At 41.3% G+C, this 288,358-nt stretch overlaps 2 protein-coding genes, 1 long non-coding RNA gene, 1 other non-coding gene and 1 pseudogene across 14 annotated transcripts in view; 1 reads left to right on the forward strand and 4 right to left on the reverse strand.

Annotated features, from left to right (window-relative positions):
- Window positions 1-210: 210 nt before the first annotated feature.
- KIF1B (kinesin family member 1B) lies at window positions 211-151,644 on the reverse strand. Of its 9 annotated transcripts, none has more exons than XM_070768871.1 (49): window positions 151,339-151,644; window positions 137,278-137,458; window positions 113,646-113,722; window positions 112,622-112,801; window positions 110,412-110,477; window positions 109,080-109,258; window positions 108,394-108,505; window positions 105,181-105,258; window positions 104,390-104,455; window positions 103,643-103,660; window positions 99,550-99,625; window positions 95,132-95,210; window positions 94,218-94,360; window positions 93,138-93,179; window positions 90,150-90,283; window positions 80,930-81,009; window positions 79,632-79,707; window positions 76,501-76,580; window positions 75,890-75,996; window positions 73,469-73,552; window positions 73,071-73,251; window positions 72,876-72,948; window positions 52,695-52,788; window positions 51,603-51,751; window positions 49,544-49,722; window positions 48,604-48,741; window positions 47,191-47,439; window positions 38,802-38,920; window positions 37,748-37,833; window positions 36,009-36,138; window positions 35,674-35,836; window positions 32,756-32,846; window positions 30,713-30,831; window positions 30,017-30,072; window positions 27,588-27,696; window positions 26,062-26,128; window positions 25,318-25,402; window positions 23,141-23,246; window positions 16,448-16,562; window positions 15,538-15,671; window positions 14,740-14,801; window positions 10,667-10,812; window positions 10,239-10,478; window positions 9,085-9,156; window positions 7,669-7,790; window positions 5,896-6,045; window positions 5,416-5,608; window positions 5,091-5,209; window positions 211-4,561 (listed from the first exon to the last, which is right to left on the reverse strand). In XM_070768871.1, exons 2-49 carry the CDS (start codon window positions 137,381-137,383, stop codon window positions 4,519-4,521), a joined length of 5,373 nt encoding a protein of 1,790 aa, XP_070624972.1. In that variant the 5' UTR covers window positions 137,384-137,458; window positions 151,339-151,644; the 3' UTR covers window positions 211-4,518. The 9 variants fall into 9 exon arrangements, with proteins under 9 accessions (XP_070624972.1, XP_070624971.1, XP_019831579.2 ...); XM_070768870.1 differs by having other exon boundaries at window positions 90,150-90,361; XM_019976020.2 differs by lacking the exon at window positions 103,643-103,660 and having other exon boundaries at window positions 90,150-90,361.
- Window positions 144,326-144,866, forward strand: LOC109570253 (small ribosomal subunit protein uS11-like; annotated as a pseudogene).
- A 36,396-nt stretch (window positions 151,645-188,040) lies between the features above and the next one.
- UBE4B (ubiquitination factor E4B) overlaps window positions 188,041-288,358 on the reverse strand; it is a 122,387-nt gene continuing 22,069 nt past the window's right edge. The window contains exons 2-29 of one of the 3 annotated variants that reach the window (XM_019976352.2): window positions 272,325-272,511; window positions 257,619-257,754; window positions 250,756-250,843; window positions 249,316-249,460; window positions 247,023-247,251; window positions 246,142-246,558; window positions 245,287-245,436; window positions 237,633-237,774; window positions 236,106-236,206; window positions 235,033-235,147; window positions 231,670-231,753; window positions 228,775-228,831; window positions 227,985-228,101; window positions 227,788-227,886; window positions 227,277-227,390; window positions 225,473-225,671; window positions 223,888-224,026; window positions 217,671-217,770; window positions 215,874-216,001; window positions 214,432-214,530; window positions 213,485-213,720; window positions 206,623-206,749; window positions 204,410-204,554; window positions 200,088-200,222; window positions 196,969-197,160; window positions 190,459-190,633; window positions 189,752-189,898; window positions 188,041-189,428 (exon numbers count right to left, since the gene is read on the reverse strand). In XM_019976352.2, the coding sequence (XP_019831911.2) occupies window positions 189,367-189,428; window positions 189,752-189,898; window positions 190,459-190,633; window positions 196,969-197,160; window positions 200,088-200,222; window positions 204,410-204,554; window positions 206,623-206,749; window positions 213,485-213,720; window positions 214,432-214,530; window positions 215,874-216,001; window positions 217,671-217,770; window positions 223,888-224,026; window positions 225,473-225,671; window positions 227,277-227,390; window positions 227,788-227,886; window positions 227,985-228,101; window positions 228,775-228,831; window positions 231,670-231,753; window positions 235,033-235,147; window positions 236,106-236,206; window positions 237,633-237,774; window positions 245,287-245,436; window positions 246,142-246,558; window positions 247,023-247,251; window positions 249,316-249,460; window positions 250,756-250,843; window positions 257,619-257,754; window positions 272,325-272,511 (4,065 nt within the window). In that variant the 3' untranslated portion in view covers window positions 188,041-189,366. The remainder of the gene's footprint in view (window positions 189,429-189,751; window positions 189,899-190,458; window positions 190,634-196,968; window positions 197,161-200,087; window positions 200,223-204,409; window positions 204,555-206,622; window positions 206,750-213,484; window positions 213,721-214,431; window positions 214,531-215,873; window positions 216,002-217,670; window positions 217,771-223,887; window positions 224,027-225,472; window positions 225,672-227,276; window positions 227,391-227,787; window positions 227,887-227,984; window positions 228,102-228,774; window positions 228,832-231,669; window positions 231,754-235,032; window positions 235,148-236,105; window positions 236,207-237,632; window positions 237,775-245,286; window positions 245,437-246,141; window positions 246,559-247,022; window positions 247,252-249,315; window positions 249,461-250,755; window positions 250,844-257,618; window positions 257,755-272,324; window positions 272,512-288,358) is intronic. The other 2 variants (XM_070768232.1, XM_070768233.1) reach the window with 2 other exon arrangements.
- LOC139176390 (uncharacterized) lies at window positions 208,373-213,478 on the reverse strand. The gene is made up of 2 exons (XR_011560812.1): window positions 211,984-213,478; window positions 208,373-210,093 (listed from the first exon to the last, which is right to left on the reverse strand). It is a non-coding gene; the product is annotated as an uncharacterized lncRNA (long non-coding RNA).
- Window positions 271,785-271,857, reverse strand: TRNAE-CUC (transfer RNA glutamic acid (anticodon CUC)). Its single transcript has one exon. It is a non-coding gene; the product is annotated as a tRNA-Glu (tRNA).

Below are 288,358 nucleotides of genomic sequence, written 5' to 3' on the forward strand. Positions count from 1 at the left end.
TAGCCACTCCCATACTTGGGAGGAGAGTACTTTCAAAAAAACAGCATCACACTAGTTACATAATAACTGTTGTTTGGAATTCTCAGAAAGGAACCTGTAGGTCATGGCATTGTGACGTTTTTCCCAGAAGAGCAGTATCTTTTCCAGTCAAGAAAAATCTCTATGTAAATACCTTTCAAAGGGTGCAAGAATAAAAGCACATCAAGAGCCTTCTGATGCACTGGTTGTACCTTTATTAATATGACCTCGTTCACTAATAGTTCCGTGATGCAAGGTTACCATACACAGTTAATGTCTGCATTGCACACCTAAGGCTATACAGCAAAAGAACCAGAATTAGTACAAATACAAGAACTATATTTACATTCTGTATACTCAAGCTCCGAACGTCAGATCATATTTACATAATAAAACATGAAAATGAAAATCCGAAATTAATAATGTACATTGTTGCTAATGTGCTCAACTCCTTCCCTGGGGAGAGATCAGTTTGCAAAGTCTTGGTTCAAAAAGGCCACTTATGCTTCACGGGTCTTATGGTTGTGCACGAGGAGGGTGACGAGACCCGAAGTCTCGCGGGACAAATGCTTCAGAACCACCAGTTGGGGACGACTCATAGAAGGCTGCTGGGTTCCTCAGATGAACTGATGTCAGGATGTGCAAATGAAAAGGATGAACTCGAAGACGTGAAAACAACACGCGACAGCCAGGGTTTGGCAAGAGACCAACATCAGCTAGGACTTCCTACCTGAGCACAGGCCATTTGGCTGTGACTCTGTAATATGAAATTTGTATCAACTCTGATTCCTTCCTTTAAGCGATCAGAGGCTTTCCTAAAATTTGATGGGGCTCAAATTCAAGTTTCATAAATGGCCTTTTGAACAACAGCAGCAGGGAGTCTCTCAGCCGATCAAGCCGTTTATTTACTAAGGAAACACAAGTCAATCTGTTCCCGCTACACGGTCACGGTCTGGCCACACCTTGGTGAAGCGTCACAGGCCACAAGGGACAGCTGCAGTGCACAGGAGTTAAGAGTCCTATTGAAAATACATTCAGCAAACCTTCTGAGAGCAGCAGCAGGATTAGTCTCTTCTTTTTAAAGAGCAGGTTAACAATCACATTTTAAAAAGGGAACCAAAAGGGAAAAACGAAGGACCCACGTCAAACAAGAAACGGACAAGCCCTGATAGAGAAGCCGAGTAGAACCGGGATGAGGGGTGCCAAGTACCAACAGGTGCTACGAGCGCATCAGCTTGCTTTTCCAGTTCAATGTGCAATTTAATTACAGCTGTGTAAATATACAAATGCCTTATAAAATTAAATATCCCTGTAAATTAGACAACAAGCAGCAGGCAACAAAGTCTTTGCTTTGATATATGTGCCAGGAGAAGTCGTTTTTACTTTAGGTACCAAAAGATCTTGCAGTGATTTAACTGATTCCTTCATCTTAAAAGAGCTGAAAAACCCCATTGAAAGTAGCAGTTGTATAAGTTCTATACAGCTGAAGGGGAACAAAGAAGTGGTTTCTTGGGAGAAATCATTTCCCTCAACTTTCCTCACATTATAAAAATGGACTGGAATTCAAGTTCCCACCCAGCTGCCAGAGGCAGCCCCTCTCTGCGCTGGTGGCCGTGCGCAGGCTGGCTGACCCCGCAGAGCCCAGCCCAGGAGCTGACCGACCCCTAGGCTGGCGCAGAGACAAGGAGGGTGCGGACGCTGGTCTGGTGGAAGCCATGGGTCCGTCTTTTGCTCCGACAGGAGTAAGGAGGACACGGGGAGGAAGGAGACGGTTACTTTTAAATAGCACTCATTTCTCCTTAATTTGTATGAGTGTTCTTCCTTGCTTTGTTGTTGTTATTCTGCTTGCTTAAAAGAGTGCATTAGGGGGAAAAGAAAACCCAAAAACTACCTTAAAAGGTAGCTTCCTTAAAGATTTGAGTTCTTTCACTTTTCCTCTTCCACAAAAGCCTCCTAATTCCTGCCATAAATTCCCTCTCAGAGCTTGAAAGTGGGGATGGGCCTACCTGGAAAGGGAACATCAACCCCTGCTCCAGCTTTAACCTGAAAACAGGCCCCTAGAGAAGAGGGGCCCCTGCGGGGGCTGTACAGGCGAGCCATGGCCGCGGCCCCCACCGCCTCACCAGGCCTTCTGACCTCAGCCTGTCATAGTATCTGACATCCAAAGCAAAGACTTTCCTGGTCAGTTTTGTTTAAGTGAGAAGCAAAAACAAGTCATGTCAGTCTGTCACTTGATTTCTCTCTCCCTCCACTTCCCCACCTCCTTCAGTCACAGACATGGGTCCTCCTATCAGACTTTAACAGCAGCAGCATCCATGACCTAACTCTAAACGTTAACCTTTGAATCTCATCTTTGTTCCCTGAAATTACTTAATTTCAGCCCAGGAAGCTGTCTCTAAGCACAAACAGACCCTGGGTTTGAGTAGACACTGGAAGGGCATATTGTGCCCATTAGATAAGAAGCCTCTAACCACGTTAAAGTCTCAAGTACCACTTAGGAAACAAGTAACATTATGGTTAGTGACCTATGTTTCATTTAAGGAGAGGAAGAAAGTTTAAAAATCTACTACAGTTTTTCTTAATAATTTTTCAGGTAAGGCCATAGCCTTTGATTACTCTTCTTTCTCTTGTTCAGCTCTCCAGTGACTTCCTTTTCCTCCTCTTTGCAAAGCAATTATGAACGAAGCCAGAAGATGAGCCCCGGCAGGAAGGCAAGGCCACAGTCTGGGTGCTGTCGCACCTGCCCAGCACCCGTTCTGAGGAGTGCGTGGGCCCTTCCCCCTTGCTGCCTGAGAGTCAGTGCCCTCGAGACTGGGGACCTTCGGTCTCCACAAAGTGGGAGCGAGCAGACACTTTCCTGATCACCTGGGGGATGGTGAAAGAAAGGTGTGAGCAAGCGTGGGAAAGGATGGTAGAGGACATCCCCAAGTCAACTGGAAAGGAACCGAAGTACCCGGAGTCTCCTCTCCTGTTCATTCCTGGGACACTCACTGCAGCTGGAAGAGGAGGTGCATCTTCTGCCAAGGCCTCTGGCAGCAGGTGAGCCTGTTGTCACAGCAGGAGGCTGTGGGCAGTGGGCTCCTCTACCCTCTGGCAGGATTTCCACAGAGGAGACAACCAACCACGTCTGGGACCAGGGTTCAGGTGGAACTGCTTCTCTGCCCGCAGGTGTCCTTCTGCTTTCAGTGGTACGAGGCAGTCTGTTATAATCCTGGGGTCCAAAAAGCAAAGCCTGCCACGTTCGCGTATTTATTTGTTCACGGAGGAAGACAAGTATCACTGACGGGATTTCCAACTGGACGAGGATCACTGAAAATGGCCACTGGATTTAGAAGGAGGCTTCTGAGTGTATCTTCTTGTTGTTCAGTCGCTTAGTCATGTCTGACTCTTTGTGACCCCGTGGACTACAGTACGCCAGGCTCCTCTGTTCAAGTGTATTCTTAGAGCTACGTTTCTTTGATCAAAGGGAGCTACAACCATCACAAGGTCACTACCCGGCCTTACCATAATCATGATGATGACAAAGACCATCAGGTTCATCACCAGGAAGGCAGACACTCCCTCCTGGTGGGATATTTGTGCATGACATCATGGCAGGAATTCCAAACTGAGCCACCATCATTACTAACGCCCAGAACAGAACTGGGACTCAGAAGAGGCTCCCTACCAGTGAGACAAACCGCTCAAGGAGCCCTCCTGTGAGGGAACACCGGCATCCTCTGGACCACCACCGCCAAGGCCCCCGGGCCTGTGAGACCCACTGGCAACAGCCCTGGCTCTTCCCTTCTAACACAGTCAACAGCGGCCGCTGTCCAAAACCTGCTGAGAAGTCCCTCTCTTCTCCTCTCTTCCACTATGTTAAAATTACATAGCTATGTTCTAAATAAGCCCCAATTTCAGAGAATACACTTTCCCACCTCTAAGCTCACTACAACCATTTGTTTCCCTGAATGGAAAATGCAGGGATTAGTCATGGCAAGAAGCAACAGAAAGGGGAAGGGTAAGATTTTTCCCCTCGGGTTCTAAAAAGACTAGATGTCTCCTCCTTTAGTCTCTAAGCCACCCAAGAAAAGTTAAAATTATATCCCAAACAGAGAAAAGAAAGTAGTATTATGGTATCTTGAAAAACAGACAGAGATATCCAAAGACAGCAGCACAGGTGTCAGTGGTCATAATGGGGACCCATCATACAAAAGGAAGCCAAAGGACACCAAAAAATAATCTGGATCTCCTTGGGGTTTTTGTGTGTGTGTTTTTGTTTTTTTCCCCCACTTTTGTTAGACCACATGCTTCTAACAAGATTCTCAGCACAGGAAAAAGAAAAGAGTACAGAGCAATGGGGATGGGGACCAGGAGCACTCGAAAAAGTGCTGGACGAGAGGGACGAGTAGTTAAGCCACAGGATCACACACAAGAGTAACCATCAAGGATCACAAAGAGAAATGAGGGGAAACACTTTCTTTATCTCTCAGGAGGCGTGTGAGGGTGCTCGGCAGTCGCCTAGTACTTCGCTTGGCTCGGGCATCTGCGGGAGAGTTTTGACCTGCAGACGACAAAGGGATGAGAGGATGAGATAGACACAGGGTTGGAAGCTGGGATTCAGAGGGCCCTGCCCTGTAGGTCTGCTTCTCTGTGCCCCCTCCTTCATGTCCTTCCTCCTCCCATCCTGCACTGCAGGCCCAGTTGTTAGGCCGCTGGACAAACAGGCCAGCCAACGGTCCTCCTCACTCTGGGGATCCTGGGACAGAGGCCCCTCTCAGGGTCTGAGGTTGGATCACACAGCTGAACACTGGGGATCCTTAAGGTTCTCCCAGTCTTTCCTTTACTCAGTCCCACAGCCTCTAGCTGCAGCCCCCTTAAGAAGAACAAGTTGAAGCAAGAGATCAACTGGGTTCAAATGTAACCAGAGTCCCTGAGCCCCTCAGGACACCTGATGACCTACGCCCACACTTACACTCCTGTCCTTCTTCCAACTTAAACGTGTTCTCAACAAGACTTCCTTTCCCGTTTATGTTGACGTCCCTGGAACCAACTGCCAAGGAGAGAAAGGAAACACAAGAAGAGCTTCTTACCGTATTGTGCCAGCAAGGAGCGGGTTAAAGGCGTACAACCAGTCGTTCACGTCTTTGTCGTTGAGAGCCTGCAAAAGGACCCCACGGTGCTTGGTGCACACAGCAAAGGTGTTCGGTGTCTGAAAGAGATGCAGGAGAACAAGAAGGTTCCTATGGATACTGAACAATGGTGGCCACCTGCCACATTCAGAGAGCACACGGCCCTTCACACAGACGGTTCAGAGACACCAAACACAAAACAGAGATTCTGCACCAAATGACAGGGTTCAGAACTCAAAAGGGCAGGCCATGAACGGCAATGAACAGTGGAGAGGGCAGGACTGACCTTCACCATGGCCTGCTGGTCCTCGCTATACTCCACCTGGGCTGTGGACAGGTTAATGATGCCCCGCTCCACAGGGTCTTTGTCGCTGTTATAGATGAAGACGTAAGGGCGACGGACCACGACGAAATGTTTAGCCCAGTTGCTGGACAGGGGCTCCTTGAAATGCAGATATCCTTTCTTGGAGACCACTGAGCTGAAAGGACAGGTCAGCAGAGGTTAGTTCCTCAGAAAAATAAAGTGATCATAAGCTGAAGTCCATCAAAACAGACTGAGGCCATGTCCCTAGGTTGAAGGAAACAGGCAATGATCTATTCGGCAGGCCGTGCCAGGTGAGGGGGACAGAGATACACCTGGAGCAGAACCCAGTCCCCTTCCCATATCCCAGGTTCATCTACATGAGACTTGAGCAGAACAGTTGGAAGTGAATTCCCACTAATCTGTCTTCTAATACCCAGGATCTCTGTTCCATACAGTACTCACCCTGGTCTAATTTCTTCAATATCTGGAACAAGATTGAGAAATTCATTTTTCCCTGCTCGGGCCAAATAGGGTGTTTCCACAGGTGGGACAATCTGAAACTGTTCAAATTCTGGGCAGGGACTAGAGGCCCGGGAATTGGCTTCTGGGGTCCTTGAAAAGAGACAGAGGTTAGGAAGAAAGGGAGTACCAAGAGCTTCCTTGAGGTCAATGCACAAAACAATGCTTCTCCCCAAACACCAGGGACCCTGCCAACATCAGGTCCTCAGAGCCTGGCTAAGAAGACAGAGCTGGCATCCAAAAGGTAATTAATCCCACGTCCACTGGGTGTCATCCTTCGGCAGTTATTAACACAAAGGAAATTCTTACTGATGACGAGCGAGTCTCTCAGTCTCCCCTCTTGTCCGGAAGGCCTCTGAACAAAAGGCTGAGGAGTATGAACACCACTCCCTGGTGTGCTCCTGTCTAGTCCCCAGGCCACACCTAGGGCAGGGGTTCTCAAGGTGAGGTCCCCCATCAGCAGTATCAACTTCATTTGAAAAAGAGTGTTAGAGATTCCGATTCTCCGGCTCCAGCTCAGACACGTGGAATCAGAAACCCTGGACTGGGCTCAGGCACCTGGGCTCTCACAAGCCTCCCAGGTGGTGCTGATGTCTCTAAAGTCTGAGAACCACTGCCTGAAGGACCAGTGCAGCACGAAACAAATGAGAAGAACTGGGTTCCCATGTGACTGTCTGGAGCAAAGCTGCTGTGAGAGACAATTCCTGCGCTCTGCGTTGTTGTCTTTGTAGAGCAGCTTAGTCTAATCAACTGTATCTCACTAACTCCAAAAAGCCCATTTTTCTCACACTTCACTGCTCCTCGAACTGGGGTGCATCTTATAATTGACGGCATGTCACACTGCAGTGACAGTGCTCTGGCTTTCTTGCACACTATGTGTTAAGTCACTTCAGTCATGTCTGACTCTTTGCGACCCTATGGACCACTGCCTTCCAGGCTCCTCTGTCCAAGGGATTCTCCAGGGAAGAATACTAGAGTGGGTTGCCAAGCCCTCCTGCAAGGGGTCTTCCCAACCCAGGGATTGAACCCATGTCTCTTATGTCTCCTGCATTGGCAGGTGGGTTCTTTAGCACTAGCGCCAACAGGGAAGTTTTTTTAGTGGCACATAAAAACAATGTCTTACAGTTGATGGCAGTGAAATTCAACTAAACCACCCTGTTGTGTTGTTTACTGCAGCCCACTGTATCAGTACTGATACAGGAAGACAGACAGTTGGATGCTAACCAGGTGGGTTCAGACAGGTGAGCATAACAAATGGAGACAGAGCGAAGGAGACTGATGGCAACTGCACAGCAGTGATTATAACGATTAAGTCATGAGACCTAGACTGGGTCTCTACTACTGTTACCTATATATTTGGCTGTGTCATTAAATTATTTTTTCCAAAGTCATTTCAAAATATTTTTCCCTAGATGGGGCTTCCTGTGTCTGATGTGAATGGGGAGACAACCGGGGTTGTGAACTGAAGAGCAAATCAAGCAAAGGGGGATGAAGAAGAGGAGTCAGTGATATGGTGCAGAGATTTAGGAAGGTGTGACATTCAGAGATGGCAGGAGCACCTTCCAAGCCACTGTGACATCCAGAAAAGGCTCCCACATATCTCCCAGAGCTGCCTGGGAGATGGTGCTGCCCTCGGCTGGGAACCACTGAGCAAGCAGAAGGTCAGCATTTCCCTCAGTTCTCACGTTAGCTTCTCGGCGAGGTCTGGGTACTTACTTCTGATCCAGGGAGTTGCTCCTAGCATCCACCAGAGAGGGGCAGGTAGAGGATGGCGTGAGGGTGGAACTGCTCAGACTGGACACAGAGGGGTCCCGGCCGACGGGGGAGAGGTCAGCCAGCTGGAAGAGAGCAGAGCTCGGCAAGTGAGGCCCAGGGCAACACGACGGCCTCCGCAGTGAGGCGCTTTGGCAGCCAGGGGCCTCACTCTCACAAATCTCCTATGTTTAGGGTCTTTCAAGAAAACAATTTCTACAAATATTTTATGGCCTAAGTGTCACAATAGGAATAAAGAAATTTACAAAAGAGGCAAGGCTTGCTTTTTATATTTATAAAATATGTCTATATTTTATACTGCTACAGCCTCCTTCATTAACTAAATGACCCTGTCTATGGCATCCACTCCAGTACTCTTGCCTGGAAAAATCCCATGGGCGGAGGAGCCTGGTGGGCTGCAGTCCATGGGGTCACTAAGAATCAGACACGACTGAGCGATTTCACTTTCACTTTTCACTTTCATGCACTGGAGAAGGAAATGGCAAAGCAACCCACTCCAGTGTTCTTGCCTGGAGAACCCCAAGGACGGACGGAGGAGCCTGGTGGGCTGCTGTTTATGGGGTCGCACAGAATTGGACATTGATGTGACTGATGTGACTTAGCAGTAGCAGTATGCATGCCGAGCACTGAGAACAACAGGTACTATTCTAAGAACATGGCAGAGGCCCTGCCCTCCTGAAACTTACATTCTAAGTAGAGAAGGCAGAGAATCAACCAATCAACAAACACTTTAAGAAGTGTCAGGCAGGGATCGATGCTACAGCAAAACAGAAAGCAGGGTAGCAGGTTAAAAAGTTTCAGAGAGCTGCTGGCTTCACAGAGGATGGTTAAGGGAATTCACTTCAAGAAGGCAATATCTGAGCAGAAAGATGAAAGAGCTAAGGAAGCCAATCATGGGACTATCTGGAAGATTATTCCAGACAAATGAACAGGCTGTGTACACAGACCCAAGGCGGAAAGCTCGGCGTGTCTAGGGAAGACCAGGAAAGGGGATGATGATGGAAGGAGAGTGAAGCAGAAGTTCTCCCAAGTGTTCACCTTACTCTCTATGGAGGGCAACAAAATTTCATGCCACTAAGAAACTCAGAACTTGCTGTGCCCTGCCATATAATTACGTATCACCCTCAACAGAATATTCTTCTCCAAGGGATCCAGGGAAAAAGCCAGATGTTTCCCATCTGATAATTGGTCTAAGAGACAGAAGGATATGTTCATCTTTAGAAGTCAGTGTTCCGACTGAAAAATTAAATAAATAAATGCAGGAGGAGGTATGTCAGACATCTTCAGACATAACACCAGGCCCATCTCAAGCCACCTAAAAGCAGCAGAACCTGAGGACAGGAAACACGAGCTGCTCACCTTGCAGTCACTGATGCTGCCGTGCACCTGGCTGAATTCTCGGTTGAAAGTGTGGGTGAGAAGTTGCAGGCACTAGGGAAGAGAATGAGAAGAGTAAGTTTTGATGGTTAAACAAAGCCCTGAATTAAAGGCGGGAAGGAAAATAACATGCCTAAGACCCACAGTGGAGCTTAGGTGCTGCTCAAAGAACCTGGGAAATTAGCTAGGTATATAGCAAGGGAAGCCTTGGACCTGCCTAATAAAGATGATAATATGAGTGGATAAAAAGCCATTCTCAAAACTGCAAAAGTGAATTACAGCAAACACCACAGTTTAAAGCATTTAAGAATCCAATAGCATCTCTAATTCTCAACTTGCGTTGGTACTAAAAGGTAGGGAGATTTCTAGATGACATACGTTCCTAAATCAACTAGATGACCATTCAATTACTGAAACAATCACAGACTCCCTCTTATTTCTTATTTGGTCATCCCAAACAAGCCCTCTGCCCACTCCCGTGGTATCTAGGCACAAACAATGTGGATTCTACCTTCCAAACATCTCTCTCATGATTCCTCTTCATCCCACATACTCCCACCATAGTTAAAAAACTTGATCATTTCTCATCTGGATTATGGAAATAAAGAATTCTTTCTGCCTCTAGTCTCCTCACCACAAATTTAGCCTCTTTATTACTGCCAGAGAAATCTTTCTAAAACACAAATACCCATTTGAAGCATTTCCAGGTCACTCCCAGAATATTCTGAATGTTTTAGTCCAGCACCAGGCTCTTCGTGATCTGGCCCCTGGTCTGTTTCCCCCGCTCCATCTCCTGTCCATCTCCTGCACCGATTCCCTCACACTGGTCACGCAGGACATTGCTGGCTCTCGCCTGTGTATCCTTCCAAGGTCAGCTCATGAGTGCCCTCCTGGGCAGGCCTCTCCTCTGCCTCCCACAGCATTTCAGATCACACCTCTATTAAAAGCTGGTCACCCACTCGCCTGTAAACTTATTAAGGGTAGAAATTAAGTCTTCTTTACTCCTATATTCACAGTGTCGGCACAGGCCTTGAATCAGCGGCCCTCAAAGAAAGATGAAAATGCAAAAGAGAAAACAGAAAGACCAGCTCACAGAGCCTCAGGGGGAAGTGCTCAGCAGAGACAGGGAGTCCCACCTTTGTAGCCAGCTCTTTCTCTCGATCCACCAGGCTTTCAATGTCTGCTGAGTCGTAGCCACTACTCTCGCTGGGTGTGATGGCACTTTCAAAGGTGGTGGTTGAGATCTGAGAGGAGATGCTGGTGGAGGTGCTGAGGGTCCCGCTGCTGAGGCTGGGGGACAACGAGTCACTCAGGGATTTGGGGATGCTGTCACCCAGTCTGTCACGGAGCAGCAGAAAGTGTCGGGTTTTCTCCACCTAAGAAGAACAACAGTACAACCTCAGCAAATGCAAGCTCATCAAGGTCTTAATAAGCAAAGTATTATATCATGCCTCCACTGTGAAGGAGAACTGCCAAGCCCTGGTCATAGGCAGCAGCTGAGCACAAGATGATAATTGGGGCATCTTGCCCAAGAGTTTGCCTGCGCCTGCCTCCCCTCCAGTACCTCGTGCAGGAGCTCCAGCTTCTCCAACTCCCACTGGTGCTCTAGGATGAGGCTGTCTCCCCGGGGCCGCCAGCCAGCCAAGTTCTCCTCCCCCCGCACATACGCCACTGAGGTATCCAAGATTTTCCTTCTTCTCCGCTGCATGCCTGAGATAAGAGGAAACCACTTTTTTTTTCCCCACAGAAAAACTCAAGTCTAATTTTAGCTCAAAAGGAATGAATACTTCATACATATGGCACACTAGGACAGTTGTGTCTCAAGATACATGGGGTATTAATAAAAAAAATGTTATCCTTTTTGCTCCAAAGCAACTGTCTGAACTTCTTTTAAAACTGGGTTTTATATTCTTAGATAATTATGAAGCTGGTAATGCAACTTGAGAAAATGCTAGATATTATGTTAAGTGGAAACACAGAGATTAAATAGTCTGCACACTATTGGTTCAAATATATAAAAATACACTCAGAGCAAAGAAGTGGGAAAGGACTATATGCACCTCCCTCATGTTTCATGGCTCAGTCAAGATGGTACATGACCAACTGGTTCTGCCTCCATTATTTCCCATTAATTTTTTAAAATGTTGTACTGGTTTCAGAAGTTCGTTACATTGTACAGGAGACAGGGATCAAGACTATCCCCAAGAAAAAGAAATGCAAAAAAAGCAAAACAGCTGTCTGAGGAGGCCTTACAAATAGCTGTGAAAAGAAGAAAAGTGAAAAGCAAAGCAGAAAAGGAAAGATATTCCCATTTGAATGCAGAGTTCCAAAGAATAGCAAGGAGAGATAAGAAAGCCTTCCTCAGAGATCAATGCAAAGAAATAGAGGAAAACAATACAATGGGAAAGACTAGAGATCTCTTCCAGAGAAGGCAATGGCACCCCACTCCAGTACTCTTGCCTGGAAAATCTCATGGACTGAGGAGCCTGGTAGGCTACAGTGCATGGGGTCGCAAAGATTCGGACAGGACTGAGTGACTTCACTTTCACTTTTCACTTTCATGCATTGGAGAAGAAAATGGCAACCCACTCCAGTGTTCTTGCCTGGAGAATCCCAGGGATGGGGGAGCCTGGTGGGCTTCCGTCTATGGGGTCGCACAGAGTCGGACACGACTGAAGCGACTTAGCAGCAGCAGCAGAGATCTCTTCAAGAAAATTAGAGATACCAAGGGAACATTTCATGCAAAGATGGGCTCAATAAAAGACAGAAATGGTAGGGACCTAACAGAAGCAGAAGATATTAAGAAGAGGTGGCAATAATACCCAGAAGAACTGTACAAATAAGATCTTCACGACCCAGTTAATCACTATGGTGTGATCACTCACCTAGAGCCAGATATCCTGGAATGTGAAGTCAAGCGGGCCCTAGGAAGCATCACTACGAACAAAGCTAGTGGAGGTAATGGAATCCCAGCTGAGCTATTTCAAATCCTGAAAGATGATGCTGTGAAAGTGCTGCACTCAATATGCCAGCAAATTTAGAAAACTCAGCAGTGGCCACAGGACTGGAAAAGGTCAGTTTTCATTCCAATCCCAAAGAAAGGCAATGCCAAAGAATGTTCAAACTATTGCACAATTGCACTCATCTCACACACTAGTAAAGTAATACTCAAAATTCTCCAAGCCAGGCTTCAGCAATACATGAACCATGAACTTCCAGATGTTCAAGCTGGTTTTTGAAAGGCAGAGGAACCAGAGATGAAATTGCCAACATCTGCTGGATCATCGAAAAAGCAAGAGAGTTTCAGAAAAACATCTATTTCTGCTTCATTGAATATGCCAAAGCCTTTGACTGTGTGGATCACAATAAACTGGAAAATTCTGAAAGAGATGGGAATACCACACCATCTGACCTGCCTCTTGAGAAATCTGTATGCAGGTCAGGAAGCAACAGTTAGAACTGGACATGGAACAACAGACTGGTTCCAAATAGGAAAAGAAGTACATCAAGGTTGTATACTGTCACCCTGCTTATTCAACTTACATGCAGAGTACATCATGAGAAACGGTGGGCTGGAGGAAGCACAAGCTGGAATCAAGATTGCCGGGAGAAATATCAGTAACCTCAGATATGCAGATGACACCACCCTTATGGCAGAAAGTGAAGAGGAACTAAAAAGCCTCTTGATGAAAGTGAAAGAGGAGAGTGAAAAAGCTGGCTGAAAGCTCAACATTTTTCAGAAAACTAAGATGATGGCATCTGGTCCCATCACTTCATGGGAAATAGATGGGGAAACAGTGTCAGACTTTCTTTTTCTGGGCTCCAAAATCACTGTGGATGGTGACTGCAGCCATGAAATTAAAAGACACTTGCTCCTTGGAAGGAAAGTTATGACCAGCCTAGACAGCATATTAAAAAGCAGAGACATTATATTACTTTGCCAACAGAGGTCCGTCTAGTCAAGGCTATGGTTTTTCTAGTAGTCATGTATGGATGTGAGAGCTGGACTATAAAGAAAGCTGAGCACCAAAGAATTGACGCTTTTGAACTGTGGTGTTGGAGAAGACTCTTGAGAGTCCCTTGGACTGCAAGGAGATCCAACCAGTCCATCCTAAAGGAGATCAGTCCTGGGTGTTCATTGGAGGGACTGATGTTGAAGCTGAAACTCCAATACTTTGGCCACTTCATGTGGAGAGCTGACCCATTTGAAAAGGCCCTGATGCTGGGAGAGATTGAGGGCAGGAGGAGAAGGGGACGACAGAGGATGAGATGGTTGGATGGCATCACTGACTCGATGGACGTGAGTCTGAGTGAACTCCGGGAGTTGGTGATGGACAGGGAGGCCTGGTGTGCTGCAGTTCATGGGGTCGCAAAGAGTTGGACACGACTAAGTGACTGAACTGAACTGTACTGGTTTCAAATTTAAAAGACATGAAAGTGAAGTGAAAGTGAAAGGCTCTCGGTCTTGTCCAACTCTTTGCGACCCTGTGGACCGTATAGTCCATGGGATTCTCCAGGCAAGAATACCGGAGTGGGTAGCCTTCTCCTTCTCCAGGGGATCTTCTTGACCCAGGGATCAAACCCAGGTCTCCCACATTGCAGGTGGATTCTTTACCAGCTGAGCCACAAGAGAAGCCCAAGAATACTGGAGTGGGTAGCCTATCCGTTCTCCAGTGGATCTTCCCTACCCAGGAATCAAACTGGGGTCTCCCGTATTGCAGTCGGATTTTTTACCAACTGAGCTCTCAGGGAAGCCCTTAAAAGACATGAACTTACGTTAATTTAAAAATTTCTGAAGGAATTCTCTAGACACTGTAATTAGCTGCTATGGGACTTAGATTCATACTCAGAATCTTCCTTTTATCTCCACTCTTACATGTGGGCCTCAGTCTCTTTTCCACATATTTTCTCCAAAATGATTCAAACTTACACTAAATGTTTTGAAAAACCCATAATTTTGTCCATGTTCCAGTTTCACAAACATGGAAATGCAGAGGGCTGTTTAAGGCCACCAAAATGGAGGAATAACAGCATTGCACAGATACATAAAAAGGGACACAGAACAAGCTCAGCTTAATATTAATAACGTGTCTTTCCATAGCATAGGAGGTTCAAATTCTAGTTTGACGGTACCTGTAAAGTCACACTGTCAAGTTATCGTTGGGGCTAAGGTAGGAAGGGAAATGGCTCTGAAGTTTTCCAAACCAAATTCACTGAAATACATTTGATTTTTTTTGCGAGGGAGTGGGGAGGGGGGTTATGACTCAGGCTTGTAGGATCTTAGTTCCTTGACCAGGGACTGAACCTGGGGCCATGACAGTGAATGCACTGAGTCCTAACCACTGGATCGCCAGGGAATTCTCATAATATGCTTGAATTTGTTATACTGATAATATTCCACAGCCTAATAACAATCTGTTCTATACAGTTTTTATAACTGTATAGCACGTCATAAAGCAAACAGTGTTGTAACTCCGAAAACGGTAACTCCTACCACCACCACCAAAGTGGCTTGTAAAATATAACTGGTGTCTCAAGAATGTATATCCATCCTGCATGGGTGGGATAAACTTTTGATATAGTGTACTGCAGTCAAATGCAAAGGTAACTCTCCCTTCCCTGATCCACAGAGCTTACCTGGACTTCCTGTGTCTGCCATTTTGCATAAACTGAGTTCATAAATTCCAGTGACTCGATTGCTATGTAAATTAAAACAAATAAACAATTGCTTAATTTCAAACAGCACAAAAACAGCAAGAATCTCAATTCTCTCTGCTTAAAGCATTGTCTCCTGTGCTGGAATTGCAACCCACCCTCAGATGTCTGTAAAATTACAGACATCGCTCATCAGTCACAGTTCTCCTATTCTGAACTTAGGACACAACTGAATAATAAACTGGAAAATGTATAATTCAAATGTGAAAATTGAATTTTGCCTTTTCTTACAAGAAAGAAGAGATGAAGGGGTAAAGGTCTGAGTAGAATGAAAATGATAAACACCAGCTTCTAGGGGGTGTGGTTAGGAAGGGGACTGAATCTTCTACTGCATTAGTAACCATTTTTAAGCTCAGTGGTGATGCACAGGTAGTCACTGTATTATTCTCGATGTACATTTATGTATCTAAAACACAAATAAATCTTAAGGATAAGAACGTCCCAACAGTAAGCTGTTAGAAATAATAATAATGACATTTAAAAGAACACTCAGTCCCTGCAAAACTGTTGGAGAAGTGTTCACAATGGAACATGCCTCCCTTCCTTTACTACTCATCCATCTGTTAATATTTTACTAAATGCCAACATTTACCTCACTGCACTCCAGGTGTCAGCTACCAAATGGTTGATAGGCTGAGAACCCTGAAAACAGCAGTTAGGAGACTGCTCATTCTGTACGGGGCCCACCAACCCGAGGCGACACTTGTCTCCAAAACTTACGAGTCTGGTGACTTCGAATAGCCGCTGCCAAAGAGGCTGCGCAGCGAGCGTGGCGGCGAGATCTTGGCGTCCCGGGAGTAGAAGACCATGCACACGTCCTTGGTGATGACGGCCGGCTGGATGCAGTGATCCAGCTGAAAGCAGACAGAACACCTGTGACCATAGTCTGGGCACTATGGCATTGGAAAGCTGGTCCCAGACATAGTGGGTGGAGGACTTCAGCTCTACCAGCAATTTATTTCAACAGCAAATCAGAAAACAATACATGTAAGGTCAGGCAGTATTCCTTGTGGGTGCATTTACTTTTCTCAAAATTTTTCAAAGTTTTTTTCTGTAGGCAATGGCTGATACTTATTATTTGTCATATGCCCAGCACTGTTTGCCTTAAATCCCTTTTTGTGACCTCTCAACAACCTTCTTAGGTAAATGCTATTAATACTATCATTACCCCTATTCAAGAGATAAGGAAATTGAAGCACAAAGGAGAAATCACTCTCCCAAGGACAGGAGGGCAATTAAGTGACAGCACAGGGAACCTAAACTCAGACAGGCTAGTTCTAGCATCTGCGATGTTAGCCACTACTAGCCTCCATCCACAACTTCCAAAACAAGAGGCCGTTTTCTTAAAATCACGCTTTCTCTGATGGATAGGGACTAGGCTACTAAAACTGAGAATGAAATAGAAGTTATATGACTTTTTGGTTAACTAGAGGCTGGGAACAGAACCTGATATAACCAGAGTAGTTAGCAAAGTATAATAATAATAAGTAACTTAAGGATGAGCTGGGAGGATGAGCTGGGAGAAAGGAAGACACAGTCAGTCACATGGTTCCTCCCCATTTCCTTGTTGTAACCTGCCCACTGTGCATGGCTGGCAGGTCACACCAACTCAAGTTGTGGGTCCTCTCACCTCCAGGTAGGCCGACAGGGTCATGTAGATCTTTTCTCCGTAGGGTGTCACTCGGTTCAGAAGGAGGGAGTTATGGAGGGAACTATCCCAGACGGCCTCGAAACGATAGAAGGTCCTGCAGTCGAAAAGGCAAGAGGGGTCACCTAAAGCTGCAGGCACCTAAGTGCAGGTACTACCACAGTTGGAAACGCTGTAGAGCCCTGAAGTCATCTTAGCCCAGGTAGTGCCACAATCAGAAATGCACAATCAGAAATGCACAATCAGAACCCACAGTGACCCACAGTTCCAACTTCCTGAACTCTGACAACAGAGTGGAACCTTCATCTCCTGGGAGAAAAATGTCAGCCTCCAGCCTCTTGCCCCCACCCGTTGTCAAGGAACACTTAGCTATGTTCTTTTTTTTGACAAGCCTGTTTTCTCCCTGCCTATAAACATCAACAGAGTGAGATCAATCAAAAGAATTAAGATGAAAAGCAGAAATGAGTATGGACAGAAACTAAAATAAGAAAGACTAAGTGAGCTCCTCCGTGAGTCAGTGACCAGGGCAGGAAATAGAGGTTCAATCATTTGAAGCAGCCTTCTTCATGTCTCAATTCCATCCTGCTGAACCTCAGAAACAGCACACACACATCTAGGAGGACTGATGGGAGAGACAGCATAGAGAACCTTGTTTTAAATAAAATATGAGGTTATTCTTAGCTGACATTTCAGTAAAAGAAAGTAATTTTTAGTACCAGAGCTAGCCAACTACTATTTATCAGTTTTCCAAAAATCCACGTAAGAATCTAACATTCAAATAACAACTAGAAGTTTGATTATTTAATAAACACCCATAAACTGATTTTGTAAACTGTCCTAATACCTTTCTTTTTTCCTCCCAGTAAAAACACCATAGCCCCTACTTGACATTAACCTTCCGGTTCAGCAGGTCTCACCTGAAACACCATCCTGAGTTCAACAGCAGAGTCAGAGATCAACTCCCAACTCAACCCCCGAGAGAACTGCCAGGGAAAACACCTTGTCCACCCCTGCAGAGTGGGCTGTCCAGCACCACACTCTCTGGACGTGTAACACACCTCACCTGATACAACTGGAGTTTTGCGCACTTTATTCCCTGCCCAGTACATTCCACCTCGCCCCTTACCAAATGGTAATCTCACTGCAGCTGTCTTTTCTAGATGTTGGCAAATAGTTGGCATATCTTCTCTCTAAACACACCTCTGTGATTCTTTCTCCAGAAATAATCAGAGAAAACAATACTTCTAAATGAACTCCGTAACCACACCTCATCCTGAGTGCTAGTGTTTGAAGCCTGATGATTTCATCTTTTTTTTTTTTTATGATTTCATCTTGTAGCTGCTTCTAGAAGTACAGTTGTAAGTCATCTTGCAGTATAGTTGACCTTTGTGCAACAGGGGATAGGGGGCTGACTCTCCATGCTCTTAAAAATCTGTGTATAGGATCTCCCTGGTGGTCCGGTAGTTGAGAATCTGCCTGTCAACACAGGAGACATGGGTTCCAGCCCTGGTTTGGGAAGATCCCACATGCTGCAGGGCACCACAACTACTGAGTCCGAGTGCCTACAGTCCGTGCTCCACAAGAGAAGCCACTGCAGTGAGCAGCGCGAACTGCAACAAAGACTAGCCCCTGTTCGCCCAAACTAGACAAAGTCTGCGTAGCAAAGACGACCCAGAACAGCCAAAAAAGAGAAAAAATCTACGTATAACTTATAGTAAGCCCTCGATATCCAAGGTTCTGCCTCCGCAGGTTCAGCCAACCACGGATCACGGAGTGCTGTGGTACCTACTACTGAAAAAAATCAACACATAAGTGGACCCACACAGTTCAAGCCCGTGTTGTTCAAAGGTCATCAGCTGTACATGATACTCTTACAAAGATCTAGCTCTTAAGGTAGAGCATAAGGGTCAAGAAAATTCTCTACACAGATACCAAAGGAACAGAGAGACAGCAAGACAAAGATGGACGAAGCAACCAAGGGACCCAAACAGCAACCACGGAGGACAACACAAGCCCCTCCCCTGCCCCTGGGCTCACCAGAGAGCCCTTTATGACCCACAGAGCCCTGTTTTGATTGAATCTAAATTTTAGCTTGGTTTAAGACAAATTTTGACGTTGGGTGGTGGAATCCATTACTTCAGCAGAAGTCACCTGAGGGCTCTGTCCTTGAGACGGCTCTTTTATTGTGTCCCAGAGTCTGCCGAGGGACCTGGAATGGGGCCTACCTGTGGCCCTGCAGTCTGGGCCCGCCTGTGCTGAGGTCAAGTAAAGCCCCTTTGTAGGGTGACGGTGTGTGTTACCCTGGAGACACCAGACAGTGATTCCTAGCCCTGCTGCCTGGACCTGTGACTCATTAAAAATTGAACCAGAACTTGCGCTTCCTGGGGCCAGGATTTACAGTTCATGATTCCCTCTCAAATGAGGCAAGTGTTCTGAATGTGTGTGAGAAAGCCTCTTCACATTCCTGTTGTCTGGTTTTCATTTAACCTAAAGAAGAAATTTCTCTGATAGAAACTTGGCTAACATAGAAAAATTCTTACATCACTAAAATCTCCCTGTATTGGGATGGGGAGAAAAAGGTGGTTTTTATTTTATTTTTTTGGTTTGATTTGTTTGGTGCTTGGGAGTTACGGCTGCACATTTTTTTCCAAAACACTCACCAAGGGTGGCAGTTCTTGAGAAGAGGTCATACAAACTACAACCAGGACACATGAGTAATGCCAATGGACTCAAGCGAGCAAGAGAACTGGCGGTTAGAAACAGGGCTGAGTCCTAAAGCACGCTGTCCTGTATGGCTTTAAGGTGGTCAGGAAATAACCCCAGGTTGATCTCTCAAGATATTCTAGACAAAAGCAGCGTGTGTTTATGTGCTGTGTGGGTGTTTGTGTACATGCATCTTAAAAACCATTTAGGCTATACTGTTATGTGTCACTTCCTTCAGTTTTCTTTCTTCAACCAGATGGAAAGAGAGATGGGAGGCAATTTCCTTCACTACCAAACTAGGAATTTTTTTCTATTCCAAAAGCAGAAAATAAACGAGACAAGTAGTCCTGACAGGACAAAGAGAAATGTTTAAAAATAAAAAATATTTCTCACGGACTCAGCTACCGAAATAACTAAACTGGTCTCTGATACTACACAGGACAAAACAAAGAAAAAGGTTAACAATCACAAAAGCCTGAGATTCCATATGAAATGAAGGCAGTAACATTCTACTTTGCAATGTGGAAGGGAAAACTTGACACGGCATAAAAATAAAATGAGCAGGTTTACTAAATGGAATGAGAAAATAATTATGAACTCTACAGATTACTCAAGAACCTACAAGCGAAACTATACATGCATTAGAAAAGCCTAGGGCGCAACGGTGCAGAGTGAGGTCTCACTCTATTCCTAGGTAGGTGCAGGTTTACATAGGGGAAAACTACTAAATTACAACAGCAGTCAAAGCAACAGAAGACATAAAGCATTCTGATAAAACAGAATCTTTATGTGCAAAAAAGCAAACAGAAAATACCTAGGAATATCTTTATCAAGAAAGAGCCTGCAAAAACATAGAAAAAACTTTCGTTAGTACAGCAAAAGTCAAAAAAATTAAAAAAGGAAAAAAGAGAGGGGAAGAGAGAAAGGAGAAGAGAAAAAAAAACATATAAAACACAAATTTGCTGACAAGCAAAGTGAATTCAAGTGGACAAATAACAGCGAATTTCATGGGACACAGTTTGATAAATGGCTTACAATGAGAAGAGTCATTGTGTTAAGGAAATGCTGGACGTAGAAGGGAGACAGTTTTGATTAACATCCCTTTAGGAGGTGACTTACTATTGGAAATGGTAGGAAGTTGCTGTGGAGTTATGAGAAAACCAAACCAATTAGGTAAGAGAAATGTAGGACCGGGAAGAAAAGGAGCAATGGCTCTTATCAGCTGCACTCTGCTATCAATGTATCACAAGTACCTTCTAATCACGTATACTTAATACACCCAACTGGAGCTCTGTAAGTTCAACTTTAAACACTAAACCTTTAGGGAGAAAGAACAAAAGCTCTCTTAACCAAACTCCATTTAGCTACTTACCACATGAACTTATGCTCTTCACAACCCTTGAATGTAAAGACTGACATCCATTTCTCATTGAGCGTTATTCTAAAATAAAGAGGTAGCTCATAGGCCCAGTGGAGAAGGAAATGGCAACCCACTCCAGTATTCTTGCCTAGAGAAATCCCAAGGACAGAGGAGCCTGGAAGACTACAGTCCATGGGGTCACCAAGAGTTGGACATGACTGAAGCGACTTAGTATGCATGCATAGGCCCAGACAATTTGCTCCAAAGAGCTGAGTTTTGTGCTTTTCAAGTATCAGTAGTATTTGGTCCCAAACCTGTCTATGCAGTTGTTTGTTATTACAATGATCTAATTTAATTAAATATTAGATAAACCACTGAAACATGAGAGCAATAAGAATTTTTGTTCAGTGTGAAACAAAACTAAGTGTGAAAACTAAACTAAATGTCTTTAAAAGACTTGATAACGGTGAGTTGTTTAAAACAACAGCTGTTCAATTAAGTTTGGGTGAGATGAATGTAAAAGAAAGAGGGAAATAAAATTTTAGTGATACATGATAAAAAGCTTAAAGGATTTTGCACTGTGATTTTCTTCATAAGTTTCCAGTTCCACCAAACTGAAAATTATAGATGATAAATTATGGGTGTGGCTTTGTCAGAAAGACAGTCAGAAGTCTAATAAATGAGCCTACAATTAAAGAAAAGGCCTTGGCCCTAGAGCAAGAGCTTGACAAATTTATGTACATTTAAATACTTTAAAACAAGTGTTTATAGTCTGTATCTTTTTATTATTCTTGACTTTAGCAACTTTTTTGATTAATTAACTCTAAGCTTCTATTGGGAAAGATAAAGTTGGTTCTTTTTTTTTTTTTTTTTTAATACAAAGCAAGAGATTTTATTGGGAAGGGGCACCAGGGTGGGCAGCAACAGGGTAAGGAAACCCAGGAGGACTGCTCTGCCACATGGCTCGCAGTCTCGGGTTTTAGGGTGATGGGGTTAGTTTCCAGGTTGTCCCTGGCCAGTCATTCTGACTCTAGGTCCCTGATGGTGGTGGTGATGCCAAGCAGGGCCCTGTGGGGCTCTTGGAATGAAGGCCTTTTCGTCCCCCATTCCTTGTAGGCTAGATTCCAGCCTCCACGACTTTTTCTGAGTTCCAAAGGGCAGAACAGTTGCTGAACAAAGGAGAAGCCAAGGTAAGTTGCTTTAAACAAAGTCAAATTTATCTTCTACACATCTAACCCACTGCCAGGCATGAGTCAAAGGACTGGTTAAGGTTACTCTAATGGAGGCAAGTTCAGCACAACCAGCACATCAACGAAACACCATGTTTCACCATCTTTCACCGAGTACCACAGGGAGGGTTAAGATATGTTCCTCACAGTTGCAAGGAGAACATGATGAATGCCAGCTGAACACTTTCTGTAAACGTCTGGCAGCAGAGAGAACAGTGTGTGGGATTAATGCTAACTTCACAGAAATGGTGTTGTTCAAGATTCTGCCCAGGGAAGAGGCCAAGGGAGATGAGAGCAGCCTGCTTTATTTCTGCCACCCCACCCCCTGCCCCATATGTACACCCCTCTCAGTCACCTTCCCTTTCTGCCCACAGTCCCTGCCAGTTTCTCCAACAGGCAAAAAAGCAAACACACATCTGCTTCCTTTTCCTCATTCCCATGAAAATCAGAAACACAAGGGAGCAACGGAAAGAAATTAACCCTGGCCCAAACTTTTAACTCTGCTTCTGGTTTTTGTCTTATTTTTCCTCTCCCGCTTGCCAACAGACAGAAGCAACTTTTCAGGAGCAGACAGACCACAGAGAAATCCCGTAATTTGAAGGTTGTGTTCCGAACCACATTAGAACACATAGCCACTCCTGTTCCCCAGACCTCACTTCAAAAAGACACAGAGCCTCTGTGCACAATGAGGGGACTCCTTCCCCAGGGAGGGAAATGCACCCCAGCAGATTTATTTATAGTTCAATACAGAAAAGCAGAATAGCTATGTACTTTATACACTCTGTCATTATTTGATTAAAAATGGAATTCTGAAGGTAACTAGCTTAAAATTAAAATTCATTATCTATAGCAGCCAATCTTGGTCAGAAGAGTTTATTATAATTTATTGCCTTTAATGCATAAGTGAAATAGCAAAACTCCTTGAGCCAATACTGGCAGCAGCAAAGATGAACACAAGAGAGTTCACTACACCTTGGAGAGCAGGTTTCCATGAAACCCAAGGCCAAGAGAGAGAGGTCTTTCTCCAGCAATCACTTCATAGGAAGACATTTAGTCTTAGCCATAGTTAATCTACATGTAAAATCTTGGGTGGCATGCTGAGTTTTCTTCTGCTTTTTCTCTATTGTTGTGCTACAGCTACAGCTTTTTCTCTAACATTGTGCTACAACGTTCAAACTCCCCAAAGGGAAGAATATTTTTGTTCTCTGGGAGTAACATATGAGTATCTCCAATGGTTTATGTTATTTATTTCTGAAGAACAGGATAGGCAGAGAAGGAATAGGGAGTCTAAGTGAGAAGGTGGGGAGTCATTAATGAATGAAGAATCTAATGGTGAAGTAATCAACTCCCAGGGCTGACTCATCACTCGCCCCGGTGGCCCACCTGCTACAGTTGTGGGACGACTTCAGGTACTTGGCAGAGATGATATTGAGGGAGAGGATGGCGTCCACTGCAGCTTCATCCACCTCAGCCTTATTCCTGATTCGGCCTGAGAGAGACAAGAAAGAAACCAGGACATGGGGACATTGGAACACATGTATACCTGTGGTGGATTCATTTTGATATTTGGCAAAACTAATACAATTATGTAAAGTTTAAAAATAAAATAAAATTAAAAAAAAAAAAACAAAACAAAACAGTAATCCATTAAGCCAAAATGAGACTGTCAGACCTCTGTGTAATTTCAGGTGCCGGAAGAGTCATTTGGTTAACTGTAGTTTCAAAGTCTAATGTGGGAATTCTCAGTCTTCCATTCTTCTCCATATTCTTTTTTTTTATTTTTTTATTTTTTTCTTCTCCATATTCTGTCTCCCCTTTACATCCCACATTCAGTCAACTGTGAACATTTATTCATTGTTCAAAGAGCTTCTCATATTCATTTCGACTTTTATTTCCAACATCACTGCCCTGCTCATCAGGGGAAGCTCATCCCCTTTTGATCAGAGACAAGCAACAGTCATTTAACTGGTCTCCCAGCTGCTCTCATGTCTCTCCTTGTCAATCCACCCCACACTCACCTTCTATAATGTTCTTAAGCCACTGTCTTCATTATACCACTTTCTTGTTTAACATCTCACAATTCTGTTTTCAAATACTAAGACTAGGGTATGCAGCAGTGCACAGAGTTTCAGAACAGTCTCTGGAGCAGGACTGCCGGGGTTCGAATCTCAGCTCCGACACTAACTCTCTGTGAGGCCTGGGCACACGCTCAACCTCTTTGAGCCTCACTTTCCTCACCTGCCAAGTGGGAAAAACAATTCTGCCCTTTAAAGAATTTTATGATCATATTATATGTTATGTTATATTATATGAACTAACATTTTTAGAGCATTTAGGAAAGCACCTGCCACACTTCATGCTTGTTTAAAAAAAATAATAAGCCATAGGGTTACAGAAAAGCCTTAATAACTGCTGCCTCTGCTCACCACCCATTCTGGCCAGAAAGCATCTTTCTTTTTTTGTGTGTAAAAATTAATTTTGAAAAGCTTGAAAATCACTGTCCTGGATAGGACAGAGTATATAACCATCCTTCCAGAGGTCCCTAATTTGGTCTGTAGGTACCCAAGAGGTTTATGCATAAAATTCAGAAAGGCTAAACTGTAACAACTTTATTTTCAGGAGCCTCTAACTGAAACTGGTTTTTCCTTCCATAAGGAGGGGAGGGCACAAACCACAGTAGACTGAGCAGTACTTATACCTTTGTCCCAGGCAGAAATCACAGATGTTTCCGTTATCACACTAATGTCAACTATATGACACTCATTACCACTTTGAAATGATACAAATTAGACCCTCTGCTTATTTAACACATCAATAGAGAGCTTATGTTACAAATTTGTTTAGTTTTTAACAACTGCAGTTCAATATTATTAATTCCCTTAGTAATCCCAAGTACTTTATTTTCTACATTTAAAAATGTAATTCTGAGGCTTCACCTCTGCCAAATGGGTCCATGGTAAAAACAGGGTCAGGCTCCTGCCTTAGCCTCTCATTCTACAGCTGATGCTGTTGGTTCAATCTTTTCCTCTCATGGGACCTCAGTTCTGTCTCTCCTCTCTGGCCATAGGTTTCTAGCCATTTGCTCATTAGACATTCCTGACTAACTCCAAATGCTTGCAAAAAAAACAAACAAAACCCTCCAATTTCTCTCTAATCTACTCAGAGCATCTCCTACCAGCTAACCCAGTCCTCTTGGATCTTTTTTGTTGTCCACTCTCCTAGCACAGGTCTGTTTCAGTTGTCCTCATTTGGTATTCACTCCTCAAACAGCTCTGGACACATACACACGCTGTTCCTCACTAGATCACAAGCGCACAAGGAGCAGAGGCTTCTCTGGGGCCTTCGGCACAGAACCACTCCCATAGTCCTTGAGAAAAATACTGGCAGTTGCATAACCTATGAAGGGAGCTGGGAAACAAGGGTACTTTTGACTCAAAGTCTCTCTTCTGATGGTCATGTTCTCCAGTGCAGTCTTCCACATACTCCCTGTGCTCCAAACAGGGACCAATCACATCTCTAAAAAAGCCTGGCTCCGTCCTCATCTGAAGAAATGTACTCACCTACCACCAGCTCACGAACATCCTTCCAGTGGAGCTCACTCCCCTTCTCATGGATGATGGTCACTGTGATCCTCCGCTGGATGCCCTAGGTAATGGAGCAGGGTTGCAATTTAGCTGGGGCCATCTCTTATTTCCTCTTGTTTGCCCTTTGTTGGATCGTCTGGTGTGGTGGTGGCAAGAAGGGGAGGTATGGAGAGAGATGGGAAGTGCTGTCCACACTGTTATTCTGAATCAAGGGACACAGGTGAGGGACTGAGGAAGAGCCAGGTGCTGATACAGCTTCAAGAACCACTGCCCAGACTGTAAGTCCCAGAGTGAGCCCATCTGATTCACAAGCACTTCTGAGCACTGATTAAAACTACTTTCCATTTGCCAAAGAGGGACCTCCATTTCACGACTGGATTTTCAGTCCACTGAAACCTTACTTCTCTATCTCCATTAAAATCTTCTGGCTGTGAAAGCAGAGTTTCTTAACATCACAGAGTGAAAATGGCATAAACCACAGGGGAGCAGCATACATTCTAACTGAATTAAACAAATTCTTTCAAAATAGCTCTTTTAATATGTGTATTTATACACAAAAGCCAAGGTTTGAGAAACTTTAAGGAAAGGATAGGGCAAAGTCTCCCAACCTCCAAATTCCCTTCAAATGAAGATAAAAAGGCAGAGAAACAGAGGCCTGTTTCTTATTCTAACTCTTTTTATTGTTCCCTTCTAGGCCCTTTTTGGCTCCTTCGTTAGTACCTGGTGAAGCAAAAACGTCCCCTGGCAGGGCAAGCCTGCTGTATGGTCCACCACGGCTGGGATATACCTGTAAAAAAAGAAATAGGGAAGAAAGAGGTTAGATGGATGCTTGTGCTAATAACTAACTGCAGCTTCACCTGCAAGGTCCTCCCTGGTCGTGCTGCCCCTCGGTGGTTTCTGTTTTCCTAAACTCCAATCCCATGTCCTTCTCATCATCTGGAGTGGACATATAATCACACAGTCATTTGCATTTGGCTCCATCCCAGCTCCCTGTCTAACAGATACTCTATAAATAATGTATTACTGTCATGGCAAGTGTCAGGAGATGAGGAAGAGATAACTTCAGATTTTTAAGAATCAGAAAGCAATTAACTCAGTGGAAACCATTTACTGTAACTTCTTCTCCATCATAATGCAAGTTATAATCACATTATGGATCTGTCTACAGAAAGTCAAATTCCTTAAAGTAATGTCACTTCTGCTGAATACTACAGGATCGATAGAGCCAAACCTCACACACAGCAGGAACTCAATAAATGTTTCCTGGAGGTAACTGTGATGGTGGTACCCGGCATGATAAGCAGAGGATCGTTAAGATAACATTTATCCCCTATCCTTTAACTGATATAGCCTCTTCCCTCTGTTTCAGGAGAGGGATCTCTTTTGTGTTTTTCAAAAGCATTTCCGAGACAAGTATAAACAGTGATTACATTTGCCACTGAGTCTAACACAACAACTCAGAGTAAGCCAATGCTGATTATTTTGACTGGAGCCAAAAGTCCTTAACTGGGGGTGATTCTGCCCCCATGGGATATCTGACAATGTCTATTGCCACAACTGGAGGGAAGGGCTACTGGCACTTTATGGGTAGAGGCCAGGGACGCAGTTAAATACCTGTAACATTTAGGACAGCCCCCAACCACAGGGAATCATCTGCCCCCAAACAGTGCAGAGGTTGAGAAACCCTGGTCTATGGAAATATTCTGTCCCCTAAGCCCCTGAGATGTGGATATAAGTCTCTGGCCCCATGGTGCACAATATGCTTCTGACTCTCTTTGCTTGTTTGCTGATAAAACCCAATATGTAGGTTGTCTTCCCTCGTAACAAAGTGCCAATCTCCATGCTCCTGCTAACAAGAAGTTAAATCACTCAGTAAGTATTGTTTACTGTTACAAAACGTGGAAATAAAAGAAGATGTCCTATGGAAGCTGACAGTCCTGAGTTCAAACCCCACCTTACTGCTTCCTTGGTCATATTATTTAATTTCTCTGAGCCTAGATTTTCTCATTTGAATAAGAATATGGTATGTTCTATGAGGAAATAAATGAGAAAATAGTTTTTAAAAAAGTAAATTACAATACTAGGTAGTTCTCTGACAAACATCTGATTCAAAGAGTAAACACCCCTAAAATTCAGTTCAAAACTAGAATGTGACGTTTTGTGAACCTGAAGACAAAGAGACTCAAAATTACATTTTTTAATTTTGCAAAATTGTCATATTTAAAAATATAGGAAGTTGGACTTACTCTCCCGTAGGCTCCAGTTCACTGATCTCAAACCAAACCAGAAGATCATACTTGCTCATGCTCTGGCCAAGGCTGGTTTTGCTCATGGTATTTAACTTGGTGGCTGGAACTTTTAAAAGTTTTTGGAAAATGTTAACATGTGGTCCAAGTCTACTCTGCAAAGGTACAAGCTTCTCCAATGTCAGTCTTCAAGGACACACTTGGGAAAGGCAGCAAGAATCAGGGGACAGATTTCAGTGCAGGAGACCCAGAGACACTTAATCAACTCTATGTGCACCTCTAACTTCAGGGAACAGGAAAACAGAGGGTCAGCATCTTTCTCCCTCTCTCCTTCTCAACAAAATATCCAATGATGAGAACACAGGCTTTGTGCAGCATAAATGTGCTCACAAAACCATTAAAAAACCTTCCTGAGGCTCTCACATTTGCAGCATGCAGAGCACATAACAATGTGGGAGAGACAATGTGGGGAGGGTCTCGCTGTGTGTGGTGCGTGTGGGGAGCTGCTGCTGCTGCTGCTAAGTCGCTTCAGTCATGTCTGACTCTGTGCAACACCATAGATGGCAGCCCACCAAGCTCCCCCGTCTCTGGGATTCTCCAGGCAAGAACACTGGAGTGGGCTGCCATTTCCTTCTCCAATGCATGAAAGTGAAAAGTGAAAGTGAAGTCGCTCAGTTGTGGCCGACTCTTAGCGACCCCATGGACTGGAGCCGGGCTCCTCCGTCCATGGGATATTCCAGGCAAGAGTACTGGAGTGGGGTGCCATTACCTTCTCCGGTGTGGGGAGCACCTGTCCCCTAACCCAGTGGTTCCTGAACCTCCTGCATATGAGCATCACCTGGGGATCTCAAAGATGGACCAGGCCATCCCACAGGCCAATTAAAGAACAATCTCCAGGGATGGGGCTCAGTCCTCTGAGAGGTTTGAAGCCCCCCAGGTGATTCCAGTGTATGGACAAGTCTGGGAACCACGGGTCTAACTTGTAGATACAGGATTCTGTAAATGATCTGTTACCCATTTTCTTCAAATGTAAATTCCATGTCCTTATCTGTACTGATGAAATACATTAACCAAAACCCTAGTACTTCCAAGAATGTCAGATTCTACAAGGTGGGCATTTTGAAACACTACATAGAAATCCTGAAATCTTGGCGATTCAAAGAGGGTTCTCTGCTCTGAATCTGGGAGCAGCGGTGTGAGAGTCTGGGGACCTGGGATCTAATTATCACTCGACCACTAACTACCTTTGAAATTCTGGTTGAGGCAGTTAACCCCTGGGAGTCTGTCTCCTCATCTCTAAGATAAAGATCATAATATTAGCTATCTGAAAAGATATTGCGAGAAACCACTGATGCAATGAATCTAAAGGGGCTTTATGACTCTTGCAGCACTATGCATGGCCTGTTGGCATTATTCACCCTAGCTGAATTCCAGGTGAGTTGGTGATGATGCTACTCAAGACGGTAACCGGGGGTTATCGGTGTGCGTCTAAGGGTCAGAAAGCAAAACCAGAAGCATTTTTTTTTAAAGCCATCTACTATTAAAAAATCCTTCAAATTAATAATACCACTGCAAAGAATCCAAACCAACAAACCTAAGGAGCCCCCGCCCCCACCCCATGATGTGAAAAGGGCATAAACAAAGAAGGTACTTCCTAAAAATCTCTCTGAAAGAAATGTGACATGACCTTGACCATGTGGTGAACTCTACACTCAGGTCAAGTAGCAAACAGAAACATCCGTGGTTCCTGCACAGAGAGCCAGGCTTTGGGACTGGCCCCTGAGGATGGTTCTACATCTAAGGCAGAGCTAATTTAGTTACTAACCATCTCGTTTAGGTACCCTCTCAGGCTGGCAGCTGGGAACTGGCAGAAAGAGAAAAGGCGGTGATGGGTCAGCCCCATCCTGGAAGGTGGCAATGGCGGAGGAGGCAAGCACGTTGGCATGCTCAGAAAATGTGTCCAACACATGCACATTCACATAGTCAGATACGAGAAATCGGATCAGTTCAATCTTTCTCTCATGGTCTGAAGGCAGGATGGAGGTAAGGCGCACAGAGGTGGAGAATGAGCAGAGGGTGGGGGGGAATGTGGCAAGTGGGCAATGAGGAAAAAGGATGAAAATAAACAAAGAAAAGTCAAAACAAGATACATGAACATGCAGAACAAATCTAACATGCAAAAAAAATGCCTGCCACTGAAGTTAAAGGGGTTACACACAGAGCAGAGAGGCTGAGGAGCAGGGAGTTTATCAAAATCTTCAACAAGACCAGAGTGCCAGAGTGGATAGAGCCCTAGAGTTTCTCACCAACAATTCTAGGTCCTGCTAGATACTGGAACACACAGGATGCACAGATGTTGAGCAGGAATTTGAATATGACTTTTTACCTGAAAAGTCATGCAGCATATAAAGAACCCAGCTGGCACTCACCTGGCTTGGATAGCGGCATGGGCGGAGGGAAGAATCGTCGAGACGGCTGGGGTGGACTGCAAAGGAAGATGAAAGTTCTTCAAGACTAAAAGGACCCCCGTGCTAATACTAATGGCATGTATAAATCCCATTTAGAAGCAGATCACATGTACTTTCAACACTAGCACATTATCAGATATCAGATATATTCCCACACAGTAAAACTGAGGCTAAGACATTTTAAGAGAAGTCCCCTTTAAGTCTTACCTAACGAATAAGAAAATTTTTCTGTTAACACTGACACTCTGCCATCATCCCAGAGTCCCCATCATGGTCTCCTCCCTCATTCTGGTGTCTCAACTCAGACACACGTTTCACAGTGACTCTATGCTCCATGCAGTTCTAGGTGGTTAGGAATAATTTACACAATTTCCACGTTATGTCTTGATTACCTCAACTTTATCCTATTCAAAGTCTCTTCCTACAAGAAGATGGTACTCAAGGCCCCCTGGGCAAAACTCAATTTGCTCCTCCTACAATTAGTGACTGGGTGGCTTAGAAGAAAGATGGTAACATTTCTAAAAAGGAAACATAGGACAATATATAAAACTGTCACTTACCTATCTTAATCCCTCAAAAGATTTCTTTCTTTCCAGCAAGTAACAATAACAACAACAATATCAACAACAAAAAAATCTGTGCTCATTTGGTCCAAACCTGTGAAGTTCCTGTCCTTGCAGGTGAAGTGGGTGCTGCTGATAATGCCCAAAGACTTCAAACACAATCGGCTTGGTTTTGATATAGTCCACGAATGATTCGGTAACCTCCACTGCAATCTAGTAAGAAGTAGAGCCAAGCTCGATTAGGGTAAGAGTTTTTACAGGAAAATGCACATGTCTGCAGCAAACAGCACTCAGGCATGTCTGCAGCAAACAGCACTCAGGCACTTTTGAGTACTCAGTATGTGCTGGGTACTTTACTCTGCAGGCCTCTCATATCAGAAGAGATGGGCTCTTCTCTGGTTTTCCTTCTACAGCAACTTGACCAAGCTCCAGGCGTTCCACCACCTACCCTAACTGACCTCCAGCCCCTCTGCGTCCTTCAGTCAGTATGAGGACTGCATCGGCTGCTCCCTTCACCTGTTCTCTCCTCCACTTTGAGGGTGGGCCCAGACAGCAGCCCTGCCCAGGAGGCCTTCCCACTTCTCTGTCCCTGTTTTCCCTGTACTTCAAGGCCCAGACCAAACAGCAACAACGATATGAAAACTGGGACTGCTAACTATGTGCCAGGTACAAGGCCAAGAGTGACCCACCTTTTCTTATTTATACTACAGCCTTCAGGAAGCTCCCCAACCTTCTTTGTCCATCCAACCATCCACCCTCAACAAAGAATGTAACATAGAATTCTCTTTCCATTAGTAGAAATAATTCTCCCTTCTCCCACTCCCAATGCATTTCAAGAATAGCTTTCGAATATGTCCATAAGTTGTACTACTATTTTTATAAACTGCACATAAAATAAACACGCATTTTATTTCTCCTATCATAATTCTAAACTCTTCGGAGGCATAATCCCCTGTGATTCATCTAAGTGTCCCCCTCACCCCCACACAGTGGCATCAGGCATGGTCCTTGTACACAGGAGACAATCAATATTGATCATATACAGTCATGCTAATGTTTATACAATTAAACATAAAAAAGAAAACTATGTTTTGTGCTTGTTCATTCCATTTTTGGAGTTGTCCTTTCTTATTTTAATTTTTTTGGCCAAGTTGCACAGCACGAGGGATCTTAGTTCCTGGACCAGGGATCACTTCCCCTGCAGTGGAAGTGGAGTCTTAACCACTAGACCACAAGGGAGTCCCCCTTTTGTATTTTAGAGAGTGGACTATGGTTAGCAAGAGAATGAGACTGTTTCCTGTATAGCTGTGAAGACCCTGGATGCTAGAGCCACGTTTCCCTGGGTTCAATCCCACTTCTGCCTCCTCCTAGCTTGGTAACCTTGGTGAGTGACTTCAACTGCTGTGCTTCAGTTATCTCAACTATAACATGGGGATTATGACAGTATGTGGCATAAAAGAAAGGGTTAAATCAATTAAGACAGAAAAAGCACCTCTAACAATGACTGATACAACATAAGCTCTCAGTGAATGTTAGCTCTTGTGATGAGAATGAAAACTTTTGAATGGGGTTAAGTAAATCTTTCTAGAAGAGATGGAAGGTCTGTTCTCTTATTCCACTTACGGGGGAGTTGTAAGGGGCATTAAAGGATTAATCATCGAATCAACTGAAAGGAAAAAAGATTCTGAAGCTTAGTTTAGCTACAAAAGAATTTCACAGTTTCTACATTATTTGCAACCGAACAGTGTTATGTTTCTTACCGTTTAAAGAACATATTAACTTTAACAAAACTCATATTAAACATGCTTATTTTTCTAGGACGGAAACACTAAAACAACTCACAATTCAATGACAAAGAATTTACTGGCAGACCAACCCCCAGTGCTATGCACAGGCCCACTGTCATTCAGAGAAGATGCTGGCTGCTCTGTCCACTGAGGATGAGCTCAGGGCCCTGGCTGCTCCCTCCATTGTCTGTTCTCGCCACAGAGCTCCCCCTGCATAGCAGCTCGGATAATCATCCTTCTTCGGCTGAGAAAGCCAAAGGGAGCCCGTACATGATGCCTGCCTCGCACCAGCTGCTTCGGGGTACCACCAACCTGTAATACACCTGGCAAAAAATGTCCACGTGACTTACATTCTGCACATGGTAAAAGCCCAGAGGACTTCCTCTGCCGTTGTTCTTGAGGGGTTCAGTGGAGAATGCTTCATCATGCCGATGTAAAAAGCTTAAGAGAGCAAAAAAGACAAAAACCCACATTAATCTCGCATTAAATGGTTTCATCAGAATTCTCTTGGATCCCATGGAAAGAAGCATCTTAAGCAGAGTTTTTAACTGAGACAAGTTATTTACATTGCCCTGTAGAGAACATGTTCCATATCACACAGATAACATTTTAGATTTTATTTCAAAACTGACTGAAAAATCAACTAACCCTACCACTTAGCTGGGGCTTCCCTGATGGCTCAGCGGTAAAGAATCTGCCTGAAGTGCAGGCAATGCAGGAGACATGGGTTTGATCCCTGAATAGGGAAGATCCCCTGGGTAGGGAAGAAGCGAATGGCTACCCATTTCAGTATTCTTGCCTGGAAGATTCCATGGACAGAGGAGCCTGGAAACCTACAGTCCACGGGGTCTCAAAGAGTCGGACATGACTGAAGCAACTGAGCACACACCACTTAGCTACGAAAACATATGAAGACTGAATTCAGTGAACTCTCATTCCAATGCAGAAGGTTTTTACTGAAAATAAAAACTGAAATCATTTTGTATAGAAAAGATTTGGCAGATTGAAGCTTCTATAAGGTAGCACTAAAGCCTGTGGATGGCATATCTGCTGGGAACCTCTCTAAGACCAGCGAGGAGTAGATTCAAATGTCACCTCTTCCAGGGAGATTTCCCTGACTCACTCAAACAGTTCTACATTCCCATAGCAACAGGGGCCTATTTCTTCAATAGCAATGATACCATTGTTTGTAATAATGTATTTATTTGCCTGTTTCCCCAAAAGAGAGTGTGTGTCTCCCACAGGGCTTGAAATATAGAAAATACTCCTGAAATGTTTGCTGAGTCACTGCGCTATGTTTACTTATTCTCATAAATAATGAGATTTTATTGTTCTGTCTCCCTAATATTAGTCTGAAATAAAAAGTAGTGGAGAATTACAGAATACACAATTCAAAGATGTACTGCTAGACAGAAATATCCACTAGAAGGATACCCCACACTCCTACAGGAAAAGAGGGATAAACAGTGGGCAGAGAGACCAGGTCTTCCATGAACTCCTGGTCTTCCATATTACAGGTGACCCCTGAACATCACTGGTGTTCTGGGTCTGGACTGCGTGGGTCCACTTATATGCGGATTTTTTAAATAGTAAATTTTACGGTTTTGCACGATCCACAGTTGGTTGAATCTTTAGATGTGGAACTGCGGATACAGAGGAACCCTGGATATACACTTGGGTTTCAGACTTTGTGGAGGAGGGTCAATGCCCGTAACTCCTGAGTTGTTCAAGGGTCAACCATAATTCTCTCAGCCTGAAGACCATGGTGGACTTTTGCCAAGTAACCAAATCACGTACCACCGTGACACTGCATCTTTCCACACTACGCGTACTCTTGCCTATTTTCTTTCTTCTCATTTCTCCTTACCTTTCTCCCTCTCTTCTACTTTTTACTCCTTTCTTTTTCTTCCAATTTCTTCCTTTCCAGACCACACAGTGCACCTGCCAGAGGCCGCATGAGCATCAGCTGGCCTCTGCCCTACACTCCTCCAAGGCTCTCCTCGGAGCAGATACCAATATGTGGGGGTTCCACATAGGTGATACCTGAGGCCACTGACTGTGCTCTACAGCTGTGTCTTCCCAATGCAGGGCAGATGAGAGTTTATAAAAACCCCAGAAAAATCTGAGTCTTCTTTCAACATGAGTCAACATGCCCTTTCCTCCAATGCTTACACCAGGTGGAGATGCTACTCTCTTTTCAGGAGACTTTGGGACAGAAGTTAATAGACCATTCTTGCCATTTCAGATGTCAGCTGACCAAGCAGGTCTTTTCCGTAAAATACATTAGCTACTAATGGAGACTGTTAGTGAAAACACATTAAATGAGCAAATCTATACTGGATGGATAATATTTCATCAATTGTTACGTTTTAGCAAATTACATTAGCAGCTTAACTACGTAATAACCACATTTAATTGAGAACTTGGCTGACAACTACATAGAAAGTGAAGCTACATGAGGCCTCTGGAAAGGATAAGGCACACACCGAGGGGAAAGGAAGGGCAGAAACCTAAAGCAGCCTTTTGGTGGCACCAACAGCAAACTGTGGGCTTTAGGAATGGGGCAGTTCAAACTTCCTTCTTTTATACTGTGGCCCTTTCCAAGTACTCAAAAGATATATTCATGTTGGGAGTATTAAAACTTAAGATTCTCCAAAAAAATGTTTTTGGAAGTCTTGAGACAAAAGTAATTAGAGCACAGAGCTCCAGAGGGTTACAGGATAGAAAATGCTTATTAAACAGATGAGAAATGAAACCTGTCACATCTTCTCTACTTACTTACTAGCTTTCTTTCAATGGATATAGAATTTTGCTGTTCTTTAAACGACTTACATTTTGTTTCTCCCAAGCATTAAACAGGCATAATTGGCAGTTGGATAATTCATTGATTTCAGACTTGTTTATTAACAAGACATTCTGGCATGAAGAACATTAAAAAGGTTGATGAGTAAGCTTAACTGGATCTGACCCTGTACTCCTGGCAGAGGGGGACAGTCCATAACTGAACCTCTAGCAGGATGTGTGGCCGCACTCCTTCCCACTATGAACTCTGTTTCGTTCCATTGCCTGTTTCCACTTCTTACTCCCAACCAGAGTAAAGAAAGCATTTTATTTCAGGGTCTGGGAGTCATTTCTCTCTTGAGAGTGTACAATCTGGCAAGTCTAAGAGCACTCTATAGTGCACAAAAGTCACCATCCAGGTTAACAGCTAGGGAGGAGGAGCAAAGTGGGGCTTACTTGAACTGACAGAAGATGTCTGCATACTTACTTGAACTGACAGAAGATGTCTGCATACTCTGGGAGGATTCCACTGGCCTGCAGCACTGTGACCCGGAAAGTGAATGCACTGCCCAGCTTTAGGTGGTTGCCGATCTCTTCAGAAAATCCCTCCATCATCATCTTACCATCCAGCAAAGTGCTTGACTTCAGATCTAAAGCAGGTCAAATGAACACAGGTATGGTTCAAATAATGACAAAGCACCTTTCAGAGAGGAGAGTGTATTCTTCCATCACTAGTTGATAAAAGTAGTGATCATCCTTAACAATGGTCAGTGTTTTCCCCTCTTGGAAAGCACCTCCAGTCACAGCACTCTGATTACACACCCAGATCATTCATTCGGTTGACTTCTTCTGGAGGAGTGATGACCTCAGAACTCTGACCCTGTCCTTCCACAATCCTCAGCTCCTCCAAGGACAGACCAGAACGGGTCAATGCAACCGAAGAAACGTCACTCTGAAAACAAGGCAGCATAAGTAGATGATAAGTAGTATGACAACATATTTTTCCCACATTTCTTTTACGTCTGTTTATGTGCCCCACAAATAATTGTGACTGAAAAGTTACGTGGATTAAGGACTGCCTGATGCTTGAGAAACCTATATGCAGGTCAGGAAGCAACAGTTAGAACTGGACATGGAACAACAGACTGGTTCCAAATAGGAAAAGGAGTACGTCAAGGCTGTGTATTGTCACCCTGCTTATTTAACTTATATGCAAAGTACATCATGAGAAACAGTGGGCTGGAAGAAACACAAGCTGGAATCAAGATTGCTGGGAGAAATATCAATAACCTCAGATATGCAGATGACACCACCCTTATGGCAGAAAGTGAAGAGGAACTAAAAAGCCTCTTGACGAAAGTGAAAGAGGGGAGTGAAAAAGTTGGCTTAAAGCTCAACATTCAGAAAACGAAGATCATGGCATCTGGTCCCATCACTTCATGGGAAATAGATGGGGAAACAGTGTCAGACTTTATTTTTTTGGGCTCCAAAATCATTGCAGATGGTGACTGCAGCCATGAAATTAAAAGACGTTTCCTCCTTGGAAGGAAAGTTATGACCAACCTAGACAGCATATTCAAAAGCAGAGACATTACTTTGCCAACAGAGGTCCGTCTAGTCAAGGCTATGGTTTTTCCTGTGGTCATGTATGCATGTGAGATTTGGACTGTGAAGAAAGCTGAGTGCCGAAGAATTGATGCTTTTGAACTGTGGTGCTGGAGAAGACTTGCGAGTCCCTTGGACTGCAAGGAGATCCAACCAGTCCATCCTAAAGGAGATCAGTCCTGGGTGTACACTGGAAGCACTGTTGCTGAAGCTGAAACTCCAATACTTTGGCCACTTCATGTGAAGAGTTGACTCATCGGAAAAGACCCCAGTGCTGGGAGGGATTGGGGGTAGGAAGAGAAGGGGATGACAGAGGATGAGATGGCTGGATGGCATCACCGACTCGATGCACATGAGTTTGGGTGAACTCCGGGAGTTGGTGATGAACAGGGAGGCCTGGCAATGGCAACCCACTCCAGTACTCTTGCCTGGAAAATCCCATGGATGGAGGAGCCTGGTAGGCTGCAGTCCATGAGGTCGCTAAGAGTCAGACACAAATGAGCGACTTCACTTTCACTTTTCACTTTCATACACTGGAGAAGGAAATGGCAACCCACTCCAGTGTCTTGCCTGGAGAATCCCAGCGACGGGGGGAGCCTGGTGGGCTGCCGTCTATGGGGTTGCACAGAGTCGGACATGACTGAAGCGACTTAGCAGCAGCAGCTGGGAGGCCTGGCGTGCTGTGATTCATGGGGTCGCAGAGTCGGACACGACTGAGCGACTAAACTGAACTGAACTGAGAAAAGGTGATACCACATAGTGTAAATGCTGGGCTTTCACCCTCGCCTTGGGAACTGTCAGACATGTCCTATGTTCTATTAAACAATCCTGTGGCTACCTACACCCTTTAATTCTAGGGAGAACTTCCCTCCAGTGCTGAACATCCATCCTCCTAACAAATCTGTCTACTTCTTTCTTCTTCCACAGGGCTTTTCTCTTCCTGGAAGATTTCTCACCTGATTAAAGTACTCGTTATCAAAAGATATTTTAGCTGTTCCTGACTGTCGAATTCCAGAGCCATAATCAGGAGCTTCTTCATCCGCTAAGCAGGAAAAGAAAAAAGCAAGGATGAGATGACATATGGGGCCGAGGGAAAATGACTCATTGGATTACAAAATAAACAGGAAAAGCAGTGGAAACTTAAGGTCCCAAAAATTTAATATAAGAGGAGATACTAAAGAACAAGTCTTTTGCATGAGAAAGAATGAGACCAAAGCAGTAAGATCAAATAGGGTTTCCATCTCCACTCAGGGAAACATACCCCTCTCCTTGCTCAAATGAAACTAGTTAATAAAGAATCAGTTTGATTCTTGATACTGCTCAAATATCATAATTAGAAATACTGTTCCCTTTCCTTGGTGAGACTATATTCAATAATACTCAACAAATATTTGAAAATACTAGACTGAATTTGTGGAGACCACCATAAAGTCAACATTGGTGACTGTCACACATTTCCATGGGGAAAAGCTGAAAGGTCATTAAATACAGCACAGCATTTGGAAATTAAAACAGAAAAGCTAACAGGGAATAGCCATGTTCTTTCCTCAGAAGGTAGGCTGGATCTTGGAAAAGTGTAAAGTATCAAAATCTTGATCCACGCATTACAAAACTGCAGCCAAAGCACAAAATGTCTAGCTGTATCCTGAGAGAAAAGTAGGCAAGAAAATGTCTGAAAATCTTGTTACTTCTGAAGCAGTTAAAATCCATTATTTAAAATGCAAATTACTTTTATAAAGTTAATCCAAGAGTTGTTCCTCATGGTAAAGGAAATCCCTTCACCCCATTATTCAAAAATAGCAGTAGGATCTACTACAAACCAAACAGGATCTACCTGTGAAATCTGGGAAGAAGAGTTAGAAAGGAAGCAGTAAAGGCTCTCTTTGAGATAGTCAGATGCACCACGGTTTGTTTTGAAGTGTGTAACTGAAACACGGCCCATACGGAACCGGCCTGCTTTGTCTCAAGGCAAAGAACCCACAGCTTTCATTTCAGAAGAGGGGCACCTACCTGCAATGGCCTGCACAGCCACACGCAGAAATCCACGCACCTCTCCCTTCTCACTGACGATGGCCACCCTGTGAATCAGGGGCACGGGGTACAGCAGGTTGCTCAGGTAAACAAAGGCCCTAGAGACAGACACCAGGAGACAAGCATCTGAGCATCCCACAGACAGAGAGCCTGGCTTTCAGATTTACCGAGAATATCTTCATGAAACTGTGAGCTGGCTTCTGGGCCCTGTCTTAAGGTTGCCGCTCTGTTTTGTACTCTTAGACTGTCTCCGGGTGCTTTTTCGGCACAAATAACATATAAACAAATGCAAATGCTTGTGAAAGATCAACTTACACTAAATCACTCCCTATAAAAATTACAACAGGTAGAGGAGTTAACAGTTGGAAGTAGACTTCTAAGATATGAATACTGCTAAGGGTGGGGAAAAGGGAACTCATTAAGGAGTTCAACCTTTTCATGTAACTATATAAAGAGGTTTTGTTTTGTTTTTCCTGATAGATAAAATAGAAATCAGGAGACCCCCCCCCAAAAAAAAACGCCAGAGAAATGTGACTGAAATACAATTAATAACTCTAAAATAGATTTCAAGTCACAACACTGTGGGTCTTTATTTTTACCCTAAGAAATGACTGTATTTAGGCAAGGTGACTGACACATATGGGCAGAAAGGCTATGAAGCCAGAAATATCTGTTAGTGAGCTTGCAGGAGACTCAGGATGGACATCAACAAAAATGCTAAGGAAGGAGACACCGATCCACAAAGGGTGTCTTTTGCTTCCAGAGCCCAAAACCTTACTCAGAAATCAGATACACAAAATAAGACCTAACATTTTCTACTTCAGATGAACTAGCAAAGTTGTATCACATTGGTTCTTTTTTTATTTTCTTTCATAATTTTGTAGCTTTTGATTTTTTCTTTAAGCAATACAAACTGCTGATCACAAAGTTTGGGTATTTATTCCAGTTAGTGGATGGGAAACAACCTAGTTCCTACTGTTGCTCCTATCTTCTCACTTGGTATATGCTGATCCTTGGACACGAGACAAGACAAAAGGTAAACATTTACGTCAAGAAATCAAATGTAGCCCAATGTGACACATACAGGCATACCTCGTTTTATTGTGCTCCATTGTTTTGCACTTTGCAGATACTGCATTTTTTATAAGTAGGTTTGTGGCAACCATGTCTCCAGCAAGGCATCATTTTCCCAACAACATCTGCTTATTCCATGACTCTCTGTCACATTTTGGTAATTCTCATGATATTTCAGAGTTTTTCATTATCATTGTATTCTTTATGGTGATCTGTGACCTTTAATGTTATTGCTGTAATTGTTTTGAGATGCCACAAACCACACCTACACAAGACAGTGAACTTACTCGGTAAATGTGTGTTCCGACTACTCCACCAACAGGCATTCCCCTGTCTCTCTTCCTATACTTGAGCCCCGCCCCCACCCCATTCCTTGAGACACAACAATATTGAAATCAGGACAAGTAATTAGCCTACAATGGCCTCTAAGTGTTTAAGTGAAAGGAAGAGTCTCATGTCTCTTACCTGAAATAAAAAGCTAGAAACATTAAGCTTAGTGAGGAAGGCAAGCTGAAAGCTGAGACAGCCTTAAAGCTAGGCTTTGTGTGTCAGTCAGCGAAGCGGTGAATGCAAAGGAAAAGTTCTTGAAGGAAATTAAAAGTGCTACTCCAGTGAACACACAAATGATATACGAAAGTGAAAAGGCCTTATTGATGATATAAAGTTTGTGTGGTCTGGATACAAGATCAAACCAGCCACAACATTGCCGTAAGCCAAAGCCTAATTCAGAGCAAGGTCCTCTCCCTTTAATTCTATGAAGGCCAAGAAAGATGAGGAAGCTGTAGAAGGAAAGTATGGAACTAACAGAGATTGGATTATGATGCTTAAGGAAAGACATTGTCTCCATAACATAAAAGTGCAAAAGGAAGCAGAAGTACTGATGTAGGAGTTACAGCAAATTATCCAGAAGATCCAGCTGAGATAATTAATGAAGGTAGCTAACACTAAATAACTAAAGAGCTTTTTGATGAGGGTGAAAGAGGAGAGTGAAAAAAAGCTGGATTAAAACTCAACATTCAAAAAAACTAAGATCATGGCATCTGGTCCCATCACTTCATAGCAAACAGATGAGGAAAAAGTGGAAGCAGTGACAGATTTTATTTTCTTGGGCTCCAAAATCACTGTGGATGGTGACTGCAGCCTTGAAATTAAAAGACATCTGCTCCTGGGAGGGAAAGATATGACAAACCTAGACAGCATATTAAAAAGGATTACATGACTTTGCTGACAAAAGTCTATACAGTCAAAATTATGGTTTTTCCAGTAGTCATGTACAGTTGGATCATAAAGAAGGCTGAGCATCAAAAAATGGATGCTTTCAAACTGTGGTGGTGGAGAAGGCTCTTGAGAGTTCCTTGGACTGTAAGGAAATTGAACCAGTCAATCTTAAAGGAAATCAACCCTGAATACTCATTGGAAGGACAGGTGCTGAAGTTGAAGCTCCAATACTTTGGCCACCTGATGCGAAGAGCTGACTCACTGGAAAAGACCCTGATGCTAGCAAAGACTGAAGACAAAAGGAGAAGAGGGGTGGCAGAGGATGAGATGGTTAGATAGCATCACTGACTCAGTGGACATAAATTTGAGCAAATTGCAGGAGACAGTGAAGGACAGGGGAGTTTGGCATGCTGTAGTCCAGGGGGTTGCAAAGAGCTGGACATGACTTAGCAACTGAACAACAACAACAAAAACACTAAATAACAGATTTTCAATGCAGATGAAACAGCCTTCTATTGGAAGAAGATGACATCTAAGACTTTCAGAGCTAGAAGGAAGTCAATGCCTAGCTTCAAAGGACAGGCTGACTCTCATTAGGGGTTAATGCAACTGGTGACTTGAAGCTGAAGCCAATCCCCACTTACCATTCTGAAGACCCTAGGGCCCTTAAGAATTACACTAAATGTAGTCTGTCTGTGTTCTATAAATGAAACAACGAAGTCTAGATGATCAGCACATCTTTTCACAACATGCTTTATGGAATATTTTAAGTCCACTGTTGACACCTATTGCTCAGGGGCAGGAGCTAGAGTCCTTTCAAAATATTACCACTCACTGACAATGCACCTGGTCACCCACGAGCCCTGATGGAGATTAAGGTTTTCATGCCTGTTAACACAACACACACTCTGCAGCCCATGGGTCAAAAAGTCATTTTGACGAAATTTCAAGTCTTATTATTTAAGAAGTACATTTTGTAAGGTTACAGCTGCCATAGACAGTGGTTTCTTTGATGGATCTGAAAAGGATACGTCATTGTAGATGCCATTAGGAACATCTGTGATTAATGGGAAGAAGTCAAAGTATCAATATTAACACGAGTTTAGATGAAGTTTTCAACCCCCATGGATGACTTTGAGGGATTCAAGACTTCGATGGAGTAAGTTAAGTGCAGATGTGGTAGAAACAGCAAGAGAACAGGGATTAGAAGAGGAGTCTAAAGATGTGAATAAACTGCTGTCTTATAAAACTTTATGGGATGAAGGGTTGCTTCTTATGGAGGAGCAAAGAAAGTGGCTTCCTGAGATGGAAACTATTTCCAGTGAAGCCACTGGGAAGATTTTTGAAATGGTTAACAAAGGATTTAAAATACTACATAAATACTTGATAAAGCAGGGGCAGGGTTCGAATGGACTGATTCCAATTTGGAAAGTTCCACAGTAACAACACAGTGGGTAGGTAAAATGCTATCAAACAGCAGCCTCTACCAGCAGAGTCTATTTCACTGAAGGTTCAGATGACGGCTAGCATTTTTTTTTTTTTTTTTAGCAATAAAGTATTTTTAAATTAAGGTCATCATTGTTTAGTCAGTAAATTGTGTTTGACTCTTTTGCAACCCCATGGACTGTAGCCTGCCAGCTTTATCTGTCTATAGGATTTCCCAGGCAAGAACACTGGAGTGGGTTACCATTTCCTTTTCCAAGGAATCTTGGATCAGGGATTGAACCTGCATCTCCTGTATTGGCTGGTGGGTTCTACACTGCTAAGCCACCTGGGAAGCCCAAATTAAGATATGTATGTTGTTTTTTTAGACACAATGCTTTGCACACTTAATAGACCAAATGTAATGTAAACATAACTTTTACATGCACTAGGAAATCAAAAAAGGCATGCAACTGGCTACTGCAATATTTGCTTTTACTGTGGTAGTCGGAAACCAAGCAGCAATATCTCCGAGGTATGCTTGTATGCATGTCTGCACCTTTTCCTGCTCTGAATCTACTTTAAAACAAAGCAAAGGAAGATGGAGTAGATTCTTGGGATTTCAACTCAAAGAAATGAAAACAATTCTGAAAACAGACAAAATACACCACAGGAAAACAAATGTTAATAAAAGTAAAAGAGCATAAATGAAATATGAATGAAAGTATAACCAAAAAAAACCCACAATTGCAAGTGAACATGGAATCAGATCAAACGACATCTGCTTCCCTTTCAGTCTGCTCCAAAGGGGGGAGGGCAATGCTAAAAAAGAGGGCTAAAAGCTGTATGGTACAAAAATCTTAAAATGAAAAGTCTGAAAAGGATTACAAACAAGACTCTCAAACATCAACTACTATGACACAGTTTAAAGACTAAGAATTTGGCTTAAGGTACTAAATGAATCATTTCACTTCCAAAGTCAGCACACATACAGACCACCTTCATCTTCTGCCAGCATTCCAGCCACTGCCCCCTTCCAATCCCTTGACTATTAAAGAGCCATGGCGCATGCTCCATCCCTGTCTGCTGTCCTCTCTGAGCTCTACTACCCATTCCAAACCTTTGATTTCACATCTTGAGGTCTTATTTCAAATACCACTCTCTTAGGACAGGTCTCCCCAATGTTTTATGATCTCAGGAACACACAACTCCATCACTGCTATGATTTCCATTTACTTATGCAATCATCTGTCCATCTCACCCACCACAAGGAAAACCCGTGAGGGCAGGAACTATGTCTGGTTTTACTTGCCATTGTCTGCAGAGGGCCTGGCTAGATTTACTGAATAAATGCACTCAAAAAATAGCTGTTGAATGACTGAATATCTATGGACATAAGTGAATGGGAAAATGATTTGCTCTCTAAGTAGAAGTGGAAGATTTTTCCAGAAAAACAGGTTAAACCAGAGGTAAGAAGCAAAACCATTTAACTTTATATTGGGTTGATTTTTCAAAGTCATACTCATAATAGATATTAACTATATATGACATGTTTAGATTCTTAACCATATTTAATTTATACAGCTGTTTTCATATTTAAAAGTAGCTATTCAAAAACAAGAACCCTTTTTTAAAAATTATTTTTTTAACTTTTTGGTTGTGCCACATGGCATGCGGGATCCTAAGTCCCCGACCAGGGAACAAACCTGGGTCCCTGCAGTGGAAGCTCAGTCCTAACTGCTAGACTGCCAGGGAAGTCCCAAGAAATAAGTACTATCTGAGCACACAGTAAAGATGAGAATCCCCTTTCTGTCTATGGCAATGGCTACTTCAAAAGTTTAAGAATAGAAAGTATCCTTGCAGATTTCCCTTTTCAGAGAGAGAACTCTAGAATTTGAAGGCAGTGGTATGGGCATCAGCCCTGTGTCTACACAACCCCACAGTCTCTAGACAGCTCTTTGTCCTATGAGAACACAGGCTCTCCAACCCAAAAGCAATGCTCTGGACTTTATAAAAGCTCTCTTACAAAGCTTTTAAAACTGGAATTTTTACAGTTATTATTCATTCTTGAGAATCCTTGTATCCTGATCTAGCAGACTGAAAGAGAAGAGGGATGAGAGAGGGGAAGATGTAAAGGATATATTAGCATAAAGTTCTGTGAGGGTACATAAAAAGGGAAACAAATTCTGTCAACACAAAGATAATGAAGATCCTAGTTACAGAAAGAATGTCAGTTCAGGTACTTAGGTCACAGAATAACACAGGAGACCTTTAACCAGAAGACTAGCTTAAATACTTCACATTTCATCCCAAGTGATGATGGATGATTCATAACATCCCAGCATGCCATAAGAGAACAGCTAAAGGGACAAGCTCTTTTAATTTTCATATAAAAATTCACCAGAGGCAGCCAAGGCCATGAATCAAAACCTACAAATGGAATTTTTTAAAAAACTAGAAATTTTATGTGAATTGTATTTGCAATTATATGTCAATAGGGGAAATCTAATCCCATGAATCACACAAACAGCAAAGAAGTTACTCCTCTTACACAGAGAATGACTGGTACGTAACTGGGTGACACTGTGTTGCTATGAATTGTCTGTAGGTAAGAAATGCCATCAAGGGTGAAAATAAAGAGCTACCCTTCACTCTGCTGACCACTACGATTTCACCTCCTCCCTACTGTTTTCCTTGCAAAGTCAAGTGAGTTTCAGAACCAGGGAACCCAAAGAAATGGAAAAGTCAATTCCTAAGCCATAGTTCCACAAGTAATTTACTTGAAAATTGAAGTAGAGGTGACTGCCTTATATTTACAATTCAATCTGATATGATTAAAAGGAGAGAAAATACATACATCTTAAGGCAGAGAATTTCCCCATTAAGTGGGATTCTGACTTAAGTTTTCCATACAACTGGCTCAAAATACAAATGCTTCCGAGTAGAACTCTTAACCAGAATATTCACTCTTCTAGAATGCATGAAAGAATAAGAAAGAATAAAAAGATCTATTTCTTTTTTTTCTTACCTAACTCTATTTTACACTTGAGAACCCAACAGGCCTCAGTTTAAGTTGTCAGCCCTGTTAGGTCAGTGTTCTTCCCAACATGCCACATAGTGTGAAGCCACCTATTCCTCATTTACGATGATGCAGAAAAAAAGTGAGCAGCGTGAGAAGGTGAGAAGCTGCACAACCGGCACCAGGACTGAGCAGTTTACCCATAAAAACTTGGTTCCAACTTCGGACCCTCGTAGAAAAGAGGCTAGGAATAGCCGTAAAACCAGGAACGCATTATGGCCCCTTGATTTGTGCATAGAACTGCCTTCCTCAGTTTTAATATAAATCATCTCCTCTGAAATCCTGAACATCTGTTCCCGGCATACACCAGACAATATTCATGGCTGTATAATCCCTTTACATTTATTCATGGAAAACCTAAATAAATGCCCCTTTACCATTATAAAACCCTGAGGCTGTCTAATATTCCAATCCAATATTCCAACCTATGGTCATAACCGAGGTCTTCATTTCTATCAAAAAAGCACTTCTTTTCTCCCCTTCCATAAAGCTGATCATCTTCTACATTTAATTCTCACCAGGTAACCAACCAACACCATACTATGAGCTAAGCTTTAGAACCTTACATACCTAGTGGGTCAGGAGACTTGCTGCACTTTAGGTTTATTTTTAGATAACTTGTGCTAACCCATTAACACTGAAGTAATTTCCCTTTATTTTTAAAGGGTTCAACAAAACATGGTTTTAAATTACCACTGAAATTAAATGTAATACCTCGAAACATAATACTTTTTTTAATCCAGTGAGTGCTGCACTGTTGAATTTGTAATTAAAATTACTTCAGCATGAAGATTGGAAGGATGTAGACAAAGACCCCAGTATGAGGAACATGTGCATGAGAGCTCTGCATCACTGACAGATGGGGCCAGAGACAATGCCTCAGTTTGGCAGCTAAACTCAACACAAAGCAGTGTCATGGAGCACTGAACAAATATCCATTGTTGACAGTCTCAACAGATAATTTTATGAGATTCATCATTACAATGCCTACAGGTAATATCTTAGCAGAAGCCAAAGATCCACGAAACTGCAAAAGAAAGGTATCCATCTGAGTTAGACAGAGGGAATTTCACGTTCCTGATTCTTTTCTGGGCTATAGACTATGCAAGAAATAAACCTAATGTTACTCCTGACTCTACGTTTGTCCCTGTGATTCCTGCTGATGCCAAGAATCCCTTTCTCCTAACATTGGACTTGCTCTGTTCTCCCTCTCATATTGCCCCCTTAGGCTTCCTCACTTACATTCCTACAAGAGGAACTATCAGACCACAATAACACTCTCCAACTCCAGAACAGTGTGACTCTTGGCCTTAATTACTTTCTCCTCTGGGGTCTCCTCCTTCAGAACAAAATTACTAGGCTTGTAAGACAAGGGATCCTCCATGTAAAGTCTTCACACACTGCCACATATGTTGTACTGAGGAGGCCAAGAAGCTCCCAGACGCTGCCTGAGGGCTCTCTCACCCGCATCATGAATTGAACTAGATTAAAGCAAAATTGTCCAAAATTGCATAAGGAGCCTCTTTAGAGCAAGAGCTGGTCCCTTTTCGCCTTTCTCACTTTAACCTCACCAACCTTCCCACTAAAATGAACCATGGGGACCGGTCGTAAAACGGGTCGTGCCCATCACTGAAGAGATCTGAGCCCTCCTCCGTCCCTGCGTCAGAGCCGGTGTCATCCACGAACGCCTCCTCATCAAAGTCCTCCATCTCCTCTTGCTGCTCGTCAGCCAGCTCAGTGATGTCGGAATCGGCCGTGGAAAAAGTGGGGGAGGGTGTGCGGTCAGCAAGGCGCTCATTCACACAGCCGTGGAAAATGGGGGAGCTAGACACCAGGGGACACGCCGATGGACACAGCCAAGGAGAGAGGAACAGTCGGTTAAACAGGAAGCTACAGGTGCCAACAGGACAGAACCCACTGAGGAACCAAAACAAAATAAGCAAGTGGAAAAGCAAAAGGACAAAATAAGCATAAATCATCTGGTTCAGGTGAAAGGGAACAAGGACTGATCCTTAGAATAAGAAAAGCAAAGGGAATACATGAGTAGAATATGCCAGGTAAATAACATGCTGTAAAACATTTATGTTCTCCCGTTCACACAAAAGATTAGCAGCCAGGCCTCAAAGGAGCCACTCAATATCAAGTGAAATAATATAGTTTAAATCTTTATTCCAATCTCCATGTCATTGTGGAGCAGAAAACAAAATGGATGAATGATATATGGCAAAGTAGGTATATACCTTGCTTGGGTAAAATGTGTCTGGCCAATTCATCTCTTTAAATGAAAACACACTCTACAATTAGAGTAGAGTGAAAAAGACCAATGTCATTTCTACAAAATACTACGACTTCAGCTTCACCTTTGAACCCAGGTCCTTTAAAACTGTCAGAAAGTTTTCTCAATCAGAAAATAATTCAAATTCTGAAATCATTAAGGTGAAAACTTAACATTTCTCTGCTTTTAAAATTCCAAATCTCTAAGAACTTGACTCAATATGGCCTCACATTCAATGCTGACTAAAGTATACATAAAAGAGGTGCAAGTGGGCTACTCAGGTGTGCAACTATTCACTCTTGGTAAAGACTAAACTGAGATGCACTGTTTTAAAAATTAAAGTGAGGATGTAGCAGGTCATGGAGAAATTGTAGTCTGATAAACTGCATGTCATACTGTGATTCTGAACCATGCCAGATACAGACACAGGTTTTCTTTTTCTTTTAAATCTATCTTGGTCAAGAGTAAGACATTTTGTGAATGAGTTGAGAGGCAGGGAAAACTGTCAGCTACTTTGTTTCAAAGTCTGAGATTTAAATCTGCCAGCTGGATAAAAGGGAAGGAAAATATACCAAATGGTACAGTGGCTATGTGTAAGCGAATAAGATTATAAATGGGGGCTTTTTTGTACTTTTTTCTTTAACTTTATGTAATACCTTTGAGGCTTTAAACAATTAAAACCATTACCTGAAAAGAATAAAATCATCACATACCTTCCCACAAGTTTGAACCAATGGAACCGATCATAAAATGGATCGCTGCCAGTCATGGTGGTCTCACTTTCATCTTGGGCGCTGGAGGCCATCTCCCCTGCTCTGTCATACATCTCTCTCATCAAGTCCAGCCTCTGCCTGGACAGTAAACGTAAAGTGCATTGGGTTAGTACCACAAGGCCACATCAAAGTTTCACACTGGAAGGATCTTCCATGCAAGGTTTTAAAAAGCTGCTCCCACCATTTAATGATATTAAAAAAGAATGAAGGCAAAAAGCACAGAAACTCTAACACTCAGTATCCAAGGTGTCAGAATATAGAGAGAAGCCATCAAGAAAGTCAAGAATGGCCACCTAATCTCTACTGAGTCCCAGGATAAATGTAGTTCAATGGCATATGGTATCTCAAACATACTGAAACAGCACAAAATACCTCATTATACTAAAGGCAAAGGAAGCTATGCTATAACTTTCCTGTTTATTCATCATCATCATGAGATCCAGGACAGAAAAGATGAATAATTACTAGATCCAAGACAGAAACAGATATTATAAAATTAAGAGTTATAAAATATAAGAGGGTCTATGGAGGGTTAATTAATTTTGATTCCACCCCCCTCCCTGCCAAATTTGCTTGCCATCTTTGCACAAGGTACCATGTAATCTTCCCTTTGTCATTTCAAATTTGGTACACACGCTGCCAAAGGAGCATTATGGAGGGTAAATGTAAATCACCTCTACAAATGACAAAGGTATTCACAGAGCACGATTTGTTCACTTAGAAGAAAACGAATGGACAGTGCTATTACCAACACCAGCAACAGCATTTAGATGCACAGAAAGGAAGCAGTGGCAACATCACAGAGAAAAGAGCCCACGTGAGCAATTCATTATTATTTTCTAAATAAAAGCAACTGGCTTTTCATGTAATGTTTTCATACTTAAGTTTCTCCAAAGACCAATAATGTGTTGCTCCATTTTTCAGATCCTGAACTTCTACAGCTACCACTGTACGAGGGAAAGGTCTGTCTTCCTGAGTTTTTTCAATCTCAGTGGGAAGCAGTTCAGGAGGCAGAGGGGAGTACAACGTGTCCGTGAGCAGAACAAACTGAAACTGCACCTAAAGGGACAGAAGAAACCAGGGACAAACAGGCTTTTTGTTTTTCCAAGTGAGGTTCAGAAACAAGGCAACATAATCAGGCCCAATGGGAAAGACGTCAAACAGCAGCATGTGGTCAACAGCTTCTGATTGAGAAACGTGGCTACTTGTATATTAATCATTTAGCTATTTACAGTCTTTGTTTTCCTGGCCTGGCACAGTGTCTTTGCACAACCTAAAATCTCAATAAATATATCCTGGTTGACTGAACAAAGACTTCCATAGAGAACAGAAGGTGGACCCAGGAATGCATCCCCAAATGAGAGCAGGTGGACACGTGCTAAGGTTTTCTGTTAAATTCAGAGGATTATAACTGTTACTCTTAAAAGTGTTTACTACAGAAAAGTGCTTTGCATTCATCATGTCATTTATTTCTTGGCAACTCCCTATTTTTTTTTTTTAACCAACCATTAATGAAATGCTAGGTATAGCTGTGAGAAAAAAAGACCTAGCCTCTGCCATCACTTAATCTATTTGAAGAGGAAAATAGTTAATATATAATCACAAAATGAGATGGAGTTACAAAAGAATAAGAGATCTTATTCCTATTTCACGAAACTAAAAATACAGCCCTAGAAAAACAGAATGATTTTTTCCCAAAGTCAGGCAGTGTGAGATCTTACCTACTTCTCAATACTGCCCCCTCATCCTATTCCCCGTAATCTTAGCAGTCAGGAGACTGTCAAACAGAGGGACATGCAGAACAATGAATCTATACTGTGGTGTGATGTTTCTGGCATCACAATTACCATGTGTAGACACTACTTTGACACTGTATGTGTATTCATTATCTTACCCCTCAGGAAATCACAAAAACCCTGGGTAGCAGGTCCAGTTGCTAAACTCCCTCTGTAGGTGAGGGACTAGAGGCCCAGGTTACTAGAGTCAAACAACTGGGAGAGTTGGGGTAGGAACCTGGCTGTCTGGTTGCAGAATGCATGTGCTTGTCCATTACACAAAACTGCCTCTCAGAGCCTAGTAGAGGAGAAGGCACAGAGGACTTAAAGGTACCATCTTAATGGTAGAGAACTAAAGGAAAACTGAGATTTTCAGAACCCAAGAGAAATATTTTTCTACTGATATGTTTTGTTTTTTTTTCTGTTTCTTTAACTCTCATCAGGAATATAGTCTCCTCATATATAAAACAGGCTAGAAAACATGTTATTTTAAAAATTTCATTTAACAAATACTTAAAGACATCACTTTGCCAACAAAGCTCTCTATAGTCAAAGCTATGGTTTTCCCAGCAGTCATGTTTGGATGTGAGAGTTGGACCATAAAGAAGGCTGAATGCTGAAGAATTGATACTTTCGAATTGTGGTACTGGAGAAGACTCTTTAGAGTCCCTTGGACTGCAAGAAGATCACCAGTCAATCCTAAAGGAAATCAGTCCTGAATATTCATTGAAAGGACTGATGCTGAAGCAGAAGCTCCAATAGTTTGGCCACCTGATGTGAAGGGCAGACTTATTGGAAAAGACTCTGATACTGGGAAAAACTGAAGGCAGGGGGAGGTGAGGGTGGCAGAGGATGAGATGGTTAGATAGTATCACCAACTCAATGGGCATCTGAACAAATTCTGGGAGATAGTGAAGGACAGGAAAGCTTGGTGTGCTACAGTCTATGGGGTCGCAAAGACTCAGACATGACTTAGCAACTAAACAATAACCAGTACCTACTTCATTCCAGGCACATATGTTAAATGAAGGCATACACAAACCTGTTTCACAGCAAAAAGCTGCTGAGTTCACCCAAGGGAAAGGTGGTCTCAAAATGAGGACCATGAAGCCCATCAGGCTCAGCTCTGCCTCAGGATGGTCCCTGTTCCCACAACCTCCATACCTTCTTCTTTAGTTCCACACTGATGGCATTGGCCTCCTTTAGGTAAACGGCATTGCCCCAGAGTAAGTCCCTTAATGAGGTGAATTGGTGAGACTTCCACTTCCGGAAGGCCCACTGGGCCAGCTCAAATTCATGTTGTGTCCACGGAACTGAAAAAGCAAACCAGGTGTATTTAATGGTGGACTCATAACTATGTAGAAATTACATCCCTCCTATACCTCAGCTTTTTAAAAAAATCAAGTTACTTTCCAGTTTTTCTTTCTTTTTTTTTAGATACAGCTCAGTGTGGCTTATAATAAAGAAAAACCCTTAGTCTGTTGTACAACTTGAAACAGATCTATTTTCCTTTCTAGTAGAGGAAAAAAAAAGGTCAGTTTTCACATAGATATTTAAAAATAAAGAATTCAGTGTACAAATTAAGAGTTTCTTTAAAGTTATTATGAAGCCTTGAGATTACTGAAGAGGTTGGGTGAAAAAATAAAATATGATGAATGTTCACACCGCATTTTAATTTCAACTAAGAAATTCTAGAAAACTTAAGACAGGTAGGTATGACAAAACAATGTGATGAGCAATCTGCCAGAAAGAGATTTAATGCACGCTTCTACATTCCAAAGTCCTCACGGGGTAATCCTGACATAAACCAGCAAATAAAACAGAGCATCCTGGTTTTGTTTTTTTTTTTTTGGCCACACCACTCAGCATGTGGGATCTTAGTTTCCTAAACAGGGATCAAACTCTCGCCCCCTACACTGGAAATGTGGAATCTTAACCATTGGACCACCAGGGGAATCTGTAAAACAGAGCATCTTAACAAAGATTAAGCTCTATATTTGCTTGTCACATCTATATAAATTTCATATGTATGGTAATATGAGACAGTTTATGTAAACTGACTAAGAGATTTCTATGGAGACTATGCTCAGAAACCTTGGGTTCTAAGAGACACTATTAGTCCCACCCCCACTTCATAGAGTACAGCCTGGACTCTTAGCCTCAAGCATCTTTTAAATCATCTTTAAACTGGCTCAGGAATTTGACAACACAGATTCAAAACATCTACAGAGGAAAGTTTCAGTCTCTAGATTTCACCTTCTTCCTCCTCCTCTTCCTCTTCAGTTGTTTCTGCAGCCAGGGATCGCGTCTCCACCTGCTTCTGCAAGGCCTGCAATTTACTCTCATAGTCCTGAACGAAAACAAAGAAGATAACATGTAGGAGAGAGAGGAAATAGGAGGGAAGGAAAAGAGAAATGAAAGGAAGACTGGGAGAGGGAGAGACAGCAAAAGACAAAGAAACGAGAAGACAGCGGCAGGAAGCAACAATAAAAAGACAGACATACAGAGAAATGCTTCTGAACAAAGCCATAAAGCACCCAAAATAGTCTGCACTGGGTAAATGCTTTAAAAGATCTTGTATTCTAGGGAATTTAACTGCAGTCTCTCTTTCTACTCCTTAGACTCAAGAGTTCTTTATTTGGGATTACAGTAGAAGAAAGGGGGAATTTTTCAAGGAAAAAAAAATGCATGTGTCCTTTAAAGGTTAAAATGTATTTAAATAGTATCTTGACACATCCAAGAATTCCAAAGAAAAACAATACTGGAAAAGATTAAGTTCACTAAGGAAATGGCACGCCACTCCAGTACTCTTGCCTGGAAAATCCCATGGACGGAGGAGCCTGGTGGGCTGCAGTCCATGGGGTCGCTAGAGTCAGACACGACTGAGCAACTTCATTTTCACTTTTCATTTTCATGCACTGGAGAAGGAAAGGGCAACCCACTCCAGTGTTCTTGCCTGGAGAATCCCAGGGACGGGGAAGCCTGGTGGGCTGCCGTCCATGGGGTCGCACAGAGTCGGACACGACTGAAGTGACTTAGCAGCAGCAGCAATATTGCTAAGAGTTCCACTTATCTGTTTGGATGGGAGAAAAAATTCAGATCATAGACTCTGCAACTCTCTATGGATGAAATATTACTATCTTTGCAGATGTAGGATAAATTTAGTTTTCAGGGAACCTCAGTGTTAAAAGAACACAGTGTTATTAGGATTGAAATAATCTACATGCTGCATTTATTTATTCAATAAAGAAATTTTATATCAAAATATACTGTTATAAAATGTACTATTATATTACAAATCATATTCATCCTTCCTTTCTCCCTTGTTTCCATGCACTCTCAATAAGTGTGATATCGCTACTATTAGTGAAAAATAAAATGGTTCTTGGGGGACTAAAAAAAACTTTTTAATGTATAAAACACAAATATACACACAGTATGTAAACTGATACCATGTATATCTGAGGTATTAAAATGGCATAGTGGAGAGAGAACAGGGAAAAAAGTGTCTAAAACAGTTCCTTGGTGTGTTCATGAAAAAAAAAACTTGTGTTTTTTGACAACAAAACAAGTTAAGGAAAAGACCTTCACACAGTAAAATACCAAATCACAGCATTAAGCACAGCCTTTAAAAAATAAACTATTAGGCTTCCTGCTTCTCCAGGAGTGGCATGATTACAGGCTGTAAAGAGATAGAAGGTTTAGGTATGACCATGTACTGTTTTCAAACAAAGCTCTCCAAGTCACAAATCAAATATCCCATGCATACAGAGGATCACTGAAAGCCCAGTTAGCGAACTCCATCACAAAAGGGGCTCCCGATGGCGATGCTAAGAAGGACGCAAATATTCTCCAGGCTCTAGTCATTTATTGTTTAGTCTCACAAAGGAAACTTTCTCTCTTTCATGGAGCTGGCAGTGACCAAGAGTCAGCAAGATAGCTTTTGAAAGACATCTAAACATGCTTTTTAGGATAACATGTACTGTGGGGAAAAGAGAAAAAGAAAAACATAAAGTACCAGGTATAAAGACATGGGTTTTGCTCCTGGAATCTGCTCTTACTAGTCTTATAATTCTGGGAAAGTTAATCCTTTTAACACCTCATTTTGGCCTTTTTTTAAAATAAAGATTTTATTATTCTACCTGCCTAACTTTAAGGCAGGACTGCAGGAAGGACGAAATGACAAACCATTTTAAAATGTATGTGAAAGTCCTCTTAAATGGCAACATACTATCAAAATGACAAGCAGTGTTTTTAGAAAGTTTCTTGTCTACATATATCCAGCCCCCCATCTTGGTTTCTAAATACCATTCTCCACTAACAGAAACCAGGGCTCCTTAGGAAAATGATTGATTTCAGATTTGGAGCAAGGAAAATACAAGGCAACCCCAGAATATCTTGTGCCAGGAAGCACAGAGTACTCAAAGACCAAGAGGACCATTTCAAAAGGATGAAGACTCCCACTGGTCAATAAATAATAACAACAGGAAAAGAATATATAGCACGTTGAGTATAAAAAGAATCCATGAGACCACAGTGATACTGAAAGATAGAGAGAAAAAAGGGAAAGCTCTTCCTTACCAAAAACAAAACAAAAGGCCAGTTAACAAATGAAGATGGAATGACAGAAAATCACTACTACATTGCAACCCCAGATGTAGTAACTGAATCATCCAAGGATCATTAATACAAGCTATCACAACTGACAGATGGAAAACAGAATATTCACACAATCGCAAGAGCCTACTAATGAGAAAGCACTAGAAAAAAACACATTAACTAAATTTATTAAACATTACTGAAAATAGGACAAATTGACATTTTACATCTACTGATGTGAAGCAGATGGAAGTACACAATATAACATTAATAGCGTTCTTAACAATGTTTAACCTAAATCAAATATCGAAGAAATAATCAAATTAGAAAGGGACCTTGACTCTTCAAAAATACCTATGTAATGAAAGATAAAAGAACCAAATGCAATAAATAAACCTTGATTGGACCTTGTATTAAAAAAACATACATACTTCTAACATTTATATTTTTTAGACAATTATGGAAATTTGAAAATTACCTGTATGTTACATGATTTTGAATCAGTATTAAATATTTGGATGGGATAATGGTATTAAGAGAATATCCTTGGTTTTAGGATATTTACGTGTATTTAGGGGTAAACTCGGAGAAGGCAATGGCACCCCACTCCAGTACTCTTGCCTGGAAAATCCCATGGACTGGAGCCTACCAGGCTCCTCCGTCCACGGGGTCGCTAGGAGTCGGGCACGACTGGGTGACTTCACTTTCACTTTTCACTTTCATGCACTGGAAAAGGAAATGGCAACCCACTCCAGTATTCTTGCCCGGAGAATTCCAGGGACAGAGGAGCCTGGTGGGCTGCCATCTATGGGGTCGCACAGAGTCGGACACGACTGAAGCGACTTAGCAGCAGCAGCAGGGGTAAACTAACATGGTATCTGTAACTTACTCCAAACAATTCAGAAATAGTATATACATATGGGTATACAAAGGTTCACTGTACTCTTTTTTTTTTTCAAAATAAAAGGTTGGGTTTTTTTTTTAAAAACCTATGTATGAGATAGGGTTCTCTCAGCAAAAAGAGAAAGACTGTTGATTTACCTAAAGAGCATCAGATGGAAAAAAATGTTAATATTTTAGCTTGAGAATTTTTTTGTTTTTCATTTTTGCCCCTATTTTTTAATTATAGCAATATACACATGACATAAAATTTGCCATTTTAACCATTTTAACACATGAAATACGCTAATAATGTTGTACAACCATCACCACTGTCCATGCTCCAGAATTCTTCATCTTGTAAAACTGAAACTTTTTGTCCATGAAATACTAACTCCCACCCCTGCAGTCCTCAACCACCATTCTACCTTTTGTCTCTATGATTTTGGCTACTCTAGGGTATCTCGTGTAAGTGGAATCATGTATGCTTGTGACTTTTTGTGACTGGTTTATTTTTAAGGATTTCCTCAAGAATAGGATTACACCATGAGTAAAATAGATAGCCAGTGGGAAGTTGCTGTATAGCACAGGGAGCTCAGCCTGGTGCTCTGTGATGACCTAGATGGGTGGGACGGGAGAGGCAGAGGGAGGTTCAAGAGGGAGGGGATATGTATATACATACAACCGAGTCTCAGTTGTACAGCAGAAACTAACACAACATGGGAAAGCAATTATACTTCAATTTTTAAAAAAGGGAAAAAAATGAGTTTACAAGCTGGTCAAACTACCAAATGAAGACAAAGTCCTTAGATTCTGACAGTTAAAAGAGTGACTTTTCCTAAAAGCTGTAGTTGTGCTTTAGTGGCAGTAAAGCTGACATAAAGAGATGTTCAATAATGCTATAGACCTAAAACTTTAACTACACTTTGACCAGGAAAAATTTCTATAAGCAGTTGGTAGTCCAAATGTCAATTTGAAGTGAAAGTGAAAGTCACTAAGTCATGTCTGACTCTTTGCAACCCCAAGAACTATTCAGTCCATAGAATTCTCCAGGCCAGAATACTGGAGTGGGTAGCCTTTCCCTTCTCCAGGGGATCTTTCCAACACAGGGATTGAACCCAGGGCTCCCGCATTGCAGGTGGATTCTTTACCAGCTGAGCTATCAAGGAAGCCCCCAAATGTCAATACCAATTCTTGAATTGGCCTCCTCTTCCCCAAACCAGGCTGCATATGAGCTTCCAACAAGGATATTTTGATTGTTACCAGAAAAATACTACTAAGCCCTGGATTTTTCTGCAATAAATGGATAAAGAGATTCAGATACTACTGTTCTGTCCATTTCATGGAGTAAATTAGAATCATTACAGAAAACATGCTAAAAAATAATATATTTACCAATAGTCTTTTCTGTTTATAAAAAGTTCCAACTAACTGAATATATGCTCCATATTTATAAAGGCACTGCACCGACTGTTTCCTCTTCTAGAATGTTCTCTCCCACCCGACTATCCTTATTTTAAAGCTTACTTTGTGCTAGGAATTATTCTAAATGTTTAACATGGATTGTTCCAAGCATCCCAATAATGCTATGAAAATGTTTCTGTTGTTATTCTCATGTTAAAAAAGGAGAAAAACCTTAAAGAAATTAAGTAACTCTCCAAAGATCAAAATTAGCAAGTGGTAGAAAAAGGACCTGAACCCAAGCAATTGGACTCAGAGCATGCTATTTTTTTCAAAGAAAAACCACTATCCGTCCATTCATTTGACAAATGAATACCATCTTCACTCCTATTATGTGCCAGATGCTAAGGATAGTGAGTGGTCAATAAGACAAAAGTTCCACTGGTGACGGAGATACGCTAAACAGTAAACAGACACAGTACATGCTATGATTTCAGGAGAGAGAAGTCCTAGGAAGAAAGGGAATTATCAGAGGCCAATAGAGAGCAGAGATGAGTGGAGGAAAGCTAAGATTAGGTGCTCAGGGAAGGTCTCTCTGCAGAGATAACATTTAATCAGAGATCTAAGCAAGCACTCTGAGATCCTTGGTGGAGGTTTCTTATTCCAGTCAAATTTAGCTAACAGCAAGCACAAAGGCCCTAATGTGGAGTTTGGTGTATTTAAGGAAAAGCAAGAAAACCGGTGCGGGTGGACTGGAGGAATGAGAAGAGCTGGAGAAGCAGCTGACAACTGTCAGATAGGTACTGGGTTATGGACAGGTTTATAGGCCATAGAAAGGACTGTGGATTTTATCCTAAGGGAGTCACTGGTAGCCTAGAGCCAGGAAATCTAGCATATGTAGTAAAAATACCAATGTCCATGGAGAATTGCCTGTGGACTTGGAATAAGGCCAGGAGCCGTGAAGCTGTCCCTGCAGTTTCAAGGGAGATGGCAGTGGCCTGGTCCAGGGTCTCAGCAGGTGTTAAAAAGCAAATGGAGCTGGCATATGTTTCAGAGGCAGGAGAAGTGTGCCCTGCAGATGAAGATGTGACCATGGGGTGTGAGAGAGAAAGGGAAACTGAGGATCACTCTTGGATTCTGGTCTGAGCTAGCTGCTCTGGTTTAGATAGTTCAGATGTGAGATGCCAGTTAACTCTCTGGATGTCAGGTCACAGTTGTGTGTCCGTGACCAGAGATTGGGGGAAGGCCCAGGCTGGAGAGAGTACCTCTGAGAGTCAGCAGAGAGGGAGGCAGAGCAGGGGTCTGCAGACAGACTGCCTGCCTGAGACCGGACCTGGATTCCACTGAGCAGCTGTGCGAGGATGGGAAAGTATGTAAAATGGGATTAACAACACCTACACCTCACAGAGGAGGGGTGCTAGGAGGATTCAGTGAGTTAATACATGTAAAATGTATTACATGTATTTGGTCCAAGTACTGTTGACCCTTGAACAATACAGGATGGGGCACTGAAAACCTGCACATAATTTTACAGTCGGCTCTCGGTTTCCAAGGTTCCACACCTGCAGATTCAACCAAATGTGGATCTGTGGTATGCATTCACTAAAAAAAAATCCACATCTAAGTAGACCCATGCAGGTCAAACATGTGTCTTTCAAAGGTTCACTGTAAATACTCAACAGGAGGTGCTGTCTTCATTATCACCTGTGTGAACACAGAAGCGGAGGCCACAGAAATGTGTGAGGTCACCTGGAGGAAAGAGCAGATATAGGAAAAAAAAATGGCCTATGTCTGCGGCCACAGAGACCATGAAGGAGCAGCGAGAGAAAAATAAGAAGCCAAGAGAACAAAAGGTTTTGAGAAGTAAAGAGCAGGCAAGCCATGTAAGATGCTAGACAGATTTAGTAAAATGAGGACTGAGAAAACACCTGGATTTTCCACCAAGGAGACTCCTGGTGACCCTGACCAGACTGGCTGCAGTGGTGATGTGGGAATGAGTCTGACTGGACTGAGTTCAAGAATGGAGACAGGAGACAAGAAAAAGAAGGTAGCCAGTGGGCAAAAGTACAGAAAACGCTCTCAGGAGTATTTCTAGAAAAAGGAACAAACACAGTGGCAGATCACAGGGAACACAAACTTTTTTTGAAACTGGTGTTTCCACGCTGACAGGAATAATGTAGAAGGAGAAAATCAGATGCTGTGAAAGAGAAGGGGTAGGTGTACAGTAAGTCCCTCAGAAAACGGAATGAAGGGAACGAGGGCTGGGCTAAGACAGGAGCACAGACAGTTCTTCCACCAAGAGGAGGGAAGGCCAGGTATGAGTATGAATGCATGGATGCAGACCTGGATGTGGGAAGAAAAGAAAAACTTCCTGATTCCTTCTCGTTCTCAAAATGGAAGTCAGCAGCTGAGAGCAAAAAAAGGCCATCTTTCATCTCCTGAGACGCCTGGTTGTAAACCTTCAGAGCATCCTGTGATCTTCCCTCAAGGCATTTGTCACAAAAGTACTATATGACCACTGGTGTGACTGTCTAATGGCTATCTCCTCCATGACTCTGTGAACTTCATGAGGCCAGGAACCTCTCATTCACCACGGAATCACCAGCAACTGGCACTTGTCTGTCTTCTAGAGTAGATACACAGTTGTGTGCTGATCTAGTCAACAGTTCTCAGAAGCGTCCGGAGGTTGGCAAATCTGCAGGCTGAATCCAGACCACCGCTTGTCTTTATAAATACAGCAGCTTTAGCAAAACACACCCACACCCATCCCTTTGCTTATCATCTACAGCTGCAATTCTGCTACAACAGTGGAGCTGAGCAGTTTTGATAAAGACCATGAGGCTCATAGGAGGCTTCCCTGGTGGCTCAGACTGTAAAGAATCTGCCAGCAATGCGGGAGACCTGGGTTCGACCCCTGGGTCAGGAAGTTTCCCTGGAGAAGGGAATGGCTACCCACTCCAGTATGTTTGTTTGGAGAATCCCAGGGGCAGAGGAGCCTGGCGGGCTACAGTCCATGGGACCACAAAGAGTTGGACACGACTGAGTGATTAACACTTACTTACATATGAGGCCCACAAAACCTAAAATATTTACTACCTGACCCTTTATAGAAAAGGTTTACCAGTCTCTGTTCTAGACTGTGGTTCTCAAAGACAGATGCTGATCCAGCAGCAGTAGGAACAGCAGCATCACTTGAGATCTTATCAGAAACACAATTATCAGACCCCACTGCAGACCTCCTGAATCAGAAACTCTGGGGGTGGGCCCAGCATTCTGTGTTCTCACAAGCCCCTCGGAAGCTTCTCATGCACACGACAGTTTTGAGAACCACTCTCTTCTGGGTGACACACACAGATGGATGGTAAAGAAAGCACGACAGATAAGGTACTTATTCTAGGTGAATTTACATTCTCATGCAAGGACCAAATAGGCACACAGAGCTAATATTAAACAGTGGGCTGCCCTGGGATCGGCTGCAGCAGGAAAAGGGGCACGTGAGCATTGATGTGGAAGTGGAGTTAGGCACAAGGAGAAAGGACTCTAGTCTTGAGCAAGTGCCAAAGCCCAGAGGTGGGAACAAGCTTGGCAAGCTCAAAGAACAAAGTGCTTGCACAGTGAGGGAATGTTAAGACATGAAGTCAGAGAGGCAGGCAAGAAGCCAAAACACGGACAGCCTTGGAGGCTACAAAGCACCATGGGAAGCCACTGGAGGCCACTGGCACTGACTTTTGTTTTCAAAGGATGATGCAGGTTGCCGTGTGGACAATGGTGTACAGAGGTCAGGAACAGGAGAGAAGAGACTCGTTAGGAGGCTACTGCGGTACTACTGGTGAGACACGATGGCGTCACAATGAGGGCATCTCTGAGGAGATGGCATTGAAGGTAAAAATGAATGTCATAATTTTGGGTTTTCCAGTTAGGCTGCTTTTGACATTAGAGGCTTGGCTCTTTTTGCTAATACTGCATTCCTCTTTTCACGGTGGATTATAACTAGCAAGCAATAGCTAGAAGGGAAACATCCATGTTCCAGTTCTTGTCAACACCTTAATTTACTCACCACTGGCAGTACCATGCAGACACAGCCTCAGATCTATGCCTCTGGGGGTCCCGCAACACCTGTTCTTAGACCTGTGCAGCCCCTGTCTTTTCCTACCTCTCAGGCCTGCTTTGGTCTCATTTACTTCATTTTCCAACCATGGTTCAAGCAAGAGCCATTCACCACCTCATGGGATACATACATAGGCTTATCCCCACCACAAAATGATTCATTAATTCTATCTCCAAATAATCCATCAGTCACGCCCTCTCTCCCTGCCTGCTTGGAAAGTATCATTTCTCATTTAGTTCCTCCATCAAGTTCCCAACTGAAGCACTGGGCTCTGAATCTGCCTTCTTCCAACTCATCCTCCCACCCAAACTTCAGCCATTTCTAAAAGGTTAATATGACAATGCAATCTCCCTGTAGAATATATGTTAGCTTCCATCACACTCAAGACAAAAATCCCAAGCCATGGGATGGGATGCCATTAACCCAGCATGCCAGTCTGGCCCTTGCCCCCTCTCCCCAGGTCCACTCATCTCTTATCACCCTCCAACACACAGCTGTGTTCCAACCAACCCCAAGTCACCTGCAGGTCCCTGGACCTGACACGCTTCCTCCGTCCCTCTGCCATTCTTCACTTGGATACACTGACACGTGTGCTTTGGGATTCTGCTCTTGGTTCAGGGCTTCCTCTTTCAGAAACCTTTTCCCAATCTGCCCACGCTCACTCTGTGTATATCACTACACATATTATACTACACTGGAATCGTCTGTACTGTTCTAGAAGTGGTCAGATATTGGCCACTTTTCCACCAGTTTCACCGACAGTAGAGATACAAAGTACCTGAAGGGAAAGAGAAAAAGCCTGAAGCAAACCAATCCAAGTTTAATGTTTCCCCCAAGCTCCAGATTTCATATTAAAAACTCATGGCAGGGGAACAAAAAACCCACGTAGATATTGTATTCTACTCTCTTATGTATGATTATGTTCTTTATCAACATAAAAAATAATGCATGTCCAAATGTTCAATAAGACTGATGGTCTGTTCCAGAAAAATCTTCCATTTTGTCCTGTTCACCTCTAACATATCACCAATACTCTGGGTGGAGAAAAGCAATGGTTAAAGGGAAAAAAGAAAAGTTAAACAGAGCTACTCAAAGCTTTTCAGAAATTTCATGTCTACCTATATATATGAAGGGAAGTTTACCATTTCATTTAAAGAAAACTTTAAATCAAAATTACATAGTAAAAACATAGAAAATACAGCTCAAGGTAAACTCAGAGAAGTCATACAGGGATATCTGATATCCTCATTCATTGTCAAAAGTAGAAAAGCTTTTATTTAAGTAAAAGGTAGCATAAAATAAGGGTTAAAGATCTCATTTAAGATAGAATTTTGATAACTCAAAAAGGGTAAGAAAAGCAAAAGCTCTAAACAAATGAAGTTCATGTAGAAATGTTGTTAAAAGATATGGTTTGTAATCATCTTCAGATGAAAAAGCAATAAATAAAAGTCAAGCCCAGGTTTAATCAGCATCATGCTGTTTCCCGCTCCCCTCCTCCCACATCAGAGACAAACCACACTCTTAAAAGGTAACTTCAGTTTTTATTGAATGAGGACTTTATTTTTTAACATTACAAACTAACTCTCCCTTTCTGAAAAGGTAGATCTTACACTCAAAGACCAATCTTCAAGCATTTTTTTAAAAAGAAACTGGGGGAGAAATCCATAGTTCATTAACAAGAAGATTCACAACTTCTTTTTACAGTAACGATGGGAGGAAACCAATACACTTCACAACCTACAGTGGTTCAAACTAAATATCTAGAGCAGATTTTTAAATCTCATAAAGATGACATAAAGTAGACAATTATGAAAACTGTTCATAATACAGAATCTGGCTCTGACAGCATAGAACAAGTACTTGCTTTGCATTGCACCTAAGAAAGCATCTTCATTAAGGTATTCCAGGACAGCAGCTTCCCCTGCTCCCAGTCTTTTGTGTATATCATTAAGGCAAGTCTACAAAGGACCAGGAAGGCACAGGGGCATAGCAGCTGACCAGAGGAAACCTACGTAACTTCCTATAGTCTGACAGCCTTTAATGCAGACATTGGTGTGGCAAACTGTGTTTGTCCTGTTTTTTTTTTTTTTCCTCCCAGCATCAATCTGCACCTGAAGCACAAGAGGTCACTTCAAGTCACTTCAACGGAATAAACAATTCCCATTCAATGCATTTCCAGTGAAAAGAGAAGCACCAGAAAGAATCAGAAGTAAAAATAAAGGTTTAGACTTGTTAGATAAACAAACTAACTCTGCAAAGAATACCACAGTGTGTGGTTTGATTTGTGAAATTGTACCAATTGATTAGGACTCAACGTCTATTATGTCAGATCATTATGTAATTTCAACAGCGCAAACTTTTCTTAAAAAACTGCACCATGATAACAGCTAGGGATATTTCAGTAATATAATAATGACTTAGTGGTGACCATTTACCTTTGATCTTGTAGGATTTAAGCTTGGGGACAGATACTGTCAAATTCAAAAACAAAACAAAACAAGGCAATATAACCAATCACAAAAGCATGGTACTGGTTACTTCTTTAGTGAGAGTCAATAAAGTAATTTCATATTTTCTAAAATAAGTATCTGCTCTGAAATACATGAAGGGAGATAGGTAGCAATCAATCAAACCTTGGTTTCTTTCTTTCTGGTCATCTGAAATTAAGGGCTAGTTTAGATATCTAAACATTTCAGTAACCTGAGGGTGCCTCACAAATATAAATCTAATCCTTTGGAATATCAAGTGTGGGTATAGTGCCTACCACAACCCACATTTGTGAATGAAAACACTGTATTTCTTTTCATTCTACAGCCTCGTGATCAGCAGTAGAAACTCACACCCATTGTTCAGTGCCAAAGGGAGATACCTGTCCATAAGAAGATTAAAAAGGCTACCATAAAAATGAAAATACATAGGTCTATCCTATGTTATCTCAAGTTGGAAAATTGAGAGCCCACTTCTGATACAGAGTTGAAAGCTGAGTTATTATTATTATTAGTTTTAGAAAATGAACTTTTTGCAAGAAAGAAATAGAAAACTATGCCTAAGAAGGACAAATGCGGAGTACACAAGATGCACTGAAGTGACTGATTTGAAGTAGCCTACAAAGTACATTCAAACCACCTGGTACAGGACACTGTCATCTCAACTAAGTCAGTTCATTACAAACATCACTCCTGTCTAATCTGCCATAAAACTTCAGCTGAAGACTAGGACTGCTCTAGCTATGAAAGCAAAAATAGCCCCCGAAGTTAATTGGAAGCAACTTTTTGTGCATTATGAAAGCATTTTCTTAGAAGCAAAGAAAAAAAAAATACTATGATTAAAAACAATGTTCTAATAAAGCATAGTGCCCACACGCAAAGGAAGAACATCCTATATAACCACAATCTGTGAGGCTTCCTTGAACATTAACTGCTATCCTGGATGTCATTTTTCACACCATCTGGAAGACAAGCGTCTGACAGGTGACTTAGTGTGACTTGGGGATCTTCAACAACGTGGTGTCAGGCAATCTCACAGACATCTCTGGCTCTTCACACCGCCTCTTAAAAAAGTTTCTGACAAGTTCAAGAAATGAAGGATGTAGAAAACTATTCTTTTCTTCCCATCAAAATCCATCTTTTTTAGTGGATTCTCCAGTGAGGCAAACTGAGACCACAACACGGTAAAATGAGGTATTGATACAGTAACTGTTCATCAGGACGTCTCTTTCCTTGCTTGAGAATCTGTGAGCGTTACTGCTGCTGACCAAAGAATAGTTTATTATACATCATCTCCTTTATTCTCAATCAGACCAAAGTTAACTTATTTCAGTATTTCATCACCTACTGAAAACAAGCAGCACACAGCCAAAGGCTGCAGCCTTCTCCCCATGTATCACCTCTTCCCTCTCTCCACCAAATAACCTCCTTAATAAACTTATATGTACTACTCAAAGCATCGTGTGTATTTTGTTGGTATTTCTGTTGGCGTGACATTGGTGAATAGTTCGGTGTCTTTCTGTATGTATTTGTGTGAGAAATGATGTTAAACTTCAAAATGCAAACCACAAACAGAAATCCAAGCAGGTGCCAACTTAAAGATTTCAGTATTATGACAGAATTTATACAAACACTGATGTATTCAAAAGGGAAAAAAACCTACTGAATCAGTTCTATGCAAAATACAGCTGAGTAAGAAGATGTGGAAGTTCCCCAGAAGACGTACAGTTGTGTACTATAAAATACGTACAAAGACATTTAGTTCTTGCTTATGAAACTTCCAATGATATTTAAAGAAAGAAACAGACATGGATAGGAAATCCAAAGCTGTGTCCACAGCTGCATGTTCTTATTTTTAAACTAATGTCTAACATTCATGGGGAAATAATAGACATTCAATTCAACATCTCAAATTCCTATTTAGAATGTTTGCATAAACCAAGAGGCAGGTTATTTCTGGATATCAGATAAATTTATAGGTTTTACAAAAACATAACAAACTTACACCAAACAAGACCAGTCTGGGTAAGTAAGTATATTATCTAGGCACCAAGAAAGGAGGACAGTCTCAGAAAAATAAGGGAGGTCTCAGTGTTTTGTCCAAAATTCCAGAAACTGCCCACTTACGGTATACAAACAACAGGGAGGTGTTGAAACATTTACCAGTGTCTTATCTTTTAACAATAAAATCAGTTCATATTTTAGGAACACAACATTACAATCACAATGTAAATACTAAGAACTCAAGGCCAAGGCTAGAACCAACTGAAATCATAAGCTACCATCGCCTGTTTCCTCCACCAAGAATTCAAGCTTGTCCAGTAATTTAGACTGTGGTTTCCCGACCAGTTTTGAGATTGGGTGCCGAGAACTGTCGCCTCATTCTCGGAGGTGTCACAAACTGGCTACAGTGGTTGGGTCTGTCAGTCTGCTTCTGACAAGAAGTGGCTGCACTGCCCTCCAGCTGAGCTCCAGTGTTATAACTACAGTAAGCTTGACGGTGCTGGTGCATGTGGCGTTTCGCCTGAAAAGTCTGCAGGTCAGCGGTGGGGTGGCCACTGTGGGAGGCGAGCACTTCTGGGGAAGCAGATGCCTGGCAGCGCGTACTTTTCGGTTGGCCGTTATTGAGAGAATTGCTTCTCCAGCGTAACTGAGGTGGCTGTTGTTGATTATTAATGTGCTGCTTGCTAACCTGAATGTGATCTTGACTTCGAGTGCCCTGAGGGCCCCATGGTAACTGGGGATCCTTAGAAGCTGCTCTAGTACCCTTTTCTTGGTTCTCCGGCTTATTTCCTTTCCTTCCATCTTCCTCTTTGGGAATCCTAAGCTCTATTACCTCATCTTCTGTGATGATGATGTGTGTCCCAGGACTCCATGAGTTTCTGTGTTTAGGGTTGCTCTTAAACGGAAACCGCGGCTTCCGGTTCTCCGGAGGGATGAATCGATGAGGTACATTCTGCCGACGAAGCTGCTTTGTTATTTCCTGCTGCTGCAGGTTCTTGAACCGAATTTGCTCTTGCCTCATCCAACGCAGACGTCCACGTCTAAAAGCTGGGTCTCCGTTCATCAGCTGGGAGACACGTTCTTCTTTACCAAGGTCTCCGCTGTCGCCTTTACTTACATCATTCTCAGGCTTACTACTGGCACCAGCACCACTGGGTTCCTTTGATTTTTGGTTTCCTTGGGTTTTCTGTTCTGGAGACCCAATCAGCGGCAAGACTTTCTCCATTTTGAGCATTTTATTTCTTAAGACTTTTATCTCCTCATCTTTCATGTTATTTTGCTTTTTGACTTCTTGCAAAATATCTTCCAGCTTGTCTATATGAACCTTGAGGTCATCCACATCAGTCCCACCTTTACTACTGGCCATTACGTCCTCAATCTTCTCATCCCCTACACCAACGGTGTCCCAGACATCCCTGGCCACTGCCCTCCAGGAGTCCCGCTCATTAGGATCTTTCTTCCCATACATGGCACAAAGTTCTTTCATCTTAACAATGGCCAAGGCTTCAATCTCCTGCCGACTATGCCGAAAATCATTGAGAGCAACCTCGTAGCATATCTCTTTCACAGCCTGAATCTTGAGATCTGAGATGGTGACCCACTTGGAGTCTTTACTCAGGCGTCTTCTCTGGGGGATCTGATACATTTTTATTGGTTCCCGTTTCTTCCCACTGCTTGGGAGGCCGCATTTTTTAACAATGGTTTGCAGCTTGCTGGGAGGCAGCTTTTCTCTCAGAGAAGTAATCAGTTTCCAGCTCTCTTCGCAGGATCTCTTGTCAGAATCATCCCCGCTATCAGAATCCGCGTCCTTTGGAAAAACAAAATCAAAAATGGCCCCAAAATAACCAAAATTAAAATGTAAAAAAGGAAACTCAAATTGAAGAAAAAGCAAGCAAAAAAAGCCCTAATAAATTTAAAAATGAAACTAAAAAAGTTAAAAAAAAAAACAAACCCAAAACAAACAAAAAACCCTAGATAATGTGCAAGTCTATTAAGACATATGCTTATGTAGATTATCATCAATATGAAGATTTGCTTTTTTTTTTTTTTCTAGTAACATTAATCCAAATTTCCACTTTGTGGCTTAAGTGATGGAATCTGCAATCAAATTTCTTAGGAGGGCTGAAACAGTGAGAAAGTCTCTCACTGTAAGGTCACATGAAGTTATTAACAAAATGGTGTGAAATAACATCTCCGCTATCTCAAGAGAATGAACTAAAACCTTCACCCCACACATGCTAACACCCATGCAGCCACTTCCCCACATTTGCCTTGGTTATTGCTGTTGCTTCTTCCAGAAACTGTTTCCCCCATGAGTGAGCACAGATGCCATACAAGATGTGACGAGCAGGCGGATTAACAAAGGTTAGTAATGCTGGAGAATGCCACGTTTTGTTTAGCTTTACTAAAAAGAGCAGCCCTAGAAAAAAGTTAGAAGATGAGAAAGTAGAAAAAGAAGCAGTCAAACAGGGATGTTAAAAATGCTAAGAATCCCTATTAGCAGACCATGAGAGATTCTTATCAACCAAATTGTTTTTCTGCTAGAAGGTAAGAGGGTTCTGAAACTAGTCTTTCCATGAGCACACATCAGATTTGCTACTTTCCTGTGTCATGACAAATTGATCTATTTCATTTGTTACAATTAAATTTTGTTATCCATACAATAAGGACACATAAAAAAGGATCTTTATAGTGAGTCTGTTATTTTGTTTTCCACACACTTAAACCAATAAATACCTCATCTCCAAAATTTTAGGAAACAAATCTCCAGAACATAAACTAAGCTAGGAAAACATACTTTCATTTAAACATTATTTAAAATTGCCAAAGTAATATTTTAATAAATACAACCTAGAGATCTGTTGTTTCATCTATGAAAACCTATGGTGTTTCTAGTTTTTTGAGGAATATTACTTTAAGTTGACAACTCTATCAACATGTAAAACACAAAAGATCATATTCTGCTTATGTATTCTGATTGTGGACGCTATTTAAAACATTATCTCCAACTCTCTGTCTTTCCAGCTGTTTTTGCACCATTACCTCTTTTTCAAACAACTTTACTTAGGCTTAAAATAGCAGTCTGACTTTACAACTAAGCAATTTCAACGGCTATTTGGATAATAACTGATTATTCTTAACAAACACAAGCAAATCTTGCTAACATGGGTCTAAATGAAAGCTGGGTTGGATTTAGAACTCCCTATGACAGACAAGATTAAGGAAGGCTCTCTATTCAAGAGATAAAAGTTACTGGAAAAAGAACTACTCACTAAAAGGGTAGTTCAAGGTAGTCTAGTAAATGAAAATGTTCTTATTTAATAGTCTCTTTGACTTGGCTATGGTTACCATAATCATCTCTAGGAAAGGTTTAGGAAAAAAAAAAAGAATTGAAACTGATAAATAGTATCTTGTTTTCTAGACCAAAGACTTCTTTTTCTGTATGTACAGTTACTTTCTAGGGAATGAAAAAATAACCCCTAACAATAATAGCAATAATTTGGCCCCTGAATTTGGAGACGTTACTACTGATTTGTATTATTGACATTTGCCTATAAATGGATACTAAACCATTTATAATACCTACTTATTTGAAAATTTATCAGCAAAAAACAGATAAAGCTAAATTTATACACTCTACACTATTTTTTCCTTTTCCTTTTTAGTTTAAAAATCTTAATAAAATCTAATCTTAAGTGATAAAGGATGACATTAATAAACATTAGAGAAAAAAAGTATGTCTGACATCTAAAAAGGTTTTCTTGTATATATGCAAAAACTGAGTTATATAGAACAGAAATTTGCTCTGATTCTTTCTACATAATTAACTATCAGTTTTTTCCTCTGGGCTTCTTTTATTTTCCTTTAAAAGTTGCCTAATGATGAAATGAATACCTAATTAAGGAAATAACAATTCTAATTATTGCTTTAATATATTTAAGTGATAAAAGTTATGCCTTTAAACTCTAAAATAAAACATAATTAAATGAGTTTACATAAATTCAAAAGAACTAAGTTAAATCAAGTGGCCATAATTTTCTTTCTTTTTATAATACTGGTCATATTGCCTCTGTAGAATATGTTCTCTTTAAAGCTCAAACATATCACCCCTATCACTTACTACTGGCCACAATACTGAAAACTCTTGCAAAACTTATGTGCCGAGATTCAAATCCTATCTTATGTCAAAAAAAAAAAGATTTTAAGATATTTAGATTCATTTATTACAGGGCTGGAAAAACTACTCAGATCTGTCCAACTCACATGTCACTAAATGATCCTGCTGTTTTGATTAAATATCAAATGGAAGGTAGGCCTCCTGAAGAGACTCTGCCTGAAGACTATGAAAATAGAGAGATGATTCCCAAAACATGTGTCAAAAAGCAAGCAGAGAAAGGACCAGGCATACAATCAAGCACTAACTAAGAAAGAATGTTCAGCAACGTAACAATGGGACACAGTGGGGGGAATTATTGTAATAAAAAACTCATGAGCCTGAATTCAATTTTTTGTAATGCTGTTATTATGCAAAAATAATCACATACAATAAATAATAAACATTTACTGAATATAAAGTCCTTTGTATCGTCTCGGTGTTTATCCATAGGGTGCATTCAAAACATATCTGTTGGTTGACTAATATAGGGTCATAAAAATACATTTTTAATTCAGTACTGTTAATGGCTAAATATTCCTCAGGCTGAAGTATTAGAAATCAACTCCTTTTGAGGATAAGAAATTTAAGTGGAACAGACAGTTGGACTTATAAGACGAAAGAACCTCCTTGCTTTAAGGAGCTGCTCTTAAAATCCTAGACTGCTTTCAGATACAGAGCAATCGACAATCAGAACCTGATTACTTGCAAACTAAGTATGTCCTCCGGAAACTAAATGTGCCCTGGAGCCATCTGGTTTGATATGAAATTCGCTCAGTCATGTCTGATTCTTTTCAACCCCATGGACTGTAGACCACCAGGCTCCTCTGACAATGGAATTCTCCAGGCAAGAATACTGGAGTGGGTAGCCATTCCCTTCCCAGGGACTGAACTCAGGTCTTCTGCGTTGCAGATTCTTTACTATCTGAATTTACTTTCTGTTTATTAACAGTCACTGTCTTTATTTCAGAGCACAGGATGATCACCAGCCATCACTATTCGTTTACACCTGGTTAGTGACTCAAATGGCCCTAGCAGCATTGGCATCACCTGGGAGCTTCTTAGAAATGCAAAATCTCAGGTCCTACCCAAACCTACAGGATCAGCATCAGCATTTGACAAGACTCCTAAGATGTTGAGAAGCACTGCTCTATTGGACAGAACACCAAAGAAAGCCAGAAGACTCATGTTTAAGCCTCAGACCCATCAGTTAAGAATGGGCAAGGTAGCATTTTTTTAGACTTTGCTTCCTCAACTATAAACCCGAGGAAATGTCTGTCACTTAATTTACATATATGGCAACTAAAGAGGGTTATTTTGGAAATCAGAAAAATGATGGATGTTAAAACTCTCTGTAAATTATAAAGCTGTATACAAATACAAGACATTACTGTTAAAGGCTCCTTCATGTGTCACAAAGTTTTCAAGCCCTTAATCACACTGTAGTTGAATCTTTGTGTTTTCATTACAAACTAATGCCAACGAGGCCTCCTAAAGAGACTCTAATACACTGCTATTATCTTGCCCCAAACACTTGATTTATTCTTGCAATCCATTCTTTTTTGGGCTTTACTATAATTTCCAAGATAACAAACTGAGTTAACATACTGCCAAGAGTGAGAATCAAGCTGCTCTGGAAAAGACTGCTTTTGCACAAGGCCTTGGCTTTTCTGATTCATTTAGCAACAGCCTCTCTTTTTCAAAGCACAGTACAGCTGTAAGGCTATGGTTTACATGCTGTATTTACACTTGGTATTCTATATGCTGTATTTTATGCTAAGGGAAGAAACCAGTATCCCAGCTTTCTCACTAATGCCTCCTTAACCAGTTCCCCCTTTCTCCCTAATACCTCTAAGAAGTCCATCAATCTTAAAAAATTAAAAATTCCTAAACTGCATCCACAGTATCCAAAGGTTGCTATGCCTTTTTCTCAATAACATGTACCAAATGAATGCCTAGAAGGTTCCTATAACCAAGGCTTTGTAATCCAAAACTGGATGGCTTGAAACATGAAAATCTAACTAATGGATAAACTTATTTATTCATGCAATTCAATTTCTAAAAAAACTAGAAAATCAATTAACATCATAAAATGCTATCGCCATTAGCATCACAAGCTGCAACCTGAAACTGATTTCTCAGCTACTCACACAAATGCTTTCTCAACCCAGAGAAACCAGACTTCCCTCTCCTCTTGGAGTTGGTTGGGCAGCCCCTACTTCCACTGTCACCACACATGCCACGGAGACCCTTACTGAGAATTCAGACTCCATGCAGGGAACAGAAAAGGATTAACACATGCAACTGTGCAGCAACACTTTTAGACACAGTTTAACTTACAAAAAAAAAAGTCCACCCAGCATAAGAACAATCCCCAAGTCAGCCCAAGAGCAAAGAATTAGTACTATCAGGTGATCAGAAACAAAACCAAGGCAAACACCCATCAAATTCAATATTCAGAGTAATTATTATTGACAGAGTCACCCCTGGTGCATATTTAAAAACCACTATCAAGAGGCCAAGGCTACAAGAAAAGCTCTCAGTATTTCCTCAAAAAGCACTTGGTTTTGATAGAAGATGTGACTTTAAGACATAGAGGCACAGAAGTAGTACCTTTAAGGACAGTATTTCAGGCTAAGGCTACCAGGAGATGGAAGGTCCTTCTCCATGAAGGATACGAGACAAGAGCGCATGGTGTCAGTGAGAGCGGGAGAAGCAACGGGCGAGTGCTCATATCTGGGACGGGGAAGGTGGGACATGAGAGCAAGCTGCCCTTTCCTAACGGAGGATGTAGGATGGGCTCCTACCAGTCTCTGCTGCTCCAAAAGAAGATCTGCTTCTTCCTTCTCCTTTTTGTATAGGATCTCCATTTCCTGTAGCCTACAAGGAAAAGAAGAGCAAGAAAGAAAAGAAACTGTAAAATCATGGAGCTGTTTCAGGAATCCTACTAAATGCTGAAAAGAAGTGCTAGTCATGTGGGCCACATTGCATCTGTACAGTACCTTTTTTCCATCTCCTGTTTCATATCAATTCCTTGTTTTTCCAGAAGCTCTCTCTGGGCAAACGTCCAGTCCACAGGCTCAGAGGGGGTCTCAGCAGAAGGAGTCTTTTCCCGCTCAGCCCGTGCTTGCTCCGGGTGGTTAAAACGGAACACGTGGTTTTTACCCATGATGATACGGTTTCCTAGCACAAAATATAAATAGGGTTAAGAAATCACTTTTTAAATGTACAGTATCTTGGTTAATAGCCTCACCTTCCCTAAAGCAAAAAGCAGTTTCTGGAGTTTTACAAGAACATAAATCCTAATGCTATCACTTCGACCTGAGACAAAGATTTAAAAATAAAAAGTTTCTTGTGCAAGCCATGTGTTCTGAAGACTTCAAGCCTCTCCCAGTCTCACCTGAGCGCAGCTGAACAGGCTGGGTCACCCTCTTGCCATTTACGTAGGTTTCTGAACGTTCACAGGGCTCCAGAGTCACAATAACTAAGAGGAACGCAAACTAATGTTATCATCACAGACCATGGGAAGAAAACAATGGGAAGCAGCTGACGACTCAAGGTGACTAGCATAGATTTCTGCAACCAATCAAGTGGCTCAGTGTCTATATAACAGTTCACTTTAAGGCACCAGGACCAGGGCTGCGGCTCAGATAGAAACATACTTAAATTCACTTAAGAATTTGATAAACTTCAGAAGAAGACAGGAAATGTTAGTTTCAGTGATATCTGGACAGTTCAGTATATAAGAATGAAAACCATCAGAAATCTTAAGTATGAGATATAGGTAATAATCAGAAAATTATGATCAAGCTAATATTTTTTCTTTTTTTAAAAAAATATTTTATTTATTTGGCTGTGGTAGGGTCCTAGCTGCAGCATGTGAGATCTAGTTCTCTGATCAGGGGTGGAACCTGAGCTCCCACACTAGGAGCGTGGAGTCCCAGTCAGTGGACCATCAGTTGTTGCTGTTGTTGTTCAGCTGCTAAGTCCTGTCCAACTCTTTGTGACCCCATGAACTGCAGCATGCCAGGCTTCTCTGTCCAACACTATGTCCCTGAGTTTCCACAAACTCATATCCATTGAGTCAGTGATTCCATCCAACCATCTCATTCTCTGTTGCCCCCTTCTCTTCTCGCCCTCAATTTTTCCTAGCATCAGGGAAGAAATTTTCTCCCTATACCACCAGGGAAGTCTCCAAAGGTAATATTTTGATTCCTGTTGTTGTTGTTCAGTCATTAAGTCATATCTGACTCTTGCAAACCCACGGACTGCAGCCTGACAGGCTCCATAGGATTTCCTACGCAAGAATACTGCAGTGGGTTGCCATTTCCTTCTCCAAGGAATCTTTCTGACTCAGGGATCAAACTCATGTCTCCTGCATTGACAGGTAGGTTCTTTACTGCTGAGCCACCTGAGAAGCCCAGTATTTTAATTAGCAAGGAATAAATTATGTAGCAAATAGGAAAAGGAGTTATGTCAAGGCTGTATATTGTCACCCTGCTTATTTCACTTATATGCAGAGTACATCATGAGAAACGCTGGGCTGGAAGAAGCACAAGCTGGAATCAAGATTGCCGGGAGAAGTATCAATAACCTCAGATATGCAGATGACACCACTCTTACGGCAGAAAGTGAAGAGGAACTAAAAAGCCTCTTGTTGAAAGTGAAAGAGGAGAGTGAAAAAATTGGCTTAAAGCTCAACATTCAGAAAACTAAGATCATGGCATCCAGTCCCACCACTTCATGGCAAATAGATGGGGAAACAGTGAAAACAGTGGCTGACTTTATTTTTGGGGGCTCCAAAAATCACTGCAGATGGTGACTGCAGCCATGAAATTAAAAGATGCTTACTCCTTGAAAGGAAAGTTATGACCAACCTAGATAGCATATTCAAAAGAAGAGACACTACTTTGTCAACAAAGGTCCGTCTAGTCAAGGCTATGGTTTTTCCAGTGGTCATGTATGGATGTGAGAGTTGGACTGTGAAGGAAGCTGAGCGCTGAAGAATTGATGCTTTTGAACTGTGGTGTTGGAGAAGACTCTTGAGAGTCCCTTGGACTGCAAGGAGATCCAACCAGTCCATCCTAAAGGAGATCAGTCCTGGGTGTTCATTGGAAAGACTGATGCTGACACTGAAACTCCAATACTTTGGCCACTTCATGCAAAGAGTTGTCTCATTGGAAAAGACCCTGATGCTGGGAGGGACTGGGGGAAGGAGGAGAAGGGGACGACAGAGGATGAGATGGCTGGATGGCATCACGGACTCGACGGACATGAGCTTGAGTAAACTCTGGGAGTTGGTGATGGACAGGGAGGCTGGCGTGCTGCGATTCATGGGGTTGCAAAGAGTCGGACACGACTGAGCAGCTGAACTGAACTGAAATTATATAGCACAAAAACACTATTAGCTTGTTGTTTCATTAATAATCTGGGCAAAAATCAAGATTGACTTTTTCTTCCCTTTTAGGTATAAATAAACTGCACTGGATTAAGACTAGAGGCCCTTCAAATCTCCCACTACCCAGGATATCTGTTCCCTTCTTACTTGTCTATTAAATAATTAAGATTCAAGACCAAGCCTAATTGCCTATGTCTTACTCAATTCTTAGCGGTAACAAAAGTGCTGCTTTTGTCCAGGCTTTTTTCATGTAAAGTAGCTATGTTCATGCCTGCATTCATAAACAGCCCAGGTCCCCTCATTTTCAAATATTAGATTGTATATAAAAGTATCACTGAAAGAGACAGGGGATACCAAATCTTGGGGATTTCTCATAATATAGAATGAAAAGGTTGTTGGAAAAGCTGAGCCGAGAACTCTCACCATCCCCGCTGTTGTTCCTCTCGCTCCGGAAGATACAATGCTCTTCTTTAATGTGAGCCCCACTCAGCACGATGTCCTGGCGCCGCTCAGCATCTGCTTGGCCAACCCTGAACACAAGGGAAAGTGTTTCCCAGGGAAATTCAGACACAGAAAGCACCACAAACAATGAGCCTCTTTCTCCCAAAGAATATTCTTTGGTACGTACAAAAAAGGTACTGCTTTTTTTTTTTTAATCAGAGGCTGTGAACTGCAAACTCTATTTTCATATATGATCAACCTCCCTGCATGAGAAAAAGATATGAAGAGGCACATACACCAAATAACTCAGAGACATCATAAAAAGATACCAGTAAACTAATACTTAAAAAATTCATATAAGATGTTAGGAGGATAAATTTTACATACAGTCTTCTAAAACTACACATGCTAATTGATTCAGCTGGTTAAAACACTGATTTGAAAAGAGTACAGAGGACAGTTTATAACTATTTCAGATGAGAAAAACAGCAAATTAATAAAAGAAATTTTTTACCAAACAACTTCCCTTTAGCTATGCAATCATCCTAAGAGAAAAGAAAGCACTGAGTGAGCAAAAGAACAAACAAATGTACCTTGTAATTCCATCTTTGATGTAATAAAGCAGGCACTCGGACATTAGAGGGTCCTCATTGAGGTTAACAAGATGTGGTGTCTGAAAAAGGTTAGAGATGATCAGAGTGGAACAAGCACCACTGAGAGGGCTGCAAGAGTGACAGGGGCGCAGAGGAGGCTGGATGGCTCCTTAGATTACCAGAGTGCCTAGAAGCAGGGCTTCTTTCATTCTTAGTTGCAATTCCATGATAAACAGAAAATAACTCTCTTCAGGCCTTCCCAAACCACACTAATGCATTCTATTTAAAAACATGAGCTCTGGGATAAAGAACAATATCCCATTCTTAATAAGGTCAAAGCATGGAGAGCACAATAGAAAAATCAGAACAGGCTGATTCTCTGGGGGGGAAAAAAACATAATTTTTTTCAACACTTGAAGAGCGTTCAAAATTCTTAAAGAGCAGCAGAATTTGCCACTCCTAATATTCCACTGACATACTAATTATTTTGAGTTGTTACACAATAGCACAGGCAGGGAGAGGCTTCCTCTGAATCCCCTTTCCTGCCTAAACACAAATTGTCCAAAAGGAACTTAGAAATCCCCTCCTGGAGTCTTAACAACCAGGAGAGAAAAGTAGAAGTTGACACCACACCCAACAAACTTTGTCATATCTACCATCTGCTCTTCAAAGGGCCCCTTCATCTTTTCCTAAAAGCCAATTACCCTCCCCTGACAGGCCTGCCTCCCTGTCTCTTTCCCTATTAAAATTGCATTTAAGCCAGAATTCTAAATCATCTTAGGGAGTTACTCATTTTTCCATGGGGTTCTCCCATGTATACACGAGGTACACATGTTTAAATAAATTTTCCCCCACCTCTGGTTAATCTGTCTTTTATTCTCATTCAAGAATTCAGAAGGGTAGAGGAAAAATTATTTTTCATCCCCTACAACTGCCAATAAGTATGTAATTTTTCATTTATATCATAAAAATGTTCCCACATCCCCTGTCATTTCCCTCTATAATTTTTATCAGTTCTTCCATGGTCCCAGTTATTGTCTTTAGTTTGTCAGTCTTTATCTTAAAGAAGAAATTAAAATTACTGATATTCAGTAACACATCTTATAAAATCCTCTTCATCTAACTCATGTTTCTAAAATCTTTTAAAAAACCAACCTTCTTTATCTTAAACAAGAATTAAAAATTACTGACATTCAATAACACATCTTATAAAATCCTCTTCATCTAACTCTTAATGTTTTTAAAATCTTTTAAAAACCAACCTTTTTTGGTGAAAATACCCCACTGGGATCCAAAAATAAGTCACATGGTCTTGGGGTCAAAATCTACTCAAGATACAGTGCCAGCAAATGCAGAAAAATGAAAGGAGAGTCAGATGAGTAGGTTAAGAAAAGGGAGTGCAAAAGATCATTTAAAAGAAATTTAGGAAAACCTTTACATCTTTCCAACTAACATGTCTCTGTAGCTGGTTTGAGAAAGTTAAAACCCTCTTGGGCAGCATTCTTTAAAACCTAGCATAGCACTGGCCTAAGGAAACCAGAACCTCAAGAACAGGTTTTCATTTTTTTTCTTGCCTGAAGAGTACTTTCTCCTAGTTCTTTTGAGATATGAATGACAGTCTGCATATATTTAGGTTGTACAATTTGATTGTAAAAGGTGTCAATTTGATACATATATGGGTAAGGATTACCAATCGAGTTAATACATCAGGAACAGGTTCTAAAACTGAATTTGGATGTGGTTAGGGGTATCCCTTTCTTTCCTGAAGAAGTCTAGAAAATTAAAGCAAGTAAGAAAAAGCCCTGGAAACAGATATCTCAGTTTGAAATTCTGTGCTGTTTATAACACAGTACTTATTCAAGTTATTTAAGTTGTTACAAAAATTTTCCTCACTGTTCTTAACACTAAAAGATGTTAAAAAATAACTTCAGATATATGCAAAGGCACAATCTAAATTTTATTAAGCCTATAACTGCTAAACACTCTAAAATCACAAATAATGTATCTGAATAAAATAGTGTCTTACTGAAGGAAAAATTATTAAATTATGAAAATCACTGACCTTTGGCAATATAAACATATAAAATACTGTTACTATTGTTCCAGGTGTATAGCACATATCTAAAATGTCTTTAAATCAATCTTCTTCGATGAAAATAATACAGCAGAAATTATTAAAAAGAAAAAAAAAAGAAAAACCTAACCAAATATATCCTAACAAAAACCACAGGAGTATCTCATATCAAATAAAACAAAAGTACCAACTGAAAACTCTATACCCTGTTCTATGCTAACCTAGAGAGACCACCATCAGACCCTCGCATGAAGAAGTATACAGTAGCCAATCTGAAGTCATTTGAAATGAAAGACCATTTGTTATTAGTATAATTTTATGCTTTGTACATCAGTATATGTTCTATTATTAATAGATAAATAAGCACACAAAATAACCATTTCATAATAGCTTCCCAGTGTCTATTAATAACTAAGAAGCAACTTAGTAAAAAAAAAAAAACTTGTTTTTCTAATTAGCTAAAAGGTATCTACTACTTAACAACTATGACTACCTAAGTAAGTAGGAGGGTAACTACTGAAGTTTAAAAAAAAAAATGAGAAAGGAGCAGAGGAAGCTAGAAGGATAGCACAGAAACTGCTTTACTCAGGACAATGGCTATCACACAAAGTGTAGAAGCAAACTGAAGTGGTATTTTTCTACACAAACCTGAACAGCTGAAATTGCTTCCAAAGAGTTATAATTCAGGGTTGCTGGTACCTGTGGGGAAATCTACATAGAAAGAGTAGCTAAACTGAGGCAAGATGTGCTAGGTTAGGCTAGGAATTTACGAGAAAGCAACCATTAAGATGAGTAAATACACTGAATAATGACCAAAAGTTACAGATTTACTGCCTTGGATTTTATTTCTATAAACAGTAAACATTTCTGAAAGCATTTTAGAAACAGGTTGGCCTTGCAGTGTAAGATGAAATAAAAAATATCAGAAATTAAGCCATGTCTCAAGGTTTAAAAGAAAAGGAAGAAGAACCAGCCCTGAAAGACATGAAGTGCCTCGAGGACCGAGACAAACAAAAAGTGTCTCAGTCTGGTTCACTTTCACAACACTGTTTCCTACCTTTTTAGGAGAGAAAACCCCAAGGGTTCCTCCGTCTTCCCGAATGGCAACTCCCATCTCAGCCAACAAGGCTTCTCTAGAAAGAGCAACAAGCACATCAGAATCACAGTACCAAAATGATAAGTATATCAATCTAACATGAATTGGAAGGTAAAGCAAGCAAAGCAAAAACAATTATCTATGTTTAAAGTCAGTAACACAAATGTGAAAGAATCTACTTATCCCTTCATCAAATAGAAATTATCTTTAAGAGAAAATAGTACATTCAAAATAAATTATGTTCCTATCTTATGTAAAGCTGTATCTACCCAAATAGGAACTTTGTCACATCTGACTCTGGAAGCAGAAAATGATTCATAAATGTCTATTAATATTTTAAAAAGGAAGAAAGGAATACACCCTGAAGGCAATACATGCCATTCAAGGAACAATTTCTTAAAAATCAACAAAAGCAGAAAGTAGCTCTGATACGGGGAGTACCATCTATAAATGTGGTTTTCTCAAATGTCATGTTCCCATGCCTACCATTACATTGATTTAACAATTTTAGCTTAAAATCTCTACAATAAAGAAGAAAATTCTGTTTCATACATTCACTTTATCAACACATTAGTGCTCACTTCTACCTCATCTTCCAGGAAGCAAGAAGAAACTAATATTAACTAAAATGTATATATTTTTAACAACTACTTTACTCTTATTATATTTTGGCCATGCCACACAGCATGTGGGTTATTATTTCCCTGACCAGGGACTGAATCCATGCTCTCTGCATTGGAAGCCCAGAGTCTTAACCTCTGGACCACCAGGGAAGTCCCTAAAATATCTATCTATTCCAACAGCAAAAAGTATTATTTGAGGTCATGTTCATTCTTAGGGTAGAAAATCAGGTTAAGATAAAATACAGATTTTGGCAACTGAAACTACTTAACCTCTTACCAAAGAGGTTTTAGGAAACATCACTCTGAAAGACAATAATCAGAACAGGTTTTTTCCTCTGGGCCTTTATCAAAGGCAATCTTTTTGCAAATTAAGAACTCATTCCTCAATATCTTCCGTTTTTATATGGCTCCCTAGCAACATGTAGTAGGTAACTAAGAACAAGACTGCCTAGAGAACAAATATCTGAATTTCACTTGAGTGTGAATCTGGCCAGAAGTCTCACACAGGTTTTGTTTGTTGGTTCTGTATTTAGGGAGGAAAGGTTGTTTTTAACTTCTATTTTATCTTTTCTTACTATAAACGTAATCCAAATTCCCCAGATATTTTAGAAACATTCCAGAGTTTAACTTCCTGACCTCTCCATCCTGATGGCCTCTGTTTTACGCAGCTTCTCTTCCCAGGTTTCATTCAACTCAGCAATGATCTTCTCTGATTCCTAAGGAGGAAGTCCATAGTTACAGTGTCAAAGAGTCTTGTAAGCTAACTTTCTGTGCCTAGGAAGGACGGCAAGAAGCAGATGATGCCCTCAGAGGATCTGAGGCAGAATCTAATATGATGAGGGTTTTTTTTTTTTTCCTTTCTTAATATGTAAAGAAAGAAATCAGCCCCTGATATATTAACTCCCTTTAAGTTCTAATAAAAATACCTTTACAGTGCAAGAAAGAGAAAGAGAAGATGTATGTGCATGTGTATGTGTATGTGTGTATGTGTGTGTGTGTGTGTAGAAGAAAAGGTAATACTACATCTTCAAATGCAAAAGCACTTTCTAACAGCTATATCTACAAAAGAATAAAGAGCTCTAAGGTATTCATTCGGAGAAGGCAATGGCAACCCACTCCAGTACTCTTGCCTGGAAAATTCCATGGATGAAGAAGCCTGGTAGGCTGCAGTCCATGGGGTCGCTAAGAGTCGGGAACGACTGAGCGACTTCACTTTCACTTTTCACTTTCATGCATTGGAGAAGGAAATGGCAACCCACTCTAGTATTCTTGCCTGGAGAATCCCAGGGACAGAGGAGGCTAGTGGGCTGCCATCTATGGGGTCGCACACAGTAGGACACAACTGAAGCAACTTAGCAGCAGCAACAGCAGCAAGGTATTCATTGCTTTTTGTTTCACTATAATTTCACCACAATACTGAAGGGGTTTAGAATATGCTTCACTAAAATATGATATCTTGACACATTGAGTATTTTAAGCCCAGTGATTTAAGAAATGGTACAAGCAGGAAGGAATCTCTGACCTCCTGAAGCTAGTCGTAAGACCCTCATGAGATGTAACCTTCCTACCCCTGGAGGAATGCAGCATCCTTATTTCTAGAAGATGAAGGAATACTAAGAAGAATCTGAACAGACAAATCTTAATAAGTCTCCCAGGTTGCTACAGACATTGTTTTATTGTGCTTCGCTTTACTGCACTTCACATGTGAGGCGTTTTTTACCAATTGAAAGTCTGCGGCAACCCTGCATGTAGCAATTCTATTGGTGCCATTTTTCCAACAGCATCTGCTCACTTCATGTCTATCACATTTTGATAATTCTTGCAATATTCCAAACATTTTCACTGTTACTACATTTGTTATGTGACAGGCGATCAGTAATCTTTGATGTCACTACTCCAATTTGCTGAAGGTTCAGATGACAACATTTGTTAGCAATAAAGTATTTTTCAATTAAGGTATGCACATAGTTTTTTTAGACATAAAGCTACAGCACACTTAGCAGACTACAGTATAGTGTGAAGTTAACTTTTATATGCACTGGGAAACCAAAAACTTCATGGGACTCACTTTATTGTGCTATTTGTTTTACTGCTGAGCTCTGGAAGTAAACCAGCAATCTCTCTGCAGTGCCAATACTCTTAGCTCACCTCCTCCTTGTTCTATCACACTTTTCCATCACTTTTCACACTTCACCAAGTGTCTATGTTTAGTCACTCAGTCATGTCCAACCCTTTGCAAACCCATGGACCATACAGCCTGCCAGGCTCCTCTGTCCATGCAATTCTCCAGGCAAGAATACTGGACTGGGTTGCCATTCCCTTCTCCAGGGGGATCTTCCCGACGCAGGGAACAAACCCAGGTCTCTTTCATTGCAGGCAGATTCTTTACTGTCTGAGTGACCAGGGAAGCCCTAGAATAAAAATGCTCACGTTTAACACTTCTTTGGGTCTTCCTTATGGAGTCTTCCATGTCACACAGTTGGTGCTGTTTAGTCACCAAGTCATGTCTGACTCTTTTGTGACCTCATGGACAGTATCTCACCAGGGTCCTCTGTCCGTGGGATTTCCCAGGCAAGAATACTGGAGTAGGTTGCCATTTCCTTCTCCAGGGGATGTTCCCAACCCAGGGATCAAACCTGCATCTCCTGCATTTGGCAGGAGGATTCTTTACCATTGAGCTACGTCATGTAAACAAATACTAAATAAATTCGTAGGCTTTTCACTTGTTAATCTGCCTTTTGTTACAGAAGCCCCAGCCAAGGACCTAGAAGGGTAAAAAGAAAGATATTTTTCCTCCCCTTCAACACAATACCCCCTTGAACACAGCCCAATTCCCAACATAGAAAGGCTTCATATTAATCTCATCTGAAGGCATGTAGCCACTAGTGAGACAATCTTCCATCTCCAGCTGAGTGTTTATTATGTGCCAGAAACATAAGGACTAAAACATGTTTCCTGTTTTCAAGGAGCTTACTGTATACTAGGGAGAGAAAGAAGTAATCATCATTCATTCATTCAGTAATCATATATAACCTCATTACATGCCAAGCCCTGTTCTAGGTAACTAAAGATGTAGCAGGGAACAAAATTTCTACCTCTCATGAGACTTATATTCCAGAAGAGAGACTGAGAAAATCAATCCATTTTAATCAGTAAGTCGAGTTTACAGAATCCCAGACTGTGATAAGAGCTTTGTAGAAAAATAAAGCAAAGAAAAGAGAGAATGTAGGGGGAGAAAGCAATCTGCAGTGGGGCTGTCAGAACTGGGCTCATTGACAAGGTTCTACACGAGCAGACAAAAGGAAGAGAACGGGTGTGTGAGGGAATAGGTGGGAAATGTCTAGCATTTTCCAGGAACAACAGCAAAGCTAGAGCAGCAAGTTGCAGGACTGTTATGGGAATGGTAGGAGAACAGCAGGCAGTGTGCTCAGTGTTGGAACTGAAGTGCTCACAGGTCTGCCGGAAGGTGGATGAGTCAAGGCTGAGTGATACTCATACTGTGAATGAAGGACAAGCAGGAACTGTTCAGGCCAAAAAAAAAAAAAATGGAGGAAGAAGGGATACCAAAAAGGGAGATGAACACATGCAAAAAGCAGGAGAAAATGATAGTCATGGATACAAAATTAGAAACTCAGATGATGATGATAACGATGACAAGATAACAATAATGGTAGTGATTCAGGATGAGAAGTCTTCATAGTTCAAAAAATATTTCAAATTCATTTAACAGGCTATTTTATGAAGCCTCTGTGATCCCCCAACATAACTATTAATAATTGTTGCTCAATCACTCCGTTATGTCTGACTCTTTGCAACCCCATGCACTGCAGCATGCCAGGCTTCCCTGTCCTTCACCATCTCTCGGAGCTTGCTCAAACTCACGTCCATTGAGTCGGTGATGCCTTCCAACCATCTTATCCTCTGTCATCCCCTTCTCCTCCTGCCTTCAATCTTTCCCAGCATCAGGGTCTTTTCCAGGGGGTCGGCTCTTCATATCAGGTGGTTAAAGTGCTGGAGCTTCAACTTCAGTATCAGCCCTTTAAATAAATATTCAGGGTTGATTTCCTTTAGCATTGACTGGTTTGATCTCCTTGCAGTCCAAGGGACTCTTCTCCAACAACACAGTTTAAAAACATCAATTCTTCAGCACTCAGCCTTCTTTATGGCCCAACTCTCACATCCATACATGATTACTGGAAAAACCATAGCTTTGACTATAAGAACCTTGGTCGGCAAAGTAATGTTTCTGCTTTTTAATATGCTGTTTAGGTTCATCATAGCTTTTCTTCCAAGAAGCATGCGTCTTTTAATTTCATGGCAGCGGTCATCATCTGCACTGATTTTGGAACCCAAGAAAATAAACTCTCTCACTGTTTCCACTGTTTTCCCATCTATTTGTCATGAAGTGATGGAACTGGATGCCATGATCTTAAGGTTGTCTGAATGTTGAGTTTTAAGCCAGCTTTTTCACCCTCCTCTTTCACCTTCATAAAGCAGATGAAGTTCCTTCTTAGCTTCTGCCATAAAGGTGGTGTCATCTGCATAATTGAGGTTATTGATATTTCTCCCAGCGATCTTGATTCCAGCTTGTGCTTCCTCCAGCCCAGCATTTCACATGATGTACTGACTCTAAATAAAAGTTAAATAAGCAGGGCGACAATATACAGCCTTGACGTACTCCTTCCCCAATTTTGAACCAGTCCGTTGTTCCATGACTGGTTCTAACTGTTGTTTCTTGACCTGCATACAGGTTTCTCAGGAGGCAAGTAACATGGTCTGGTATTCCCATCTCTTTGAGAATTTTCCCCAGTTTGCTGTGATCCACACAGTCAAAGGCTTTAGCATAGTCAATGAAGCAGTAGATGTTTTTCTGGAAATCTCTTGCCTTTTCTATGATCCAACAGATGTTGGCAATTTGATCTCTGGTTCCTCTGCCTTTTCTAAATCCAGCTTGAACATCTGGAAGTTCTCAGCTCACATACTGTTGAAGCCTAGCTTGAAGGATTTTGAGCATTACCTGCTAGATGTGAAATGAGCACAATTGTACGGTAGTTTGAACATTGCCCATTCTGGCAAATGTAATGTAGTTAATGTAGATGACTATTAATATAGTTAATGTAGAACTGTAGAAGAGTAGAACAGTTACTGTAGAGAAGTATTAATACCTACATAGAAAGAAACTATGAAGATTTAATACAATAACGCCCTAAGGCACCTGGCACTTGGTTTTCTGGAATGAGGAAGAGAGCATGGTAAAAGCCCAGAGTAAAGACTCATGGAAGCAACTGCTATAGCAAAGGAGTCCAGGAGCCAGCAGAGGAGGGCATGAAGAGGAGGAGGGTGATGATAATGGCGGAGGAGGAGGAGCAACAACGAACAAAAAACAAAACTTAAAACACTCAGAAAAGGCCTGAGCATCAGGGAGGTAGACAGAGAGGGGGCCATGTAGGAGGTACTCAGACATGAGTCTGTTACAAACTGCAAAAAGCTACAGCCAGCCTACAGTGGAAGGCAGGAAGGCAGAGACAAAAATCACCTGAACTGGCTCTCATTAATCCTCTGAACACACTCACAGACTGAAAGACTAGAATAGCTACCTGACAGCATCTCTACAGTCCTCCAACAGGAATGAACAATCTGCAGTGCAAAGGCCACTCCACAGCCAAGGGAGGAACCACAAGCCGCCATAGAGGGCCAGCAGCCAAGAAAGGCACACAATTCCAAAACAGGACGGGCAGGAAAGGAAGGGTACCGAGCACCAAGTGGTCAACAGCCTCTCTAACTCACCATCAAAGTTATTCAACAGCTCAAATAGGGGAGCATTAATGCTTCTGCAAATGACTGTCAAAGGGCAAGTACAATACAAGCAGGCCTCATAACCTGTAAGAATCTCAGGCTTATTAAAGAGAGTTGGCTAGAAACCTTCATGTTAAGTGGCAACTTCAAAAACAAAGGCCCAGGATAACATGATGCCCAAACCACAGCACTTGCACTAGGGATTATTTTATATACTGTGGTCCACAAGCCACACTGATGTCAGTTATAAAATACAAACTGATCCATGAGATGCTTGAAATACATATTTTTCCTGATTGGTTATTTTTAGAGAAGTAGTATGTCAGAGCTGAGGTTTATCTGGCTCTGTTAAAGCTACTCTTCTGATATTCTGGGGCAACTGTAAACTCACCCGAAGATAGCAATACTGTCTAGGAATCCTCTTACCATCTTGCTGCCAACTCTGATGTGACTTCTCTAATTTTACTCACTACCTGCAGGGTAAGTCAGAATATGACCTCCTTGTAGAAAAGAGATTTAAGGAGTAAGCTGAGGAAGGTACTACCTTCATTCTTTCATTACAGCTTCAAGCTGCAACTTTTATGTTGTCTAGAAAGTTATTTTTTTTTAACTCTGAGGAAACAATGTTGAGTGTCATTTAGCAAAACTTCAGCCCTGGAAAAAGCCACTTATTCCAGAGACATTCTAGAAACACAGAGAAACTAAGTGACTATCTTCAGGCTACATTTCTCCCAGAGGCAGGTCTATGGCTGCGTTTCCTGTGTGTTCTTCTTCCAACTAAGGCAGAATCCACAGGCTTTAGATAAGATATTCTATGAGATAGCTCACCATAAATTAAGAAAGAGTGAGGAATATTCTTTCTTCCAGGCTAAATGACAAACTTAGTATAAATGAAATAGAGATGCCAACAGGATGGTAGCTTCCAGTCTGAGTCACCAATTCACTCTGCAGGCAGGCCTGGCACATCCAGCGCTGCCTATAACTTATTCTAGAAGCTGAATTTAAGATTAAACTGAATTGGAATTCATGCTTTAGAAATGAGGAGTCCAGGAGACACTCTTCAAAGGTCTTCTTTCCTACAGGTACTGTACATTAAAAAATCCTGGAAAAACAGAGTGACATCAGGATCATTTTTTAGGCTTGCAGGCATGCTGGGCTCAGGCATCTTTTACCTTTGATCTCATATCATGTCTGTCTGGCTATCTGTACAGCACTGGCTATTAAGTCAGTTCATAATGCTGAACACAAATAAATCTTCATCATGATCAGTTAAGATGGCAGACACGTCCACAGAACAAGTCAGAATAATTTCCCCAGAAAAAAAAATTATAGTTTAGATTAAGATATTTAAATAGTTAAATGCTTACTACACAGAACATTCCTTGAAGCCATCAGATAAGTTTTACTGTACTGAATGCAGCCTGCTTCCTGAGTGAGCAGCTCCAAGTGTGGGGCCCTCAGGCTGTGGAGCACAGCATTTACCCTTGCGTGCTTCTGTAATGGATATCTGTGGATATTTATAGTCTAAAAGCCTAAGCAATGGCACTCACAGTGCTGACACTGATGCCAGACTAATAAATACCAGAGGCACCACCTAGTAGCCACTGCTACATATTTAAAACCTTCTTCTTAAGTCAGAATTCAAATCAAGGATACAACATTTCAACTCCCTTTGAGGTGCAGCTAAAAACAGAAAGCAGTTACATGTTACTCTCTTTGCCAGAGATGTGCAGAGGGCCCAGGGTATTTATGATGGATAACCTGGGTCTCTTCCACATGGAAACAGGATATTCAATGAATGAAGCAATAGTAACGCCCTGTGTAAAAGTATTCTACCAACTGACCCTTTTTTTAAAAAGTCAAAAGTAAAGAGAAACAAAGGGACATAAAATGTTAGGAAAATGAATGACCCTCCTGTATTACTGTTTTCCATTACAGTATTTTTCTCCTACAGTGTCATGTCTTAGGAATGCCATTCCTTCATATTCAGAACAATGAAACAGTCTCCAAAATGAGAAATCTGCAAGCATTTCTATCATACAACCACTGCCTTGCCCTGTGAACACAGGATGTCATCTGCCTGCAGCATTAAAATGAAGGTCTGCTGACACAGAATTCTCACCATTCACAAACTAGGAGCAGAACTAAGGTGCTTACACTACTACCATGCTGCATTAAAAAATAAGACTGAATGCAAAACCATAAAGAAATTATTTTCTAAAGCTAGTGAAAAAAGGAAATGTCATTTAGATTGGCTTAAAGGAAAATTAAAACACAGAAACTTATTTCTGCTAAAAGTAATAAAACAGTTTTGGGTGGGAAGTAGGGAGGCTGGGGAGAGGGTTCCTTGAATAAAGGCAGTGTTATTCCCTGGAAACTATCTGGAAGATACTGGGCGACCTAACACTTAAAGCATCTGGTCCACATCTTGACTCCTAACATTCAACATTATTTTCAGTTGGTTCCATTTAGCAGTTGGGAAGAAAATTTTTTGTACATCAAGTAGTGTTTAAGGAAGTTAAAGAAAGATTCAAATAGTAAGACTCCAAATTTCCAAAGAAAAATGACATTTTACAATAAATGACAGATTCCATGTTTCCCTTCCACAGAATCCCTGCATGTTGCCACTGGCCTGAAGAGAACCCTACACAGCAACTTTTGTCACTGATGCCCATCGTGATAAAATACAGAAACAAAAAACAATTCTTGCATAGGCCTTCACTAACATCTTCAGTAAAATTCCAAAGTCAATTTTACCATCGCAGAAATTATCCTTTTCTTCACAATATTTAATGAAAAGATTTCTCACTCCCTGTCCCTTTTTGTCAGGTGTTTCAGAATTTCCCCCCTTTCCACTAACAAATCCTGAAGGAAGCAGCCAGATCATTACTTTTGTTTCTGAAGCACCTTATGTTAGAAGTGACTGAAATGCCAAAGAAAAGGTAGGCTGATTGAGAGGCAGAAGTCAATTCTTCAACATCTTTTGCAGCTTCATCTGCAAACCAAAACGAAAGCATCAACAATTATCAAGCTAAATTCCCTATTAGCAAAAAAGCTCAGCAAACTTTTTCTATTGTTAACCTGTCAAAGTGTGTCACTGTTTTCCACAGTCCTTGAATGAGCAGCCGTGGTGAAGAATGCTGAGTGCACGTGACGAGGACTGCTCGCTGGGCACAGGGCTGCAACCCCCCAGCTCCTTACAGTTTCTTTGCCCTCCCTGCTTTTCCCACCCTGGACTCTTGAATACAAAGGCCACAAGGGACACATCAAACTCTCATCCTGGAAGTGACAAGCACGAAAAGAAAAGGCACTTGTGTTGCTGTCTCGATGATGTGATGGATGCCACCACAGGTGACAACTGTCTGCTCTTGTAGTCACAGAGGGGGAATAACATTCATATTCACAGAGACAGACAAGAAAGCCACTGGGTGGCATGGCGGGTGACCTGCACACACGGGACTCCAGTACACAGCACCAGCACTAAGATCCGTGACCTGCGTGCACCTGCACAGGAGGGGCAGCCCTTCCACTGCAGTGATCACAGGGCTTTCTATGAACTTCCAGAAGATATAATTTCATGTGTCTCTGAATAAAGCTGGTATAGCTACTCAAATGTGCAAACCTTCTTTTGATTACATATTTTACTAACAGAAGCAGATTCTGCACTTTGCAGAATTTCATCTTCCAAAGAAACCAAATGTTTAATTAATTAGTTTCCAATGAAATTTCTAACTGAACGATTTCACCATGACTTATAAACTATGGACATATCTACTTATGGACATGACAGATGGACACACCTACTTATCAGTTACCTTGCCTGGCCAACCTCTGACCTGCCCATGCAACTCTCCCTCCCATCCCTGCCTACCCATGTCAGACTCAAGCATTCTGGTGAAGAGAAATTAATCACTTTACAAAGCAGTAATTTCAGGACACCTCTGAGAGTCAGAAAGTTCTTTCATGTCCTGAACCAACATCTCAATGGTTTCTCATCCTTACTCTGCCTTGTAGAATGACACAGAATACCTTCCATTGAGTCTGAGTAGGTACTACCTACCTTCAGACGTTCGATGGCTTCCTCTCCTCCAGGTGTAGACATGATTCTCTCCTGAATACTGGTCACAGATGTTAAGCCCACCTGACTATTGAGTGAGCAGGAAGATGGAGATGAAGTAAGGGACCCCATGGATGCTGTGGAAAAATTGCCAGGACGTTGATTCTCAGAGGCTAGCAAGTACCTATGCTTATTGTTCTGAAAATCTTTCAGATCTAGGAGACAGAAAGAAGGGAAGGCAGAAAAAGTAGAAAAGAGGAAAGGAGCAGAAGAAGGAAAAAGACAGGAAGGAACACCAGTGTAAGAAAGGAGAGCATTAAAGCGGCAAGACAAAGACAAGTTATGATACAAAGACAAGTTGTAATTGTTCCAGATGGCAGTTCTCAAACATGACTGTCTTGTTTTTAATACTGGCATTGGAGAGGTTAAGAACTACTCCTAAATTTAGAAACTAGAAAGTCCAGTATGGGTTAACACTGCATTTGGTAGAGGGGCACAGAGCCTCCAAGGACACTGCTGAAGCCCTGTCCCCACAAAACCAGGCTACCTGCCTTCCATCCTATCCACAGCTCCAAATCTGTAATGTCTTAGGTTAACACAACTGTTAAATGCCAGTAGTTCCAACAGCAAAGGAAAAAAAATGATCATTTATCTGTCAATATGAATACACATCAGCCTGGCCCAGTATCTTAAGGGACTCAGGAAAAACTCCCAAGAATATGTTACATTAAAACAAAAATCTGAGCACTTAGTAGTGTTCTTTGTATGCTAACAAGGAGTTTTTGTTTTTTTTTTGTTTTTTTTTACAAGGAGTTTTTAAATATACCTTTTAAAAAAAGAAGAGGTAAGTGCAGAAACTACAGGAGTCTTGTATAAGTCCTGGCTAAGAACTCAGAGCTAATTATCTCAACAGGGATGAACAATGAGTGAACAATGAGCAAATTATTAAATCCGGTGTAGCTCATGTTCATCTACTGGAGCAAGCAAAAATTAAGGCTGATTATCTACTAATTTAAGTAAGGCTCTCACTTTGCCTAACAGAATGACCATGAGTTACTGAGAAGCCGAGTTCCTAGTATGATATGCAAGTTTTAGGGAGATACTTTCATTTACTTAAGTCTTTAACAGAATTCTAAGTTTTGCTTTTAAACTTAGTTTTGGTAAAAAGAGCCACAAACAACAAACTCATTAAATTGCCATTTGTACTTTTCTTCCTTAGTCATCTTTCTCCAGTAGGCACCAGAGGAAATCCATAGGTACTGATATATTCTTATTTTTAAATTAGCTCATGTTTATATGTAAGACAATCTATACTGCTCAAAATTCATATCAAAACTAAGTAAATTTTCTTTAAAGGATATGAGTCAATACAAAGAGTCAGAAAAAATATTATTAGTTTTCTCTGAGTCTATCCCATGTGAACTTAATCAAGGCCAGTTCCTGAATCCCCTTAAAACCAGTGGTTGCTTCAAGACAGTTTGAGAACCACCATCTGCAAAAATAGAACATAGGAAAACAAGCAAATTTTAAAAGGGAGGTGGGGGTAAGAACTGTTGCAAAAAATTAGCTACCAGGTGGTAGCAGCAAGGTGGGGAAGAACAGGATGGAAGGTCCAGCCGACACATGCAAGCCCTATAAGGCATTAAGTGCAGTGATTGAAACGGAAACTCAGTCGTCAGGGCTGTTCTCCTGCATGGACACAGAATTAAAACTCAGTCATGCATAGCTTTTTGGGAGATGCCACAACTGCTCAGAAAAAGTGAGGCAACAAGCTGGCAGCAGCAGCACCTGCAGCACAAAAGCAAGAACAAAGGGTGTCTCTCCCACACCAGAACCAGCTGGCTTCGGAAATCTCAGACAGAGCAGTTCCGATCCAAGAGTCGCTGTGGGTTAGGACATTACAGGGCCTTAGAGGCCGAAACTCAAGACAGCAGCCAGGGCTGCACTGGGCTTCTCCTGTATCTGCCAAGCCCTATCACATGATCTCCCATAGAAACAAACAAACCAACAAAAATCTAAAACTGAATCACCCCCAAATCAAGATTCTTCATTTATTTGAGTTATTCATTTATGAGTTAGCTTAAAAGAGTGATAGATATGGAGAGAGTAATGAGGTGTGATCCCTTTATAAAAAGTCCTCATTTCAAGCACACATTTTTGACACCCAAGTTTTAAAAAATTTAATTTGTAATTCATGAATGAGTAAAAAAGTTTACCTAATCATCAAGTAAGCTGAGGTCCAAGATCTGGAGGAAATATGTTTGGCATAAGCACAGGTGAGAGCTAATCCAACACCACAGAGCTACTCTAGCCCAGAGATTTGGCCAACTAGAAGTGACTTCTTTCAATTATATATACACCAAGGCTCAGAGTTAGAGAGCTATTTTAAAAGGATTTTTCTAACAAGTAATCAGACCGTGAGGGATCATGAGGCCAAAAAAGGTGCCATAATGATTAAAAATGAGGGCTCTTAGTTATACTATCCAGTCTGACCACATAGAAACCACGGGATCTCATTTAGTGCAAACTAGCCACTCCGGGCAGCAGTGTCCTCTTTGGAAAAGCGGGCAAAAAAGGAACTTTGTGCGAGTCACTGACAGGTTTAGAAGAGATAATATATTCAGGTTACCTGGAATAGGTCCTGGCACATTATAAACACTCAATACATGTGAGCTGCTGTCATCACTACCATCACCATCTATGAGTTTGGATTCAATTTAATCACACAAAACTAAAGTGGAAAAACTAAAGAGTAAAGCAATAAGAGGTTTTTAAGCCTCTTGACCTAATTCAAGCCACAGACTGAAATTCAGCAAGTCTGTTCTGCTAATGGAAAAGGACAAAAATAGGAATAATTTCTGAATCTACTATGCTCTGTCTGGGATTTCCCTGTTAGGATCGCTGACATGCAAAGCTCATCTTAAGGCTGATCCAGCAGAGGCAGAGTAACAAGTCAGAGTACTGGAAACCACCAATACATGAGATACACACATTTGCCTCCACTTCCCGAGTAATCATCGATCAATGGATCAACTGAAGGTAAGCAAGAGGGAAAATACAAAAAGGGTCAAAGTTCAGGTTCAGTAGTGACATAGAGGGGGAACAGAGCAGTATTTGGTATTTGGGAAGCTGAAAATAATTAACACTTAGAATAACATACTATCATTTTACAAAGAGTATGTATTCATTTAAATTCAGGTGTTAATCAGTAAGAAGAACTAAACTAGAAGAGGCCTTGAAAATCTTATTAGAATGCCAAATAATAATATTAATCTGAAACTCAAAAAATAAAAATATGCTTTATTAAGTAAACTCATATACTATTATACTGAATATTCTAGTTAACTCCCTCAGAACTTCTGATTAGACATTTTGTAGGCAGATCACTGAGGTTAGAGAGTCATTTTAAGACAACATTGTAAGACTCTCTGGAAGTCTAATTCTTGAACTTGACAAGATTTGGTTATTTGCCCCTTCATAAGTTTATAAGGAGTGAGTTGGGGGGCATTTAACCACTCAAAGGTAAATCTTATCTGAAAGGAGACTGGAATGGTGGGTTTCTTACAAATATATTCAGTATTACTACTACATTAATCCAAAGAAACCCAAAACAGAAAAACAAAAAATTGAAGTAACAATTTTATGAAGTGATTAATTTCACAGTGAGAATAAACAATCCAAATAAACTTCACTGCTGATCTAAAATAGAAATCCAATAACAAATATAAGTAATGATACATAACATTTTAAAAAGTAATTTCATGAGTTCAAAACCTGATACATGGGTACATAAAAGAAATTCTGAGATCATTTTCAATGAGCTTTTGGGGTGGGCATGCTGTACAGCTTCTGGGATCTCGGTTCCCCTGACCAAGGATTGAACCTGGGCCATGGCAGTAAAAGCCAAAAATCCTAACCACTATACCACCAGGGAACTACCCTCAATGGACTCCTTAAAAGGTTAAGAAAAACCCAAAAAACTCTTTATCATCAAGTTTCATCAAGTTCCTTAACTCTAAGTTTAAGAGCCCTAGAAAGAATAGATTTTGTGCTGGTCCTTAATTCACTTACTATCAATAATATCTCCCAGCCCCTGAGCACGAAGAAGGTCCTTCAGCCGTGTCACCTCCTCCTTTAATTCACGAACTAGTTTGGCATTGGGGTCCTCATTGATAACAGCATTACATTTAATTTGTTTTGCACGATCTGCGTATCTAGATCCAAAAAGAAGACACATTTTTGCCATTCCTTAAATGCTCTACTTCTCATAAGTAACATACCATTATTTCTAAAAACAGCTTGAGTGTTTACATATTTTTATGAGCCTTAGTAAAAATACATATGTAGAAAGCATTATTTTTAGTACCTTATAAAGATGTGGGAAAAGGCTTCAGTGAATCTAAGTGATTTCCTCAAGATCACAAAGGAAATAAATATCAGGGACTAATATCAAAATATATATCGAAACTAATTTATTAGACTATATAGTGTTTCTTCCATTATATCAAAAATGTTTTTGATGAGAGAAGAGTTGAAAGTTTCAGATTAATGTAATCGAACCTAATCATATACAAAACTATCCTATTAGTGAACATTCTGTCCATAATTTTTAAAGTATTACATGTACTCACAACTTTATTATTTGTTATGATGTGAGTAAGCACTTCTATAATGACAAACATGAGAAGGGGACACTTCTTTTTATAGAAAATATTAATAAGTTTTTACTATTATCTAAAAGTTACCCAAAAATCTCACCAAAGCAAATTTAATATCTTTCCTATGAAAAAGTTCCTACTTTTCTCAATGAAACTGAAAAGTATAAATAGGTTTGTGTTTTTGTATGTGTGTTCCCTGTTATAAAAGGGATGGGTCATTGTTTACTCAAGCAACTACCCACACAGCATAAGACAACCCATGGCCTAACAAGATGACTTATGGGGAACACTGTGTTTTCATTAGCTATTGAGATCAAACAGGAGTACCTCAGAGTGCTCAAAGTTTCATCATAGTTGATATCAGCTGGGCTCAGAGCAGCAACCATTGCAGTCCGAGAATTGCCACCTAAAAAGATGAATCATGATTATCTCAAATCATACTTGTTTTATTAAAAAACTTCATTGAATGTGTCAAATCAGACAGCAAAACCTCAGATTCTAAGGTTTAATCAGTAAATTTTTTAAATGTCCCCAGGCCAGGCATCGTTACATGTAAATCTTGGTGTCTGGATGTACTGTGTCCAGTTTCCCTAGATACTCCACTAAAGCCACTCTTAATGATATGAAAGTCACTGGTGACATGAATAGCCATTCTCAGTCACTTCCTTCCATCAGCAACATGTAACACAGTTAATCACTCCCTCCTTATCAAGAAAGAGGGAAAGCGGCTAAAAGAACAGTGAATGACAGGTAAAAGATCCAAAAACATCAGCAAAGAGGAGTTACATTTGATTACGTGCCTCTCTCTCAAAGGAGCATGGGGTTTTCAAAAAGGAACAACAGTTTGAAGCAGGTGTGTGGTCAGATAAACAATTACTCCACAGTTCATGTCCTAAAGTAAATAAGACATGGGAGCAAGCCCTGATTTAAAGGTGGGCAATAATATCACAGGAAAGATATTAAAGATGCTCACTAAAAGTAGCACCCTGGTTACTCTATTAGCTAAAATGGCAGAGCAGGAAGACCCTGAGCTCACCTCTTTCCACAGGCACACAAAATAACAACTATTCCAAAGCAACTTTTGGTAAGAAAAATCAAACAACTAGCAGAAAAGTCCTTAAAACTAAAGAAGGAATCACAAGGAGACAGGTAGGTGGGGCAGAGATATGGAATAGTTAAGACCCACAGCCCTGCGTGGTTGAGCTACAAATGAGGATAATTGCAACTGCAGAGGTTCTCCGCAAAGAGCAAGGGGTCTGAGCTCCACATGGACTCCTGCACCAAAAAGATAAGCCCCCAGAAAGTTTGATTTGAAGCCCAGCAGGGCTTACTTTTGGGAAAGCCAGAGGGCTGTGGGAAGAGAGACACCACTCTTAAGGAGTACACACACAATCTCACGTGCCCCAGGACCCAGGACAGAGGCAGTAACCTGAAAGGAGACTGGGTCAGAACCCTGGGCTGATCCTGGAGGACAAGAGGCAGGAGTACTCTCTGGAGGCAGCCAATTTGGGGAGCTTGTTCTACCACAAGGACACTGGCACAGAAAGTTCCACTTTGGAATTCTCCCTCTAGCTGATAAGTGCTGGGACTTGCCTTACCCACCAGCAGGTCTGCTGTCTTAAGACCCCAGAACCCACAGCCACCCAGTCCTGTCTACCTGAGTGCCCAGGACCTGCGCCCTATCCCACACCAGCACGCTGGCACTAGCCCCAGCCCCAAGGACCCATAGGGCCCTACAGTCAGAGACCCTGGGCCCCAGCTGTGCCCACCAACAGGCTGGCAATAGCCCCAGGATGTCCTGGGCTCCAGTCCCATCTGCCAGCAGGCTAATACCACATCCAAGATACCTAGACCCTGCAGCTACTCTAGCATCTAGCCCTACTCACCGGCATGCCAACACCACCTTTGGGACACCAGATTCTGCAAGCATCCTGTCAGGAACTGGCCCTGCCTGCCAGCAGACTGACAACACATCCAGGCCCCCAGCCTTGGAACCACCCGCTCCAGAACTCAGCCCCATCCACCAATGTATGGCAGCCTCCACACAACACAGGGCCTGGAAACCAACCAGAACAGGGGTCAGCCACACCTCCCAGAATTCCCACAGCAGCCAGCCTGCCACAACAGAAGGACCCATGCAGCCCAAACATGGGACACCCCTAGAGCATACAGCTCTGGTGACCAGAGGGAAGTGCACTGCTGGGATACACAGGACGTCTCCTGCAAAAGGCCACTTCTCCAAGGTCAGGACACCTAACCAAGCTACCAGATACACACAAATAAAAACAATAAATTAGGCAAAATGAGGCAACAGAGAAATATGTTCAAAACGAAGGAACAAGATAAAACCCTGGAAGAACTAAGTGGAAAAGGCAATCTACCAAATAGAGAGTTCATGGTAATGATTGTAAAGATGTTCAAAGAACTCAGGAGAAGACTAAATGAACAGAGTAAGAAGTTAGAAGTTTTTAACAAGAGTTACAAAATACAAAGAAGAACCAAAAAAAAAAAATTAAGAATAACTGAAATGAAAAATACACTAGAAGGAATCAACAGTAGATTAGATGATACAGAGGAATGGATTAGGAAGCTGGAAGATGGAATCGTGGAGATAACTAAGGCTGAACAGAAAAAGGAATAAGAAGAAATGAGGACGGTTTAAGAGACCCCTGGTACAACATCCAGTGTATGAACACAAGGCTGCCCAAGGAGAAGAGGAAGAGAACACATTTGAAGATATAATAGATGAAAACTTCCCTAACCTGGGAAAGAAAAAAGACATCCAGGAAGCACAGAGAGGATCAACAAACAGGATCAACCCAAAGAGGATCACTCTAGACATTGTAATTAAAATGGCAAAAATTAAAGATAAGGAGAGAATATTAAAAGCAGCAAGGGAAAAGAAACAAACTACTGTAAGGCTATCAGCTGACTTTCCAGAAGAAACTCTCTAGAAGACAGTGGCACAACATATTTAAAATGATGAAAGGGAAAAACCTATAACTAATAATCTCTAGCTGGCAAGGCTTTCATTCAGATTTGATGGAGATGTCAAAATTGTTACATTTAAGCAAGAGCTAAAGAATTCAGCATCACCAAACCAGTTTTACAAGAAATGTTAAAGGGACTTCTCTAAGTAAAAAAGAAAAGGCCACAACTAAAAACATGAGAGCTACAAAAGGAAAAATCTCATTGGTAAAGGCAAATATACAGTAAAGGTAGTAAATGAGTCATGTATAAAGCAAGTAGGAAGGTTAACAGACAAAAGTAGTAAAATCATCTCTATCCTCAATAAAGAGTTACTGTTACTACTGCTGCTAAGTCGCTTCGGTCGTGTCTGACTCTGGGTGACCCCATAGACGGCAGCCCACCAGGCTCCCCCGTCCCTGGGATTCTCAAAGCAAGAACACTGGAGTGGGTTGCCATTTCCTTCTCCAATGCATGAAAGTGAAAAGTGAAAGTGAAGTCGCTCAGTCCTGTCCGACTCCCAGCGACCCTATGGACTGCAGCCCACTAGGCTCCTCCTTCCATGGGATTTTTCCAGGCAAGAGTACTAGAGTGGGGTGCCATTGCCTTCTCCACAATAAAGAGTTAAGGGATACACAAAACAAAAGATGTAAAATACGATGTTAAAACATTAAACATGAGTTGGAGGAGCAGTAAAAAGGCTGGGTTGTTAAAATGCATGAACTTAGATCAATAATTCAAAATAATCCACATATAAAGACAGCTATGTACAGTTGGGACATACAGTGAATAACTACATAACATCTTTGTATGGTAACATATCATTAAGTAAACTTATTGGTGATTTGTTTGAAATGCACAGAAATACCAAATCGCCTTTTGTGTAACAGGAACTAACAGAGTGCTGTAGGTCAACTATACTTCAAAAACAAACAAACAAACAGAAAAAGAGAACAGACTTGTGGTTCCAGTGGCAGTGGTTAGGGCAGAGGGGAAATTAGATGAATGTAGTCCAAAGGTACAAACTTCCAGTTATAAGATAAATACTAGGAATATAATCTACAACACGATTAATATAATTAACACTACAGTATGTTATATATGAAGCTGAAGCTCCAATACTTTGGCCACCTGATGCAAAGAGCCAACTCATTAAAAAAGACCCCGATGCTGGGAAAGACTGAAGGCAGGAGAAGAAGGGGATGACAGAGAATGAGATGTTTGGATGGCATCACCAAATCAATGGATATGAGTTTGAGCAAGCTCCAGGAGATAATGAAGGACAGGGAAGCCTGGTGTTCTGCAGTTCACGGAGTTGCAAAGAGTCAGACATGACTAAGCGACTGAAAGACGACCATGTTACATATGAAAGTTGTTGAGGGAGTAAATCTTGAGTTCTCATCACAAGAAAAATTATTTTTCTATTTCTTTAATTTGTTTAATCTATACAGGATAATGGATGTTCACTAAACTTACTGTGATAACCATTCCATGATGTATATAAGCCAAATCATTATGCTGCACACCTTCAATTTAAACAGTTCTGTATGGTCAATTATATCTCAAAAAAACTGGTATAAATAAACAAATACAATTAAGGTAAGCAAATTCAACCAACTTAAATCAAGAGTAAAAATGAAAAAAGAGAAAGATCACTCAAGTTAGTAACAGAGATTATTCTTCTCAAAAAGCAGACACACAGGAAAATGAACCACAAAGATAATTGGTAAACAGCTTCAAAAAGATGATTTCACACCTTTAAAAAGATGATTACATACCTAGATTTTCTCGAAGGAGCCAAGTAAGTACAGAATCTCTGTAGGGAATAAAATCAGTTTTCTTCTTCTTCTTACTCTATTAAACAGAAAGAAATGGCCTTAGCCTTTCTTAGCATTGTTAGAGAGGAATAATTCAGATGGAAGGCAAACCAGTCTAAAACTTCCAAGTAAATTAAATTACAGTGGGGTGCCATCACTGTTGAAATTTAACACTCACAGCTTCAGTTCTTCACAAAACCAAAAGCTCATTTAATAAATAATTATTTCTTATTATATTTCATTCTGAAAAATTTACAGTATTCACAGCAGTTTGGAGAATACCCTAATGAACTACCATATATCCATCACGCAGCTCTGACCATTATCAATATTTCACCAATCACGTTTCAATTTCACTCAAAGTCTTTCCTACATTTTTTTCTTTCTGAACCATTCTGGAGGAAACTACAGACCCTATGCCCTTTTATCCCTAAACATTTCAGCAGATAAGGACATTCTCTTACACAGCCACAGTTCAATGACCAAAGTCAGGAAATTTAACACCAATATAACACTACTATCTAATATCCTGTCATTTATAGCTTGTGTAGGGCTCTAAAGCAAATCCACATTTCACCTAAAAATACTTCAGGTATGTATCTCTAACAGAGAAAGACTTTATAAAAAAGAAAAAAGTAACTATAAGACCACTCTCACACTTAACAAAATTAACAATGATTTTTTTAATATCATCTAATAGCAAACCTCAAATAATAATTTTTACTTTTACAGAGGGGCAAATATGAATCTTGTGCATTCCAGGTTGGATGTGTAGGAGCAACTCATTTAATTAATAAATTTATCTAGTCAACCACCAAATCATCAAGGTGGTTACTGCATATCTCGTAACTCTTACATTGTAAAACATATTAGGTTTCTTTAAAAGGAAATTATGTCAAAAATATATCAGACCATTAGAATTAGGAGTCAAAGTGAAAAGGTCTAAGAAAGCGATGCAATTTGCTGATCAGGAGATTTAGACAGACTGCAAGATAAACTTTCTATATTTATCAAAAGTTTCCTTATACTGCTCTCTCCATGGCCCATCTCATTATCACAGGATAAAGCAAAAGACACCAATGCAAAACCAGTGCTGAGATGAAGGAAATTACACCCTCTGAAAGTAAAACACAATGCAAATGCTTTGGCTACTACAATATCTGCTGGCTGACTACTGTGTGGTGATAATTAAAGAAGTTACTAAGGGGAAAGCCAGGTTTCACTGATAGGCATCTCCCCAGTAACAAGCAGTTTAATAATCTATTCCCAGCATAATCTGAGGTCATATTAAACTAAGGATGACCTCAGTTCAGTTCAGTCACTAAGTCGTGTCTGACTGTTTGTGACCCCATAGACTGCAGCACGCCAGGCTTCCCTGTCCATCACCAACTCCCGGAACTTGCTCAAACTCGTGTCCATTGAGTCAGTGATGCCATCCAACCATCTCATTCTCTGTCATTCCCTTCTCCTCCTGCCTTCAATCTTTCCCAGCATCAGGGTCTTTTCCAATGAGTCCATTCTTCACATCAGGTGCCCAAAGTACTAGAGCTTCAGCATCAGTCCCTCCAATGAACATTCAGGACTGATTTCCTTTAGGATTGTCTAGTTTGATATCCTTGCAGCCCAAGGGACTCTCAAGAGTCTTCTCCAACACCACAGTTCAAAAGCTTCAATTCTTTGGCACTCAGCTTTCTTTATAGTCCAACTCTCACATTCATACATGACTAGTGGGAAAAACATAGCTTTGACTAGATGGACCTTTGTCAGCAAAGCAACCTCTCTGCTTTTTAATATGCTTTCTAGGTTTGTCATAGCTTTTCTTCCAAGGAGCAAACATCTTTTAATTTCATGGCTGCAGTCACCATCTGCAGTGATTTTCGAGCCCAAGAAAATAAAGTCTGTCACTGTTTCCATTGTTTCCCCATTTATTTGCCATGAAGTGACGGGACCAGATGCCATGATCTTCATTTTTTGAATGTTTAGTTTTAAGCCAGCTTTTTCACTCTCCTCTTTCACTTTCATCAAGAGGCTCTTCAGTTCCTCTTCACTTTCTGCCACAAGGGTGGTACATCTGCATATCTGAGGTTATTGAGCATGATTTATTTCTTGCTAAATCCTGGGTATTCAGAAAGAGTACTAAGTAGCTGACTTCTGATTTGTTGAGAAGGAAAGGAAGTAGGCAAGTTGGTACTTGAATTCCATCTCATCAAACATGTCCCCTACATTTTGAGATGGCTGAATAGCATCACCGACTCAACGGACATGAACCTGAGCAAACTCCCAGAGATAGTGAAGGACAGGCAGAAGCCTGGCATGCTGCAGTCCATGGGGTCGCAAAGAGTCAGGCTAAGTCATCTTAGTGACTGAACAACATCTCATCCTGCTCCACCCACAGACACATTCACCTATGAGGACATCATTTCCCACAGCAGGTTGTATTCCTAAGTTACACAGACCTTTAAGGAGAATTAATCCTCTCAGTCATTCATAGCTGAGTGGGACTTTCATTCCACATGAAATCCTTGGGGCCTGAAACCTCAGTTTATCCTCTCCGTTCCCCACTGCATCTAAACACTTCACTTTGCCTATCTTTAGTATTGAAAATGCCACAAGATTTAAAGTATGCCAATTATAATGACTGCCAACAGAACTGTAAAAATAAGTAAGCAGTGTCAGATTCTAAAATGTTCCATATTCATTTCTGTCAATTAGGCTAAACTAAGAAGGAGTAGCTAAACGAAGAAGTATAAATAGAACTTCAATCTTTTCCATTTAAAAATATCCCAGAACTTTAGCCATTTCTTCTCTGCTTGCTCTCATACAAATGAATGTCCTTCCTGTTCTCACATCCACAATTTTTTTTAAAAACTAAGTGTTTTAGCCGCTACATAACAAGCTTTACTTAGATCACTAACCTCACTAAAAAATACTATTTAAGTATGGATGGAAATAATCCTGTTTCCTTTCCCAGTGAAAATAACAATACATCTTAATTCACCAAAAATCATGCCTGTTACATAAAAATTAACATTTATTTCTGATCTGTTACAGTTTATGACACAGACACAGAGTACTAAACTGGGTTTTATAAAACATATTATAAAAGATCATTTGCAAAATTTTGTGACATAGATCAGTGAGGGAAATCATGGAAAAAATACTTTGTAAACTTTTCCTCTGGTTGATACAGATGTAAACAGATGAGCAAATGGACAGGACAAGTTAGAATAATCACTAAATTTTAAGTTTTCATTGTTCTAGGACCTAGATTAGATATTAGAAGAATATCTACACATGCATTATATCAAATAGCAGAGAGATGTTTTAGTCTCAGGCAGCTCTGTCCAATGAACAGAACAAAACAAAAAGCAAAAACCCAGAAAACCAGCACTTTTAAAAATATTTTTATAAAACTAGAGAATATGCAAATCTATATTTTTAAAAGTATTTCAAAGCAGACACTGCCTCTCTCCCCCATGATACGCTTGTGATTCAGATCAAACTATTAAGTGCCCTAGTATTTATGCAAAAGAGTATTAATAAATTTTAGAATATCTGTGTAAAAATATAAGGAAAAGGAAAATCTACTGTATCTGGATTAATAAGAATACAAACAATGTTTTCTGGAAACATTTAATGGTTAAAAACAGTTAGAAATTTAATTTTATCTTAGAGCTTTCAATTTATGTATAACCAAAGAATAAGAAAAAAATTTAATAATTTAAATAATCCATGACTTTTCATGGTAGAAAACCTATATGGCAGTAACCTATATGCCTCCTAAGAGCAATAAAATAAATTTTTTATGGGCACCATTCTAAAACATAGCTGGCTTCTTGAAATGATAGCTACATTTTTCTTAAACCTTTGTATTGGTGTGCTATCTCATGATTCACAGTCACCCTAAATAGCAATTCTAAATTCCAGAGCTAGAAAACAAATATAATGCTTCTTCAAGTTTCCATTCCTACTTATGCCTCCAAGCGTCCTGCTGAGGATTTAAAATCAACAACTGATTATACAGCTAGATCATTTCTACCAAGCCCCACCATACCTTGCTGGTGCAGTTATCCTACGGGGAAAAGCATTTAAAAGAGAATGAGAACACACAATAAGCCTCCAAACAGAAAATATTTTAAGTCATTAAAAAAATTTTTTTAAGTCATAAATTGAATATCACTTCTCAGAGACAAGCAAGAAAACATTTAATCCTTTTTAGAGATTCAAATGAGGTACTAAACTAGAGCATAAAATAACCAGCACTTCCTTAGCTTCTAACCTAAATAACGAAGCCCCTTATACAAAAATTGTTTCAACTATTTTTGTATAAGGGGCTTTGTTTTAATTCTAAGAAATAAGAAAAAATAAAACTACTTTAAAATATAGTTTATTGGCCCACAAATCAACAACATTTGCCAAGGCAAATGCTCAAAATACTCCAAAATGTACAGTATCCTGTTTAGAAAAGACTACATAGAAAATAATATGCAATAAATATACTTGCTCTTACAAGAGCTACAAAATAAGGCTCAAACAGTCAAACCTTAAGTCTTTGCAAAGACCTAGTTTAATTCTAGCCTTTACAGATCTACATTTACTTTCATTTGCCTTAATCGCTTTTATTTTCAGTACAAAGTCAAAGTGTGCCATACCTACTATCTTATCTGAAAAGCTCTAAAAAGAGAAAGACATGATATAAAAGGAAAAAAGAGAATACCCTTTAAGAGCAATCATAAAATATTAGTCAAATACATTTGCTGAGTAGACAAACTTTCCCTTATAATGAAGAGTTAACACTTACCACCTCTGCCAAGGCTGAAATGACTTTACCCAGAGTTGTAAGAGACTTATTAATATTTGCTCCTTCCTGAAATCAATATCAAACATAAAAGAATTATGATAAAGAATTCTACTACTGCCACATCATACATGATAACATAAAATACAACTAGCCATATGCTAGCATTATTTTTTTATTTATGACCACAAGTTCTAAAAACCTTCTTTAACCCTCAATTTTTTTTCCTTTCACCTTGTTGACAGGCCAAGACCACATGCCTAACTCACAGTCCTAATTATCATCACGATGTCTGTGCTCGAAAAACTCACAGATGCACCTTCTTTCCACAACTCACTGACGTGCAATTTCTCCTCTTGTTAAGCAAATCTCTAGAAAAGACCATGCTTGTTCTCACATCTGGATTTGTGTACCATTTTCTAATTATTGTCCCTTAGTTCTGTCTAACCAAATTCTAACCATTCCTCAAAATACAATTCAATTTTCATCCTGACTATGAAGTCCTCCTTAACTATTATCATGTAACATATCTTGCACTGAAGTTATAAGTCAGAAGTCAGAAAATTTCTTCTGTCAATGGTTTTGTGGGCCACGCGGCCTCTGCTGCAACTTCTCAACCTATCACTGTAGCACAAAGGCAGCCACAGACAATACATGAACAGACGCAGCTGTGTCCCAAGAAAATTTTATCTATGAAAACAGGCAGTGGGCTGATTTGTCCTGTTGGCCATAGCTTGCTAACCTGTGTCATAGAGCATTTATTGACTAGGCTATTTACTTGGTAAAATAAATACCTTTAATCGAGTCCCTTTGGCACCAGTTGAATCAGCTCGTTCACTTCCTGCTAGATCCACCAAGCTAATTTTACTGACCTGGTAAAGAACATTGAGGCAATTAAAAAATAAGCAAGGGAGAAGCAGAAAACATTTAGAGGCAAGAAATTAAAAGATTAAGGCATAGAGAACACTAAAAAGATTAATTAGGCCTCATATGTGGCACAGGAAGACAAATATACAGCAGTCAATTTAAGCAGCATGCAAAACAAGTTCACAGCAATTATCTTGGTTTAAAAGAATTTCAGAATAAACATATCTTAAAATGCTATTTCATAAAAATACATAAAACTCATTAACCCATTAAGTGACATATTAAAAATGAAGCTTTAGCAACTGAAATTCTCACACTGTTGATGGGAATGCAAAATGATATGATCACTTTGAAAGCAGTTTGGCAGAGTCTTAAGAATCTGAACAAAAACTGACCGTAAGACTCAACCATTCTACGAGTTATTTACCATGAAAAACAAAAAACAAGCACACACACAAAGACTTTCATGTACACAAGTGTTTATGGCATCTTCATTTGTAATGATAAAAAACTGGAAACAATTTAATGCCCATTAACAGATGAATTAATGAGCAAACTGTGAGATATCTACACAATGGAATACTAATCAGTCATGGAAATGAGTGAACTATTGATACATACAACAACACGGATGAATCGCAAAACCATTATGCTAAGTTGAAAGAAGCCAGGCTGAAAATAATACATACCATATAATTCTGTTTATATAAAACTCTGGAAAATGTAAACTAATCTATAGTGACAAAAAGCCAATCAGAGATGGCCTGAGGATGAGGGTGGAAGAGATTACAAAGGAGCATGAGGCAACTCTTTAGGATAACAGAAATCCTCATTATCTGAACTGTGGTACCAGTTTTGCAGGTGTACAGTAGCCCCCTTCTTATATTTCATTTCCCTTCCCATGGTTTCAGTTATCCATGGTCAACTACGTGAAAGTCGCTTAGTCGTGTCCGACTCTTTGCTACCCCATAGATTATATACTCCATGGAATTCTCCAGATCAGAACACTGGAGTGGGTAGGGTAGCCTTTCCCTTCTTCAGGGGATCTTCCCAACCCAGGGATTGAACCCAGGTCCTCCTTATTGCAGGCAGATTCTTTACCAGATGAGCCACAAGGGAAGCCCAAGAATACTCGAGTAGGTAGCCTATCGCTTCTCTAGTAGATCTTTGGTAAGTATTAAATGGAAAATTCCCAAAACAAACAATTCATAGGTTTTCAGTTGTGTGTAATTTTAAGTAGCATGAAGAAATCTCACTCCATCCCCGTCCATGCCCAGGATGCAATCACCCCTTTATCCAGCATGTCCCACTAATCAGTACCTTAGTAGCCATCTCAGTTACCAGATTAGCTCTTGGGGTATTACAGTTCTGGTGTTCAAGTGACCCTTATTTTAATAATGGTCCCAAAACACAAAAGCAGTAATACTTATAATCCAGGTATGTCAAAAAGAAGCCTGTGACATATAAATACAGAGCTTCTCTTAAGTGTACACTGAGGTTGCTACTATCTACGGTAGCAATGAATCTTCTATTCATGAAATTGTGAAGAGGGAAAAAGAAATTCCTGTTAGTTTTCACTGCTGAACTTCAGGTTGCAAAAGTTATGCCCACAGTGTGTGATAACTGCTTCGTTAAGAGGGAAAAGGCACTAAGCTTGTACAAAAAGATATTTTGAGAGTCAGAGAGACAAACATTTACATATCAATATCACAGTATATTGTTATAATTGTCCTATTTTTATTATTGCTGTTGTTAATCTCTTAATGTCCCTAATTTATAAATTAAACTTTATCACAGGTATACATATATGAGAAAAAAACAATATATATAAGGGTTTTGATACTATCTGCAGTTGCTGGCATCCACTGAGGGTCATGGAAAGTATCCCCTGCAGATGGGGGGAGGAGGAGTTTACTATATACATATTTGATCCAGTTTTATACTCCAAATATGTGTGGTTTATTATACTTCAATAATACCTCAATAAAGTTGTTTTTTAAAAAATGCTTTGGGAAAGTATCCAAAATGGATTATCAAGGAAGTTATGGTTATGGGGTTAATATCATTATTGTTGTAGAGATGACATCATGGAAGAAAAGAAAAAATGCTTTCACACAGGATGTTCCTTGGTGCCATTCAGACAATACTACTAAATTACGTTAATACAGAACCTCTGGCTAAGCAGTGTTAAGCTATTTGATTACTTATATGAAGAGTATATTTAAAAAAAATAATCTTCAGCTAAAAACAAACAAGTCATCAAGTAAAAGGTGATTTTAGTTTTTAATGATATTGGCATCACAAAGTTCTCAGGCAAGATCTTTCACAAGAGCCAGTATAATAATTAACTTCAGATTTAAAAATCCAGCTGCATGCTACTTAGGAAAGTAGGCAGAATAGAAGTCAACATAAGTTTATTAGTAATGCCAATAAAATTAACATTTATTAAATGGCTATGCTGTGTCAGGCATTAGATACATGCACTTAACCTATATTAATATTTACTCCTCCTTACCAATCCTATGAAGTTAAGAGAAACTGAGGCGCAAAGAGTTTAAGTGACTTGCCCAACATAACACTGCTAAAAAATGGAAGAGCCAAGATCTAAAGCAAGCAATTTAATTCCAATCTACTATATTCAGCCAACCACTGTAGAAAATGAGAAATTAACAAGCACAGGCATTTGAAGAACACCAAAAATGCTGTGTAGTTATTTTTATCCCCCAAAATTAAACACATCTTGTTTGCTTAAACAGTTTAATTCCACAGTAATATTATCAGAGCTCAAAAAAGTAAAATACATATACTAAAGATGTTAGTAAGGTAATTGAGAGGTTCCAATCAACAAACAAAGGAAGGATTTTCTTCCCTTCAGAATTGCTTAACCCTCTTGCATGGAGTAGTTTTTGAGACTCAAGTGTCTTGGTTTGTTTCTTATTTTCTACCTTGCAATTTCACTTAAAAACCCACACTCAGAACTGGTATAGAGTGGAATATAAATGACAAGCATAAAGTATAAGATACCCTCCATTAAGTAAAAGGGCACTTTCTTCCCTTCCACAAAATCCAAAGGTAGCAAGAGAGGCTTACGGAAATCTCCATTCCACACAACTCAAGCCCAGACACTGATGTTCTCCTACCTTCTCAGTGGAAAGGTTGGTCTCAGTATCATGTTTCTTCTGGGTGAAGACAATGGTAAACACAGCGTGGGAACGGCTACTTGTTTCATTCATGTTGGTAGCTGCCACTGTCCTAAAAAATATAAAGGTGATCACATGATAATAGAATACTTAGATGAATGTTAAAATGACAGCAGCCTCCAAATTATAAGCGTAACAATCACAAGCAACAGCTTTAAACTTCTTCATATTATAAGACTGCCATTTCCACAAAACTGCTCTGAATACTTTGTGATCCTATCAAGCTACCTCCAACTTCAAAGGCACCCCATCAGAATCATTTTTCATACTCCAGCTCTATCTTTAGAAAGCACCGAGGCATCTGATTTTTATTGTTAATTAAGTGCTCAATTATTCCAGAATCAATTACTACCATAGGCATGTGATGACCAACATTTTACCATGACTTGATCAAAACCTAACAGCAGAACTGAACCAAAGTTCTGATTTGGATCAGTAGCGTGCTGTCTGGATAAGAACACCAAATATGCTGAGACCACTGTTTTTCCAGCACAGCCAAAGGATCAGAGCACTCCACGGTAAAAGCAACTTCCACAGCTATAAATGAGGTTTCAAACCCTTAACCAGGAACTAAGGGACTCAAAATGTACCAAAAACCTCGATCATGAGTCTGTTTCCTCCCATACCTGGCTTTGTTCCCAGCGTCCATGAGGTCAGCAATGTCTGTGTAGGAAGTGACTGCCAACTTTGACAGGTCCTCCACATAAGGGCCAAGAAGGGGATGTTCACGCACACGCAGATGACCCTTGTTTTTGGGATTCAGCAAGTCTCGTACTCTTTCACAGTAAATTTCCATGTAGCTCACCTAAGAATATGTTATTAAAGTGATTTAGAGGACTTGGAAAAAGAAATCCTATACATTAAAAAGTTTAAATCTTTTTATTTTTGCATCTTTTATTAAAAGCTCTACAATTTGAGATCAACAGCCTTTACAGTGTGAAATGCCATAGTTCCAGTCCCTTTCATTCTCTTACCAGTAGCACAGATATAACTGAGTACTGGTGGTAAAGGATCTTCCCAACTCAGGGATTGAACCTATGTCTCTTGCATCTCCTGCATTGGCAGGCGGATTCTTTACTACTAGTATCACTTGCAAAGCCCTTTTAGTAATCAATTATTAGGGCTTCCCGGGTGGCTCAGTGGTAAAGAATCCGCCTGCCGATGCAGGAGATGCAGGTTTGATCCCTGGGTTGGGAAGATCCCCTGGAGAAGGAAATGGCAACCCACTCCAATATTCTTGCCTGGGAGATCCCAGGAACAGAGGAGACTGGTAGGCTACATATAGTCCATGGGGTCACAAAAGAGTCAGACACAACTTAGTGACTAAACAACAACAAATCAGTTATTCACGGGGCTTTTTTTCTAATGTATGATGTTGTCAATAACTGAGGATTAAAATTACTCCAAAAGCTTGAAAATAAGATTTCTAGTAGTATTAAAACTTAGTCAAAAAGATACCCTGGAAAGAAAATTTCCAGCCAAAAGAAATCTAAGTGACAAAGCACTGAGGTAGAAATGTTCCTGGTGTGTTCCAGAAATGGCTGAAGCAGAGTGAACAAGGGAGAGATAACAGGAGAGGGGGTAGGGGTCCCACCAATGTAAAGAAAAACAAAATATCAACCAGGGATCCATCCTATGCTCCAAAAAGGCCTGTGAACTCTGCATAATATGAAAGAAAATGGCATCCTCTTCTACTACCTATAAGTTTGAAAATTTCAATCATATTGTCATGCTCCCTACCCTTTGAGTTTAAACTATACCATAAGCCACAGACTTTTGAACAAAGATTTATTTGCAACATTCTTCATATTAACCATAACTTTAGAAATAGCCTCAAAGTACAGAAGTGGGGAAATAGTTAAGTGATCTATAGCTCTGTCATAATTTGGAACTATTTAAAAGTAGCATTTGAGGGAATGGAGCACCAAGGACTGTTTTTAACCCACAGCTGTACGCACCTCTACAGAGTAAGACATTTCTTCGTTACAGTTGTCATTGATTTTCTCAAAAAGCTCTTCACATAACTATAGGAGCAGAACGAAAGGCATAAGTCAGAACTTACCCATGAGTGCTAAAGGAATTAGCAAGATTTTTTTTTCTCTTTTTCAAAATGTTAATGGCATCAACATCAAGGGTAAATGCTTTGAATGAAATAAAAGGAAAGTTTGGAATACATTCCTCTCAGCTAATCTCTATTTTCCCTCAACAATATCACCTCAACGTTCCCTTAGAAAGAAAGCCACATTTAGGTGAAGAGAATTGTCTCTTCTATTGTTATGTCATTGATTTCACTTCATGGGAATGCAACTCTTCATATCATACTAGAATTAACTGTGACTCTACCATGAGTATTATAACTGTAGAAGTAAAACTATTATTAAACTAATTTCCACACTTATTTATCATGATATATAAATTTTATTATATATTATCAGTTACTATATATATTGTAAATTTATACATACACACATACAGGTATAGGGAAAACACACACTATTTGAAGGAAGTAAATGAAGGTATTTTCAAGAAGAGTTTTGACTCTATAATTTCTCCCCTTTACCTCTGCCTTAAGATTCCAACCCCTCTTATGAGAGGCCAATCCATTAACACAGTGACATTTCTGGTGGAATACATTAATTTTTCTAGATCAGGAAAATTATAAAATTTTAATCTCCCTATCCTTTAATTTACTTAAAATATGTGATGCTTTAAATAAGAATAATTAATAAAAATCCACTGAATTTTCATTTGCTATATGCTTCATATTAAAGCAGTCACATACCTTTGAAAAATGAGCTATATGTTCATGATTCTCTAGAAGTTCAAATAGAACTTAAAATGTATTACAAGTGTCAGTTTCTAGAACTGAACAATCTTTTTAAAAATTCATGCTTTGGCATTAAAATATTCCAAAATTTTATCAGGAAAAGAGATGCATATGTAACCATGCAAGAATTACATTAACAAACAAAAGAGAAGGAGAAACTAAGTGTGGTAATGGGATAAAATAAATGACTCATGTTACTTGCTATAATCTACGAACGATTATTTTACTGCTGAAAAAGTTATTACATAGAAGTAAAAGCAAAGACTCCAGAACTACCCTGCCTCCTCGTGGATCCTAGATCTGCCATGTACAGGTGACATGCTCTCTCCGTGCCTCAGTTCCCTCATCTGTAAATGAGGGAAACAAGGGCACCAACCTCTCAAGGGTCACATGAAGAGGATCAGATGAGCTAAGAATCGTAAAGAATTTAGACCTGTGCCTGGCACGTGATGAGTGCTCATAATGTTTTCTTTAACTAGTATTATAATTATTACCATTACTATACATAAAGAACAATTTCCAAACATATGTCTTAATTCAGACATATACTTTTTACAGAAAAAAGTATGCTAGTATTTTCAATTTTTTCTGAAAATGTCCTAATCTTTTTTAATAATTTCAATTATATAGCTGAATTTAAAAGTATAAATCCAATAAATCCTTTCCAAAAAGTAGCTATTTCTCCTTATGTATTTTATTTTTGGAATACAGCAATGGCCACGCTAGGCCTACAGTAAAAGGACATATTAAAATTAATTCAAAATATCACTAATAAAAGCAAACCATATTCCTGTTATTAGCAAAAGAAGTTCCTTCTAAATATACCTATGTAACAACTTTTCTCAGTTCCCAAACAAAATACAAAATCAAGACTAACTGCTCTTTAAAAAAATATCAGACTGTTCAAAGTTTAAGTGATAGAATTAATTTAATAACATAAAAGAGAAGGCAATCAAAAAACAAAAAGAGTCATATTCCTAAGAAGTGATCTGGGTGCTCATAATGTTAAGAAACATGAACTGGGGAAAAATATCAGACCAACAACACTCACTAAGCGTTCCTAGGATTCGGAAAAGAACGTGGCACCTACCATCACGTTTAAAAGCTGATAACATTGTTCAAAAGATAAAGTAACATGATGTTGGATATAAAGACAGACTGAATACATATCAGTCTTTTCCATCAGGCTGTGAGCTCCTCTGAAGGAAAGGGACCGGTGATTTACCTTTATGCCCTGCATACGATAGTCCCTGAGTAAATTTTTGCTAAATAAAAACTGTTAAAGTAATTAAGGATTAAGAGTAATAATGAACAGAAGTTTTTTGTTGCTGTGTTTTTCACCTGTGGAATGATGCCAGCCTGGCTTTCTTCTTGTTTACCCATCATTGTATAAGACTTTCCAGCACCAGTCTGCCCATAGGCAAAAATACAGACATTATATCCCTCAAAGGCATGTAAGAGCATTTCCTTTCCAATATCATTGTATACACGGTTTTGAGATGCAAAACAGGGATCTTCGGGCTGTAAAAGGAAAAATAAATGGCATTCATTCATACTTTTTCCTATGCTTATTAATTACTTCTATAATAAACAAGTGTTTCAAATCAGAATAGTGCCCACTATATATAGTTTATTTTTCTCATTAAACACACACACACACAGGTACTAGAGACATTCAGGCCACCCATACATAAAAATATTTACATGAAATTATCTGACATCATTACATTTCATTTTCCATAACCCTGAAAGTATCACTCTTCCATTCATAGGGAGCTCCAAGAAAATTTTCTTAAGTGGGAAATGCGACTAGAAAATCAAAGATCAAGTCCACATATAAAAATACTTCTTTGGGGACTTCCCTGGCAGTCTAGTAGTTAAGACTGCGTTCGTTTGCAATGCAGCAGAACATGGGTTTGATCCCTGGTTGGGGAAGAGCCCACGTGCCAAATGCAACAAACTGCAACAAATGCATCCCACATGCAACAACTAATTCTTTGAACTCCCTCCATGTAGTGCCTTTATTTCTCAATAAACACAGCTTTTGGAGAATGTTTTCCAGTCCCTTTAACATACTCTTCCCTTGGCAATTAGGCTTTGCAGTAGTTTAAAACATCTCCTACTCTAATGCAAAACAGGAAAAAAAAAAAAGTGTGTAATAGAGACACAGAAGCAAACTTTAGGAACAATCACTAGAAGCCAGCAAGATTTGGGGTCCTGTAATTAGTAAGGGCACACTGCAAAAGGTCCTACTCTTCATTTGCCTAGATGTTGGTAATCTCTGCTTCCCCTGTAGACCCGCAGGCTCCTTCAAACCATTTAAAACCCACAACGTTCTACTACACTGCACCAGGGCTACACTCACCGAGGTGTGAGACCAGTAGGAGTAGTCAAAGCTGAAAGACTTTGGAGCTTCCTTTGGGTTCTTTGGGTTAATAATACCTGCAGGAGGAAAACGTTTTGATTTTATAAGTCACTCAATTAAATGTTAGTTCAACATGATATTATGCAATAAGCTCAAAATATTCAAATCAGTAAACTCATACAAATGAATCTCAATAGGGCAACTGAAAAATAAAATCAATCAAATTTTTAATAGATAGGGTCTATATATAGAACTCAAAAAAAAAAAAAATCAGACCAACATTTACAAGATGTCACCAGGATTTACAAGAGAGCTTGGTATATAGTAGGTATTCAGTAAATATTCTGTGACTGAATCTAGGTAAGTTAGAAGAAAAGAAATCTGGAAATGGGCCATGGGACCATTTCAAGGTACTTCTTTAAGGCTTGAAATATATCAACACATTAAAAATAAAATATAGAAAAATTACTGAATTAATCCAACCACTTCTTGAAACAAACTCTTTTTAAAGATCTTATCTATTTAAGAAAAGCATTTAGTAAGGAAGCATTCATTGGAAGGATAGTTTTATTTCTGAAATCACTGTTTACATCAAAAGTGATTTCTTGGGTAATTAGTCCAGTTACATACTTCAGGGACTAGACTGAATACTGAGGCTTGGCCTCCCTTCTTCCTTCACATACACAAAGCTTTACTACCTCATATTTCACATGGAATAGAATCTTTGTAACATGTGGCCATGAAGTCGCCTCAAAGACCAGGCATCTCAACCAATCCACTTCTCTAAGGCAGGGCCACATCCCAAGCTATCAGTGAGATCAGGATTAAAAAATAAATCTGTTCCCCAGGCAGCTGCTGCTTGGGACACAAATAGCAACAGTTGCTACGGTGCTTAGTTCTCTCTCACTGGATTCCACAGGGTATGGCCACACTTATGTTCCAACCTCAAATGCTGACAGAGGATTAATAAGGCTCACAGCACATAATCATGTGACAAGGAGACATGGTTCTAGAAAGAACATCTCCCCCACACACAAATGGTAATCTAAGCAAAGAAGTATGTTTCTAAACAAAAGCCCTACCTGCAAGACTTAAATAGCAGCCAGCGTTCATGGAGCACTTAATCTGGCTATAAGTACTTTCTATGCACAGACCTATTTAATCCTCCCAATTACTTAATAAGGCAGATGCTTTATTATCTCCATTTATAAAGAAACCATCACAAAGAGGTTAAGGAAAACCCAAGGCTACAGGGCTAGCTAGTGGCAATTCAGGATGTGAATCTGGGAAGTCCAGCTCCTGAGCCCAGACACCCACCACTCAAATACTCCGCACATGCAGCGATCACCAAGGAAAACACAGTAAGCCCCTTCTACACATGTGATTATGCATGTGCATGTACATTTATGACCACCTCAGACCCAAACCGTATAGGCATTGTTCAGAACTCTCCTCATCCATATGAAACAAGGAACTATGAGAATTACAGTTCCTAAAAGATGAAAGACCACACAGAAACTCTACCAAGAAAACGGAAATTAGCATCAGACTTGGTGAACCAGATTCCAGGTTTCAGTGGCTCAGCAAAAAGGAAAATCACAAGATACAGGAAATGACCTATGAAGTAGTCGTCACTACTCAAAACCATGGTGAACACCTGCTGTCATAAAACTTTAAGCCATATCTTATCCACTCTTAGGCTACTCACCGGCAGCACCAAGCTGCCAAGGACAACTTAAGAAAGGGCAAATGTGCCAATCCTGCCCCTTTGCTCTCCTTTCTCTAGTAAAGCAAAGAAAAACTACTCCAGCGAGTAATTTCCTTGAATCACACAAAATCCTTTCCTCTTCCTTAACAGACCCTTCTCCCTGATCTTTGGAACTTCTGAAACTAATAAATATTCCTAACTTCCAGCTTCAAAATCAAGCTGTTTTTTATTTTTATCTATTTTTTTGCTTTCCAGCTATTATGTATTCCACTCAGCACACAGATGCATGAATTTATTTAACAAACTTTGGCGGGGGTGGGGGCACATTTGCTGTGTATTGTGTTTGGTATACAAAGAAAGATAAGAAAGATACACCTTTTCTTTTTCAAATTTCTACTGAATGTTTATATTTTATTGAAGTAATACTGGCTTACAACATTAGATTAAGTTCATGTGTACAACATTTTATTTCTACTTCTGAATACATCAAACTACCTCTTAAATAACTGCCTTATTATTAACAAAAGTATCTTTACTTGAACATAAATAAATAAAAACAGAATTTTAAAGAGCCATTTATGTTAACAGTTATGTCAAACAAGATGAAATTTACCCACAATATTTTAAAATTTTTAATTGCTAAATGAAATAAGACACCTTGGAAAAATGCAAAATTTAATGTTCTTGTTACCTGTTGTGGGGGGAATGTAGGCACACTCAGAAGGCATAGGTTATTTCCATATATTAGAATGGGAAGCAGTTATATTTACATATATATTATATATATATTATCTTGAATATATTAAATATTTACTAGCAAAAAATTTTAAGACTCTATAACTCTGTAAAGAGAAAAAACTGTGATAAAGATAAAATATTAATGACAGCACTTGAGCTCACGGACAATGAATTCACATTTTGAAAGGACGTGCCAGAGGATTTTTCTTTCTGAAGAGCTAAACTCTAACTCACTTCAAGTCGACTAAGAAACAGGATGTCTCCAAGCATTAATAAAAGAGGGGAGAGAGGAGAGTGTACATGTGTAAAGGATATAGGACTTGTAATCAGAGGACCAACATCAGTAAGAACAAGAAATATTTTTAGATTTTCTTACGACCTTGGGTGTTGTTACACTTTCGTATCCTCTCTAAAACTGAGGTAATACCTAGTTCACAGGATTAAATGAGGAAAGCACTACACAAATGCTAATTTTCAAAATTAGGTATTTTATCTTGTTTTAAATTCCCTCAATGGGTATGATAACCCATATTCTATGAGAAAAGTTTACTGGTAAAATAAGCTAATGCATAATACAAGAATTCAACTTCTTGGCAAGAGTCAATGAATCAATACTATATTGGAGTCCTTGAGACGTGACATCGAATCTCTGGTGCTCCTTCCCCATTAAAAATCCCTTCAGTACATGGACCATGTCTTATGGATCCTCTGTGCTGCCCTACATCAAGCAGGCACTCAGATGAACGTCCTCCACGGGTCACATATAATTTTAATTTCATTGTATCCTGTACCATTTTCATGAAAAACAACAAAAAAGAAAAACCAAAACAGTATATACCTATGCAGTATACATGTAAAATACATGTATACAGTATTTTAAAATACAGTAGTTAAAAAAAAAATTAATAAATTTTATCAACTTTCACCAAATAGACAGAGAACTCTATCACTGAAAAGACTGGGCAATATTTAAAACAGTGATTCTTGTATCAAAGTCAAATGAGCCAAAACACAGTGTGCAGGGCTTTTAATTTGTCTCTCATTCTTGGGCTCCAAAAACACTGCAAATGATGACTGCAGCCATGAAATTAAAGGACATTTGCTCCTTGGAAGAAAGCTATGACAAACCTGGGCAGCATATTAAAAAGCAGAGACATTACTTTGCCGACAAAGGTCCATCTAGTCAAAGCTATGGTTTTTCTAGTAGTCATGTATGGATGTGAGAGTTGGACCATAAAGAAAGCTGAGCACCAAAGAATTGATGCTTTGGAACTGTGGTGTTGGAGAAGACTCTTGAGAGTCCCTTGGACTGCAAGGAGATCTGACTGGTCAATCTTAAAGGAAATCGGTCCTGAATATTCACTGGAAGGACTGACACTGAAACTCCAATACTTTGGCCACCTGATGTGAAGAGCTGACTCATTGGAAAAGACCCTGATGCTGGAAAAGACTGAAGGCAGGAGAAGGGGACAACAAAAGATGAGATGGTTGTATGGCATAACCGACTCAATGGACATGAGTTTGAACAAACTCTGGGAGTTGGTGATGGACAGGGAAGTCTGGTGTGCTGCAGTCCTTGGGGTTGGAAAGAGTCTGACACGACTGAGCAACTGAACTGAACTAAAAGCATTCACATGTGAGTGGAACTATAGCAATTAATGAATACGTTCAACATTTAAACCATATCTTCATCAATGCAAAAGGTACTACAAATATAGTATGCCTCCCAGGGTCAAGTGTCATCAGTGTACAGGCTTTCTCTAGGATAAATCAATTCTTCTTCTTCAAGGAAAGGATTCCTGGTATATTTTGAGGATGGGAGTTAAACGTAATTCTATTTTATGAAGTGCTGCACTATACTTCATGGTGCTTTCTTTCATATAAAATTATTTCACACAGCTTTTCAAGACTCCTTCTACACCCGAGGCCTCCTCTTCTATCAAGATTTCTCTAGACACACTGTGTACTCCAGATCTGGACCCACCTCCACTAGCAATTTCCTGTAGACTATCATGGAATCACTTATGACTTTTTTCTCTCACTCTCCACATCTCATCTATGTTGTCAGTTCTATTTTGAAAATGTACTGAGAATCCCACAACTTGTCACCACCACCTTTATCACCATCCTGGTGCAAGCCACCTTCTCTCCCACCTGGATGCAACACCTCCTAACTGGGCTCCCCACTATCCTTTGGGCCTCTGAAAAGGCTCATCTCCACGCTGCAGGTAATGATCCTTCTCAGACGCAATCCAGACCAGCTCTAAGATGAGCCTCCAGGGAACCCTCCAATCGTACATTGAACAAAACTCCACTCCCTCCGCAACCCCTCTCCAAAGAGGCACCCTTCACTCCAGTCCCACTGGCCTTCTTACTAGACACACATTCGCATCTCAGGGTCTCCATACTTACTACTCTGCAGGAATGCTTTCTCCCTGGTATCTGACCAGCACACGCCCCCAATTTCACACAGGTCTCCAACTGAACATCATTTTATCACAAGGCCCTTTTCTGATTATCCAATTTAAATCAGCATTCACTTCACTCTCCATCCTCTTACCCTGCCTGATTTTTCTTCATTGCTCTCATAAGTACCTGACTTATTATATGAGTCACTGAGGTGAAAGTAAGTTCCATGAGACTAGAATTTCTGTTTCATTCACTGCTCTACTCTCTAGTACCAGGAACGTGCCTTACACATGGTAGATACTCAACATATACCAAAGAGCCAATGAATTCGTTAGTTTTATCTTTCCTTATAGATTGTCACTTCTTTGTGGCTGGAAACCATGACTCCTCTTTCTATATCACTCACAGTGCTGACTTGGTAAGTAGGTGATGCTTATGTGTGAACTGGAAGGTAGCTCTCTCAACACCACTTACTTCCTGAGTCTTCTCCCTGAGTAGCCAACGTGTTCAGCTTCTGGCAAGAATCATTAATCTCTGGGAAGGAGGTATCTAAATTTCAACCCAGATAACAGAATACAGTTTCTAGGAAACAGCAGTAGTAGGTAAACCAGGAACAAGAGGAAAAATGACCAGGTTTTAAATAGTATAGGCATAAGAAGAATTACTGATGGAGGACAGCAGGAAGGGCAAGGATAACGGACAGTCATATGTTGGAGGCACAAGGGTGGAATGGGTATTGAAAAACCCTCTTCTTCCTCAGGTCTTCAGAACTGTTTCTTCAGTGGTTTTGTGATTAAAAAAAAAAAAAAAAAACCTGCTGCCAAGCAGGAGACACAGGTTTGATCCCTGAGTCAGGAGGATTCCCTGCAGAAGGAAATGACGATTCCAGTATTCTTGCCTGGAAATGCCATGAACAGAGAAGTGTGGCAGGCTACAGTCCATGGGGTTGCAAAAGAGACAGACACCACTTAGCGACTAAACAACAACACAACAGCTTACAGTTTGTATTTCACAGGAAATTCAGAATCTCATGGCAGACAGAGGTATCTTACCATTGAAATCTATTGCTGCAGGATTTTCTCCTATGGTCTAGACATGATAAGCTTGCTTTGCGTGAGACTTCTTATGTAGGTATGAAGCACATTCTTGATCTCACACACAAGGCACACACCCTAGAGGCACTGCCCTATCATAAACACTAGAAGATGTAAATAAATGCCAAGTACTCAGCATTCAAGTAGTTCCACCTTCCCAAGTAGTTCCCCTGAAACATACATTCAATTAGAAGGGTGAGGCGCTCAGCATCTGGCTCAATGCCCAGCACAGAGCAGAGACTCAACAGGAAGTGGCTGAATCCCTGTTGAGTATCACAGCTACAACCAGAATGGTGCATCATTCAAAGCCCTTCATTCAACCAAAGTACTGTCCCAACAGCATCCATCCAGAAAAGTCCATGCTCCTGATCTTTCTGCCTGTCTTCCAGTGGTCCCTGCCCTGCGTACGCATACTCAATGAGCTCCCAAGTCTGAAACAAAGCTAGTTTCTACACCAACATTGCTCTTTCTCAAAGGAAGGGTTATTGCAGAAGATTCCAAGATCCTAATTGAACAAAGGAAAAATTAAGCAGCCCTTTCTTCATTGGGCACATGTACTGAGCACATTTATGAAGTACAAACTATGTCCCAGGCACTGGGCTAGGGATGTGATGGCAAGCAAAAGAGTTCTTTCTGCCCTTCCAGAGCTCAGAATCAATGGAGGAGACAGACATACAATCCCACAAAATAAATACATGCTTTCAAATTCTGGCAAGATCCATGCTACCCAAGCACTGGGTCCTGTAAGAACATATAAACAGGAATTTACAAAAGGAAATATACAAAAAACAGACACTTTGTAGTCAGTAGACTCTAACTTGGTGAAAGAGAAAGCCAGGCTGAAGGATAAGTAGAAGACAGTGCTGATAATATTAGCTAACACTTCCTAGGAGGCAATAGGGGTAAAGAATCTGCCTGCCAATGCAGGAGACACAGAGATGAGAGTTTGATCCCTGGGTCAGGAAGACCTCCTGGAGTAGGAAATGGCAATCTAATATTCTTGTCTGGAAAACTCCATGGGCAGAGGAGTCTGGTGGGCTACAATCCATAGGACCACAAAGAGTTGAACACGACTGAGCACGAACACTTCATATGTCCTGAGCACCGTGCTAACACATCACATGGACGCACTCATTTAATCCGCACAATAACCTTATGCAATCATCATCTCCACTTCACGTTCAGAGTGCCCTGAGCTCCCCAAGGCCAGAGCCTGAACTGGAATTTAGATCCTCTGGCTCCAAGGCTCTGAACCACTGGGCAAGGTGCATCCCAGGCCAGGGAACTCCACTAAGAAGGCCTGGGGCAAAAATAAGCATGTGAATCACAGGTACTGGTTTGACAGGTGAAGTTCACGTGCAGTGAGCAGCAAAGAGTAGAAAAGCACTAAAATCTCAGGATCATGGGCAGACTCCAAGGAGCGGGTGAATCCCTGCCCAATGAGAAGCCACTGGAGTGACTTGGTTACAGTGATGGATGGGCTACAGCATGGAGAAAAGACTAGAAGAAAGCATGAATGGAAGTGTGGAGACCAATTACATAGAACACAACCACCACTGTAGAACGTTTGGGAACTTCTGCTTGCCATTTACATAAAAACTCCCATGAGAACTGCATCAGGCATCAGAAACCCCTAAGTTCCAGTGTGTGGCACTTGTGGGGGCCAGGAGAAAGAAAGGTCTATATCAAAACCATTGCGTTTCTTGATCCAAAATGGAATTTTGTTTTACAATTTGACCCAATATTCAATAATCAAAACCTATAATGATCTAGGAAATATTTCTAGAAGATATTATTATTAAATATTTTAACAGTGAAGAAAATAGAATACTATAGAAGATTTGATCTAACCTCACTGTGAGTATCCAATATCATTCTAGGGTTCATCTATAACTTGGCACATAATAAACAGTAAGCACCAATTTTCTTATCTGTAAACCAGGTACAATAATGGAGCCTAACTTTATAGAATTGTTGGATACCAATCAACGTCAAGAGTTTTAGCTCAGGACCTAGCATAAAGTAAATATTCACAATATTCTTTCATTTAACAAATATTTGGGTGCCTACCATGCCCCACGCAAGAAGGTATCCAGTGAAAAATCAGTTCCTGCCTTGAAGGAGCTTACATTCTAACCAGGAAATCAGACAGTTAACTAAGAGAGATAGTATAACCTGGTGAAGAAAATTAAAGAAGAGTTAGGAGATACAAAGTGGCAGTGGAGGTGGGAGGAGTGATGAGAACAGGCAGACTGCCATGTCTGAGAAGATGATGTTTGAGCAGGGATCTGCAGGACATTTAGGGTACTGCAGGGCCACCAGTATAAACAATAATGACCTGTGATGTCAGAGAGCTAGCCAGATTGTGTGGTCAAGGTGAGAATCTTTAGTTATATTCTAAAAGTGACAAGAAACCAAAAAAGGATTTAAAGCACAGGGATGAAACAATGAGGTTTCAGTTCAGTTCAGTCACTCAGTCATGTCCCACTCTTTGCAACCCCACAGAATGAAGCATGCCAGGCTTCCCTGTCCATCACCAACTCCAGGAGCTTGCTCAAACTCATGTCCATCGAGTACGTGATGCCATCCAACCATCTCATCCTCTGTCACCCCCTTCTCTTCCTGTCTTCAATCTTTCCCAGCATCAGGGTCTTTTCCAATGAGTCCATTCTTCACATCAGGTGGCCAAAGTATTGGAACTTCAGCTTTAGCATCGGTTCTTCCAATGAATATTCAGAGCTGATTTCCTTGAGGACTGACTGGTTGGATCTCCCTGCAGTCCAAGGGACTCTCAAGAATTTTCTCTAACACCATAGTTCAAAAGCATCAATTCTTTGGCACTCAGCTTTCTTTATGGTCCAACTCTCACATCCATACACGACTACTGGAAAAACCATAGCTCTAACTAGACAGACTTTTGTTAGCAAAGTAAAGCCTCTGCTTTTTAATACACTGCCTAGGTTTGTCATAGTTTTTCTTCCAAAGAGCTAATATCTTTATGGCTGCAGTCACCATCTACAGAGATTCTGGAGCCCAAGTAAGTAAAGTCTGTCACCGTTTCCATTGTTTTCTCATCTATTTGCCATGAAGTGATGGAACTGGATGCCATGATCTTAGTTTTTTGAATGTTGAGTTTTAAGCCATGTCTAAAATAGGACTCTGGCTGCTGCATAGGAACAAAAGCAGAAGGAGAAAGACAGGAAGCTACTGGAGTGTTCTTGGACAAGAGTGCAAATGATAAAAAGTAACCAGATTCAGGAGAGATGGTGAAAGCAGAGAAAACAGAATTGATTTACTGATGAATTACACATGGTCTGTAAGAAAAAGAGAGAAGACTAGAGAGTGACTCCAATATTTCTGGTCTGGAATCGGTTCTGTTGAAGACATGCTGAGTTTGAGATAACGTCTTAGACCTTTAAGTACAGTTAAGTTAGCAGTTGGGTAGACAAGTCTAGAGTTCTAAAAAGGGGTTCAGGCTGGAGAAATGAGTTTGAGAGTTACCGTCACCTCAGAGACATTTAAAACCTTGAGCCTAGATGAAATCACCTAGGGAGTCTGTCTTCTCTGAAGACAGAAAAGATATCAAAGAGAAGAGACGAAGTCCTGGTGTACTTTCAACACAGGAAATAAGGTAAGAGAAGAGAATGGCCTGTGAGGAAGGCAGGCAATCAGGAGAGGACAGGATCCTGAGAGACAAAAGACAAAGGAAGTCAGGCTTATATGTTAGTGACTGTCATTAGTGTTTATCATCATAACCATCTTTGGACTCCCCAGAGGAAGAGTCTTTTTTGTTCAGGTGATCTACTCACGTCCCCATAACTCACTCTGCTCATCCTCACCTCTGGGCCTTGGCTCCCATCACCATCCACATCTTATCTGGCTTTAAGGCTGTTTCCTTAAGTCTCCCTTCATAAATCAGAAAGGCAGCCTTAGAACTGAAGGTCTGATTTGATTGTATCTTCCCCAAGTCCACAGGGTAGATAACTTCACATTTATTTATCCTCCCCTGCAGCTTTCACACCTTGCCCCTTTTGTCTTCAAACTTTTTTTTCTTCCTGCTGATATCCCTTACCTTAGGAGAACTAGAGAAGAGAGAAGAGGATAGCATCTTTGATGTAAAGGCCTGAAGACCCTTATCCAAGATAAATGGAAATGCCTTTAAAATGATTTCCATAAAATGTTCTATAGGTTTTAGTTTATTGATGAACCATAAGACCATCTTCTCTTTCTTGGAGTCCCTTCAAGTCAAAATTAGCTTTTAAACGACTGCTAAGTCCCCCAAATTAACCCCCTTTTTTCCCTTGCCTTCTTTCCAACTTTGTTACTTCAGCATCAAGATGCAGAAATAATGTTTTAATTACTAAGTCCTAGAAAACAAGGCAGTCAAAACAAGAGTTGTACTCAAAAAGCCCTTTTATTCTCCAGAATAAATTTATTTATCTAATATCTCAAAGTCTCTATGTAGCAATTACACTGTTGTTGGCAAACTATTAAAGATTTTTGCCTGCAACTACAATTAACATATCATTGTGGCAACAGAGTAACTTTAAATTAACTTTTCTAAAACAGCATGTTTTGAGTTTGTTAAAAATCCTAGTGATATCTTCAGCACCAACTTCCATTTCCAAAAGCTTTCTATATCCAAATTTAAGAAATATGGCATTTTTCTTAAATTTATATCCAAAACCATAAAACTAAACCCCATAAGCAGCTTCTTCCCAACTTAGAATAGTGTATTTTCAAAATATATTAAAATGGTATAAAGTATATTACCATAAAGTAGATTTGAGCAAAGATCGACAATCATAAAATTTCCTAATCATTTAAAATAACAAAATTAGATTCTAAATCTTATAAAATAGGATAAATTGTACTGTATATGTTTACAACATAGCTGACCCTTGAACAACACAGGTTTGAAATGCATGGGTCCACTTACATGTGGACTGTTTTCAATAGTAAATACACAGTACTACACAATCTAGGGTTGGTTAAATCCATGGATGCAAACCACGGATACAAAGGGTCAACAGATTATAGGCAGATTTTAAACTGCTGAGGGTCGCCACCCTAACCCCCTTGATATTCAAGGGTCAACTATACACTCAATCTCAGAGTATTAAAAAGTAAGTCAGAAAGAGAAACACAAATACCATATGATAGCACTTATATGTGGAATCTAAAATATAACACAAATGAACGTAGTTACAAAACAGAAACAGACTCAGAGACATGGAAAACAAACTTAGGTTTACCAAAGGGGAAAAGGGCGTAGAAGAGGGATAAATTAGGAGTTCAGAATTAGCAGATACAAACCACTATATATAAAAGTAGATGAACAACAAGGTCCTACAGAGCACTGGGAACTCTATTTAATGTCCTGTAATAAATCATAATGGAAAAGAATACCAAAAAGAAAATAGATATAAGAAGATATATATATATCAGAATGACTTTGCTGTACACCAGAAACTAACATTGTAAATCAACTATGCTGCTGTTAAGTTGCTCAGTTGTGTTGGACTCTGTGACCCCATGGACTGCAGCACTCCAGGATTCCCTGTCCTTCACTATCTCCCAGAGTTTGCTCAAATTCATATCCATTGAGTCAGTGATGCTATCCAACCATCTCATTCTCTGTCGCCCCATTCTCCTGCCATCAGTCTTTCCCAGCATCAGGGTCTTTTCCAATGAGTTGGCGCTTCCCATCAGGTGACCAAAGTATTGGAGCTTCAGCTTCAGCATCAGTCCTTCCAATGAATATTCAGAGCTGATTTCCTTTAGGACTGACTGGTTGGATTTCCTTGCAATCCAAGGGACTCTCAGGAGTCTTCTCTAGTACCATAGTTCAAAAGCATCAATTCTTCGGCACTCAGCCTTCTTTATGGTCCAACTCTCACATTCATACATGACTACTGGAAAAACCATAGCTTTGACTAGATGGACCTTTGTCAGCAAAGTGATGTCTCTGCTTTTTAATACACTGTCTAGGTTTGTCATAGCTTTTCTTCAAAAGAACAAAAACTTTTTAATTTCATGGCGGCAGTCTCCATCTGCAGTGCATCTGCAGTGATTCGGGACCCCAAGAAAATAAAGTCTGTCACTGCTTCTATTGTTTTCCCATCTATTTGCCATTAAGTGATGGGACCAGATGCCATGATCTTAGTTTTTTGAATGTTGAGTTTCAAGCCAGCTCTTCACTCTCCTCTTTCACTTTCATCAAGAGGTTCTTTAGTTGCTCTTCACTTTCTGCCATTAGGGTGGTGTCATCTGCACTTGAGATTATTGATATTTCTCTTGGCAATCTTGATTTCAGCTTGTGCTTCATCCAGCCCAGCATTTCTCATGATGTACTCTGCATATAGCTTAAATAAGCAGGGTGACAACCTACAGCCCTGACATACTTCTTTCCCAATTTGGAACCAGTCTGTTGTTCCTTGTCCAGTTCTAACTGTTGCTTCTTGACCTGCATACATGTTTCTCAGGAGGCAGGTAAGGTGATCTGGTATTCCCATCTCTTTTAAGAATTTTCCACAGTTTGCTGTGATCAACACAAAGGCTTTAGTGTAGTCAATGAAGTAGAAGTAGATGTTTTCCTGGAATTCCCTTGCTTTTTCTATGATTCAGCAGATGTTGGCAAATCAACTATACTTCAATTAAAAGGAAAAAAATGAGGGTTCTGGAGTAAGACAGCACCAGTTCATTTTCTATTTCTCTCAGTCCTAAATGTGAGACCTTAGGCAAGTTAACCAGAATTCATGCCCTCATCTGTAATATGGGGAAAATAAGAATATCTGCCATAGGACTGTTCTGATAATTAAATGAGTTAGTCTGTAAGGGCCTAATAGTGGCTGGCACAGCTTAAGTGTTTAACTGGTAATCGTGGTGGTTTTTCCCCCACTAAAAGGCAATTTAAAAAGTAAAAGCTGCTTTTGTTTCCCCCTTCACCAATTTTACCTTCTCTATTTTATTCACAGCTACAAAAGGAACTCTGGAATCAGACCTGAACAATGTCACAGGGAAACAGTAACTGTAGTTAAATCATTTCGTCATTTGTACAGCTTCTGCTAATTCTAGCCCTACAGTTTTCTGTTCTGCCAAAACAAAAGAGGCTTCCCAGACATTCTCTATCTTTCCTGGCCCTGCCCCTCAATTATTCAGATCTCTCTCCTAAAGCCTCATAAAGGTCAGCACACTGCTTTGATCACTTAACTCTCAGACTAAACACACTCTGGGTCCCTAGTTACCTCCCAGCCCATGCTTGCTGAATAACAAAAATCTCAATTCCCACAGATCTCTCAAGGACCTAATTTCTTATTTCTTTTTCTTACCACCTATTGTACAAAGCATTCATCTCTACACAGTACAGCCAAGAACAGTTCTTACCCCAATAGAAATGTTTTTTCATAAAATAAGCACATTGTTGATATATGACCAAAAATTAAATCTCCAAAAATCAACTTGGCCCACGAGATGACAGGCAGCAGCAGCCCCTTCCCTTCTCAGTCTCTCTAACTGCTCCGGATTTCCTAGCTCTCACTGCAGTGCTTCACACTTCACTGGGAAGCTACCAAAAGCAATAAGCACTTCGATGTTGGCACAGACTTTCAAAAATGAACTAAAAAAAAAAAAAAAAAATGAACTCCAAAATATTTCTTGAGAATCACAAAGAAGGCATTGAAAAAAAAAAAAAACCAACAAAACTGGGCATGGTTGTTTTCCCCTTTGAAAAAAGCAACATATGCATATAAAAAGGCCACCTGAAGTATAGTCTGGATTTAATCAAGACAACCTCTTTTGACTAGATGCAAAACAGCAGGTTTCCTAAAAGATTTTTTTCAGTCTTCCCTCTTTGCTGTTTCACAATCTAGATGTGAAAACAACTTATTTAGATAATTAAAGAACTCTGAATTATACATTATAATAAAAAGCAATTCCAGATATACAATAGCAATGGCCTCCTCCTTTAATGACAGGCTCAACTGTTTCTGCCTTTAAATGTATATTCCCATCAAATACAACAATTTAGGTACCAAAAGCAACCAGAAAAAACAATCTGACGGGGCTTCCCTGGCGGCTCTGTGGTAAAGAATCGCCTGCTAATTCAGGAGATATGGGTTAGATCTCTGGTCTGGGAATATTCATGCTGCAGAGCAACTAAGCCCATGCGCCTCAAATATTGAGCCTGTATCCTAGAGCCTGGGAGCCACAACCACTGAGCCTATGTGCTGCAGTAACTGAAGTTCGAGCGCCCTAGAGCCTGTGCTCTGCAACAAGAGAAGCCCGAGCACTGCAACTAGAGAGTAGCCCCCAATGCCAAAACTAGAGAAAAGCCCAAGCAGCACTGAAGACTCAACATAGCGTAAAAAATAAATAAACAAAAAATTTTTATTTGCTATATCATGTTTAAAAGCGTTTTGTTTTTGTTCAGTCGCTCAGTTGTGTCCGACTCTTTGCGATCCATGCACTGCAGCATGCCAGGCTTCCCTGTCCTTCACCAACTCCCAGAGTTTGCTCAAACTCATGTTCATTGAGTCGATGATACTATCCAGCCATCTCATCCTCTGTCATCCCCTTCTCCTCCTGCCTTCAATCTTTCCCAGCATCAGGGTCTTTTTCAATGAGTCAGCTCTTCATATCAGGTGGCCAAAGTGCTGGAGCTTCAGCTTCAACATCAGTCCTTCCAAGGAATATTCAGGGTTGATTTCCTGTAGGACTGACTGGTTTGATCTCCATGCTGTCCAAGAGACTCTCAAGAGTCTTCTCCAGCACTACAGTTGAAAAGCATCAATTCTTCAGCACTCAGCCTTCTTTCTGGTCCAACTTACACATTAGTACATGACTACTGGAAAAACCACAGCTTTGACTATATGGACCTTTGTCAGCAAAGTGATGTCTCTGTTTTTTAATACAATGTCTAGGCTTGTCATAGCTTTTCTTCCAAGGAGCAAGTACCTTTTTTCCCCATAATATATATACTTTATTGAAGAATAGTTGAATTACAATAAGCATCTTTTAATTTCGTGGATGCAGTCACTATCCACAGTGATTTTTGGAGCCAAAGAAAATAAAATCTACCACTGTTTCCACTTTTTCTCCATCTATTTGGCATGAAGTGATAGCACTGGATGCCACGATCTTATTTTTTTAAATGCTGAGTTTCCAGCCAGCTTTTTCACTCTTCTCTTTCACCTTCATTAAGAGGCTCTTCAGTTCCTCTTCGATTTCTGCCATTAGGGTGGTATCATCTGCATATCTGAGGTTGTCGATATTTCTCCCATCAATCTTGATTCCAGCCTGGGATTCATCCAGCCCAGCATTTCGCACAATATACTCTGCCTAGAAATTAAATAAGCAGGGTGACAATATACAGCCTTGATGAATTCCTTTCCCAATTTTGAATCAGTTCCTTGTTCCATGTCCAGTTCTAATTGCTGCTTCTTGACATGCACACAGGTTTCTTGGGAGGCAGGTAAGGAGGCCTGGTATTCCCATCTCTTTAAGAATATTCCACAGTTTGTTGTGATCCACACAGTCAAAAGCTTTGATGTAGTCAATGAAGCAAAAGTAGATGTTTTTCTGGAATTTCCTTGCTTTTTCTATGATCCAACAGATGTTAGCAATTTGATCTCTGGTTCTTCTGCCTTTTCTAAATCCAGCTTGTACATATGGAATTTCTCAGTTCACATACTGTTGAAGCCTAGCTTGAAGGATTTTGAGCATTACCTTGCTAGCATGTGAAATGAGCACAATTGTACAGCAATTTTAACATTACCCTTCTTTGGGACTGGAATGAAAACTGACCTTTTTCAGTCCTGTGGCCACTGTTGAGTCTTCCAAATTTGCTGACATAGTGAGTGTAGCATTTTAACGGTATCATCTTTTAGAATTTGAAAAAGCTCAGCTGGAATTCCATCTCTTCCACTAGCTTTGTTCGTAGTAATGCTTCCTAAGGCCCACTGGACTTCACACTCCAAGATGTCTGGCTCTAGGTGAGTGACCACACCATGGTGGTTATCCAGGTCATTAAGACCTTTTTAATACAGTTCTGTGTATTCTTGCCACCTCTTCTTAATATCTTCGGCTTCTATTAGGTCCTTATTGTTTCTGCCCTTTATAGTGCCCATCTCTGCATGAAATGTTCCCTTGGTATGTCCAATCTTCTTGAAGAGATCTCTAGTCTTTCCCATTCTATTGTTTTCCTCTATTTCTTTGCACTGTTCACTTAAGAGGGCTTCCTTGTCTCTCCTTGCTATTCTCTGGAACTCTGCATTCAATTGGCTATATCTTTCCTTTTCTCCTTTGCTTCTTGCTTCCCTTCTTTCCTGAGCAATGTGTAAGGCCACCTCAGACAACCATTTTGCCTTCTTGCATTTCTTTTTCTTTGGGATGGTTTTGGTCACCACTTCCTGTACAATGTTATGAACGTTCGTCCATAGTTCTTCAGGCACTCTATCAGATTTAATCCCTTGAATTAAATAGTTGTCACTTCTATTGTATAATCATAAGAGATTTGATTTAGGTCATACCTGAATGGTCCAGTGTTTTTCCCTACTTCCTACAATTTAAGCCTAAATTTTGCAATAAGGAGTTCCTGATCTGAGCCACAATCAGCTCCTGGTCTTGTTCTTGCTGACTACATAGAGCTTCCCTGGTGGCTGAGACAGTAAAGAATCTGTCTGCAATGTAGGAGACCCAGGTTTAATCCCTGGGTGGGGAAGAACCCCTAGAGAAGGGAATGGCAACACACTCCAGTATTTTTGCCTGGGAAAGCCCATAAACTGAGGAACCTAGCAGGCGACAGTCCATAGGGTTGCAAAGAGTCAGACACAACTTAGAGAATAAACAACAACAAAACATAAAAAGAACAAATCTGAATCAGTTCTACTGAGATGGATAAACCTAGAGCCTGTCATACGCAGTGAAAAGAAAAAAGAAAGTGAAAGTCGCTCAGTCATGTCTGACTCTTTGCCACCTGATACTGGAGTGGGTAGCCTTTCCCTTCTCCAAGGGATCTTTCCAACCCAGGAAGCGGACCCAGGTCTCCCGCATTGCAGGTGGATTCTTTACCAGATGAGCCCCAGGGAAAGCCCCATACAGAGTGAAGTAAGTCAGAAAGAGAAAAACAAGTCTTTTATATTAATGCATATATATGGAATCTAGAAATAGGGCACTGATGAACCTATGTGCAGGGCAGGAATAGAGACACAGACATAAAGACAGACGTATGGACACAGGCGGGATGGAGAGGGTGGGACAAACTGAGAGAGTAGGACTGGAACATATATATTTGTTGTTGTTGTTCAGTCACTAAGTTATGTCCGACTCTTTTCAACCCCATGAACTGCAGCATGCCAGGCTTCTCTGTCCATCACTCTCTCCCTGAGTTTGCTCAAAAGCATGTCATTGAGTCAGTGTTGCTATCCAACCATCCCATCGTCTGTCATCCCCTTCTCCTCCTGCCCTCAATTTTTCCCAGCATCAGGTAAAATAGCTAGCTAGTGGAAAGTTTCTGTATAACACAGTGAGCTCAACTCGGTGCTCTGTGACAACTCAGAAGGGCGGTGTGGAGGGGGGAGGTAGAAGGGAGGTTCAAGGAGGAAGAGACATGCATATCTATGGCTGATTCATGCTGATGTATGGCAGAAACCAACACAACATTGTAAAGCAATTATTCTCCAATTAAAAAGAAAAAAAATGTGCTAAGTTACAGAAAAATTAATCTCATCTAGTAGAGGGTGCAATCTAATGCCCTTCCTTAAGACCATAAACTTTATCCAGTATAAGAAAAACCTAAGAAACAGGAATACATTTCAAAATGTCAGTTTAGTAAGTTGCCGTATGAGAAATCATTGAGTACCAAATAGAACTGTGAGAACGCAACAGACAGTGCAGCACCTGGACCTTCCCTTTATCAACCCGTTCCAAAAGTCATTCTAAAGGGCAAAACTGGTTTCCATCAACCCCAACTGAGTAAATATAATACCATTTCAGGGGCACCTTTATTTCTCCATCCCAAACACACACAATGAAAGGTCACTGCTATAGCTCAAGTCTTTCTCTTTTTTTTTTGCAGGTACAAAGTCTATTATTAGAGACACACTACAACAACTAGTGGGAGAGCACACAGAGAAGTGGTTTGTTCAGTTAAGAAGCAAGGCAGAGATGCACACCCAGAGAGAAAGGGTGTGGCTGTCCCCCGTGGTGAGGAGGAGCCTAGCGCCAAGTCTGGACCACAGAAAAAGTGTTTCATGTTAGAATTTTTTAAAAAGTTTAGTGCCACTGGTACCCAAGCTGATCTCATTCCTTGGCCAGGAATCAAACCCGGGCCCCCTGTGCTGGCAGCACGGAGTCTTAACTGCTGGACTACCAGGCAAGTCCCATTTATTTTCGTGCAGTTATATTAATTTATGCCAGAAAAAGCATACAGATTTGTAAGAATTCCTTTCAAAAGTCTTCCTTTCCAAGCTCCCTTTTGTCCCAGTCCTTCCCCCATTCCAGATTTTCATTAATGGACATGAAGTCATTCTCTGTACCAGTTGTGATGTGCAGCATGTGGTTTAGAAATGCACATGTGTGAATAAAAAAGCCTTTTAAAATGTACAATGTAAGTAATCAGCAGGGAAAAAAAAAAACCCAAGACTTCTTTTATCCCACCTTAATACCTGGGCCTAGGGAAAAAATAAATAAAAGACCCCAGGCTCAGGAAGATTAATAAAAATATGAAGGGGAATTACCAAAGGGCTGGAGACAGACTATTATGGTTAAAAACAAAGCCAAAGATCAGAGGGGAATTTATGCAGTTTCAAAGTCTCCAGATTTACAAATATAACCTAACCATAAATGTGAGCAGTAAGAGCATTAATTTTCTCCCATTTTCCTTTTTTAAAGTAATTAGACAATAAAAAATGCTTCCGAAGTGGGAGAAATTTAGAATATAACGGGGTATTATTAAACAAAGCTATTTGTATGCACTCTAGTCTTCAAAATGTCAAGGCAGTAACCTTTATCTGTGCCATGGAAAACACTCCCTCTGAGACCAGAAAGTGCTTGAATAAAACTGCCACTACTCAGTTTTCAACTCTGGCACATTCCCTGAAGTACTCTTCACCCTCTTCTACTTTTTCATAAGAGACCTTATGGCAGGAACATTCCACTGCATTCCATCAACAATCAGCTTTAATCCCCGTGAGCAACAGTCCAGGCCAGCTTGCCAGCATAGCAGTCTTTTAATGCAGCTAACACATGTGGCTATAGCAAATTCATTTCATTTTTTGCAACAATTCGAGGTTCCAAATCCATGCTCTCTCCCAATCTTAAGCCCAATTTTTTAAAAAAACAAGCCATTAATACTTTCTAAATATAACAAATTGGCTCACGTGAAATCTCTCACTCAGAAATTATTTGGATTACGTGTTAGTCAAATTACTAAGAAAATGCCATATAAAATTGCAGGGGAAAAAAAAAAAGAAAACAGCAGAAAACTGAAAAACGCCAAAAATTCTAGAGGAAAATGTCTCTGATACAATTAGTGAATTAGCTTTTGAAGAACAAACACCTTTCAGAGGAACCAAAATTACCCCAAACTTATGACAAAGCATTCAGCTAGAAAACTAACACTACTTTTTCTAAGGCTAATGAGAGGTTTTTGTTTCAGGAGACTAATGTTGTTTTAAAAGTCACAAATTTCTCCTGGAGAATGTTTAAATGCAAAGAGGCAATGTGTTACAGGAGATTCCCAGGTGGCACAGTGGTGAAGAATCCACTGGCTAATGCAGGAGACTCAGGAGACACAGGTTAGATTCCTGGGTGGGGAAGATCCTCTGGAGTAGGAATGGCAACCCACTCCAGTATTTCTTGCCAGGAAAATTCCATTGACAGAGGAGCCTGGCAGGGCTCCATGGGGTCGCAAAGAGTTGGACATGACTGAGTGACTGAGCACACATGCATGCTTAATGTGTTAAAGAGGAAGAGAAAGATCAAGGCAGATCAGAGCCACTTGGACTGCTGTCTAGAAAGGATGTGGACAAAATATGATGGAAAAACCATTGGTAGTTCAGCATGGTGTTTAAGCTGGTCTAAAGGCTGGTTTTCATAGGAGTAGTAGAATATGCCCAGGTCTACTTTTTTTTTTCCAAGTCTATTCTAACCACATTAATTACTTTTAATAAAAACTAAGCATTTATTCTTCCATATTTCATCAAAAGACAAATATTTTCAATAATTCTGGAGATATCTTTGTGGGAAACAAACAAGAACGAGTAAACAAAACTCCAAAATTTATGGCCCTATCCTTAGAAAATGTTCAACCAGGAATCTTATTTCCTTCTTCAGTTTGCAATCTACCAGTGAAAACACCTGAAATCTTTCATCCAGAGTGAATATCAGTATTTGGGTAATTTTACCTTTTTCCCCCAAACTAACATTATTGTCTATACCATCAAAATAATAAAGTAAAAAAGGCAGCCATATATCTTAGATACAATGAAGACTAATACCTTTCTTATTAGCCATTAGTAAACTGGGATTTCTTTGGAAGGAATGATGCTAAAGCTGAAACTCCAGTACTTTGGCCACCTCATGCGAAGAGCTGACTCATTAGAAAAGACTCTGATGCTGGGAGGGATTGGGGGCAGGAGGAGAAGGGGACGACAGAGGATGAGATGACTGGATGGCATCACTGACTCAATGGACATGAGTCTGAGTGAACTCTGGGAGTTGCTGATGGACAGGGAGGCCTGGTGTGCTGCAATTCATGGGGTCACAAAGAGTCGGACACGACTGAGCAACTGAACTGAACTGAAACTAGGTTTTTAACCTAGATGATCAAAAAAAAAAAAAAAGGCAAAGAAAATCAAGTGGACCCAAATCCATTTCACATAACTATCCAGAACTACAGAAAATTTTAATTTGCTACATACTCCTGAACAGTCAATAGATTAGCTTTTTTATATCTGTTTAGTACTTAGCATATCATTACACATATAGTAGATACTTGTTAGTAAATAAAACCTATTAACTTTTTTGGATATCCTTTCATGCCAAAATCTCAAAAAAAAAAAGAAAAAAAAAACCACACCAAAAAACCAATTTTGACAAGATATAAATATGAAGTTTATTCGTGTGTTTACAATGCAGTCAAGACTGAAAGAAAAGTTATTATTACACCTGCTACTAATTAAACTATCTCTCAAAGGAAATCCCCCCTTGAAGTTACTTCTGGGAAGAGGAACTGGTTGCCTATGTGATGGGGTAAAAGGAATGATTGTACTGTATACTCTTCATACTTTTTGCAATTCATACCCTGTGAATGTCCTACCTATTCACAAAAATAAATCAAAATTGGAGGGAAATTAGGTAATGCTCGGAGAAGGCAATGGCACCCAACTCTAGTACTCTTGCCTGGAAAATCCCATAGATGGAGGAGCCTGGAAGGCTGCAGTCCATGGGGTCGCTGAGGGTCGGACACAACTGAGCGACTTCCCTTTCACTTTTCACTTTCATGCATTGGAGAAGGAAATGGCAACCCACTTCAGTGTTCTTGCCTGGAGAATCCCAGGGACGGGGGAGCCTGGTGGGCTGCCGTCTATGGGGTCGCACAGAGTCGGACACAACTGAAGTGACTTAGCAGTAGCAGTAGGTAATGCTATTTGACCTTGACAAAACTAGAAACATATAATCCATTTAAGATGTGGGCATTCTAAAATGATTACTCATCAAGGAAAAACATTAGTGTTATTACTTGTGCTAGTAAGCATTTTCCTTTATTTTTATCATAAGACTTTTGCATTCATGGATATGGTCTTGAAAAACATTAGTGTTATTACTCGTGCTAGTAAGCATTTTCCTTTATTATTATCATATGACTTTTGCATTCATGGATATGGTCTTTTAATACTCACTCTCTACTTAAAAGTTTTAATAAGATTTCCAACTCTACAAAGAAAGTACCAACATCCCAACCATGAATGAAACTCCATCTCCATGATACTGGGGATTTCTCCTGGATAGTCAGTATACAAAACGGATCAGAGAAAAGTAGACCTTTCTGGAATCAATTCTGGCTCCTGATCCAGGATTTCCTAATGTCCACCCTTTAAAAGAACTTGTGATATACCAGGACATTTAGAGGCAACACCAACAGTCAAAAATGCCTCCATACTAAGTTATAAATAAACGCATTTTTCAGAAAGAAACAAGAGGCTCAATAACCAGAATTTAATGTGCTCATTTCAGCAGCACCTGTACTAAAACCAGAATGATATAGAGAAGGCTAGCAAGGCCCTGTCCAAGGATTTAGTTATATACTGTGTAAAACTTAATTCTTAAAATGAAATAGAAATAAGAACATAGCCTCGATGAGTGACATTTAAGAATATAACATTAGTTAGAGAATAATACCAAATTCTGCATCTTTCTTTTACAATTATTCATAGGATATATAATTCACAGAATCACTGGCACAACTGACAAGGAAATGTAAAACACAAACAATGGTACAGCAGTTTGGACTCCAACGTTTGACCCTTTTTCAAAAAAATAGAATGTTGCAAGTCCTATTTAGCAAGTTCAGAAAAATGTGTTAGCAAAAGAAAGTTCCAAGTTGTATACGGGGAATATGTATGTGTGTGTGTGTGCATATATATGGCAAACACACAGTAATAGAGAGTGATGGCTGGGAGCTGGGGGAGAAAAGGAGACATTGATCAAAGGGTACAAAGTTCTGGAGACCTAAAGTGCATCATGGTGACTATGGTTAATGATGTTTATGTAAAATTTGCTGAAGGAGTAGATCTCAAGTGTTCTTACCTTAAAATAAAAGGTGACTATCTATGAAAAGTGATGGATATGCTAATTAGATAGTGTTGATCATTTAAAAATGTATAAACATGTCAAAGCACCCATTGTACACCTCAAACATAACATATAGATTTATTTCCCACTGGGAGAATCCTCTACACAGAACACTGGCCCACAAACAGATAAGCATATTTCCTCAAATATTTAGCATTAACTTGGGTCTGAAAGAACAACAATTCTACTTTATCCCAAAGTTACAGGCTTTAAAATGGTAGAACTTACCATTATTTAAGTAATAGTTTGCCTACAGACCCACATCAAGTAACTAATGCAAGTACCAAAAACTCCAGCTTCCGTCATTTTTCACCTAAGGAATAGTTCAGAGAAACAAACCAGGAAGCAAGGACTGATCATTTTTAGTAATAATTTACAAGTTTATTATCTGCTTTAGCTATATCTGTCGTTCAACTCAAAGAATCATCATAAGGAAGCAGTGTAAGTGTTAAGACCATCTTGGTAAGCTCAAGTACTATTGAAAATCAAGGAAGTTAAAGCAATCTTGCACCCTCAATAAGGTATATTTCACAGCATCATTTACTAAAAATCACTGCTTACACCTTCACTATCATTAAGATTTCAACTTAATAACACTAGCTAAATTCACTCAGTTTTCTAGGGAATTCTCAATTGTAAAGAAGATAAACAGCCAATATTTAAATATGCTACAGCAAAAATCACAGGGGAAAACATTCAGTGGAACATTCAGAACAGCAAAGTTCCAAGTGTTACTAGCCACATGTTCATTTATTTTGATGACAGCAAGAAGGAAAGGGGGAAGGACAGGAAGATGAGACAGGACTGACAGAACACAGCATGCACTCACTGGTTGAGTTGCCCTGCATCTGAATGATGCACTTGGACTCTTTGCTGGTCTCTCGAGAATTGAAGGGCCGAACACGGACAGCCACCTTCACTGAGGCTCCCGACATTCTGACGGTCTTGTTATATATACGAAGTCCAGAAATAAAGAATCAAATCTTCTCAGGAAGTTATGTTCAAGTTTCCTTTAAAAAAGAAAAAAAGTTCATATAAGATAGGCAGAATTAAAGAAAACAAGGCTAATTTGAGCAGAAGAGCTATTAAATCTTAGTACTATTTGTTTCCATTTCTAAAAATCTCATCCCTTTTCTTCCCTATAAATCTTGTATGTGTGCATGAATAAATCAGTCACCAGTCTTGTCTGACTCTTTGTGATCTCACGGACTGTAGCCTACCAGGCTCATCTGTCCATGGAATTTTCCAGGTGAGAATACTGGAATGGATTGCCATTTCCTCCTCCAGGGGATCTTCCCAACCCAGGGACTGAACTCGCATTCTCTTACACAGGCAGGCAGATTCTTTAGCACTGTGCCATCTGGGAAGCCCCACAAACCTTATATTCTCAACAGTAAATTATCAGATAGAAAGTTAAAGACTGTAATTTGTTTTCCTGTTCCATTATCTATTTACCATACCTAAAAAGTCCCTAGACTTAATGATAAAAAATATTAACTGCAAAATAACAAACATCTTATTTACTCTCTGTTTTTCTGGATCAATTTCCAATAATATATGGAAAAAAATGTTTATCTGCTAAAGAGGGTTCCTACACAAGAAACTACCCATCTGCAAAACAACTTATTACTTGCTTTTAAAGAAATGCACTGAATTTTTATATTTTAATTTCAGTTTGAAACATCTAGTTACACGGTGTATATTTAAACAGCAAAGGACAGAGATAAGCTCCAGCTAGCTTCTTTGCCTGTAGGTATCCAGGAATTCCTTTAACTTTGATGACCCCTTTCTTAAGTATCTCATTTGGCCCTCACAACGATCCCGTACAATAATCACAGACAGTTCCAAAAGACCCAAGCTCTATCCTCTGACCCATGGCAGAATCAATTCACTACATTTCACTACTGAATGAAGCCACAGGGAAAACTGAACATTTTCTAGAGGAATAGTTTTTCTCCCCACAGAACAAAACGAACACCATTCAGTGAAAAGAACCCACATAAGTAATTTCCACAAGAAACAACAGATCTCAATCTGTACTCTGTTATATAAACATCTTCAAGAAGAACTGAACAAAAGAAAAAACTATAAAAGAAAAATACTTACGGGTCCAATTACCAGAGACCAAATTTTTGGTCCTGACCAGTTTCTTCCACATAATTAAGTAATGGTTAAGAATGCTCACCTCCAGCTGTACAACTAATGCTTTCCATAGGAAAAGGCAAAAAAATACTCTATCTTATTTCTTGTTTTTTGGGAACATGTCTGTTGTCTGTCTCTCACACCACCACCAGAATGCTCTGAAGATCTTGTCTGCTAGCTCTTTCATCAGATACCTTAAAATGGTGTCTGATGAAAGAGTTTACCACATGTTTGTTGAAGGAATGAGCTAATGAATTATATTTCCCAATTGTAAGAATTATCCTTTATCTGATTTACTTTTTTATGTTTTAAATGATTATAATATTTATTGATATTAATATTTTTATATTTGCTGTGATGTTTTTTCCAGTCTGTTTCACATTTTATTTTACAATAAACAGACGGTTCTTTTTTTAGTACATCATTTATTTGAATTAAATTTATTAAATGAAAGCTTAAAATTATTAACTCTTCCAATCTATATAACATGACCTATAGTCAGTAGCTGAGTACTCTGTCAAGACAGTGAATGAAGCATTCACAAAAAGCAAGACACAGAACACACTTTAACTCCTCAGAGTCCACTTTAATATACAGCCAGCATCTCAACACTCAATGTGTCCCATTATCTTCTCCTTAAAACTAGCAATCTCTGCCAATCTTCCCATTTCTATCTGGCCCCATACTATAAAGCTAGGAGTCATCTTTGCTTCCTTCTCTTTGAATCCTTTCATTAGTGGTAACATTATTCATGAAATACTACATGAAAACTTTTAAAACATTAATTTCCATTTTTCTATCCCTTCCCTCCTCTCATTTCCTCTGCCCTAACCTTAATCCATGTCCTTACTACCTCATGCCTAGCATACATGCAATAGAGAAACTAATCTTTGAGCTTTTAATTTTAATCCATGTCTTTAAATGAGGGTAAGGGGTTTGCACAAAACAATCACAGGATCTTTAGAAAAGTAAATGAGCCTAGACTTCAGATTTTGAGATAGGGCCCAGGTATGGCTAGTTTTGTTTTGTTTTGTTTTTTTCATTTTCTAAAAATTATGTTGTAAACCTCCAGCTGAGAACCCAACTTTATGCAACTGCCAACCCTACTGCAGTGACTTTCAATTTCACTTCCAAATCCAATAAACTTTTCTTACTCCCCAGTGCTTACAAAACCAGTCAAGGTACTCTGCGGCTGGTCAAGCGCCTTTACTATCCCACACACATTCTTTCACGTGTTCTAACAATTTCTCCCCCAAGAACCTTCATTTTCTCCTCTAGCTGATGGCCCAGCTCTAGTCTTACCTCTTTCAAATGAGGACCCAAACATTCCAGGAATCACTGGTATTTCCTACAGCACTTAAAACCAACCCCAAATGCACTGTGAGAACACTGCTATCATTTTACATGACTATATTCCAGCTTGTATGCTCTTTAATAGCTTCCCAAAGTGAACATCCTATTCCTTCAAAATCTCTTTGAAACTTAGGTTCCTTGAAAAAATGGCAATTTCCAAGTCTGGGCAAGAAATTTCAGGATGATTCTGGAACATTTAGTATGACCATAAGCATGAAATCAAAGACGAATGGGGTCACGGTGAAAAGACACAGCTGCCAACTGAAAGGGGCCCCCACTGGACAAAGATGGAATAACTGGAGCATAAAAACACATGCATACATACAGGCACACTGCATATGGACTGCAAAACATTAAATATATAAATTCAGAGGTTCATAACGATACTTCCAAAAATCTCATTACTCTGAAAACTGCAAATAAAACCAGGAATGGAGCATGCATCCAGTCCCTGTATCCTGTATGTTCCAGGATAGTCAAATAGTCAATGAGAGCAAGTTCTTTTCTATGGAAAAAGTCCAGCTAATAAATGCAGAAGAAATGACAGAAATAGAAAGTCACCATTTCCCACCCCTACTAACAAAAAGGTTCTCTGCATCATCACTATCTACTAAAAAAAAAAAGCCTTAAATGAAAGGCTGATTGATGTGGGAAGATTATATTGTATGAATTAGGGTAACATAATCTGAACCAAAGGATCATCAACCTTAACAATACTAACAGTGGGATACTGACGTGGCCCATGCCGCCTGATACACTCCAACAGGAGACACACAGAACCTCCTAGCACATATTCTTAGCCCACCCCCTTAAAAAAAAACACTGACAGAATCAAGACTCATTTACAGGACACACACGGAGCAAAGAAACAATTTAAACAATACCCAGAAGATACAATCACAGCCTAACCCAGAGTAGAGAAAACTCTACAGCTCAAGACACCCAGTAACTTTAATTAAATAGCATGATGGGCGGGGGGTAATAGAAGAGACAAATATTGACAATTAATGAATATTGTGGATATTTAAATTAAAAAAAAAAAAAAAAAAAAAAACTTTCTTCTTTTGTTTTCTACCCAGGGCCTACCGAAGTGCTGCTGCTGCTGCTAAATGACTTATAAACAATAAAGGCTGAAATCTCCTTGCTGACTTTTGATATAAAGTACCAGGAACCAAAATACTAACATCTTTAATACAGAATGTCCCCATACATACACTTTTCATCAGTTGTTTGACCCTTCTACCCAGCTATCCTCCCAGCATTTCATTCAACTTGACACACCCAAACCTCAAGTATCTTTCCACCTCCCCCAGCTCTTTTCTATTTCTTTTAGTGTCCTCACCATTCTCCTGTTCCCACAGGCTAAAGAGCTTGCTTCCCCTATCCATCTAATCAACGCCAAGTTACATGGCTTTCACCTATAAAATCTCTCTCATCACCATCGTACCACCGCTCTTACGCCTTCAATACATCTCACCCAAGACTATTAACTGTCCTAAGCCCTTTTTCTCCTCCTTCCTCTTGTCCCCACCACACTACACTCTACTGCCATTTTCATCTACTCCATCCACACTATGCAAAGCTGTCAGTGTTATACTCCTGAAGCACAAGTTTCTTCACTTAAAAATCCTCAAAGTTTCTCCACTGCCTATCAAGGAACGACTGAACTCCCCACACTGGCATTCAATGTGTTCTGTAACATAAACCACCTATTTTTACAAGCCCACAAAACACTGCCTTCCATCCACATTCCTTAACCACCACCCACGAGAGGGTTTTCTGAGAGCATCTCGTTTTTCTGCGCCTGTGCCTTTGCTCCAAAGCTCCTTTTACCCAGTGTACTCTTCCACCTCCCCTGTTCTTCTCAAAACCCAATTTTCTTCCAGGACCTTCTCATATGCTACCTATTTTTAAAGCCGTCATAGATTCTTCAATTCTTGCAAACCAAAGGCAAATGTTTCTCCACTTAATACTTCTCAACTCATTAACCTTATCTAGAGCAGAATAAGCTGTTTTGTAGCAATAAAGAAAAACAGCTTAAAGTTCCTTGAGGACAAGACAGAAATTTAGTCATGTTTCTAATCCCATATATCACATGGTCTTGAATAGAGGAGTCAAAACATTTTGGTTGAGTGGGTGTGCCACAGTCTATGGGGTCGAAAAGAGTTGGACACGACTTAGTGACTGAATAACTGTGTATCAACAAACTGATGTTGGAATGGTATCAATAAAAAAGCAAGCTGTTTCAAAATAAAGATGGACTGATGAAAAAGAAAAAGGATAAAATTAATTTCATACTCCTCCCTAATTAAAATAGCTTAACAGTCATTCTTCTTTGGAAGCGATATGTACGTTTTAAAATTACTTTCCCCAAACAACCTGAACCTAAACACATTTTTTCTTTTCTGATTTAACTGTCCTGTTGTAAAATTGCAACTGTCTTCACAAGCAAGTTAAATTTTTATACAGTAAAATAAGAAACTACAGTTAAGCGGGCTATAGCCAAGTGTTACTTTGTTACTTTCCTACAAACAAAGAGTATCTCTTTTATAATGGATGTCCATCAAAGAATTAGTTTCAAAACCTCCTGATCCTTTAAAAAAGTTACCAATTATGTAAATCTGAAATCAAGTTTAAATTTCAGTGAGAAATAACAATTACAGAATATTTTTAAGAAGTTATAGGAAAACAATAAAAATTAAAATACATTTTCCAAGTTTTAAAGAGCCAAAGGCAGGTAGGAAAGGCAACCATACATACTCTAAATCTCTTAATAGCCTCAGTTCTAGACTGTTCCTCTGACCAGTTTTCTTTCCTTATGACATATGATTAGAAGCATTATAAAGTGGAATGGAGCAAAAATTCCAGAAGCGTTCACTAACAATAGAGGGATAATAAAACATTTAGATCTAATTCATTTGAATTTTTCTAAATTTTTGCCCCATTGCTTAAATCTTGTGCAATTCTCTCGTGCCCTCAGAAGCACTCTGGATTATTGGGAGCCTAAGACAAATTCTCAAACTGACTTTTCAGCAAAATGAACAAACAAGAATGAAATAATCTTAGTTTTTTGGTTGGCTGGGTTTTGTAATACCCACCCCCCCTTTTTTTTTTTTTACAGAAAACAGCCAGGATTATATTCCTTAAACAGAGGTCAATTCATGTCATTCCCTCTTCTTAAAAGCCTTCAGTTGGTTCCCATGGCCTCAGAAAACAACCTAAAAATTGATAGGCCTCCACAATCCAACCTCTTTCTCCAGTCTCAGTTTTCACTGTACAACTTGAAACCTTCTTCACCAAGATCCTTATCACACCGAACATGTAATGCTTAGAAGCTCAATCTCCCTTCCAACCTATTACAAGTCCATATCTTTTGAGGACAAGGTCAAGGCCACCATGAGGCAGGAAGCATTAAGTCATATCTTCCTTAACATCCCCCTTTCTAAGCTAAAAGTCATACCTTCTATCTCATTGTTCCCTAAAAATGTTGTGTTGATTCCTCATTTTTCTACTTATTTCTTTCTTCCCTGTGTTGCAGTCAGCAGTTAACTCGCGTACATTGCTACTTTGTTCAGTATGTTTTTCACAACTAAAAATAGATTTAACCAAGAAATGCAATTTTTTAAATTCAACATTTATACAATCTGCTATATTCCCACAAATTTAGAATATCAACAAGCAATCTATTTAAAAGATAATCTTTTCTATTGAATACATTTTAAAGAATAAATTAGGGAATTCCCTGGCAGTCCAGTGATTAGGGCACTTTCACTACCGAGAAACCCAGGTTCAATCCCTGGTCAGGGAACTGAGTGACACAGCCCAAAAAAAAAAAAAAATGAATGATAAAAAAGAATAAGTGGATACCCCCAAAATAAGTATCTGCAGCTAATGAGCCTATTTTGGAAAGGTATGAAAATTTCCTTGTTATTATGGAAGTTGTGCGTTCTTGGTTGAATACTTTCCATGAGGACCAAGCAGGCTTTAGTATCCAATACTCCATGTCACTGAACAAGGCTGTACTGATAAAATGGCCCCCAAAATCTAAGAATTCATTTTTGTGTGTATATGTATTTTGTGTATGCATGTATATCTATTCTTGGTCTTTGACTCTACGGATAAAAATCAGCCATGAGCCAGGCTGCAAAAGCTCAAAATGGATCATATGTTAGGAAAGCTTCTTTCTGCATTCTAACCCAATGACAAGAATCAGACTGCACAGGAAGTTTCCTGACAGATCAGATTTTCAGTTTCAAATGAGATTAAACTAGCTCATTTAGGCTACCCAACTGTTTTAACCATTTATGAAAATAAATCAAAACAATTTTTAGATTAGACACGTGTCTTCTTGTCACTGCAATTAAGAAATCAAGAACCTGTTTCCGGTGGCAGAGTCTGGAGAAGACGCACAGAAATGGCACCTAGCAAGGGGAAGGAAAAGAAGGAAGAACAGGTCATCAGCCTCGGCTGAAGGAGAAAATATATTTGGTGTGTGCCACATCTTTGCATCCTTCAACAACACTTTTGTGCACGTCACCGATCTTTCTGGCAAGGAAACCATCTGCCATATAACTGGTGGGATGAAGGTGAAGGCTGACTGAGATGAGTCCTCTCCATATGCTGCCATGTTGGCTGCCCAGGATGTAGCCCAGAGGTGCAAGGATACGGGCATCACTGCCCTCCACATCAAACTCCGGGCCACAGGAGGAAATAGGACCAAGACTCCTGGACCAGGGGCCCAGTCAGCGCTCAAAGCCCTCGCCTGCTCAGGGATGAAGATTGGGCGGATTGAGGATGTCACCCCCATCCCTTCCGACAGCACCCGCAGGAAGGGGGGTTGCCGTGGTCGCCGTCTGTGAACAGGACTCCTCAAATTATTGCTTTCTGTTAATACATTGCTTTGATGTAAAAAAAAAAAAAAAAGAAAGAAAAGAAGAAGAAGAAATCAAGAACCTTCCTTTTTACTGGTGACATGATTTGATTCTCATAATCCAAGAGGTCCATCCAGAAACAACAGCTCCTATGGCCTATGGCTTAAAATAAACTATTCTAAATTAAAGTTTTTCATTATTTTCTTATTTTTCACTGTTCGGATGGCTAACACTAAACTCTATCTAGTAAGTTAATTCAATCTAATAACTAAAACCACATCCTATAATTTTTATTTTACAGATCCACTGGGAACTCTGTCACCCAAAACCCAATATTCCACTTAAGTTCTATTGTCAAAGTGGATGACAACAGCTACGCCTGGTAACTGTCCAGGTTAAAATGAACTCAGCTTGGCTATGATGTAGAAATGGAAGTTTCAGTCAGAGGTTAATTCAAATTTGGTATGAGTCAAGGTTCTCTCTGAAATCTGCCTGTGACCACACCTTCGCAGCTACCTGCCTGGTAAGTAGCTCCTTAGCTGGGCAAGAATGCAGGTCAGACTTCTCCATGTGGCAACAATGTGTCAGTCTTGCCACATGATAAACCACTACCCAAAGTTTAATAGGTATGTTTTCAATGAGATGACAACACAAAATACAAGTATTCCAGGTTCTCACCAGAGTTATTAAATAATGAGTGTTCTGCTGGGATACTCAGACTTATCTTTACATAAAGTTATATACCAGAACCACATTAGTCACAGAAAAGACTTAAGTTATATTTTTATGTTGTATACTCAGTGTGGAAAGCAGGTGGATTACTTTTTTAAAATAGGTCTTTGAAGAACACTTCTTCCTTTTACTTAAAAGATCTGTTGAAAACACTTAGTATGTATATCTTTGCATCAGGATGTCTGTAACGCTTTCCTCTTAAAATTTCTTTAGAATTCATTACCAGGAAAAAAGATGCTCTTGACAAACCATTACCTTTCTTTTACCAGAATGAAAATTGTATAATTTCCTTTTCCCTTTTTGTCTGACTTTCAAAAGTTTCAAGACTAAGTTACAATAACATATCATACACTTTATATATATGGCAACCCACTCCAGTATTCTTGCCTGGAGAATTCCACAGACAGAGAAGCCTGGCGGGCTACAGTCCACGGGGCTGCAAAGAGTCGGACACGACTGAGCGTGCGTGCACATACAGACAAACTGCTGTAATCTGTGTATTTACTTTTTCCTCCTGTCATATAGATTTTTGTTTCTTCTCCATATTTAACAGCCTCATCATATCTACAGTATTGTGGTAAGCTGCTCAAAACCTTTCTCAAAGCAGTAAGTGATATAAATTACAACTAAATAAAACTTTCCTGTAATGCCTAATCTGTTATTTGACACTGAAAATGTTATGTAGTCAAAATTCTAGTTCTTAAAAACAAATAAAGTAAGTCTTTAAAAATTACACAAAAATTTGTGTTGAATAAATGATAGGCATGTGAGTGGCCAGAAAAGTACAAGGCCTGGAAGACTGAAACCAGCCCCACAGAACAGAAGCAGACAAAGGAGGGAGTGAAGTGAGCAGTACTTCCAGCACTGCACAGGCGTGAAACGTGCCCCCTGCTATCATAACAAAGGGCTGGAAATCAGAGCACCAGCAGTGTTGAAGTGGGGGATCAGGGAAGCCAGTCTGCGGTGGGCTGGGGAGTAATGAGGAGGCAAGAACTGGAAATGCAAGTATCCTCACTGCTTCCAGAACCTATGAGGGCAGAGAGATGACCAGAAGGGAACAGGAATGGAGAATGCTTCCCCTCCCCATCCCATTTCATTAATACAAAAGTCTTCTATGTTTCTATCCTTGATTCAACAGCTATTCATGGGGTGCCTACAACATGACAGGCAGTTGCAGGAGTCTGGGATAAATCAGTGAACAAAACAGACAAACATCTTTGCCATGGAGAAGTTTTCATTCTAGTAGGGCAGTGAAAGTCTGTCAGTCATGTCTGACTCCTTGCAGCCCCATGGACTATACAGTTGATGGAATTCTCCAGGCCAGAATACCACAGTGGGTAGCCATTCCCTTCTCCAGGGGATCTTCCCAAACCTGGAGATCGAACCCAGGTCTCCCGCATTGCAGGTGGATTCTTTACCAGTTGAGCCTCAAGGGAAGCCCTAGTAGGGCAGAGGGGACATTAAAATAGGTTATACAGAATATGAGGTGATATAAGTGCTATGAGGGAGGAAAATTACAGCAAAGTCGGGGGGATCAGGAGTGTGGTGGGAAGGGGTGCCAAGCAGATGCATGAATGAGGTCAGGAGAGGTTTGCTGAGGTAGTGAGGTTTAAGCTTAAGCAAAGACCTGAAGCAGGTGAAGGAATTAGCCAAGCAGATTTCAGGGGAAGTGTTTCAAGTAGCACAAAAAGTCAGAGCAAAGGCCCTAACGTAGGACTGTGTCTGCTGTTTTCAAGGGGAAAACTGAGGGGAAACAGCAAAGACGGAAAGGGAAGTAGCCAATACAGCAAGTCCCAAACGAAAAGAAGGCAATGATACCCAAAACACAAGCCCAGGGGTGAGCAGAAGTCGAGAGAGTAACCTTTCCCTTGAGACTGCCTCACTGTGCGGCAGTAAGCAGGCCTAACTAAAATGGTCAAGATTTTAGAAAAGCCACTGTGGAGAGCGGGAGAGGGGACTGAGCAGAAATGCTCTGACGGACACCAGAGACAGCTTCAGGGGAGACCCAAGACCAGACACCCGCCGAGGCACTGATGCGCAGCACTGTGTGAGGGGTCTCCACGACACCGTTAAAAAGGGAGGCTACGGATGACGGGAATGACTCAAGACTGGCATGTGAAGAAATAAAGGCTGCAAGTACTAGTAAGAAAATGGCCGAAGCAACGCACCTGGAAATGACAGTGGAGAAAAAGCAGACGAAGAAGTACAATCTGAAAGGGGCTAATAGGACCAGACACCTGAGGTAGGAGAACACATAGCAAGAGACTAACGTGAGAGCTCTAAGTTACCAGAGTTTAAGACCTGAAGGTGATGACGTGTTAGAAGATACGGCCACAATAAGAGTTATGGAACAGAATGAACCTTACCTTTGAGCTGAAGTTAAGGAATTCTACAGTTAAGAGTAGTTACAAAGGAAGTTCAGCCTAGTGGACACTAACCACTTCTAGTGACCTTGGGGGAATCATTTAGCCTCTGTCTCAGTTTCACCTATAAAATGGGGATAACAGTATGTATTTTATATGGCTGTTACAAAGATTGAGTGTGTACATGTAACGTGGTTAGAAAAGAGCCTGGCACACAGAAAGAGCTCAGTAGAGTAAGCTATCCTATCACTATTGTTGTGATGTGGTTGTTTATACAGTTATGGACATCTGCCAGAATGGTGTCCGAAATTCGGACGGAAGGAAGAACTAAGACACACACCAATGTCTTCAAACAGAGCAATGGTAGAGGACAGTGTAATTGAATGATACACTTTGGCATAAACAATTGATATTAAATGTAAAAAATATTCTAAAATCAGTCATTTACAATCTTGTGAGTTATAACAAATATACAAACCACTGCAAAACAAAAACACCGACCGAGTATTAGATAATACATATTACACTGCAACACAGAAAGGGAAGAGGCTCTGGCTGAAAATCACAGAAACCGCCATGGCAAGGGTAGTGGTACACTAAACCATATGTACTAAAACAGAAAGGTGCTGGAGTTAACCTGATCTCACCACATCCACAGACACGGTAAAGCATAAGTTCCTGGAGTAAAGAACTACATCTCTACACACACTCAACTGGGAATGAATGTTGTCAAAGTGAGCATAAACAAATTACTGGGCCAGTCATCAAAAAACCCAAGTCAAAAGTCCAGAGCATCCTTTGCAGGTTTTTCCTGTCACAGCTGCATCTGCTTCATTTACCTTCTACTAGATGAAAAAGTTCTAAATGTGTATTTATCCACATGCTTTCATGAACTCCAGAAATTCACCAGTATCTGCTTGAGCAAGACCACCTTTTAAAGAGAACAACATGAAGTAGATATGCTATACCTTTCACTTTAGAGCCTTATGAAATTATATCACATGGGTTTAAAACCAAAGGGCTATCTTACCCCTGAGAAAGACCTGGTGTGCTCAGAGCCCTGGGAAGCGCTTAGAAACAAAGCAGGGGCCCTTTGTTGTCCTTCACTCTGTACCCAGGACAAGACCATAGCAGGAAGTGAGCTTGAAAGCTCCGGCCTTGGAGAGCCTCTGTTGGCACTTCTCTTGGCAGTTTATTCCCAGCACAAATTCAAAGTGGGAAAAAGAAAAGAGAGAAAAAAGGAAAACTGCATTCGTCTCTGGTCTTGAAAAGGAAAGTCTGCTCAGAAGTTGTACCTGATTGGATAAACTTTGGAAAAACAATCATCAGAGTGGAGCTGCACAAAATCTTGCCTCCCAGACTCCCATTCTGGTCTGACTTTACCACGTGCTGAGACTACATTTAACCACCATTCTTCAGATCTTGCTTACTAATAAAATAAATATAAAAACTTACATCTCAGAAATATTTCTTAATTGGGGCATGGAATTTAAAAACAAGACATTCTGTATTTCTCTCATTATTAATAAGATGCAAAAAACACTAGTTTCTGTTGAAGTCATTTTTTAAAAATTTCAACCAAGTTTCAAAAGAAAAGCTTAATGATAAAAATAAAAAATAAAGTGTTAAGACTATTCTTAGAAAACCTTATCTGAAAATGTTTAAGTAGTTCCACTTAAGTCACAGGAATTTATTCATTAAGAAAGGGAGTCTGAATGAAAGCAACAGGACAAAAAAGGTGGGCATGCCATTCTCCAGGGCCTGTCCACACCTAGTATGTGGGGAAAGACAGATTTATGGGCTCACACTAAATTCAGTTGTTGCTCCTATCCAGATCTTTTTCTTACAACGCTAACATGTGTGCACTCTTCATATTCCATCCTTAAGTGGTACCTTACCCATTTCACTTGCTTCATAATCCAAAAGCCATACCAAGTTAATTAGAAAGCATCACCTCACTTCTTAGAGAACACAAGCTAAGATTTTACTATGACTAAGCTAAGCTGACAAAATGCCAGCCTTTAAATAAAATATCCACCATGATATCACCTCTTAAGAGCTATTTGAATCCAGCCACTACACTTTCAGGGGGCTGGGAAAGACCCATTTAAGACACAAAGCAACATGTTCAGTATCTCCACAACAGCTGCCTAGAACAGTAAAGAGATATGTCAGCAAGGGATCTGTTGACAATCTAATTTCAGCCACCTCGAGATTCCACAAACCTGACAACCTGCGTCCTCAAAAATACTACTGCAACCCTCTCCCATCATTAGACTATTCCAGTTGACTTCACCTCTGCATATTGAGCTACTTTGAAAATATATCCATCCGGCGACGCAATATACTATTGATAATTCCAGGCCTCCACCCTGGTAAATTGGCCTTAGCAATCCTCAGATCTGCCTTTGTACGAGTAAGGCATCACCATCCCTCTGTGTCCATAGCCCTGATCATAGACGATGAACACAGAAATGCATCATTTCACCTCAAAGAGAATGCAATCTTGAAGGCACTTTGCCTTGGAAGCTCAATTAGCGATTCTCCAAGGAGGGAAAAAAAAGTGATTTCGGAGTTCCATTCTGGTTTTAGGGCCCGGAATGTTTTGTGTTGCATGAACAATAACTAGCTCGCTGGAGTAGCCTCCCAACCCCCACAACTTGGCTTCGGTGTGGCCAGTCACCCTGAAAGCTGCCAGGGCTGCCACTCGGTGCCTTCCAGCAACGGGACTTGGCTCCTAAAGGATTTGTCAGATCATCCTCCCAATATGGCTGCCAGAGTAATCCCAGGCTGCCGACCGCCGAGACCACACCAGCCCCCGCCACCGATGGCCAGCATCCAGCGAGCCCCCTCCCTTCCCACCGCGCTTCTCTCCAGTCCTTGCGACAGCGGCTCCCCCCGGCTCCCCCCTCCCACGCGATGCCAGCGCCTGCCTTCATCTGGCAAAAGGGCACAACCACATTCCTAGACGAAGCCTCGATGCCAACCCTAACGGAGGAGAGAGGATGGGGGTAAATGAGAAGGGTGGCTTCAGCACAGAGCACAGAGAGCCGTAATGTGCGCAAAGAGCCCGGGTAACCGACGGGCAGCGGCGGCTCGGCTGACCGCCGGAGACAGCCGGAACCTGGCGGCTCAGGGGAGGCGGAGAGCTGGTGCGGGCCACTGCTGGGGACCCGGCAGGCCGCTGGACCCAAGCCGGGCGCTCGCTGCTGGCCCGGGGACGGTCCCCCACCCCCGAGACCGAGACTCCCCCACCCCGCCCCGCCCCACTCGGTGCCCCGCTGGGGCAGCGCCCTCAGTATTCGCGGCTCCGGCCCGGCCCGGAGCTTCCCCGGCTCGGACCCCGCCAGCCCCCGGCCTGGCCGCCCCTCCCCCCGGGCGGTCCCATTCTCAGGCTGGAGCCGCAGCGCCAACCGCCGCCCGCCTTACCTCAGCCGCGCTGCGGACAGACTGACAGGCGGGCGGGAGGGCAGGGTCAGCAAGGGCCGCGACGCGCGGGGGCGCGGGGAACCCGGCACCGACGTTCCTTAGCGCGAGCAGCGGCCGCCGAGAGCCGCAGGGCGCCGCTCGGCAGCCCCATCACACAGCTGGCGAGCCCGGCATCAAGGGCCACGGAGGGCGGGAGTCCAGGAGACCCGGGCGCGGCGACCGGCGAAGAGCGGCTCAGCCTCGCGCTGGCACCTCCCAGGACCGCCGCCGTCAGACTGCTCAGCGTCCGTCCTCTCCAAGCTCCGCCTGCTGCCGCCGGCCTAGGACACCGCCCGAAGCCCGGCTGCCGTGCGTCACCTCGGTCCGCCTTGGCGCCCGCGACTGACACAGGCAGCGACCAATCAGGGTGCAGAGCTCCGAGCGACCGGCCAATCGCAGGGGGAACCGGTGAAGGGAGGCGGTGAGAGAGGCGGAGACGGCTGGGCGCCCCCTGGTGGCTCAGAAGCCGGAGCTGGTGTGTGGGGGTGCGGGGTAGGAAAAGGCGGCGCCCAGAGTCCCCTCCCGGGTGACCCCCGAAGGGCGTTAGTCGGCAGCAGCCAGCCGCGCTGGGCTAACTCGGTGATCCGCCTTGTAAGGGGACAAAGCAAGGCTAAGTGGGGCGGGGCGGGACTGTGGGGACCCGACGCCTGCGGAGGGGCAGAGACGAATGTGGGAGGCAGCCGAGTGTGGAGTCATTGTCTGTTTGGGAAACATCTCACCACGTTGAAGCCGCCGAACACTGCGCAGTCGGAGCTGAAACACGCAAAAGGATGAGTGTACTATCCCGCAGAAAGCTTGCCGGCCTATTCTTAGCGAGCCCGAGCACAACACCTCCCACACGCCACCTTGGGAAAAAAGGCGGAATGAGTAATGGAAAAGCATGACTTAGTGGGCATTCAACTTGTCTCCTTGGGAGACCGAGTAAGGGCCGTGAGTAAAGGAACAAAATGCTTTGTATTGCCCCGGAGTTAACCAACCGAGGTCCCCCTTGGGAGATTCCCTTGAAGGAGGGTTATTGGAATTCAGAAACTGAGAGCACACACGCGCTCTGCTAGCGATTTTTAAAAATCAGGTTTTGATTCAGGTCAAAAGAAAAGTACACAACTGTTCACGTGAGGTACAATTAAGTACTTAACAAAATATTAATTCTACAGTAATATGGGTAATTATGCCAGGCATCACTATTTTACAAGGTTATGATATGCTTTTTGATTTACTAGCAGAAATTTAAAGTAAAATCTGATTCCTCCCCCCCCCCCCCGAATTCAATACAGAATTGGATGTTAAAAAGCCTCTGTATAAGCAGAGACACTAAAGCATCAAAATTAAATTTCTACACTAAGGGTTTCAGAAGATTTGCACCACTGCTAAACTCCTCATACTCGCCATCCAGCCAACAGCTATTGAACCTTTCATATAGAATGTAAACTCCACCTGTCCACAGAATGATTTGACATAGCTTACATTGACCCATACAAGCAATAAAACTAGAGCATTAAACTAGGAGTAAAGTTAATAATTTTTTTAAGTAATAAAGTCTGTATAGGGGAAAGGGCTGTCTGAAAAAGGGGAATGCATAGAAAGAAAAATAATATTTAAAAATAGAGTCAAAAAAATAAAATAAAATAAAAAAATAAAAATAGAGTCAAGGGAATGTGCCACCACTGAGCACAAAACCCACCTGGTAGCTTCCTGAAGGCCATGACAAAAACAGAATTACAATGAGTTAATAAACAGAAGTTCACGGATTCTTTAGTAGACACCAATCTTTTCCTTAAAAAAAAGAAAATCTCTTAAGTCAAAGATCTCTCTTGGTAAATGACACATTGCGCTTGAAAACGTGTGGGTTATTTTCAAATATCTTTTGATACTTATTTCTAACATAATTCCACAGTGATAAGAGAATAGAAACTGTATGATTTCAACAGCTTTTTAGCCCATGAAATTTTTTCACCTTATATTACGTCCCTGGATATATTCCAGTGTCTCCTGGTTTATAGTCTTTGGGAAGTTGAGTAGAATATGTATCCTGCTGTTGTGTGAAACTTATATAAATCTTAATTTTGTTGAATTGGTTCATAGTGCTTTCCAGACCTAGTATAGCCTTCTTTTCTATTTATTCTATTAATTTTTGAGAGTTTGATATTGAAACACCAACTAAAACTCTTAATTTATCTACTTAAAAAATAATCATAATATATATAGTGGAACTATATGTAACTTTGTTCTGTATTTTCCAAGTTTCCTATAAATGTGTTATACTTTTATAATTTAAAAAAAAGCTCTTTGCATAAGTACTCAGGTAAGCACCATGGAGAGTTATAAAAACCTGGATGGTAGTATTGTTTGAGCTCTCAATGGAGTTCAAATTAAAAAGAATCTGAAACAGTGAAGGGAATGTAGTAGTAATCAGCCCTAGACAAATTAAGCAATAGCACACAAAGAAGGGTCAATAGAGGTAGATAAGACTGTTCTAGGTTTTAAGACCAAAATAGCCTCCTCTACCTAAGCTTTTTGCCCCTCTGACAAATGAAAATCACTCTACAGAGACCTTCAGTTTCTCAGGTTACAGATTTTATACAGAGTCACCCCTCAAAAGTCAGATAGTACTAGAAAATTAAATTTAGCCATGGCCCAATAGTTATCCCTAGAATACAAGGAAAGAACACCAAAAGATTTATAAATGTTACGCACCGAGCCATGCTACCACAACTAATAAGGTGTCTAGATACAAGGTCAATATAAAAAAATCCAAAGTACTCCTTTTCATTAGGAAAGGCTAACTAGAAAATGTGATTTTAAATGCTTCTGTTAAAAATAGCAACAAAACTATTAACTATTTAAGGGTAAGTTGACAAAAGATAAGCAAGACCCATATGGAAAAAAGTTATACAACTATATTTTTGAAACACATTCGATGAGATCAGGTACATTCAGGGTAGTATGAAATTAGATGATGAAACATACTAAAGAAGATCTAAGTAGATGGAGGTGTTCTTATTTGGGGGCAAGAAGAAAATATTAGCATGTCAATTCTTTCCAAGTTAATCTATAAACTTAATGTCATTTCACTGAATATTTCAACAGGATTTTTTATGGAATTTAACAAAGTGATAGTAAAATTCAAATAGTAAATCTAGTCTATGTCCATTTTAAAAAATTAATATTCTAGAACATATCCAAGAGTATCCATGACAATTTTGAAGAATGAGGTGTGGGGATTTGCCCATAAGTTAACAAGATTTTCTGTAACATCATACTAATTAGAATTCTATTGCATTGGCACAAGAATATACAAATATAGAAATGGAACAGAATAGAGTCCAGAAACAGATCACACACATATGGGAATATACCATATGACAGCACTGGCATTAAAAATCAGTGGAGAAATGATAAATTATAAATGATAATAAATGATGTGGAGTAATTGCTTAGTATGTGGTAAACCACTGGTAGAAGAAGGCAATGGCACCCCACTCCAGTACTCTTGCCTGGAAAATCCCATGGACAGAAGAGCCTGGTAGGCTGCAGTCCATGGGGTCGAGAAGAGTCGGACACTACTGAGTGACTTCACTTTCACTTTTCACTTTCATGCACTGGAGAAGGAAATGGCAACCCACTCCAGTGTTCTTGCCTGGAGAATCCCAGGGATGGGGGAACCTGGTGGGCTGCCGTCTATGGGGTCACAGAGTCAGATATGACTGAAGCGACTTAGCAGCATCAGCAAACCACTGGTGGTCTAGTAGTTAAGAATCCATCTGCCACTGCATGGGACACAGGTTTGATCCCTGGTCCGGAAAGATTCCACATGCTTCAGAGCAACTAAACTTGAGCGCTACAACTACTAAACCTGTGCTCTAGAACCCATGAGCTGAAACATGCTCCTTACATCACACCATACAAAAAATAAATTTCACATGGACTGAAAGCCTAAATCAGAAAAACAAAGGTTTAAATGTTTTAGTAAGAAATATAAAATATTGTTATCACCTTGAAATAAAAAGAAAAAAGTACTAATCACAAAAGCTGTGAATTTAACTATAATTAAAAAAAACACTTCTATATAAACAAAAAATACCATAAAACAACAAACCTTAGATTGGAGAAATATATTTGTAACACATTTCACCAACGAAGCATTCAGAGTATACAGAGAAATCAAATCAATTTACAATAATACAAATCAATGTGAAAATATAAATGTAGCAGGGAAAAAATGTGCAAATAGTGTGACAAAAAAATTTTTTTTAAGGAACAAAACAGAAAATTCACAGAGGAAGGTATTAAAAGACATGTAACTTGCTGGAAATAAGATACCACATCCATCCAATTACCAGAAATGAAAAGTGTAATGATACCAAGTAATGTCAGGGAGTAAAATGGTACAACTTTGTTAACAACCAGACAATTGGAAAATGAGCATAGCCTTCTAACCGAGCAATTCCTCTTTTAGTGTATCTCCTAGAGAAACTCTTGCGTAGGTAGCTAAAGAAACAGGTACAAGAATGGTGTTTGAGGGACTTTCCTGGTGGTTCAGTGATTAAGAATCCACCTGCCAGTGCAGGGGACACAGGTTTGATCCGTGGTCCAGGAAGATTCCACATGCTTCAGGGCAACTAAACTCAAGTGCCACAACTACTAAGCCTGTGCTCTAGAACCCACGAGAAGCCAGAGCACTACAACTAGAGAAAGCCCGGGCATAGCAACGAAGACCCAGTGCAGCCAAAAATAAATAAATACATTTTTGCAATATCGTTTGCACTAAGGAAAAGTGGAAATGTCTAACAGCAGGAGAATGGATGAATAAATTGGGATGTAGTGATAATTATATCACTATATACGATGTACAGAATATACACAAGGATACTATGCGGAAGTAAAAACAAAAGATCCAGAGTTACACTTAACAACACACCTACAGCAGTCAGGACCCTGTCAGGAAACAGAAACCATGATAGTTATTACAAACACAGGAGATTTAATAGAAGAAATGGTTATCCAGATGCTCCCAGGCTCAAAGAGAGAGAAAAAAAAAAAAAAGGATAATATAAATCAGATACTAGAAACTGCAGGAAGGTACTACACCCATAGCATTGGGAGGGAAAAAAATGAGGAGGGGTGTTACCAAAGCTAGGAGACTTAACAAGGGGCCAAGACTGGAGCTGGGGGAGAAGGGAGGCTGCTGCAGCAAGAAAAAGCACCAGAAGAAAGGGCAGAAATAAAAGAAAAACTATGAATTCTCTACTCACCTCAATACCTCTTATTGGCAGAACCCAAAGGGAAACCAACTAGCAAAGGAGCTTGAGAAATACAGATTATAGAAGGGTAGGTACAGGGATGAGAAACAGTAGGTAAATAGCACAATGGCTAATCTTAAAAACATAAAGTTGAGCAAAAAAAAAGTGTGCCATATAATGTCATTTATACGTACAGTTTGAAAACATCCAGAAAAACCCTATAGGACTATATTCATGGATAGTCGAAAATACATGTGAGAATGATAATTACCAAATTCAGAATATAGGTTATCCCAAGAGAGAGAAAAGAAGCAGGAAGCAGGACACAGGAAGCATCAGCTCTATCTGTAATATTTTACTTCTTAGGAAAAAAATGATCTCAGATGGGGATGTTGATAGAGTTAAATGGTGTCTATATGAGTGGGTACCATTAAGGTTAGTCTCTATTTTTTACTGCCTGTTGCAAAATATTTCATATGGATAGCAAGGGGGAAGGGGCAGGGTGGGATGAATTGGAAAATCGAGATGTTGTTGTTGTTTAGTCACTAAATCATGTGACATTTTGCGACCCCATGGACTGTAGCCCGCCAGCCTCCTCTGTCCCTGTGATTTCTTGGGCAAGAATACTGAAGTGGGTTGCTGTTTCCTTCTCCAGGGGATCTTCCCAACCCAGGGATCGAACCCATGTCTCTACATTGGCAGGTGGCTTCTTTACCGCTGAGCCACCAGGGTAGCCCTGTATGTATACTACTATGTTTAGTGAGAACCTATTGTATGGTATAGGGAATTCTACTCGGTGCTCCGTGGTGACCAAAACAGGAAGGAAATCCATAAAAGAGGGGATAGATGTATGTACATGTATGACTGATTCAGTTTGCTGTACAGTAGAAATTGACACAGCAGTGTAAAGAAACTATACTCCAATTAAAAAAAAAAAAAGGCAGTATTTGTTTTAAGGCATCCCAGCTGTGGTCCCACCGGTAATTCTCTGCAGGCTGGGTCAGCAGCTGGATCAGAGGGACTGACTGGTGGCAGCTGGACCAAGCATGAAGGGCTGAGTGGGTGGGAGACCATAAGCCATAATCCTCTTTCTGACCTGGTTTTAAGATGCACTGATCCCACAGCCTGCAATGTAAAAGGTCACCTCATCTTAGCTAAACAGTTGGCCTTCCTGACTGAGTCTGTATTCACTCAAAACTTACACATGGCACCACTTGCACTGCCAAAAATCTAGGAAGAGCCCATTTTCATTTCTGGGAGGATTCAGACTGCAGTTCTCAGCAGAATTATCCAAGTCCACAAAGAGAATTATTTTCTGGTTATTTTAACCAATATCAGGTAACATATGTACTTAAGTCTTAGATCGTGTTGCACATTGAAAAATAGAAACTGCTTATATTTTTGGACTTAGGAGATTGCTGTGTTGAAGCAGAAAAGACCTTTGTTTTTATATAAACTCCTTTTAACTGTTCATCAGTCAACAACATCTACCTGATATAAGTATGTGTAACTATGAACGGAGATTCGTGACATTGTACAGGAGACAGGGATCAAGACCATCCTCATGGAAAAGAAATGCAAAAAAGCAAAATGGCTGGCTGAGGAGGCCTTACAAATAGCTGTGAAAAGAAGAGAAATGAAAAGCAAAGGAGCAAAGGAAAGATACAAGCATCTGAATGCAGAGTTCCAAAGAATAGCAAGGAGAGATAAAAAAGCCTTCCTCAGCGATCAATGCAAAGAAATAGAGGAAAACAACAGAATGGAAAAGACTAGAGATCTCTTCAAGAAAATTAGAGATACCAAGGGAACATTTCATGCAAAGATGGGCTCAATAAAGGACAGAAATGGTATGGACCTAACAGAAGCAGAAGATATTAAGAAGACGTGGCAAGAATACACAGAAGAACTGTACAAAAAAGATCTTCATGACCCAGATAATCATGATAGTGTGATCACTCACCTAGAGCCAGACATTCTGGAATGTGAAGTCAAGTGGGCCTTAGAAAGCATCACTACGAACAAAGCTAGTGGAGGTGATGGAATTCCAGTTGAGCTATTTCAAATCCTGAAAGATGATGCTGCGAAAGTCCTGCACTCAATATGCCAGCAAATTTGGAAAACTCAGCAGTGGCCACAGGACTGGAAAAGGTCAGTTTTCATTCCAATCCCAAAGAAAGGCAATGCCAAAGAATGCTCAAACTACTGCACAATTGCACTCATCTCACACACTAGTAAAGTAAGGCTCAAAATTCTCCAAGCCAGGCTTCAGCAATACGTGAACCATGAACTTCCAGACGTTCAAGCTGGTTTTCGAAAAGGCAGAGGAGCCAGAGATCAAATTGCCAGCATCTGCTGGATCATCAAAAAAGCAAGAGAGTTCCAAAAAACACATCTATTGCTGCTTTATTGACTATGCCAAAGCCTTTGACTGTGTGGATCACAATAAACTGTGGAAAATTCTTAAAGAGATGGGAATACCAGGCCACCTGACCTGCCTCTTGAGAAACCTATATGCAGGTCAGGAAGCAACAGTTAGAACTGGACATGGAACAACAGACTGGTTCTAGGTAGGAAAGAGAGTACGTCAAGGCTGTATGTTGTCACCCTGCTTATTTAACTTATATGCAGAGTACATCATGAGAAACACTGCGCTGGAAGAAGCACAAGCTGGAATCAAGATTGCTCGGAGAAATATCAATAACCTCAGCTATGCAGATGACACCACCCTTATGGCAGAAAGTGAAGAGGAACTAAAGAGCCTCTTGATGAAAGTGAAAGAGGAGAGTGAAAAAGTTGGCTTAAAGCTCCACATTCAGAAAACGAAGATCATGGCATCTGGTCCCATCACTTCATGGCAAATAAATGGGGAAACAGTGGAAACAGTGTCAGACTTTATTTTTTGGGCTCCAAAGTCAGTGCAGATGGTGATTACAGCCATGAAATTGAAAGATGCTTCCTCCTTGGAAGGAAAGTTATGACCAACCTAGATAGCATATTCAAAAGCAGAGACATTACTTTGCCAACAAAGGTCCATCTAGTCAAGGCTATAGTTTTTCCAGTGGTCATGTATGGATGTGAGAGTTGGACTGTGAAGAAAGCTGAGCGCCAAAGAATTGATGCTTTTGAACTGTGGTGTTGGAGAAGACTCTTGAGAGTCCCTTGGACTGCAAGGAGATCCAGCCAGTCCGTCCTAAAGGAGATCAGTCCTGGGTGTTCATTGGAAGGACTGATGCTGAAGCTGAAACTCCAATACTTTGGCCACCTCATGCGAACAGTTGACTTGTTGGAAAAGACCCTGATGCTGGGAGGGATTGGGGGCAGGAGGAGAAGGGGACAACAGAGGATGAGATGGCTGGATGGCATCACCAACTCGATGGACATGAGTTTGGGTAAACTCCGGGAGTTGGTGATGGACAGGGAGGCCTGGTGTGCTGCGATTCATGGGGTCGCAAAAAGTCGGACACTACTGAGTGACTGAACTGAACTGACTGATACTCTTTTTGCAATCCCATGGACTGTAGCTTACCAGGCTCCTCTGTACATGGAATTTTCCAGGCAAGAGTACTGGAGTGGCTTGCCATTTCCTTCTCCAGGGGATCTTCCCAACCCAGGATTACCACATTAATGTTCCTTCCACAGGTTCAGCTATGAAACCTTGTTACGACTTTTACTTCCTCTAGATCGTCAAGTTCGACCATTTTCTCAGTGCTTCCCCAGGGCCATGGGCCGACCCCAGCGGGGCTGATTTAGTGAGGGCCTCACTAAATCATCCAATTGATAGTAGCAACAGGCATATTAAACACTGTATTAAATAACAAAAATACAGAGCTCAAGATAAATCAATAAGTGCTCTGCTTTTTTTCATAGATAGAATGAAGTTGGGTTCAACTTATTAATATTCACATACAGTGACACCACTTATGCTGAAGTTATTTGGAATCAGAGAAACAGAACAGGAAGATATTTTAGAACTGGTTAGTTCACCACATCAGGAAACCAATGAGCACAGCAAGACTTCTAGTTTGCTGAGGACTTAAGTTTTTGTTGTTATTGTTGATAGCTTCAACTACCCAGAATCCAGAAGGAAGGAAAAGAAAACCAACAAATATAGATGTTATAAAACTAAAAATATCTTACCCACTAGAAAATTCCTCAGGCCTGCATTCAGTGTCTCTTTACATATGTTGTACCACTAATTCTAACAAGCTCGACTGCCTGACTTTTTACTTAGCTAATGAAATTGGTGGGAACAGATTGGAAATGGGATATTGCAATGCTAGAAGTGAAGCTTATTATGACAAGGCTTAAAATTTTGAAAAGCATATGTAAGATCTCAAAAAAACCTGGCAGTCTGATAACATTTGGATCCAAATGATTTTTATCTATCTCCAAAAACCAAACTAATACAAAAACTGAATTCTGCTATTGTCTAGAGCTGTCAAAATCATACTGCAGCATATAAACACCATTCTAGAAAAGTAATTTCAAAAACATGATGAGTAGGGCCCCAAGAGTGACACATTTTCTAAAGATGTTAAAGTCAATAGCAAAATTATTTGGTGTGATTTCCCCCGCTTTTTCTCCAATGATCCGTTCATTTAAATATGAATATCAGTTTAACAAGTAACATATACAACACATTGCAGGTTAGCACTATTGCTGAGATCACCCCGGCCCTGAGGGTCACACAGTAAATACCAAACAATCCATGAGGAAGTAACAAATCACAAATCAAGCACAAATAATTTTGTCAAAACTAAAAAAATGGGAAATTTTATTTAAAAAATTTTTTTAATTGGAGTATAATTGCTTTACAATGTTGTGTTAGTTTCTAATGCACAACAGTGTGTATCAGCTATATGAACACATATGTCCCTCTCTCTTTAGTCTCTCTCCCACCTCCTCCATCTCAGGGAAATTTTAATTTAGTTTGTTCTCTTTGTTCCCAGTGATTAGTGCAAGATTTTGTTTTAATCAGCTGTTGGCTCTTCACAAAAACAGTCAGCTGTAATCAGTGCGTCTGGCTTTTTCCTGGTCCTGACTGGGGATCCATCATTTCAGCCAAATAAGAATCCTCTGCATAGATTCCCCATCTTCTGAATTGCAGTTTACGTATCATTTTTCTGTAACAAGCAGTTTTACTAATTAGGCACAACCTTGTATCAATTAACTTTGGTCTTAAAGCCATGATTAAAGAAACCAAATTGTTGTTTCTGGAAATTGCTGTGCCAGGGACAGATGGCCCCAGAACACATGGGAAGAAGATGGAGCCTGAAACTGGCTCCCTACAGCTCCAGAGAGAGACGGGCTGCTAGGAAGGATGCTAGGACACAGGATTGGGGACGATCCAGGCATAACAGAGCTGGGAGCGCAATGCAGGGGAATGGGGCTCAGCAGAGTCATGATACATCAGACGATCCCTCCTCTCCATCATTCCCAATCCGCAGGCCAAGGAGACTTTCCTGAAGGCAGAGCTTGCCTTATAGCTCCAGCTCTTAGACAGTACCTCCTGGGAACTGCACCTCGTTAGGGGCTTCTCTGGTGGCTCAGATGGTAAACAATCTTCCGGCAATGAGGGAGACCTGGGTTCAATCCCTGAGTCGGGAAGATCTCCCGGAGAAGGGAATGGCTACCCACTCCAGTATTCTTGCCTGGAGAATCACCTGGACAGAGGAGCCTGGCTGGCTACAGTCCAGGGAGTCACAGAGTCAGACACAACTGAGCGACTAACACTTTTACTTCACCCTTGTTTAGCATACAGCCTCTTGAGATGAACAAATAATTCATACAGAAAGAAAGCATCTACAGGAAAGAGGAGCAGTGATGGGCAGAGAGCACCTGGCCTTTACAATAGAAATGTTTGTATTCTGTCACTTGCCGCATGTCCTTGAGCACATAACCCTTGATTTCCTCATTTTTTTTTTAATTTTATTTTTAACTTTACAATATGGTATTGGTTTTGCCATATATCAACATGAATCCGCCACAGGTATACACGTGTTCCCCATCCTGAACCCTCCTCCCTCCTCCCTCCCCATACCATCCCTCTGGGTCATCCCAGTGCACCAGCCCCAAGCATCCAGTATCGTGCATCGAACCTGGACTGGCGACTCGTTTCATATATGATATTATACATGTTTCAATGCCATTCTCCCAAATCATCCCACCCTCTCCCTCTCCCACAGAGTCCAAAAAGAAAAACACCAATACAGGATACTAACACATATATATGGAATTTAGAAAGATGGTAACAATAACCCTGTATACGAGACAGCAAAAGAGACACTGATGTATAGAACAGTCTTTTGGACTCTGTGGGAGAGGTTTCCTCATCTTTAAAATGGGAGTAAAAGACTTCCCTGGTGGCGCAGTGGATAGGAATCTACCTGCCAATGCAGGGGGACACAGGTTTGATCCCTGGTCTGGGAAGATTCCACATGCTGAGAAACAACTAAGCCCATGCTCTACAATTACTAAGCCTATGTGCCAAAACTACTTGAAGCCCACGCACCTAGAGTCTGCTCCGAAATAAGAGAAGCCACTGCAATAAGAAGCCCACTCACTGCAAGGAAGAGTAGCTCCCACTTGCCACAACTAGAGAAAGCCCGAGTGCAGCAATTAAGACCCAGGCAACCAAAAAATAAAGAAAAATAAAATGGAAGTAAAGATAATACCCAGTTTACTTTTTACATTGTGTGAATCATGTTGGAATGTGAATGTAGGGAATTTCCTGGCAGTCCAGTCATTAGGACTTTCACTGCTGAGGGCCAAGTTTCAATCGCTAGTCAGGGGACTAAGATTCCTCAGGCTGAGTGGAGCGGCCAAAAACAAGCCTGAGTGTAAGGCACTGTGTCCCATGTGCTGTCATAGTAATAATAACAAAGCCATAGTCCCATCAAGTCAAAAACAAGCTCAATGAATTTTTCTTGTTTCTCCCTATAAGTGATCTTGCTCCCCCTTTCCTTTGTTTTCCTATCTCCTGATTATAGAGTCACAGTATCGAAAATGTTATAAAGAAATAAACACATGTATACCTGTGGCGGATTCATTTTGATATTTGGCAAAACTAATACAATTATGTAAAGTTTAAAAATAAAATAAAAGAAAAGAAAAGAAAAGCAAAATAAATCAGTTTAAAAAAAAAAGAAGAAGAAATACATCTGTTTCATCCTAGCTGTGGTATCCTGAGCAAGTCAATATCTCTAGACTTTATTTTTTGATGATTAAGGCGATTAGAGTAGGTGAGTTCTAAAGAACATTCAGGTTCTAATGTCTTGGATTTCTGTACTTACTGGGTTTTTTTTTCCTTCCTCTCCAGACACAAAGAACTTCAACAGATGATGATGATGGTGATGATAACAGCTGATTTTTTTTTTTTTTTTTTTTGCCAGCACTGCATGGCATGGGGGTCTTAGCAGATTCTTAACCACTGGACCACCAGGGAGGGTATTTTTACGGTTGATATTTCTTGTGCCTTTACTATAAACCAAGAACTATATTAAGCACTCCACATTAATTATTTCGTTTGATCTTCACAACAGTCTATAAAATAGGTACTTTTACTGTTGCAAATTCCCATTTGAGGAAACTCAGAGAGGTTGTGGAGGCTGCAATGTTGTGTCCCAACTATTTGTTCATCGTCTAGTCACTAAGTCTTGTCCAACTCTTTGCGACCCCATAGACTGCAGCACACCAGGCTTCCCTGTCCTTCACTATCTCCTGGAGTTTGCATCCCAAGTATGCCTCATCCCAATCCCTGGAAACTGTACTACCTTATATGGAAACAGGGTCCTTGTAGGTGTAAATTTAGGATTTTGAGATGAGAAGATGATAAAAAATGGGCCCTAGATGCAATCTTGTGTATCCTTATAAGAGAGAGACAGACAGAAATTTGACAACACATACAAAAGCAGGGGGACTTCCCTGGTGGTCCAGTGATTAAGAATCCACTGCACGGGGCACAGGTTCAATCCCTGGTTGGGGAACTAGTGTCCCACCTGCTTTGGGGGCATGACAAAAAAAATACATACACACACACACATATACAAAAATGGGGAAGGCTGTGCGACCATGGAGGCAGAGACTGGAATGATGAAACCACAACCAAGAGAGCAGCCTTCTGAAACCAGAAGAGGCAAGAGCCTCCAAAAGGAGCATGGCCTGGCCGAGGCTTTGATTTTTCAGCCAACGATACTGATTTGGGACTTCTGGCCTCCAGAAACATGAGATCATAAAATTTTATTATTCTAAGTTACCCAGTTCATGGTAATTTGTTATAGCGGCCACAGAAAACTCATATAGAGATTAAGTAATTTATTCATGGTCACAGTTAATAAGTGGTGGTAGAGTTAGGATTCAGATCCATGAACATCTGGCTCCAAACGCTATGCTCAGGCTTCCCAGGTGGCTCAGAGGTAAAGAATCTGCCTGCCAATGCAGGAGACATGGGTTCAATTTCTGGTCCGGGAGGATTTCACATGCCGAGAAACAGCTAAGCGCGTGTGCCACAATTATTAAGCCAGTGCCCTAGAGCCTGTGCTCTGAGACAGTAGAAGCCACTGCAATGAGAAGCCGGTACATTGCAATGAAGAGTAGCCCCTGCTCGTGGCAATTAGAGAAAGCAGCAACAAAGACCCAGCCATAAATAAATAAATCTTTAACAAACAACAAAAATGATCTCATGCTCTTCAGCACAGCATGGTACAGTACACTCCTTATAATACATAAAACAAACAGACATTGATGAAATATTAAGTATCAAAAAAGAATGAAGAAGGAAAATTGGAATTCCATCAAAAGTAGTGTGGCCTTCTGGTTGATTCAACCAAATCCATTCTCTCTGCTGCAAACATCTCAGCTTTAGAAGCTTGACTTTAAAAGTTCATTCTCCCCCACGCTTTACATCGAAATTAGGTCATTCCTGCATCACAGCCAAGAATGTGTGCACTTTAACGAGAAGATACAATTTGTAAAAAGAGAAGAGATGATATATTTAGTTTATAGCTAAAGAGGTTACTTGGCAGCAATTTCAGCCTCTTAGTCCACGCTTGCAATCAGAGAAACAGAGGCCTCTTATCTTTTTTAAAGGTTTGTTTCCTTTTTCTTCCTTCAACGGGGATGCTGTCTTCAATTTTCTCAAAAGGGAAATGGGTAAGGACTTAGTAGGGCTTCCCTTGTGGCTCAGCTGGTAAAGAATCTGCTTGCAATGCAGGAGACCTGGGTTCGATCCCAGGGTTGGGAAGATCCCCTGGAGAAGGGAAAGGCTACCCATTCCAGTATTCTGGCCTAGAGAAATCCATGGGCTATATAGACCATGGGGTCACAAAGAGTTGAACATGATTGAGCAACTTTCACTTCACTCACAAGGACTAATAACTAGATTTTCATTTCTTTCACTTGCTACCTTCCTGACTGTCAGAATTCTCAGGCAGATCAGCTAATGGGAAAATTGTTTAGTCACCAAGTCCAACTCTGTGTGACCCCATGGACTGTAGCCTGCCAGACTCCTCATCCATACGATTCTCCAGGCAAGAATACTGGAGTGGGTTGCCATTTCCTTCTCCAGGGGACCTTCCCAATCCAGGGATCAAACCTGAGTCTCCTGCACTGGGAGGTGGATTCTTTACCACTGAGCCACCTGGGAAACCCCAATTTGAATTTAACCCTAATCTACATTGAGCCCACATTTTTCTCTGTAGGAACAAGAACATCTCTCTTTTTTATAATTTTTTTAAATTAAAAAAAATTTTTTGGCCATACTGCACAGCATGTGGGTTCTCAGTTCCCTGACTAAACCCATGGGATCAAACCTGTGCCCCCTGCTTTGGAAGTGTGGAGTCTTAACCATTAGTGTATGCATGCATGCCAAGTCACTTCGGTCATGTACAACTCTTTGTGACTCTATGGACCATAGCCCACCAGGCTCCTCTGTCCATGGGATTCTCCAGGCAAGAATATTGGAGTGGGTTTCCATGCCCTCCTCCAGGGAATCTGCCCAACTCAGGGATGGAACCCGAGTCTCTTATGTCTCCTACATTGGCAGGCAGGTCCTTAACCACTAGATCAGGAAGTCTACTAGCCAGGGAAGTCCGAGACCCTCATCTCTTAATACTCATTACACTTTTAGTTGATACTCTGAGCCTCTTATAGTCATCAGTGTGTGTTGCCAAATTCACCAGTCTTATTCCTCTTATCTCCCTTCTCCTCTTTTTTGGCCATTTAAAAGTATATGCTCAAGGTTTTGAAATAAATGGTCAAAATCGCAATATGGTCTATGAGTGCATGCATTGGGCATGCACGCTCAGTTGATCAGTCATGTCCGACTCTTTGTAACCCCATGGACTATAGCCCACCAGGCACCTTTGTCAGTGAGATTTTCCAGGCCAGAATACTGGAGTGGATTGTGATTTCCTACCCCAGAGGATTTTCCCAACCCAGGGATTGAACCCATGTCTCCTGCACTGGAAGGTGGATTCTTTACCACTGAGCCACCTGGGAAGCCCCATGGTCTGCAATACTCTAAATTAAATCTTTTTCTTGACCCAGATTTATGGGCGCAACACAGGCAGCATGGAGAGAACTGAGCATGAGCTCCTCTTGGCTGCTATAGTATTTGTCAATCATCCAAAAGAAACCAACTGGAAGAGAAAAATGGTTTCACATTGCTGAGACAGACTAGGTAGGTTGTGGTTTGAAAGGATGATAAAGTACAGCCTACAAGACAAGGTGTCTCTGAGGAAGAAGCTAAGCATTTAGATCTTTGATATTTATATGAAACAACTGACTCTGTACTTATGGCTCAGAATTAACCCTATTTATTCATAATGTGCTATTCTTTTTGAGAGATCAAGGTTTTTTTTTTAAGTCATTATATCAGCAATTTTCTCCCATCCATGTTATGTTGACAGGTAACATGCTTGTTTTACAAGGACATGGAAAGCTACAGAAAAAATCCCCCCAATCTATCAACCCAGCAGTGAAGTGAGCAGACAGGTCTGGGGACCAGACAAGTTCTGACAACAGCCCACTGTATCTGTCCGTCTCTGTTACTCCTTCACACACACACATGCACACACATACACACACCTCACACCAAAAGAGCTTCAAGGTATCACAGGATTGGAGATGCCACATTTTTGTTTTTTTTAATTTGGCTGTGGCATGTCTTAGTTGCTGCACCCTGAATCTTTCTTGCGGCATGCGGGACCTAGTTCCCTGACCCAGATTGAACCCAGGCTCCCTGCACTGGGAGCATGGAGTCTTAACCACTGGACCACCAGCGAAGTCCCTTGTTTTTGTTTTTTAATCACAATCCAGTTTGCCTGTCCACTTTCTACCTTTCAATTAGCGGCAATTTATCCAAAAATAAATTGTGCTTAGCTTTCAACAAAAGAGCATAAACGATTTAAAACACCATAAAAAGTGATACACGATACAAAAGAATGGAAGATTTAAAGGAGGCTGTGTCCTGCTGGTGCTGTCGGCAGCACTGACATTTCTTTATTTATCCTAGGATCCCATGGGGTTTCAAAATGACTGAAGCAAAACTCTTGCCCATATTTCTTTATTTTTTGAGGCAAAATATTCCAAGAATACATAGATGAGCTTCAGTGTTGTTAGTTAGCAGCTGTGTGGTTGCAGGCAAGTAATGTAACTCCTCTGAATCTCAGTTTCCTCATCTGTAGAATGAGAGGGAGGGCTTCCCCGATGGCTTAGCGGGTAAGGAATCTACATGCAATGCAGAAGACGCAAGAGACACTGATTCGATCCCTGGGTTGGGAAGATCCCCTGGAGGAGGAAATGGCAACCCAATCCAGTATTTTTGCCTGAGACATCCCATGCAGAGAGTAGTCTGTTGGACTACAGTCCATGGGATCACAAAGAGTTGGACACAACTGAATGACTAAGCACACAGAAAGTGAAAGTCGCTCAGTCATGTCCAACTCTTTGTGACCCCATGGACTACATACAGCCCATGGAATTCTCTAGGCCAGAATAAATGAGAGGATAATTCAGTCAGCCCGCTGTATCCACAGCTGTGGAAGCCAGGGAGAAGGGGTGCCAGCTGCACTGCAGCATTTTATATAAGCCACTTGAGCATCCATGGATTTTGGTATTCCGGGGGTTCTGGAACTAATCCCCTGCAGATAGCATGCGATGACGGTACTGTCTATTAATACCAGAAGGGTTCTTGGATGAATTAGATGGTGTAATGTATACCACTGAACCCAGCCATGGAGAGGCCAGGGTAGAGAGTGAGGTGGAGACTGAGAAACTATACAAAAACAGAAGTCTGTGAGGAGACACAAGGCAGTTAGGCTGTGAGACAGAAGCCTGACCCCACTATTTCCTCCTCCTCCCCAGTTCCCTAAGGACCCGGTGATACTAACCACAGTAAAAGGCTCTTGGAAAAGAACAGTGCTGGGGAAGAGGCACAGAAAGGTTTCTTTCTTTGTGTTCTTGGCCATGCCATACAGGATCTTAGTTTCCCCACCAGGGACTGAATCTGGCACCCTTGGTGAAAGCGCTGAGTCCTAATCACTGGAACAGCAAGGAATTCCCAGGAGAAGTTTTCTTGAAGGGCAGTGTGACTTGCTGGGATGACAAATGGAGACTCACGAGACCTATAATATAATGTCACCAATTCTTCCCGCTTAGATCACCCCTCCAACATATACATGTGTGCACACACATATACTCACCAGGAGGGCGCACGTTAGACCCTGAGCTTTAGCTCCTGCTCACTACACACTGCCATTACCATGCAGGTAACTAAGAGAACCCAGAGGAAGGTGAGCTCATAAGAAAATAATCCACATCTAAGGAGCAAAGCAGCTAAAACATAAATCAGAAACCATAAACTGAACCACTCATATCAGAGGAAGCAGAATTAATGGACTAAAACACAACAAAAATTTTCAATAGGCATAATAAGTATCTTCAAAGAGATGGGCTATTTGGTAGTAATTAATGAAGTAAGTGCTTCCCAGGTGGCTCAGTGCTAAAATGTCTGTCTGTCAATGCAGGAGATGCAAGAGACGCAGGTTCAATCCCTGGACAAGGAAATGGGAACTCAGTCCAGTATTTTTGCCCAGAGAATTCCATGGACAGAGAGCTTGGCAGGCTACAGTCCAAAGAGGTTGCAAAGAGCTGGACATGACCGAGTGACTGAGCACACACGCAATGAAATAAGCAGTTTTTAAAAACTAATTCGAGATAGAGGGTCCAACAGGAAAATGCATACAAAGAAGGAATTAGTGAGCAGGAAGACCAGACTGAGAGATTCCACTAGAAGACACCAAGAAGAGACTAAGAGAGGAAACGTTAGAAAAATATGTGTATACATTTACAGAGAAAGAGAGCATTGGCATCATGGATGATAATGCTGAATCACTGTTTCATACAACATAGTGACTTTGAAAATTGGCATCCCAAATCCAGAGAAAAAGTCAGGAGGGTGTTACCAAAACTAGAAAAAGGTATTACAAGAAAAGAAAAACTACAATCCAATATAAATATTAGATATAAAGGAATGTAAAAACTCTTAACAAAATTTTAGCAAATTGAGTCAAACAACAAATAAAAAGAAAAATACATGATGTTCTTAGTGAGATTGTTCCCAGAACAGCAAGTTTCAACATCAAAAAATTAATCAGTGTAATTCATATTAACAACCTAAAATATAAAACGACATTAACATCTCAGTGGATGCAGAAAATGCATTTGACAAAAATCCAGGATCCAAAATCTAACGTCAAATGGGCCCTGAAACTTACTCAAGACTGTTCACAGCTAAGTTATTTGTGATACTTCCAAACTGGAACTACAAGTGTCTATCAAGAAGAAAATGGGATCGATGTGGTGTGGTCGACAAAAAAAAAAAAATAAAGAAGAAAATGGATAAAAAATGTTTTGGTATATTTATACAGTGAAATATATATAGCAATGAAAATGAATGAATTATGGGTAATGCAGTAATACCGACTACACTTATTCTTATGATGAAATATCAAGAAAAGTCAGACATAAATATATTAAATTTATGAATACATTAATATAAAATTATATAATCTATATTATATAAACTAATATAAAATTAATTAAATTAATTTAAATGTAATTAAATAATTAATATACAAGACAGATAAAATTAAATTCTAGTGTGTACAGATGCATACCTCGGTGATGAAACCAGAAAGAAAAGTAAGGAAGTGATTGTCTTAGAAACTGAGATAATGTTTACCTTTGGATGGAGGTTAGGAATGTTGAGTTTTTTTAGAGTATTTATCTTTAAAAAAACTTTTTTTTATTTGGCTGCACTAAGTTTTAGCTTTGGCACACAGAATCTTCTATCTTCATGGCAACATGTGGAATCTTTTTTTTTTTTCCAGTTGTGGCATGTGGGATCTACTTCCCTGACCAGAAACTGAACGAAAGGCCCAGTGCATTGGGAACACGGAGGCTTAGCCACTGGACCACCAGGGAAGTCCAAAGAGTGTTGTTATGAGGAACCAGCACTAAATAGGTTTTTGGAACGCTAGGAATGTTCTGTTTCTTTGCCTCGGTGTAGTTACACAGTATAAACTTTATAATAATTAAGTTGTACATCTATGTTTTATGCATTTTTCTGAATAGGTTTAATATTTCATAATAAAAAGGCAGGGAGAAAAACAAGGAAAAAGAAAGACATACTAGGCAAATCTATAAACCAAAACAACACCGTAGAAACAATTTTAATGTAAGATTTTTCCCTGGTGGCTCAGATGGTAAAGAGTCTGCCCACAATGCAGGAGACTCGGGTTCAGTCCCTGGGTTGGGAAGATCCTCTGGAAAAGGCAACCCATTCCAATATTCTTGCCCAGAAAATCCCATGGACAGAGGAGACAGGTGGGCTACAGTCCATGGGGCTGCAAAGAGTTGGCCACAACTGAGCAACTAACACCCACACAAGATATAAATTAATATGAAAATTTTCCTAAGAGAAGTAGATAGACACAGAGGAGAAAACAGTCAGGGCAGGCAAGTTCTCAGGGATGACTTAGGCCGGTCACATCCTACCCCATCTCCACAACTCACCCCTGAAGAGAGTGGGAACAGGGGAGGAGAAAGGCCTATTCCTTCCCACAGTCACTGCATCCAGCTCAACTTTCTTCTCAAAAATGTCCACGGGGCTTCCCTGGTGGTGCAGTGGCTAAAAGCCTGCCTGCCAGTGCAGGAGGTATGGGTTCAGTCCCTGGTCTGGGAAGATTCCACATGCCACAGGGCATCTAAGCCCGTGCTCCACGACTATTGAAGCCTGTATGCCTAGAGTCTGTGCTCTGCAACAAGAGAAGTCAAAGCAAGGAGAAGCTCAAGCATCACAACGGAGAGGCCCCCATTCACTGAAACTACAGAGAGAGAAACAATGAAGACCCAGTGCAGCCAAAAATAAATAAATAACAACCAAAAATGCCACCTCTGACTTCTTCAACAACAAAAAAAAGGGTCCACAACACACACACAGACACTTCCTAAGAGACAAAAAGATGGCGAAAAGAAAGATAATCAAGATAACATAAAACTGATTTTATCTTCCTTACACCATAACTTCAAAAGATATAAAACAATTACTAATAAAATCACAGAGAGAAATAAAGTCTTTACCCAACAATGGGAATAGAGATTTTATCAAATGTTTCAGGAATACACAGAGTCCCCAGAAACCAGACAAAAGAGTTAGCCAAGATAGAGACAATTTAAATAACATAATTAACAAATTAGATGTAATAAATACATATGGGCTTTCCTGGTGGTGAGTGGTAAAGAGTCTGCCTGCCAATGCAGGAGCCACAGGAGTTGTGGGTTCAATTACTGGATCTGGAAGATCCCCTGGAGAAGGAAATGTCAACCCACTCCAGTATTCTTGCCTGGGAAATCCCAAGGACAGTGGAGCCTGGTGGGCTATAGTTCATGGGGTGGCAAAGAGTCAGACATGACTGAGCAACTGAGCACACACACAATAAGTACACACAGAATTTCACACCTGAAATTTTTCTTTCTCAGAGAAAACACACTGAGATACACAGAACAGTTACAAAATTTAATCATATACAAGGCCTCAGAGAAGCCTTGATAGATTTCCAAGAATCAACATCATCCTGACAATTGTTCTCAGAGCACAATGCGATAAAATGAGAAATTTTAAATTGATCTAAATGTCACTATAGATGCATCTCTAGAAGTTTTAAAAATACTACTAAGTAACACTTGAAAGTAAAATCATAAAGGGATCATAAAAGACAGAAATGAATAACAATATAAACACTACAGGTCCAAGTTGGTTGAAAACAGTTAAGATAGTATTGTAGAGCTTCCCTGATGGCTCAGTGGTAAAGAATCTGCCTGTCAATGTAGGAGACACAGGTTGGATCCATGGTCCAGGAGGATCCCACTTGCTGTGGGACAACTAAGCCTATGGGCCACAGCTTTTCAGTCTGTGCTCTAGAGCCTTCGAGCCGCAACTACTGAGGCCTGAGCACCTTGGAGCCCAGGCTCGGCAACAAGAGAAGCCACAGCAATGAGAAGCACACACATTGCAACTAGAGAAAAGCCACAGCAGCAACGAAGACCCAGAACAGCCACTAAATAAACTTATTTTTAAAGGAAACAGCACTGCAGAAAAATTTATAACTTTGAAATACATTTACCAGAAAATAAAATAGAAAATATATGTGTTCAACTCAAGAGGCTAGAAAATGAACAAGTGTAAACCCGAAGTACAGAGAGGGAATAAAAAGGTTAAGAACAAAAGCATGATAAACAAAGTTAACCAAAGCTTGTTATCAGGATTGAGGTCCCTCTCAGGGTCTCCAGGAAGAACGGTAATTGGAATAAAACAGGAAGGGTCTCTGGGGTCCTGGTGATGTTTTCTCTTGGTCAGGTGCTGACTGCATGGTTGGGTCCCTGAAGGGGCATGGAGCTGCTGATGTAGAAGTGTACTTTTCTGTATGTACATTGTGCTTTGATAAGAAATATAAAAGCTGGTTCTTTGAAAAATAAATAATAAACCAGAGAAACGTCTGGTAAGAATAATAAAGAAAAAGCAAAGAGACATAAATAAATACTATCCATAATGGAAAAGGGAAGTTAACTACAGACACAAATATAATAAAAAGGAATATTATGTTGAACTCTTCATTTACAACAACCACTAAAGAAAGTCACAGGTTCCTTGCTGCTGCTGCTGCTGCTGCTAAGTTGCTTCAGTCGTGTCTGACTCTGTGCGACCCCATAGACGGCAGCCCACCAGGCTCCCCCGTCCCTGGGATTCTCCAGGCAAGAACACTGGAGTGAGTTGCCATTTCTTTCTCCAGTGCAGGAAAGTGAAAAGTGAAAGTGAAGTCACTCAGTCGTGTCCGGCCCTTCAAAACCCCATGGACTAATACCCCTACCTGTATCCCACAGTGAAAAAGTGCCACAGTTAGTTATTTTAGGAAGGTTCCATCAATTTTTCAAAATATATATGATCCCTAGCATCTAAGTTTGTTCCAGAAAACCAAACCAAAAAAACACGGAAAGATCAAATGTCATCTCAGGAGTCTTGTCTATCCATCCTAAATAAAACTGGAACCCACCCACCTCCCTCTTCGTTATTTTATTTTTCTCTTTAGCATCTACCTCCATTGCACTGTATGTTGTTGTTTAGTTGCTAAGTCGTGTCCGACTCTTTTGTGACCTTATAGGCGGTAGACTGCCAGTCTCCTGGGTCCACGGGATTTCCCAGGCAAGAATACTGGAGTGGGTTGCCATTTCCTTCTTCAGGGGATCTTCCCAACCCAGGGATTGAAGCTGTGTCTCCTACATTGGCAGGTTGATTCTTTGCTGCTGAGCCACTAGGGAATATACTATATATTTTACTTATTTATCGGAGAAGGCAATGGCACCCCACTCCAGTACTCTTGCCTGGAAAATCCCATGGATGAGGAGCCTGGAAGGCTGCAGTCCATGGGGTCACTGAGGGTCGGACACGACTGAGCGACTTCACTTTCACTTTTATTTTCATGCATTGGAGAAGGAAATGGCAACCCACTCCAGTGTTCTTGCCTGGAGAATCCCAGGGACAGCAGAGCCTGGTGGGCTGCCGTCTATGGGGTCGCACAGAGTCGGACACGACTGAAGTGACTTAGCATTAGCAGTTACTTATTTATTGTGTTTCTTTTCTGTTTTCTCTCCCTAGAACATAAATTCAGTGATGACAAGATTTTTATTTTCCTGCATCTGGAACAGTATTTGTCATATAATGGTTCTCAGTGAATAGCTTTGAAATATTTACTCAATGAATAAAATATCTTCAACTAATTTTGTGATGCCAATAAACTGTTTAATTCCAAAACTGGATGAGAATGAAAGTAGAAAAGAAAAAAAAAAATTAGAAAAGGAAACGGAGAAGGCAACGGCACCCCGCTCCAGTACTCTTGCCTGGAAAATCCCATGGACGAAGGAGCCTGGTGGGCTACAGTCCATGGGGTCGCTAAGAGTCGGACACAACTGAGTGACTTCACTTTCACTTTTTACTTTCATGTACTGGAGAAGGAAATGGCAACCCATTCCAGTGCTCTTGCCTGAAGAATCCCAGGGACGGGGGAGCCTGGTGGGCTGCCATCTATGGGATCGCACAGGATTGGACATGACTGAAGCGACTTAGCAGCAGCAGAAAAGGAAAACATAGGGTCATTTCATTTTTGCTAATTAGAGCAAAAATTCTAAATAAAATATTAGGTAACTGAAAGTAATTAAGTGGGAATGCAAGAATGGTTTAAGATAAAAATATTTAACACTGTAATTCTCAGCAATAGTAGTCTCCATGTAAAATCACAGGAATTGAAAAAAAAACCCTTGATAATTCTCAGTATCTATTTAACAGAGAAATGTTCTTTTTTTCATTTTTGGCCAAGTAATTCATGGGATCTTGGTTCCTGGACCAGGAATTGAACCCTGCCCCCTGCATTGGAAGCCTAGAGTCTTAACCACTGGACCTCCAGGGAAGTCCAGAAATTTTCTTAAAATAAAAAATAGAAGGAAACTGCACAACTTGATACAGATGATCTCCCAAAACCCTCCCTTTAAAAAAATCACACGCCTTGGTCTTCCCTGGTGGCTCAGTGGTAAAGAACCTGCCTACCAATGTTGGGGACAGGGGTTCAATCCCTGGTCTAGAAAGATCCCACATCCCACAGAGCAACTAAGCCCATGTGCCACAAACACTGAGCCTGTGCTCTAGAGCCCAGGGGCCGCAACTAGAGAGTAGCTCCTGCTAGCTGCAACTAGAGCAAAGCCCATCAGCAAGAAAGACCAGAGCAGCCAAAAATAAAATAAATACATAAAATTATTATTTTTTTAATCACACACACAAAATTTTTTATATGCTCTCCCATTTAACTCTGGAACAAAGATACCTAGTCTGGGGACTTTCCTGGTAGTCCAGTGGTTAAGAATCCGCCTTCCTATGTAGGAGATGTGGGTTTGATTCCTGGTCAGGGAATTAGATTCCCACATGCCAGAGGGCAACTAAGTCCATTTACCACAACTACTGAGCCCATGCACTCTGGAGCCCGTGAGCCAAAACTATAGACCCTGTGTGCCGCAACTAAGACCTAATGCAGCCAAAAGGTGCCTAGTCTGACTTTTTCTGTTCAACAGGGTGCTGAAAGCCATTGCCAATGTAATAAGAAAAGTGAGCTGTATAAAAATTGGAAAGGAAGAGTAAAACTATCTTTATTTGCAGATGATACATTTATCTACATAAGAAACCCATCACAATCCCACAATTAATAGAAATAAGATTGCTGGACAAAAGATATACTTCAGAAACTCATATCTCCACACCAATAATATCCAACTAGAAAGTATAGTAGAAAAGATATCTTTTCCATTATAAAACTATATGAACACTAAAGTAATTAGGGGGAACTCCCTGGTGGTCCACTGGTTAGGAGTCTGAACTTCCAATGCCAGGGAACACAGGTTCAATCTCTGGTCAGGGAACTAAGATCCTGAAGCTGCACAGCATGGTCAAAAAAATGAAATAAAATGAAAAATTTGGCTAAAGTAATTAGGAAATAAACTAACATGCACAAAACTATAACAGAGAAAAATTTAAATTTTTACAGTACAATATTAACAACAAAATAAAATACATTTACTAAGCTCATAGATAAGACAATCAAACATTTTTAAAGTATAAGAATGATTCCCCAAGTAATTTCTCTAGTCTGGACCTCTGCCATGATCTCTAGGCTCAATTATCTATTTGACATAGCCACTTGGACGACTAAGTGAAAGTGAAAGTGAAGTCGCTCAGTCGTGTCCGACTCTTTACGACCCCATGGACACCAGGCTCCTCCATCCACGGGATTTTCTGGGCAAGAGTACTGGAGTGGGTTGCCTTTTTCTTCTCCAGGGAACTTCCCAACCCAGGGATCAAACCCAGGTCTCCCGCATTGTAGACAGACGCTTTACCGTCTGAGCCACCAGGGAAGTCTGAAGTCACCCTCAATTTAAAGTGACCAAAATGAAGCAACTGAATATCTCCATCCACACATTCCTCTTCTTTCAGTCTTTCCCCGAGTAGCTCAGCTGGTAAAGAGTCTGCCTGCAAAATACAGGAGACCCTGGTTCAACTCCTGGGTTGGGAAATTCCCCTGGAGAAGGGATAGACTACCCACTTCAATATTCTTGGTCTTCCCTGGTGGTTCAGATGGTAAAGAACCCACCTGCAATGCATGAGACCTGAGACCTGGGTTCAGTCCTTGGATTGAGAAGATCCCCTGGAGGAGGGCATGACAACTCACTCCAGTATTCTTGCCTGGAGAATCCCCATGGACAGTGGAGCCTGGTGGGTTACAGTCCAGGGGGTCGGTCACAAAAAGTCAGACACAACTGAGCGACTAAGCACAGCTTGTAAGTCAATGGAAACTCCATCTTTCAAGTTGTTCAAGCCAAACATTTAGTGAAAGTGAAAGTCACTCAGTCAGTCTGACTCTTTGTGACCCCATGAACTATTCAGTCCATAGAATTCTCCAGGCCAGAATACTGGAGTGGGTAGCCTTACCCTTCTCCAACAGATCTTCCCAACCCAGGGATCGAACCCAGGTCTCCCACATTGCAGGTGGATTCTTTACCAGCTGAGCCACAAGGGAAGCCCAACAATACTGGAGTGGGTAGCCTATCCCTTCTCCAGCAGATCTTTCTGACCCAGGAATCAAATCTGGGTCTCCTGCATTGCAGGCAGGTTCTTTACCAACTGAGCTATCAGGGAAACCCATTTAGGGCCAAATTTAATTCCCTTTTTTTCTCTCATTCTCACATCCAAGCAGTTGGCAAATCCTTTGACTCTACCTTCAAAATATTTCCAGAATCTCCACCTTCACCCCTCTGTTGCCACTGCCCTGTAAGCTCCCCTCACTCTTTCCTGAACTGCTGCAGGAGTCTTCCACTTGGTACCTTCATTTCCGTGTTTTTAACACAGAAGCCCATCCCCACTTCAACCTGTTTTCCATAGTAGCCGAAGTGGATAACAGGAAATGGGTGTTGGGTGGTGTCAGTCTTGTGCTCACACCTTCCGATAGCCATCGCTGTCACTCAAGGTAAATGTGTAGTCTTTGCAGCAGTCTATCATGGGAGCCACCACCTCTCCAGTCCTCTCAGTTCCTCTAACCTCATCTACTACTTATAGTCTTGTTCACTTCTCTCTAGCACACTGGCCTCCTTTCTGTTCCTTAAACATACCAAAAGAACTGTCGTAGTAGCTTCCACATTTGTTTGTTTCCACTGACTGGGCCATTCTTCACACAGATCTTTGCAGGTCTCTTTCCATTACTTTCAAAGTTTGTTTATTTATTTATTTTTTTGCCATAAGGCTTGTGGAATCCTAGTTCCCCAACCAGGGATCAAACTCGGGCCCCCCTGCAGTGGAAGCAAGGAGTCCTAACCACTGTGTGTGCGTGGTGGGGGGCGTTGCATACTCCCTCATTGCACTCAGTCATGTCTGAGTCTTTGGGACCCCTATGGACTGTAGCCCACCAGGTTCCTCTGTCCATTGGATTCTCCAGGCAAGTATACTGGAGTGGGTTGCCGTTTCCTCCTCCTTGGGGATCTTCTTGACCCAGGGATCAAACCTGAGTCTCTTGTGTCTCCTGTATTGGCAAGGACCACTGTGCCACCTTGGGAGCCCTAACCATTGGACTGCCAGGGAATTACGATTTTCAAGATTTTTAAATGATACTTTAAAGAGAGACCTTCCCTGACCACCTCGCAAAAGGATGTTTCATATACTGCTGGTCAGAATGTCAATGGTACATCCCTATATATAGTAAAATTGAAATTTTATGTACTCTTTGATTATTCAATTCCATTGCTAGGAATATATCAATGTATGTTTGCACACATACAAAATGATGTATTTACAAGATTGTTTATGGCTCCATTGCTTGAGGTCACCCAGATTGCAATCAGTCCAAGTGCTATCAGTAGATGACTTGGTAATAATAGACTATTTGTGCTGCTGGAAGAAAAAAAAAGGATTCCAAAGTATATTTAGGGAACTTCCCTGGTGGTCCAGTGGCTAAGACTCTGAGCTCTCAGTGCAGGGGGCCCGGGTTCGATCCCTGGTCAGGGAGCTAGATCCCACATGCTACAACTAAGACCTGGAGCAGCCAAATAAATAAATAAAATTAAAAAAAAACAACAACAAAGTATATTTAATGTGAAAAAAAGTAAGAAGCAGACAGTGTAGAACTACCATTTCTGTTGAAAAAGAAAATTGGTAACAGGGGTGGGAGGGATATTGGGAGGCTGGAAGACTGGGGTGGGAAGGAGGAGGCAATCCTTTCTCTCGATATTCTTCAGTATTTCTTGTATTTTGAAATTTTTGTTCATATTTCTTTCTTTCTTCTTTATTTTTGGCTGCTCCATATGGCTTGCAGGATCTTAGTCCCCCAACCAGGGATTGAACCAAGGCTCTGGACAAGGGAACGGCTACCCACTCCAGTATTCTTGTCTGGGTAATTCCGTGAACAGAGGAGCCTGGCGGGCTACAGTCAATGGGGTTGTGAAGACTTGGACACAAATGAGCAACTAACATTTTCACTTTACTGGTTGGGGAACTAAGTGAAAGCAGAGTCCTAACCACTGGACTAACAAAGAAGTCCCCATGCGCTATTCTTAAAATGTGACATTGGAATTTCTCCCATTGAGAGATGAGGTCTGTGTTTGCTCCCCATGAACACAGGCAGGCCCATGAAGGCAGCAGAAGTGACAGTGTGTGACTTCTGAGACTGCTAGGTCATAAAAGACCAACTTTTTATCTGGTCTTCTTGGGGTGTTAGCTCTTAGAACCTGGAATGTGAAGATAAAAGTGCCAGAGAGGCCACATGTAGGTATTCCAGCCAACAGTCCCAGCTGGGTCCCAGACAACAGCCAGATGTGAACAAGAAGACTTTGCAATGACCCCAGGCTCAGCCACTATAAATGCAATGGCCTAAGACATGTCACCCTGCTTATTTAACTTCTATGCAGAGTACATCATGAGAAACACTGCGCTGGAAGAAGCACAAGTTGGAATCAAGATGGCTGGGAGAAATATCAATAACCTCAGATATGCAGATGACACCACCCTTATGGCAGAAAGTGAAGAGGAACTAAAAAGCCTCTTGATGAAAGTGAAAGAGGAAAGTGAAAAAGTTGGCTTAGAGCTTAACATTCAGAAAACGAAGATCATGGCATCTGGTCCCATCACTTCATGGGAAATAGATGGGGAAACAGTGTCAGACTTTATTTTTGGGGGGCTCCAAAGTCACTGCAGATGGTGATTACAGGCATGAAATTGAAAGACGCTTACTCCTTGGATGAAAAGTTATGACCAATCTAGATAGTATATTGAAAAGCAGAGACATTACTTTTCCAACAAAGGTCCATCTAGTCAAGGCTATGGTTTTTCCAGTGGTCATGTATGGATGTGAGAGTTGGACTGTGAAGAAAGCTGAGCGCCAAAGAATTGATGCTTTTGAACTGTGGTGTTGGAGAAGACTCTTGAGAGTCCCTTGGACTGCAAGGAGATCCAACCAGTCCATCCTAAAGGAGATCCACCCTGGGTGTTCTTTGGAAGGAATGATGCTAAAGCTGAAACTCCAGTACTTTAGCCACCTCATGTGAAGAGTTGACTCATTGGAAAAGACTCTGATGCTGGGAGGGATTGGGGGCAGAAGGAGAAGGGGACGACAGAGGATGAGATGGCTGGATGGCATCACTGACTCGATGGCCGTGAGTCTCAGTGAACTCCAGGGGTTGGTGATGGACAGGGAGACCTGGCGTGCTGCAATTCATGGGGTCGCAAAGAGTCGGACACGACTGAGTGACTGAACTGAACTGAACTGGAGTCTCTGAGTGAGAACTGCTTTGTTGAGTCAGCACAGCCAGAACCATGATAGATGATCATTAAGTCACAGCCACTCTCTTCTCTTCTCTGTCATCCAATGTGCAGTTGAATTTGCTCCTCGCCATGTCCCCTCACATGACTTCTCACATGATCAAGCAATTCTTGGCCAAGAAACAAAACCAGAATAGTCCCATTCTTGAAGAGAAGGCAATGGAGAAGAACCAAGCTGGGTCTGTAAGGAGCCTCACATCTGAAGTAGTACAAGCATATGTCGTGTCAAGGTCACTTCCATCTGACCACATCACTTTGAGAACAGCAGTACTGTCTCAATGACTGGATGTGTTTTATTGGAAAAATAATTTTTCTCTTGGTGTCAGTGTTTCTGCACTAGTGATCTGGCTTAGTAATAAATGTGTGAGAGTTTTATTGGGGAAAAAAATAACTACTTTAAACCATTAAGTCTGTTTAACACCAAGATTTAGGTCCTCAAAGTAGGTGAGATTGTACAGTGGAAGTGACAAATAGATTCAGGGATTAGATCTGATAGAACTATGGATGGAGGTTCATAACAATGTACAGGAGGTGATGATTAAAATCATCCCCCCAAAAAGAAATGCAAAAAGGCAAAATGGCTGTCTGAGGAGGCCTTACAAATCACTGAGAAAAGAAGAGAAGTGAAAGACAAAGGAGAAAAGGAAAGATATACCCATCTGGATGCAGAGTTCCAAAGAACAGCAAGGAGAGATAAAGCCTTCCTTAGTGATCAAAGCAAAGAAACAGAGGAAAAAAATAGAATGGGAAAAACTAGAGATCTCTTCAAGAAAATTAGAGATAAAAAGGGAATATTTCATGCAAAGATGGTCACAATAAAGGACAGAAACGGTATGGACCTAACAGACACAGAAGATATTAAGAAGAGGTGGCGAGAATACACAAATCTATACAGAAGAGATCTTAATGACCCAGATAACCACGATGGTGTGATCACTCACCTAGAGCCAGACATCCTGGAGTGTGAAGTCAAGTGGGCCTTAGGAAGCATCACTAGGAACAAAGCTAGTGGAGGTGATGAAGTTCCAGCACAGCTATTTCAAATCCTAAAAGATGATGCTATGAAAGTGCTGCACTCAATATGCCAGCAAATTTGGAAAACTTGGCAGTGGCCAAAGGCCTGGAAAAGATCAGTTTTCATTTCAACCCCAAAGAAAGGTAATGCCAAAGAATGTTTAAACTACCACACGATTGCATTCATTTCACACACTAGCAAAGTAATGCTCAAAATTCTCCAAGCTAGGCTTCAACAGCACATGAACCAAGAACTTTCAGATGTTCAAGCTGGATTTAGAAAAGGCAGAGGAACCAGAGATCAAATTGCCAACATCCATTGGATCATAGAAAAAGCAAGAAAATTCCAGAGAAACCTCTACTTCTGCTTCATTGACTGTGCTAAAGCCTTTGACCATGTGGATCACAACAAATTGTGGAAAATGCTTAAAGAGATGGGACTAACAGGACACCTTCCCTGCCTCCTGAGAAATCTGTATGCAGGTCAAGAAGCAACAGTTAGCACTGGACATGGAACAATGGACCGGTTCCAAATTGGGAAAGGAGTACGTCAAGGCTGTTTACTGTCACATTGCTTATTTAACTTTTATGTAGAGTACATCATGCAAAATGCCAGGCTGGATGAAGCACAAGCTGGAATCAAGACTGCAGGGAGAAATATCAATAAATTCAGATACGCAGATACCACCACCCTTATGGCAGAAAGTGAAGAGGAACTAAAGAGCCTCTAGATGAAGGTGAAAGAGGAAAGTGAAAAAGCTGGCTTAAAACTCAACATTCAAAAAACAGAGATCATGGCATCTGATTACATCGCTTCATGGCAAATAAATGGGTCACAATGGAAACAGTGACAGACTTTATTTTCTTGGGCTCCAAAATCACTGCAGATGGTGACTTCAGCCATGAAATTAAAAGACACTTGCTACTTGGAAGAAGAGCTATGACAAACCTAGTGTATGTTAGTTGCTCACTCATGTCTCTTTGCAACCCTATGGACTGTTGGCTGCCAGGCTCCTCTGTCCATGGAATTCTCCAGGCAAGAATACTGGAGTGGGTTGCCATTTCCTTCTCCAGAGGATCTTCCTGACTCAGGATTGAACCCTGGTCTCCTGCATTTTAGGCTGATTCTTTACTGTCTGAGCCACTAGGGAAGCCGGACAAACCTAGAGAGCGTTTTAAAAAGCAGAGACATTACTTTACTGACAAAAGTCCATCTAGTCAAAGCTATGATTTTTCCAGTAGTCATGTATGGATGTAAGAGTTGGACCATAAAGAAAGTTGAGGACCAAAGAATTGATGCTTTTGAACTGTGGTGTTAGAGAAGACTCTTGAGAGTCTCTAGGATTGCAAGGAGATCAAACCAGTCAATTCTAAAGGAAATCAGTCCTGAATATTCATTGGAAGGACTGATGGTGAAGCTGAAGCTCCAATACTTTTGCCATCTGATATGAAGAGCCAACTCATTAGAAAAGACCCTAATGCTGGGAACGATTGAAGGCAGGAAGAAAAGGGGATGACAGAGGACGAGATGGTTGGATGGCATCACCGACTCAATGGACATGCGTTTGAGCAAGCTCTGGGAGATGTTGAAGGACTAGGGAAGCCTGGCATGCTGCAGTCCATGGGATTGCAAAGATTTGAACACGACTGAGCAACTGAACAATTCCAAGAGCCTTTAAGACATGATGTGTCCAGTGTCAGCAGTACAGAATAGAGGCTGGAAACACAAATTTAGGGGGTCAACAGTGAGTGAGTGGCCAGTATTGAAAGCTGTGAGACTGAAGCTATTTAACCACTTAAAATGCAGGCTGAGGACTTCCCTGGTGGTGCAGTGGTTAAGACACCACACTTCCATTGCAGGGGGCACAGGTCTGATCCCCAGTTGGGGAACTGAAGTCTTGGTTGCGACCCCCAAAATAAATAAATTGATGAACTAAGTGGACATTTCTTAATTAAAATTTACATTCTTTTAAAAATAAAATGAGGGGTGAGTCTAGAGTTGACCCCAAGGCCAAAGCCCCTTCTGGAATGCTATGCTGCTTCTCCATATCTCCTTGGCCATTATGAACTTGGACCATTCTGAAGTACAGCTGGCCCTCTGTATATTTGGGTTCCACGTACAGATTCAACCAATCACGATTTGAAGAATCTAGAAAGTTCCAAAAGCAAAGTTTAAATTTGTACCACGCCATCAACTATTTAGGGCTTCCCTGGTGGCTCAGATGGTAAAGAATCTGTCTGCAATGCATGAGACCCGGGTTCCATCCCTGGGTTGATAAGATGCCCTGGAGAAGGGAATGGCTACCCACACCAGTATTCTTGCCTGGAGAACCCCAAGGACAGAGGAGCCTGATGGGCTACAGTCCATGGGGTCCCAAAGAGTCGGACACAACTGAATGACTAACACTATCAACTATTTACATAGTATTTACAACTATTTACATTAGATATTGTAAGTAATTTAGAGATGGTTTAAAGTACACGTGGAAATTATAAGCAAACACTACGACATTTTATATAAGAACTTGAGCATGTGCAGACTGTGGTATCTGCGGGGGTCCTGAAACCAAACCCCTAAAAATACTGATGGACCACTGTACTGCCATACAGGAGTGGTGAAGGGATCAGACCCAGAAGCCCAGATAGCCTTGATTCATACAACAGTTCCCTGTCCCTTTATACAACTGTTGGTGATTTAAGGAGTTAATATATATGAGGGTGGCTGGTACACAGAACATGATCATAAAACGCACATTATTTACCAACCAAGGGTGGATTCCTTCAGCCCAATGCCAGCTGATCCAATCATCAGGTTCATACTATGGCTGTTTCCTTCAATGAAACATATACATCACTATACGTAAAATAGATAGCCAGTGAAAGTTTGACGTATGATGCAGGGTACCCAAGGCCAGTGCTCTGTGACAGCCTGGAGGGAGGAGGGAAGGGAGATAAGGACGGAGGGGATATGTGTATACCTATGGCCAATTCATATTGATGTATGGCAAAAACCATCACAATATTGTAAAGGAATCATCCTCCCACTAAAATTAAAAACCCCCCAAAACAAGCTTACCTATAGGGACTCCCCTTGTGGTTCGGTGGTTAAGAATTCACCTGCCGATGCAAGGGACACGGATTCGATCCGATCTGGGAAGATCCAATTTGCTGCATAGCAACTAAGCTCCGTGCGCCAGACTGAGCCTCCATGCTGCAATTACGGAAGCTTGCACACTCTAGAGCCTGTGCTCTGCAACAAGAGAAGCCACAGTAATGTGAAGCCCGTGAACTACTTAATGAGAGAGTAGCTCTCACTCACTCTCTACTAGAGAAACTTTAGCCAGTGCGGCAATGGTAATGACCCAGTGCAGCCAAAAATCAATGCATAAATAGGGCCTACTTATCTTTCTTTAGCACTTCAGTAACAACGCTGTGAAGTGTACTATTTCACCAAACCCAAAGGTTACAAAATGTGAACAAAGTAACATGCTTGCCTATTTTCTCCAAAAGATATTCTATCAGCTCCTCCTTTTAGAAACCCACAGGAGTGAGTCACAAAAGGAGTAAGAAGTTATTTTAATCATCTTTTTCTTTAGGATCATGTCTCTTCTGTTCATCTGATTCTCAAGTCCTCCTTCCTATTTGGCCTGCTTCCTTGTAAGCCAAGACCTATTGATACATTTTAAATATTTTGTAATTTAATATCTATAATGAACAGAATAAAGTCAATCCCAAGTTTCTATAAAATAGCAACCCTTACACTAAAGACAGAAATCTCAAACATCCTCCTTCCACAGACAGTGCAGGCGGGAGACATGCTGTATCCAATAGAAGCTCCTTGAAACCTCCGAATTCTGAATTTTCAAAATGATGAATACATCTGAATGGGTAAGGCAGCACTGTATTACATTCATGGGGAGTGAGCAAGTGGGGCACGCAGATAACATGACAGAACCTGCACCGCTCAGGAGTTTATCATCTGGGTGGAGAGAAGACAATCAGCACACATTCATGAGATGGAGAAACAGAATTGACACAGAAGTCAATATGCATCATAATTGTATAGGCATAAGTGTATACAAACTTGGTAAAAAACCAGAATCGTCTGTATGGTGGGATTATGGGTGATTTTGGCTTTCTTTTATACATATTGTCTGAAATTGTTAATGTGAATCTGTTTTTTAGAAAAAGTTGATTTGGTCCCAAAGTGGTAGAACAGTGGCTACAAGGACTTCCCCGGTGGTCCGGGGTTAAGACTCCACGCTTCCATTGCAGGGGCGGGCTACATCCCCGGTCAGGGAACGAAGATCCCGCACGCTCCACACAGCACGGCCAAAATAAAAGAAGTGATGAACAATTTGAACAAACCAAAGCAAGATGAAAACTAACCCCAAAGGAAAACCCAGAAGGGGATGATTTATGCTGCAAACCCCGGCAAAGCTTAAGAAATGTGAGCACTACTATTGAGGAAGCTCTACCAAATGGCATACAAAAAGTTAACCCAGATTCTTAGTCCACTCTATTAATACAGATAGGTAAACAGCATTATGTTTTTGAGGAAATCCTGTAACATAAAAAAGATTAAACAAAGGCCAAAGGGAGACTTCCCTGGTGATGCGGTGGCTAAGACTGTACCCTCCCAATGCAGGAGGTCCGGGTTTGATCCCTGCTCAGGGAACTAGATCTCACATGCTGCAACTAAGACCTGGCAGCGCCAAATAAATATTAAAAAACAAAACAAACAAAAAACAACAGAAAAACAAAAGCCAAAGGAACTTGGAAGAGAAACTACACAGTAATACAAAATTCCAAAAGCCACCACTAATATCATCAGAGGGATGTGAGAAGCCATTTCACAAGATAGAATTGTTGTTGTTATAAGGACAATTGTTGTTTAGTCACTCCGTCGTGTCCGAATCTTTGTGACCCTATAGACTGTAGCACACCAGGCTTCCCTGTCCTTCACTAACTCCCAGTTTGCTCAAATTCATGATCATTCAGTTGGTTATGACATCCAACCATCTCATCCTGTGTCACTTCCTTCTCCTCCTGACTTTAATCTTTCCGAACATTAGGGTCTTTTCTAATGAGTCGGCTCTTCACATCAGGTAGCCAAAGTACTGGATCTTAAGCTTCAGCATCAGTCCTTGCAGTGAATATTCCGGGTTGATTTCCTTTAGGATTGACTGGTTCAATCTTCATATTGTCCAAGGAACTCTCACGAATCTTCTCCAGCACAATTCAAAAGCATCAATTCTTTGGCATTCAGCCTTCTTTACAATCCAACTCTCACATCATACATGACTACTGGAAAAACCATACCTTTGATTATACAGACCTTTGTTGGCAAGTGATGTCTCTGCTTTTAAATACACTGGGAGCGGGGGTGGGTGGAGGGTGCGCCAAGGACTTTGGAGCCAGGACACCTGCTCTTCTAACTGAACAGGTGACATTTGGCAAATGACCTAATCCCTCCACACCCCTCACTTTGATCTGCTGGAAAAAAACAAAGATGAGAGTATCATCTTAGAAAATGAATCCATCAACGTACAGGCTTTGGCAGAGCTTGGCACATAGCAAATTTTGCAGAAACGCTTTCTCTTATTTCACAAGCTGTTAGGCAAAGTTTTATCAACTGCAGTGCCTAAGATAATGTTCATGAGATGGTTAGCACAGGAGAAAAATTTCAGAGGTCAGTGAAAAGATATTTGCAATAGAGCAACCACCTGAGAACCAAAGACACTGAACACTGCAAAGTCAACCCACTCGAACAAGCAAACAGTGACAGAAGAACCAACTGGAGCACCGAGACTGACACGCGGGAGGGGTTTCTTTTAAAAATAGCAACTGGCTCTGGTAGAGACCGTGCACCACATGTGAACACATTTGGCTCTTGCTCTTCACCCACCCCTTTGTTTTCCACAAAAAGAAGAGACTCAAAGAAGATTCCTTCTGAATGTGTATCACCATTTATTGGAGTTTGCATTAGGAATTGAACAGAGGACACTGTCTGTGGAGTGGCGGGGGGAGAAAAAGGAAAAGAAAGTATGTTTTGTAGAATTCATTTTTTCAAAACACTTTATGGTTTCAAAATCCTCTTTTACCCCAAAGGAAATTCAAGAATTCAAGTATGGTAAGTGCGGAGCAGTAATACAAAAAGTCTTTCATGTTTATGTGCACGTGTGTGGGTGTGTGTGTCTGTGTGTGTGTGTTTTACAAGCAGACATACTTCCACATTTCTCGCACCCTTTTTTGCTTTGGTAAGGCCAAGCCCCACAGGACACATCCATACAGACAACCCTGCCTTGAACTCAGAGACTCAGGGTTGAGGAATTTATTTACCCTCATAGAATAACTGTAAAGATTTAGAAATGTCACAGAGCATTAAAAGAAAAACCCAACCCCCCAACACCCAAACCATAAGACATGAAATCCTGATACACTTAAATGCTTCCTTTGCTGCAGCTGTTCCTCAGATTCCTGATAGTGGGCTTACTACAAGGACCAGAGCAATAAGATACTCTTCATTTTGTTTAGAATAATTAGGAAAAAAAAAAAAATTAAGGGACATTTCAAAAGAAAAAAAAAACAAAAACTAAAATTCAAATTCTGAAAATATCTTGCCTCTTTTATTAATCATGTCATCTAACACCAATTAAAAAAACAAATACGTGAATATGATATAAAAATACGATCCCGGGATTAACACTTGTTGCAGGCACAGTTATCTCACAGAATATATGTTTGGAGGGCCAAGGAAAGGAGTTTATTTTTGTTTTTGCTTCACTTAAAAAAAAAATCCACAGCAGTGCAAGTAGGATCAGGAAGAAGGTAGGAGGGGGGAGATTCTTTAGCAGCAAAATGTCCAAGGTTCTCTAATCACAATCAAAATCAACGGATATTGGATTTAGTGGGGGGGGGGGGGGGGGGGGGGGGGGATGAAAGGGATGCTGCCCAGACCCATGTGTCATCATCACTAAAAGACTTCTGCTGCAAAAGCCCCAAACTGTGACATACGAAGGACGTGCTCTATTACACAAGCAATCATCAAGTGTGTACTTCAAGCTTTTGACCACGTTTGTCACTTAAATATATGTACAGGAATTGGGCTCCTCCTCTTGTTCACGTCCCTTCAGGTCTCCACCGTCTGGTCGCTCTGGGTGGGCTCATGGTGTATTTTGCCTCCAATGTTTGAACAGCATGTGCACCATCGCTCCGGTCTGCCTCGCTGGCCCTGGCTGTTTCCAGCAGAAGGTGGGCAGGTAGGGTGGTTTAGTGATCACTGTTCTGTTTCTCTCTCATCCAGGCGTGAATCTGTTCTTTCAGTTCTGGCACTGAGAAAAGAAAAGGAAAGAATTAATGCCCTGGATGGGCTTTTCCTGAGAGATGATGCCTGCAGTTCACTATAAAGAAAGGGCCATTTATACCCTCATGGAACCGAAGACTGACAAAGAGGACATGAACAGTAAAGACTGGAATTCTATAGCGAAAAAGAGCAAAGAATGTTTTGTGTCTTTTCTGTTACAAAGTGTCAGAAACCATGGAGTGTCTGGATTTGTTAAATTTCCCCCTTTTGGTTACTCTCTGATACAGGATTTTTGGCCCCACTGCTCGGGACAGATGCAGGCACTGCGGCTCAAGCTCTGCCCTCCTCTACCTGGTTCCAGCATGCTCTCTGTCAGCGTCTGTCGGTTGAAGGGGTCCGTGGGGGAGTTCAGCAAGTGCCGCAGGATGATGGAGCGGTCCATGATGGTGCCGGAGGGCAGTCGCACGGGGTCAGTCATCAGGGTGTCCATTAGAGGGTCTACAGAGACAAAGCAAAGCAAATTCTAATCAAACAATAGCGCCTACAACTGAAAAAGAATACAAAACAAAGTCCCTCCTATCAGTGAAAAATAGAGCAGCAACCAAATGGCCCAGACCAGGCCCCGAGGTTTAGAAGGAAATCAGCATTAGATAAATCACACACTTGGCCTTTTGCAGAGAGCAAAGTACCCTTTTGTCAGCTACTGAGAGGAAAAATTGGAGGAAAAAAGACAGTAAGACAGACACAGCAGCAAGCAGTGAAGGCGGCAGGCTAGAATCAACCCTTCCTCTTAGTACTCCTCATAATCCTTGGGACATACGAATCCCTGCCTGCAAAGGCAGGGCTGACCTTAGAATTTTCAGGGCTTTTATCTGGTTTGAAATCAGGCTAAGGATTTTTTCCCCTTGTCATTTATAATATGAACTAAAATTAGGCAATGGTAATTTCAATTTCAGACCAAGAGTCTCAAAGAGCAAGGAGAACACAGAACATCTTCTAATGTTACAGGTTTCAGGTTAAATCAAAGAATTTGGTATAAGAAAAGTGGGTCTACTCACCTCTGAACTCGTCTGGGGCATCACTGTAGTCAATCTCTGCCCGTGCATTCTTAGCCACAATCTCCTCTACTTTCTCAGCCAAAAGCTTGAACTTCTCTATCGCTATGGTGGATTTGATTCCTGCCTTCCGCATTTTTGAAATAACTTCTTCAAACAACTCTTTGCTGTAGGATCTCTGCAAACGAGGAAAGACAACGTGAGATGTAAATATAAATGGAAAAAAGAAACCTAAAGAAAATATCCAAAGTAGGCTCTGTTTTCTAAAAAAGCCCTAAAATTATAAGTATATATAAGTATACTTTGACATGGCTATAAATACATAAAGACCGGGCTAATCCAAACCAAACTGTACAAGGTCATTACTTCTGGAAGCGGCTTTAGGACTGAGGCAAATGAGAGGAATTAAAAAAAATTTTAATTACTTTTACAGCAGACATGCATTTCTCTTAAAATTTTAATATTAAAAAGAAAAGGAAATCTAGTCTAGTTCAGTCTTCGTAAGGCACTCAGATGGTAAAGAATCCGCCTGCAGTGTGGGAGACCTCAGTTTGATCCCTGGGGCTGGGAAGATCCCCTGGAGGAAGGCATGGCAACCCACTCCAGTGTTCTTGCCTGAAGAATCCCCATGGACAGAGGAGCCTGGTGGGCTACAGTTCACGGGTCGCAAAGAGTTGGACATAACTGAAGGACTATGCACAGCACACAGAGACCCAATACCCTGCAAGAGGAGGTAGATAGTTCAGTTCTTTTCCCTAAAGGTAAACATGTGAAATCAACCCAAACAGAGTTCATAATCAACAGGAGCTTTCTCCCATTCTTTGATGCTTCTTTAAGATCTTTTAGTTTAATGCTATTATATGTCAGAGGCTCGGCTGACGGGAGCAGACAGGGATTACGCCTGTGAGAGTGGGAGGGATGACCAGCAGGGTAAGCCCCACCACAGATCCAGGCGACCCTGGACTTCAAACCTGGCTTCACCATCTACCCACTGTGTGGTTTTAGGCAAGGCTCTAACTCTCCTTAGCCCCAGTCTCTTTGGGTGTAAAATGCTGGTAGCAACACCTACTCTACAGATGCCTAATTTATATCAATCACTGCCATTTCAAAAGAGCAAAGTATATCATATTTGGCATTTACACTGGCCACATGCCACTTTAGTGACACAAAGATAGGCGGGGAATGATTAAATCAGTGACCTGTGATTTCTAAACGAGGATTCACAAGAACATACATCTGTGGGATAAATTCATCTTAGTACTTGCGTTTTCTCAGCATGCTGTATTCAAAGTCCTCAGTCTTCCTTCTATACTTTTTTAAACTTCAGTTTCTAAATAAGTGCACATACTCATTCTCTCTCCATACACACCCATGTTCCTTATTCAATCCATGTGGGAAAAGAGCAAAGAACGAAGTGTTTTTCTTTTTGCCTGGGCCTAGCAATAATAGTTGTAGTTTCTGAAACTAAATTACTACTTTAGTTCAACAGATACTTTATTTTGTATCTACTTACTATGAGCCAGATAAGCCACCATCCCCATCCCCTAGGGCTTCCTTGATAGCTCAATTAGTAAAGAATCTGCCTGCAATGCAGGAGACCCCAGTTTGATTTCTGGGTTAGGAAGATCCACTGGAGAAGGGAACAGCTACCCACTCCAGTATTCTGGCGTGGAGAATTCCATGGACTCTACAGTCCATGGGGTCGCAAACAATCGGACACGACTGAGTGATGTTCACGTCACAGGGAAATAAACGGCCAGAAGTTCATAGTCAGATGCTGAAAAGGCAAAAACGCACAGCGTGGCTGCTGCTGTCCACACCACTGTGATGATTCACCTTGAATGCCTCCGTCCAGCTGGTGTTCTCGAAAACATCACCCACTCTTATTTCTCAGAAGAAATTTTGGATTTTCCTGGCAATACAGTGATTAAACCCTCTGTGCTCCCCATGTAGGGTATATGGGTATAATCCCTGGTCAGGGAACTATGATCCCACATGACACATGGCACCCCCGCAAAAAAGATGATTTGAGTTTTTAACTGACTGATTTGTGCCTGCTATAGAGTCAACTTCTAAGATACAGCAGTGGATAAACATTATCAGAAATCAAAGGGCACTTATGATAAGGGGACATGGCATTCAGTGTCAAAGAGCAGCAGCATCAATTAATCAAACAAATATAGATTACTGAGCTGCTGCTTCAAGTTCAGCGTGGATGGGACTGGAGAGGAAGCAAAGATGTTGTCCTTGACATCAAGGATCGTACAGAATGAATACAAAATTAGACATAAAAATATCTGCAAATTATGTATCTGATGTAGGTCTAGTATCCAGAAAGTATTAAAGAACTCACACAGAATATATAAAGAACAAAACAGAAAGGATCCGATTTCAAAAATGGATAAAGGGGAATTTCCTGGTGGTCAAGTGTTTAGGACTCCATGCTTTCACTACCGAGGGCCTGCATTCAATCCCTGGTCCCTGAACTAAGATCTAACAAGCCACTTGGTGCAGCTAAGGGGGAAAATAATGGATGAAGGATTTGAATATACAGTTCTCCAAAAAAGATACACAAATGGCCAACAAGCACTTGTCATTAGGGAAATGCAAATCAAAACTACAATGAAATACCACTTCACTCCCACTAGGGTGTCTATTAAAAACAAAACAAAACAAAAACACCAGAAAATAGCAAGTGTTGGTGAGGATGTGGAGAAATTAGAACCCTCGTACACTACTTGTGGGCTTGTGGGACTGTTAAACACAGAATTACCATATGACTCAGAAATTCTACTCCTAAGTATATCCCAAAGAATTGAAAATAGGTATTTATACAAATGCTTTGTCTGATTGCTTTGCAGCCCCATGAACTGTAACCCACCAGGCTCCTCTGTCCATGGAATTCTCCAGGCCAGAATACTAGAGTGGGTAGACATTTCCTTCTTCAGGAGATCTTCCTGACCCAGGGATCAAACCCTGGTCTCCCACACTGCAGGCAGATTCTTCACAGTCTGAGCCACCAGGAGACACGGGTTCAATCTCCGGGCCAGCAGGACCCCTTAGCCACAGGGCAACTAAGCCCCCTGTGTCGCAGCTACTGAGCCTGCGCTCTATAGCCCACGTGCTGCAACGTGAGAAGTCCACGTGTCACTATGTTCCACAACAACAGAAGCCACCGAGATGCGAAGCCTGCGCACCGCAGCCAGAGAGGAGTTGCCCTCCACAACCAGGGAGGAGCTGCCCTCCACAGCCAGAGAGGAGCTGCCCTCCACAACCAGAGAGGAGCCCCTGCCCTCCACAACCAGAGAGGAGCCGCCCTCCACAACTAGAGAGGAGCTGCCCTCCACAACCAGAGAGGAGCTGCCCTCCACAACCAGAGAGGAGCCCCTGCCCTCCACAACCAGAGAGGAGCTGCCCTCCACAACCAGAGAGGAGCCCCTGCCCTCCACAACCAGAGAGGAGCCCCTGCCCTCCACAACCAGAGAGGAGCCCCTGCCCTCCACAACCAGAGAGGAGCCCCTGCCCTCCACAACCAGAGAGGAGCCCCTGCCCTCCACAACCAGAGAGGAGCCCCTGCCCTCCACAACTAGAGAGGAGCCCGTGTGCCCCAATGAAGACCCCGCAAACCCAAAAATAAATAACTGTTAAAAGAAAAGGAACTAGGTACTGATACATGTGTAACAACTTTGAAGACATGCTACATGAGAGAAGCCAGACACAAAAAGTTACATACATTGTATCATTCCATTTATATGAAATATCCAGAAGAGGCAAATAGGCAAATATAAAAATAGGTAAAATAAAGACAGAAAGCATTTAGTGGTTGCTAGGGGCTGGGGTGAGACGGGATAGTGGCTACTTAATGGATACAAGACTTCCTTACTGGAGTGATAGGGTGTTCTGTAACTAGAGAGGGGATGCTTGTCCAACACTGTGCCTGTGTAAATGCCACTGGATTGTACACTTCAACGTGGTGCATTTTGTGTTATGTGACTTTCACCTCAATTAAAAAAAAAAAGTGCATAGGAGAAGTGAGATTTCAGGTGGGCTCTTTACTATCATTTTTTCATGAAACATGGTGTTAACAGACAGTGCTCCAGGAGCATCAGATTGCCATCCATCTGTCCGGAAAGCACAGGGAGATGCAGCCCTGGACACAGCTCCCAAATCAGGCTAGGACCTCTCTTTCAGGCTCTCCGGGCTTTGGGCACAGCTGTCCTGTTGCCCGCCCCGCTTCCTCCCACCCTGACCAGGGGCGCTCTGCTCAGACCTGTGTGTAAAGCTCAGGGCTCCTTGTACTGGTGTCTCCTGTCACCTGTCCTGGGCACCTGTCTTCCACCCACTCTCATGCGTGGAAGGCTCTCTGCTTCTTTTCTTGCTCGGCTGCCACTTTCTTCTTCCTTTTGTCTTCCCAGGAAAATAAGACACACCAGACGGAAGCAGAGCAAATCAACAGCGCTGCCCCCAAAGGAGATGACAAAGTGCTACCACCTCCCTGGAGCCTTCCAGTCTTCCATCCTTCTGCCCCTCCCCGCCACCCAGACTCTCTTCCAAAACAAGCCAGTTGGCAGGCCCCTCACTGGCTTACAGCCAACATAAATGCAAAGTGTCCAAAAATCAAGACAAACATCACACTGTACAACGCAGCAAAAAACCCACTTAAAAAGTGTTCTTCTCTCCATGGTGTCACCAGCACTTGTGTGGTTGCTTCAAGGGTCTGGAAGAACAGGGCTATTGAGACATTTAAGCAGACCTGAGGGCCACCACAGGCCAGCACCAAAATCCACAGGCGTTACCAGGGAGTGTGGATGGTTTACTGGTCACCAAGGAAAGCAGTAGGAAGCAACCCTTTGGTTTTCACTGTCTCACTGGGTATGCTGTGTTCACCCACACTGCAAACTTTGTGTTACACTAACTTCTTGTGTTGTGGCGGCCACAGTAAAACCTACCAGGAGAAAAGGCAGCAGGCTAATGACCCTTTGGAGTCCCTGACTGTAAGAGGGGAAGAGTCCCTGGGGACTTCTCACACCTGACCTCTGGCTGGGCTGAGGCCCCGTTCTAGTCGGCCTGCTGCCCAAGGCGGACGCCCTGAGCTCACATGGTGAGCGTTTCCATTTCCTGTCCCTCCTACGACTACCGTTTATCTTCCATTTCTCAATATATGCAGTATTATACAGTGGCAGACGGGAGAATCATTTCAGCATCTCCTCAAAATAACTGCAAACACCTAACCTATTCCTTTACCACTACTTTTTTGCAGAAAAACTACTTTAGACATATGTGGTTTTTTTCCATTGCAGGCACTTTGTCAAGACCACATCTCCTGCTTATATCTAAAAGTACCTACTACGCATGTGACGTATGTCTCAATAAAGCTTTTACTGGAAAAACACAAAAAAGGACCTGCAATTTCCCTATTTTGATATGTAAGTAAAGAACCTTCTGGAGGGGACTCCCTTGGTGGTCCACTGGTTATGATGCCGTGCTTCCAATGCAGGGATGCAGGAGATCCAAGATCGATCCCTGGTTAGGGAACTAAGATCCCACATGCCGTGCAGGGCAGCCAGTACATAAATAAATCAACAACAACAACAACAAACCTTCTGGAATTCCTAGTGACAGTTACCCTGAGAGGTGAGTAATATCTGGAAAAACAACGCGAACAAAGATGGAGAGATGGAAACGAACATGGAACGTTGGGGCATTTTAAGCGGAAAGCAGAGAAGTTGAGGACAGGGACTCAGGGCAGACACTGGGGAGGAGCCCTGTCTCTGCCCCACGCTAACCTTGTGGCTCTCTAACCTCTGTATGCCTCCAAGGGCGTGAGGAATCCAAGGGAACCTGTATCGCAGGATTTTGTGAGGGTCAAAAGTGAAACATGAAAGGTGGTTAAACCCTGACATGTGGTTAGTAACCATTAGTTACTAAGGTGCTGAAGATGCTGCAGGACAGAGGAACGTGGAGGGAGAAGAAGCCCCGTAGATTCTGAAAAATTAAAAGTCAAGGCTGGACTGGGGTTGCTGGAACTAAATTGGCAGCTGTGGAAATGAAAACCACAAAATGGATGTGATCACCAGAACTCAAGGAATAAGGGAGGGAAGGATGTAAAAATAACAAACAAGGTCTGAAACCTGGAACCACAGAAGTAACAGCAGCACTGAAGCTGAAGAGACTCCCTGAGAAAACAGGGTTTCTTCTGAGCTTAAGAGATTTGTCAAGCAAGGCCCTTAATGTGACGGGTTACAAACTCAACTTGAAATGGATCTGAGAGCCAAATCCGCTCTTTACGTCCAAAGCAAAATAACCCGTTCATCTCCATTTACACCAGACAAGTTTCCCTTGCCGCTGTGGCTGTTATTTTTTACATCCTAAAAACTTTCCAAGCTACATTTTGCAATGTGTCCCCTTCCTTGATTTCCAGTGGGAAAATCCAGAAACAGAGGGACGTGCACGGAGTCTGCCAGGACATCCACAAGGAAGCAAACTCAAGTCGCCCGCCCCCCAGGCACTGACCTGGTCGTCAGCGATGGCTTTCGCGAACCGGGCACAGTCCAGCTGCAAGTAAATATCGGTCAGTTGGTCCAACAGCTTCTTTGGTTCAAAGCCATATTTCTCGGGGTTTTCAACTTTCAGGTCACGGCACTTCGGGCCACAGAGTTGCTGAAGATTGAAGTTCAGCATCGCGGCCAATCGGGGTCCAAGTTCCTAGGGAATCACAGGATAACAGGGCAAGTCAAGCTGTCAAGTCAAGTAAGGAGGACCAAACACTCCCCTTTCAGAGACTGCAGGGCCAGGAATTGGCAGGATAGACGTTCAAAGAATCCCTTACCTGTGCTACATCATATAAGCTGAAGAAGGGCATTCTATTCAGCCTTCTTCAGCCTTCTCTTTACTCTCCATTTCTAAGCCAACAATTCTAATGCTTAATAGAATGCTGCAGCCTGATGAAATATTTATAAATACCAAAAAAGCAACCTTTTCTTTAAATTCATGTTTTTAATTATAAAAACAACAATCACTTCGAATTTGCTGAGAAACAAAGTCACAAAAGTTTGAGTCTGCTCTTTCAGCCATCTTTAGGTATTATCTTTTTATAAATTTCCAATGTTCCTGGCAGTTTAGACAATATGCACCATTCTCATTTATCAGATGCAAAGAGCAGAGAAATATAAAAGAGAAGATAAAATCTGTCTTGAATAGTTTTAAATCAAGCCGGTGAAACAAAACAAACGAAACAACTAGAAGATAAGTATGAAGTAACATGCCATAACCCCACTAGATGATACAGGACTACTACACGTGGGCATACACTGCTTTAAGGAAACCCGAGAAGGGAAATCTCACTTCGAGAGTATTAAACACTGGCCATAAATATGAGTCTTGAAGGCTTCTCTTTAAGGAACAAGGTTTTCATTAAATTTAATGACTGGATCTATACAAATTCAACTTAAACTTGGCTTTTAAAGGACCTACTCTTGCACAAAGTAAAGTACTCTATTTTTTTTTTTTTTGATAAATATATATTCTTTAATCTACTATTCTTCACTGAAGTATGATGGAATGTCATCCCTTGGGTTAAGATGAATATATCCATGCTATTATTCTACAAACACTATCATTTTTGATCCACAATTTCCAAATATTTTATGTCTTGATAATACATCCATAACTTTTAAATTATTAAAAAAAATTTTAATTGGAGGATAATTGCTTTACAATGCTGTGTCAGTTTCTGGTGTACAACATGAATCAGCTATACATATACATATATCCTCTTCCTCTTACGCCTCCCTCCCCCACCGTATTCCTATATTTAATTGTTAAGAAACTGAGATAAAAGAGTGATTAAGAATAGAATATAACTGGTCATTTTTCTTTCTGCAGTGGGAGAGTTTTGTGTTAACCAGCCAAGACCAGCCCAGAAGGTGAAAACAGTACAGCAAAGGAAAAAGAAAGATGATGGCAGGCAGAGGCAAAGCCTGGGGGCAGAGACCACGGCCCCCGTGTGCGGCAGCTCCGATCAGTGAGTAGATCTTGAAAAAAATTAATTTTAACTGACATGAAAATATTAGACTTAGCTTTCAATAATTTCCTTTAAAAATGAAGAATTTAGAGCTAACAAAAGGCTTTATGATAATTTAGTCTCAAATGATATTTTTAAGTATTTCTTTTTATTTATTTATCTGTTTGGCTGTGTGGAGTCTTAGCTGTGGCACAAGGGATCTTCGATATTCATTGAGACATGGATGAACTCTTAGCTTGGGCATGGGGGATCCAGTTCCCTGATTGGTCCCTCTGCATCGGGAGCTCGGAATCTTGGCCACCAGATCACTGGCGAAGTCTCTCAAATAATTTTTATAGTTTCCGACCCTCTAAACAATCAGAAGGCACTGCCATTGGGGCACCTGAACATAAAATACAACATGACTTAGAGCAGGGACTGGCACATTCCGGGCTGTAAGACAAATCCGGCCTGATGCCTCAGTTGAGGCAGTCACTGGAACACAGTAACAGCAGAGTTAGTAGCTGAGACAGAGACTGTGTGGCCCACAACATATAAACTATTCACTGTCTGGCCTTTACAGAAAAAGTGTATAGAAACTCCAGTTGCAAGGCTTTAAGGGAAGCACTGAAATACCTTGTCTAAATGAGTTGCCGTGTTCTTATGCTTTTAATGATGCACTGTTTGCTTCATGCTCTGCTGCTCCTGTGCTGAAATCTATTTATGAAAAGACATGAAATGGAAAGGGGACAGGGAAGGGGGCCCATCTCGCAAGCTGCACCCAGGCCAGGGTGTGGTGATAATCCTGAAGGTAAGAGTAAACAGAGAGGGGACTCTCCTGAGGTCCAGTGGCTGAGGCTGTGTTTCCACTGCAAGGGGCCCGGGTTTGATCCCTGGGGAACTAAGCTCCCACATGCTGTGCTGTGCATCCAAAAACTTCTTTTTAAATAAGAGAGAGAAACTAGAGGAAATACCAAATCTTAGGTCCCTTTCTTGCCTTCCTTATTACCCTTGTCGTGGCCACATTATAACGCCTCTAAACTCTGTGTGTGTGTATGTGTGTTGAGGGGGTGGTCAAAGCATAGCAGAGATTTTCATTTATGCCTCTCAGCTTTGACTTCAGAAATAGGATCCAGGTCTCTTCAATCAAGTCAAAGCCAAACATTCTGTCTACCAGTGACCTATCATAAACCCTAATTAAGGCTCTAATAACCTTTGACTTCTTGAATGTAACAAAGCTACACTGAAGAGAACCGAAAATCTTACACTGTCAATTATTTCTCCTTAATAAACTCTGATTTCCAATTGATGTCACTTTATACTTTTCTTATAAATAAAACACAGGAATCAATAATGATAAAAATATGCCACAGCTTCAACATTAATCCAATGTGCTGTCTCAGCAGAAAGTGAATCAGAAGTGACTGCCTGCAGACTTCAGTGTATCAGCAGAGTGCTGTGCATATCAATTACCATAACTGGGAACAAACTCAGTGACAGAATTAACTGATCGGAGACTGTGATGCTAAAACACCCAGAATTTCAATGACGACTATATTTAGTTCTAAGTTGATAGGTTCTGAATGTTGAATCCAACAGACAAAACAAATTCCCTGAAGGTTCTACTCACGGGTCTCAGGAACGGCTTCTGGACCTGCTTGGTGAGGATATGGAACATGTCCACCGTCTCCGTCGCCAGGGCAAGATAGGAGCGCGAAACGCGCTCGTCCTGAGCGAGCTGGGACTGGCGAGCCTGCTGCTGATCCTGGGGAACAGTGAACAGATGCCAGACACATCTCAGTGCTAGTCGCCAGCTCAACAAGCTCCAAGTGCAAGGGAAAAACACAGTCAGCTCGTAACTAGGGAAGTGTGTTATACCGCCAGCAGACTTGGAGAATCATAGAACCACCTGCATGGCAAATGTTCCAGATTACTGAGGTGTATTCCTTTTGCCATCAGACATCCTTAGGACTTTGAAGAAGGTGACCCTGACACACGATTTAACGTACACAAGACTCAGTTTCCTCAATGACAAAAAGAAGTCGCCATCAACCTCTATTCAGGATGAAATAAGTGGTGATGTGCTTGATACACACTAGGGCCTAATAAAGGATGTTCACTGTCCTTAATAACAACCTTTACTTAGTCAGCATTATTTTGAAAACATGAGATGAAATGCTATGACACTGAAGTCTGTAAGTTTTGCCACGACACCAAGGGCCTGGAGATGGCTAAGCTTTTGAACCATGTCTTTCCACACCAGTCAGGCTGCAACCTTTACAACTATCAGTGTGCTTGCCTCAGGCTCCATCCTCCTCCTCCTCCTTCTCTGACAGAGGCTGGAGCATGAGATAACAAGGTCGATTTGACTCATGGGTAAAGTAAGATGGAGCAGAGAACGCTCTGCAAGGAATAAAACATAGAAATATCACGATGGATTTATATTCTTACAGTTGCTCAGAGGCCAGCTTACTTTGTGTTGGGGGAGAGAAAATAGCTGGCAGAGCTGATGGAGCCACACCAGTACACCCTGGGAAAGCGCCTGGAGGAGAACCTGCATCAGGGTTGCATGACCTGCCCACTGTCCTCTGGACAGGACCAAAAAGGCGAAGCAGGGGGATTGGAAGAACAGCAAAGTGAGAACCACCTCAATGTGGGTCTGAGCGTCTTGCTCATTTATCAATCACAGGCCAGGCCTCTATTAGGGGATGGAGCACAGAATACGACCAAAAAGGCTCCTTACCTCATGGAGCTTAGATTCCAGTTAGAGAGACAAGCAATAAACAGACACCCACCCAAACAGATGCTTATTAAGTCTGATAATGATTAAGAAGAATAAAGGAGGGTAGCAAGGAGGAAGAGTGTGCTGGGGTCAGGGTGCTACTCTGGAAAAAGTAGTCAGGGAAGGCCTCTCTGAGGAGGTGACATTTAAGAAGGTAGCTAAAGGAAGTGAGTCAGCAAAAATCCACGGTAAAAGCACTCCAGGTGGAGGGAACAGCAAGTGCAAAGGCCCTGCTGGTCGGGGGAGAAGCAAGGAGGCAGGTGTAGCCCGGGAAAAGGAGTGAAGGGAGAAGGGCAGGGCCGATAGTGCATGCTCAGGGAGAATTCGGGAAGCCTGAAAGGGCTCTGAGCAGAGTGGCGATGAGAAGTTGACAGAGGACTTCCCTGGTGGTGCAGTGGTGGAGACTCTGCACTTACAATCCAGGAGGCACAGGTTTGATTCCTGGTCGGGGAACTAAGATTTACACATGCCACGAGGCACGGCTGAAGGAAAAAAAAAAATGAAGCCAACTGAGATTTTACCACCATCCTTCTGGAGTGTACACTGGTAAGGGTGAAGACCGAGAGACCACAGGGGAGTCTTCTCCAGGTAAGAGACGGTAGTGGTCTAGAGAGAGAGCAGAGAGGTCAGACAATGAATGTATTTTGAGAGAGCGCCTGGGGGCATTTGCTGAGATAGCGAGAGGCAGCAAGGAAGACTCCACAGGTGCTGGCCCAGAGCACTGAGTAGAATGCAGTCCTCATTTTCTGAGACAGGGCAGAGGAGATCCGGAAAACAACTTCTGGACACAAGTGGATATCCTATTAGAACCCCGGGCAGAGGCAAGTCAACAGCTGGTTACATAAGCCTGAATCAACTTACATAAGCCTGAATCAAGAGTGAGCCGAGCTTGGGAGGCACATTTTGGAGTCTTTAGAATACAGACAGTTAAAGCCTTGGAACAGATGAGGTCGGCCTGCAGCAGTTTTCAACTAGGGGCATCAGGTACTGTGTGGGAGTACTTCTGGTTGCCTGATAACTGGAAGTAGGAGGGACACATCACCGGCATTAAATGGGCACGAGCTGGAGACGCTCTGCAGCATCTGGGACAGTCTCTCCTGACAAAGAATTACTCTTAGGTCAAAACTCCAACAAGCACCCTCACCAAGGAACACACGACCTAGGGAAAGTCGTGTGTGGAAAGAGAAGAGAAGACAACTGAGGTCTGAGCACTGGGAAGGAGCAGGCAGGGAGAGGGGAGGCAGGAAGTGATTTCAAAGCCAAGTAGAACTGATTTCTGAAATAGCATTCGTCAGGGATTTATTTATGCCCTTTCCCCATCCATTAACACAGAAGAAAAATCAATAGTACGTGTTCAGTCGCCTCATAAACAAAAGCTCTTATGATAAGCACTGGCCCTGGACAAGACAACGTGCTGCAGAGCCACATCCCAACATGGACAGCGTAAGCTGGTCCCGCACTGGCATCATGAGCGACATCAAGCGGGCATCACAGGAGCGGAGAGAAAGGTGAGACACTGCAGCTCCCCTAATGGGGAGCCAACTATGAGGCAGTATTTGGACAAGACCTCCTTCAAAGGATGGGTAAGAGTTTAAGACCTAACAGCAGAAAGTACAGCATTTTAGACAGGAGTGTCTCAAGACAAATAAAACCACAGGAGCTGTACATCCTGAACACGTTCTTCAGGCTGGTCCTGAACTCAGTCCTCGCCATCCACCATCTCTCCTCACAGTTTTCCTCAAGGAAGGCACTACCTCTGACTTACGGGCCAGGAAACAGAGATGATGAACTCAATGAGTGGCAGTGCCAGTTGTCAAACCCAGGTCCCCTGGATTCCAAAGCTGGGGCTCTTTCAACTACAGCTCATCGGTCTCCCTGACACATTCTGCAAGGGCTGGGGGACCGGGCCAGATGGAGTTGAAGGACTGGTAAGCTTCGGAGGATGGCTTAGGGCCACCTGGGGCTGTGGAGGCTCAGGCGCAGGGCTGACTGCAGCCTGTGTGAAACAGAGAGCAGAGGAGGAGGGTTTGGGAGGCCCCGGAGCAAGACAGTTTAAGGTGTGTTTAAAAATGAATATGAGTGATGAGAAGGACAAAGTGTATCTAGAGGGTGGAAAAAGACAACCACCACTGCATTATCTCACAAATACAATTAGAGGGGCTTGAGGAGCATGTTGGCATGGACTCCTGACAAATCCAGAAATCATGGACTCTGGGTGAAACCCCCCAAAAGGGTGAAGTCTGTAGTTGAAGCACTTTGGCTAGAGTAAGATGTAGAATTCTTATCAAAGCTGTGAGAATACTTGGAATGAAAACCTTCCTCAATGTGCTTCAACACTCGACGTTTGAGGACAGAGGAGCATGGTGGACTACAGTCACAGGGATGCGGAGTCGGAAATGATAGAGTGACTGAACAACCACCACAAGACAGTTTTGACTCTGCGACTTTAGAAACTCAGTAACTTTTTCATTTTGAGCATGCTACTTATAGTCAAGAAAAAGTAGCCCTCCCTACTTTCTGGAAAGCAGTTCTGATTTTGAATCTAACAAGACCAGGAGCAGAACTAGCCAATATATGAGGCAACCAATAGCTGTCAAAGGCAAAAGCTGTAACTGACCAGGGAACCACCTAAACGACTGCAATAAATGTCAGGAGACGGCAGTAGGCGGCCGCTAGCACAGCAACATTTCTCATGGAACCTGGCAAGACAAGCCTCTTTTCTATTTATAACTGAACATAAAAAAAGCAAGATCTATTGAAAGGAAAAACACTATATCAGAGTCCTTCAGGGTTGTTCACACAGTTGTCTACAGATGATCAAATCAAATTCTTTTCTAGCAAGACAGAATTCTAGAGATTTATTCCCTAGTTACTTTCCTAAATATTCATCAACATATTCAAACAATAAAAGCTCTTCTCCCTAAAAAGCCCTTACAGTTAAAAAGGCAGAGGAAGTTTCCAGGACACATTCTGAAAGACTTCTCGGCTCATTGTCTGGCTTTAAGTCATGTCTTAAGGTCTCTCCCACTCAAAACCCACGCTGGAATTTCCCAAAAGCCCACAGGAGGGAGACAGCAAGCGCTGGCCAGCCGGTCACATCTAAGCCTTGAGACCCGTGGAGGCAGCCGTCGGCGCAGGGCTCCGCCTGGGCCCCTGCACTGTGTCCTCACCCGGGGCAGCTGGTCCCACTGTTCTTTGTTCTTCATCTCCTCCTGCACTTCGTGGATCCGCTTCAGAGACTCCAGACTCTCATCGAGCAAGAACGTCGTGTCGTTTATCAGCATGTTTATATAGCGGACAAACTGCTTCCCAGAACTGAAAAGCAATTACACACGACACAGTCACACGTTTACTGGCAGCAAATGTGGCGGCAGGTCTCAGAGAAAAATGGCCTCGACCCAAGTGCTACCCACAGTGCCCCGCAGAGCCACCAGCCTTGACACAACTCAATGCTGGGACCCCCGCATCTCCCCTTGGATTATGTGATTCTTTTATATTAATTGTGATAAGCTCATTCCAGTGATGTGCTGGAGCCACCTGGCATGGTTCCTCAGAGTCATTGCTAATAACATTCTAGAATTCTGTGAGCAAATTCCCTTGGCAGCTTCAACTCTGGCATCAGTGGAAGTACTTACACCCTGAAAACCAGCAAGTGCTGACTTCCAGCACCCCCAGCTCCAGAGAGTGGGTTACCAGCACTACCCTGGCTCGTTCCCTAAATAATTTTAAGTAGAGAAAACACTCTTCCAGGCTAGAAAAAATATGCTTAAGCTCACCAAGATATAAGGAAAGCACAAATACCCACATATAAAAGATAAGAGAACTAATGACACAATCTTTTTTATAAAGAAAGACACACTTAAGAAAAATTGGAAGCTGTAATACAGTTAAAGTACGATATTAACATTCTTTATAGAAACAGAAGTTTCAATCTTCGGAACTGTCCTGTAAATCCTATTATAATGGACAGACTACCTGGTGAGCTGAGATGGCTTGGTCCACCTATTAGATTCTGGACCTGTCAGATTAGGAGAGAAAAAAGGAACTACTCTTCAGGATCTATTGCTGAGAAATCAAAGGCAGCAGGGCCTTGCCTTGGGAAGACAAGTACCTGTTAACAAAGGCAGAGGCCTGGATATCAGGAGACTGGAAATTCAGAATGGACACTCCTAATCAGCACTATGCAGATCGAGCTGTAGGCATGCCTGGTCTCCTAAGCTCACTGCAAACTTTTGTTGGTATATACTTCTGAAAACAAGAGCAGCTCATGGAAAGAAAGAACTAACCTAAAGGGTTTACTTTGTGGGAAGCTATCAAAGAAATGGCTACTTCACTGCCCATACTTCCACTGTTGGATGGTAATTCAGTCAACAAGTGACAGCTAGGCTTGATCAAGGATTGAATATGGGTTGCAAATATCAGAGTAGATGGGATAAAATTTCTTCTTAAGACTAATTCAAGAGATCAACATTTTCATCTACTTTTATTTTTAAAGCACGTTTACTTAAAAATTTTCTTTTTAATTGGGAGGATAATTGCTTTACAATGTTGTGTTGGTTTCTGCCATACAGCAGCATGAATCAGTCACAGGTAGACACATGTGCCCTCCCTCTTGAACCTCCCTCCCGCCTCCCACTCATCCCCCTCCCCCGAGTTTGTCACAGAGCACCAGGTTTGAGCTCCCTGCGTCAAAGATGTGAGCTTACTGCGTCACACAGCAAATTCCCGCTGCCTATCTATTCTACATGTGGCGGTGGATATGTTTCAATGCTGACTCTCTCAACTTGTCCCACCCTCTCCTTCCCCAACTGTATCCACAAGTCTGCTCTTTGTGTCCGTATCTCCACTGCTGCACCTTAAAGTAACTTAGATGGCATTACTAATGTCCAGATTTAAGCAGTCACTGAAACTTCAGGTTGGTAATGAGACAAACTTCATCAAGGTCTAGGCCCTCCCTACAAAGAACATCATTTCAAATGATAGCCTTCACACTAGCTGCTTTTGAATCTGAAGTCCTCCTAATGCTTCTAACTTTAAAGCTTGATTTCAACATATTCAAAGAGTGCTAGAAGATCCCATTTCAGCCATTTTGCAAATTCATGTAATACTATAATCAAGAAACACCAAAAAACACAACACTTCATCTCAGAGTAGATTCTGTCTCCATGTATACTATGCCCAAAGTATCTTGACAAATCTAAAATTCAGCAAAGTCTGGCAGGCAGAGATTTTGATAATCCTGCTCACATTTAGCAGGACCATCTGGAAAACTCAGAGGAGACTAACCAAACAGTCAACAAGAACCAGCTGGCAAAGCTTTTAAGTGGCTGTTCTCCTCTGATTTGCAAGAACCAAGTGGTGACATTAGGGGCCCAATACTCACTTGAACTCCTCCATAAAGGTGCCGTGGTGAGCTATGTTTTGCCAAAGGCTTTTAAAAATGGTGCTAATATGATAGCGAATGGTGAACTTGTCGTAGAACTCACTGGTGGCGCCGGTGTGCTCAACGTCTGAAGAAGAAAGACAAGGGACTGAAGGATATGGACTTTCTTACCTTTCTAAAAGCAGCTATTGCTGCTATAACATTAGTAAGTAATACGAATCTGCAAAATCAGAGATGTGATACAATTTTGTCTCTATCTCATACATAAGGCAGAAGAGAAATTACAAGTGGTTTTGAAGACAGACCTTCACAGTGAAGGAGGGCTATGACACAGTAACAAAATGAACTGGTCTGGGAAAATCGATGGGCATCACTGGGCTAGCATCTCCAGTGACCAGAGCTGAATTACCATACCTCTCCCAACTGTTACTAGTTTATAGAAACTTCACAACACTGCCCTGAGCGGGAAAAAAAACTGGGTTAAATTTTATTAAGGGCAACATATCTATTGAATGTGACTATCACTTTAACTATTTTTGTATAACTGATATTTTAAAACGTGTATTAAACTAGAGAAAAGCACAGTAAATCTCTATATATTCATCATTCATTTACCAGTTATCATAATCCACGTAGCTTTTAAAATGGAACAAAGATCAAACTTCTTATAAAAAGACAAATAGCTTAAGCATGAAAAATTCCTGAACTCATGACAAATTTTAAAAAGACGGAAAACTGTCAGGTAAAGACAACGGACTTAAGGAAAAGATGCAAGACACTACAAACCCGGGTGGGAATAAAAACACAACATGTTCAAAGACTGATCTCCAAGGATATTCATTAAAGCACTATTTATACGGAAGAAAATATAAATAATCCAATGCCCAAGAGAGAACGCAAAAAGGTATTTGTGATATAAATCTGTCTGTCAACGCAGCAGACACGAGTTTAATTCCTGGGTCGGGAAGATCCCCTGGAGAAGGGAATGGCAACCCATTTCAGTCTTCTTGCCTGGAAAATTCCATCACCACAGTCCATGGGATCAAGAAGAGTCAGACATGACTGAGCATACGCACATGCACACACAAATAAAACCACAGGCTACCAAAGAAAATATACAGTTTGAGTCCAATCATATTAACAAATACACATGCTCGCATATGTGAGATACAAGCTGACTGGAAAGATACAGAGCAAAATGTTAACAGAGATTCTGAGTGGAGACATTATCAACGAGCTTTATTTTCTTTTTGTTATCTTCTGTATTTCCCAATGAACACTTAATAGGGACTTAAAAAACAAAAAAAGTTACTTAAAGATAAAAGGATAGTACATTAGTATGAAGATCTAAAAGCACCTTTCTTTAAGCTGAACTAAGCATCGTCTTATTAACTGTATAGAAGTGTGAACTGCAGTATGGAGGAGGGCTGACTCAGCGGAGTCTATGGGAGAAACACAAAGGGGGCTGACACAGAGCCTCGTCTATGCTCGAAATGGCCCAGAACACCTGTCCTGTATCCTGAACACAGCAGAGACTAAGTAATGACTGTGAACTTAGGACTCATACATCTCTCCCAACATTAAAAAAAGTTCATTGCTAATGTTCCCTCAAAATTGCATCAGTCCAAGATACAATCCCCAAGTCCTAGTTCTTTTTTCCCCAAACTTTAAACCTTTTATTTTGTATTGTTGCTGTTCAGTAGCAAAGTCGGGTCCGACTCTTTGTGACCTCAGGGACTGAAGCATACCAGGCTTTCCTTTTTTTTTTTTTTTCAGGCTTTCCTGACCTTCACTATCTCTTGGAGTTTGCTTAAACTCATGTCTGTTGAGCCAGTGATGCCGCCAATCATCTCATCCTGTCACCCCCTTCTCCATTTGCCCTCAATTTTCCCCAGCTTCAGGGACTTTTCCAATGAGTTAGTTCTTCACATCAGGTGGCCAAAGTATTGGAATATAACCAACTAACAATACTGTGACAGTTTCACATGTACAGCAAAGGGACTCAGCCCTACATATGTATGTGTCTACTCTCCCCCAAACTCCCCTCCCATCCAGGTTGCCACATAACATTGAGCAGAGTTCCCTATGCTATACAGTAGGACCTTGCTGGTTATCCAATTTAAATACAGCAGTGTGTACAAGTCCATCCCAAACTCCCAAACTATCTCTTCCCCTTGTCCTTCCCCCACTGGCAACCGTAAGTTTTTTCTAAGTATGTGAGTCTGCTTCTGTTTTGTAAGTTCATTTGTATCATTTCTTTTTATATTTCACATATAAGGAATATCATATGGTATTTCTCCTTTTTCGTCTGTTCCACGTCCTATTTCTAGAAGGCCTGCAGAGATCTAGATCCCTGCTTCCTGCTCACAAGTCTTCTTGATTCAATAAGCTGCCCGGGGCCCTCAGGGCCTTTCCATGTGCTGTTCTCACTGCCTGCCACACTGTGGCTGACATCTTCTCAGGGCTCCCTCTTTAGTCTTGTTTTCAACATCACTCCAAAGTCATCTCCTTGGAGACCTGACTGTGCTTCTTAAAAGTAACACCAGGCTGGCGACACTTCCCTGGCGGTCCAGCGGTTAAAACTTTACGCTTCCATTGCAGAAGCTGCGGGTTCAATCCCTGGTCGGGGGACTAAGATCCCACATGCCAAGTGGTGCAGTACCAAAAAAAAGTAGCACCAGGCCCTCCTCTCACACCCACTCTATGTAAGTATCTTATTTATTGGTTCCACATCTGTTTTCACGCCAGAATGCCTAACTGGCAGTGACAGGGGTTTTGGCGTTTGCACTGCTAGGCCCAAGTGGCAACACCGGAGTTGATGTGTAGTAGGAGCTCCATGCGTATTTGCTGCTAAGTACTTCTCTGTGCAACCCCATAGATGATAGCCCACCAGGCTCCCCAGTCCCTGGGATTCTCCAGGCAAGAACACTGGAGTGGGTTGCCATTTCCTTCTCCAATGCATGAAAGTGAAAAGTGAAAGTGAAGTCGCTCAGTCATGTCTGACTCTTCGCGACCCCATGGACTACAGCCTACCAGGCTCCTCCGTCCATGGTGTTTCCCAGGCAAGAGTACTGGAGTGGGGTGCCATCGCCTTCTCCGATGCGTATTTGCTGAGCTAGTGATTAAGTCTACTTGGGCTAATACTGTCTTTGCTGACTCAGATCAGCTTGGGAAAGGGAATGGTCTTGAAGCTGTCTTGGTCATCAGTGTTCCTCCTGCTTCTGAGTAGCCACGTTTTGAGTGCTAGTCCTTAAGTATCACCTTTGTTCTAGTACAAATAAAATACTCTTTTTTTCAAAACTTGGGTTTCCCTGGTGGCTCAGTGGTAGAGAACCTGCCTGCAATGTAGGAGATATGGATTTGATCCCTGGGTCGGGAAGATCCCCTGGAGTAGAAAACGGCAACTCACTCCAGTGGTCTCACGTAGAAAATCCCATGGACAGGAGTCTGGCGGGCTTCAGTCCATGGGGGCTGCAAAGAGTTGGACACGGCTGAGCACACACACACATTCTGAAACTCAGTTTTATTTCTGAACAAACATTTGACCTTAAGCACTATCTAAGCTAGACCCTCTCTGGGGTGTAAAAGGCGAGTATGTTTCAGAGATCAAGCTCTAATTCATGTCTGAGAGCCGGCCGTGCTCGGGAGCCAGGACCTAAACCAGCAGGACTTAATGTGGATTTGCTGGACACGTGGGGGAGTGTCTGCCATGCCCGCTGTGGGCTCCCCAGGCGCCGGGCCCCGGGGAACAGGTGGAGCACCTGTGCTAATGCCCAACTGCTGAGGTCGCTGCCACTCACTGGCTGCTGACCTTCAGTGAGCTTCTAGACCCTTCTAAGCTTTAGTTTCCTCATTTGTAACAGGGAGATATTTATAGCACCCATCTTGAGGACTGCTGTGGGGATTAAGTGAAAGGATCAGTAAATATTCAATAAGCAGTGGTTATTATTAGCACGGGTATCATCTTATCATCTACCCATGATTACAGAGGGGGCCCAGGGCCAGAGGGCATGCTGCTTGGCGGCCAGGGAGAAAGGAGAAAGGAGACCCACCCATCCTCCCGCTCCTGGAATTTTTATGGTACTCCCCTGCCATCCCGCCCCATCCTGGGCCTCACAGGCCGGAGGCCTGGCCCTGTCCTTTATCCCAAAGCCACAGTGACAAGCCCAGGGCACTAACTGAGTACAAAATGCATTTAACTAAAATCTTTTTTGTTTTTTCAATACCGACAACACAAGTTTACTGTCGAATAATGAAGACATTAGATAACTTTTTAAAAAGAAAAAGAAAACCACTTACAATTTAACCATTCAAAAACAAACAACTCACTGTTAACATTTTGGTGTGTATCTTCCCATACCTTTATCTGTAATATATATTTGTGTACCAAAAGGTGGTCACAGTTGACAAATTGTCCCATTAATGGCACTTTCTTTTTATTACTTAACCATTTAATGTAACTAACACTATTTTTTATGGCTCACATGGACCCACTGGATGGATAAATGATAATTTACTTAACTGACCTACAACTGGCAGGAATTTCTTTTTAATACTTTCACTATTTGTTGCTGCTGTTCTTGTTTAGTCACTAAGTCCTCTTTGCGCCCCCATGAACTGCAGCACACCAGGCTCTCCTGTCCTTCACTGTCTCCCAAAGTTTGCTCAGATTCAAGTCCGTTGCGTCAGTGATGCTATCTAAGCATTTCATCCTCTGCCACCTCCTTCTCCTTTTGCCTTCAATCTTACCCAGTAACAGGGCCTTTTCCAATGAGTCGGCTCTTCCCATCAGGTGGCCAAAGTATTGGACCTTCGGCTTCAGTGTCAGTCCTTCCACTGAATATTCAGAGTTGATTTCCTTTAGGAAATCATTTGAGCAACCAGACTCCAATAACCCCAAGCCTTTTCCCTTGGTTGCCCCAGCCCCAGGGACAGAGAATGGCTGCTTCCAACACAGATTATCTGTTACTCCGGTGTTCCTTATTATTATTATTTCTTGGCTGTGCCCCACAGCATGTGGGATCTTAGTTCCCCAACCAGAGATTGAACCTGTGCTGCTCAAAGTGGAAGTGAAGAATCTTCTCCACTGGACTGCCAGGGAAGTCCCCAGATAGGAACACTATTTAAAGTGTCTGGTGTGGATGGCCAATTTGCCTTCCAGAAAGGCTTTACGAACCTACATTCTCAGTTTCACAGCACTGATTCTCCATACTAGTGACAGAAGGGCTGAAATAGGCTTTTGCAGATTAGTTTATTTTCCTAAAACCATTTTAACACTGGGTATTCCCATCTTAAATATAAGTTTGATAGGTGAAAAGAGATACCTCATCATTTTTTTTTTTTAAAGAAATTTAGGATTACCTTCAATTCAGTGAAGCCTGATGTGCAGGGTACCATATGAGGTCCCGTTCTGTAAACAGCTGATGCACCAATTGTACCTGAATGGCCCGTCGTCCTCTCCTACCAGGGATAAGAGGTAAGAGAAGGACAGGCGAGCCAAGCAAGGGCCTTTTACCCAGGAGTGCTCTCTGCTGTTGCCAAGGTGAGCATGTTAACAAAACTTCAAGGGGCTTGTGGACTTCTTTAGGTTTAAGAGGATATAGGTAGATTAGGAAGGAGAGAAATTTCCAAGAGGTGACACAAGGTAACAGTGACGAAGCAGAAGAAGACGGACAGACTCTTGAGCCTCAGAAGCAGAGAGAATTATGGGCATCATCTCAAAATAAGCAGGAGCAGGTCTTGATCAACTGGGAAGGGATGGCTGTCACTGAACACAGAAGAACCTTCAATCCACTGCTGCCTCTGTGAACAGCAAGGGACTGTGCTCATGGAGGCTGGGGTTTCTTTCAAGAGCAAGGCGAGCATATTCTGCTAAATGAGTGCCCAGAGCGTGCTAGGTTCAACAGAAGGTAAGAAGGCAGACAGCACACTTCTTTTCCTGAGAAATATACAACTGGAGAAAAACTGTCCCATTGGTACAATCATGTGCCTTTGGTAGAGAACAGGAGAATGCGGCCCACAGGTAACCAACTGGCTTTATGAAAATACACCTGCAGTTGAAAAGCCAGATTATGAATGGAAACTCAGAATACAGTTCAACCAGAAGAGGAAGACCTCCTTGCAGAGCGTCTGATATGTTCTCAATCTTGTTCACCCGTGTCACCCAGCACCTAGGACAGTGCCTGGCAAAAAGTAGACGTTCGATAAATGTACAGAATTAGTGACCGGAGATCCTAATTCCGGTGGTTTCGGGGGGTGGTGGGGGGAGGTCCCAAGAATAAGCATTTTTAACCAGCTCCCTGTTTCACCCACAGTTTTGAAACTCTGTGTTTGCAAAACTAATGTTGTAAGTTAAGAAACTAAAATGAACCAGGTGGGGCTCCCCTGCAAGTGGTTAGGAATTCACCACCAATGCAGGGAACATGGGTTTGAAACTACTGAAGTCCATGTGCCCCAGCCCCTCCACAACAAGGGAAGCCACTGTAATGAGAAGCCTGAGCACCGCAGTCCCCCACTTGCTGCGATCAGAGAAAGCCCATGTGCAGCAATGAAGACCTAGCGCAGTCAAATATAAAATGAACCAGGTAATTTCAGATGAAAAATCAATTTGGTCTCAATGTAACCCCTCTACCTTTTTATAGATTCCACTGAATTATCAGTGACTAGTATGTATTAAAGAGAGTGGTCAGTGTAGAGCTTCCACAACTCAAGCGGAAAATAACCAACAGTTTTTGTACTGCTGGCGGTGGATTAGTGGGTGATACTTCTATGTGGACACTAGGAGATTAGGTGGCAGGTTTAGAACAACTTCACCTGCTGGTTTTAGACAATCCTGCCCACCTGTACACACCAGGAACATTACCTGTATAAAACTTCATCAGGGAAGGGACCAACAACTTGGTGGAGAGGGGATGGTTCTCGATCATTTCAAAAAACTTCTGGGTCCTTGGCTGAACAGCAGGGTTGGTCATGAACATGACTTCTACCAGTTTGGCCACCAGATACGGATTTCGGATGTAGTTCTGGTTACATAACATCACGACAAGGAACATCACAATATCCTGAGTGCAGGGCTCGTAAAGCACCTGAGGAGAGTATCTGAAGAGAGGCGAGAAGGACAGGTAGTGAAGCTTCGAGAGGCTCACGTGGGTGGATGCTGCTGACTGGGCGAGGAAGGGGACGAACAGGTCGAGGAACCAGGTTGCTGAATTCCCTTTAACTTGATGATTTTAAGGTGACTATTCACATTATAACTGGGTAAGATTTCAAACCCACTGTGTCTGTTGGCCACAGCATGTTACATTAATTTACGTCTTGGAAAATAAACTGAAGCTACAATTAAATCATAATTTTACAAAAGATCTTCACAACCAAAAAGACTTAAAAAATATTTTGATGGAGTTTTCATTTTTTTCAGATTTCAAATATTACTTATAAACTCAACTTATTTCTTTGAAGCTTTCTCTAATTTTACAGTTGAGAAAAATATTGGTACCAAATACAGATGTGGGTATTTCTGGCTTTGAATGTTCACTCAGATATTTATAAACTGTTTTCTCCTTCTGTTTCTCAGAAACGCATACTCAGTTATTAAAAATTGAACTCAATTTTCACAGAGTATATTATTACTAGCATTGTTAATCCTGCTTCTGTCTTGAGATATTATTGGAATTGGCTTGGTGCCACAGCTGGATTTATTTTTCCAGTCTCTGGGCAGCATTCAGTGGCATCAAATGGAGGTTTGTAATACAATGTGTACATTAAATATAAATACATATTAGAAATATATAATATGTGAATGGGACTTACTGTACAATAAAAAATAAAAATTCAGCAACATCTTCTACATAAAACTCAGGCAATGCTGCAAATACCTTGGGGACATCTGAATTTAAAGGCAGTGTTACACTGTCAGAGAGAGAAAAGTACAGGTTACAAAGTGAAATCGTGACACATCAAACGATGAGGATTAGAACACTACCATTACAATAAGTGGTTCACTCGGGAAAAGCTCTCATTCTATAGTACAACTAAGTAAAGAGTGCACAGGCAAAGAAACTGCAACCAGAAATGAACAGGGAATCATGAAGATGGGGATGTGCTAAGGTGGACGTGAATGCTGTTCCTTTTCTTGGTTTCCTGTTAAGATTAATGCAATAAATAAAACGTGAAGGAAACAAAACTGTCATGTTTGGTCATTTTATGCAGCTTGAACTGTTTAAGACAATACAGCTACACATTTATTTTTTTGCTTTTATATGTTTGAATTTCATCTTTAACACTGCACATAAATGTTTTCGCATTTAGAGGCAAAATGCAACTTTTGATTCTTTGGAAGGCATCTGCTTCATATATTCTTCTTTCTCTTCCACAATTCCTTATGTGAATGATTGTAATCAATGCCATAATCTATACCTATATAGACTTTGAGGCTTCCCTGATGGCTCAGTGGTAAAGAACCCATCTGCAAGTTCAGGAGACCTGGGTTCGATCCCTGGTTCGGGAAGATCCCCTGAGAAGGAAATGGCAACCCACTCCAGTATTCTTATCTGAGAAATCCCATGGACAGAGGAGCCTGGTGCACTACAGTCCATGGAGTCACAAAAGAGTTGGACACGACTTAATAGAATAAACAATAACGAATACAGATTCTAAGGACTGGCAGAACTGGTTTAGAATTCCAATTCTTACCATCAGGGACATTTTTACTTTAAATACTATTTTCCACTCCTGCAGTGGGCTTTGGCCAACCTCCCCAACATTGATGATCTGGAGATTTCATAATAACCATAAAATTGTAACAAAGCAAACAAAAATGGCTGTCTGGAGGAGCTGTCCAGGTGATGATAAAGAGATCCACGATGTTCTCGGTTCATTCTCGGAATTGACTAGGGATCTGGATGGACCCAGTGCTCGGGGGTACCCGATATCCTGTTAATCCCAACTTTTCACTTCCAATTCATAGACTTCCTTTTTTATCAAAGATTTTACAGCCAATTTTCTTTTTTTTTTTTTACAGCCAATTTTCAAAAAGCACTCTCTCAAAATTAACCTAAGAAGTGTTGACAGTCCTTCACTACTATAACTAATTTCAGAGAAAACAGCTATTAACATTACTAATTTCATAGTCTATCTAAGCACAATCTGGAAATGCATTCCTGATTACATTATCCCAGGTCTTGGTTTTGGGTGTCGGCTCTGTAGAGCAATAAAGACAACACAGCCTGGGGGAGGAAGACAGAGCAACTCACTCCGGGTAGGCAGGGTCCAGGAGGCGGAGCAGCAGCTGAATGAGAAGGCCGTAGAAGTTCAGACATCTTCTCAGAAAGCTCTCATCAAGCAAGCCAGCATCAGCACAGGCCTTGCATCGTACCAGTTTCTGTGGAAGCAGGTATGTCCCCATTCATAGATTAGCTGGTGGCTAAGTTCCTATGTGTGGTCACAGGCAGGGCATGGGCCAGGAGATGGGAAATCTAGGCTCCAGGGAAGCGGTCCCCCACCTTTTGGGCACCAGGGACGAGTTTCATGGAAGACAATTTTTCCACAGAGTGGGATGTGGTGGGGTGGGGATGGTTTTGGGGTGATTCGAGTGCATTACATTTATTTTGCACTTTAGGTTTATTATTACATCAGCTCCACCTAAGAGTAGGCATTAGATACTGGAGGTTGGGGACCCCTGCTCTAGGGCTTCCAGAGCATTAGCACTAACGGGCTGTAAGACGCTGTTTGTGTTTCAAGAGCTTCCTCTTCTCTAAGAAGGTGAGCCACGCGAACCACTGGGCATAGTTTAGTGCTGAAAAGGCTAAGTCATCACTGTCGTATTTGAAAAACTTGACAAGAGAGACCCTTTGGAAGACAGTGGTGGTTACTGAGAAGGAGCCTGACATATTCACATCTAAATTCCAGGTCAGTACTTAAGTTCATCTTGGGCAAAATGCTCCTCCACCAAGGGTATAACACCCATCTGAGAGGATTGCTGTGAGTTTAAACATCCACATGCACACACATTACATATAAATGTCAACAGTTTACAGACTTCTTGAAACCTCTCTCTGGAGTGCTTAAGGGTTCTATAGACCCCAGAAAAGAGTCCCTGGTTTATTCTGCTTCTCAAACAGGTTTCTACTCCATTAGTAAATAAAAGTGAAATTTTTAACTTGTACCAGAAATCCAAGTCAGGTAAAATTTTTACATATCATCCTACTAATCAACAGAAAACACGGCCAGCTAACATTCAACTTTGTAATCTGAACATAAGCACAGAAAAATGAATACATTTGCTGTCTGTGCTTTCCCTGTACAACTTTAGCTATTGTTTGTTTTTAGCTATGTTTATAAGCTTCCTTATATAAGGGCTTCCCTCACAACTCAGTTGGTAAATCATCTGCCTGCAATGCAGGAGACCTGGGTTCAATTCCTGGGTCGGGAAGATCCCCTGGAGAAGGAAATGGCAACCCACTCCAGTATTCTTGCCTGGAGAATCCCATGGACAGAGGAGCCTGGAGGGCTACAGTCCATGGGGTCACAAGAGTCAGATACAACTTAGCGACTAAACCACCACCATCATGTTTATAAGCAGAAATCTTCCCGTCTACAGTTAGGTTCTATACAATGGATCATTTTCAATTCAACAAAGAATGAGGGGCAACGGAAAGATAGCTTTCCACTACCACCACCACAATCCACTGTGTCAAACATGAAGATGCGTGGCTGGACAAACTGGAGTGTGTGTGTATCTGGGTGTGGAGTCAGGGTTAGTAGAGGGGGAACATCTTGCATGAGGTAAGGAAAGGGAGATGATGTTCCAGGATGATAAAATCCATTAAGAATTCATATCATTACTGGCACACGTGTATGCACTTTCAGTCCTGAGATTCAAATATACACAGAAACAATCAACAAGCATTTAAATGTACCATTTTTATCTAAGGGAAAAGAATAATGAGGAAAAAATGAGGACATTAAACTGTTCATTCAAGGCGCATATTCTGGTGGGAAAATTCCTATTGTGAGGCTGATCCATAATTACCCCAGTTAACTATACAGACCTTAAGCTGAGTTTTGCAGCGTTTCAGCATCTCACGGTGTCTGGTTGCCAGTGGGGAGTCTTTCCATTGGCTTTCATTATTTTTCAGATCTTCCACGGTTCTGAAATTAAAGACTAACAGTCAAATGAAAGAAGACACACAGGTCCATCATCCACCGTATCTATTCATCTTCACAATTTCACTGACTCTCAGACACACATCCCCTCTCATGCCCCCACTACGCAAGCACCACCAAAACCGATGGGGAAGCTATGGTTATGTTGGCAGCATTCATCTTTTTTATTGGTTCCCAATGTAATATCTTAAAGCGGATGGCATTTTAGATTTGGTGAAATACAGTAATTATTACTTTTGGAAGGAAATATTGTTTGTTTTTCTGGGAGGGAGAAAATGAAGTCTCCAGAAAATTCAAGATTATTATGCCTATTCAATTACCCAAAGCAAAAGACAACTTGACTAGGCATTTTTCCCTCTGCCTGGAATGTTCTTTTCTAAGGCTATCTCTGTGACTTACTCCTTCACTCTCTTCAGGTGTCTCCTCAAATATCACCTGTCATTGAGGAAAAGCCTTCCCTGATCGTGGAATACTCTGCATATTTTAAAGGCTGGCTCACTTACCACATTTCAACCCATTCTATCAAAACACTGTGTAGAAAACTACACAATGATACATATATATTTTTGTATCATTGAAACATATATATTTTTTTAATGTTTGGTTGCTCTGGGCCTTCTTGCTGCATGCGGGCTTTACTCTAGTTGTGGTGACAGGGGCTACTCTCTAATCGCAGTGCCTAACTTCTCGTTTCGGTGACTTCTCTTGTCGAGGAGCACAGGCTCTTGAGCACGTGGGCTTCAGTAGCTGTGGCAAGCCAGCTTAGTTCCTCTACGGCATATGGAATCTTTCTCTGTCCCCTGCATTGGCAGGTGGATTCTTATCCACCGTACCACCAAGGAAGTCCAGTGATATATTGTTCAAAAGTATATTTATTTCCCAGACTCCCTTGTGGCCAGCACTTCTGCACATGACCTAGCTCCTACCAAGAGGTGAGCCCTCATTGGAGGCGGAAGTACATACAGTGAAGTGACAGCCACATGGGTCTTCTGGAAGCACAGTGTAGAAGGGTTTTGGCTGAAGTGCTGGCAAAGTCTAAACTTTGAAGCAGCTTCCTGGCAGGACCAGTTCAAAGGAGAGCTCTGGGAGTCCTCTTTTCTAGGCCTTCTTCAATAAACCAGATAACAGCCTTTAATAACCCTCTTTCTGCTAACCTCAGATAAAGTGGACTCCTTTGTCTACAGCTGGAACATGACGTGGTAGACAGAGTAATGTGCTACTGCCCCTCTCTCCCCCACAGCTTCTCAACCACCACGACCAAGAAGATGTTACAGCTTAATCCCAAAGACCTGTGAATATGAACCTGCCTTACATGGCAGAAGGAACCCTGCAAATATGATTAAGGGTTTGGACCTTGAGATGAGGAGCTTATCTTGGATTGTCTGGGCAAGTCCCATGTCAACACAGGGTCTGAGTGAAGAGAAGGAGAGGGAGTCAGAGAAGAGAAGAGAAGGAGAGGTGACCAGTGAAGTAGAGTCCAGAGAGGGAGCAGGCTAAAGATGCTACTGTGGCCTGTGAAAATGGAGGAAGGGGCTGTGGGCCAAGGGGTCTCTAGCAGCTAGACAAGGCGAAAAAAAGAGATTCTTCCCTAAAGCCTCAGAGGGAACGCAGCCTCAGTTTTAGGACTTCTGATCCCCAAAACCCTAAGAAAGAGGGTTATTTGTTATTTTAACACACGAAGGTTGTGGTAATCTGCTGGAGCAACAAAAAGAAGCTAACATAACAACCTGTGTGATTATTGGCAGGAAGACGTTACAGGTAACAGACCCTCAAGGAAAACAGGCTCTGGGATTATTAGTTCTTCAACTGGGCTGCTTTCAAAGTGGTAAACATTCAGTGAGCATTTGAGGGTGTTACACTGGAAGCCCAAGATTCTGGGTGGAAAAACAGCTGCATGAACAATCAGGACTGATTTCTGGGAATGAAAAGATGGAGTGGCTATGTGTGAAGACACTGGAGCATTCACACGAGGAAACTCAGGTTCCAGGTTTTAAGATCTCACCTCAAGGAAAAGCTAGTGAGTCAGGGCGTCTCCAGGATGACCATAAAGAAGTAGAGTCTGGTCCACACAGAGCACCAGATTAGAACACAGACTGCATCCATAATCTCACTGGATCTCTTATCTGAACGTCAGAGGGAAGGCCGGGATTCCAAGAATTCAAACGGAGGGGTTCTGGATAATCCAAGCACCCACCCCCACCTAAGTCCCCTGAGCCTTGTTTGAGAGCAGCACCAGCTCCTGTGGTGACTGTAGCTGAGGTGGTCACACTGCAGGATGATGCCAGTTTCCCTAAGGTGCCAACCCCACCATACTTCATTGATCCACCACAGCTGGAATGAGATCACTGGCCTTAAGGGCCAATTACAAAGTTATGTTAGAAGAAAAAAAAAAGACTTGCCAATATGTTATATTAGCTTCCTATTGCTGCTCTAACAAATTATCACAAACTTACTGGCTTGAGACAACACAAGTATAGCCTTAGGATTCCAGAGGCCAGAAATCTCCAGCGGGTCAGCAGACATACATTACTTCTGGAGGCCCTAGGGGAGGGTGTTTCCTTGCTCTTTCCAGCCTCCGGAGGGGGCCTGCATTCTTTGGCTTGTGGACCCACACTGCTCTGATGTCTGCTTCTGTCATCACATCTCCTTTCTCACTCTGCCCCCCTTGCCTCCCTCTTAAAAGGACCCTTGTGATATAATGGGTCCACCCAGATAATCCAGGAAAATCTCCCTATCTCAAGATCTTACATTCAATCACATCTGAAAAGTCTCCTTTACCATGCAAGGTGACACATTCTCAGGTTCTGGGGGAACAGGATGTAAACATCTTTGTGTGCTCAGTCACTCAGTCATGTCTGACTCTTTGTGACCCTATGGACGATAGCCCAACAGGCTCCTCTGTCCATGGGATTTTCCAGACAAGACTACTAGAGTAGGTTTACATTTCCTACTACAGAGGATCTTTATGACCCAGGGATCAAATCTGTGTCTTTCATCTCCTGCATTGGCAGGCAAATTCTTTGCCACTAGCGCCACCTGGGAAGCCCAGTGAAAATCTTTGGGACACTATTATTCTACTTACTACATAGGCAGAAACAGAAATTCAGTAGTAAGTGGGGAATAGATTCTGAAGATCCTTGATCAGCAACAGAGCATCATGCTAACAAACTCCTATGTGGGGATAAATTCACTGACATGAATACAACTTCCAGAGGCTCTGGATTCAGTCTTATTCTGGGTAACCAGGACGGGCTCTGTGTGCCCAGCTGGTTGTCTAAAACCTAGAATTCACAGTAACCTCTGCTAAATGAAGTTGTCAAGAATTCCTTGAGATAATTCAGAGGAAGGAGTTAAAAATATAAGAAGATGGGACTATCAATGTAGATTTACTATATATGACTAGCTCAGAAAACCGCCCTCTCAAAACACACACATGCCCTAACCATGTCCTGGAAGACACTTCTTGTATCACAGCACTGAAAAATACACAGGTAAGGAAAACACCAACATCTCTGAAAGGCACTCACTCCCCCTGTAGGCTGGGAGTACAGGTGGCAGATGGTGTCACTGAAAATGTATCTCCCAGAGTCGGTGAGAATGGTGGGACCACAGGATACCATCCATTCCAGGATGAAGGAACAGACATAACACAGTTTGAAATTTTTATAAGTCTCTCAATAACTGATATTATAAGCTGATAAAAGCAGCAGACATAAGGAAAATTTGAACAAAATATAAACAAATGACTCATTTGATATATGTAAAATACTGCAACAAATGACACAGAAAGTGAGTTTTCTTCTTTTTACTTTTATTTTCTTGACTGTGGAATCTTAGTTCACTGACCAGACCAGGGATTGAACCTGGGCCCTTGGCAGTGAGAGTGAGTCATCCTGACCACTGAACTGCCAGGGAATTCCTGCAAGTTCTTTTCTTCTATGGAACTCTTACTAATTTAAATGTTCGCTACAAAGTAGACCTCAATAAAGTACAAAGTACACAGCAGAAATTACCTAGAAATCAATAACAAGAGATAAAGGAACAAATACTCCAGGAATCTGAAACTTAAAAAAAACCTTATATAATCCACAGGTCAAGATACTATGAACAACTTATTGCCTAAGCATTTTGAAACTTTTAGATACCACGGGAAAACTGACACAAGATGACATGAAAATCTATACAGTCTTATATCTATTAACAATAAAATACCTAACTTAGAAGACTTCCCACAAAGAAAGCTCTAAGCCCAGATAGCTTCATCAATGCTTCCAAACATTAAAGAAAGAAATAATTCCTATACAATAAACACCTCAAAAAATACAAAAAGAGGGAATATTTCAGAATTCATTCTACGTGGCAAGCATAAGGTTGATAAAAAAACTTGAGAAGGACTCACTTTTGGGCTCCCCTGGTGGCTCAGATGGTAAAGAGTCTGCCTGCAGTGTGAGAGACCCAGGTTTGATCCCTGGGTCAGGAAGATCCCCTGGAGAAGGAAATGGCAACCCACTCCAGTATTCTTGCCTAGAGAATTCCAAGGACAGAGGAGCCTGGTGGGCTACAGTCCATGGGGTTGCAAAGAGTCGGACATGACTGAGAGACTTCATTTAATTCTTAGTAAGAAATAAAGTCATAGGTCAATTTTCTTTTTGAATATAGGCTCAAAACCCCTAAAAAGAATATTAGCAATTGAATATCCAATGAGATATAAAAGCAATAAAACAGAGTTGAGTTTTTTTCCCAAGAATGTAAGATTGGTTTGATATCAGAAAGCCAACTGGTATAATTCAACCACATGAATAAAATAAAGGGGGAAAAAAATCTGACCTCCTCACAGAGATGGAAAATGCATTTAATAAAAATCAACTCCAGTTAAGAACAAAAAACTTTTAGAAAATCACAAAATAAAAGGGAATTTCTTTAATCTGGTAACAGAAGATGTCCAAAAAACTTCCCCCATTAACTTGAATAAACAATTTCAAGAAAGCTATCAATATTTCTACTCAAGGCTGTAGTAGAAACTGGTAGCCAGGGCAGTGAGGAAGGAAAAAGAAAAGAAAGGACTTCCCTGGTGGTACAGAGGATAAGAATCCACCTGTCAATGCAGGGGACATGGTTTGCTCCCTGGTCCAGGAAGCCTGGAAGATTCCACATGCCTGGGAGCAACTAAGCCCATGAGCCACAATTACTGAGCCTGTGCTCTAGAGTCCAGGAGCTGCAACCACTGAAGCCCGTGAGCCTAGAGCCTGTGCTCCACAACAAGAGAAGCCACTGCAATGAGAAGCCCATACGCGACAACAGAGTAGACTCTACTAGCTGCAACTACAGAAAGCCCATGTGCAGCATAACAGAAACGGTCATCATTTACAGACAACATGATTATGTGTCGCGAAAAAAAACCTTAGAAAGCTACCAGTAATGATTAGAATTAGTCAGTGATTAATTCTACTTTAATTCAAGGCAGATACAGTTACTACTACAGCACTCCTGGACCAAACAAATGGCGGGAGTGGCTGCTCCATTATTATTACAGATGATCTGTTCAAACAAATGTCTGCCTCCTGTTCCTGTGGCTTTGGTTTGTTCACAGGTGTTGATCCATGAGGAGAAATGCTCAGATTAAGAAAATAACAATGGTGTTAATGAATGGGAAATTGAGGCTACTATCTGGTCATTTTGGCCTTCTTATGCCACAGGACAACATGCAAAAAAAAAGTGAATTACAATGTTGGTATGAGTAAATGATCTTGTTTATTAAGGGAAACCAGAATTACTGTTTCACAGTCCTGGGAAAGAAGGGTATGTCTAGGACCAAAGAGATCCTTTAAAGTGTCTTCTGATAATAAGGTGCCCAGGAGAAAAAGTTCATAGAAGTCTCAACCATATTCCAAGGGTTGGGAACTCTAAGAAATCTAAGTCTGGGTCACTTAACTTGTAAAGAACTCTGGCCAACCAAGGACCATGGATGTGGTAGGAGAGGCAGATGGTGTACTGTAACATACATGCCTCTCACATTCAAGTCTACTGGTCACAAGGGAACTGCGTGCTTGTGAGAACGAGTGGTGACTCAGGCAGCCTCAGGACATGGCATCATGCACATACCTATTGAGCTCCCGGATGGCCCGCAGTCTGCGGATGTAGCGACGGCAGCTGGGCAGAATTGAGAGGTGGTGGGCGTGCAGGGTGAGAAAGAAGCATTCCGTAGGGAATTTCGGCTCAGAAAATGGAGGCTGATCTCCATCTAGGAAAAAGCACAAAATCCCAGCAATAATATCTATCACATGACTGTATTAGCGAAGAATGCAATTAAGAAGACAAAATTACACTTGAATTTTCAAGAAGTTTCAGGACACTTTTAAAAATTAGTATTATTTTAAGAAAAATAGATTTCCTGTGAGCTGCATTTAATGTACTCTGCTCCATCTGATTAAATGTTTACACAGATGGACACTAATGATCTTTTGTGATGTGTCTTCCTGGTGTTTTTTATATAAACATTTCTATTATTCAAACATCACTGTTATGGGAGAGAGGTTCAAGAGGGAGGGGTCATATGTATACCTATGGCTGACTCTTGTTGATGTTTGACAGAAAACAACAAAATTCTGTAAAGCAATTATCCTTCAATTAAAAATATATAAAATTAAAAAAACACATCATTGTTAAACCTCAAAATGGTACTAAATTATGTAAATAAGCCAGTGTTGGTCTTATTTAGGTGGATTTTTTCCCCTTCTACTCAGGAATCACTTTCAAACCCAGTATCTGGCAACAAATCACAAAGGTAAATGGAAGCTTAAGTTTCAGTAGAGCTACAGAATTTTCTTAATCTTAAAGGATAGTGTTACAAATTTTTTTATTGTGGAAAAATATACATAATACACATAAAATGCATCATTTTAACCATTTTCAAGTGCACAATTCAGTAGCATTAGGAGTATTCACATTGTTGTGATGGTAGTTTTATCCACAATTATTTATTGGGAGCCATAAATTTGAGTATATAAAAGTAAGTTATAGTTCACACCATGGAGAGCTTATCTTGTAACAAATAAACAAGATGTAAATTGGTCTCGGAAAAAAAAAAAAATATGATACCCATTTCTCTCGCATTTCTACTTTTCTGTTTTCTAAATTTCTGTTTCCCTAAAGAATGAGCATGCTCCCTTTATTACTGACAGGTATGAAAAACTGCAGCCAAACTAAACACCTGGAAGGAAGAGCTCAGATCAGGGAGTGTGGTACAGTAAGGAGAGCCCAAAGCTCAGCTCAGAACACTTGAGCAGCAGCTGTGATTTGCTGACAGCCTAGGTGAGCTGGGCACCTTCTGGAACCTCAGTCTCCTTGTATGTAATTTGTATGGAATAGCAGAGTTGCTATTAAGATATTAAAGTTCTCTTCCTGATAATCCCATAACAGCAGTTTTAGGGGGATAGGAGTCAATGAAAACTGACTCTAAGAATGGAGAACAGGAGCAAGGGCAAGAGGGAGTTAGCAGTTGGGGGGAGTTGGCAGGTGACAGGGATGCTCTAGCTGGTGTCAGACTCAAACTCTGGAATGCTGCTGAGTCCAAATGGATCCTTCTCATATAGGATGTGTATATCTATTCTACATTGTTCTTTTTTTTTAATTAAAAGAAAACAGAAGGGTGATGTTTTCATGACCTAACAGTGAACACATCACTCACAAAGTTCAGCCAGCCAGTCATTCACGTCTTCCATCGTTGCATTCACTCTGGTCTCGTCGTTGGGAAGCGTGATCCGACACCTTGGGTGGAAAATGTACGTGGGGTCGACTGTCTCTAACTTGATCTTTGTACTAAGTTGCTGCAGCACCCAAAGGAAATTCAGCATGAATCCGTCCGTTGACACCAACCTATCGTCTGTCTGAGAAACAGAAGGTACCGAAAGTCACGACATGAACAGGAATTCTGGCACAATTTTACAAGAAAGAAGAGCAGATTTTCATCCTGAAGTCAGGGAGGGGACATCCACGTTGTCATAGAGCTCTGCTGGTAGGTGCGATTTGTTGAGTGTTAAGGATCCTGTGGACAGACGAGCCTGGCAGGCTATAGTCTATGGGGTCGCAAGAGTCGGACATGACTGAGTGACTAACCACTCAGCACAACTGCATGTGAAGGGCTGTCTTTCACTGACTCTCCACAACAGCCCTCAGAACTGAGTGCTACTATCATTCACATTTTAAAGAGGAAGAAACTAAGGGTCAGAGAATTTACATGATTTACCCAAGATCCTCAAAATCAGCAAACAGAAACACAATAAGTGTTGTTTCCTTTCTCTTCTTTATTCTTCTCAAAAGCATCAGAACTAGTTTCACCATGACCACTAGACAAACAGCTTCTCGGGCGGACAGTGTTAGTGCAATCCTGCTTCATGAATGTAACACTTCTAATAATGATAGTTAACATCCGTGGAGTGTTCACGATACACTGGGTGCAATTCTAACAGCTTCATATACACTAAGTCTATGAGTCAGTACTATTATTATCCCCACTTGGCAACGAGGAAATAGGGGCACAGAGGACCACTGTCCCACTGCTGGACGATGATGGAGCCCCAAGTGGAAATCAAGGTGGTCTAATACCAGGTCCACACTCATCTCTGTTTTTCCTTCTGAGTAGAAATGTCAGGTTGCTCATGAATAAGACAGCAAGGATGTCCTTTTAACTTCTCCACTTTGGTCTCAGTCACCAGTCCCTCATCAGGAACTGGGTCCTTACCCAGTTCCTGGGACTGGCTCCTGCACCCTGTCCTATGTCAGCCCACCCTCCAGGCAGCAGCCTTGACAGCTTCCTTCCCGGAGGTCCTCCTTGGCACGGCGGCCCGCCCCTCCAGCCCGTGACTCCCCAGCTTCTTTCCTACTCACTATCCTTCAGTCACAAAAGCCTGAAAGTGGTGCTTATTCTAAAGTTGATTCATTCCCACCTTGATGCATCACACAAATCTCGAAAGCTCTTTTCTCAGCCTTGTGGATGGCTGGATCTTTCTATTTTTAAAACTTAATCTGCATGCAGGATTTTTAAAAAATTAATTTCATATTTTGGCCACTACTTCCAGCTTATGGGCTCTCAGTTCCCCAACCAGGGATAGGGTTTGAACCTGTACCCCCTGTAATGCAAGAATGGAGTCTAACCACTAAGATGTCAGGGAAGAAGTCCTGGATGGCTCTTGCTTCTCAGCCAGATATTTAATCAAATGTCTCCTCCTTAGACACTCCCATGCCTTCCTTCTGGTGCCCAGATAGGTACTTTCAAGTCCTCTACCTTCCTTTATTGGCTTCATAGATTCCACGACAGTCTGAAATGATAATATTTACATGTCTATTCATTGACCCTATAGAACATAAGCTCCACGAAGGCAGGAAGCTTGTCTCTCTGTACCTCCATTCCCTAGAACAAGGCTGGGTGGGAACTGAATGAGTTAGATGAATGAATTTAACAAATAAATAAAAGCAGTCTTTAGGAATCTTACCTGCATCTGTGCTTTCTTCATATTGGCATTGACGACAGCTGCCATGTAACTAAGAGCGGCCTCACGGGTTTCACCATTTAACAAGATACTATGAAGGATCTTGAAAAGCTCTTGCTGAAATTCATTTTATAAGGAAAGGAAAAAAAATGAAAACTTTGTTTAAAAGACGATTCCTTTCTGACTTCGAGGAAAGCTAAACTCCTTCCCACTTTTCTCCTCGCCCACATCCACTCATTGTAAAGAACTTGACTACAAGAACATAAGGAAAGTCCACATTCTACTGTGTCCAGAAGATCGGCATGAAAGCAGAATGTGGAGTGGAGGAGGGAAGCAGTTGTAGTTTTAATAAAATAGTCTCTGCTATTTCCTTTCCAGTATAGGAACAAATTACCTGAATTACACTGCAATTACCCTCTAACTGTGCTGCTTTTATTTTTTATTTTTTTGTGCTGCTTTTAACTTCCAGAACTGAAACATATTCATCTTTTGGATTCATTTTCTGAACACCTACCCTTCCCAGCTCCAAGTAATGCTGCAGCGACTGGCTCACCACTCGAGTGTTTTCCAGGGTAATGGCGGGCCCTGAGAAATATTTTTCCACTACTTTCGCCTGCAAAGAGAAAGCAGAAATCCAATCCACGTATGATATACATTTGGGAAGGAATCTGAACATAAGAGCAGCAAGGTGCAAAAGGCTGCTGTACTTACATCATCTTCTGCAAAGACGGAGAAGCTGAAGAAAGCCCCCAAGTATGAGAGTCTCTGCAGCTCCCGCCCAGAGCCAGGGCTTAAAGACTTAGGCAACCACAACGGCAAAGAAGCAACCTAGAAGGAAAACAAGAGGCCACGAAATCAGCAAGGGAGGTAAACTAGAGACAAATGGAGTTCCAAGCAGCCAGCCTGTTCAGTGGTTCTTAGCCACTGGCAAAATGGCTGGCATGTGACCTCCGAAAACACAAGGGTCACAGATATGTTAGGATCCCAATCCATTTTTTCTCATTTCAGATGGAGGAAAACCCTCTACATGTTTACAAGACACCATTTCTTTTGTTTGTTTTGACCCCATGGCATGTGGGATCCTAGTTCCCCAACCAGGGGTTGAACCTGTGTCCCTGCATTGACAGGAGGATTCTTAACCACTGGACCCCCAGGGAAGTCCCTACAAGATATCCTTCTCATTTCTGTGTTTCAAGATATACTTTGATATCATTCAAAAGAACCATTGTTCAAAGGACTCAAGGAAATGTTTCTAATAGGATGTGTTATTCTAGCTACACAATACTTACCCCCCTAAAAAATCACAAAAGAAAGTAAATAATGTCAGCCCAGGAAATAATGCATGTGACAACAATGTAACAGTTGAGAGTCACCCACATGGATGACTCATATCCACATCTCACGTCCCTCAAGAGATATTTTTCAGATACCATTACTTAAGGAATCTCTTCTATGCTATGTGTTCACTGAAAATATGCAAGCCCATCGGGGTGGCGCTTACCAAATTGCACACAGGGTGTGTCTTTCCAAACTTGGTTTCACAGAGCTCACCTAAAGCCTAGAGACAAGATCAGAAAAGGTCATTTAAGTGTATTTCATCCTAAACTGACTGCCGTGTGTATCAAGACATAGCTTTAATGCTGCTATAAATATGTATGCATTCCCAACAAAGTACTAATATCTTTGGTGCTTTTCTGATGCATAAATACATGCATGTTGTTAAAAAAAAAAAAACTTCAGATAAACGAAGTTAAAAAATGAAACTAAAAATCACTCATGAACTTTACCCTCAGAGATAACCTCTATTATTTTGGCTACCAGCTTTCCAGACATATTTTTTAACATATACACATAGAGATAAATGAGTATATTCTTAAATGGTTTATTTAACATCTTTCTATATCAAAAAGATATGTGTCATAAACACTAGATGGCTAGTCCTGCCAGTATTAAACAGGGTTGTAAACAATTAAAATTTAATAAGTTACCAGATCCACAATATAGTTGAAAGTATTCTTTGATTTCAAGATCCCTGGTTTTTTGAGAACCTCAGCATTTTCCTTTGGGGACCTGATCATTCTCATGTTAGAGAATCAGGAAAAATAGTTTTTAGGCACATAAAAGCAGCTTACTAAAACCATTTTAACAGTGAATCTTAATTCCCTCTGTGATTTGGACGTTTTTATGAAAGCTGCTAAAACCACCGCTGGAAGCTTCTGAGTCAGTGCATGCAGGCACGGACATATCTCTGAGAGAGAAATGTTCACCTTGCCCGGAGCTAGGTTCCCAACTTCAGCTGCACTGTTAGGATCACCCGGGAAACCTCTGAAAGGCCAATGCCAGCCCATACCCTCACTACACCTCCAAAGAACCAAATCACAATGCTTGAGAGCCAGGTAGAGGTATTTTTAAAAAGATACCCAGGTGATTCCAAGGTACGGCAAAGCTGGGATCCACTGACCTAGAGGATAATGACCACGATTCTTTCTGATTCTCGCTCCAAGGGTCTTCCTCTTCCTGCCTCAGATTACTGCCCTTTCTCTCCTGCTGCACAAGCACCAATAATGGCACAAAATAAAACTATTGTCTGTCATAATGGAGGCTTTTGTCTTTCGACCCAGAAGAACATTTTGTTGATATCTGACACTAAAAGCTCCGCACTGAAACATTAAGCTAATTCAAACCACAACAGATAAGCCAACAATTCCAGGAGGGAACATTTACATAACACAGTGATAATTCATGTGAACTGAAAGATTTCATCACTGAACTCAAATCATCAGATGATTCTACTTCCTTTTATGTGCCACAGACAGAACAATGTATGAGGACTCATAGAATTTCGTGGGAACCTGAGTAACATGTGCAGTGGGAAGAACACTGACATAAATTCATTCAAAATTATTTTTCAGACCACGACTTCCTGCCTCACTTTCTATTTACCCAGCTCTGTGTTTAATGTTTAGCCTCTTAGCTCAGGTTTGATTTTCTGAAATAGAGAAATACACTTCTATGTTCACATTGACCTTGGTGTAATATCTGATTGTGTTGCCGTGGTCTTGATTTTTATAGTAGATAATGAGCACTTTTGAAATGTGGTGTTGGAGAAGACTCTCTTGAGAGTCCCTTGGACTGCAAGATCAAACCAGTCAATCTTAAAGGAAATGAGTCCTGAATATTCATCGGAAAGACTGATGCTGAAGCTGAAACTCCACTACTTTGGCCACCTGATGTGAAGGGCTGAATCACTGGAAAAGACCCCGATGCTGGGAAAGATTGAAGGCAGGAGAAGGGGCCAACAGAGGATAAGATGGTTGGATGGCATCACTGACTCGATGGACATAAGTTTGAGCAAGCTCAGGGAGTTGATGATGGACAGGGAAGCCTGGCATTCTGCAGTCCACGGGGTCGCAGAGTCGGACACGACTGAACGACTGAACTGAGCACTGTGTGGAAAGGCGCCTTGTCTCATGGGCTCCTGTGTCCCCTGGCTGGCACCGTGGGGGCCCTCATGAAGCAACGGATTAATGGCAAGATGAAATCAAGTCAGTAGAATGAGTAAAAGGAACAGAAGCAGCAAAACACATTAATTTAAACAAGGCCTTAATTTATACAAGGTTGTATTTATTCCCAGAGTTAACTGATTTCATGTTTTGATATTTTTCCTTCATACTTTCAGAATGAAAATTATTCAGTAAGGCTTCAAAGTACTTTTCTCACAAAATTTTAAAGAAGTGAATTCAGAGAAGAAAAGAGCCTCTTATTTTCTTTCTGGTGGTAATGTTTTCATGACAGTGGAGACCCTTGGTGAGAATCCAGCCGCAAGTTCTGTCCACAATTTACGCTTGCTCTAAGTGTCTGCAGGAGCTGAGAAGATCTGGGTTTTTCAAGTAAAGTCTGAAAGGAAGTGCACAGCCTCAGAAAATAGGGAAGATGAACAAGAGAAATCACTCAGTGATTTTCTGTACATAAATATAAAATTGTATTTCTTTTCTTAGTTTAACTCTTTTCAGTTGCATTTGTCTTAGTTCCTTTCTTTGGTCCTAATTAGCAAAATTTCATCCCAAATACATTATGCTCATTGCTAGGACAATCAGAAGGGTATCACCAATGATTACTGTCTTCGTAAGCTACAGAGTAAGGTGAAGTACATTCAAATGCCTGTAGCACTGACTCCTGTCTAGGACTCCGATGGTCCAATAGGTACCATGCTGCTAACTGTCTTTACAGATGCATCTCATTGCCCAGCAAACACTATGCATGGCCAATACAATGCTTTCACATTTTACATTTGAAAACAAGGTTGATTGTGGACCTGGAAGAGAAGTGTACATTAAAATCATTTGGAAGAAAAACATCAACTGAATGGCTTACAAGAAAAAGAACAAAGTTTTACCATGAGGGGGTATTTAAAGTAGTCACTATCGAGGGAGCACTCTTTGGCAGCAAGAGCCAGGCCTTGTAAAATGGGGATAAAGATCTACAAGACAAAAAGAAAAAAAAAAAAAAATTATAAATATAAGTTTAAGAAAATGCATGTCAAATAAAGTACCAAATCTGCAAGTCCAGGCATTTGCACAGCTTCCCCAAAGAAAGGCTGTTTTGCATAGAAAGGAGCCTCGAGTCTAGCCACAGGGTGGTGTTTTGTCTTTTTGCAAGCCTGAGCTTAAAGTAATACAGCTGAATCCTCCAGAAGAAACAGGTTTTGGTGAACCCTAAACCTCTGACAAGACTCCCCATGATTTAATAGAAACTCACAAATTTGGAGTTTGCTGTAGGACTCTGCAGGGCTCCTTGCTCCAATCAACTAAACGCTGCACATCTCAGCAACGCATATGTTTCCAATTACCAAGCATCTACAGCCTATAAAGAAACTGGACTCAATGTTCCAGCATTTTCTCAACTCTGTCAACATTTTAAGAATTTTTTTGTTGCTATCCCCATATCTACATTTAATTCTTTCCACCTTTCCTTGTTTATTATGAAGAGAACAAGAAAAACAGACCAACAATGGCTATTATCTCAACTTTAATTATGTAGAATAAAAACATGGTTGGTAAATGTTGAAATTAAAAAAGAAAACTGTATTAGAATGCCTTAATTCCATAAAAGGTGTAACTGATACAGTAACCTGATGTCGGAATGTAAGGGCACTGAAATCTGAATGTTTAAGTTCATCATTAATACGAGGGCACAGGGACACCCTACAGAATCTGCTCAGCACAGCCCGTCTTTAAATTTCACAGTACACTCACTGAGCAGCACACGCAGGGAGCTGATCTGGATTCACAATAACATTAAGCTGAAAATGTTGTAAACAACAGCTGACAGTCTGAATATCAAGGAACCAAAAAAGTGAGTGTTCTAAAAAGCAACCAGAAAAACTTGAAAAATGCTCTTTCCTACCAATTTCATTCCGTTGTCTGGAGCACCTGTGTCATTTAAGAAGCACAGTATTAAAAAAGGTGCCCTGTGTTACAAAGTGTCTTGAGATAGCAACACATCTCTTGGAGATCGACACTCTAGTTCTTGCAACTCAAACAATCAGGGTAGAAGCAATGTGCTTTCCTAAGTGAGCTAAAAATGGACACGTAATGCTGAGGTGGAGGGGTGGGAAATACCAAAGAAATAAAGGAAAAAACCAAACAATAGTTCTCGAATCACCAAAAATAAATTTCACTATCGATCATCTAGAAAAAAATCTCTTTTTTTCCCCAGGAATGCTATTAAGTAAAACTTGGGCTCAATTTACAACTACCAGACAAAATATTACTAAACATAATATTTTTTCAAATATCAAACAGAATGTCTGTGTGACTTAACTATTTTAAGTAATTCTATTTTCAAATAAATACCTCCCAGCACTGATAAAAAATGCTCCAAGTGTTCATCACCAATTCTAAATTCTAGCTACTGTTTATTTATGTTTATCTGTGAACATCTCAAACATTAAAGGCAGAATGAAATTTCAATCCAAAGATTTAATAACTCAGATCTACCACAATCTCAAGACAAAAAGGTAAAATGCTGTTTTTCAGGTCAGCAACTCCGCTGGAGTCATCCTGGAGGAAAAACAAATGGTGACAGAGAAGACAAGACAAGAGATCAGAATTCTGTGGTTAAAAATAAACAGGTGTGCGGTGACTGCATAACACTGAGAAGGTACTAAATGCCACAGAATGGGGCACTTTAATGGTTGACTTTATATTATGTGAATTTCACCTCAACTAAAAAAAAAGAGGTCATTTCAGAGCTTCTATGTAAGTTTCTTTATGAATAAAATAGCATAAGGTACCTCTTTTAGTTGATCCCTGGGCTACCAGTTAAAGCTACTCTGGATTCTTCAAATGATGTCTTTTCAAGTAAAAGTATTCTAATTTATGCATATTACACATAAAGCATAATGCAGCACTTAAACGTTCCAATACAGCTATGTATTTTCATCAAGAGTTCTCTTAACTTTCTAGAGGAGGAAATCTCATTATAATGCCTGAAATATTCCTATAAGTCAGTAAGACCATCATCTAAGATGTTGTTGTTCAGTCACTAAGTTGCATCTGCAGGTGATAAATTCCAAATACGGAGCATGCAACACCGACTAGGAATTTCACTGCTGGATTCTTCTTTTACTAGTATTTTGAAAACAAACTTCCTTAGAATTCAAAGGCTTTAAGATGAATAGTTACAAATAATATTAGGTATAAAAAAAGGCAAAAAAGAATCAAATCGTTTATAGCTATTGTCTCTCTTATTCCTTCTAGAAGCAAAAAAAAAAATCACCAAACAGTAAACTGTAAGAAAGTCATAAACACCCTTTCATCAAGGGAAACAGCTCTGTGCAAGTTGCTATGGCAAAGTGCTTACTTTACAACACAGGCCACAGGCCCGTAATCAACATTCATGCCAAAGTTGCACCTTGGAAAAAACCTTTGAGACTAAGTTTACTGAAGTGAAGTGAAGTGAAAGTCGCTCAGTCATGTCCGACTCTTTGCGACCCCATGGAGTCCATGGAATTCTCCAGGCCAGAATACTGGAGTGGGTGAGCTGCTCCCTTCTCCAAGGGATAGTCCCAATCCAGGTCTCACGCATTACAGGAGGATTCTTTACCAGCTAAGCCACCAGGGAAGAAACCTTTGAGACTAAGTTTATTAGCTATTATTATTATTAAAGCTTTATTATTAAATATTGCATATCTTCATTTCCACTTGACTTTACACAGTGGGATACCAAAAAACATATGGATACTTAATGAATGAAGTAATCCGTAAGATCTGAGATATCATTCCCAGTCCAATAACAATAAGACATTCTATGTGACATGTGGATGGCCGCTGAGCTAATCAGCTAAATCAGCTAGGCCTCTGATTTATTTAATATTAATCTTTTTTGTAAATTCAGAGAATTAATTTTTAACACTACTTCAGCACATCATGTCTTATACTATCTCTTGGTAGTGTTTTAAAAGCTTGAAATCAGAGATAGGACCTTATATTTCTTCTAATTTCCTAAAGCACTTAGCACAGACTGTGTTTAAAATATCTTGATGCTTGACTGATGAGTTGAAATGGACACATGATTTGGACAATGCAGCTGTCAATCTGATCTCAAGGCAGGAACCGCGGGAGCACTTTCTGAGCAAATAACGTGTATATGTTCAAATTCTGGAACCCCAAATTTCAATATACGGTGTCTCTAGAAATCTACCTTGGCAGAAAAGCTTCTAAGCCAAATGTTTCAATAGTGAATACACAAAACCTACCTGCTTGAACACTTCTTCATCCTGGTGAGTAGTTCTCACCAGCTCCTGGATGAAGCCATATGGGAGGTTCCTACACAACATGTACGGCACGAGGAAGGACGGCTGCTGCAGGGACCTGCGGATCCAGAAGGTCAAGGGCTCTGATGAATCAACTCATCACCCAGTAACTACAGGACACACAAAATGCCATGCGGCTGACAATCACAGGTCAAGCTTCAGATCTCCCAAACAGGCCACACAATAGTCAATAGCTGAGGCAAAAGATCACCCTTCTTACTGTTAAAACAATAACGTTGTGGACTCTTCAGTGAGAAGTTATAGAAAGTTTCAAAGAATGCATCTTTTTCTCCAAACATCCCTTTAAGAATAAAGCACTAGAAAAACCAAAGTACTGTATGTCTCTTTTATTTATTTATGCTTCATCCAATTGGGGGGGGGGTGGGGAAGATTAGCAGTAGCTGAAGACTTTCTTAAGCTCTTATTAACTCTAACCATGGAGATAGTGTTTTTAGTACATGTGTATCTTTTTTCCTTTTTTCTGACACATTTCAAAAATGGTTATGATACAGAAAATAATACAAGGTGATCCAGAATGAATAAATACTGCAACTTTGCCAATTTTCCTTCAGATATTTTTCATAAGAGAAATGAAATACAGAAATACTCTTTTATTAAACTTGAAACTTTATGGGATCCTCCAAACAAAAATTAATAATGTAGGACATTGTGGGTGATCCCTATATTACCTATTCCACCACCATTCTTTATTGCTGGATAACAGAACTTGATTGTATGACACATGGAAAGTGAGGCTCTGTACTTTTTTTCCAGGTATCTGTACTGCTTTCAAGCAGCTGCTTTTAAACTAAGTGAGTTCTCAATAAAGCACACGAAATGTTTTATTTTCATAGTATCTTAGAGAAACAAAGGGACCTCAGAGACCATCTCGTCAACCGCTCATTTCCCAGATGAGGAAGTGAGCTAGGCAATGTGGTGCACCACGGCTGGACAGCCTGGGTCCACAGGAGAGGCCCTCTCCCTGCAAACAGCAAGCACGCACTGGTTGCTCATACCTTGGCTGTGTGAGGGACCCCTGGAGTACTAATGCAGTGTGGGATATGCACTGTGAGCGGATGTTGCTCAGAAGCTGGCTGACTGCTGGCTGGCTGCACATCTGCAAAGACAGGTCGGGGTGAGGACTACAAAGACAAACAAAATAATCCCACGCAGTTGAGAACTGACAAGAGAGTCAGAAGAGATGGACGTGCAGGAAAAGGCATCTTCTTCTCTTCCTTTATTGATGATGAACAAACTAGATTAACTGCATCATCCAAGCATACTGCCTCTGCTAAAACCTACAGTTAGAGAAGAAGCAGAGGCTTGAGGTGACCATGCAGGGATTACAAAAACAAGCCCACTCTCTTTGCTTTTGCTAAGGTTAAGCGCAAAAAACTGCAAGAGGCCCTTCACAAATATGAACTAACATGTAGAGAACTGGATTAATTTCTAATGGAAAACCAGAACTAGAAATGAATGAGGAAGGAGGGGAGATAAACTGGGAGACTGGGATTGACATATACACACCATACGTAAAATAGATAGTAGTAAGGACCTACTGTATAGCACAGGGAACTCTACATAATACTCTGTAATGACTTACATGGGAAAAGAATCAAAAAAGAGTGGATATACGTGTATGTATAACTGGTTCACTTTGCTGTACACCTGAAACTAACACAACATTGTAAATCAACTATGAAAGTGAAAGTGTTAGGTGCTCAGTCGCATCCAACTCTGTGACTCCATGGACTATAGCCCACCAGGCTCCTCTGTCCATAGGGATTCTCCAGGCAAGAATACTGGAGTGGGTTGCCATGCCCTCCTCTAGGGGATCCTCCCCACCCAGGGCTTGAACCTGGGTCTCCAGGATTATAGACAGAATCTGTAAATGTCTGAGCCGCTATATGTCACTGAAAATTTAAAGAAAAAAAAGAATGAAAATGAAACAGGATTGAAATGAGATATTCATTCAGAATGAAACAGTAGAAAAAGTGTAGCTTTCTGAGTTTAAACCAGCTTCTCAATTTATGTGACTGGACAATTAAAGGTATCCCCCTCTTTTTCAAAGTTCACTTTATGCTGCTTCACTTTTAGGGAAGACCAACAGTAGTTATGTATTAGATCCCTTTGAAGTGCAATGAAAAAAAAATAATATTACACCAGCCTAATGAACAACTGTGAAAACCTAAGTCCATGGAGACCTAGCAAAGTGTGTGATGGTTGACAGGAACTCTATAAATGTTTTATTATGATTACAACAGACTATGAGAAGTTATCATAGTGTTAAGTCATTGGTGATAGTAGCATTTGGCCCTGTCACGTCTTCCCTCCACTAGGACATGAGCTCCAGAAGCGCTGGGATCTTCATCTGTTTGGTTCATTAATCCAGCCCAGCTTCTACTGTAGTGCCCGACCTATGAGATGCTCAGTAAGCACTGTACTGATTGAATAAGTCAATCTAATTAGGGGCTTAGAAAACAATTATTTATCCAATATATACCCAGCTTTTGTGGGTTTTAAGTGAATCTATTTCATATTACCTTTGGTGCTTTTTTTTCCTCTATTCCAACTCGGTCAAAACACTCGATGAGGTAGTTCAGCATGTCTGTCTCCTTGCACGTTTCAATGGTGAAATGGTCGCTGTAGGAATCCCAAGTACTTGCCCCACCAGAGGCTCCCAGACTTTGGAGAAAAGAAAAGGGATGGTTTTGATCTGCTCTCAGTAAACCACATGACAGAGCTCGCAATGCTGTAGCAGAAAGCTTGTTAGGGTCCCCGCACCCAGGACAAAGCACAGACCCCATGCGGCTGCACCTGGAGCTGACTGCTGGCTTCAGCTGCTCCAAGTCCAACAACAGAGACTTTTAGGAAACATTTTATTGACGTAAGAAGAAAGTCTGTCCAGAAATCCAGCATCTCATCTTCTCAGGAACAGCACCTTACAAAACCAGGAGGACTAAGAACTGGTACTAAGCACCAGGAATGTGAAGGGATACCACACATATGTAAATCCAACTGGCCAACTGTGCTCGGGCTGACTTGCAGGTTAAAGCCAGCCTGTGCTGTTAGGCAAGCAAAGTCTTTAGGAGTGAAGTTACAAGGGACTGACAAAACACCCCTCCCTCCTTCCTAATGTCTAGCATACATCTCAAAGCCTTAAAGCAGCATTTGGCAGCAGGACCAGAACTTAGGAAAACTGTCCAGTTAGAAGGAGACGTGAAAATATTTGTTATCAATACAAATTTTCCAAAACGTTTAGTGAAAGGGACAAAGTAGTATTAGTCAAAACAAAACAAAATCCTTGTGCTAGGAGTATCCAAACTTGCATTCTATCCCCAGCTCTATTGCGTACTTGTTACCTGAACCCAGAACTTCCATCTCACCTGCACTGAGGTTAAGTGAAATCATGTGGAGGTGCTCTGTCAAATACAGACAGGATACAATGGGAGGGGCCTGTTTCTATTAAAACTATTCTCTGAGACCACTATCATGAGGGTTGCTGCTGCTGCTGCTGCTGCTGCTGCTGCTACTAAGTCGCTTCAGTCGTGTCCGACTCTGTGCGAGCCCACAGACGGCAGCCCATCAGGCTCCACCATCCCTGGGATTCTCCAGGCAAGAACACTGGAGTGGGTTGCCATTTCCTTCTCCAATGCATGAAAGTGAAAAGTGAAAGTGAAGTTGCTCAGTCGTGTCCGACTCCTAGTGACCCCATGGACTGCAGCCTACCAGGCTCTTCTGTCCTTGGGATTTTCCAGGCAAGAGTACGCAGTGGGCTGCCATTGCCTTCTCAGTATCATGAGGGTTAGGTGTTAGGAAATCAAAGTTTAGATCAATTATCAGTAGGTCAAATACCAAATGTGATGTTCAACTCACAAATGTGATAGACATAAAAGATACAAAAAGATTAACCATGGCATAAGAAGAGGCCAGAAATTTTGAAATGAAGAGTAATGAAAAGATATAAATTTAACAACAGCACCAAAAAAAAATTACATGTGAAACATGATAAAGAATCTTTGGAATGGTATTGGAATATTTCATTAAAAAAAGATGAAAACAGGTGGTCCAGTGTTAAAGAATTCGCCTGCCAATTCAGGGGACATTGGTTCAATCTCTAGTCCAGGAAGATTCCACACGCCAAGGGGCAACTCGAGCTATGCGCCACAAGTACTGAAGCCCACACACTCTAGAGCCCATGCTTGGTAACAAGAGAAGCCAGTGCAATGAGAAGGCCAGAGCACCCCAACAAAGGGTAGCCCCCGCTCACCACAACTAGAGAAAGCTCAACCATAGCAATGAAGACCGGGCACAGCCAAAAATTCAATAACTAAGTAATTAAAAAGATGAAAACAATGCCAAGGCTTTAAATCCAAGGCTCTCAGGCCAGAGACTTGTAAATCTTCAACTTACTTCCTACACAAGTCTAACAGAGGGACGGGAGGACACGAGGTTGAGAAGCAGCCAGTACCCTCCTGACTGGGCAGATAAGAGACCCACCCTTAAAGTGCTACACCAGAGACAAAGATGGGCAGTCCAGGGTGGGAAACATCAAAAAAAACCCCAAAACAATTAATTCTTGTGCTTTCACATCAGTTAGAGATACACTTCATGAATTACTGTAAGATTTGGCATCTGTTCATTGGCCAGACAACAGAAAGATGAGGACAGTAATAAAGCAAAGCAAAAAAAAAAAAAAAAAACACCTCTAACAAAACAGAAAAACCCACCCATAAATACAAGAAGTATGGTGAAACCGCAAAAGGAGAAAGGGGGGAAAAAATACTTGGTCTTTCCTGCAGCCATCTCGCTCTCAAGCTACCTGCCATCCTTCCCTCTTCCATCTGAGGTTCGTGACTCTATTCCCTGCACTTTTCAAAGATGAAATTTGCTGATACAAGTTTCTACATACAGTTTGCTATACACAGTTTGCCATATACAATTAAGGTTCATCTTCCTTTGAGAAGCGCTCACAGAAGCAATGAAAATAGACCTTCCTCATGTTGAAAATGAAATATTTAAATATTTCCCTGATAATAAGCTCCATCTTTCTCACATGTTTACATTTCTGAAATGGAAAGCATCTTATATTTGATGTCAACAGGTCCTTGCCATTTGCAACAAGCCAGTCTAATGCAGTGCCCTTGATCAACAGTGGGAGTCAGCATGCATTGATGGTGGCTGCTGACGGAAACTGGGCTCCATTCTTAGCCAACACACTCCCTTTCATTTTAACTTAGACTTGAACACCTCAAAGTCGACCAAAATGCCTTTGCAAACATTTTGCAAAGACATGAAAAGACATGATGATGTGTGCAGAGGACTGCCAGCCAAGACAAAGAAAGACATTCAGAACGTATCAGAGAATTTTCAAAGCTGAAAGAGGTTGATGTATGTTGTGATCATCTGTCAGGCACCAAATAACACTTCCAGGGGACTTTCAAGAGAAGAGAAAGAAAGAAATGAAACAAGGGTTTAATCAAATAGTAAACACAGAGTAAAACCCAGTATTCGTCAATGTTTCCAAACTATGAGATCAGTCTTAGGATGTTGAAGTAGATCATGAGCAAGGTGGTCGGTCAGTCTCACCAGTGCTGGGCATGACTGCCAGTGGTCAAAACTGGTTTACAGGGGTCTCTAGATTTGAATTCAGAGAACTGAACTCAGGTTCTAAATGTGATCCTGAAGGAAAAAGGTGTGTACAGTTTAAACACATTAAATTTATGCTATCAATAGACATTTTTAAAAAATGTTTTAACCCAGAGGATGGTATGGGGAGGGAGGAGGGAGGAGGGTTCAGGATGGGGAACACATGTATACCTGTGGCGGATTCATTTTGATATTTGGCAAAACTAATACAATTTTGTAAAGTTTAAAAATAAAATAAAATAAAATAAACCAGTTATTTCATTTTTTCTCTAAAAATGTTGCTACAAAATTCATGATGCCTTTACAACTATGACATGTGGAATATGACACTGGAAATCTGTCATGTTTAAGTTCTAAGAGTATCTAGAAAATTATACCTCCTTCTGGGAGAATACAGGAACCATTTTCTGATAACTACATCAACAATCCAACTGAATAATTACTTCACATGATGTAAATACAGTGGAATCCTTCTGAAAACACAAGGAAAATATATCTGGAGATTTATATATGCATGAGATCTGTGCAAACTGAATCTCATTTTAAATGTACCAAAAAACCTAGTTTCCTAAAAGGATTCTGCGGCAGTTCCTTTCCTTCTGTGATGGGAATAATCACTCCCTATTTTCTTTTTTAGACGCAGACTTTGGAATGGCATATTTTCTCAATGCAAGGAAAGGGAGCGCTGGGCAGGGATAAGCAATGTAAATCCCCTGAACAAATGTCTGCATTGTTGAAGGTCGTGGGGGCAGCACCTTGATGAAACAGATCAAGACCTTGTTCATGTGGCAACTACATCCTCTATAATGTAGACATTTGTTTAAAAAGTCTTTACTGAGTTTGTTACAACACTGCTTCTGTTTTATGTTTTGGTTTTTTGGTCCCAAGGCATGTGGCATCTTAGCTCCCTGACCAGAGATCAAACTTATACCCCTGCATTGTAAGGCCAAGACTGGACTGCCAGGGAAGTCCCCTGAGGGGAGACAGTTTTTAAAATAATAATATAGAAGTGCTATGAAGAAATGAGTATAGATATCAGAGAGAGGCAGGAAGAGTGTGTGTGTGTGTCTGTACACACAGGAGATGTGTGTGTGTGTGTGTATACACAGGAGATGTAGGGTCTTAGGCTTTAGGTCTAACCCTGTGGGAGAAGGGAAATCACTGGAGGCTGGAGGGCAGACGTGTGGAAAGATTCTGACTTACGACCAGTAGAAATAAGAGGAGAAATATCAATATTTTTCACTGTTTGGTAGTTTGTGCTTAGTCACTCAGTTGTGTCCATTTGCTAGTTTACTCTTTTTCTATTCACACAGGCTCATGATGTTCAAGATCTAATCTCCTTCACTGAAATATCTAAGCAATGAAAAAAGAATCCCAATAAACAAAAGAAAAATGTCTTTCTAGTCATCAACTTCCTAGGAAACAATAAGAAAACGTTTCCTCAGAATAATTACTTTATCTTCTTTTTTCCTCTGTTATCTTTATTACAAGACAACTCTCATTTCACTTATTTTCATTCCTTCAAGAAGTAGCTCCTTATAACTCATATAGCTTTTTTCAGAGTACTATGAAACATTCCAGAAGGAATGTTGTTTTTCTTTTATTAATCCTTATCATCACCACTATAAATAATTAATACAGGGCTGTATTTCCCAACTACCTCTCAAAAGATATACAAGCCCTTGACCCCACTGGGCCAGCAGAAGGGGAGACCAATACAATCCCTGTTGACAGCTGCTTCTACAGCACTGACCCTACTGGGTGAGAAGAAGGTGTTAAAATTGCTTACTTCCTAGTAAATAAAATTCTGAGAAGATCAATTAGACAGGGGGAAAGAAAAAGCTCTTTGCTGATCACCCAAATTATTAAGAATTTTTTTGCTACTTCTTGGTTCTGACCCTACGTGCATCCTCACGTTCTTCTCTGTTTGTTTCATGTGTTAAGTATGATTACGCCCTGTCCTTTTACATCCTTTTTGATGTCTATTCAGAATTTATAATTTCTAAAACCTGGACAGATGAGATTTCATTTTAACAGCCAGCAAAGTACCTGCCAACCAACTGGAGTGAAATTTTGTAATTAAGAAGGAAAATGTTGGCACTTTCTTGCCAAGGAAAAGAATACATGTATAAACTCTGGGCAGTGAAATAACTGCTAAGAAATGAGAATAATCCAAGTCCTACTGGGCAAACACGGAGAAGTCAGAGGCAACTTGGTATGCTGGGTGGCATGTGAGATCTGGACTCCAGCTCTGCCTTCTTCTAGTTATAAGACTAACCTCATTGAAGGTTATTGCTGAAGCTGAAGCTCCAATACTTTGGCCATCTGATGTGAAGAGCTGACTCACTGGAAAAGATCCTAACGCTGGGAAAGACTGATGGTAGTAGGAGAAGGGAGTGACAGAGGATGAGATGGTTGGATGGCATCACTGACTCAATGGACATGAGTTTGAGCAAGCTCTGGGAGATGGTAAAGAACAGGGAGGCCTGGCGTGCTGCACTCAATGGGGTCACAAAGAGTCGGGCATGACTGAGCGACTGAACAACAACCTTCCTGAACCTGCCCACATTTCCTTGCAGTAACTAGAGGCCCTGCTGTGAGGATAAGAGGAATAACATATGCACACAGCTGACAGAGCACCTGGGACGTGATGCTCAACAACTATTTGCAGCTATGAGTACATAATCAGTAAGTAAGTTTTGTTTCTCCTTGTAGGTGTCAAATCTAGATCTGAGACAAGGCTGGATGTTAGAAGTCTAGAGAGGAATTAGATAAAGCACCATGTAATCTGATATCTTTGTTAGAGAAAGCTGGAATTAAATAAGCAAGGGAGAGACAGTATTTCCCCCACAGATAACTTACAGTAAAACAGAAAACAAAGCACTTTTACCATGTATAGGAATTGACTCCTAACAAGGATGGCTGCTGCACTAGTATGATCATGGGAGAAGATGTCTGTGCACGCATGCTCAGTCGTGTCTGACTCTGCAGCCCCATGGACTGTAACCCACCAGGCTCCTCTGTCCATGGGATTTCCCAGGCAAGAATACTGGAGTGGGCTGCCATCTCCTCCTTCAGGGATCTCCCTGACCCAAGTATCGAATCCAAGGCTCCTGCAACTCTTGCACTGCAGGTGTATTTTTTACTGTTGAGTCATCTACATGAAAAAGACACTTCTACCTTTGGGAAATTTACTTGAGAGATAGTGATACAACATTCGACCTAATACAAATATTAACCTTCCTGAATCAATATTCAACCCTGTGCCAATATCCCTCTCTCTCTTTATAGACTTCTCTAATGATTCTCCTGAACACTGTCGAGTTGAATACAGTGTACCGCACCCCTACCACCATCTCTATTTATAGCCTGGAGTTATTTCTGAATACTGCTGGGCACAAATACCAACTCAGTCCAGAGGAAACTTCAATTTAAGAGCAAAATTGTAAGACGATGAGTCAGAGGCTTAGCGAGAAGGTGCTATTATATTTTTTTGCTCAAAGTCACCTAGAAGGTCCAAGCCATCTTTTTCACTCTGTTTTCAGGGGTGAAACTTCAGCAATATTGTGAGCTCTGTTTTAGCCTCTGCAGCCATTCCTCAGGCTAGGCTGTCTAAACAAACAGGGTCTGGCTTCACTGGGATCAGGGAAGCGAAGTGACTGATTAGCAAAATTTAAGATTAGCAGTGAAGAGTGCTTCCCTGGTGGTTCAATGGTAAAGAATTCGCCTGCCAATGCAGGTGACATGGGTTCAATCCCTGGTCCAGGAAGAGCCCACATGCTGAACAGCAACTAAGCCCCTGTGCAACCGCTATTAAGCCTGTGCTCTAGAGCCTGGAAGCTGCAACTACTGAAGCCCTCTCGCCCTAGAGCCCGTGCTCCGCAATAAGAGAAGCCACCACAGTGAGAAGCCTGAGCATCGCAACTAGAGAGCAGCCCCTATTTGCTGCCAACTACTGAAAAGCTGATCTGAAGCAAACAAAGACCCAGCACAGCCAAAAAATAAAGATTAGAAGTCAAAGCAGAATCACAGTTATAAAAGAGAGAATATGACCCCATGTGCTCTTCAACAGGCGGCCTGGAGTGAGCTGAGAGGGACACATACACACATACACAAGTCCCAGCCCCTGTGCCATTCCTAAAAAGCAGCAATCCATGCAACTGTACAGAAGAAAACACGCCTCCCAGAGTACATGTTGCGTACATCTGGTAGCCCGCAAGAACACTCTCCTAATAAAATAAATAAAGGGTCTTCTTTTAGATCTTAGGGTAGGTGAACTTGATGTCTACTCTGTTGTTCATGTTCTTGACAAATGATTATACGTTAAGTTGTTCTCCAAGCTTGCCAGGCAACAACTATGAAAATGTGCCACCTGACCCTCATGAGAAGGTCCTAATGCTTGAGTACATGTGGAGTTTCTCACATCTGGACTCACCAGGGCACCTCTTTTGACTCTACCCTGTATGGATTCAGAGCACGCCTCTAATTAGGACTTACAGACGTTAGTTCCTAGGCACATGCAGAGGTAAGACTCCACTCCTCTGATACCTGGACCCAAACTGGACACAAGAAAACTCATCACCACCACCACCACCTTCATCATCACCATCATCACCATCATCATCATCTTCTTCATCTTCGTCACTACTGTCCCCAGAAAGTGCGAGGAAGAGGAAGGAGAAAGGACTGTCGTACATACTACCGTAACAAAAGCAAAAAAAGTCATCAGGGAACAAAGGAAAATGAGGAGGAGGAAAGCTTTTACAACCGCTGGCTTTTTAATTAAATCGTAGGCTACAAGTTTTGTCTACTGATATGCAGAAAAATAATTCACCTAAGTTATATAAAGGCCAGGCAACACTTGACGGGAAGGAGGGCAGTGAATTAATGGAGTTTGGGTACTGCTTCTTTTTAAGGGGCTGAGAAGAAAGTGTCAAGGCATGACTACTGGCCAGAGGTAAGGTATCTGCTCACTCGACCGCTTGGTCTGGCTGTATCTCAACTATGATCGGTAACAGTACACAAAGTGGGAAAGTGGTTCTGTGAGCCCCAGCTCTCAAACATCAGCTGCCACAGTCTCCGAAATTCATCTGTTAGGATGAATGATATGTGCCCTTGATTTTGAAAACTGAGTGACTTCTTATTTTTCAGGAGGAAAAGTGGAGGCGAAGAAAGGGCCTCATAATTGAGCAACCCATACTTTCTGATGTGACAGAACCCTGGCAGAGCAGGGACTCGGGGCACAAGCCTACCCAACTAATTAGACACATGGGTTAACAGCCCCAAACAGAGAAACACAGGTAACTGAGGTCAGCGTCACATGACAGTTCTTCCAAACTGTGTTAACCTCCTTTCCCTGCACTGCAAACACACACCCGCCTCTCCTACTGCGTAAATAAATACCTAGGAGAGTTCCTTAGGGAGGAGGGCCGTCTGCTGGGGGCACTCCCACCGGGGGAGGCGGAGAGTAAAGGTGGTCCTGTGCCAGGGGGTCTCTGTCGGGAGGAGCTGGTGGGCACGGCTTGAGGGCTACTGGCCGGGGCGGACAGGCCTGGGGAGCTAGACAGGATGGAGGTGCCCGAGGATCGTGAGGCAGGAGTAGATGTAGACCCCGAGGGGTGGGTGACAGTGTAGGGCCGGTACCGCGGAGACGAGGGCTGGCTTCCCGCAGGCGTCCCCGCAGGGCCAGGCGGACAGAGGGAAGAAGCGGGAGGCACAGCCGCCTGGCTGGCTGCCCGGGAGGGGGAGGCCAGAGGCGGACTCATCATTGGCACAGAGCTCCAGACACTGGTATTGGGAGCTGGGCTAGTCTCATAGAGGCTAAATGATTTGAGAAAGGGAGGAAAGAAGAGAAAATTGAAGAAACGCTTGAGATAAATAACTAAAATGGAAAATAACATGTTTTTAAAGAACTGTATAATTACAACCTCATATCTCTAAGCATTCCAGTATACAGATCTTTTAGAGACTCATCGAAATAACTGTAATCTAACTGCCATGCTGATTTAGAAGCCAGACTTACAATACGAGAAAGCTTTCTTTCCAAAGAACATACTCTATACAGCTATTTGTTTCTAAAATTTAATTTACCAACAGCCTAACCATGGAAAGTCAAAGAGACCCATCTGGAAAAGACCAGATCTCCTCAGTGAGTCAATCACACCCCCAAACATAAGACATGCCATAATCTGCATGATGCAGGCCCCTGAATGAAGGCTCCTTTCTCCTACGTACTTCATGGCTATTTTACCACCAGTGAGATGTGCAGAAAGAACCACACTGACCTAGATAAAGAGCTGGCCCCGAAGGAACCCAGGTTGCAGAACATGGGGCTCGTTCCTGGGTTGGAGCCGGTGGTCAGCATGAGGTTTCTGTCTGGTGACCGAGCTGTCGCTGCAATTGGCTGGGAGGTGGCTGTCAGGCTTGCAAACGGGTTTTCATCTCTGGTCTGAGTAGACATCATTAGCACTTCCATTAAAATCTGGCCAATCAAGTCCTTAAAATCAGAGAACACTGTTGGAAAGGCAGAATAAAGAGGAGGTTATACATGGGTCTTCATACTCACGGTCCTTGAATAAGCCAGCATAAGCCAGAGATGTGCAATGTGCTATTTTGGACTGGATTCTCGAGTAATAAAAGCCGCCAGTAGGAAATGTGGGGAAATCCAAATAAGGTCTGGAGTAACAGTAATATCTTAGTTCTGACAAGTATACTATGATTATGGAAGATGTTGACATTAGGGAAAACTGAGTCATGTGTATATAGGAACTACCTGCACTCCCTCTATAATTTTTCTGTAAATCTAAAATGTTTTCAAACAGAAAGCTTATTAAAAAAAATAATAAATTTGGAGCCCAGTCTATGAGAGTCACTGCTGATATATATTAACCATAGAAAGAAGCTACTCCCAACTACAGAGGTTAGTTTATCACACTGGAAATATGAAGTAGAAAGTTCAAAGCATTTTATGAAGGGTCTAATATTGAGTTGCCACCTGCCTTTCTGGAGCAGATTCTGTTCTCTAGCCTCCTCCTCATTCTTCGCAGCTCTTAATTGTTACAGGTCTTTTGTTGTTATTCAGTCACTAAGTTGTGTCTGACTCTTTTAGGACCCCATGGACTGCAGCCCACCAGGATCCTCTGTCCACGGGATTTCTCAGGCAAGAATGCTGGAATGGGTTGCCATTTCCTTCTCCAGGGGATCTTCCCAACCTAGGGATTGAACCAGAGTCTCCTGCATTGGCAGGTGGGTTCTTTACCACTTAAGCCACCAGGAAAGCCCATTTTGAATATCACTCAATAAATAAAATGTCTAACCCATGTAAATCTTACCTGATTTGTTACTAAAAATTACCAGATTTGAGAATCTTAAGATTTACAATAATAAGTGGCAGGATTTTGAAACTCATGATTGCTAAGCTCAATTCTACAGTCACAATTAAGAAGAAGAACCCAGTAAAATCAGAAATAAACTATCCATCTACCTGGAATACAAGAGACTTTTTTTTTTGTTTGCCGTGGAAGATAGGCAGCAGGGAAAAGGAAATGCAATCTCCTTGAAGTTCATTCACTCATTTAAAGTATATCTACTGAGGGATTATGAAGTGGAGGCGCTGTGAATACATGGGGGAGCAAAACAGACCCACCATCAAGGAGGCTGTATTCACGTGAAATGCAAAAGAAGACTCCAGTGAACTTCCCTTCCGTTTGCTGTACTCCAAAGCAGGGGTCCCCATACCACGGACAGATATATGGTCTGTGGCCTCTTAGGAACCGGGCTGTACAGCAGGGGGTGTGCAATAGACAGTGAGTGAAGCTTCATCTGTATTTACAGCTATTCCCATCACTCGCATTACCACCTTAGCCCTGCCTCTTGTCAGATCAGCAGCAGCATAATAAATGTAATTTGCTTGAATGGTCCCAAAACCATCCCCGCAACTTCATCTGTGGAAATACTGTCTCCCATGAAACCAGTCCCTGGTATCAAAAAGGCTGGGAACCAGTGTCTAGAAGACTGCTATAGAGAAGAATGAAGAGTGCCCTGCGATGCTGGTCTCTTGCTAAGTTTTATTACTTTAAGTGTGGCTTAGTATAGCCTCTTAAAATAGAAACCTATAAACACTGCAAAACATCAGTGTGTTTTAGTTTGCTAAAGCAATTTAACCAAGCACATTTACTCCACTGTCTACGCATGACCCGGGAGGCACTTACAAAAGGTACCGGTCACCCTCTCACGATACCTGCAGACCACCCAGCATGCTCCTGCCCAGAGTATAAGATGCTCTAATGCTCTCTCTAAGCACCTTCTTATTGCAAAGGAAAAAAACGTCAGCCCTGAGACAATGGAGACTATTAACTGATACACAGTTTTCCTTTGGAGAAATCATTAAAAAAAAAAATTTATCCATAAGTGGAAAGTAGACAAACAGCAAAGTCTTCATCAAGAAGTATCCCTGTAATCAGAAATACAACCACAGAGCAAGACAAGGTATGTCGACAGGAGAGAAAGACAAAAGAGTTCATGTTCTATTTTTCTACGAAGGGCTCTGAAATTGAGACAATTGAGCCCGATTCCTACCTTCTTTTGGGTTCTGCTTAAACTGTGCAGAAAGAGAAGAAAGGAAGATCACATCCCTGTCCCGGTCCTTCCAGGAGACACGGAAAATCTTACAGACCAGCTGTAAGGCCTGCTCTTCAGACACTTCAGAACCTGATGAAGGCTCCTTTTAGGGAAGAAGATTTGGGGGTTAATTTCAAGCAGTAGGAGGTTTGAGTTAGGCTTTAACAGAAATACCTAATTCTGATTTAATTCATTTACAAATAAGGATATTTTAGAAATGCAGACAACTATACACCCACTGATTAAAGGAAAAATAAACTTGTTACTATGACTTCAAAGTTATAACCTGTGGGTCTCATGAGCTTATAACACAATATATGGCAGGGAATACAAAACAGCAGGACTGGTATCAGGAATTGCCAAGGAAGACATGTGATGAAGGATGCATCATTTATTTCCCATTTATTATTCCCATTATTCCCATTTATTTCCTTTTCTGAATGCTAAAAGATCAGGTTGACATTTTAGGTATATAACCGATTTTTCTCTAGAAATTTTTCCAGATTTTAATGTTTCTCACTATTTTTCACCACAGATAGAAATAACATCTATAAAGAACTTTGTAAGATTCAAACACTACAAAATAAAGCACTGCATCACTAAGAGGCTATAGTCCAACTTCTAATAATGCTGCTGAACACTAATAACTTACTAAACACAAAGGGTTGCAATTATCTATGCAAGTTCTATACCGTGATACATAAACACAAAAACCAAAAATGTCTTTTTTTAAATATAGGGAACTAAAGCTCAGAAGGTAACAAAATAAAAAAGCCTCCTGTTTCCATTCATTCTTGCTTTAATTCCTGATCATCTTCCTCAGAATGATGACTTACTTGCTTAAGCAATTAAAAATCAACAGAAAAAATTCAAATAAGCTCTAAGTTCATTGCTATCATTTACTGATAAAAAATGCACCTGAAACAAAGATAACTGAAGGACTTTTATTAGTTGAAAGGACTAAGCTATACTTCCACTAATAAGGGTGATCAAGGCTACCCATATTTTTTCAAAAGAAAAAAAAAAAAAATCACCTAAATAGGACCTGCTGGTTTGGCATGGCCCTCTCTAACAGACTTTTACAGATACAAGACATGAAGCAGTGCTTATTTATACTGTGCACATGAGTACGTGCTTAGTCATCAGATCATGTCCAACTCTTTGGGACCCCATGGTCTGTAGCCCGCCAGGATCCTCTGTCCATGGAATTTTCCAGGCAACCATACTAGAGCGGAGCAGGTTGCCATTTCCTGCTCCAGGGGATATTTCCGACCCAGGGATCGAACCCACGTCTCTTGTGTCTCCTGTATTGGCAGGTGAATTCTTTACCCCCGGGCCACCTGGGATGGTTATTAACCGTATCTAAAAACAGAAGCAAGGCCTTCATCTCTTACCAACCTTATCGCTGAGGCTCCTTTTTTCTCTTCGGTCATTTTCATCAACCTCCATATTTTCGATTCCTGAATCCACATCCACCTGGGACATGCTTTAAGTATAAAAGACAAATCAGTCTTTTACCTTTGATAAACCCACCCCAATATCATAGCTGCTGGCTGAGGAAGTTATCGTTTTTTTTTTTTTTTTTGGCTGTATCGCAAGGCTTGCAGGATCCTATTTCCCCAACCAGGGATCGAACCCAGGCTCTCAGCAGTGGAAGTACCGAGCCCTACCACTGGACCGCCAGGGAGTTCCCTGAGGAAAAGTTCTAAAATATCAATCAAGATCAGTCAGGAAAGTTAAATAATAAAGATTCGTCTTTTTTCTCAATAATTTTTAAGAGCTCTTCATATACTAGGCTATAAACATTCCATCTATCATACTTACTGAAAGTATTTTTCCCAAGTGGTCATTTCCTTAGGCTCACTTTCAAAAACAAAAATTAGAGCAAATTTTCTATACATATTATATTTAAATGATACACAATCAAGCAGAGCCTGATTGCAAAATCTAGTTAAGTACATATATTACTTTTCCTCACATTAAATAATTGTCCTAGCATCATTTATTGAAAGGACCATTCTTTTTACAGTAATATGAAATCATTTATGTTATATGTCCAGTTGTCATACCATGTCCAGCTGTGTGCAGGTCTCTTTCTGGATACTAATTTCCACCCCATTAGACAATCTGTCTGTCCCTAAGCCATACTCACTACAACTTCACTAATAAGCCTTGGTATCTGCTAGGTCAATGCCTCCACCTTGTTCTTTTACCTCAAAAGAGTGTTGGCCATTCTTGGTCCTGTACTCTTCTACACATACTTAATGATCATCTCGACAGGTTCCTATAAAATACTGTTGCGGTTTTGACTCGAGCTTTACTGACTCTAAAGATCAAATGGGGTAGAAATGACATCTTTATGCTATGGATCTATCCTTGGACAAGGGTGTTTCTCCAAGTATCTAAGGTTTTTTTTTCAATAAACTTTTCTAATTTTCTCCATAAGTCTTTCACTTCTTTTGGTAAATTTATCTCTAGGCACCATATATTTTAAAATAAAATTGTGACTGGTACCTTTTCAAAAACTAAGATTTCTTATTTTTTGTTGCTTGTACGTAGTAATGTTAATTAATTTTAGATATAAACCTCTCATAAGCTATTTGTTTACTTATGCATTGGACTTCCTAGGTTGATAATCATTTTATCTCCAAATAGTAACTTTCGTTTCTTGCACTACAATCCTAACTTCAATTACTGCATTGGGTAGGGTCCCACGTTGAACAGAAGCAGAAATAGCAGTCTTCTGTGCTCGTATTTCTGACTTGAAAGAGAATGTTTCTAATTTCTCACCACTGAGTACGAGGGTTGTTGTAGTTATTTCAGTAGATGTCCTTTATGGTAGTCAGAATAAGAGGCTACAGTGTAATAACACATACACTCTGCAATCTTAGAGGCTTAACACTATAAGGGTTTATTTCTTGCTTACGCAAAGTCTGATGAGAGTGAAGCATCCTTACTCCATCTTTAATCTATGCCATCTGCAATACACAGCCTCCAAGGTCACTGGAGCAAGAAAAGAGAGGGATGGAGGAGGAACATCGGCTCAACTGCCTTCACCCAAAGGTGACACATGTCACTTCAAGTCTACGGGACAGACCTAGTTACTCAGCCCCAATCTAACTGCAAAGGAGACTGGACATTCAGGGGAGCATGTGGAATACTTGGTGAACTCTGTCTGTGCCCTACAGTTTAAGGATGTATCTTTCTATCTCCTGTTTGCTAGGATTTTTATCTTGAATCAATATTGAGCTTTTCTATTTAATATACAATGAGGTGGATTATATTTATAGACTTTCTCATGTTAAAACACCCTTATATTCCTAAGATAAACCTAAGTTGGTCATGCTATATTATTTTTTTAAACTAACCTTTTAATGGAATTATCTATACAGAAATGTGCACAGATGGTATGTGTTTGGCTGAATAAAGTTTCACTAAGGAAACATACTAATGTAATCAGCACCCAGATCAAGCAACAGAATATTTCCAGCACCCCAAAGGTCCCCCTCATGACCCTTTCAATCACAACCATGCTAACCCACAGTAACCACCATTCTGGCACCCAGACCCAGAGATGTTTTACCTACTTTCTATGTGATGCACTATTTCATTTGCCAATATCTTCAGATTTTTGCAAATATGTTTATAACCATGCAATTTTTACCAATTTTATTGATTACTATGTAATTAATTTTCTTCTTTGATACCAGTATTGTCTGGTTTTGTATATGAAGGTAGTATGAGCCTCATAAACGGACTTGGCAAGTTTAAAGATTATCTAAAAAATGTGTGCAAAGTTGGGATGGTGGGAGTACCCACAAGATCATATAAGCAAGGTGCTTTCTTGGGAAAAACTGTAAAATACTGATTCGATTTAACTTTTTTTTTCATTATTCAGATTCTCTCTTTCTTTCTAAGCCAATTTTGGGAGAATTGTGATCTTCGAGGAATCTGATTTTATCCAGATTTTCAAATTGATTTGCATCCTGCATATTTACATTTTCACAGAGTTCTCTTTTTCAGTAACAAGCATTACTGAGTACCCATCCTAGGCAGGCACTGTTCTAGTATTTGAGATGCCAACAGACGAGAGACCAAAAAAATTTCCTGTGCCATGGAGCTTCCATTCCAGTTAAAGGGAGAAAGATAATAAATAAAATAAGCAAAGCACAGAGTATATGATAAATGCTATATAAAAATTAAAGGAAAAATAGCAAGGAAAAGGTAATTGAGAAGGCAGGGCTCTCCCATTTAAATGGGGTCACTTCATTGAAATACTACCTAGGCAAAAATAGGAAGGAGGTAAGCCATGGACCGGAGACGGCAATGGCACCCCACTCCAGTACTCTTGCCTGGAAAATCCCATGGACGGAGGAGCCTGGTAGGCTGCAGTCCATGGGGTCACTAAGAGTCGGACACGACTGAGCGACTTCACTTTCATTTTTCACTTTCATGCATTGGAGAAGGAAATGGCAACCCACTCCAGTGTTCTTGCCTGGAGAATCCCAGGGACAGGGGAGCCTGGTGAGCTGCCGTCTAAGGGGTCGCATAGAGCTGGACACGACTGAAGCGACTTAGCAGCAGCAGCAAGCCATGCACATATCCAAGGGAAACATATTCCAAGAAATGGGGTTTAATTCCAAGTATTTACTTATATTCTTTTTTCTTCTTTAGTATTATATATATATATATATATATATATATATATATATATATATCTCTCTCTTTATATTCTCTTCCAAGGACCCCATTAACTGTGACACACAAATGATGGTATATAATATTTGTTATCGTTCAGTTCAGATTTCCATCATGATTTCTTCTTTGACCTGTATTTAGAAGCATGCTGTTTTTTTTTTAATTTCCAGATTTATGATTTTTTTTAACCCACCCTACATGAATTATCTAACCTAACATCAGAAAACATTATCAATATGATTCTGACTCCTGAACCCTTCTGGTTGATGGGTATCAGAAAAAAACGTGTATTCTCCAATTGTAGATTGCAAAGCTCGGTATCCTTCATTAGATCAAGCTTGTTAGCTGTGTTACTTAATTTGTCCATATGCTTACTGCTATTCATTCTCTTTGCTCTACTGATGGCTGAAAGAGATATGTTAAAAATCTCCCATTATATTAGGTATTTGTCAATTTCCTCTAGTTCTATCAAGATTTGCTTTATTATATGTTATTATATTACTAAGTATATATAAATGTTTTGAACTGTTATATCCTGCTGGTAAACTAAACATTTATCATTATATAGTGCTTACTTCTAATAATATTTTGTAACTTAAAGTCTAATTTATTAATACATTTATCCCTATTTTGTTTAGTATTTGCCTAGTATATTTTCCCCTTTCTTTCAGTTTCATGCTAGTGTTTCAGGTATACCTTCAGTAAACAAAAAGATAGCTAGCTTCTATTTTGTTTTTAATCCAACCTATGACTTTTCATTGTGACTTACGGTGATTATTGACATTTTCATTTCTTTTATAACCATCTTATTTTGTGCTGTTTGCCTCTTTTTAAAAATTTGTGTTTCTTTCTTCCTTTTCTTTGAATTGACTTAAATTCCCTCCCCTCCCCAACCTTGTTTCATATTTTCCCTTTACTGGTTTGAAAATACACTCTTTCTATTTCTTCAGTGGTTATTCTTGAAATTTCATGAACTATTCTTAACTCAAGAGTCTAAGAGCTTGCCATTAACTTTACCCCTCTCCCAAGTAGACAATCACTCCCCTTCTGACTTTATCTGCTATTGCTATTCTGTTGCTAGTGTGTTAAGATCGGATTATTTACTTCTCTCTCCCTCTATTATTTCATACACTGTTATTACTGTCTTAAACCATCAGTGTTCAGATTTAGCACATATTTATTATTTTTCTTAACTCATCTTTCCTCCCTGCATCTCAGACATTAGTCTTGAGTTCATTTTCCTTTTTTTTTGAGAAAAACGTTTTTTTTTTTTTTTTTTTCTTGAAGTATAGTTGGTACATAGTATTATGTAAATTACAGGTGTACCATGTAGTGATTTCCAAGCTTTAAAGGTTATACTACATTTAGTTATTATAGAATATTTGCTGTATTCCCCGTGCTGTACAATATATCCTAGTAGCTTTTTCAAAAATTAATTTTTGTTAGAGTATAGTTGCTTTACAATGTTGTATTAGTTTCTACTGCACAGCAAAGTGAATCAGCCATACACATTTTCCTTCTTAAATGCATCTGTTAAAATTTGGGGTCTTCTTGTGGCAGACCATCAGTTGTTCACATTTGTTTTTTAAATCTATAAATATCTTTATTTCTCCTCTGCTCTTAAAAGATAGTTTCACAAATATACATAGTTTCCAGCTGACAGTTACTTTCTCTCAGCACTTAACACTGATTCCATAGTCCTCTGCCCTCCATCACTGAGATATATAACTATCGTCCTTTCGTAGATAATCTCTCGTTTCTCTTGGCTGCTTTAAATGTCTTTGTCTTTGGTTTTCTGCAAGTTAACTATAAAATGTCTAGATGCAAATTTCCTTTTATTTACCTTGCTCATAAGTTATAGGGCTTCCTGAACCTGAAGATTCATATATTGATCAACTCTAGACAAATCCTCAGCCGTTTATCATTTTGATAATGGCTTTCAAATCAGCAGAGGAAAGAACAATGGAACAAGGAGAGAAGTGAGAAATCTCCCAGTGTGCCTGCCCTCTCTTTTTGATACTTCTAGTAGCTATATACTAAATTTGTGTCCTCTTGTCCTCTGTATTTCTAAACATCCTTCATATTTTTCATCTCTCTTTCTCTTTGTGGTACACTCTAGGTAAGTTCTTCAGCTCTATCACTCCATTTGTTAATTTTCTCTTTAGTTATCTTAACCCACTGTGTATTACTATCTTCTCATTTTTAGAAATTCTATTCAGTTCTTTTCCAAATATGCTTGGTTGTTTTTATAGTTGCTTGCCTCTTATTCACATTTTCAATACTTTTTAAAATTTAGTTAAACATACAGATTTTAGGTTCTGTATTTGACAATTCCAAAACCCCAATGAGTCTAGGTGAATAATTCTATTGTTACTGATTCTACAGACTCTTACACGAGGCGGCTTTTTTCGAGTATGCTTTTTTTTTCTTTAAAATGAAACAAGTAAAGTGTTTATTAGGAGGAGAAAGACTACATGTGGATAGACACACGGGCAGACTCGAGACAGAGAGTCGCTGTGTGTGCTTTAATTTTTGACCATGAGTTCATATTTCTTGGAAATTTTTCTAAGGAAATTCTCTGAACACTTGGATGATTTATGTTTGTTTCTGCTAGATGCTTAAAGGCATGTAAAGGTCCACTGTATATGACAGTTCTTAGCCTGAGGTTTTTCAGACTACAACAGTTAAGCGTAAATTTAGGTGCTAAGCCCACATGAAAATTACCCACTGGCCAACTCTACACTGAAATTGCAGAGTTGACTTGAGTTTTAAAAAATTCATCCACTCATAGCAAAGGTAGTAAGAACACAATTGTTTTTCCTCTATGTGGTTGATTTTTTTCTACTTGATCTTTTTCCTGGCAGTGAATTCTTGCCTAAAGTGGGGTGATCTCTGATCTGGCTCCTCACCCCAACCTAAAGTGCACAACACCCCAGTATTCTAACACACCTAGAAAATGCTATCTGTCTGGTGCACTAACAGAAACAGAGGGGGCTGCATGAGGGCAGAGGAGCCACGTCGTGGGGGTCTGGCTGTCCAAGGAGTAAAGGAATCAACCCCTCAGCCACTCTGTCATCTACTCACAGCATACCTGCACACCTGTGCGACACAGGACGGCTCTACTCCACGGCACCCCGATCCTCATGGAGCTCTTAGAACATTTGCTTACCTGCCTACACCCTTTCAAACTGTTAAAAAAATTTTTTTTACCAAGTTAAAAAAAAAAATTTCACCAAGTAGTAAATCTTTGAAGAAATTTTTAGGGACTGATCTATGTTTGCCCACTTTGTACTTACAAAATAAAGATATTAAAAAAAAATTTTTTTTACCACCTGTACCAGTATTTCATAAAAGACATTTCAGCACCCAAACTTAAAAAGGTATAAAGATCATTCCAGAATAATACATAGACCTTTCAGTTTAATAAACTGAGCGCTAATCAAGCTAAGGGCTGGCATAGACCTCTGGGCTGGCATTTGAGACTACTGGACTAGACACTAAAGTGAACAGATCTTTCCCTTTCTATCAGTAAAGCAGCTTATTGGAAAACTGGCTTACTTTACCTTTTCTCACAAGAGACTCCATCGATATCCATGCTCTGGGAACGTGAGAGAGACTGGGACTGCGTTTCAAGGCTATTGGAGGGCGAGCTGCTGAGAGAACTGACTCCCTCACTGCTCTGGCTTCGATGGGCTACTCCTAACCAAAAGAGACATAAAAGAGGAAGTCTCGCGTGAGATAACATTAAAGCTATTTGTAATGGCAACAGTAAACACACATAATCGGCATTCATACCATCATCAAAGCTGTCCACTGAGGAATTTCTATCAGAAGACTGTACTGAAGATCGAAGTGACATTAAAATCATAGCAACATCAGTGAGAAACCAGTTTATCGATAAATATCATACGAGGTCAGTAACAACAGAGCTACATCTGATACCTAAAACTGACTCATCACCTTCTCTTTCACTAATTCAGACAATGGGCCCTGAGTACAAATGAGCTGTCATGACAGTCCAGATATATCCTTGAAATGGACCAAAAATAAGATACGTTAATGAATGGATAGGAAGACAGACAGATGGAGAGATGAATGATAAAGCAAACAGAGTAAAATGATAATGGTAGACTCTAGGCGATAGGTGTACAGTAACTCCCCTACACACGAACATGCTCTGTTCCCAGAGTGCGCTCATTAAGCCCAGTTTGTTTTCAAGTTCAACAAAGTTAGCCTAACATAACGGGCCATACAGTACTGTACTGTAATAGATTTGTAATAGTTTTCACATAAAGAATACATAAAAACAAACACAAGAAATAAAACATTTTTAATCTTAATAGTACCTTGAAAAGTACACTAGTACCAGATACATCACTGCTGCTTTTAAGCTTGCTTCCAGAAATCCTGGGCTTAAATAAAGATGCAGTACTGCTGTACTCTATACCGTACTAAACAGTAAAGTACACAAAAGCACAGCCATTTGTGGAGGATGTACACCTGTGACAATGTACACCAGACGTGTTAACCAACTTATGTGACTGAACATGCAAACTCATGTCTGGCTCTTTGCAAGTTCCCAACTTGAAGGGTTGTGTGTAGGGCACTTACTATATAAGCATTCACTGCCAAGTTCCTTCTACTTTGCTGGACGCTTCAAATTTTCATAATAAGATATTGAAAATGTACAAATAGATCCATCTAAGCCATGTCCTTAAATACAGATCAACCCATTTATTGACTGAACATCTTATCTTGCAATAGCTTGGGAAAAACAAACATCCTGCCATCCCTGACCTCACAAGAGCCTAGAGTACAGTGAACCATAGCCAGGCACACAGGGTCATGGTGTTTCTACCAAAATCTTCAAAACCAGGTTGTTCATAGAATTTAAAAATTTACTTTAACTCTATGAGCTTAATCTTTCTACAAAAAAAAAAAAGCTTACCCAGGCATTTTCAGGCAATGCATACTATATTACTGAAAGGAAACTGGCTTATGTTTTAAAAAGCAAAACAACTTGAGTTATCACTTGTAGCTGAAACAACTATCAAGTAGATTAAAATGTTAACCCTCCCAGCATCCCAAGAAAATCCACTTAATACTCTTTCATATCTTTCTTCTTTGAAGACTTTACCCACTCCTGATAGCAGGGTTTTAACATGTATCTGCTTATTAAAACTTTTTCAAGACTCAGAAGGGAAAGAGAAACTAAATCTTTACTATTCATAAGTTCAGTTCAGTGGCTCAGTTGTGTCCAACTCTTTGCGAACCCATGAACTGCAGCACGCCAGACCTCCCTGGCCATCACCAACTCCCGGGGTCCACCCAAACCCACGTCCATTGAGTCAGGGATGCCATCCAACCATCTCATCCTCTGTCGTCCCCCTCTCCTCCTGCCCTCAATCTTTCCCAGCATCAAGGTCTTTTCAAATGAGTTAGCTCTTTGCATCAGGTGGCCAAAGTATTGGAGTTTCAGCTTCAACATCAGTCCTACCAATGAACACCCAGGACTGATCTCCTTTAGGATGGACTGGTTGGATCTCCTTGCAGTTCAAGGGACTCTCAAGAGTCTTCTCCAACACCACAGTTCAAAACCATCAATTCTTCGGCACTTAGCTTTTGTTATATAGTCCAACTCTCACATCCATACACGACTACTGGAAAAACCATAGCCTTGATAGACAGACCTCTGCTGGCAAAGTAATGTCTCTGGTTTTTAATATGCTGTCTAGGTTGGTCATAACTTTCCTTCCAAGGAGTAAGCGTCTTTTAATTTCATGGCTGCAATCACCATCTGCAGTGATTTTGGAGCCCAGAAAAATAAAGTCAGCCACTATTTCCACTGTTTCCCCATCTATTTGCCATGAAGTGATGGGACCAGATGCCATGATCTTAGTTTTCTGAATGTTGAGCTTTAAGCCAGCTTTTTCACTCTCTTCTTTCACTTTCATCAAGAAATATATGCCCCAACCAGTAACACTGAAGAAGCTGAACAGTTCTATGAAGACCTACAAGACCTTCTAGAACTAACTATTCATAAGTAGATTTCAGTAAAACATCAAAATCATCTGATGTAGTGAGAATTCTGAAATAAGCTTAGAGAAGACTGTAAAACTTTACATAATTGATTCAAGTGTAATTATCACCGATTCAATGGACATGAGGCTGAGCAAACTCTGGGAGACAGTGAAGGACAGTGAAGCCTGGCATGCTACAGTCCATGGGGTAGCAAAGAGTCAGACATGACTGAGTGACTGAACAACAACAATCCAAAATAAATTCCCAACAGATCTTTATTGAAGGAGCAAATAACAGAGCATCAACAATGTCCTAGGAGAATATCATTTTACCTACCACACTCAAAGGTCTGACAACTTTTTAATAAAATAATAAAGTTCAACAATGCTCCCCAATCTAGGAGGGACCCTACTGTTGTCTTAAACTTAAAAAACTGAACGTCTCGGACTTCCCTGGTGGTCGAGTGGTTAAGAATTTCCCTGCCAGTGCAGGGGGCATGGTTTCGATCCCTGGTCCTGGAAGACTGCACATGCCATGGGGCAACTAAGCCCGTGTGCTACAACTACTGAAACCCGACGGCCCGACAGCCCGTTCTCCACAGCAAGAGAAGTCAACGAGAAGGCCAAACATCACAACAAAGAGTAGCTCCTGCTGACCACAATTAGAGAAAGCCCTCGGACAGCAACAAAGCCTCAGTGCAACCAAAAACGAAAAAATAAATGAATAAAAATTTAAAAGGAAAGTCGCTGACTTCATTTAGAAGCAATATAAATCAAATACTGTAACTAAAATCGAAACAATAGCACAAAGTACTACTTTATCTTCAAATCATACAAGCCTTTTGTTATCTTCACCCTTTTCCCTTTCTAACTTGAGGGATGGCTGCCAGGGAGCCCATTTCAAGGAATGCAGATTTTTTTTCCCCCCACAGTCTTCATCTCCATAAAGCCAGACACTAAAGAACTAAAATACAGACATAAACTCCTCTGATTCTTTCTTAGGAGATGAGTAAAATTTCTACATGTCAACTCAAAAACAAATCTTTAAAAAGTGAAAGTGTGTATAACAGAATGGAGGAAACCACGTGTACTTAATAAAATATGAACTACAGCCTTTGAAGATGGCAGCTTTCCCAATTTTTATGAATAATGAGAACTTGTTAAAAGTATGAATTTGTTTCTACAAAAAAGTAAATAATAAGGACTTTATTTCTGTAAGTGTTTCCTCCGAATATTACAGCACTTCCTGAGCGACATTCCCTTTCAGGTATACACTAGACCAGATAACTACTTTCAAGCTATAATATTAGATCTGTTCCAGAACTTTAGACACACACACACACAAATACACAAGCTTGCTCAACCCTAGTATAAAAAGAAGCACACTCAGCCATAAAAAGGAACAAATGTGAGTCAGCTGAACTGAAGTACATGAACCTAGAGGCTGTTAAACAGAGTGATGTAAGTCAGAAAGAGAAACACAAATATTGTATATTAATGCATATGTATGAATCTAGAAAAATGGTACCGATGAACCTGTTTGCAGGGCAGGAATAGAGATGCAGACATAGAGAACAGACTTGCGGACACAGTCGGGAAAGGAGACGGTGGGACGAACTGAGAGCCGCCATTGACACATACGCCACCATGTGTAAAACAGACAGCTAGCGAGAAGCTGCGGTACAGCACAGGGAGCCCAGCCCAGCACTCTGCAATAACTGAGAGGGGTGGGGAGGAGGGTGAAGGCTGGGAGGAAGGTTCAAGGGGGAGGGGATATACATAGATACCTAGGACTGACTCCCGTTGTTGTACAGCAGAAACCAACACAATTATCGTAGAAAAATCATCCTCCAATTAAAAAAATTTTCTTTAATTGAAAAAGAAAGCACCGAGTCACCAAAATGAGCCCTAAATCCTCAATCGAGCTGTTAAAAAGGAAGGGAAGCGGGGTGGGGTAACTTTAAAGCTTTCGCCCAATCCTCTTTTACAGATAAGAATACTGAGATCCACGAAGTCCAAGACTTCCTTTAGGAACTTCAGCAAGTCAGAAACAGAACACAGATTAAAACTCAGGTCCTCTCACTCCACAGAAAAGGCTGCAGTTTGCTTTACCCCAAACTGCTGAACAGTTCTTCAATCACAGCTACTTTAAACCAAAGCTATATATGTTGTTTACCTTCTAAAATTAAAAAAGAAAACTTGAAAAGACATTAATGTTATAAAAGGAATCACTCATTTCCTGCTAATCAAAATTCTAAAGCATTTTACATAGACCTTGACAATGAACTTAGCTAAATGGTTAGCATTCATGAAACATACAAAATACAGTTCTATCTTATTTGGCCAATACAAACATCACCCCTCAACACGAATTAAAATGAACATATTCTATTCCATAAAGCAGAATGACATATCTAATCATTAGCTAATTTCCTGGTGAAACAAGTTTGTTCTTGTGAATAAACACAAAAGAAATGGAATTTCAAACCTATAAAGTAAAACAGTAATATCTAAAATCTTGGGACATGAAAACCAACAACTCAAATTGGAAAATTGCTTTGATCTTCATATTTATGATTGGTGCTAAATATGATATTTATGACTGGTTCTAAATATGACATTTATGATTTGTTCTGAATATTCCATAGAACTAATCATGCAGAGAATCATACATCTGGAATCAAAAAGCCATGACTTCTCCAAGAAGAAATGGCTGATTCTATGGCTGGGGCAGAGAAAATATAAGATGAGCCTGGAGCGTTTTACAAATGCCAGAAACACAGTACTCAAAAATCTAAAAGGATAAGCATGTCAACAAAGAAGTCAACATGAAAGAGTTCCCAATGGCCAAAATTGGAACAACCTGCATTTTTTTAAAATGGCAGAAATAAATGATATAGCAATATGAAATATAGCTCAAGAGAATAAAATAAATATACATGAGTTCATGCTGATGTGGGCTTCTCAGGTAATGCAAATGGTAAGGAACCCGTTGCTGACATGGGAGACACAAGATGTGGGTCTGATCCCTGGATCAGGAAGATCCCTTGGAGGAGGGCCTGGCAGCCCGCTCCAATATTCTTACCTGGGAAATCTCTCGGACAGAGGAGCCTGGTGCACTACAGTCCATGGGATTGCAAAGAGTTGGACACAACTGAAGCAACTTAGCATGCTGATGTAAATAAGGGTTAAATAAATAATTGCACAAATGTCCCTTATAGAAGAATTTAAAATATATGTACATACTTGCCCTTCCAGGATGTAAAACTTAGGAATTGGGCTGAACTTAGGAATTCAATTCCAAAGAAATGAGTTTGGAAAAGGAAAAATCTTCACTTTACAGTGGAGAGACCTTGTGAATCCCAGTTTAACAGGGAGGTGAATGAAGATCAACATCACCAGAGATGTCTGATGAGAACCAGATGATGTCTGATGTCATGTTCACCTTTATGACAATCTTCCTCCTATACCCAAACCCCAGTCTAATCATGAGAAAAACACCAAGATAAAGCCAAAGTAAGGAAAATTCTACAAAGTACTCTTCACCACTGCTAAAATCATGAAAAACACAAAAAGGGAAAAACTGTCACAGACTAAATGAGACTAAGGACTCTTATGTTTAGTTGTTTAGTTGATAATAAAATACTAAGGATAACGTTAGTTTTGACAAATGTACCAGATATTAACATTAGGGGAAAGTGGGTGAGGACATAAGGGGACTCTCTGTACTGTGTGTGCAACTTTTCAATTTTATAAAAAAAAATTGGAATAACTAAAAATATACATAAAATATATCATATTGGGTTGGCCAAAAAGTTTACTTGGGTTTTTTAACCCAATATTACCTAATAATCATAATTACAAATCAAACACCACAGTCATGAGCCTGAGGCAGCGACCGTGGGCCTCCCTGTCGTGGAGGACCCTTCACAAGCCCACCTCCTCCCACTAGATTATGGGCCCTTCAGCATGCCTTAACTGAGACTTGCCCATCTCTGCAGCCCTGGCGCCTAAGACAGTGCCTGCAGGTAGAAAGCATTAAACACATGTTCATATGCACAAGTGGAAGCATGACAAAGGCCATTTGCAACAATAATGCTAAAAAAGAATGTAGGTTAAGTTATTACTAAGTATATTAAAGACTAGCAGTTAGACAGAGAAAAGAGATTCTGTCTCGAACTCAGACCTCGGAACCAGCGGGGGAGGCCAAACGTATCATATGGCTTCTTGGTTGTTGCTAACAGGCCCTGGCTGCTCATTTCGGCTCCCAGAGCAGAAGGTCTTGACCACACACACAGGGAGACACAACTGAGGGGGTCAAAATGACAGCAGCTCTCTGACTAGCTTCAGATATTTTATCTGAAGTCCTTCACTGAGGAACACATAAAGTATGGGTATCACAATCTTTAAAACTGTTATAACTATATTTGAATATAATTGTTCTCCTTCGTAATCCTTCATGTTTTATGATACATGCATTTAAAAGTATTTTTTGAGATGGCTATCCCCAGTTTGCCAAAGGGAAATGCAATGACAACAGTGAAGAAACACAGTACTAGGGACAAAAAAGGCAACGAGAGAACTTGCTCCACCAGACCTAATAATTCTGTCAAGATGGAACTTGTTTGATAAAGGATTCACAGGGGAACTCTTGAGCAAGAATGACCACAGCTTGGGAGAGGTCATGACAGCCAGGGAGGGTGAGGCTTTATTGGACATGTTCAAGATGTCCGATGGGTAAACAACAGAGGGGACAGAGGGGAGATAAGCATAATTCCAAAACAAGACTATAAAAGAAAAGCCATCCCAGAGGGTTAAGAATTTCTGAAGACTAGGTAATCATAGAACGATCTCAAGATGGGGGAAGGAACCAAGAAAACCAGTCTCTCGTCCCAGGAATTTAACAAGCACAGATTTTTAAAAGGAAACTAAAGAACATTTTCTCCATTGCTGGACTGTAAGCGCTTCCAGGAAAGAAAATGAGTCTCTCTCATCTCTGTGCTTCCATGACCGAGCACCATGTTTGACCTGCAATAGCCCTAAGTAAACACTGGATAAGCTGAAATGTAAACGCAACATTATCAATGATGATGACCAAAAAAACAGCTATCGTGTAAGAAAAACGTTCACCATGTTTATAAAGCTTTAAGACAGGCAGAAGCAACATTATATTGTGTGCTAAGTCGCTTCAGTCATGTCTAACTCTTTGCAACCCCATAGACTGCACCCCGCCAGGCTCCTCTGTCCATGGGATTCTCCAGGCAAGAACACTGGAGTGGTTTGCCATTGCTTCCTCCAGGAGATCTTTCTGACCAGGGGTGGAACCCAAGTCTCCTATGTCTCCTGCAATGGCAGGCAGGTTCTTTACCACTAGTGCCACCTGGGAAGCTACTACAAGTCATGTAGTACAGTCCCTTCAACCAAAACAAGAGGGAACCTTGAGCACAGCCACACAGAGGCATGGGCACGAGAAGACTGAAGTAGAGACTGGAGTGATGCTGCCACAAGCCAAGAAAAAACAAGGAGTGCCAGCAACCAGCTGAAGCAAGAAGAGGCAAGGATTCTTCCTTCCAGCCTTCAGAAGGAGCACAGCCCTGCCGACACCTTGACATCAGACTTCTAATCTCCAGAACTGTGAGAGGACAATTTCTATTGTTTTAAGTCATCAAGTTTTGGATACTTTGCTATGATGCCCTCAGGAAACTAATACAAAGGTAGGTGGCACTGCAGAAGCTGGGGCCAGATGGGAGAAGCAATCATAGGACTCACAGCCAACTTCCGAACCCTCGCTTCTGTCACTTGTACTGAAAGCACCTGGATTAAGAAATTGTTGTTCAGTCGCTTAGTCGCATCCAACTGTTTGCAAACCCATGGACTGTAGCATGCCAGGCTTCCCTGTCCTTCACTATCTTCTGGAGTTTGCTCAAACTCATGTCCATTGAGTCATTCCAACCATCTCATCCTCTGACGCCCCCTTCAATCCTTCCCAGCATCAGGGTCTTTTCCAATGAGTCGGCTCTTTGCATCAGGAGGACAAAAACTTTAGCATCAGTCCTTCCAATGAATATTCAGGGTTTATGTCCTTTAGGATTGACTGGTTGGATCTCCTTGCAGTCCAAGGGTTAAGCAATAAGAAGACTGCAGAATAACTGCCTGGTCACTACTGGATCAGAACCTCTTACCATGGGTGGCAGCCAACCCAGTATTTGTCTAAGAAGCACTTCATTCTGGAACAGAAGTCTTCCCTTCACACTCAGTGGATAATAAAGCTAACAACTGGCCCTACATTTGCCATCCAGGACCACAGAGGGTAAGCACAAGGCATCATCATCTTCATGGAAACTACTCACACTGTTTTCATGAATAAAATGCACACAAGTCCCTGCCCCCACGGAGCTCACACATTAGGAAAGGAAGCAGAGAAAACAGGATACACTACAAGTAATGGAAACAGTGATGGATTCTATTTCCCAGGACTCCAAAATTACTGCAGATGGTGACTGCAGCCATGAAATTAAAAGACGCTTGCTCCTTGGAAGAAAAGCTATGACAAAACTAGACAGCGTATTAAGAAGCAGAGACATTACTTTGCTGACAAAGGTCCGCCTAGTCAAAGCAATGGTTTTTCCAATAGTCAAGTATGGATGTGAGAGATGGACCATAAAGCTGAGCACCAAAAAACTGATGCTTTTGAACTGTGGTGTTGAAGAAGACTCTTGAGAGTCCCTTGGACTGCAAGGAGATCCAACCAGTCAATCCTAAAGGAAATCAATCCTGAATATACATTGGAGGGACTGAAGCTCCAATATTTTGGCCACCTGATGCAAAGAGCTGACTCATTAGAAAAGACCATGATGTTGAGAAAGATTGAAGGCAGGAGGAGAAGGTGACGACAGAGGATGAGATGGTTGGATGGCATCACTAACTCGATGGACATGAATCTGAGCAAACTCTAGGAGAGAGTGAAGGACAGGAAAACCTGGCATGCTGCAGTCCATGGGATCGCAAGAGTCGAACACGACTGAAGAACAACAACAGCAAGTAATATACATGCTATGTGGGCAGGCAACAAGAGCTCAAGGAACAAGTGTCTATGTCAGATACAGGTTGAATGTTTGGACAACGTGGTCATCACTTCTCAGCCTTTTGGCTAAGATCAAGTGTAGACAAGGTGGCCTTTTGGAAAAAGTGACATGGGTAAACATATGAAGAGTGGAAGAAAAATGCTGGGTGGATTTTAGGGTATGAGCATTCTAGGCAAAGAAACAGCAAGCATAAAAGCCCCCAACAGGTACCATGGTTTTCCTGGTGGCTTAGTCAGTAAAGAATCCACATGCAATGCAGGAGACCAGGGTTCAGTCCCTGGGTTGGGAAGATCTGGAGAAAGGGATGGCAACCCACTCTAGTATTCTTGCCTGGAGAATCCCATGGACAGAGGAACCTGGCGGGTTACAGTTCATGGGGTCTCAAAGAGTTGGACAGGATTGAGCAACTAACACACACAGACACACAGAAACAAACACAAACAGGAACCATGTCTGGAATGTCCCAGGAACAGAGGGGAAGCCAGCACATTTCTAGCTGAAACAGGAGGAAGGGAAAGGAGAGAGGAGGACAGGTTCAGGACAGACCTCATGCAGCCCCAGGTTGAGGTGAGGACTCTGACTTTTATTTTGATTGAGGCCAGAAGACAACAGAAGATGATGTAACCTCTCTTAGGAGTGGTTTATTTTCTGTTTCACTTAAACCTATTTAGTAAGTTCCTGAAAATCTGGGCTTTCCTTGTGGCTCAGCTAGTAAAGAATCCGTAATGCAGGAGACCTGGGTTCAATCCCTGGGTTGAGAAGATGCCCCGGAGATGGGAAAGGTTACCCATTCCAGCATTCTGTCCTGGAGAATTCCATGAACTGTATATAGTCCATGGGGTTGCAAAGAGTTGGACACTACTGAGTGACTTTCACTTCACTTCCTGAAAATCTGTTTATCCAATCTGCCAAGAGTACGGCTAACAATATCTACCTGTTTGTGATTATGAATAATGATGGTTACAGGAGAAACACAATGGTGACTTAACAGCATAGAGGTACACCTGACAAGAATGAACCATTCAGAGTTGCCCAAGTCTGTTGGTTACTATTGTGATAATAACTATCCTCCTTGCTGAAAAGAATAATGCTTTGCAGTGCTGTAGTCTTGCTTCAGTGGAACCCAGTCTGGCTTTGCACGGACAACAGACTGAGGTGAAGCCAGGGCAGGCACGTCTAGAGACACAGCAGGAGAGACGCGTCTAAAGCCCACTCTAATAGTCCAGGCGAGATATGCAAGTGCCTTGAACCTGGGCAGTAGCAGGAGAGGCGGTGAGATGAGAAGAGGTGGTGAGAATTGAGTCTGGTTCTAAATTTTGCTGATAGACCTAGGACAGAGGTCAGCAAGCCTCAGTCCACAGGCCACACTTACTTATTTTTGTAAATAAAGTTTTATTGAAACACAGCAATGCTCATCAGTTGACACAAAGTCTATGGCTGTTTTGTGCTAGGGGGCAGAGAAGAATGTTTGTGACAGAGACTGCACAGCCTGCACAGCCAAAAATATTTACTAACTGGCCTTTTAAAGAAGGAATTTGATGACTCTCAACCTAGAATTATGAGGTAAAAAGAAGACAGAATGTTTTAAGCTCGCAGAAGAGTGAAGTGTTAGTCACTCAGTTGTGTCCAACTCTTTGCAACCCCACAGACTACATAGCCCACCAGGCTCCTCTGTCTATGGAATTCTCCAGACAAGAATACTGGAGTGGGTTGCCATTCCCTTCTCCAGGGGATCTTCCCTAGCCAGGGACTGAACCCAGGTCTCCTCCACTGCAAGTAAATTCTTTACCATCTGAGCCACCAGGGATGCCCATTTTAAGCTTAAGCAACTAGAAAAAAAAAATGAGTTATCATTTACCGAGATAGGGTTCTAGGAAAAAATAAGATGTAAGGAAATATCACGAACTTGATTTTGAATGTGTTAACTGTGAGACATGTATCAGATGAACGCCACACTGAAGTTCAAAGAACAGGCCTGAGCTGGAGGTACCAATTTCGTCAGGATACTGGATAAAATTAATAAGAGAATAAGCATAGAGATGGAGAGGAGAAGAGGTTAAATACTGAGCCCTTGAACCCTGACCTTTAGAAGCTTGGGAAATGAAAAAGACTCATACAAAGAACTAAGAAGGAACAGATGGAAACAGGATGAAAATCAGGAGCGTAATGCTCTGAAGCTGAACAGAGAGTGTTTCAAGGAGAAGAAGGCCAAAGCCACGTGGAATGGAGCTGACAGGTCAGACCAGATGGTGACTCAGAGCTGACCACAGGAGGCCTCACCTGATGGGACTCGACTCAGCAAGGTGCAAGGACAGAAAGAGGAGACTAAGGATGGGCAACTCATTCTAGAAGTTCTGTTGTGAAAGGGTGCAGAGAAGTGGGGTGGAAGTCAGCAGGGGATATGAGATCAAGAGTTCTTTTTTATTTACTCCCATCATGGGAGAAGGAACAGCATGTATGATGACTGTTTAAACAAAAATAAAAGGTTTCCACTTGAGATGGAGAACCGGATGAAGCTGGAGAGACGACAGGAACTGCTGTAGCAATGGCTCTGGGCAGTGAGAGGAGATGGGATCCAGGGTACAGACGGCAGCAAGGGCAGGGACAGTTCAACTATGACAAGAACTGGCCGCACATACTGGTTGGCAGTGGAGGCAGGGTTGAAGGTGAAGGAGGTAGGTTCCCTTTTGCCTGCATCTGTTCTCTCCACAAAACTGGAAGGTGGGCCACCAGCCCAGAGTGTACATGGAGAAGAGGTGTTACACATTAGAGAAGGTATGAAATAGACTGAAACAGACTGTGGGAGAGTGAACAAGGAAATACAGTACAATTACCCACTAGTATTAAGGGTCCACTTGAGTCTGTGATGATGGCTCTGAAATGAGATTGCTAGTATGGTTTTTCTCCAGCCTCATTTCACAGCAAGAGACCAAGAACAGGAGGGGACTGGGACTTAAGACGAGGACTGTACTTTAAGGGAAGAAGACAGAGTGAGAGAGAGGCCAGAGAAGGAGTGACAGTAGTGACTGGCCATGAAATTTCCCCAGGTTGAGGAGGAAAGTAAGGACACGAGGAGGGGGAAACATGAAGAAAGTAAAAAGGTGATGGGTCAAGGGACTGTAGCCCCGAGGGAAGACTGAGGATTTGGGCACAGAGGGGTGAGCGAAAAAGCCGAAGGTGGTGGTCAGAAAGTCACTGAGACTGAAAAATCTAGAGTCTGACCATGGCAGTGAGTGGCTGGAGTCAGAGGGCAGGAAAGGTCACTGAAGGGGAGGAGCTCAAGAAACACAGAGGTCGGAGTTCTGGAAGGATCACACGGCTACTGAAATCATCACAAATTAAGACAGAAACAGTGCTGGACAAATAGTGGACATAACGAGTGCTGTGGGTGAGTGGGCTTTGGAATATAAGCCTCAACAAGGGAGAGAAGTGGAGAATATGGTTAGGTAACACAAGATTCAAACCAATGTGTTTTCAGGGTGGAGGAAGAATGGTCAAGAAGAAGAAACGAGAAAGCAATGGAGAAAGAGGTCAGATCCAGTGAGAGCACTAAGGGGAAGGGACGCTGACAGAGCATGATTTTGCTGGTGGCTGGGCACAAGGCTTTCAGAATTTGGGGAAGTGGGGAAGGAAAGGTACATGTGACAAACCACATAAGGATTAGAGACTGGGAGATGAGGCATGAGGACACGGGGAGATGGGGGGCTGACATGAGTGGGCCTAAGGGGCATGCCGAGATTAATCCTGAAGGTCCCAAAGAGACGACCCGCTGCAGCGAGGAGCGGCAGGAGCCTGTCCCCAGGACACTTTGCTGATGCAGTGAAGTTTTTAAGTCCCTCCCCATCCCACGAGCTCTTCCCTGGACACGCGGCAGCATCCCAGGTGGGGTCTGATCAGGGTGAGGCAAGCAGCAGTGCTGGTGGCACCACAGGAAAAGGAGGAAACACAACTGGAATCCTGACCCTTTCTCCTAGTAGATCACCACAGCTTCTCCAAGCAGTAACCAGGAAACATTTCAGACACAGGCATCGTTTATTACTAACATGTGTTGGCCTGAGCCTCTCTCATTTAATAATTAGCAGATTTACATAGAAGCATTTGTATTTGCCTTAGGAGGGGCCTACAGTGATGCCTAACGAGAGTCACAGTAACAGAAACTCCGCAAATAACTTTTAATCGACAAGTTATCCTAGATCATGAAGATGGATTGTTCAGAGGTGGCAGTGCATTAAACAAGAGCAGAGCTGACAATCAGATATTACATTATTAGATGATATGATGATCAATGCAGGTCTCTTAGCACCTTTTTCCTACTTAGAATCCTAACTATTATAATAAAGTCAATAATTATTACATTTGATAGAAAAGTTCACTTAGTGAAAAGACAGATATCTTAAAAGATACATTTCCCAACAAAGACAACCATGGTATCAACCATGAGCTCATTAATTATAAAGAAATTAACTTCTACAACAGTTAAACTATCAATGAGACAGTTATAAGACATCATATCAGGTGAACTTATTATGGTTCATTTATATTAATTCTTCTATAGTTAAGAGTTCAAACTTTTATTCTATTTTATTTTCTTTTTGGCCATATTGCAAGGCTTATGGGATCTTAGTTCCCTGACCAGGTATCGAACCCAGGCCCTCAGCAGTGAGAGCACAGAGTCCTAACCATTGGACTATCAGGGAATTCCCAAGGCGAACTTTACATACCCTGAAAATTTAGAAAAAAGGTTCTATGACAATATAGAATGAAGACAATGAAATCCATAATCAGAGGCATTATTTTGACCATTATTTCAATCTTGACCATTATTTCAATCTTGGATTTGCAGAATATTTTATCTTAAAAAAAAAAGCATCAACCAAAGTCATAAAATCTGCAGAACCAAATTTAGTCTTAAGCTCCTTGCCATCAGAGACAAAGACCTGGCCTTGTCTGAAAAAAAGCATGAAAGCTATAGAAAACAGTCAGCTTCAACATCACTATCAAAACATCAAAATGAACAGACATTAACAAAACACATTGTAATGACCTTAATCTTTAAACCACTGCTTGCAGGATTTTTAAAAGTTGCTGTTCATTTCATCCTGCCATGGAAATTTCGCAACTGTAACTGTACCAGAAAGCTCCCAGGTATGAAGGTGAGGCTCACCTGATGCACCAATGGGGGAGGTAGCGGGGGTCATGTTGTGGACGTTGAGACCAAGGCTCTGGGAGGGGCCTGGAGCTGATGCTGCTATGGGAGGCCCGGGGGGGTTCTCCCTCTGGGGAGAAGTGAGAGGGGTGGTAGGCTGGGAGGTCTGTCCACCAGCAAGTCGTGCAAGGCGCCTCCGTCGGATCTACAATGAGGGGGAAAGAGCATTCTGTGAAAAACAGCAGAAACACAACTCTGCATGAGAATAACAATATTAATGCTATCAATGACCAAACCTGAGCATTAAAAACTAAACATGCCTTGAGAAAAAAGGACTCATTCGAGACAAACGATAACTCTGTGCGGCAGTATTTTTATAAGTTACCAACTAACTTTTTAAAAATTGCATCTTAATTGCTTTACCACCTGTTTATCAAACCATCTTGAGTGACACTGTGAATTTACAATAAACATACTACACTTTTCAACACATTAAAGCTTCTTGTTATTGTAATAAAACCCAGAGACTTGGTAATTTTAAATAGAATTTAAAACAAATATACACTGTGTCTGACTGAGTCCCTTAGATATTCATCTGAAACTACTACAACATTGTTAACTGGCTATATCCCAATGCAAAATAAAAAGTTTAAAGTTTAAAAATATAATAAATATCCAATATAATTCCCTAAAACAATGAGAAAATAATAAAAGTTACATTAAGAGATTTTACTCTCATTTTTAAGAACAAAATGATTAGGTTTAACTTTCAATAAAAATATTATCTATAATTTCCTTCTTACAATTATATCCCAGAGTTATCAAGTGATTACAAATATGTAACACAGAAGCCTAGTGGATCACAGAAATGGTTCTCCCACATTTTGACTGTCATTAATTCATAACCAGGCAATGAACTCTGAGCACCTGCCCTCCCAGGCAATGGGCATATGTGACAATTATGATAAAGTTTCTGGCTCTAAGTGGGCATCAGAGAAGCAAACCAGTTAGGCTGCTCACACTCTTTCCATTACAAATAAGGAAGATAAAAAAGTTAAATTACAGCAAAAGTTAATGGGGATGGACACTGTCTGAATTAAGAATTTATAACTCATTCTAACATTGGTGGAAATCTGCACCTTCTATGGTTCAGACAACAGGAACGTCCTGACTCTTGGCCCCAAAGTTGAGAAGCCTCTCCTATAAATATATCTATCAAGGAATTTATATAAAATCCTGAAGTTGTTTGGTTTTCAACTATCTCCTTAACTAGATTAAATTCCTTGATGGAAAGAATTATTAACAGGGCTTATTTATTTAAATAAAAACTGATGCTTCTAGTAATGTTCTAAGTACTTTACACCTTACTATTTAATCCTCATAATAACCCACTGAAGCAGGTACCTATGTACATTTTGTATATGAGCAAACTGAGGCACAGACAGGTTAGATGTCTTGCCTAACGGGTCAGTGGCAAAGCTGGAATGTGAACTCACTAAAATCTAGCTTTAGTGTCTGTGCTCCTATCACTAAAGCTGGCCATATCTAGGGATCTCGAAAACACTTTCAGAGGGCCTGTGAAGCCAAACATTAAGACATTTGCCTTTTTCACTCTCATTCTCTCATGTCAAGTGGAGTTTTCCAGAGGCTACATGACAAGTGTGCTGCAGCAAATTAAATAAAAAAGTTAATGAGATTCCAGCTGTCTTCCATTAAATTAGACATTTAAAAGAATTGCGAAAGTAAAAACAATGTCACTCACTGAATTTGTTCTGGAAAATGTAGTTATTTTCGTACAGTTCAGTTCAGTCACTCAGATGTCTCTGACTCTTTGTGACCCCATTGACTGCAGCACGCCAGGCTTCCCTGTCCTTCACCAACTCCTAGAGTTTGCTTAAACTCATGTTCATCGGGTCAGTGATGCCATCCAAGCATCTCATGCTCCGTCATCCCCTTCTCCTCCTGCCTTCAATCTTTCCCAGCATCAGGGTCTTCTCCACTGAGTCAGTTCTTTGCATCAGATAGCCAAAGTATTGGAGCTTCAGCTTCAGCATGTCCTTCCAATGAATATTCAGGACTGATTTCCTTTAGGATGGACTGGTTGGATCTTCTTGCTGTCCAAGGGACTCTCAAGAATCTTCTCCCAACACCACAGTTCAAAACCATCAATTCTTCCACACTCAGCTTTCTTTATGGTCCAACTCTCACATCCATACATGACCACTGGAAAAACCATAGCTTTGACTAGGCAGACCTTTGTCAGCAAAGTAATGTCTCTGCTTTTTAATACACTGTCAAGGTTTGTCATAGCTTTTCTTCCAAGGAACAGCTGTCTTAATTTCATGGCTGCGGTCACTGTCTGCAGTGATTTGGGAGCCCAAGCAAATAAAGTCTCTGTTTCCGCTGTTTCCCCATCTATGTGCCATGAAGTGATGGGACCAGATGCCATGATCTTAGTTTTTGTATGGTAAGTTTTAAGCCAGGTTTTTCACTTTCCTCTTTCATGTTCATCAAGAGGCTCTTTAGTTCTTCTTCTCTTTCTGCCATAAGGGTGGTATCATCTGCATGTCTGAGGTTATTGATATTTCTCCCAGCAATCTTGATTTCAGCTTGTGCTTCATCCAACCCAGCATTTCTCATGATGTACTCTGCATATAAGTTAAATAAACAGGGTGACAATATACAGCCTTTATGTACTCCTTTCCCAATTTGGAACCAGTCTATTGTTCCATATCCAGTTTGAACTGTTGCTTCTTAACCTGCATACAGATTTCTCAGGAGGCAGGTAAGGTAGTCTGGTATTCCCATCTCCTGAAGAATTTTCCATAATTTGTTGTGAACCACAGTGTCAAAGGCTTTGGTGTAGTCAGTAAAGCAGAAGCAGATGTTTTTCTGGAACTCTCTTGCTTCTTTGATGATCCATTGGATGTTGGCAATTTGATCTCTGATTCCTCTGTGCCTTTTCTAAATCCATCTTGAACATCTGGAAGTTCTCAGTTCATGCACTGTTAAAGATAAGCTTGGAGAATTTTGAGCATGTAATTTAAAACTTTGATACCATGTAAAATAAGTGCAATTATGTGGTAGCCTGAACATTCTTTGGCACTGCCTTTCTTTGGGACTGGAATGAAAACTGACCTTTTCCAATCCTGAGGCCACTACTGAGTTTCCCAAATTTGCTGGCATATTGAATGCAGCACTTTCACATCATCTTTTAGGACTTGAAATAGCTCAGCTGGAATTCCATCACTTCCAATAGCTTTGTTTGTAGTGATGCTTCCTAAAGCCCACTTGACTTTGCACTCCAGGATGTCTGAGCTAGGTGAGTGATCACACCATTATGGTTATCTGGGTCATTAATATCTTTTTTGTACAGTTCTTCTGTGTACTCCTGCCACTTTTTCTTAATATCTTCTGCTTCTGTCAGGTCCATACTATTTCTGTCCTTTACTGTGACCATCTTTGCATGAAATATTCCCTTGGTATCTCTTAATTTTCTTGAAGAGATCTCTAGTCTTTCTCATTCTATTGTTTTCCTCTATTTCTTTGCATTGATCACTGAGGAAGGCTTTCTTATCTCTCCTTGCCATTCTTTGGAACTCTACATTCCGATGGATATATCTATCCTTTTCTCTTTTGCCTTTAGCTTCTCCTCTTTTCTCAGCTATTTGTAAGGTCTCCTCAGACAACCATTTTGCCTTTTTGCATTTGTTTTTCTCGGGGATGGTCTTGATCACTGCTTCCTGTACAATGTCACGAACCTCTGTCCATAGTTCTTCAGGCACTCTAATCAGACCTAATCCCTTGAATCTATCTGTCACTTCCACTAGATAATCATAAGTGATTTGATTTAGGCATACCCGAATGGTCTAGTGGTTTTCCCTATTTTCTTCAATTTAAGTGTGAATTTTGTAATAAGGAGTTCATGATCTGAGCCACATATGAATGAAATAACAATCACAGAAAACTAACCAAACTGATCACATGGACCATAGCCGTGTCTAACTCAATGAAACCATGAGCCGTGCCGTGTAGGGCCACCCAAGATGGACAGATCATGGTGGACAGTTCTGACAAAACGTGGTCCACTGGAGAAGGGAATGGAAAACCACTTCAGTATTCTTGCCTTAAGAACCCCATCAACAGTATGAAAAGGCAAAAAGATATGACACTGAAAGATGAACTCCCCAGGTCGGTAGGTACCCAATATGCTACTGAAGAAGAGTGGAGAAATAACTCCAGAAAGAATGAAGAGACAGGGCCATAGCAAAAACAATGCCCAGTTGTGGATGTGACTGGTGATGGAAGTCCAATGCTATAAAGAACAATATTGCATAGGAACCTGGAATGTTAGGTCCATGAATCAAGGTAAATTGGAAGTGGTCAAACAGGAGATGGCAAGAATGAACATAGACATTTTAGCAATCAGTGAATGAAAATGGACTGGATTGGGTGAATTTAATTCAGATGACCATCATACCTACTACTGTGGGCAAGAATCCCTTAGAAGAAATGGAGTAACCCTCATAGTCAACTAGAGTCCAAAATGCAGTACTTGGGTGTAATCTCAAAAATGACAGAATGACTCTGTTCATTTCCAAGGCAAACCATTCAATATCACAGTAATCCAAGTCTATGCCCCAACCACTAATGCCGAAGAAGCTGAAGTTGAATGGTTTTATGATGACCGAAAAGATCTTCTAGAACTAACACCAAAAAAAAAGATGTCCTTTTCATCATAAGGGACTGGAATGCAAAAGTAGGAAGTGAGTTATTTTCATTAAAAACATGTTATTGATATTAACACTGTAGTTGTTTGTTCAGTCACCAAGTCATGTCCTATTCTTTGTGACCCCATGGACTGCAGCATGCCAGGCTTCCCTGTCCTTCACCATCTCCTGGAGTTTGCTCAAGTTACCATTGAATCGGTAATGCTATCAAACCATCTCAACCTCTGCTGCTCTCTTCTTTTGCCTTCAGTCTTTCCCAGCATCAGGGTCCCTTCCAATGAGTCGGCTCTTCCGATCAGGTGGTCAAGGTACTGGAGCTTCAACTTCAGCATCAGTCATTCCAGTGAATACTGAGCATTGATTTCCTTTAGGATCAACTGGTTTATCTCCTTGCTGTCCAAGAGACTCTCAGTTCTTCTCCAGCCAACAATTTGAAAGCATCAGTTCTTCAGCACTCAGCCTTCTTTATGATCCAACTCTCACATCTGTATATGACTACTGGAAAAAACCATAGCTTTGACCATACAAACCTTTGTTTGCAAGTGATATCTCTGCTTTTTAATATGCTATCTAGGTTTGTCAAACTTTCCTTCCAAGGAAAACAAGCTTTCCTTTTAATTTCATGGCTGCAATCACTGTCCACAGTGATTTTGCAGCCCTAGAAAATAAAATCTGTCACTACTTCCGCATTTTCCCCTTCTATTTGCCATGAAGCAATGGGCCGGGATGCCATGATCTTAAACGTTTTGAATGCTGAGTTTGAAGCCAGCTTTTTCATTTTCCTCTTACCACCTTTAACAAGAGGAACTCTTCAGTTCCTCTTCATTTTCTGCTACCAACATATAATGGCTTTTATTATTTTTTTAAAGAATAAATATTTTTCTAAATTTCTCAGTTTTCACTTCTGTGAAGTGAAGTGAAAGTTGCTCAGTTATGTCTGACTCTTTGTGACCCCATGAATTATACAGTCCGTGGATTTCTCCAGGCCAGAATGCTGGAGTGGGTAGAGTGGGTAGCCTTTCTCTTCTCCAGGTACTCCAGGTAATATTATTACCAAACTAATACAGTAAAATATTGATGGATATAAACCACCTAAACAAAAAATCATTGGGAGCCTTAATATTTTCTAAGAGTATAAAGGAAACCTGAGACCAAAACCTTTGAGAATGGCTGCACTTCCCTGGCTGCCTCTTGCTCACTTATCTTTATCTCCCTAAAACCTAGCTTGGCATCCAGTCTCTACATGTGCTTACCACCCAGAACTGGACAGGGGAGGGGAAAAGCAGAAGTCATCACCAGTCCTCCGATGAGGACTGGAAGTGGAAGTTGTCACCAGTTCTGTGATGAAAAACTCACTCAGTGATGGAGCACTGGAGTCTGAACTGCAGACAGCCCAGTGACTAGTGTTACTTGTCAGCAGAAAATTTCATTCACATTAGCTGAAAAAAGTTAATAATCACCAAAGCTTAACCACTGTTTTAAAAGCAGTGATATTCATTCCCACTGAGTTTTCACCCCCCTCAAACCCACTGTCATCAGTTTACAAAGTTAGCACTTTGAAATAAAACTAAACACGAAAAGGAAGTCGAGTTGCCTATCCTACACCAGGCCCTGGAGCAAGAAATGGCAACCCACTCCAGTACTCTTGCCTGGGAAATCCCATGAACAGAGAAGCCTGGCAGGCTGCAGTCCACGGGGTCACAAAGAATCGGACGTGACTGAGTACACGCCTTGTGCTTTTCTGACATGTTCTGCCGTATTAATTTCCCGGAAAATAATGAGGAGAGGATCAGTGTGCTGTTCACTTAGTGCATTAACTGGTAGGGCTGTAATATAACTTCTCCCTCTTGGGCAACTTAAAAAAACAAAATTTGCTTCTGTAATGAAAGGAAACAAATCAAGAGTCACTTCTGTACTAGCGAAGGTCAAGGCAAAATTAGCCTCTAGGGCTTTAATGAATACGACCCCTGTGTAAAAGTGAAAGTCACTTAGTCGTATCTGACTCTTAGTGACCCCATGGAGAGTCCACGGAATTCTCCAGGCCAGAATACTGGAGTGGGTAGCCTTTCCCTTCTCCAGGGGATCTTTCCAACCCAGGGATCGAACCCAGATTTCCCTCACTGCAGGCAGATTCTTTACCAACTGAGCCACAAGGGAAGCCCATGGCCCCTGTAAGAAAGTAAAAAAAAAAAATTGTAGAAATTATTATTTATTTTGGCCCCACCACACGGTTTGTGGGAACTTAGCTCCGTGACCAGGGCTCACACCCATGCTCTCAGCAGTAAAAAGCATGGAGTCCTAAACAATGGCCCACCAGGGAAGTCCCTATAAATTATTTATTACTGTGATTAGATCTACCCAAAATTATCTTTTCAACATCTATCTTGCTAACATGAAATTAAATTGCAGTTATATATTTGTTAAAAGTTGGTTGCCTAGCAACAATAACTGTATATCCAGTTTAACAGAAATAAAAAGAATATTTGTCTTAAAAATAAAGAAAAACTTCAAGAAACGAACGAAGTTGTTCTCTCATGAACACTTCACTGGAGTGGATGGGGGAGGTGGACCAGAAAACACCCCTGCCCCAAACTGTTGCCAACCCAGTGGGCAAGCCAGAGAGATAGGGTCTGTGTTCAGCCTCCCTTCATCTCCTCAACCCTGACTATTTACCAAGTCTTGCTCCTTCCACATGAGTTTACCCTCGGTTCTCAGCTCCTCTGCCACCATCTTCTCCAGGCCACCACCCTCTCTTACCAGGACCTCTGCAAAAGCTTCTTAATGGATCCACCTGGGTCCAATCTGGCCTAGTGGGCAAGAGTTAACAGGGTTGCAAAGAGTCACACAGGACTGAGAAATTGAGCATGCACACAAACACTTCAGAGCTTTGTGAGTGCTAAGTCACTTCAGTTGTGTCCAACTCTTTGTGACCCTATGGACTGTAGCCTGCCAGGCTCCTCTGTCAAAAGGATTCTCTAGGCAAGAATACTAGAGTGGGTTGCCACTCCCTTCTCCAGGGGAATCTTCTCGACCCAGAGATCGAACTCGAGTCTCTTCTGTCTCCTGCACTGGTAGGTGAGTTCTTTACCACTAGCACCATGTGGGAAGCCTGTCAAAGCTTTACATTTCTGAAATGTAAATTAAAAGCACACTGAGCTAACACCTCACACTCACCTTAGGATGGCTACTATCAAACCAAAAAACAACATAAAATAACAACTGTGAGCAAGGGTGTAGAGGAATTGGAACACTTGCACACTGTTGGTAAGAATGTAAAATGGTGCAGCCACTAAGGAAAACAGAGTGGCAGTTCCTTAAGAAATCAAAAATCGAATTACCATATAATCCAGTAATTCCTACAAGTGGAATTCCTACAAGTGGAATTACCCAAAAGACCTGAAAGCGGGGACTCAAACAGGTAGTTGTTCACCCATGTTCATAGCAGAATTATTCGCAAAAGGTGGAAGCAACCCAAGTGTTATCAATAGATAAACATAAATAAAATGTGTGGTCTACACATAAATGGACTGCTTTTAAAAGGAAGGAAATTCTGACACATGCTGCAACATGGATGAGCCCCAAAGACGTTATGTTGAGTGAATAAGCCAGTCATACTGAACCTGGAATAAAACCCAGATCCTTCCCATGTTTTACAGAGCGCTCCTCCGGGGTCGTGGTGTCCCACTCTGGCCCTCGGACAGTTCCTATATCATCTTAGCTCTACCTTGCCTCTTGTTGTTTAGTTGCTGTGTCTGACTCTCTTCTGACCTCATGGACTGTAGCCTGCCTGGCTTCTCTGTCCATGGGATTTTCCAGGCAAGAATACTGGAGTGCGTTGCCATTTCCATTTCCACTGTCTTGCCTCTGGCCACTCGCTAATTCCCTTAGCAGCACTTTCCCTAATTCTTGACCCACCTGGCTCTTTCTCTTCCTTCCATTCTCAGCTTAAATGTCACCTCCTGGAGGACTTCCTTGACCATCCTATTGAGCACAGCCCTCCCTACCACATTCATTTCATATTCTGGTCACATCTTTCTAGCAACCTTCACGGTCCATAAATATCTTGTTTATTTCTTATTCACTGTCTTAACTTCCCTAGTAGAACAGAAGCTCCATAAGAAAATCATGTCTACTTGTTCACCACTGTATCCCCAGCAGTGAGCACAGTGCCAGGCACGTGTGTTAGCTTCTCAGTCATGTCTGACTCTTTGCGACCCCATGCACTGTAGCCTGCCAGGCTCCTCTGTCCATGGAATTCTCCAGGCCAGAATAATGGAGTGGGTAACCATTCCCTTCTCCAGGGGATCTTCCCGACCCAGGGACCAAATCTGCACTGCAAGCAGATTCTTTACCATCTGAGCTACCAGGGAAGTCCCTGACACATAACATGCCTTTATACCCAGGATGAAGGGAGAAATAAATACACAGAGGGAAGGGAGTACTGAAGCCACACACAAGAATGTTTCACTGAATATTCAAAGCCCAGACAGTGTTTCAGACTTCTGATACTGACCCCTCTTCAGATACTCCTCATTTAACCTCATTCATCAAGTACCCCAATAAACAGAACAGTCCCTGCTCTCGTGGAACTCAGATTCTAGTGGTGGTCCAAGGACAACAGTCAAATGGACAAAAAGGATGCCAAGTGGTTATGAGCACCATTAGAGAAAAATAAAGCAGAGGAGGGACAGTCTGGCACGCTGGGGAGAAGGCAATATAATTTTTACACAAGGTGGATTGAGAAGCCTCTCTGATAAAGGGGGATGCACGAAAACACCTGAAGGGAGGGAGGAAGCAAGCCATGTGGGTCTCTGGGAAGTAGGGTGCGACTGTGTGTGCCAAGTCCAAGGTCAACAAGGGCAGTGCGTGGTTACAGCAGAATGAGCAAGGGGAGGAACAGTAGGAGATGAGGATGTCGAAGGTAAGAGGGGGGCTTTGAGGGCCAATGTAAGAGGACTGACCGTGGGGAGCCACCAGGGGGTTTTGTGATCAGAAAAAGAACATGATTTGACCTACATTTAAAAATTGCTATTTTGGCTGCTGGGGAGAATAAACTGTAGAGGAGAATGAAAGTAGGCAGAGACTACTCAGAAGGCTACTGGAATAATCTATGGGAAGATGGATGATGACTTGGACTAGGGTGGGTAGCTATGAAGACAATGGCGGGTGGACAATTAGGGGGTATACTTTGAAAACAGAGTTCAAGCTCACAGGAGGTGCTGATTATACACGCTACTGATGGGAGAGATGGTGGGGTACATACTGTTTATGGAATAAAGTTATTACCTTTGAAAAAGAACACATACGGTTTTTGGAAAAAAAATATATAAAGCTATTTTAAATCTGGGTGAAGGGGAGGATAAAACTAGAGGGGGCAAAGATGACACCAAAGTCTTGGGCCCAAGCAATTTATTACATCCGTTTACAAAGTAAAGACAGTAAGAAGAATGGAGGTGGGGAGAGACTAAATAGTTCTTTTAAGACACAAGATTATTAACAAGCAGGCAGATGGAGTTGTCATGAAGATATATAATCTGACGTGTGGGGCACAGGGCAGGTTAGGATGACAGTTGGAGAGCTGTCAGCTTCTAGATGGCACACAACGCCACGAGACGGAGTAAGACCACTAGGTCTTACATCTCCTGCCTGGGCTGCAGATCCTTTAAGACATGGTAACAAAAGTGGTTTGGGGACTTTCCTGGTGGTCCAGTGGTTAAGAATCCGCCTTCCATTGCAGGAGATGTGGGTCTGATCCCTGACTAGGGAACTGAGATCCCACATGCCATGGGGCAACCAAGCCCAGGAGTCATAACTACTGAGCCAGTGTGCCACCTGGGAAGGCCCTGGCACATAGTGGGCACCCTTTAAATATCTGGTGAATTAATGAAAGCGTAAGTGAAATACACTAGAAAATGTATTGCACATGAAATTTACCATTATTGGAATGATAATATTGCCTCTGAAAAAGCACGCACACACAGCTTTTAGAAAAATCACAAAGCCACTTTAAATCTGGGTGCCAAGTTCAGCCTGCGATGTTAAATTCAGATGTTCTCCTCAGTGTTATAAACATAGCACAAATGTCCTGACTCACTGCAATAAGGGCTTGAAGGAAGTTTTCCAAAGAAGAAAGATTTCCACTGTGCTGCCTTCCCCATTCCCTTCCCAGTACCATTCCACAAACACAGGTTTAAAAAGAAGAAGAAGAAGAATGAAGACTTTGTGAAATAGCCTGTGGAATATTAAGGGAGAGGGGGGAGTGCAGGAAGGAGAAGGGGCAGGTCCACCTATGACATGAGCTGGAAAAGGATTGGCAGAACCTGTCCTGACTTCCCATGTTAAAGACCTGCTGGGGAGTGAAGAAACAGCGGTGCCGGGGCAGCGCTCTGGGCGGCCACACAGCAACGCTCTCAGTAGGAGACGAAGCTCTTCAGTGGATTGGCTACCTTCCACCATGGTGGTGGCTCTGAACTGGTTTAGCAACCTGAGGACCCTGAGAATATCTGGACTGGAGACTCCCTCCTAAAGAATGGCTTTGAGCAATCACAGGTATGAAAGCCCATCTAATTAATCTATTAAGAGATGTGACCTCACTTTTATCACAAGAAGAACATATGAGACACAAACTAAAAATAGTACCACACACCAAAATATTATTAAACATTTTTCTCTTTGCTTACTCTACTTTATATACAAACACACAAGACTGGTATAATCTTTCTAAAGTTAAGGGACTTTTGCTTAAAAAGAATTGCTTTCCTAGATGTCACAGACAGAAAAAACCCAAAAGCATAAAAAGGAACTTCCAATTCCTCAACTTGTGTCCTAAACCACAACTCAAACCCAAACATACTGATCATGAAAGTTCATTCCTAGTTTTTCTTGTCTTGACTGTTTCAGTTCTTCTTTCACAAATGACATTATAATAGAGGTTTCCCAGGAATTCCTTGGTGGGCCAATGGGTAGGACTCAGTACTTTCACTGCTGAGGGCCAGGGTTCCACTTCAGGATGCCTGGGGTTCTATCCCTGGTCGAGGAACTAAGATCACGCAAGCCACATGGCACAGCCAAAAAAAAAAAAAACAATAATAAAATTTTTAAAGGATAAAAAAGGTAAAATAAATAGAGGTTTCCCTGGAACTGTTCTGACGCAGTACTTCCTACCCTCACGGTTCTGATTAACTAAAAATAGACTCAAAACAGCCTCTGTTCAAAACAGCAAGGGCCACAGTGGTGACATGAGGCAGAAGCTAAGACAGGATGGGCCAAATTGTTCCTCCTATTTTTAGCATCTGTGTTGGGGAAAACTAAGTCCAAAAGGCATTGTTTTCAATTTAGCAAACAGTCATTCTACAAAAGCATCTTACTTTCCCAAATTATTACATTCTAAAATACTAAATTTCAACATAAAGAAAAACACTTTCAAATATTTATTCTTCCAGATGGCATCCTTCTAGAGATTCTTTTGTTTTGATTATATTATTGTAAGTGTTTTGGGTTTTTTTTCCAATATCTGGTCATGTCTAAAACGTATAAAATGCTATGACAATTTCACTATATTCCTTTGGCTTCCCTAGTGGCTTAGATGGTAAAGTATCTGCCTGCAATGAAGGAGACCAGGGTTCGATCCCTGGGTTGGGAGGATCCCCTGGAAAAGGGAATGGCAACCCATTCCAGTATTCTTGCCTGGAGAATCCCATGGACAAAGGAGCCTGGCAGGCTATAGTCCACAGGGTCAAAAAGAGTTGGGCACGACTTGGCAACTTTCAGTTTCACATCTACACATCTAAACCCAACAATATATCTCAAAATAAATACATTCAAATCTGAACACCATAGCTCTATGATCTAAAGTTTACAAGTTTTTTAACATTTTCACTTAAAGCTCCAAAAGTCTTGTCATTTAAATCCCCCCTATTTTAAAGGATATATTAAACTCAATCTACCACTGTCACACAATGCCGAAAATATGAAAAAACACTTTTTCTTTAAACCTTAACATTATAGAAGAAGTGACTTAATTTCTCCTTCAAAGATTTTCAACTGGGAAAAAATAATTTCAACTGAACACCAGTTAAATGTGCCCTTCCTTTTCAATACAACCCTATCATCTCCTCTCCTACAAAGCAGAAGTGAATACATTACTCAGACAGTAAAGTTTTCTGGGTCAGTCACTGACAATTAACTTTGGGAGAATGTTGCAAACTCTAAGACAAAAACCTAATTAATATTAACAGGATTAACACTTACCAAACCCTGATGATGGTTCTAAGGGCTTCATGCTGGTTCTAAGGGCTTCATGTATATAAATTTAGTTCAAAATCCAAAGAGATGGTACACTTATTTTCCCATTTTACAAATGAGAAAACTGAACTCTTAAGAGAGGTTACGTGACCTGCTCAAGGTCATATAGCTAGCAAATGAAAGGCCAGATAGTCTAATTCCAGATTCCATTGCTCTTTAGAGAAGAAAACCCCCTCTGACACTGCAGTGACTTGCAAATGGAGGCATCCTTACTCCTGATGATACTGTGCTGTCTATGATTAGTTACGAATAAATGGATTTATGTACAGGATGTTGATACTACAGATAGAGTATATTCTAACAATATTAGTATATTAATAAACTCCCTCTTTGATGAGTTTATATTTTGAAATAAAGAATATTTTGGACTTCCCTTGTGGTCCAGTGGCTAGGAGGCTACCTGTCAATGCAGGGGACACGGGTTTCTATCCCTGGTCTGGGAAAACTCCACATGCCTCAGGGCAACTAAGCCCGTGTGTAAGAGCCACTGAGGCCTGTGTGCCTAGAGCCTGTGCTCTCCAACAAGAGAAGGCATTGCAACAAGAAGCCTGCACACAACTAGAGTGTACCCCCACTTGCCGCAACTAGAAAAAGCCTGTACAGCAATGAAGATCCAGGGCAGCAAAAAGTAAATTTTAAAAATATTTCCACTTTCTGGTTTAAAGTATATAGAGTATCAATAAATAAAATGGAAAAACATGACACTTTATGAACATTATCTTGTCCCTCAAATTCAGTCCTTTGCTGGTTTATTAAGTGCCTACTTTGCACCAACCACTGTAGCAAGCACTAAAGGTAAGACAATATTGGAGTCATAAGCTCTTCCCTCAAGGACTTCCAGATCTACTGGGGAAAGACATAGAAGAAAATCAACAATTATGACACAGCAAAATAAGGTCTGTACAAGACACAAGGAGGGTAGAAAAGACACAAACAAGGGGACTTCAACTCAGTCTGGGACATCCGTTATCACTCCATGTGGAGGTTACACATACATACACATATTTAATACATTCATACGGGGCTTAGTCATGCTGTATCTTTAAAAGAAAACATTCACCTCAACATGTCCTGCTCTTACAAGAAGGTATATTTCTATGTTACATGTATTTGACCACAGTATTTTTAAACAGAGTTGAAAAAGCAGGTTGCAAAAGGGCATACACTATGATTCCACTGGGTGTACTTACATTGTATTAGATACTAGTGCAAGTTACACATAAATGAAAATGGCAGTGATACATAAAAATTTCTATTTTTTCCTGTCTTTCTTCTCCTTTCACACAATTTCTGATGAAGAGAAGAAAATTATTATTATTTCCTGCTATGTCTATAAAGTCTGAAAACATTCAGATGGAAGTGCTGCTCTGCTCCCAACTGTCCTTCCTCCAAGGACCCAGGATGACAGAGTAGCCTCTACAGGGAACACTCCCACGTGTCAAGGCAGAGGGAGAGGCCAGAAGTGAGCTGGTCATTTCTGCTCACATATCACTGGCCAAAGCAAGTCACATGGCCATGCCTACAGCCAGTGGGGCTGAGAAACATAACCTTGGATCAGGAAGGGGCAGGGAATATTTTGACAGTATCAAGCCCAGTGATGCAGAGGCTCTTCTGTCTTCAGCCCACACCCTGTCCAGGGGTTAGGGGTCACTTCTGTACTGCCGCCTCTTTCTCCTGTGCACACTCTTCTCCAAGACGACTGCCCAGCATCTTGTCTCCTGGTCTTTGCTCACATGCTACCCTCTTGGTAAGGCCTTCCCTCACCACTCCTTCCTCTCACTTCTGCTTTATGGTTTTCCATACTTTCAAACAGTTCAGTCAAAACCAATATGTCTGTTTATGTATATGTTTACATGTACACACGTACACACACACACTCAGAAGTGAATACAGAAAAAGACAACACCAACAAAATGATGAATCCAGGTGACTCGATCAACCTTTCTGCAGATCTGAACATTTTCAGAATAAAAACTTGAGAGGAAAATTAGACCGACCAGCCTGGGTTGGTTTTCTCTAGACATGTTCAGCTGCACATGTCAGGCATGACACTGGAACAGCCAGCACTGCCCCTGAGTGTGAGGCAGCGAGACAGAGGCAAGGTGAGGCACGGTGTGTACAAGCAGCAATTATAAGGAAGCACACACCCAGGAAGTCCCAGCAGCATTCAGGCTCCAGGTTCCAGTTCCTTCCAGTGATCAGCCAGCTACCTCTCTGCTCCTGGCTTCAGAAGGAGGAGCCTGTATCCTTAAAATAAACCCCATCTTTTGCTTAACCTACAAAAGCTGTCTATTCCTTATTGTGTGCATGTTTATAAATCTCAATTCCCCAGAGACACAATCAGTAATTCGCACACAGACTATCATCTGGCTTTTTTCATTGTTAGGTTTTCAGAACTCAAAATCACTTTCACCAACCACAGTAATGTCATTTCTGAATCAGCCCAAAAGAGTAAATGAAAATCAAGCAGACTTCTCTGGTGGTGCAATTGCTAAGAACCCACCTGCTAATGCAGGGGACAGGCGTCCAATCCCTGGTCTGGGAAGATCCAACACAGCACGGAGCAACTAAGCCCATGAGCCACAACTTCTGAGCCCGAGAGTGTCTAGAGCCCTGCTCCGCAAACATAGAGAAGCCGCCGCCCTGAGAAGCCCACACACCGCAACTAGAGAGTAGCCCCTGCTCACGGCGACTAGTGAAAGCCCACGGACAGGAACCAAGACCCAGTGCAACGAAAAATAATAAACACATTTTTCTAAAAGAGAAAGAAAATAAAGCAACATACAAATTCTACAACCTACAAACATGCTGTACAAGTGACCTGATCAGAGTTTTTTCCTCAGGACAGGAAGGACTCAGCAGGCCAAGGGACAGAGCGGCATCGCCAAAGGTAGGGAGGTTTTGTAAGAACACCCGGTGTTTAGGGGAATTCTGAGATGTCTGATAAGGATGAGTGTGCACGGCCACAGCAAGATATGAGGCAGGACAGACAGGCTGGGGCAAGCACATGGCGAGCTC

This window comes from Bos indicus, chromosome 16, assembly GCF_029378745.1.
Source record: "Bos indicus isolate NIAB-ARS_2022 breed Sahiwal x Tharparkar chromosome 16, NIAB-ARS_B.indTharparkar_mat_pri_1.0, whole genome shotgun sequence".
Lineage (NCBI taxonomy): Eukaryota > Metazoa > Chordata > Mammalia > Artiodactyla > Bovidae > Bos > Bos indicus.

Excerpts from the sequence above, each read along its gene's own strand:
- KIF1B (XM_070768870.1), bottom strand. The coding sequence starts at position 137,383 with ATGTCGGGAGCCTCAGTGAAGGTGGCTGTCCGTGTTCGGCCCTTCAAT. Across the intron at positions 49,723-51,602 it reads GTGTGGAACTAAAGAAGAAG|GTGCAGTTTCAGTTTGTTCT; the intron begins GTATGGAGGTTG and ends CTGTCCCTTTAG. Across the intron at positions 47,440-48,603 it reads TGGTTCAAACTTGTGGGAAG|CTCCCCCATTTTCCACGGCT; the intron begins GTATGTGATGAT and ends CCTGGTGTCTAG.